The 227,909-nt window shown below is 37.0% G+C and overlaps 1 protein-coding gene across 3 annotated transcripts; it reads right to left on the reverse strand.

Moving 5' to 3' along the window:
- Positions 1 to 12,705: 12,705 nt before the first annotated feature.
- LOC131428174 (serine protease filzig) lies at positions 12,706 to 183,536 on the reverse strand. Of its 3 annotated transcripts, XM_058591893.1 has the most exons (9): positions 182,329 to 183,536; positions 35,820 to 37,907; positions 34,912 to 35,747; positions 34,618 to 34,810; positions 34,346 to 34,532; positions 34,103 to 34,287; positions 22,941 to 23,056; positions 22,623 to 22,742; positions 12,706 to 13,351 (listed from the first exon to the last, which is right to left on the reverse strand). In XM_058591893.1, exons 1-9 carry the CDS (start codon positions 182,444 to 182,446, stop codon positions 13,187 to 13,189), a joined length of 4,008 nt encoding a protein of 1,335 aa, XP_058447876.1. In that variant the 5' UTR covers positions 182,447 to 183,536; the 3' UTR covers positions 12,706 to 13,186. The 3 variants fall into 3 exon arrangements, with proteins under 3 accessions (XP_058447876.1, XP_058447874.1, XP_058447875.1); XM_058591891.1 differs by having other exon boundaries at positions 34,912 to 37,907; XM_058591892.1 differs by lacking the exon at positions 182,329 to 183,536 and adding an exon at positions 95,815 to 96,206 and having other exon boundaries at positions 34,912 to 37,907.
- Positions 183,537 to 227,909: the final 44,373 nt, after the last annotated feature.

The raw sequence follows: 227,909 nt of genomic DNA on the forward strand, positions 1-227,909 counted from the left end.
TTTCGATCGATATCTTGTAAGTTTTTGCAAATCGCCTTTAAAGAAATTTAATTGTTCGCCGGTGCATTGGAATGGCAAATATGCTCCAGCGATGAAATAAATTCCATGAATGGTTTCAACTTCGATTCCCAAGCTTTCAATAACTTTAGTATTGAAAGAAGGTAAAATTCGATGTTTAATTTGCCGTTGGACAAAAATGGCAACTCCACCATCAATTCCAGTAAACCTGTCAAATCGATGAACCACATAATGTGGATTACTTTTCAATTTTACATTTGGTTTAAGAAAAGTTTCTGTCACAATGGCAATATGAATTTTGTGAACTTTGAGAAAATTATAAAATTCATCTTCACTCGATTTCAAAGATCGAGCATTCCAATTTAAAATATTCAAATAATTATTTAACATCACTGTTAAATTTTAAATTCATTATAATATTATTTGCAAATTTCCATCCGATTTGAAATGCTTCAAAAAGTGATGAAGTCGAATTCATTTGGATGATCATTTGAAAAAGTTGATCTTGTAGGTAGATCATTTTATTTTCAGTTATATCGCCTAAATCGACTTCATTTAAAGAAGCGAATGGCATTGAAGGAATATTTGTAGGTAGACTGGCATTAGAAGAAGATGATTTGGCCGGTCTACCTATTAATAAATTGTTTTCGTTAGAAGAAGAACTGCCAGGCGGTCCTGTGTTTTGATTATTTACATTAGAAGAAATAGGAGATAGATTTCTACCTAATATACCAGCATAACTGACATTAGAAGAAGATGATGACGAGGTCGATCTACCTGTCAATAAATTGTTTTCGTTAGAAGACGAATTGGCAGGTGCCTTAGAAGAATTTTCAGGTATATTCTGTAAATTTAAGGTCGTTGATTTGACTTGTTGTCTAAGCGAACGAGCGTTTAAAATTTTTTCCCTGACAGGACATTTCAAATAATTGGATTTATGATTTCCATTGCAATTTGAACATGAAAATTTATCAGTGGTTTCATTCATTGGACAAACGTCTTTCGAATGCGATTTACCACAATTCAAACACCGTATATCCATATGACAATTTTTGGTTCCATGACCGAAGCCTTGGCAACGACGACATTGCGTTAAGTTAGCAATACGATTATGCCGTTTATAATGTTCCCAATGAATTTTAATGTGGGAAATGAAACGTACTTTTTCTAAAGTTTTCAAATTGTTTACATCACTTCGATTGAAGTGTATTAGGTAAAGTTCATGGGAAATTCCAGAGCGTGGTTTAGAAGTACCATTCGCTCTTTTTTTCATAAGTATTACTTGGGAAGGGGCAAAACCAAGCAATTCTTTTAGTTCATTTTTAATTTCATCAATACTTTGATCATTTGATAATCCTTTCAAGACAGCCTTGAAGGGTCTGTCTGATTTTATATCATATGAATAAAATTTATGAAGTTTTTCGGACAAATATCGAATAAGACGTTCGTAATCTTCCAATCCATCCACCAAGACTCGACATTCTCCTCTTCGTCCGATTTGAAATGAGACTTTTACTTCCGGGAGAAAAGTAGAAAGCTCAGTACGGAATGCTTTGAAGTCGGAAATCATCACCGTCACTGGTGGCATAGATTGATGTTTCTTCCCAGAACGACAAGCGTCCATTTTGGGAATTTTTGAAGAATTTTCTTCTATGTCGCTACAATCGGATTCAGGAAGAATCTCGTAAATATTGTTAGACGGCATAGGATCAGCGGAAGGGAAATCCGTCCGTTGTCTTTTATTTTTACATTCAGATTCTATAAGATCGTGAATGTTATTAGAAAAATGTTGAATAACGGATTGTGATTTATTCCGTATTGAATTATTTTTAGCCTTAGGCTTGTTGCCTTTCCGGTTGGACGCAGGCATTTTTGAAATTAATGAAATTTTAAATTAAATTAACTAGGCTAAATTAGTCTTCGATTAGACTCCTAGCTAGCCCACCGACTGACATACTGACATACTGACACTGTGGCCCACTGCCCACAGAAAATTTCGTTTTCAGAGCAGAAGATTTTGCTTCTGAAATTGATGTCCGTTCGTTGAGCCGTTCGTTAATGGAATGAATCGTATGTGCGAGCCACTAGTAGTTTTATAGCGTATTGATGTTTGATGAAAGCTCCACCCGACAAGTTTGACGATTGGTTTAAGCCACACCTCCCATAGTAAACTTGTTAAACTTGCAGTTTACATTGAACAGGCATCGTTCAGGCATTTCAAGCCCAATTATTATGCTTGGAGGATAGTGTTTTATAACAGAAGTATTCATAATGGTTTTTCTTTTGATGTTTGAATAAAATATGTTCTGTATGAATAACGATTTGATTTATTGATTTATTTTTCTGTTATATGTTATTGTTGTTGCTTCTTTGATGCTTACTTCTACACATGTGTCCAGAACCTTAATTTTCACTTTCTTTTCAATACGCGACATTTTGAAAACGCAGAATTTCAACCGCACAAACAAGTAAACAAACGAAAGCTGACAGCCAAACGCATAGCATGCTGTGATCTGAGCATAAAAAACCATCACAAATACATGCGTACAACACAAATGTATGTAGGCCCGAGCAGAGTGTGAGATCAAATAGAAAACTCATTTTGATGTTGTGATGTTCGCATTTATCGATTGCTCAATTTGCTGTTGTTTTGGTCGTTTTAAGTGGCAAAACATCAAAATCGAAAGCAAAAAGATATCCCGATGATAGCAAAAAGAAAACTATTTTTGCTAACAGTGAAAGCAAACTGAAATCTAAATAAGATATAGATTTTTTCATGTTGATAGCAAAACTAGTTTTCAATTTGATGTTATTATCAAACAACGAAAACAAAACTTGAATGCATAAACAGTTATTGATTTGCTTTAAAAAGACATTACTGAAAACAAACAAGTCGCGAGCACAAGCTAAAAATAGATTGGGCAAAAGACCCGGGATAGTATACCTTTAGGCGATATTACTTGCAACAATAAAAAAGCGTCAAAAGCACCAACATCTCCACAGGGAGAGACTTGGGTTTCGAACCTAGGTGATTTGGATTCCGAACTCTCTGCGAATGCTATGGACTGTGACGCTAAGCTGTGAATAGATGGAGAATTTTCGATCATATGACAAGCAGTGTTGATTCAGAAAGCTGTATATAGGTAGTTTTAGTCGATGCACACTCGTTTCGTCGCATCCGTCCCGCAACCATCGTGAAAGGAATTGCGGCTATTTGATAGGTATGAAAATGTGCTCTTTGTCTTTCTCGTATCCAAAAACTGTAGCATGTGAACATCATAATATCAAATTGAGTTATTTATTTGATCCCACTCTACTCGAGTATGTAATCACTTTGAAATACGAATTTCTAGGCTCAGAAGAGCGCGCGTTAGAGTGAAGTCTTTTACAGCAAAGGCTTACTGGAAACGTGAATTAGGAATCTGACAATAAGCAATCTCAGATCATATGTTATTTCGATTCAAAAAAAAATATCTTACTTATTTCGACTAATTGGGACAATGAACTAGTGTCTCACTTCTGCTCACAGACAGCATCACACTGATTTAGCAAATTTTTAATTCTTGTGTAGACTTAAATTCGGGATCATTCGATGAAGATTAATTTCGGAGCGAACATTAAGCAATTCATTTGCATGCTTTAGATAAAATGGATTAAACATAGATAATTCATGGAAATCTGATTATTTCGAGAATAGGGTTTTCAAACTAGTTTTCTAAGTTTTTCAAATATTAATGCAAAATCGCTGTACTATATGGAGCTAGTGTGCTAAAATATGATCTAGCTCAGAACCTGAAATCTTCAAAGCTTTTTTTTCTGAGAAAAGTTGTGCGGGATGTCAAGGTCTACATTATGAAAAATATGTTAGTTAGGAATTTATTCGCCAATCGCTCGAAAGTTTCTGATAGAAGACATATTATGCTATATCTCTGAAACATGATGATTTATAACGTCGTTGATTGGAGTTAATAAAATTCTTTGATTTGGTGGCGCTAAAATGCAATCTAATATTCAAACTGTTTAGAGATGGTCCTTGAGATATTTTTAAAGGGTTGGGACAAAAAGAAGTGATTTGGGGGGAAGGGGGGGTGGTTTGTGTGGTTATGAAAAAAATCACATAACTTGACGAGAATCGACACGTTTTGAAGATCATAGAAACATTTTGTAAACCTTAGAATTGACGAGGGGTGAATGCAGCAAGTGCCTTCAGAAAGGGGGGTGTAATGTTTTTAATGTTATAACTCCGAAACTACTGAACGGATTGCTATCAAATTTAGCACAGATACTTCTTGCTCTTCAGAGATGATCATAAGTGTATTTTTATGGGGAAGGAGGCCTAGTCAGGGTCTTTAACAGGAGATTAAACTAAAACATGCAAAGGATAAATTGTGTATATGATCGAACATAACTCCAAAACAACTCAATAGATTATTAACTTTCTTGGCACATGTAGTTCTTGCTCTTCATAGGTTCTTATAAGAGATATTTTAATTAGGAGGGGGGTGAGAGAGGTGGTGGTTGCAGTAAGTGTTTGCTAACAGGGGGAATTTGAGTCAAAATGTTTCGAGTTTTACGAAATCGAAATTTCTAGACAGACACAGATATTTGTTACAACTAAGAGATGATCGTAAGGATATTTATACGCGTTAAAAGATAACAAGTGTCTATTGAAGAAGCTCTCAGCTCAATTGTTTGTAAATATCGGAATAATTCCATAACAACTCAGTAAATTATCACCAAACTTGGCAGAGGTACTTTTTGCAATTCAGAGGTGATAATAAAATTATTTTTTCTTGTCGAGATCCAAGATATTCATTGCACAGGTGAACAAAAGGTTGAAGTTTGTAGCAAGTGCCTCTAAAAAGAGGTTTATTGTTAAATTTATCTTATTTGACGACAAACACGGGAAACCTGAGGATATAGACTAGGCTAAAAGAGTCTGGAAAATCAATTTTCATCCCCCCTCTCTTTTTTGACGAGCACAGATACTTTTTACACTACTCAGAGGGCAGAGAGCTGTTGCAAGTTCACTAACAAAAGAGGAGTTTTATGTAAAATTCATTGGACGAGAAACGATACTTCTTGATTAATACAGATACTACCTTCACATCAAAATAGATTGAAGGGTTATTTCAAGGAAGGAGTGTAGCAAGTGCCCCAAACATGGGAAGTATATAGTGAATTGATCGTATTTTATAAAAAAATGATACTTCTTGACTAGTACTGCATATTTCTAGCAACTAAGTGATTACGTGGAAATAGCTTGTGTTTCACTACCTTCTGAGTATTTCAATGGTCAGAACAATTTCTAAAATTGTTTTTGCGGCCTTGTATTTACGAAACATTTCCGAGCAACGCCGGGTAATTCAGCTAGTATGATATAAAGAAGAGCGTATTATTCAAAAAACTTGTTAGTTGATGCACAAAAAACAATCACTTTGGCAATACCGATACTCGAATTCTGAACCACAGACAATAACGGTCAAAACATCAACCGAAAATAATAGTCAGAACATTTAACATCTTTTTTTAAACTAAACGCGAAAACTGTTAGAGAATCTGATATTTAACGTATCCCACCAGAAGGAAATCGTTGACGTCAAATGTATTTTTCATATCAAGTTCCTAACGAAGGTCTTTCTGTGGCTGACGATCAGCGAGATGAGAATGCCCAAGCCGCTATTCGTTCTCGAAAGAGAATGAAGCCTTTTGGCCGGATCTGGTGAAGGCCCAGTATGCCAGGAGATTGCTAAAGGAGATGAACTAGCTTCAGATAGACGTGGCACCAATGATCGTCAACCTATCCAATGTCCTCCAGATATGTGGTGCTAAAACAATAATCTCGCAAGTAAAAATATAGAGGATTATTGGTGTAAAAGCTGCAAAAGTGTTGACAAAAATCTTTTCCTTGATCATGGTTAGGTTCCGGACAACTGCCACAGGAAGCTTTTTTATAAAACGCAACATAGAATTAAAGGAATAATTGTTCCATTAAAATTTTTTTTGCATTTTTGTATCGCCTAATGGAATTAGTCCTATTTGATGCAGTTATTAAGTTGTTGCTTTTGAATAATCATTTTTGGAGTTTCCGAAAATATTTGCCTCCCAATTTTTTTTTCTGAAAGTAACAGCAAAATGATAACATAATGTGATATCAATTGAAAAATTGATGAGCTGAGATCAAATTTAGATTTCAATGTGCTGTTGCTATCATAATAAGATTTCGATTTGCTCTCGTTTTGATGTTTGACTTTGCTCGGGGGTAGCTTATTTTCGATACACTCCTTACTATCAGTCACGTACCCGTACAGAAACGAACTAAAAGTTTGAGAAGCATTATGGGGCTGTTGATCCTCTAGATTACACCGTGCGATAGAGCTTTTTAGAGTTACGTGATGGTCAATCTCCACTGCCGATGAAGCACGCAGCGGCAAGCCCTATGAAGCAGAACAGAGTCAAAAAACATAAAAAAATAAAATGGAGAATGAAACCGGGGTTAAATTTAATGACAATAATAATAATACGTAAAATAGTAGTTTACTTTTTTGAGTCATATGCGTTACGAAGCGTTACATGCGTTACTTTTTTGTATGGTAAAGGCGGTACGAAGCTTTATAAGCGTTACTCGTTTGTAAATTACAAAAGTTGGGATGTATTACTTTTTAGCAAGTTTTGCAAGTTACTTACAAAATAAGTTGCAAGCGTTACGAAACGTGACATGTGCTACTCAGTATAAGTTACGTTACCTATACGCAAGTAGGTAGGTCCTACGAAGCAGAACAGAGTTAAAACCACATAAAATGGAGGATGAAACCAGGGTAAAATAAATGACAATAATAATAATAAATAGTTTTTGCAATGACTGAGCGGAAATATATATTGGAGAAGCCAAGTGAAAGAAAAACTAACAGAAAAGATGAATTTTTGGAAAAAGATACGCTCAGAGACAGGACTCGAACCTGCGTTCTTATGCATTCCGTGCATACGCGCTACCATTTCGCCACTCTGATCTTGTTTTAGCCACTCCAAAACTCGAAACAGACATAGTAGCAACGTACATCGAACATGGTCTACATCCTGGCCGACGACACGACCAGCCACTCCAAAGAAAAATCTGAATAAAAGGTGTTCGTGAGTGAATCACCTCCAGTTACCGCAAATTGGGCGTCCCCTTGTAAATCAATAAAACAAATTTCTCAGACAACACTGTTCTGGTTGCTACAAGTTAGTTACCAAGGCGCTCTAGTAAAGTAAATAAACAAACAAATTGGAAAAGTTATTCTGATTTCGAGTATCGCTCGATTACTTCTGCGTAAGTTTGAAAAAAAACTATTACATTTTATTCAAACGACTTTTAATTCTGTCATCTAGCCGCATGTCTTTTCATGAATAAAACCGAAACCTAATTATAACATTATTTGGAAGCTCCAACAAGTTCTTCAATTTTGTAAGAGACAAAACTGCCTCAGAATGCACGCATCTGTTTCCTTGATCTTGAATCTAGATTTGTTTCCTGTTCTTAAATTTATTACGTTCAACTTTCCAATCGAGAGAGATGGTACCCGCAAAGTTTTGAAATCTGGGTTTCCAAGATATTGCACGAAGTACATTTTTATGCAACTGTTGTTTTATACGAGGTTTCGCATGAGACGCTCAAAAGAAATTACGATTGCGACCTCAATCAATCAATTCGAAAATTAAAGTTGGCCATCCAATTGTTCTTTGGAAAAAGATCGATATACACTGTTTTTTGTCGACATGCGTGAAACATCTCAAGTATAGGTATAATGTCCTGACATTTGGTCAGTTACAAGAGCTGAGAGTGTTCAGTACATATGGTAAATGTTGATCCTACCATGGTATATTTCTACTTTTTTTAGATAAAAAACTATTCAAAATATATGCAACAATTAGTTCACAAGTACCGAGTGCAAACATACGGGGGAATCAGCTTAGGTATGACTTGCGGCACTTGTTACGCAGCACGCTGTCAAACTATAAAAAAATAATGAATCGGACCAAAATTTTCTATAAGATTTTTCATTCATTGGGATTCCTAGGCATTCGGATTAAGAATCCGAATACTATATTTTGATAGTCCTACGACAAAAGGGCCTAACTGCAAATAAAAGCCTCTCTTCATTATAAGAATTTGATCAGCAGGTCATTCTTCAAGTCGTATTTGGGAGAGAAGTCTTATATCAGCAATTATAGCTCAATTCTGAAACCTTTTAGATAATGTAAAACACACATAATATAAATCATTAGGTCTTATATAAATTAAATATTTCTGTTATACCTATATGAAATATTCTCATCTTATTCGTATGCAAACGACGCTAAAACCGTGGTGAAATGAGGTGCTGCATCTTGGTTCGTTTTGTTCTATTTACATTTTTCAATTATACAAAATAAGTAACCATGGCTCTGGTAACTGTTATTCTACAAACAACAGTTTATAATCCTGGGTTACCAGTTTCAAATATATTTTCAAAGGCTTCAGTTTGACATTACGAGTTACTGAGGGGTAGTTAAATTTACGATACAGTTTTGAAAGCGAGTGGCAGGTCGTGTCGTCGTCCTGGCCGTCACCCGACCGATACCTTACATCCAAACATCTTCTCTGTCCATCAAACACTAGTCCTCTCGCTTTATACCTATTTCTACTAAAAATTAATAAATCGTTAAAAACAATTGCGGTTTGATTTTCCGTAACAATCTGCTGTAGGAAAGAACAGATGTCCAGCCAGCGACTGGCACCATTAAGAAGGTGACAAGCGATTATAAATACACTCTCCTACTCAATGCTTGATCGGAGAAATAGGTATAAAGCGAGAGGACTAGTGTTTGACGGACAGAGAAGATGTTTGGATGTAAGGTATCGGCCAGGTGACGGCCAGGATGTAGACCATGTTCGATGTACGTTGCTACTATGTCTGTTTCGAGTTTTGGAGTGGCTAAAACAAGATCAGAGTGGCGAAATGGTAGCGTATATGCACGGAATGCATAAGAACGCAGGTTCGAGTCCTGTCTCTGAGCGTATCTTTTTCCAAAAATTCATCTTTTCTGTTAGTTTTTCTTTCACTTGGCTTCTCCAATTATATTAATAATAAATAAAATTGCACTGAACGACCGGAAAGAAAAAGTACACGAGTTTGCAAAAATATTAAATTATTAGTTAAGTACAAATATAGAATAGTTAGATTAGCTTTGTGCACTTTTCGGAGTATGTAATTCGCACAAAACGAGCGAATTACATACTCCGCGTCCGAGATAAACGTTCAAAAAACGATCTTTACTGACGATCTCAAAATTTATCGCATCGTTACAAGCCTTGTGGATTGCTGTGCTCTACAAATGTATATTGACCGAATCCTGGATTGGTGTGACAGAAACGGCATAACAGTAAACGTTAAGAAAAGTAATGTGATAACTTTCTCACGGGCACAGTCTTCATTTATTTTCGAATACTCCATGATGATGGCTTCAGTTGAACGAGTTTCGTCTATTAAAGACTTGGGCATTATTCTCGATTGCAAGCTTCGTTTCATCGAACAGTTTTCATTCGTTACTGCGAAGGCCTATGCAGTTTTGGGGCTAATCAAACGAAACACTCAAAACTTGTATTGTGTGTATTGCCTCAAGATAGTTTACATCGCATTAGTACGCAGTATTCTGGAGTATGGAGTTACAATTTGGGCTCCGTATCACAGTGTTCACACCGATCGGATCGAAAGGGTGCAGAAGTGCTTCGTCCGATTCGCGCTCCGAAGACTACCTTGGATAAATCGTCCTCAACTACCTTGTAACGAGAATCTCTGTGCTCTCATCAACCTACCTACTTTACAAAACAGACGAATACTCCTTCAATAACTCTTCGTGTTCGACCTACTGAATGACAACATTGATTGTCCCATACTACTGGAAAGAATCAATTTTAACGTTCCGGGAAGATCATTGCGAAGAACGGAATTTCTTCGTCGCTCACTTTATCGCACACAGTATGGCCAAAACAACCCAATTTACAGTGGTCCGAAACGGGAAATTAGCGTGACAAAAATATTTTCACTATTAAATATTAGTTTTTTGTAGTTGGCGTCTTCACGAAAGTTGTTTGTAATCAAATGGCGCTCCTTTTGATGAAAAATGTTACTAGGGTGGTCCTCATTTAGATTGAAATCTGAAATCTAACTTTCTTAATTGAACTCAAAAATGATTTTGTAGTACAATAAAGTTGTAGAAAATTTTATTTTGAGCAACTTTGCTGAAAAAAGCACCTCTCTCGCTTTTCATTTGATTGAGTTACATCAATTTTCCCGAAATAAAGTAGGGTGGCTCCTGAAAATTCACTTTTTTGTTCTAACTTTTTTGTGAAACGTTCTACGGAAAAGTTGTCTTTAGAAGAGTTGTTGTAGTAATCATTGCGCACAATTTTGCCCAAGCAAGCTTTTTTATATGAGTTACCAGTAAAAAGCTATGATTATTTTTTCATCAAAAACTAGTCAAGCTTCAAATATAAATATTCATTAGATGCCAGATCGATAAAAATATATCCTATACGGTTCCTGAAAAGTCATAATATAAGTAAAAATTTAAGAGAAAATTGGGAGGGTGTTATTTTTTTAACTTATTTAAATTAGTTTTAAAAATGCCTTAAAAAAACTCAAAAACATTGCATAACTCTTAAACGCGTTAACGTATCAACATACTTCCTTTGGAAAAATGATAGTATCAAATTAGTTCTACAAGTGTTCCATACATTGTCCTTCCGAGAAATGAGACACACAAAAAGGACCACCCTAGTAACAAAGAGGACCACCCTAGTAACATTTTTCATCAAAAGGAGCGCCATTTGATTACAAACATATTTTATTGAAGACGCCAACTACAAAAAAACTAATACTTAATAGTGAAAATATTTTTGTCACGCTAATTTCCCGTTTCGGACCATAGTGCAATGGATGTCTGTTGTCATCGTTTCAATAGCGTGTATCATTTATTTGATTTTAATATGAGCAAAGACACATTCAAATCGAAAATAATATTTTTAAGTTAACATAAGTGAGTAGCTATAAAGTGGAAGTCTGTGCGATAGGTCACCTTTAGTCGAAGACAATAAATAAATAAAAAAAAGAAATAAAAAGTATTTATAATCGTTGAGAATTGCACAATTTGGCCCTGCTGATAGTCGAAAATGAGATTCGTACAGCATTTTGATAGTTTCGTTCACTGAAATATGCAAATCCGAAATGAATCCTATTTTTGTGGCCGTTAGAACCGCGGATTTGAGAAACAGCTACAAGAGAAATCTCGTTAACAGAAAGTTCTAAACTAAAATTGGTGTAGTATTAAATCAATCGGAGTTGTGAGCAGCTCGAGCGATTGCGTCATCCAGCTGCTGGTCGTTAGCATTGGAGAAAAAGAAAACGAAAAGTCTACATCGATGGGGAACATTATACAAAATCAGTCTCTGAAATTACTTACTCCAAAAATTTTATTAGAAGTGCCTAAAGGGGGAAAATTATTTAAAATTATTTTCAGCTGTACACACCTAAAAAAATTCCTTGTGATTTTACATCTTATTAGATGCACATAAATGGAGCGTCGCAGTTCACGCAAATTCACGTGGAAGAACATTTAATATTGTGTCTAAAACTCCATAACATGAAATTGAAATTGAAATAAAAAAAGAATACTGATAGCAACCGCCGTGACTTGAACCAAGAATCATTGGATCGCAAGTACGTCTGTTAATCGACTGAGCCAAAGAAACATACATTTGGTTGGTTGGTAAAAGGTGCATTTAAATTCATACAGTCGCATCTGCTGGCAGAATGCAAGTTACAGTCGAAACTAGTAAAATTCAAGCTCATCTAACATTAAGTCATTACAAATGAAATATTTCATCATTTGACAAATTAGGTCTTTATGAATTACATCGTATGAGGAATGAAGTCACCTGTATTATTCAAATTTTTTTGGTGTGATAGCTTCTTTATTATTAAATTTACACCAGTGAAATTAACATGAAATTAGTTGGTTTAAGTTATAATTTTGTTTTAATTTAAGAGACGTTGTTTACATGATTGGATTCTTTCGGTTAACTTTCTATTGCTTCTATTGTTTTGTTCGACATTTTTTTATCAGCATATATTTTGTTTAATTGCTCAATCGAATATCTAGAATGTCTCATTCGACACTATTTTTCAACAGTTAACAGTTGCCGAGCAACAGTGATATGAAAAAAGTGCATACAAACAATCATTTGCCATTTTAAAAATGAATCTGGAGTTGAATTGGCCTCTCTAATAATGAAAAATAAAGTTACATTTCAAAGTTTCATTGAAGTATGTGAAGTCTAAAGATTTGCTACAGGTTACTGACGCCTGTCCTAGACGCAAGCCGGTGAACGCAAGGTGGTCAAATTTGATTGATTATAGTAGAGCTGAAAATGATAAGTGATAGACAAAACTATTTGGGGGCAGGAAATTTCGTGCACGAAATGCATGACGTTTCGTGACTACCAACAATCATACCACGCTACCTTTGGTGAGTACAGGCGTTTCAACGAATAATCGAATTATCAAGTTTGATCTGAATTGCAAACAAGTTTGTCTTCACATAAAAAGGATTTCGGATTGATAAGAAACGCTGGGTTGTTTTTTTTTCGTAAGAATTTCTGTTTTCATTTGGAAATAAATTAAAATAATCACATTTTTACACCGCCACTTCATCCCACTGTTCGTTTGATGTGTTTTGTTCTGTTCACTTACGGGCTAGAAAATAAATAATTTAGTAACTAACAACAACAATAAATTAATCTTAACAATGACTCCAAATCACATCCATCTATTCGCTAGATAAATTATTGCAATTTGTTCCCTAAAACGTAACTACCTACGAAATTTTGCTAGAGATTCGCTCGCTCGATCAAAATTTCCCACACGCGGTTACGGACATTCGTCGGAAGGAGGCTCTCGTCCCGTTCGTTCGTACCCAAAAATTGTCACACTCGTTCGCATCCAGTCGCTCCGAAAATGCACACCCACGCCAGTACCAACTAATTAACCACCGTATTCTTTTGTAGGGAGAGAAGAAGAGGATCCGGGAGGGCCAACCCGGGAGGTTGTTTGTTTGTTTTTTTTTCGTTTCCATCGCCGGTTTCAGCTTATTTCACACCGGTTACACTTCGCAGCCAGGGTTTGTAGAAGGTCGTCCGCATATACACTCCGGGCAGGTACGGGGCCGCACATCGGATTCCGTGGGACACCGTGCCGACCAGTTCGTACCGGCCGTCCGAACGTTGCAACACCAATGGACCGCCGCTGTCACCCTGTTGTGTGGGCGTGGGAGAACAGAAGAGAGTTAATTATTATCGGATGTTGAAAGCGGTGAATTGAGGGTGAAGACAGAAAGTAATCATTGACAAGTTTTTCGATCGATTTGGGGCTTCGAATTTTCCAATTTTAACTGGTGAGCTCTGCTCCGGACAGTTTGAGGAAGACTGAGAATCGAATGGGGTTTTGTCGAGTTAGCAAGCGCAGCTATTTTGAGTAAGTGAAACAGATCCACGGTTGGATGGTATGTAATCAATAATTTCAATTATGTAGGTAAATATTATTTCAGTAAACGATTTTACCATCGGAACGTTTAATAGAAAATTGGATTTCTGGTTCTGTCGGAAAAATCACTATGAAATTGCGCTAGCAGTAGAAAGAGGACTTTCCATGCTTGAAGAGTCAAAAATTCGAATCACTAGATTTTTTCACCATACCCAAATAGTATGGGTTTTGAACGGAACACGATAAAATGACGCTTGAAATCAAAATTAGATGCAATTTTCAATATAATACATAGTATTTTGGTTCGATTTTATTTTACCACGGTTCCTTTTTGGCAACATAATTAATGTTTAGAAAGGCGTCGCTTTCTTAAGTAGCACAATAGTTCCGTTCATTGCCGTTTCAACCTTCCGAGCGAACGGACGTGATTTGGATTTACTGCGAAAGCATTGAAAACCAGTTGTGTGTGTGATAAAGTGGTCGGACGATCGAAACGATATTGTGTGATAGACAATAGTGCTTTTTCCTCTGAGAGGTTTTTTTCGCATTATATAATAGAACAGTGCCTTATTGTGAGCGGTGGATCGAAACGGTACCGGTAGCCGGTTATTGTTTCGGCGATCAAGGCCAAGTGTGCGGATTATAAACAAGCGGCCATTGTGTGAGGATTATAAATAAGTGTGCTTTTTCCTCTCGGAGGTTTTTTGCACATCATCAAAGCGGCGATACGCCGACCGACGAAGACCAGCTTGGTGTCCCCCGTTGGATCTTAAGTTAAGTACCGTTACTTCGATTATTTGTTTTTTATCATTATATTTCCCCCCGAATTACTTGTTTCTGCGCGGAAGTAGTTCCGCGACATGTCTAATTTAAGTCCTGGCCCCCCCGCTCCCGATGTTCAAATGGAGACTTCCCTTGTCTGTAAAATGTCCCGCATAAAGAGCTATCCTGATGGGCTCGCACTACCGGCCGGGCCTTACGCGGTCTATTTCCGGACCAAATCAAGAGAAAAAAATTTAAATATTTTAAAAATATCGCGAGACCTGTTTTCGCGATATAATACTATAAAAAGTATTGATAGAATACGGCCAGACAAGCTCAGGGTCCTGTTTACCAGCTCTAAACAGGCTAATGAGCTTGTTCAAAAGAATCCCTTTACGCAGGAGTACCGCGTCTACGTGCCCGCTCGCAAAGTAGAAATCGACGGTGTGGTCACCGATGCGAGTTTGACTTGCGAGGATATTCTTAAGTACGGGGCGGGTTGTTTTAAAGACCCCTCACTTAAGAATGTCAAGATACTGGATTGCAAGCGATTGCATTCAGTATCGATCGCAGGGGATGGAACAAAGTCTTATCCCCAATCAGACTCTTATCGTGTGACCTTCGCCGGCACTGCTTTGCCCAACTACATCCTCTTGGACCGGGTTCGTTTGCCTGTTCGTTTATTTGTACCCCGGATAATGAATTGTACCAATTGCAAACAACTGGGGCATACAGCTACCCATTGCAGCAATAAGCCACGTTGTGCTAACTGTGGGGAGGCTCATGCGGACGGCTCTTGCGGTAAGGATGCTGAAAAGTGTCTCTACTGTAAGGAGGGTTCACATGACCTCTCTGATTGTCCCGCTTACAAACTGCGAGGTGATCGAATGAAGCGTTCCCTAAAGGAGCACTCCAAGCGTTCCTTCGCAGAGATGCTTAAAAGTGCCACCCCTCCTAAACAGACAACGAATCCATATGCCTGCTTGTCGACTGACGAGAGCGATTCTGACGACCTTTTGGAAGGTCCATCTTCAGCGGTCCCTCATAGCTGTAGGAAAAGAATGAATAAATCTTCTCATAAGCTACCTAGTAAGGGTTCGAAGGTGTCTTCCGAAGGGCTTCGAAAAGTTACAGCTAACGGGAATCGGGAAAAATCACCGAAGCAAAAAGCTCCTGGTCTCGGAAAACCAAGCGTCCCTAAAAATCCCCAAGCGTCCCTAAAAATCCACCAGAGAACCAACTAGGTGCTGGACTTATCAAGTTTTCTGATGTTGTGGACTGGATTTTTACAACTTTCAATATTTCAGACCCTCTTAGAAGCATTTTAATTACTTTCATGCCTACAGTAAAAACATATTTGAAGCAGTTGACTGCAAATTGGCCCCTTCTTTCAGCGATTGTATCTTTCGATGGCTAAATCATCCACCGAGGTCACGGATCTAATCACTGTTTTACAGTGGAATTGTAGAAGTATTATCCCAAAAATAGATTAATTTAAATTTCTAGTAAATAATCTGAAATGTGACGCATTTGCATTGTGCGAAACTTGGTTAACTTCTGAAATACCCTTAAACTCCCACGATTTTAACATTACTCGCCTGGATCGAGATGATCCCTACGGAGGAGTACTTTTAGGGATCAAAAAGTGCTATTCTTTTTATTGAATTAACCTCCCCTCGATACCAGGTATTGAAGTTGTCGCATGTCATGTTACAATCAAAGGTAAGGACCTTTGTATTGCTTCCATCTACATTCCCCCAAGAGCCTCGGTCATGCATCGGCGACTCAGTGATATCATTGAGCTCCTTCCCGCACCGACGTTGGTTTTAGGAGACTTTAACTCACACGGTACGGGATGGGGCTGTCTTCACGATGATAACAGATCAGCTATGATCCATGATATCTGCGATAACTTCAATATGACAATATTGAATACGGGAGAAATGACACGGATTCCTGCACCACCAGCAAGACCAAGTGCGCTGGATTTATCCCTTTGCTCGACATCGCTACGGTTGGATTGCACGTGGGAGGTAATTCCTGATCCCCACGGTAGCGATCACCTACCGATCGTAATATCAATCACCAGCGGCTCAAAACCATCGAAGACAATCAATGTTTCGTACGACCTCACACGAAATATTGATTGGAATAGCTATGCGACCTCGATATCTGAAAGTGAAAGTGATCGCCATTCAAAAACCAGGAAAATCAGCACAATTCGTATCGGCCGATTGCTATGCTTTCCTGTATCCGGAAATTGTTCGAAAAAATGATTCTCTTCCGTCTAGACAATTGGGTCGAAACTAATGGCTTACTTTCAGATACACAATTTGGTTTCCGCAGAGGCAAAGGAACGAACGATTGTTTGGCGTTGCTCTCAACCGAAATTCAAATGGCATTTGCTCGTAAGGAACAAATGGCGTCAGTTTTCCTAGACATCTAGGGGGCTTTTGACTCAGTTTCCATAAACATCCTATCTGAGAAGCTGCATCAGCATGGTCTTTCGCCAGTTTTGAACAACTTTTTACATAATCTATTGTCTGAGAAACATATGTATTTCGCGCATGGTGATTTGTCGACAATACGATTCAGTTACATGGGTCTTCCTCAGGGCTCATGCTTAAGCCCCCTTTTATACAATTTTTACGTAAACGACATCGATAAATGTATCAACACATCTTGCACGCTAAGACAACTTGCCGATGACAGCGTTGTGTCTATTATAGGACCCAAAGCTGGCGATCTGCAAGGGCCGTTACAAGATACTCTTGCCAACTTATCCACATGGGCTCTTCAAATGGGTATCGAGTTCTCTACGGAGAAAACTGAGCTGGTTGTATTTTCAAGGAAGCGAGAACCAGCACAACTACAGCTTCAACTAGGGGGTGAAAACATAGCTCAGGTCTTCACATTTAAATATCTCGGGGTCTGGTTCGACTCCAAAGGCACATGGGGATGTCACATTAGGTATATGAAACGAAAATGCCAACAAAGAATCAACTTTCTTCGTACAATAACCGGATCGTGGTGGGGTGCCCATCCAGGAGACCTGATCAGGCTGTACCAAACAACGATATTGTCCGTGATGGAATACGGATGCTTTTGCTTCCGTTCCGCGGCGAACACTCATTTCATCAAGCTGGAAAGAATGCAGTATCGTTGTTTGCGTATTGCCTTGGGTTGCATGCAATCGACTCATACGATGAGCCTCGAAGTGCTGGCGGGCGTTCTCCCATTGAAAAACCGGTTCTGGGATCTCTCATATCGTTTACTCATTCGATGCGACATTTTGAATCCTCTGGTGATTGAAAATTTCGAAAGGTTAGTTGAGCTCAATTCTCAAACCCGTTTTATGTCCTTGTATTTTGATTACATGGCTCAGAATATTAATCCTTCTTCGTTTGTTTCCAACCGTGCTCATTTCTTGGATACTTCTGATTCTACTGTGTTTTTCGATACTTCCATGAGAGAAGAGATTCGTGGAATTCCGGATCACGTGCGCCCTCAAGTGGCCCCAAATATTTTTTATAATAAATTTAGAACAGTCAACTGTGAAAAGGTGTTTTACACTGACGGATCAAACATCAACGAGTCCACAGGCTTCGGTATCTTCAATCAAAACATCACCGCTTCGTACAAACTCAGTGATCCGGCTTCAGTTTACGTCGCAGAATTAGCTGCTATTCAGTACACCCTCGAGATCATTGAAACCTCGCCCAAAGACCATTACTTCATTGTCACGGACAGTCTAAGCTCAATAGAAGCTCTCCGGGCAATGAAGCCAGGAAAGTACCCCCCTTATTTTCTGGGGAAAATACGGGAACACTTGAGAACTTTATCTGAACGGTCTTATTCAATATCGTTAGTGTGGGTCCCTTCGCATTGTTCCATTCCGGGAAATGAAAAGGCAGACTCATTGGCTAAGGTGGGCGCATTAGAAGGTGATATTTATGAAAGACCAATCAGCTTCAATGAATTTTTCAGTATTTCTCGTCAGAAAACTCTCGAAAGTTGGCAAACTTCATGGACGAATGACGAACTGGGACGATGGCTACACTCCATTATTCCTAAGGTATCAACGAAACCGTGGTTCAAGGGGATGAACGTGAGTCGTGATTTCATTCGCGTTATGTCACGGCTCATGTCAAATCACTATACATTCAACGCACATCTCCGGCGTATCGGGATCGTGGAGAACGGGCTCTGCACCTGTGGCGACGGTTATCAGGACATCGAGCATGTCGTGTGGTCGTGCGTAGAGTATCGCGACGCCAGGTCGAAGCTACTGGAATCCCTCAGGGCCCGAGGTAGACCGCCTGAAGTTCCGGTTCGGGATGTGTTGGCGAGTCGGGATAGCTCATATATGCTTCTGATATACGAGTTTCTCAAACACATTAATATACAAGTGTAATCTGTTACATCTGGCTTGGAAAGTTCCTCCTATTTATCGACGTTGTTTCAACTGTGGCTAAGAATAATCTTCACCTGCAGGTTCGACACTTACTTCCGTCGATTATCCCGATTCCTCATCTGTCCACCATCTTCATCGGAACTAACAAGATCTTTGTGCTGTCACTAACCTTTTCGCTTCCCCCCTCCCCGTCTCTTCTGCATCTCGATGTCAACTAATTAGATCTCTGTCGTTTTAGTCAATTCATTCCCATATCCCCTTTTTACTCCGTTTTCCGCAATATTTACTTCGCTATTTTTTTTTCTCTTTTTCTTCTGTAACAACACCATCATCGCCCACGGAAACTTACCAACAGCATGCGGGCCACCCGCCGGGTATTCGTAACCTGGGGGTGTTTCCCGCGGACCCACACGGACCGAAGAATGCGGCCAACATGAACATTCACCAACGCCATATGGAAGACTCTCATGAAATTATGGCGGCGAATCAGTCATGTCTTTCGAGTATCCGGGTATACTACCAAAACGTTGGTGGTATGAATGCATGCATTGATGAGTATTTGTTGGCGTGCTCGGATGAATGTTTCGACGTGATAGCTTTTACGGAGACCTGGCTTAACGATTGCACCCTGTCTGTGCAAGTCCTCGGTGAAAACTATGAAGTTTTCCGAACGGATCGTAGTTCCAGCAACAGTACGAAGAGTACTGGTGGCGGCGTACTTGTTGGTGTTCATCGTCGTCTAAAAGCACAACTAATCCAATGTACCAGTGGTAGTTGCGTTGAACAGGTATGGGTACAAATTAAGTTGGCTAGTTATTCAACTTTTTTCTGTGCGGTTTATTTTCCGCCGGACCGTACTCGTGACCTGCCGTTGATCGATGCCCATCTTTTGTCCCTCGAAGAGATATGCTCTTACGCTTGTCCTGTCGACGAAATATTAATCGTTGGGGATTTTAATTTTCCCAATCTAAAATGGCAACCAGCTTCGAACGGCTTTCTTTTCGCGGATCCTTCGCAGTCATCTTTTCATGCTGGCAGTATCAGTTTGCTTGATCGTTACAGCACAAATCTGATGCGCCAATTCAACCACGTGACGAATGAAAACAATAAAATACTGGATCTTTGTTTTTCGAGTAAATCCGATTCCGCTCCCAAGATTGCTGCTGCACCCGTTCCTATGGTGAAATATGTAAAGCACCATCCTCCTTTATGCCTTGAGATAGAAGCTTCTCGGCAGTCTCATAGCTCCAATGTGGATGGAACCGTCAGATATGATTATAAAAAAGCAGACTATAGGAAAATTATCGACTTTTTGTCGAATATTGATTGGAGTGAAGTTCTCGACAAAGACGATGCAAATCTTGCTGTTCAAACTTTTTCCAATATTTTGACGTATGCTATAGATCATTATGTGCCGAAACGACTAAGTAATGCTTTCAGACAAGCTCCATGGCAAACTACTGAATTGAAACGATTAAAATCATCTAAAAGATCTGCGTTAAAAAAATATTCCAAGCATGGCGGGTATGCACTGCGTGCAAACTACGTACACATCAACTCTTTATATAAAAGGACAGCAAAACGTTGCTACGCACGTTACCTTCGGAATGTTCAGAACAAATTGAAGTCCGATCCTAAATCTTTTTGGAAATACGTAAACGACCAACGAAAAGAATCGAATTTGCCTTCGTCGATGGTATATGGGATAAGTGTTGGAACTAATCTAGATGAAATTTGTCTACTGTTTTCCGAAAAGTTTTCCAGCGTTTTCTCCAATGAAGTGTTGTCACCGAACCAAATCGCCCAAGCAGCAATGAACGTTCCAGTATCACATCAGTTGTTGGATACTATCAGTGTTGACGAAGATTCAGTAAAAATGGCTATCGCCAAAATGAAATCTTCGAGCTCTTCCGGACCCGATGGTATTCCTGCAATCTTTGTGAAAAAAAGCTCCATCGGTTTAATTTCACCTATCTGCCAAATTTTTCGTTTATCGCTAACATCTGGGATCTTCCCTGATTCCTGGAAGTTTTCATACATGTTTCCAGTTCATAAAAAAGGAGACAAAAAAGACATCGACAACTACCGTGGAATTACGTCGCTCAGTGCTATTCCAAAGCTTTTCGAAATGGTGGTACTTGATTCTATATTCAACCATTGTAAATGGTTTATTGCAGAAACACAACATGGGTTTATGCCGAAACGGTCCACGGCTACCAATCTCTTGACTTTCACGACGTTTGTGACGAATGCTATATCCTGCGGTTTACAAACTGATGTTATCTACACGGACCTTTCCGCTGCCTTTGACAAAATTAACCACGCCATTACTGTTGCTAAGTTAGACAGATTGGGATTTGGTTCTAACATGCTGCGTTGGTTTTCCTCATACCTTAATAATCGCCGATTAGCAATCAAGATAAATGACGCTATATCCAAAGAGTTCATCGCTTCTTCTGGGATTCCACAAGGCAGCCATCTCGGACCTCTGATCTTCCTCCTGTATTTTAACGATGTGAATCTTTCTCTAAATTGTCCACGTTTATCTTTCGCTGATGATCTCAAGCTATTCCAAATAGTTCGAAGTAACGAGGATGCTGTTTTCCTCCAACACCAACTTGAAATTTTTTCAAAGTGGTGTGAGGTAAATCGAATGGCTTTGAACATTGATAAATGCTCAATCATCACGTTCACACGCAAAAAAAATCCTATAAGATACAACTACTGCCTTGATGAAGTAGTGATCAACAGAACCACGTGTGTTAAGGATCTTGGTGTAATTCTAGACGAGCAATTGTCTTTCAAGCAGCATATCAACTTTATTGTAGCAAAGGCATCTCGTAGTTTAGGATTTGTAATGAGAATAGCAAAACATTTCACAGACATTTACTGTTTAAAGTCTCTATATTGCTCACTCATTCGTACAACGCTCGAGTACTGCTCTACGATATGGAACCCATATTACCTTAACGGCTCCTACCGAATAGAATCAATACAGCGCAGATTCGTCCGTTTTGCTCTTCGACAGCTACCTTGGAATAACCCCAACGAGTTGCCTAGCTACGAAAGCCGTGGATTATTGATTGGACTCGACACCCTTGGCATTCGACGTAATTTGTCCCGTGCTATGTTGATCGCCGACATGTTGAACAACAAAATAGACTGCCCTGCACTCCTCAGCGAAATTTCTTTAAATGTACGCAGCTGCCGATCACCAGCTGAAGGCTGGATCTGCCAAAGTCAACCATTGCGACCCAAATATGACATTACTCAATGATACAACCCTAGTTTTAAGTTAGTCGTAAATTAAAATTAGTAAAAGCCCTTGGCATCTTAGAGCTTAAGCAGTGTGCCTTAAACATTATATTCTCGAATAATAAAAAAAAAAAATAGTTCCGTTCTATTTGGAGAGATTTGGCATCTGGCCATTACGGGAAAACGGCCATAGAGTACCGTGTATGCCGTGAACAAGCTCCAGGAGGTGCACAAGGACTTGAGTTCACCTGCAACTAAAATATAGCAGAAATCGATTTTAGAAACAAATTCTGGCACTAGTTTGGTTTGGTTTGTAGATAAAATTACTAAAAATTCTTATGGATATCGAAGTTTCATGTTTGCAGTTTTGATATAATTCTGTTATGAGTTGCAGATCGGAATTCAACATTATGTTACTTGTAACACAAAATAGTTCAGAGTGAAATCGATCGATTGAATTCGATTTATAGCGTTCTGCCTCATCAATAGACGTAGCAAACTCCTTGAAGCTAGTGAACCCTCAAATGAAAAAAAATCAATACTAAATTAATATACTATTCGATCTGTAACCTTCAGGCCAGCATGGACCACTGGATGGACGGGATACGTACCTCGCAGGAATCTCGTTTGCCGTTCGCGTAGCCAGCACAAACGAACGACGGCAGGATCTTCTTGTTGTGTCCGGCCATGTGGAACATCTCCTGGCAGACACTGTTCTCTATCACCGGAACCTGGGTGGATACAAAATGAAATAAAATAGAAAAAAACGGAAATGAGAAAAAAGGTACAGACTGCTGAGATATATTGGGAAACCTGATTAACGTTGAAGATTGAGTTTATTCATTAATTCATTTTTTGCATCGTCGATCGGATCGAAGGCTGTACTACTTTTCAAAAGTGTTGCTAAATGCTATCTATTAAAAACTTACTTGAACTTCCTGTAGCACCGAGGGAACTCCGCCACCGTACGTTAACCGACCCCATCCGGTCACTGTTGCCATTCGGCCGGTGAAATCAGCTTCGTCTGATGGCATGCAAATTGGCACTGTGAAAAGAAAGAGAGAGAGAGAGAGAGAGAAAGTGAAATTAGTTGAAAACCAAATATGAGAAAATTGTGACTTGACGTTTAGTTTCATACACATACATAACATATAGAGCATCAGTATATAGGACAATTGCATGGCGAAAACCCTACTTATGATATAAAGTTTGATAGGTCATTGCAAACGACATCATGTGCTTTACCCACTTTGAATATATGACTCACATAGTTCGTAAAAATTGTGTTTAACATCTTATAAGATGCACATAAATGGAGTGTCGTATTTCACATAAATTTATATTCAAGAACATGTAAAACTGTGTGATTTGAAAATTGCATGGCTTCAAATCGAATGAAATAGCAATATTAGATCTCAAAGCACGCCAGTTTATCAACTGAGCCACAGAAGCACATATCTTCTGAATGAATAATGGATACAAATAAATCCATACAGCGGCGCTAGTACCTATCATAGATATCAACATTCGTGCCACTACTATGAAATATTATTATGCTTAGATTTAGCTAGCGATGATGGATTCGGTGCCAGGCAAGAATTCTGTAATGTAAATTAATTTCATTGGATTAGAAGCCGGAAGTGTACGGCAGATTCCAATCAGCCAGTAACTTCTCGCTTAGATAAATCGGAATTAAACAAAACCTGTTTTAATCTACCTAGTGGTGTAATGATGCCTTTCTCATATTACTCATAACATCATAAATATTACCGTGGAATTCGCAAAAAACAACTGTTCATTGAATAGAAGTAAGAAAATTTATTCGGACTTAGTCTAATAAACTCTACAAATGCTGTTCACCCTGTAGTTCCGGAACCGGAAATAGTATCCACTACAACTTTAGGAATTCCGTATTAAACTGTAAGACTTTTCCTTTGCACCTATAAGCTCGATGAAAATCGATTCGGTCATCTTGAAGAAAGATTGGTGATTTGTAGTTTTCAAGCACGATTTTAAATTCTTTCGAAACCGGATTCAGTTGACCGGAATAGCCGAGGTTGGTATATCATTTATTTTACCCCGGCTTTACATTCTTTTATTGTTTCGGTCGCCTTTATCTTAAAACAGCTAAAATTTTTATCGTCTTTTACGAATATCACACAGTAGTAGCAGACATCCGTAACCGTTTCGTTTTCTTTATAGCGTGTACGAAACAGAACAAAGCACGCACCAGTGTTGTACATATTGTCATTCTACATGGCGATTTGAAAACACTTTGACACTCGTCGCTCAGTAACTGCGGAACCGGAGGTCAGATCCGGATGCAATATCACAGTAGTTTTAAAGATAATATGAGCTTTAATTCGAATCAAGATTTGTGAAAATCGGTTCAACCATCTCAGAGAAATGGAAGTGAGTTCTATTTTTGGAGTTTTTCTCCACCACTTTCGGTGCTTCCGGAACAGGAAAAGGAGGGAGGGGGGGGCAGTAATTCCTAATTAAGTTTTTTTGCCCATAAACTAACGAGCTCTGCAAACTAGAATAATTTATTAGACAATTATATGGGATTTGTACCTGTTTTTGACCATCGCTCGTGGAAAAATACTAATGAAATTTTTTAATTTTCCACTTTTCATGCTTATGTTTTGGAACCGGAAATTTGATCCAGGTAGAATGTTTTATAATTTTTTAGGAAACTATAAGACCTTTCATTTGAATCTTAGTTTGCGAAAATCAGTTTAGTCATTTCAAAGAAAATTGAGTGCACACTTTTTCTCTAATATTCAAATGAAATTCAATACACCGAAAACTCCATTTACGAACTAAACGGGGGTTCGTAAATGGAGGTAGTTCGTAAAAAAAGTTTACGTTATTTGGGATTTGGTTCGTAAAAAAAGTTTACCTTATTTGGGATTTGGTTCGTAAAAAAAGTTTACGTTATTTGGAATTTACTTCACGGACGGAAAACGATGTTTGAAGTGATTTGGAAATCCAAGATGGCGACTTCCGGTTTATCAATATTCCTAAAAACCTTTACAATGTGGGTATTTTCGGAACGGGGTTGATGAGTAGATGACGAAAAACGATGTTTGAAGTGATTCGGAAATCCAAGATGGCGACTTCCAGTTTGTCGATATTCCTTAAAAATCTTTACAATGTGGGTATTTTCGGAACGGGATTGATGAGTAGATGACGGAATACAATGTTTGAAGTGGTTAGTTACGGTTTCAAATTTCGACATTCTAAAAATTAATATTTTCTCAATGGCTTACAAAATGTTAAATCATATTCCGACGGGCCAGTTGACATGAGATTTTGACAAGTTTAAATAAACACAAATGTATCGTGATGAGAGTAACAGTAGTTTTTTCGAATTATAAATTATAAGTGTAACACTGAAAATAAATAAAATTGGAGAATACGGTCATTGATTTGAAACCAAATTTTAATGTTTGTGGTTGCTTACAAATATATTGAGACTTCCAGTTGTTCAATAAAATATTGAAAGCATACAATATAACTATAACAATACAAAATTATTATAGCTGTTCAGACATCTACTTGTTATGGTCATTTCGAAAATATAGTACAATATTCAAACAATAATGATTAGCAGGAAACACCTTTGTCAGAAGCATGACTTTTTTTAAACGATATATAATCATACCGTAATGATCGTCAAAGAATACCGATACAACTGAACTCACAATTTTGATTTTTGAAGCGCTTTCAAACATAATTTCCCGGTATATACTCATCAAACCCGTCCCGAAAATACCTATATTGTAAATGTTTTTAAGCAATAACAAAGAACCGGAAGATGCCATCTTTGATTTCCGAACCACTTCAAACATCGTTTTCCGTCATCTACTCATCAATCCCGTTCCGAAAATATCTACATTGTAAAGGTTTTTAAGGAATATCGTCAAACCGGAAGACGCTATCTTGGATTTCCGAACCACTTCAAACATCGTTTTCCGTCATCTACTCATCAATCCCGTTCCGAAAATACCCATATTGTAGTAATTTCCATGGAGCCGGAAATTGTTTTCATTGGATGCAAAAACCTATTTTTACGAAGTTGGTTCGTAAAAAAAGTTTACGTTATTTGGGATTTGGTTCGTAAAAAGACTTACGTAAAAAGAGGTAACGTAAAAAAAGTTTTCGTAAACGGAGGTTTGGGTGCAGCAGGCTATGTGACCATAATACCTTTTATTTGAATCCTATACCGTTTTCGTTTATAGATCAGAGCAGCCCGAGAGAGTCGCCCTAACAACTTTTGAGATGTTTGTTTTAGCAACCTTGGTTCGCTCTAGATCGGACTCCAATCGCGTAGTTTTGCTCTGAAAATTTTCTCGGATCGCATCACGACATCCATGCGAGTTTGTTTATTTTTTCTTTTTTCTATGAGATGTTGTTTAGGGCGCATAACACGTGTTCGTTTCACTCGAAGTCAGAGTCGCCCGCGTGTAGGTTCAAAAATGAAAACGGTATTAGTTTGTGAAAATCGGTTCACCTATCTTTGAAAAAAGTGAGTGCATATGTTTTTCATATTTTTGGTACATATCATCCTATATCTCCGGAACCGGAAGTCGGATCGGGATGAAATTCAATGGCAGGCTATAGGATCAAGAGACCTTTCATTTGAATCTTAGTTTGTGAAAATCGGTTCTGCAATCTCTGAGAAAAGTGAGTGCATATTTTTGTTACATACATACACACATATACACACACACACACACACACACACACACACACACACACACACACACACACACACACACACACACACACACACACACACACACACACACACACACACACACACACACGCAGACACACACAGACATTTGCTCAGTTCGTCGAACTGAATCGAATGGTATTTGCCATGCCGGGCCTCGGTTTAAAAATCGATTTACACAGTATTTGCATATCCTTTTTGTATGAGAAAGGCGATAGTATAATCGATTTTTCAAAATTTTCTCACAGGGTGCACTGCCCATACTCGCATATCAGTCCCATATCGATTTTCGCCAATTTTGAGTTAGCTTCAGGAATGAAATCTGTCGTCAATATACTCTCAGAAATTGCAATAAAAGTTTGGGGTTTGTTCTGTAAAATGGGAAAAAATATCAACTCATGTATGTCCCATATGCAAAGTACCCGCATATCAGTCCCATTCAGTGCAAATTTCAATAATTTCATTTGTTACAATATTGGAATAGCAAAGATGTATTACCGATATTTCATTTAATAATACCATGATTTAGCATTAGGTAGCACAATAAATCAAAAAATTCGGAAACAAAATTTTGATCGTCTTTTTCTCGACATACCGACTTTCCATATGGGACTGATATGCAAGTATGGGCAGTGCAAGTTGATTACCAATTTCAATTTCCCGGCTTTTCCGGTACGCAAGAAAAAAAAATCCCGATTTTTAGAACGGACCCAAATCGGCTATGTTTAGTATTTGTTCAAATATTTCTCTTTTTCAAGCTTTGAATAGAAATCCGTTGTCCAAAAGAACATCGAGAGTTGAGAAATGAAGTATTTTTTGGGGTTCATAAATAGGAAATATTCATTATGACGAGAGCCCACAACAATGACCAAAAGTCTTTCTTTGTTTTCTCATATAGAGTACTCTCTATGCAATCAGTGTGACACCCGATTTTGAACCAAGACCCAGAGGACTGAGTGTCCATGCCATTCGAATCAGTTCGTCAAGATCAGAAAATGTCTGTATGTGTGTATGTGTCTATGTAACATTTTTTAACACTCAATTTTCTCAGAGATGGTTGAACCGATTTTCTTGTTGGCCCATACGAATTTCATCCGGATCCAACTTTCGGTTGTGAAGAGGTGGAGATCTGCAAACATCAGCTCTGATCTTGATTAGAAACTGATTCTTCGGTTCGACAGCCTCCAACAATGCGCTGAGTCACAAGAAATTCAATACGGTTTTGTTCGAGAGAATGACGATTTGCTTGATAAAAGATTAAAGATTTCAATAATCATTGGAACTACGTTTAAAAATTTCACCCACAATTTGTACAAACGTTCTCCCTCTGAACAGACAGTACCACCCAGCTCAATGTACTCCATCTTTATTTTGTCTATTACTTCGCCACTAATGTTATTCGTATTCACTAGCTCTTCAAGATAAAAACTCAACCTTTTCGACTATTTCAAAAAAAAAACGAGGTAATAGTAGGATTAAAATTAAAGAAAAAACTCTGATAAAAGTGATCAGTCTTGCATTTCACGAAGGAAAACAGAATTAAAATTCTTGCAATTTTGTCCAAAAATCAACACATTTTATTCAGACTTCATGCTTTTTCCAACAATGTTCTTGTGTGCAGCTTTCACACCAAATTCGATTCTTGTTAGTATCTTTCTAGGTTGCTTGAAATACCATCAGTCATTTGAAAGCCAAATAATTGAAAATTAAGTGAAAGCCTTATAATTAAAATTATAATAGTTATTTTCCGAACTATTCAGTCTTTTGCAAATATAGGCAAAACCGTTAGTTTCAAAGATTCGTTCAAAACTTAATAGTTTTACCGAGATAATTAGTTCTATTGAAGTATTTCTACCAATAATCATTCTCTTTTGTATACGTTCTCAGAGGTCACGAATGTATGTAACTTCTAACAGATTCCTCAAACCAGAAAACGTTCCGAAAGACGCAACTAATTTGTATACATCCCCAAAGAATTCTATTACTTCTATTTCTATTGAGAAAAAAAGAGAACTATCATCCTTCAATAAACTTTTGAACTTTTGAATTGTTCGCGAACGGATTGTATATGTTAAATGTGTATTCCAATACTATTTTAGCACAGTATAGTCTAGAAAAAAGAAAGTATATCGAAGGCTAAAAATGAACGAACAAGGAATAATTCTCTTCCCGTAAAACCGATTCCATCTTACAACATACGTTGCCTTAAAAACCTGATTTAGCCACTAAAATCACTACGATTTTTTCCTATTTCTACTTAATTCGTCTTGCTCCACATTTTTTAATTGTTTCACATTCCTTGGAAATTAAAAAAATATTAAAAAAATCAGCTAAAAACACTTCTGATATGTTCACTACTGTGTTCCTAAATTCATCTCAAAGGATTTATATTCATCCTATCGTTGGTCCTTTATTCATCCCATAAATTAGCAATGGCGATAGCAATCAAAACCAAAATATTGCACTATTACACTCTCAGGTTCAAAATGTCAGAATTTTCCTTAAAAAGGGGCCTATTGCCAACTATGAGACAACACAAAATATTTTCAGAAACAGTTTGGAATCATTGCGACGTTTAAAATTTTCGTTTTCGTTTTCGTTACCTTTCGTTTTAAATTTAATTTTTTTTTAATTTGGAGAACTTAAAAAATAGATAAAATGAGATAAAAACTCAACTAGTTATATTGGTAATAAATTAATTAAAATTGTAATGCAATCTATTTTCGGCTGTAGTTTTTGTGTGTCTCATTTTTCGAACAAACAATGTATGGAATACTTATATAACTAATTTGATACTATTATTTTGCTAAAGGAAGTATGTAAATAGGTTAAGGCGTTTAAGAGTTATGCAATGTTTTTGAGTTTTTTGAAGGTATTTTTAAGACTAATTTAAATAAGTTAAAAAAATAACACTTTTCCAATTTTCTCTTAAGTTTTTACTTATACTATGACCTATTAGGAACCGCATAGGATACATAGGATCTGGCATCTAACGCATAGGATACATAGGATCTGGCATCTAATGAATATTGATATTTAAAGTTGACTAGCTTTTGATGAAAAAAGCAATCATAACTTTTTACTGGTAGCTCATATGAAAAAGTTTGGTTCATCAAAATTGTGCGGAATAATTAGTTCAACAACTCTTCTGAAAACAACTTTTCCATATAACATATCACAAGAAAGTTAGAACAAAAATAGTGATTTTTCAAAAGTCACCCTACTTTTACTCGGGAAAATTGGTGTAACTCGATCAAATGCAGAGCTAGAAAGGTACTTTTTTTCAGAAAAGTTGCTCGAAATAAAATTTCCACAACTTTATTGTACAATGAAATCGTTTTTGAGTTCAATTAAAAAAGTTAGATTTCAGATTTCAATCTAAATTAGGACCTCCCTAGTAATTTTTTTCATCGAAAGGAGCGCCATTTGATTACAAACAACTTTTGTGAAGACGTCAACTACAAAAAACTAATATATAATAGTGAAAATATTTTTGTCACGCTAATTTCCCGTTTCGGACCACTGTGCATTGGAAAATTTGTAATACAAAAACAGGGAACACAGTAATTCTATTTGAAAACCCTCTCTGTATTCACTTAGTGGTGTGATAGTGTCTCTCTCTTACCATCTAATTCAAACATTTAAACGATTATATCTTCGGAGCAAACAGTGTTCGTTATAAGCATTGTGAACTCATTAAATAAACGAATAGTAGCTTTTAAACGCGTCTAATATTTTTCAAATTGGTTTTCCCATCCCCGAACAAAATTCAGCGCTTTGAAGAAAAAACTACGATTTGTCAATTACATCACCTATAAGAATATATCTTCCGGACCCAGGAATGTTCGCCTTTACCTTTCCAGATTTGATCAATGTCTGTATAGTAGCTTTTAAATAACTTTGAGTTTGTCGAAATTTGTTTTACCATCTCCGAGAAAATTGAATCGAAAGAGAAAAGTGCGATTGATTTTATCTCCGAAACCGGAAGTGATTTGATCTTTTAACTCCATAGATGGCCCAATAGTATCTCTCAAATGAGTCAAAGTTTTTTAAAACGGGTTTTCCATGTTTGAGAAAATATTCGATATCGAAGGGATCACCGAGGCTCCTATCAGTAGTCAGTTTAATTCGTAAAACGACTTCCCTTGACAGGAAAAGCTACGGGATCGAGTTCTGACTATGCGGATTTTTTTTTCGAAAATTTCGAAAATTCATTCATTTCATCTGACAAACGATTTTCAATCAGTTTTTCGGTTGAAGGAAACGAAAAATGTAAAAGGTAATGTATATCATATATATCAGTGATTCTCAAACTGGTCCCTACAGCCCACTAGTGGGCATTAGCTCATTTTCAGTGGGTAGTAAACTCAAAATTGTTAACAGGTGGGCAGTGAGTCGCAAATAGTGGGCTTCGATACTTTAAAAAACTTTCTGAGAAAGGCCCTGAGTAAAATGTATTTATAACAAATTTACATAGACATCTGGGTACTGTATCATTGCGAAAAGCAATTCCATTCCATTCTATCAGTTGCAATAATGATGTGATTAGTTCATCATTCTTGTGAAATTTGTAAGAAAGAAAATGAAAGTAAGAAGATGAAAATTTAAGTGCTATTGGGACGAAGAATTGGTCAAATTAAAATGAGTTTAAATGTTTCCTAGAAATTCATACCATGTCTATATTTCAAATTCAATTCATACAAAATACAGAAAAAAATCAGATCTACGTACCGATTCCAGATGGTCGGAACAATTGTCAGATATCGAGTCCAAAATCTCGTACAGAATCCTGAGGTCAGATCCAGAATTCAGATTCATGTTCGGAATTAAGATCCAGAATCCTGCTTCCTGGTTCAGAATTTCGGTTCAGATCTAAAATTTCTGCCAGGAATTCAAACCCAGAATGTAGGCCTGGAATCAGAACTAATGTCCAAAACACACGAAAATCTATGTATTCCTGTCAGGAGTTCGGGTCTATAATCCAGGTCCGAAATGCAGACCTAAAATTCGGATCCCGAGTCCAGAATTCAGGAAAGAGTTAAGGTTCAGGATCCAGTTTCAGGTTCAAAAAGTCTGTCAGGAGCTGATCCGGGGTTAGAATTCTGGCGCAGAACCAGAGTCCAAGTCCAGGTTGAAAACTAAATTCCAGAATCCAGATGCAGAATCTGGGTCAATAATTTTGGTCTAGAATCTGAGCCCAATTTCAGAATTCAGATCCGGACTAAGAATTCCGGTCCAGAATCGAAGTCCTGATTTTAGGTTAAGAATTCAGATTCTGCACTCAGATCACAAATTCATGTTCAAAGGTTAGGCCTAGTTACTCAAGTCAGGTCCAGATCTTGGCTTAGAATTCATGTACAGAATCCAGGTCCAGATTCAGAATCCAAATAAAGAATTCTGTATCAGTTTCAGAATACAGAATCAGGATCCAAGGTCAGAATACAGATCCAGAGCTAAGATCCCTGAAACCAGGTCCTTTATCATGCTTCAAAATTTTGGCCTATAATCGAAAGTCCTGTAATATGTTTCTGAATCCTGATCCAAAAGCAGGATCAAGTTTCAGATTCACGATTGTGATGCATTTCCAGTATCTCTGTCAAATTTTTTGAGTAAAAATCTTGTTTAGAATTTTGAATCCAGCTTCAGAATGCTACTCCAGATTTAGACCCGAAACCTTCATTGAGAGTTCAAGCCAGGAAATCATGTTCAGGTCTAGAATCCAAATCCATGCTCAGTATCCAAGCGTAGATTTCTGTCTCAGGCTCAGAAACTCTGTCAGAATTCTGGTTCAAAAACCATGTCCAGATTCAGTATTCAGATCCAGAAACCTTGACGGATACCCAACTCCAGGGTCCTGGTTCAGAATCCTTGTCTAGGGTTAGAATCTCTGTCAATAATTTAGGTTCAAGTTTAGAACTGAGGAATCCTAGAGAACTCAAGTCCAGAATCCATGTCAGGCTCACAGTTCAAGCACAAAATAGGTTCAAAGCTTAGTTTCGAAACTCTGTCAGAAGTTCAGAAAACAGAATTCTGGCGCAGAATCTAGGTTAAGGTCTCTGTCAGGAGTTCAGATTCACAATCTAACTCCAGGTTTAGAATGCAAATCCATGTTCCGAATATAAGTGCTGAATTCTGCTTCAAGTTCAGAATCAAGAATCTCTTTCAAGAATCCAGGTCCAGATTCACTATTCTGATCCAGAAACCTTATTCGATAGTTCAATATTCTAATCCAGTGTTCAGAACCAGAATCCAGATCTAGATATCGCTTAGTTATTACTGGGTGAGAGGGCTTGAAAGTTTTTCTAACAATCATAGAACCAAATACTAACAAATGCAATAAACATAGCCATGCACATCTTTATCACCAAAACTTTTTTGTGGTAATTTCCCCTGTAGAAAGTCGTCGCTTGAGAATCTCAAATAAACTTTTTGACCTCAAATAAACTGTGTGTTTTGAAATGTTTTCGTTTTTGTCTCTCACACAAGAAGTAAAGACGGTCTGAAATTAGGACTAATTAAATGAAAATAACGAAATCCAAAAACTGACCTCATAAGCTTTCAGAGACAGTTATGAATCCGTCCGCAACCTGCTCCAATTCGGGGAAATCGCTCTACCAACTGAACTACTGTGGATGTTATGATACACAGCGCAGAAGACTTTCGGCTAGAAAAAATCTGACTGTGCACGGTCGGTTAAGTTCACATTTTAAATAATGTCCTGTGATCCAATTTCGCACTCAAAGACTTCATTTCTCTACCAGGCGATCTTACTTTATTTCTCTGGTTGAGCAATGATATGTGAGGTTTTGTTGTAGTTTTGCTTACCCACTGTTTGAACGATAGGATCTTGAATTAACAATTAATTTCTACCCCGGTGGGGTTGGGAAGCAAATTATTATTTGTATCATTTCTATCTCTTTTATATTTAAATCTCCAGTTAACTGCAGAAATATTGATTTCGCATAATTTAATAATTTTTTGTGCTTGGTTGGCAGTAGAACGAATAAGGTATTTAGAATGGGTATTCGACCAGAAAAGTTTGAAAACCACTGATCTATATTAACTGATAATTAACAATCTCATCAGTTATATGGAAATTATTTGCTTGTGATCATTTTGGTCAGACTATGTGTACACAAAATCACGGTAAAAATAGTAATCGGGATTTTTCTGTGTGTACGAGGATCAATTCGTAACCAAGTTATCAATGATTTGATGAAACCTGTTTCATACGGATACTCTGATAAACAATTAGTAGAGAAATCTTACACATCATCAATAAAATTTCGGACAGCGAAAATAGAGTAATTAGCCGATTTTGATCAATGAAATCATGGGAACCACACTCACCTATATGTACATCGTAGTGAATAGGACTCTCCAGTTCCAGTATGGCAAGATCATTCTCGAAGGTGGCCGCGTCGTACTGCCGGTGCACAATTACTCGCTTGACGTTCTTCGTCACGGACCGTTTCGTTTCGAGATCGCTCGAGATGTCGAACTCACCAAACACCGCTACCAGTGAGGCGAGGAAGCTAAAAAGGAACGGAACATTACTCATAGGTGTAACTGGGAAGTCGGGAACGTCCTTACCCTGGCTGGCAGTGTGCTGCCGTTATGACGTATTCGTTCGTGATGAGTACTCCACCGCATTTGTTTTTGGTGAACAGTCCGAGCCAGGTCGATTCCCTTACCAGTACCTGCCAGGGCCACTCGCCAAACTTGGCAGCCTTTCCTCCAACAACACGGGCGCTCTTCATCAGTGGCCTTTGACCGCAAACTTCAGAGTGTAAATAGAAAAAAAAGAGAAGTAAACATTAAAAAATGATAACCACGAAAAACTTCAAGCCTTCGGCCATCATTACGTATTCTCCGCGTTCCCTGTGCTTGTCCATCGACCGTCTCGTTGGTTTCCTCTCCGACATCCTCCTCTTCCTCTTCCTCCTCGACGGCGTTTTCCTCTTCTTCCTCGATGATTTCGTCTTCCGGGGCCGTTGTCGTTGTGCTAGTGGTCGTGGTCGTCGTCGTCGTTGGTCGTTTTGTGGTACGCTTTGTCGCCTATAAGAGCGATGGTCGTTTCTTGAACTGATAAAAAAGAAGACACATTTGCGCGCGACTTTTCAGGGGCCTCCCGCCGGCACCGGTCGACTGGCACTTACCTTGGTCGGTTTGCGGGTTGTAATTACCGTCACTGGGTCCGTATCGGCTAACGTCGGCCGGCTGGTGGGTCGCTTCGAGGGTTTCTTCGAGGTTGATGTCCGGTTCGGTTTCTTCGTGGTGGCCGCTGGTTTCGCATCGGTCGTCGGACGCTCATCTGCCGTCGGTTTGCTGCCACTGGAGCTGTTGCTAGGTTTGGGACGCGTCGACGAACTGGTTGGCTTCGGTTTCGAACCGGATGGCTTGGCTGGTTTCGTTGGGTTCGATAGGGACGTTGTCACTACCGGTTTCGAGCTCGACGATGTGGGTTTCGTCGAGTTGCTTGGTCGTTTGGTTTTGCTGGGTTTTTTCGATGGTTTCGGTTTCAGTGTGGTTTGCGAGGCCGAATCTTGCTGGATCACAGTAGGCTTAACAGTCGTTGGTTTTTTGTTCGATGTGGATGTTGTTGTTCCGTTGGATGGCTTTTTACTGGGACGTTTTTTCTTCTTTTTCGTCACTGGCTTGGTAGTCGTCAACTTGTTTTTCTCCGTAGTGGTGCTTGTCTGGGCGTTTAGAGTAAGATTTTTTCTTTCCTTGAGAATTGCTTCCAGCTCTTCAAAGTTGCCGTTGAATGACTCAACTATTTTGTTCACCAAAAAGTTAACCTTTTCGTCGTCTTTGATTCCCGAGTTTTCTATTTTCGTTATGTTGCTAACCATTGTGGAATCCGTTAGGTTAAGATTGGGATTTCTAACCGGCGGGAAGTTGTTGATTTCATCGGGTGTGGTGTAGAGTTCGTTTTTCATCGTAGATGCTTCTACCGGTGCCATGACGTAGATTTGACTTGGCGGTGGGTTTGCTGGAATGCGGTTCATGGTGGAATACGTCGGGGTTGGTCCATAAGGAGAATACGTGGATGTTGCATAATTACCGAGAACATTGCTACTGTCGACGAAGGTGTAGACAGCGGTTGATGAAATGCTTGGTCCACCAAGCGGTCGCTTCGTTGTACCGAAGTAGCCTTCGTCCTCGAAGTCAGCCAGCGAGGAAACGTACATTGGCGGTGGGGTGTTATCGTAATAGCTTGGTAGATGGCTGTTAGTTGGACTTGTTAGTTTGTTAGTCCACGTGCTGGATGTTACAAGCCCCTGAACAGGTTTCGGTGTTATGTGCACGGTCGGGGATGGGTGGTCGGTGGCACTTGAAATGTGTACGTAGTTTACGTTAGCTATGGTGGATGGAGTTTTGTGGGATAAGGTCGACGATTGTACGATGTACTCGGGTAGTTTGATGGTAGACGAAACTGGGCGTTTCGTTGGTGCAGTCGTAATTTTCTTCGTTGGTTGAACTGTAGATACGGTTACCGGTTCCGATGGTGAGCTGGTTGAAATGGTGTAATATCCAGAGGAGGCAGTTTGATCACCTTCGCTGGTGATGATCATGGGCCGTTGATGTGGGCCAGCCGTGACAACAAGTTTGGTTGGCGGTGGACGAGACGTCGATACGGAGATAGCCGGTTCGTTTTGGGGTCCAGCTGTCGATCCGTATCCGCTCGTTAGAAGGGTTGCTTGGACTACGACTGGTTCCAAAATGGGTCGTCGGGTAGGTTTCGGACTGTACACATAGCTGGTAGATGGAACCTTCGTAGACATCGCGACGGCTGAAGGGCTCGTCTGCTGGGGTTTTGTAATGTAGAAACTGGTTGGTCCGTATTTGTCGTAATCTATGGCAGCTGTTGCGTACGTCACTGGTGATGTGGTTTCGTAGGTGGTCTGAGATTCCGTTATGTTATCGATCTTGGTGTCCGCTTCGGTTCCAGTTTCGTACTGTGGCCCAAGGTTCGTGTCGTTTAACATCAGTATGATCGATTCGATCGAGTGGATGTTGTGCATTGAGACAGTTGGTTTCGTGGTTTGGTTCTCGTTATCTTTGGAGTCGGTTGAAATAGTATGTACAAGTATGTATTTGTTTGGTTCCATTCCTTGGGTTGGCTTAGGTCTAGGTTTGAACTGTGGCTTTGGATGAGTCACTTTTACTGGTTTCACTGTGGTTTGAGCCTCGGTTGCGATATCGTCGACCGTGAAATCATTTGGATTAGCATAACTTAAGTCTACTGTGCCATTCTCGTTGATCAGAATTGTTTCCGCTTCCGGATGGGTGATGTCACTGTGGTCAAACAGTTGGCTTTCGTGATAAATTTGGTTCGCAATAACCTGAACACCCGCGGAGGTGATGTCGGTACTAGTTTCGAGGGACGCGGCAGGAGCCGTATTCGCATCGGACAAATGGTCGTTATACGCATTCAACGACGATGGTATTTCGGAGCTATAAACATTACCCTGTTCATTAACTTCCACTTTCACATAGTTAGTATTCTCCAAACTTGGTGGTGGTGGAGGAGGTGGTGGCGTTATTGTGGTGGCGATTTCAATTTCTTCCGACTTTATGTTAGATGTTGAAGGAGAGTACACAGAAACGGCGCTGTTAGGCATCTCATACTTGTGCGTATTCAAGTTGCTCTGAACAATGTCTTCGTCCAAGTCTTCATTCGTGAGATAATTATTCTGCAGTTTGTTAAACAATGGTTTTTTGCTAGATCCCGTACTAGTGCTGACGTTTTTCTCTTTGGATGGAGTTTCTTCCAGCTTGATCGGTTCATAAGCAATCGGGCCGTACCCCGTGTCGGACCCAGCCAGCTGACTTCCAAACTTCTCGTACTGACTGGCAATGGCAGACGTAAGTGGCGACTGCGGGGTGCTTTCCGTTACATCCGAGTAGAACTGCTCCATCAGCGAATCCGTCACCATTGCCACGTCGGTGCTGAGTGGAAGTTCGCAACAGGTTCCAAACAGAAACCCATCCATACAGGCTCCCACCACTTCGCCTTGTCGCTGGAAGCACTCATGGTTGAACATGCAAATCGTGGGCCCTCTCCGGTCGGAATCCCGCTTCAGAAGGGCTCTGGTGGCGTTGCAAAATTTTGGCGTTATCCGGTAGCCTCCGAACAACCTCCGGCTCTCTAGAAAAGCAAAAAAAAAAGAAAACCTTCTGTTAGTGGGCAATCAGAAAACAAATTTGTCGTATTAGCAGTTGACAAACAAATTATTGGGACTTTTCGTCAGGAGCTAACCTTAATCGCTAGAATATCTAGTAGATAGACAGGGCTTGCGCCCACCAATGCCTAATTCTATTCAGAACGAGCTCGTTGGATGGGAAAATTTTGTAGATAAAAAGGTTGGCTAAACGTGCATGGAATACATATTTGCATTTGCCTTGGTGAATTAAGTGTGCTGAACATATTGCCAGATGTTTTCTCCCATCCGATTGAGCAGACTTCTGTCGAATATTGCGAGCTTCTAACGTATTGGGAACGGCTGAATTTCGCGAAAATTATCTCAGTACGAGTCGAATAGGCGAACCACCCTCTACCTTTTTACCTTATACTTGTTCGATGAGTAAAAACAGCTGCAATTGCTGGGATGTGATCTACATAAAAAATGTAAATGAATTCTATGAGTCGAATTAGCCTCATTACAGAATTCAATTGAGCTTCATGATTTCCGTGGGTTCCAATTTACGTCATCATTGCGGCAAATTAGTAATGAGCTGTACGGGATTTGCCTTGGAACAAGTTTTGTTTGGCAACAACGAATGCTTCAATGCAAGACAATTACTTTTTTCTTTGTACATTCAAGTTCGACGTGAATTCGAATAACGTTGTGATTGGGGGAAATTTTCTTTGCCTCGCCATTATGTACTATCGCGATTTTTACTTGTCGCTATTTTTTTGAATTTGATTACTGGATCTATTTTTAATCCGTCTAATGCAGTGAGTCCCTATAGCCCACCAGTCGGCATTAGATCAATTTTAGTGGGTAGTAAATTCGAAATTGTCATCAGGTGGGCAATGAGTCGCAAATAGTGGGCTTCCAAATCAACAAAATTAATCTGAAACAGGGTCAGAGCAAACTAATTCATGACAATTTTATGTATGTAAACATGGAGGAAACTATTCAACGAATCAAAGTTATCTAATCAATCAAGCCAATTGAAAGTAATTTTTGAATAAAATCTATGAGTTGCAAATGTGATGTGAATATTGAATCATTCCACTCTTTTGACATTAAGATGAAAGAAAATGAACTGAACTTTCTCATAGTCAAATGCTCATGCAATATAAAGCCTACACGTTCTTCTGATATCTTTACGATGTCAGCTAACTCACGCAACTTCACTTTTCGATCATTCAACACGATTTTGTGAATATGGATTATCCGGTATCAATCATTTCAGGCTCGTTAAGTTTCGTGATGTTTTCGAAATTTATTCAGTAATACCGTCGTGGTGGAGTAATATCATCAATAAAAACGTGCTTGATCCACCTATCAGTGAGATGATACCTTTTTTTATCAATCCGCATGTGTTTTTTTCATGAATATTCTTCGGTTTTCATGACATTATTTTAATGACCGTCGTTTTAAGCTGCAATTTGACATTTTAATCACTCATTACTCTATATAAAAAGGGTACAATCGATTAAACTTTTCATGATATGTCGAAGTGAGTTCCACTTTAGAATTTACGGTAATTCAAGGTACTTCCAGAGCCGGTATTCAGGAACCAGCATAAACCGAACCGATTCGTATGGCCATATGACGAATAAATTGCAATAGTTTTGAGTCCAACTTTCGAGCTTTTCGGGATTATCATCTTCTATATCGGTTTGAATTTTAAAAATTCATCCTCCTGTAATTCCAGAATCGGAAGTCAGCATTGAATAAAATTAATTAATTTTGTGTGGGACTATAAGTTTATTTTAATTTGAATTTTTTTCTGAAATTCGATTTGGCTTTATTTGTGAAAACGATTGAGCTTTGAGAAACGATTCGATACTGGAGCCGGAATTCGAAAATCGGTGTAGCCGAAGTCAGACAAATTCACCTAATTAGTTTACATTTGTTTCAATATGTTTAAAAATCAGTATAGATATCTTTGAGAAATCGTAGTACGAGTTAAATTGTTGGGTGCCTTCCGAATCGAAAACTGAATACCACTAAAACTGAAATAAGTTTATTTGGTTGTCGACTATTCAAATCAGCTAATCTTAGATGATTCTTAGATATCATTTGAATCTTAGATCGGTTCAGCCATCTACGAGGAAAATAAGTTACACAATTTTAATTTCGTTTCACATATCATCCTGTAGTTCCGGAACCAGAAGTCGGATCCAAACATAATTCAGGAACCTTGTTTAGGAGCATACGAATTTTCATATGAATCTGAGTTTGTAGAAAACGGTTGAGTCATCTTCGAAAATAAGGTAAAAAATTGAGTGAAATTATTTGTCACATACGCTGATATCGACGAACTGATTCAAATGGTATATGGGTGTTTTGTTCTTCCAGCATTTATTGCTGTAAGCAGTTTAAATCAATATAATTATGTAATTGATCAGAATTCGGAAGTACTGCCATCTTTCCAATATGTCGTATTCGAACGATTATGTTGCCAAAAACGAACCGTGCTAAAATCGGTCCAAGGCAAAATGTCATGAAAAATAATGCTGTCCACAGTCTTTTTGGTACTTAGAAACTATTGTATGTAACAGTATAAAAAATCGTGGTTTACGTTGCTCCCAAGCCTTTCTTTGCCATACAGCGCTCAGAACTTCTACTGCTGGAATATGGGGGAAAAGTCGCTTACACAAAAATTTCGATATCTCCGCTAAAAATGGACGGATTCTAACAATCTATGACTCGTTGGATAGCTATTACCGTGCGGAATCTAAGTCTGAAAACATATTCTGTTTTCAAGGTCAATTGTGACAGATACTGTCAAAAAACTGAAAATTTTGACATAAAACTTCGTATAACTCAAAAAGTAAACATCCGATCTCAAAACCATTCAATAGCGTTCTGGGTGACGGGGAGACCTTCCATTTGCGACTAGTTTGATCAAAATCGGTCCAGCCATCTCTGGGATCTCGACCTTTTAGTTGACAACACACATACAGACACACACACATACACACACACACACAGACACACACACACACACACACGGACATTTGCTCAGTTCGTCGAGCTGAATCGATTGGTTTATGACATTCGGCCCTTCGGGCCTCGGAAAACTTTTCGAAAGTTTGAGCGAATTCTATACCTATTTTTTATACATATAAAAAAAGGTAAAACAGCTAATAATATTAACATACATGCTGCGATGGATAATAATTATAACGATTAGAAAAACATGTCCAATCGTAAAGCGGGCTATGGAGTTGATTAATATTACCCTAATTAGCTTGAATATCATACACAAATGTAACAGGAGTGCAGGATTTGACTACGCCGATTCAAACGCAGCATTCAAACGCTGCGCCAAATACTCCGTTCCTGCTACTTCTTTAAATCAAATTCATGTCAAATAGCGTCATTGGGTTTAGTCTAGATAGTGCATAAACATCATCATCAGCCTCAACCAGGTGGAAGTAAAACTATGTCTTTTGTTGCTATAATCACTTTTTTCTTTTTCTAATTTTGCATTGCGTTTTGATATTGCGCAGCGAAAACTGTAATTCATTATCATTATTATATTATTCCATTTCATTATTTTCTTAAAACCTTCTTTCATCTAGTATTCATTTTATTGTGAACTAAACAACATGTTGCGTAATCGAATACGGTTTGTATCAAAGGAGAACATGTGTTGAAACTTCGTAAACCTGCCGTAACGAAACTGTTAAAGGATCATTTATGATACTTACAAATTGACAATTTTCCTCAATTTGAGCACCCTTATGCATATAAATTGACAAAAATCAAACTCCTTTCATATTCCTTATCACCCATTACAAAACTTTCCAAAGATACAAAATTTGTAATCTTCTACGATTTTGAAAGTGTCTTTGACATGCGTTATCCTTAGTTAAAAATGACTGTAGGATTACTGCACGGAAAGAAATCCGTTACTGCTGTTATGATTAAATAATCATAACATTAATCATTCTAACTTGTCATGAAACCATGAGCAATAAGTCTTTTCCCACGAAAATTAATCATGGTCCGAAAATGCGTTACTTGAGAAATGTATTTCTTTCAGAGCTCGTAACTCCGATTTTCTACCCGGATATCACTTTGAACCCACTTCCTCAAGTGATGTGATAGATTGCTTAATAGAATAATGGTAAGGCAAAAAGCAAACATTGAAAAACAAGAGCTACTGAAAATATTAATTATTAATTAAATATAAATTTCATACTGAGGTATATTCCTTTCATAATTGTGTTGTTTCATCCAACAACTGAGACTTGATTAAAGATTTTGAAAAAATATTTTAAATAAGACGATTTGGCAAACGATTTTTTGAAAGCAAAAATAAAGAAAAATCGTTCCGCGGTATTTGCAAGAATTCGACATAGAGTTTGTTTTAAGAGGTTTGATTCACACGTGTTTTTTCATGCAGTTTGTGTTTGAATTCTGAAACACAAAATCAAAACTAGAGCAATGAACGCAAGTAAACACGTTATTTTAGGCATCGTCGTTTTTCAAAAAAACATATTTTAAATTGTAATGATTCAGATTAAAAGAAATTCGTCGTGCTTTTCACTGTTTTGCAATTCAAATGTATATCATTTGAGACATTAGTTAAAATCGGGTAAAGAATACGTTCATCACATCATTTGATTTAATTCATATTTGGAACCTACATATTTTAAAAAATAACACCTGAATTTATGTTGCAATGACTACTATCGTAGCAGAAAGACGCCTGAAGTTATACCCAACAACGTCAAGTGCGTTACGCTCAAATTTCAGCGAAATCAGTTCTAATGGATCATGATCCCAGATCTTTTAATCATGGTGTATTATCATAACATGAATATATACTATTTTTCCCAAATCATGACTCGTTTTGCTTATATATAGAATCGTAATTTTGCCCATGTGTTGTCACTAATTTCCACGCCTCTCATTGGAATCATCGATTTTAGTTGTAAATCAATCGGCACTAATGTCTGATCTTGCTCAAAGCTGATTGAATCGTCCAGTAATTTGATCTTACAGGAATTAGTGATAATAGTAGCTCAAAATCACCACCGATCAGTATTGATTTTGATCGATGTGATCACTGGTCAACTGATCTTAAAAAGATTAGATCAGTAGTAATCTTTATTGGGAAAGATCACAAACGATCATCTTTGCTAGTGATTACGATTTAATGATTTTTTGATCTTGATTTTTCCAGCCCTGATTCAAGAGTATCTTCGTAGTTAACAGTTTCACTGCCTGTCAAGTTCAACAACTCAACTACAGGATATTTTACATATGGGTATCGCTTTCTAATTAGATGCAAACATTCGAAAAAATGATGCCTAAACTATTCATAGATTCTCAGAAAAACGTTCTGTCAAACTGGCTATATTTTTTGAATATATTCCTGATTCTGTTTATGTAATTAAAATTACTAACGTGATTACTATATTTAATTCTAGATCCTATTTGATTTTTATGTACCAATTTCAAATAAATTTTAAGGTGGTTTTGAGCGAAATCGCACCAGGATTTTCAAGAGTTAGATAAATAGCTTTAGAATTATTGAATAGTTACAGATACTTTTCCCGGCTTCTGAAAACCTAATTATTAACAATTGTGCCGTACGCCGAGAAAGTAATTAATCAAGTCTCAGCCTGGGTCAAACAAAAACGAGTGTAAATAGTTCAAATGTTCATTGAAAATTTAGTTCTGTTTATATTCGAGGCTCAGTTCATGCAAAATGCAGAAATGATAATCAATAATAATAATAATCAAGCTTCTTTTCCAGTAAATGCGAATATAAAGGCCTTTCGTTTGACTCGTTCCATCATGTTTTGTTCAGCTTCCTCATCAGAGAACGCCACTTTGCCTCACTGACAATCGTTTGTTGCTATTTCTTGCGTTTGAGCTTGACATAACCCAATACACGGGTAAGGGCTCCCTATTTCATCTCATTTGTAAGGACGTTACCTTAAAAACCTGATTTAGTCATCAAAATCACTACGATTTTTTCATATTTCTGCTTAATTCGCCTTGCTTCACATTGGGAATTGATTCACATTCCTTGGAAATTAAAATAATAAATTAAAAATCAGCTAAAACACTGTGCTCCTAATTTCATCTCAAAGGTTTTGTATTCATCTATTGTTAGTCCTTTATTCATCCCATAAATTAGCAATGGCGACAGCAATAAAAACCAAAATATTGCACTATTACACTCTCAGGTTTTTCATTAAAAAGGGCCTAATGCCAACTATGACACAACACACGATATTTAAAAAAAAAACAGTTTGGAATCATTTCGACGTTTAAAATTTTTTGGATCGTTTTTATTGCCTTTCGTTTCAAATTTAAAATTTTACTCTGCAGTTAATTTGGAGAACTTAAAAAAAAGAATTGTTACTATTTAGGCATTACCCCTTCTAAAAACAAAATGTAGAACTAGAGATGCCATTCATACAGATTTATCTGTATTGTATAGATTTTTGCGTTCGCGTTCGTTAAATCAGATTACAAATTTTCTCAATTTAATACAGATTTGTAAAGGTTCATAAAAAGTGAGAAGTAAAACGTTAGACTTCTCTCTCTGAGTATCTATTAGTATTTGATTACAGTACTTCTTTAAAAGTTTATAAATCAACGGACAAATCACATGCTAAAATTGAAATCTTTTGTGCAAATGTTTGATGATGAACACTGATAAACATTTATATTAAAATTTAAAACCAATTTGAATTTGATTTGAATTTGAATTTGATTCATTTTATTAGTGAAAACAGATAGAGCAGATACGTATTTTCTATGAAAATATCTGGCATCTCTGTGCACAACCGATGAAACACACACATTTAACAGTGTTATGGTGACGTATAGCGGAAAGAAACCAGTGCTACTAGACTTGCCACAATGGTTATTTGATTAGTATTTAACACGCTCTTTCTGGTAATATTCGAATCCAAAACAGTTTTATTGAAATATTAATATCAATAATATAATTAAACTAATGTCACGGATTCCAAAAAATACTTGTTGATGATAATTTAAAGAAGAAAAAATAATTTTTTTTTATTTAACATTATGAGAAAACTTGGCAACCTTGCGATACGAAATGAGATGAAAACAAAGCGCAATCAAGTGAATTAAGTGCAAATTTCCATCTCATATTTTTCATTGCTCTTATTGCTTATCAGGTAATTTCGGAAGTCTTTAATCGTTGAATAAACAAGTGGAAAGTGAACATTACTAACTATAAACTCATCCAACATTGAATAGTGGTGTAATTATGTGAAATAGCGATCATGTTTTGAGATGAATCGATTAGTAAATCATGATGAATTGTAAAACTTCAGACGAAAGTGATTCCTAAAACAAAAAGTGAGTTTATTTCAAATGAAAAAAGCGATCGTTGAAGGTTTTTTAACTATTTTTTTCAATTGGAATGTGTGGCAAAACCTAGAGTAAATGTTTTAAAACGTTCCACAGTTTTGTTCAGGTACGTTTAAAGGTACGATTAATGTTCAAAGTTATGAGGTGAAGGAGTGAAATGGAAATTGGAGCTGAGAGTATTCTGGAGGTTGCTTTGAAGCCGTGGGCAGACAAACATTTCGGTGGCAGACCATGGACGTTTCAGCAGGACTCGGCACCGTCTCACAAAGCTCGAGTGAACCAAGAATGGCTGAAAAACAACGTTTCGAACTTCATCACGTCCACACAATGGCTCTCGAATTCACCAGATGCGAATCCAATGGATTATTCTCTTTGGGCCATTTTGGAGAGCAAAGTCCGAACTAAAAGATACACCAGTCTCGAGGCGCTGAAAAAAGTTATTGTCCGCGAGTGGGCCAAAATACATACCTGCAAGTCACATTCGGGCAGCTTGCGATTCGTTTTTTGACCGTCTCAAGGCCATAGTCAAGGCGAAAGGTGGTCATATCGAGTAAAAGTGAATTGATTCTGAATTTAGTATTATTTTTACACATTTTGTACTTTGAATTAAGTAAAAGTAATTTTGCAAACTGAATTTATGGCCTTTTTAATTGGTTACACTTCGAGTGCCGGACCCTGTACTTTGATTACATTTGGAACTTTTGCTCTTTTTAACGACTAAGTATAATAATCAATGTTTCTTTTTTTCCTTTTTCCGATAGTTCGGATAGTAAATGGTAAAAGACGTTCATCATTACTTTCCGACATACCACTCATTCGGATGATTTGAATTGATGATAAGCTTAAAACTCGACTCCTCTGCCACATCTAATCTTTCCGTGTTATATCTTCACATCCTTCCTCTCTCTTAAGTACTATCATTCTATTATTTTCATTTCTTCTTGAATCAAATAGTCTTCAATTATCTGGATGTCGTCAAAAAGAAAAAAAAATACATTCATCAATTTCGACATCTTTGCGTTTCGCAAGTATTATGAATTTTCGTGATGCACAAGCAAAATTAAGTACGTTGCTTGTTGAGGTCGAACATTTCGTACTCAACAAATTTGTACTCTAATTTTAATGAAGTCAGCTTGTAGTTGTAACGCGATCAATTTAATTAAGACAGAAACTTTTGAGCTACGCATGAAAAACTTTTGCAGTTTAAACGCATTTCATATTCTCACCCAACAACATTTAGAATTTCTTCCCTTCCCTCGAAAGCTGACGATATTTAAAATATTGATATCCCTGTTTGTATCCGTTTACAAATTTGAATAAACCGGATTAACAGTTACAAAAAAAGTTGATGCTTCAGTATTACTCTCAAAAAAGTCTAATTTCAATGTGTATCAAACAACTTATAGTCAAGTAATTGCTCGAAACAGTTATTTTGAGTGATAGTGCAGCTGTGGCAATTGGTTGTTGATTAGTGAAAAGTGTTATTTATTGAATAATGCTGATTCGCGTAACTAAAAAATGTTCAAGCGTCGGAAACCGTGAATTTACCGCCCCAAAACTAAGCGACGTCAACCGGTCGAAGCCCCATCTGCATATCATTGTCAGTGCTATCCTATTTATGTTATCAGATTTATATGGAATGTGTGAAAATTTACAATTCTATCGTGTGATTCAAACTGAAAATCTGAAATTAATCTGCAGCAAACCCAGTGTTTATTTTTTCACCACCTACAAATATGACTGGTAAAGCGAAAATAAAGAAAAACGAAAACGGGTGACACAAGTTCTCAGTAATAATTATTGATTCGCAACCTTTTCCAATTCCGGAAAAATCGTTCTGCCAACTTAACTATTGTAGATGTAATGAAGCACGAGTTAACTGCAAACGTGCTAAATCGAATGGTGGACAGTAGAAAGAAAAATATATCCATCATGGGCATTCGATCAAAATATTTCGGGAGCCACTGTTCTAATGTAAGTCTTATCCAATTGGTGCCTTGATGGTGATCCTGTAAGTTGGCGATACCACCAAAACCGACTTCAGCTAGTATATGTATTATGTATTGATATTTCTGTCCCAATGGTTGAATGAAAATTGTTTAACAAATGATCATTGATAAAAAGTAAGTTAGTTCAAATGTCAGTATTCTGACAAAACTCTTTTTTTCTTAGTTCTAACAAAAACCATGGAATGGACAAATATGTGATATTTGAATAAAATTCCCATAAAAAATCAAAACAAGCAAAACTAATAAATTTAGAAAAAGTAGCAGGGAGTAGGAGACTAGCAAAACTAAAAAAAAGAAACTAACACTAACAAAACCTACAGAAATAATAAAACTAGAGAGACTCCAAACTGGCAAACTGGAAAACGAGTAAGAAACAAAATTAGTAAAATACCAAACCTAAGGGAATCGCCAAAAGCAATGCAAAAACTATCACAAGACTTGAAAAGAAAGATTAACAAAACTGGCAAAATCAGCCAAACCGAAATCAGGAGTAGAAGGTCTAAAGCAGCATAACTATCGAATTGGTAAAACTAACAAAAATAGCATAAGTAGTAAAAATAGCAAAACTAGCTAACCTAAGAAAATAAGCGACAGCGAAACTAGTAAAATTTGTAAAACTAACAAAACTAGCCAAAGCGGAAAAACTAACAAAATCCTAAAATCCAAAAACCGCAAAAAAAAAATTAGTAAACGGTGTTCCAACTATCAAACATAGTTACACAAAGAGAAGAATCAAAAGCAAAACTGACAAAGCTGAAAAAAACTGTAAAAAATAATACATGAGAAACTAGCGAAACTGGAGAAATATAAAAAAAAACTGAAAAGAAATAGCTAAAGTAGTGAAACAATAAAGCTATAGTATAATCCAAATAAGCATAATTACCAACACTAATAAATTTATCGAAAGCAGCAGGAAGAATAAAAACAGCAAGTATAGCAAAGCTTAGAATTTAAGTGAAACAAAAACTACCAAAGCGTACCAAACTTGTCGAAATAATAAAATTAGAGAAAAAAATTAGCTAAAAATAAAACTAACGAAGCTTGCAAAAGCATCTAAATTGGCAAGATGAAAAACGAGTAAGAAATACAAATAGAAAAATACAAAAACTAGGGAAATCGCCAAAGTAAAAAAAAAATTACGCAAGACTAGAAAAACTACCATAAGCAAAACTTGCAAAATCAGCGAAACCGAAACAAGAAGTAGAAGAATAAAAGCAGCATAACTAGCGAATTAACAAAAATAGCAAAACTAGCTAACCTAGGAAAGTAAGCGAACGTTGTAAAGTATGCAAAACCAACAAAACTAGCCAAAAAAAAACTAGTATAGACTGCCAAACTAACAAAACTGAAATAAATAGAAAAAGAGCGAAGGTAGAACTAGTAGAAGCATAACTAGCAAAACCAGAAAAACTAACAAAAGTATCAAAACTGACGAAATCAGCAAAACTAGAACAACTAGCAAAATAATAAATAATAAAACTTGCAAAAGGTGCAGCACTATCAGAACCAATTTATGAACACAATTTCCCTAAAAAAATAATCAAAACTAGCAAAACTAATAAATTTAGCAAAAGTAGCAGGATTAATTCAACTAGCAAGACTTGGTAAACTTTTAAAACTAATAAAATAAGCGAAACTGAAACTGAAAAAAATTTGCAGAAATGATAAAACTAGAGAGACTCCAAAAAACAAAACTAGCAAAGCTTGCAAAAGCAGACAAACTGGCAAACTGAAAAACGAGTAAGAAACAAAAGTAGCAAAATACCAAAACTAATAGAATCGTCAAAAGCAAAAACAAAACAAAAATTAGCACAAGACTAGAAAAAAGAAACTAACAAACATGACCAAATCAGCAAAACTGAAATAAAGAGTAGAAGAATTTAAGCAGCGTTACTACCGAATTAGAAAAACTAACAAAAATAGCATAAGTAGTAAAAATAGCAAAACTAGCTAACCTAGGAAAATAAGCGACAGTGAATCTAGTAAAATTTGCAAAACTAGCCAAAGCGGAAAAACTAACTAAACCCCAAAATCCAAAATGTTATCGCAAGGCTAGAAGAACTGTTGGAATCAGCGAAACCGTAACAAGGAGTAAAAGAATAGAAGCAGCATAACCAGCGAATTAACAAAAAAAGGCAAAACTAACAAAACTAGCCACAGCGGAAAAACTAACAAAACCTCAAAATCAGCAAAACACACAAAAAACTAGTATAGACTGCCAAACTAACAAAACTGAAATAAATAGAAAAATAGAGCTAGCAGAAGCATAACTAGCAAAATCAGAAAAACGGACAAAAGTATCAAAACTGGCGAAATCAGCAAAACTAGAACAACTAGCAAAATAATAAATAATAAAACTTGCAAAAGTGGCAGCATTATCAGAACCAATTTATAAACAAAATTTCCCTCAGAAATAATCAAAACTAGCAAAACGAAAAAATTTAACAAAAGTAGCAGGATTAATTCAACTAGCAAGACTTGGAAAACTTTCAAAACTAATAAAATAAATGAAACTGAAACTTGCAGAAATAATAAAACTAGAGAGACTGCAAAAAAACAAAACTAGCAAAGCTTGCAAAAGCAGCCAAACTGGCAAACTGAAAAACAAGTAAGAAACAAAAATAGCAAAATACCAAGACTAATGGAATCGTTAAAAGCAAAAAAAAACTAGCACAAGACTAGAAAAGAAAAACTAACAAAAATGACAAAATCAGCAAAACTGAAATAAGGAGTAGAAGAATTTAAGCAGCGTTACTACCAGCGTTACTACCGAAAATAGCATAAGTAGTAAAAATAGCAAAACTAACTAACCTAGGAAAATAAGCGACAGCGATGACACCAAAGTCATCAGGATTAAAAAATCTAGTATAAGAAACGAAACTAACCAAACTAAAAATAACAGTAAAAGAGCAAAAGCAAAGGCTAACTACACACACATAAAAAATCTTGTAAATTTATGTCTTCCGAGACCGGCATCAGGAATCAGGAGTCAGAACAAATTGGCTCAAATGACACGTTCCCCTTGATATTTGGAGAATTGTGCCTTGCCATCAATTTGTTTTTAGCATCATTTTCCCGATATATAAAAGGGAAGGATTGAAAGGAAATGGTAAGGGTTGGACTAGGAGAATGGGAAAAATTGACGACACAAAAACACATAAAAGCAGAAGTAAATTCAGCAACCCCTAAGGGATGCTGAACAATCAAAGCGTCAAATATGACTCATTTTAATGGTTGACCTAACACATATTTAATGTATTAATAAGTGCTGGTACATGTTAATTTACACACCTGTTTGAAAAGTGAGGTATGCTTGATACATATTTGAGTCATTCTTGCAAAATTTAGTCATTTTATGAATTACGTTCTTATGAATCTTGTCGTAGGTACACCTGCGTCACCTGTAACTGTGTTTTTGATTCGTCCGTGCATAACAGTTTTTGTTGAACTCCTAGGCCACCAGCTAATGATTATTAAGTGATTAATCATACTTTGGTAGCGATTCGTTCGAACCTAACATTTCCAGATTTTTTTGATTCAGTAATTTTTAGGTTTAATAACTCCAAGCTGTGTGTTTTCGGTAAGCAACGCTGCCTCTACCTAAGATCTAAAATTGTGAGCACTCGGGGGCGACAAACTTGCCGGGTTAATCAAAAACTCGGCAACTGCCTGAAGGGGGGAAATGATTTCAAACGAAAAGTAAGGGGTCGGTAATCAAATTCATTTCAATTTGTACGCTCGCATTTTGACTTCCAGCGAAAATCTTTATTACGGCAGTCTCCTCATGCAAATTTTGCGGCGAACCTGAGTGAAGGTTATTGCGGTGTAACGCTACAGCAAACGGAGAAAACCCACCGGATGTCATACAGTCAGATACATAACGAGATAGTTGCTTCCCTGTTTGTGGCATTGGAACTTATTTTTCAGCCTTCTCATGCAAAATGGCTTGATTCTGACTGGCCCAGTGATGAAGTAGTTTAGTTGCTTTCGAGTTGCTATCATATTTGTAAATTGAGGAGGGGAATTAAATGTATTAAATCTTGGCACATTGCCATTATTTGCCCGGAGCCTGGTTGATAGTTTGCTCAGCGTCTTCGGAAGCTCGTTTGGTAGAGGCTCCTTGAATATTGAAGGTAATAGCGCCTTTGGCTTATTGCTGAATCATTCCACATGAGCTAAGGATTCTGCATTCTTACTGATCGTAATATCGATTTAAATTCCCTTGCAACAAAATGATTGTGTATTACTCTTTAATGTGAGTTTTCGTCAACCGCTGTGTAGAATGGAAATTTGTTTAACAAGGCACGTAGTTGAATAGAGAAGTTTATTTCGACTACCGATGAAGTAAAGATGAGTAAGTTTTCTTTTTATCTTTTTTCTTGTAACAAATTGGGTTTTACGACTGCTTGGAATTTTAATGATAGCAGCTAAATGCAACGACGAAACGAAATGCTCGATGTCTCGATGCTGCGGCCGAGAACAGGGAAATTGCGGATTTTAGTTACTATGATTTCAGACGATTGTCTTGGAGGATGCTGACGTCATTGAAATCTCTATAAATCAGGGACTCAGGTATCTTAGTTGATGACACCATAGTAGGAGTACAGTAAAAGAGTTTATTTTATTTTATTTATTTATTTATTTGGCACGGTTCAGAATTTTTAAGATAAAACGGATTCTGCTTACTTAGTACATTTTGTGAATGCCATTGTGAAGTATTTTTTCACTACTGGATCACGTTGATGTCCGTTTTCTTTGTGAAGAGACAGTCTCAGTACTATCCAGTAAGGCTTGGAGCCCTATTGATTCACTACTCGTCCCATCATCTATTGATTCGTCATCGCAGTTTTTTATTTTTTTTTATTTAAAAGATATTTTTATTCAGGGCTATTTGCGTACAAGCTTCACGTGGCCGATTGAGCCGATTTTTTAAATAAATTTTTTTTTGAGTTGGATCTCGTTGTCACCCTTTTTCTAGAGGGAGAGGAGCTTCCATTTCCCTCAATCCTCGAGGGGCACTTCGTTCGTGGTTCATCTCGTCATCCATTGCCGCATCGATGGTATTGTTGTCGATTTCCGTCTTCTTTTCGTTGTTAGTTGCTGTAGATGTACCTTGTTGTACATTGTTTGCAGTTGCTGGTTGGTTGGAGGGTACGTTGTTAACTGCAGCTGGTGTACTTTGTTCTATAGGGGATGATGATGGATTCGTTGAAAGGTGATGGCTGTCACAGATGTACTGGGGTTGCTTGGGGTTGGTGTGAAGGAAGCACCGTTGTCCTTTGGTGTGGTTGTCTCCTTGTCCAGTTTATCACATGGCTTACCGCAGTGAACAGCTTTTTGGCAATATTGACTTGTGGCCATCTTATTGTCATTGGTAACAAGTGATTTGCACGGAATTCTTGTATCTTGACCGAAAAACACATAAGAAGGTATAGCCTTCTTCAAGTGTATGCGTAATAAACGTACGCCATTTAGAATACCGGGGAAAAAATTCTTCCACTTTTCTTTTTCGATAGAGAGATCTCCGTATTGGGACATAGTTTTGCGAATATAAGAATCGGTGACGCTTGAGTGAATGAGTGAAGATCATGCACACGCACTTATATAGCACTATCTTCCATATATACTGGAATGTTGTACTTAATGTTCTCGAGCTCCACATAATGCACATTATTATTGTCTTTTGCGAATTGAATTGCATCCAACTCTTTATAAAACTGGATGTAAATAACATTATTTGTCTCATTGCATTGAAGTAAATGCACACGTTTAATGTCAAGATGCATTTGCTCTTTAAGCAAACCTTCAAGTTCTTGTATTGAAGGTCGAATTCTGCACTGCCTGAAGTCAACAACAATTGTATTCTTTCGTGTCGGCGGTAGCTTTTGTTCGTTTGGTTCACTCATTTCGAGGTCGTTCTATAGTTCACTACACAATACTGTACTTGGTTTCTTTTGTCCCGAACGTTAGTGGTTTTGTTTTATCGACTGACTTTGGTGAGATGTGAAAGCAAACTGAACGATCGCAGTTTTTGATGTTACTGTTGATAGAGTTGATAGAAGTTTATTTGAAGAAAAAATGTGGTTGCAAAATCGTGTTAGTTTACGTTTTCTGAAACCAACGAATTTGAGCTTAAAAATGACACGTTTTAACACTACCAGATTACTTGTGATTTTCGCGGAAGAAGTTCCATTGTTCTTGGTTGTAGATGTCTTCCTGAGCATCCCCTCACAAGACTTTTGTTTATTTTATCATTGGTGCCATCTACATCCGTCAGATACTCTAAACACAGATTCAAATCTATCATTTATATTTTTTTCTGTACAAATACTGCCTGCAACTGAATAAAACTTTTCAATTGAGACTTGGAAAATAATTATACAATGTACGACTTTTTGCTGCCACAATAGAGATGGCACTTTAAAGCTGATTATTGTTCTAGGTGTAGGTTTCAGTGGAGATATTCTTGAAATGTTGTTTTTAGTTTGTACGATATTAACACTAAAAATACCATTACTTGTTAAAATGACAGTTTCAAATTTTTGCAATGAGACTCCACGTATCATGTTTTTTCGATTTATACTTCGTGAATTTCTCTAATTTATTTATATATATTCATTATACTACTTTTAATTTCGTTGGGGTTTTTGCCTTTTTCATATAGAAAGGCTATGCAATCACTTTTATAGCCGACTTTCACCATTCGGCTCAGTTTTTACAAACTCAGCATCAAATGAAATAATACTGCCTTTTTATTAGCAGGTTTTTCGGTTTTTTTTAATGATATCAAACTAACTAGAGATTATAAGAGAAGAAATAATATGAAAATGTTAGAGCCAGCATTCGGCGAAATGACTTTCGGTGAAATGGCTCTTGGCGAAACGACACTCCCTCTTAGAAATGCATGAAACGTCGAGATCTGGTGTAAACTGAAGAAATTTTTTTTTTTGAAAATAAAAGAAAATTGTTAACATTGAAAATTGAAAAAGTGTCAGAGAGCCTAAAAAATTCGTAGTACTTAAGGAAGAGCAAGGATGCGAAGATAAAGTGCAGAAAAGTGATACGTGACAAGGGTGATTCAAGTAAGCAAAACTAAACTTCTATCTTCTACCAGAGGAGTCGAAAGAAAGTAGAGGTAAAGGTCGTTTGCCATTTACTATCCGAATAAGGAATATAATCGTAGCTGTTCTCGTTACAAAATTGCGATCTTAGATATTTAGTGTCAAAAATTTTTATTTCATACCAAACATTCAGGGAGTACAATGTTATAAGTATGTTTCGACAGATCGGGGTCATTTACAAGTGTAAGTCTCCTCGTCGAAAAGACATTTTTTCAAATCTTGCAATGATAACAAGTTTTGTTTCGGTTTAAATTACACTGAGGTCGATTTTTAAGCGGTTTTTTGTGTTTTTTTACGCGGATTTCCGAAGTTAAGCGGATTTTTACGCAGATTTCTGTAAGAAAGTTATCCGGTTTTCTTTTTTTTTTTTATTCAATAATATAATATAATATTAAGGCACACTGCTTAAGCTCTAAGATGCCAAGGGTATTTACTAATCTTAATTATCGTCTAACTTAAAACTAGAGTAGTATCATTATGTAATATAGTATCTGGCGATCGGTAGTGGCCGGTGAATTGAATTTAGGATGAGATGATTCCAGATGGCGATGGTAATTTTCTATGTTGGCCGCATTCTTCGGTCCGTGAGGGTCCGCGGGAAACACCCCCAGGCTACGAAGGCCCGGCGGGTGGCCCGCATGCTGGTCATTGACTGGAGCGGTCTTCCGGTGATGGTGATGTTACGGAAGAGAATGAAAAAAAGAAGTAAATATTGTGGGAAACGGGATAAAAAAGGGGTGTGGGAACAAAATGTTTGAAAACGACAGAGATCTAATTAGTTGCCATCGAGATGGTGAAAAAACAGGGAAAGGGGAACGAAAAAGTTAGTGACAAAAAAAAAGATCCAATGAAGATGGTGAACAGGGACGGGGATCGAGAGAATCGGGCGGATGTTAGTGTCGAACCTGTAGGTGGAGATTATATTTTCTGAGCGAGGAATAACACATTACACTTGTATATCAATGTGTTTGAGGTACTGGTATATGAGAAGCATATATGAACTATCCCGACTCGCCAACACATCCCGAACCGGCACCTCAGGCGGTCTACCTTGGGCCCTGAGGGATTCCAGTAGCTTCGACCTGGCGTCACGATACTCTACGCACGACCACACGACATGCTCGATGTCCTGATAACCGTCGCCACAGGTGCAGAGCCCGTTCTCCACGATCCCGATACGCCGGAGATGTGCGTTGAATGTATAGTGATTTGACATGAGCCGTGACATAACGCGAATGAAATCACGACTCATGTTCATCCCCTTGAACCAAGGTTTCGTCGATACCTTAGGGATAATGGAGTGTAGCCATCGTCCCAGTTCGTCATTCGTCCATGAAGTTTGCCAACTTTCGAGAGTTTTCTGACGAGAAATACTGAAAAATTCATTGAAGCAGATTGGTCTTTCATAAATATCACCTTCCAATGCGCCCTATCCGGTTTTCTTGATTTGTCTTAGAAATGCATGAAATGTCGAGATCTGGTGTTATCCCGAATTTTTTTTGAATCAAAAAAAGTTATTTTCAAAAAAAAAATTCTTCAATTTACACCAGATCTCGACGTTTCATGCATTTCTAAGAGGGATCGTCGTTTCGCCAAGAGCCATTTCGCCGAAAGTCGTTTCGCCGAATGCCATTTCGCCGAAGGGATGATTTCGCCGAAAAGGTCATTTCACCGAAGGGATGATTTCGCCGAAAAGGTCATTTCACCGAAAGGGTTATTTCATTTACATCACACAATGAATTAGAAAACTGGAAGGTCTGGCTATTCATCAAAATTGTCTATTTGTTTTTATGTCTTCTGGATAATTGATGTGGAGCAGCCACATAACCGAAACTAAGATGACTCGGCGGCACAAAGCCGCCGAGTTCGGATAGCATACGAGCAAAACGATGTGGCGAAGCCGCATTCGATATATTTTTCCATTCGCACTCAGTTATCAGAGGAAATACCGCAAACATTTGCCTGGTGGATACTCTGATAAAGTCAACAAGTTTTCTTGGGAATTTCATTCTGAAGGTTATGAAATAATAAAGAGAATAAAAAAATCATTCAAGTCTTTCTGGATGATTTCAGAAGTACGATTGTAGCTCAACAAAACGGGAGTAATCATTTTCCACTTGTCTTTATTTCAAATCAATTCCAATCCCGAATGGCGTTCGGTGAAATGACCCTTTCGAGAGAACTGACGTTTGGCGAAATAACCCTTTCGGCCAGATAGCTTTCGGCGAAACGGCTTTCGGCGAAATGACTCTGATCCTTCTAAGACATTTGGCATCAAGAACAATTTTCGATTTCGGAAATCTCGAAATTTTTCTATGTCCCACAATCGATTTTTTTCAAAATTTATTTTCATTAAACTATACCAGATCTTGACGTTTCATGCATTCATTGACATAAATTTTCTTTAGTTTTGCGGCTTTTTACGCGGATTTCCAAAGTTACGCGGTTTTTTTACGTGGATTTTTTCTATGCGCTACGTATTTTAAGCCTAGAATGACCGATAGGTTAAAACCGGGCTAAAATAAACAACTAACTAACTAACAAACTAGCCTAGAAAGAGATCTCAGTGCATTGCCATCAGATACACTCACTAAACGACTAAACCTAGACAGATGAGATTATTGAGACCTTCTTCTCAGACGTCATGTTTTGCATAATTCAATGTTTCCAAGTTACAATGATTTGAGGCAGGAGCATGCAAAAATATATTCTTTTCCAAAAAATATTACGTCCTCTTTCCAAATGATTCTGCTCATCCACCAGCAGTAGCAACAACAGAATGACGGGAACAATATTCTTAAACTGAATTTCGGAACTAAAATCAGAATCTGGATTCTTAACCTAGTTCAAATTTAGGACATTGTTTCGGAATTTAGATTTAGATTACAGATACAGAAATAAAACTACGATTCTGAAATGGTTTCTTGACTAGATTTTGGAACTAAATGAAGTTCCTTTACTTTTATTTGGAACTTGAAGAATTCTGTCTTAGGAATTTAACTTAAAAACTCTGGAATAAAATTCAGGATATGAATTTTAGATCGGGAATCTGGAAATGTTAGATCATGAACCTGATTTTTTTAATTTTTTTCGGAACAAAAATTTAATTCCGATTTTCGTTTCCTAATTTAAGGAGTGTATCGAAAATAAGCTATCCACATACATTTGTGTTGTACGCATGTATTTGTGATGGTTTTTTTATGCTCATATCACAGCATGCTGTGCGTTTGGCTGTCAACTTTCGATTGTTTACTTTTTTGTGCGGTTGAAATTCTGCGTTTTCAAAATTCGCGAGTATTGAAAAGGATGTGAAAATTATGGTTCTGGACACATGGCTAAGTGAGAAGGATATTACTATGCGAAAATTGGTGAAGCGGTTTGGAATTCATCATGCCAGTATTAAAACCATCATTAATAAGTTTGGGGAGCACTGTTATTTGGATAAGCTACCAGGAAGAGGCAGAAAACCCGGTTCTTCCAACCCGAAACTGGACCAGAAAATGGTATCTCTAATCATGAAGAACAAATCTATATCAACGGGTAAATATTTTTATTTTTAATCGGGTACGGGTCGGGTACCGGTAAACAAATTTACTGCTCACTCGGGTACGGGTCGAGTACGGGTAAATTTCTTTTTCTGATCAATTACCCGACCATTTGTACTTCACATAAATATGTTTACACGATGACGAGAATTTTTATTGCAAAACAGTTCTTCCGAAAAATAAACAACTTGATTCAAGGGGTTTTGACATTCGCGCCTAAGACCAGACCTGACAACTGGCATTTTTTTCCAGAAAAAAACATTTCTTTTCTTCATTTAAAAAAACCGATCAATCATAGTTACGTGAAAAGTTATGTGAATATTTTCCACCCTACTTTTAACATATTTAATAAGACACACTGCCTTAGCTCTAAGATGTTGCGGTCAGACCCTTCTTTTCAAGTTGGTTTTAATGGACTGCCATTTTGAAGCTGTTTAATGCACAATCCAGTAAAAATTATTTGATTCATATATAAAATGTAGTGTAGTACTCATATTAAATTCAGATTCCAGAAAACTGTTATTTTAAATATTGGTTGGAGATTTTCTAAATTTTCATATAAATCATTAGGATTCTAACCATAAAAACATTTATTTCAGAAAATCTGCATAGAAGTTCTTCTTATTCTTCACTTCTGGGTGGTGTCACCTCACTTGAAATAACACCGATTGATGGCACAGCAAGTTGGGCTATATTGCCAGTTAATTTTCGTTTCTTTTTACTGGACTACAAGTGAAAATCTCGATGCGTAACAACGTGGAGTCGCAAAAATACGGGTGAAAATCTTTTCTCGCGAAATATTAAAATTTTCACCGTGTTCACTCGTTGAGGGTTCCACCGGAGGTGGCACAGAAGTTCAATGGCTGTAAAAACCACCAGCTACCGTTAATATCGTGGGTGTGGGTTTGTGAGGCTTACAAAACAGACATATTTGACAGATTATTTAAATCAAAATCATAATCCATTTTGCTTTGTAGTAAAAAATTCTAATCAAAAAAAAATTTCTCACGAATGTTCGAACTACTTACACTTGAAGGACTCACTGTTCACCATTTTCAAAATTGAATTTTCAACACCGGGAATACACGTACATTATTTGATGTTTGGTCAATTCACGTAAACGAACTGATGATACTCTATTCATTTTAGGGAATGTTCGCATAACATTCATTTTCGTCACGTATAATATTCAATTTGACATTTGGAACCATTTTACGTGATTTTTCAAGTGATTCGAATGTGAATTTTTATTTGTGTGTCAAGATAATGAGCACGCTTACTTGTGGTCATAAAGAATTGTATCAAAAGTCGCATTGTTTCGTAAAAACCATACCTACTCAAAATTGAATACAACGGGTATTACGACATTTTGGGTAAATAAGCTTCTCGAAAAATTTGAGTAGATAATACTCTCTTTTGTTGACATTTGTAAATGAGTGTAAAGTACCAAAGACATTGTAAATCTATTCATGCTTCACAGTGTTTTTATATGTTTAAATGTTAACAAGCATTTTAATGCATTTTACTTACCAACTAGAGCCTGATACGGCTCGCTATCTAAAACACTTTATTTTTTCCATCCTAAATTTTGGTAAAATTTTTACTACTCATTCGGGTCGGGTACGGATACAGGTAATTTTTAATCGGGTACGGGTCGGGTACGGGTAAATTTTTTTGGTGATCACTCGGGTACGGGTCGGGTTTGGGTATAAGAATTTCTATACCCGACCATCTCTAGTATAAATGTCGTTGAGAAAAACATCAATCCACCAAATTGCCCCCAGCTTCGACCCATCGAACGATACTGGGCAATCGTGAAGAGGATCTTCAAGAAGACTGGTAAGGCAGCTGGAAGCATGCAGGAGTTCAAAAATATTTGGGCTCAAGCGTCTGACAAATGCGATGCAACACTTGTCCGGAACTTGATGAAGAGCGTTCGATCATAAGTTCGAAAATTCGTGAAGATCCCTTTCTTAAATTTCATCTGGTCTTCATTATGCTCAAGTTTAACCTCGTACAATAGAGGATCAATTTTTAGTTTGAATTAAATATCGTTTTTTATCATAATTTGAAAGAAAAATTTCTGGATAGCTTATTTTCGATACACTCCTTAACGCCTGAATTCAGTTTCAGTATTCAATTCTTAAATTTAATTTTAGAGTTCATTTGGAACTAAATTCAGTTCCTCTATTGCGGTTCAGAGCTCAAGTTCAAAATACAGCTCCAGAATTGCTGGATTCTGAAAATGAGTTCAGTTTCATTATTCTAAAATTGAACTCAATTCTCTATCTGGATTCCAATATTTGGTAACTGGATTCGGAGCTTGTTCCATATTTCGATTTTAGTTTTTGAATTTAGTTCCAGTTCTTATACCCTGATCCAGAGTTTTGGTTCTGGTGTTGTTAAATAAATGATTGTAAAAAGTACTCAACAATTGTTAACATCGGTCAAATTGCCCAAATCGATTCTTTTTAGAACCATACAATTATTCCCAAGGGATTATGCGTATTCCCAAGGTATCGGCGAAGTACTATAAACGGTTAAAGTCGCTAATAAAATGACAATAAAGCGTATTCCCTAGGGATTATGCAAGTATTCATCTACTGAGTATGTAAATCCACAAAAAAACTACTTCAACATTGTTTGTTGTAATTTTTTACTCCCATTTGTTTCGTATATGTAATTGTATAGAAGAATATGTTTGTCGTCGATAAGTCTTACTTTAGTATAGATGTACCGTTGCAATTCTGGAAACGAAGCAGTAAAAGTTGCAAAGGACACACAATCAACTAATTATCTATATTCGGAAGTGTGAAAGAAGCATGTCAGTTTTATTCATATTCAGCTCCTTCAGTTATGTCCGTGACATTTCCCTTTAAGCCTTTTTTTTGAGTGTCTTCGAACCACATGTTCTGCTTGTCCCTGCATATCTGTAGTTTTTCTAACTTTTTATTCAATTAAACTGTCGTTCACTGTATCTGCGTAAAATTTTAATTCTTTATGCTAGAAATGAATGCGTACAGTCTCTATGCAAACATTGACAGCTACGTAGAACTCCGGTGCAGACTCAATTAAAGTGGATACTGTGATCGACTTTCCAAAGCTACTTTTTGACGACCCTCTTGGGTTTATCAAACTCAATCTTCAACTTGCACCTTTCTCACTGACTGAGCTTCATCTTAATCCAAAATAATTGCGAACCGCTCGGCCGCAATTTAGGATAGGATTGGTTTTGGTTCCGTTTTGCTTAAATCTTTTGTGTCCTTTTGGTCGTTTGTTGTTTGTGGTTAGCCCACTGGAGCGCACGGATTTCATTGTGGTTTTGTTTTTCATAGCATCAACTGAATCCCACTTACATTAGAACAATTTCAGTCTCCTGGTTGCGAGCCAAGTTAAAGGATGAAATTTTAAACAGGTTTTCTTACCGCTACGGTAAGTGGTTGATTGGATCAGTTTAATCAAACTGTAACCGATCTGGAGGTGGTTTATGGATTCCAATGTTTGAGCATATCTTGTTTCGACTCCTCTCGTGTCGATACACTTTTCCAGTGTCTTAATTTGTTTTTTTTCTGCTAAATTGCTTTGGTTTCTAAGTCGCCCACCTTCGAATAACATTGTTTTACACGATTCGTAGTGCTGGAAAAGTGTTCCGATGACGTAATTGGAAAATGAGCCAATTAGGAAAGTTTGCTCAGGAAGTTTCACCTGCTAAAATAATTGCACTGTAAGTGGTCATTGAAACTTTGTAGTAGGCGATGCGACAACACAAAAAGCCACTTACACGAAAGCATGCGAGGGATATAACCAAAGATAAATAATAAAGACATGTACGTGCTTAGAAATATTTTTAAAAAATGTGGTTCGTTCTCGGTACCTTCTGAAATGACCGCGCTCACCACTTGGTGGAGCGCGAGATTAATTGCATTGTTATCATTTCAATCAAAGTGTGCCATGAATTCTCAATATATACAAATGAGCTACCGAATCGAAAGGGTTCTCACGGCTTGACATTTGCATTAGGGATGTATGATGGGAACTCAGCAGTGCAACCAATTTATCACCATTGGTGCCAGTTTCACGGAGGACCGTAGATGTGCGCCAAAAAAAGATCGTGACTGTCATGTCTGGAAATTCGTTTGTGATATAACGTTGGGTGGCACTAGAATTTCCAACTATAACAGAAAGCAGACGCAATCGAGCAGTGGGACTAATGGCACCCCGAGCGCAAAAGATAGTAGGATTAATTGACCGTCAGAGGATGTTGCTCGATGGCAGTGATGTAGCAGCGAATCGAAGTAGGTGTTTGAGCATTCGTTTTCCTTGAGGAACCGTGATTCATGGATATGGATGATACTTTCACGTGTGTGTTATTAAAGTTTTTATTGTTTGTTTTGATTTGTAATCGTCGTATCGTTTTAATTAATGTTTCATGGTATCTTGTTGATGTTTATGATAAAAGTATGAGCGTCAGGGTGATCGGAAAAATTCGAGTTTATATATTTATTTGAGGGGGGGGAGGGGAAACCTACGTAGTAGGAATTTACTGATCTTTTTCTCCAATAGGCATTCAACCTCCTCATCTGTTATGCCAACAGATGTACATTATTCTAATGTGCATTAAAGGCTTTTATCATATTAACAAACTAAATATGAATATTACTATAAATATTAAAAAATTAGCATTACTCAATAGGTAACGAATCACGAAATGATCGTTTTATCGTGTGCGAAGAGAGATGTACATAAAAGTCGTGAAAGTATCTGTTAAATAAATGTCGAAATAGACCCATCGTACGAAAACAGGACAGCATATACGTGATGGTATCAATCCAACTATGACAATAGTCATGCAACCATTTCTAAGAATAGACTGCGGATCCAGCTCCGCGATATCTGTATTTTGGAAGGTTGGAAGGGTCTCTCCAAACTCTATTGTGGAGTGTGCATCTAATTGATCTGCTTTGCATATATCGAATATACTCGAACGTTGATCAGACATGTGCACAGTAAAGAATCCTCAAGCAGTGTATGTGAATAAAACTCTTAGCGATCCGAAATAAAAAGCCCTTTGAGTTTGGAAAGGTTTCGAAACTACAAAGATTCAGGATTGTGAACATGAATAACTGCTAATTTGCGTTTTCCAACAATGGCTATTTTCCTAAGTATAACTTTAAGTCGCTGTGATTGTGGGATAAGATTTGTGTCTCAGCTCTTAAGAATTAAGCATGGTGGCTAACATCGCTGAAGAAATGAAATAAAATAAAATGAACAGCTCTTGAGAGCACTAAAATGAGTATATGCGAAATTTTAGTCATTACAAGTAGTAATAGTCGCAGCTCAGTGTCAATTGAAGGTGTTTCGAGCATAAAATTGATTTTATATTTATATTGATCTGCTTATCTGCAGAGACATCTATTGGAAACCAATGAAAGTAAAGTTGTACATATGATAATATTCTTGTTTGAAGTTTGACTGGTACAAGTACAAGTCGTTGTCGTTGAAATGTTCAAACTTCACCTTACCTCTGTACAGATCTGTAACATTAATCCAACTTAAATCAATCTGTTTGCCATTCTCATACAGAAAGGCTATGCCATCATTGTGAGAACCGACTTTCTAAGCCCGGAGGGTCATATACCATTCGACTCCGCTCGACGAACTGAGCAAATGTCTGTGAGTGTATGTAACAAAAATGTACCCACGATTTTCCGGGAGATGGCTGGACCGATTTTCACAAACTTAAATTCAAATGAAAGGTCTTGTTCCCATGCTATTGAATTTTACTCGGATCATACTTCCGGTTCGGTAGTAACGGGGTAACTGATTTTCTTCAACAAAGATTCAAATTAAAGGCCTAATAGACCCCTAAGTTGCTATTGAATTTTATCTGGATCCGACTTTCGGTTTTCCATTTTTTCAGAAACCGCTCATCCAATTTGTACAAGCTTAGGTTCAAATGAAAGGTCTTACAACTCCATATAACTCTACCGAATTTCATCCGGGTACGACTTCCGGTTCTGGAATTACTGATAGGTATAAAAATTTCATTTTTAGGGACTTGTTGTATTTCGCATTTAGAAAGCTTATGCAATCACGGTGAAAACCAACGTTTGAGCCAAGACCCGGAGGGCCGAGGGTTTTAAACCATTCGACTCAGTTCGTTAAGTATACCATCACATAAAGGGGCGAAACAAAATACGTAAAGAATTTTGTACATTGGCTTAAAACTACTCCAATCCAATGATAAATACCACAGTATTATATATGAGAGTTAGATTGATATGAGAAAGGCTTCAATACACCACTAGGTGGATTAAAACAGGTTTTTTCATATCGAATACCAGTGATCATCTTTGTCTGCATATTCCACAAGTAGGGTGATAGAATAGAAAAATAGTTGATGCTTCTCATCAGGCGCGTACCCAAAAAAATTCCATTATTTGGTTTTTACCCAAATCATTTCGTCATCTTTAAGCGCATATACAAAGTCAATCCATGAATCGAAGTAATTGCAGGTTTATATAATATTTAAGCTGTCCAGTTTAACCCCGTGTCCTATCTAGCCCCTGTCTCCCCTAATAATTTCTTGAGTTTCTTGAGTGAGATTCATTTTCAAGTTTTTGACCACTTTTACGGCATTCACGGAAAACAAAATCGAGAACCGGAATAGCAGAGTTTCCCGATCAACAAGGGATAACAGAATAGTATCTGGGGTTGTTTCGTTTTTTATATCTAAATTAATCATAGTCTTGGCCTCTTTAATAGTTAAAATAACGAAAATTATAACTCAATTTAACCTAGGTGATAACAAAATTGTTACAAACCTTGATATGTAAATATCAATATTATATCTACTGGTTTCGAATAGGGAAGTTTTGAGTTGCCAACATACGCTACGATTGCATTGGGGCATGAGAACCAACTGAGGTTGGGGGGATATATTAGCATCATATAGTAACTAGTGAAAGTCCATATTGCTACAAAAATAATCTATCGCTCTCCACTTCTTTCGTCTTTTCCTTCCAACCGGCATAGGATTGACAAAAGGGCTATTTTAGAACTATGAGCAAGCTTTTTTTCGGTACTGAAGAATAGTTGCAAATGAACGGAAATGATTAAATTTAGTGAACCAAAACAACCTTATAGAATCTGATGAAATTAACCAATGAATGATAGTTTTTCAGTTTTTTCTTCTTTGTACCAAGAGGGCCGACTTCCAAATCGAATCAGTTCGCTCGTTCAATTGAAGTAGTGAATTGTCTGTACGTGTATGTATGTCGATTGGCGGGTATATTTGATTAAATTGTGCATTTAATTTTCTCGGAGATGGCTGAATCGATTTTCGTAAATTTAGATTAGAATAAAAATTCGTCTGAAAGTCAGTGAAAAATCAGAAGTGTATATAACATCGATTCGAATAGCAAATTTTTATGATTGATGATCAACCAATTGCCTATTAGTCACATTAGTTTGCGATATCCGCAGCCAGAAGCCCCGCAAGTATTGTTCAAGAAGCATCAAAATTGAACTTTCATTCTGGTTTGATTGTTTGATATCTACCTAGATTGACTCACAGAAAAATGATTTAAATGGAAAGTCTCATAATGCGGGTCGGTTGCTTTAATCTCTACATTGCAAATGTCGAATCCCAGCTGATGGTTCCGGATTGGAAGTAATTAAAATACTACGAAATCCGACTGTTATAAATTTATCAGATATGGAAAGATTGAACTTTTTAAATCGAAGGCATCATGGTGCAATAAATTGTTTTTGTCTGATTCATGAATGTAAAAATGTTCATGCAATGATAAAAATAACAACGAGCAAAATTCGATATCTGCAATTCGTAGATCTTATCAATTGATGACCTAACCAACTCATTTCGATTTTACTGATTTTTGATCCAAAAATTGTGAAATTGATTCGATATTACTTTAATTTGCGTTAAGCCATGATGATATCATCTGCGCCACTAGTGACCATTTTTCAATGTAATATTAACAAAGTTTTTTATTTGAAACTACGTAAAAAATCATCAGATCAACATAGTATAAAGTACAGCAAGAACTAAACATAAATCGATACGAATTTTTTAAGATTTTTTTCTCTATTTTCAGTACATCCGGGGTCCGTTAAATTAAAGTCGCTATTTTCAATCTGCAACTAAAAGACCTATAAATCGAGAAAGTGTTGAGCTGAGTTTAGATTTTGTTTTCCATTTATTGCAGCGTCACTTTTGAAGACGTTTTGAAATTTTTAGCACTTATCACTCTGTGTTTTCGGAAACAAAAGTCGGCCACCGATAAAATTGAAGAATTTAAGCATTCATTTTACTCCAAGCTTGTGAAAATCATCTCTTAGGAAACGTTGCGGATTCAATGAACTGAGTCGAATGCTATATCACTATTTTCAATATTTATTAGTCGAGTTTTAAAGCTTTTGCCTTACCTTTCTTTGTTCATAAGAGAAAAAGCGCAAATCATCTTGAAAAACATTTATTTTCAATTTAAAATCAATATTTGAATAAAAACTTTACACAATTTAAGTAGGAATTACTTAGGAACGTTCTCAAATTAAAAATTTAGGCCGTCATTTCAAAATCAAATATCAAATTATTGTCTTCAAAAGCATCTTTAGGTATGTGAAATTAGAAAAAATGTTTATTACTGTTCTTTATTGAAGCATAGCATTTTTCGGGTTGAAAGTCAAAAACATGATCGACAAAAGAGTTTTTAGAACTCTTTTTTTCAATTCTCTAGTATATTTTTAGCTGAAATGTAACGGCCCTTAATATAATATCTGGACTTGCTATAATTTTTATATAATCTGAATGTTTGCTTATGATTTGGAATCATATTTATAACATAATGAGATATAAATATTAAGATCACATATAATTTTGATAGAATCCTGTTATGCTCTGTTGATCGGGTTGGTTCGTTTGGCCATCAATAATTTGAAGCCCAGTTTTGAAAAATTCTGATGTGATTTCTTTCGTCACTTCAAATGACGGTTTGAAATTTTCTCAATATCATTTCTGAGAAATCGATTTTTATTTCTATTCTGTTGATTTTGCCAGATTTTTCTAGTATTATTCAGGAACCGGAAGCCATCCATAGTCAATGTAAGTTTTTTAGACCATTAGCTAGCAAGACCGACTAACGAGGAGGAATTTCCGTAGAGTTTTAGTGGAAAAATAGGTTCTTGGAATCGATTCTTTTTTTCACTCATCAACTTGAAACTCCGAACCCGGAAGTCGGATACAGATATATTAAATACTATTCGATAGAGGGACTCATAAGACTTTACTCGAAAAATGCCACCATTTTTGTGTATAACTTTTTGTTGCATGGGTGAAATTGATCAAATTTTCGATGAAAGTAATTTAGATTGTAATGTTTGACTGTGCAAAATTTCGGGGCCATTGGCAGTCCCATCAGAACGTTCCGATACAAACGACAAATTTGCCAAGAAGTTCTTGGTGTGGCAGGCGATCTGTTATTCTTTCTCCGGCCTTACGAAGACGGCATCCTTTTTTGGCTGGATTTGGCATTGTGAAAATTAAAATCGGTTATGGAGTAGTACGAAGCCAACGATATTGTGTCGAAGAAGATAAATCCGCCGAACTTACCCAAACTTCGCCCAAGAAAAAAAAAAAGCTAGACGATTATGACGGGCAAGTTCAAGAAAACAGGGAAGATCTTTCGAAACGACATGGTTTTGAAAAAAAAACGTGAATGAAAGTGTGTAAGATAGCGGTAATGTGGCACATGATTTCATCGGTAGCGTCAAATCTAAAGTGCGGGCACTTTATCTAGGGTAGGAGGTTGAAAGAATAATTTATTCCTTGAGTGATTCGAAAATATCGCAGTTTTTTCGGTGATCATTTTCGTCTGTTGCTTTTGTTCGAGTACACTCTTTAAGACCATTAATTTGAATCTAAGTTTATGAGAATCAATTGTGCTATTTTCGAGAAATTTGAGTGCATAACTTTGAAATTGGTTTCGAGTGAAAGTGAATAGCGTTGTACGGGACCATGGACATTTTTTACATTTCCCATAGACGAATTGGAACAGGAACGCGAACATGAAATAACGCATTATCAGAATAATAGAGTTATTTAATGTAATCAGACCCGTACCCAGGGTTTCGTTTCGGGAGGGGTTTTCAGATAAAAAATAATGTTACTGAAGATTACTTATGTACCTAATTGTCGGTGTGCTTTTAGCGGCATTTTTAACAAACTTCAATAGCTTCATTGAGGCACTCGTGTAATCATTCTGTTCTCTGGCGTATAATAATGGATTCAGTCAAACACGTACTCGTAGTGCGCTTGCGTTCGTCTTTCTAGTCCTAAATAAGTATGTGAGGGATCCAGCGGCAGGATATTTTTCCCTTCTGCAGAATCTTGCTCAACTAAGGCATGCTCGCGCACTGTCTCTTTCTGGTCGTCCTGTACACTTTTAGGTATTATCATTATTATTGTCATTTATTTTACCCTGGTTTCATCCTCCATTTCATGTGGTTTTGACTCTGTTCTATTTCGTAGGACCTGCCACGGCGTGCTTTATCGGCAGTGGAGTTTTGACCATCACGTAACTCGATGTAATCTATACGATTAACAGCCCTTATAATATTTCTTAAACTCTTTTTTGTTTCTGTTTCTGCTTTCGGCAGGAGCCAACGCCTCGTAACGCTTGTACCTTTGAAAAACGTAACACAAGTAACATTTTGTAGCTCCAAAAACTTACAAAAGAGAGATTTGTTACGTCTATAACTTATTTCAAGTAACGAATGTAACGCTTCGTAACTCCTCTAATTTACAAAAAAGTAACGCATGTAACACTTCGTAACGCCTATGACTTACAAAAGGTACTCAAGTTACGCAAGTAACGCTTTGTAACACATATAACTTACAAAAAAATAACGCATGTATCGCCTATAACATACATAACTTATAAAAAAAAGTAAAGCATGTAACGATTCGAAACCCTTATTATTATGTATCAGGATGTCTTATACTGGGATTGCTCCACGTTCTGAATGCTGTAAAATCGGTAGAAGTGAATAAATTTGCTCACATCGAACAACATGCGCTATTGAAGTAAACCTATCAAATATTAATATACAAATGTATCCGATTAAACCGGGCGATTACTAATGGTTATGAAACCACGAAGCGTGTGACCGAAGTGATACATGATAGTATTATTGTAATTGTAATTAATTATTGAGTCAATCTACAAATGGTTCCGAAAGCATCATACAAATCAGCTTAACACGGCATTTTCAGGGCGGAAGTGAAAAAACAAACACATGATTATCATACTATAGTAAAATTACAAATTTGTTTATGATGAATTGAGTTTGCTAATCCTGTTTTCAAATTCAAAATAATTTACCAACGACAAAAAACGAACAGTCAAATTCACAAAGGTTTCCTTTATTCAGTGCTCTTATATTCTTTGTTATTACATTTTTGTGCTGGAAAAAGCTACCTCAACTTTCAAGACGATTCCTCAATCAACTTCCGGCACGATATCATCTCATTTAATGTCATCTTCTTACATGATATCACGATCAGCCTTGCATCAATTGCAGAATTTCTAGTTCCTAGGAATTGTTCATCTCGGAGTACAATTCCACTGTATGACACACATTCACTGATACCGAACAAGAATAGCGCAATGTCTCATGTGTCTTAGCAAGGGTCCCATAGCGGTGAAGAACTCTTCTTACCCTGGCCAAGAATTATCCGTTCTGTAAAACAACCCACGGCATAGCGAAAACTCGGGCTCAAACGTCCCACGTTCAATTATGCACGAACGTGACGTGAGGAAATTAGTTCCTACATAGCGCTACATGGTGAGTGGCAAAAGGTGACACACGGCGCTGGCAACGGCGCGTACATATTTTGAAATTTTTTTTTTTTTTTTTTTTTTTTTTTAACTATTTATTGGAATATGAGTTAAAATTAAATTATTAAGATTTAAATTGGGTGTTCAGCCACAAGTGGTGACTTTTCAGCCCTGTTATATATATATATATATATATATATATATATATATATATATATATATATGATTTGGTTATTACCATGAAGACATCATTTGCTTCCGCAATTCTGAGATTTTTGTGTAGGGAAAATTCTAAACCTACTTGTATTGTGTAATGGGGAAAAGGAACTTATATACTAACTTACTAACTAATACAGAGAGCGAATCGATTCAATTGAAGATTGCATCGATTTTTGTCGGAATTTGCTTATAATATTATGTGACATTACATCTAATGGTTCTATATTTGTGAGTCTGTGTAACTCATTTGTACTAAACCAGGGAGGACGCTTCAGAATCATTTTCAGAATTTTATTCTGAATCCTTTGAAGCGTTTTCTTCCTGGTGGAACAACAGCTTGACCAAATTGGTACCGCATAAAGCATGGCTGGTCTGAAAATTTGTTTATAAATTAACAATTTGTTTTTTAGACAGAGCTTAGAATTTCTGTTTATAAGAGGATATAAACATTTAATATATTTATTACACTTTGCCTGGATTCCTTCAATGTGATCCTTGAAAGTGAGTTTTTTGTCATACGTTAAACCTAAGTATTTAGCTTGATCAGACCATGTCAATTCCAAGCCATTCAATTTGAGAATGTGATTATTGTTTGGTTTAAGAAAAGAAGCTCTTGGCTTGTGAGGAAAGATAATTAATTGCGTTTTTGCTGCATTTGGTTTAATTTTCCATTTTGACAGATAATCACTGAAAATATTTAAACTTCTTTGTAGGCGACTGCAGATCACTCTTAGATTTCTACCTGTGGCTAACAGACTTGTGTCGTCACAGAATAGCGATTTCTGACAACCAACGGGTAGATTTGGAAGATCAGAAGTGAAAATATTATACAAGATTGGAGCTACACTCGAACCCTGCGGAACACCGGCTCGTACGGGTAGCAATTCAGATTTACAATTCTGATAGCTAACCTGAAGAGTACGATCAGTTAAATAATTTTGAATCATTTTGATCAAATAAATAGGAAACTGGAAATCAGACATTTTTGCTATTAAACCTTTGTGCCAAACACTGTCGAATGCTTTTTCTATGTCTAGAAGAGCAACTCCAGTGGATAACCCAGAAGATTTATTTGCTTTTATCATGTTCGTTACTCTGACAAGTTGATGAGTAGTTGAATGTTCATGACGAAATCCAAACTGCTCTGGTAAAAAAATTGAATTCTCATTTATATGAGTCATCATTCTTAACAAGATAATTTTTTCAAAAAGTTTACTGATAGAAGAAAGTAAGCTAATTGGGCGATAACTTGATGTTTCTGCTGGGTTTTTATCAGGTTTTAGGATAGGAATTACTTTAGCGTTTTTCCATCTTTTTGGGAAGTAAGCTAATGAAAAACACTTGTTGAAAATTTTAACCAGGAGTCTCAAGGCAACATCGGGAAGATTTTTAATAAGAATATTAAAAATTCCATCATTACCAGGAGCCTTCATGTTTTTAAGTTTTCTAATAATTGATTTAATTTCATCAAAATTCGTCTCAATAATGTCATCGTGTGATAACACTTGGGTTGAAATATGATCATACTTCAGTGAGACTTCATTTTCAATAGGACTCACAACGTTCAAATTAAAATTGTGGACACTCTCGAACTGCTGAGCAAGTTTTTGAGCTTTTTCGCCATTTGTAAGAAGTATTTGATTTCCTTCCTTGAGAGCAGGAATAGGTTTCTGAGGTTTCTTAAGAACCTTAGAAAGTTTCCAGAAAGGTTTAGAATATGGTTTAATTTGTTCAACTTCTTTAGCGAAATTTTCATTTCGCAAAAGAGTAAATCTATGTTTAATTTCTTTTTGTAAATCCTTAACTATGTTTTTCATAGCAGGATCACGAGAACGTTGATATTGTCGTCGACGAACATTCTTCAACCGAATGAGCAGTTGAAGATTGTCATCGATGATAGGAGAATTTAATTTAGTTTGAGCTTTGGGAACTGAAAGATTTCTAGCTTCGATAATATAATGATTCAAATTATCAATTGCTGTGTCGATATCCGCAGAATTTTCTAAAATAGTTTCATGATCCACATGATTTTCAATGTGAGATCTGTAATCCAACCAATTAGCTCTATGATAGTTGAAAATAGAACTAATTGGATTAATTATAGCTTCGTTGGAAAGTCTGAATGTTACAGGAAGATGATCTGAGTCAAAGTCAGCATGAGTAATCGGTTCACTACAAATGTGACTTTGATCTGTTAGAACCAGATCAATTGTAGACGGGTTTTTCACGGAAGAGAAACAAGTAGGATTACTGGGATGAAGAACTGTAAAGTAACCAGCTGAGAGTTGATTATGAAGTATTTTACCATTACTGTTATTTTGCCTACAATTCCACTGGACATGCTTAGCATTTAAGTCCCCTATTACGAAAAATTTCGATCGATATCTTGTAAGTTTTTGCAAATCGCCTTTAAAGAAATTTAATTGTTCGCCGGTGCATTGGAATGGCAAATATGCTCCAGCGATGAAATAAATTCCATGAATGGTTTCAACTTCGATTCCCAAGCTTTCAATAACTTTAGTATTGAAAGAAGGTAAAATTCGATGTTTAATTTGCCGTTGGACAAAAATGGCAACTCCACCACCAATTCCAGTAAACCTGTCAAATCGATGAACCACATAATGTGGATTACTTTTCAATTTTACATTTGGTTTAAGAAAAGTTTCTGTCACAATGGCAATATGAATTTTGTGAACTTTGAGAAAATTATAAAATTCATCTTCACTCGATTTCAAAGATCGAGCATTCCAATTTAAAATATTCAAATAATTATTTAACATCACTGTTAAATTTTAAATTCATTATAATATTATTTGCAAATTTCCATCCGATTTGAAATGCTTCAAAAAGTGATGAAGTCGAATTCATTTGGATGATCATTTGAAAAAGTTGATCTTGTAGGTAGATCATTTTATTTTCAGTTATATCGCCTAAATCGACTTCATTTAAAGAAGCGAATGGCATTGAAGGAATATTTGTAGGTAGACTGCCATTAGAAGAAGATGATTTGGCCGGTCTACCTATTAATAAATTGTTTTCGTTAGAAGAAGAACTGCAAGGCGGTCCTGTGTTTTGATTATTTACATTAGAAGAAATAGGAGATAGATTTCTACCTAATATACCAGCATAAGTGAAATTAGAAGAAGATGATGACGAGGTCGATCTACCTGTCAATAAATTGTTTTCGTTAGAAGACGAATTGGCAGGTGCCTTAGAAGAATTTTCAGGTATGTTCTGTAAATTTAAGGTCGTTGATTTGACTTGTTGTCTAAGCGAACGAGCGTTTAAAATTTTTTCCCTGACAGGACATTTCAAATAATTGGATTTATGATTTCCATTGCAATTTGAACATGAAAATTTATCAGTGGTTTTATTCATTGGACAAGCGTCTTTCGAATGCGATTTACCACAATTCAAACACCGTATATCCATATGACAATTTTTGGTTCCATGACCGAAGCCTTGGCAACGACGACATTGCGTTAAGTTTGCAATACGATTATGCCGTTTATAATGTTCCCAATGAATTTTAATGTGGGAAATGAAACGTACTTTTTCTAAAGTTTTCAAATTGTTTACATCACTTCGATTGAAGTGTATTAGGTAAAGTTCATGGGAAATTCCAGAGCGTGGTTTAGAAGTACCATTCGCTCTTTTTTTCATAAGTAACATATTTTGAAATAATTAAAACTACCTCAACACAATGCAACGTGTTCCCAACTACTGGCCTTATGTAATGCTAACAGTATAAACCTGTATAGGTATATGTAAACCACCCTTCCACGGTCATGGTTAAATTGTACGTGACCCACTTCAAAGGTCACATGCAGCCATGAGTATCCGGAAATCCATTGGCGATAAGGGACTATTTTCGAAACTACAAACAGCTGTGGGGAAACAAATTCAATTACATGCATCGATACGTTTGGTTTGCCGGATCTTTTCAGACTGCCAGCGAACGGAAGTTCCTCATTCAGACAAACGGATGCTCCGGACATCACGTGAAACTTTACGTATTACTACTTTGCAGAATTGTTATAATTGCCTCCACAGTTGCAAAATCTTCCCACGCAAACATTTTAGAAAGGAAACTTTTAGCTTCATTCCGTTCTGTTTTAGCAGCAAAATTTATGACCTTGAAATGTTTTTTTTTTGTTCTCACTAACGTCCGACTCAACCAGTTTTATGAAGCAAAAAATAAACTTATCTTCATTCGCAGCATCCTGCTTCTCGAGGGGGTGTTTGAATGGGTTTTCCACAATGTGTAGCAGCCGACTCATTGTGTTTCACTAGGACCGGCAAACGCTCCGAAGGGAATAATAAAACATTCTACGGGCAGCGTAATGAAGATCTACAGTAACGTTGAAAAAGTCCGATCGTCATCATCGTGAGAGAGCCTAGGAAAAGTTGGTTTTGCTTCTCAATTTGATGGATATTATTTTCAGGATACGCTTTTCCGGTCATCGATACAATAGCGGTCCTTTCCTAATCAAGATTTAAGGGGGGGGGGGGGGGGGCATATCTATATATCTATATTTGAATTTTTGTTTTTGAAGTCTGTTGTAATGTAAAGGGTGATTTTTTAAGAGCTTGAGAACTTTTTTAAACAATAAAACGCATAAAATTTGCAAAATCTCATCGGTTCTTTATTTTAAACGTTAGATTGGTACATGACATTTACTTTTTGAAGATAATTTCATTTAAATGTTGACCGCGGCTGCGTCTTAGGTGGTCCATTCGGAAAATCCGCTTTTTTATCGACAAATTTTGTTCAGCGATGAGGCTCATTTCTGGTTGAATGGCTACGTAAATAAGCAAAATTGCCGCATTTGGAGTGAAGAGCAACCAGAAGCCGTTCAAGAACTGCCCATGCATCCCGAAAAATGCACTGTTTGGTGTGGTTTGTACGCTGGTGGAATCATTGGACCGTATTTTTTCAAAGATGCTGTTGGACGCAACGTTACAGTGAATGGCGATCGCTATCGTTCGATGCTAACAAACTTTTTGTTGCCAAAAATGGAAGAACTGAACTTGGTAGACATGTGGTTTCAACAAGATGGCGCTACATGCCACACAGCTCGCGATTCTATGGCCATTTTGAGGGAAAACTTCGGAGAACAATTCATCTCAAGAAATGGACCGGTAAGTTGGCCACCAAGATCATGCGATTTGACGCCTTTAGACTATTTTTTGTGGGGCTACGTCAAGTCTAAAGTCTACAGAAATAAGCCAGTAACTATTCCAGCTTTGGAAGACAACATTTCCGAAGAAATTCGGGCTATTCCGGCCGAAATGCTCGAAAAAGTTGCCCAAAATTGGACTTTCCGAATGGACCACCTAAGACGCAGCCGCGGTCAACATTTAAATGAAATTATCTTCAAAAAGTAAATGTCATGTACCAATCTAACGTTTAAAATAAAGAACCGATGAGATTTTGCAAATTTTATGCGTTTTATTGTTTAAAAAAGTTCTCAAGCTCTTAAAAAATCACCCTTTAGAAAGAAACACGCATTTTAACAGTAAACGAACGTGTGTCAGAATACTACAGCTTTGTTCGAAGCAATTCGAAGTCTATTGAGGGGGGAACTCTTTGCAATTTTGTCATTACTTTCATCTGAGAACAGAATTTCGAATAGAGGAAATGAACCATTTTTTCTAGCGTTCCTTGCAGTTGGCCCTTTTAGCGAGGCTTTGAATGCTTCTATGCAAAAATATCATTTTTACCTTTTTTTATAAATATAAAAAATAGGTATAGAATTCGCTCAAACTTTAGAAAAATTTTCCAAGGCCCGGTCTCCCCGTCACTCAAAACGCTATTGAATTGTTTTGAGATCGGATGTTTACTTTTTGAGTTATACGAAGTTTTATGTCAAAATTTTCAGTTTTTCGACAGTATCTGTCACAATTGACCTTGAAAACAAAATATATTTTCAGACTTAGATTCCGCACGGTAATACCTATTCAACGAGCCATAGATTGTTAAAATCCGTCCATTTTTAACGGAGATATCGAAATTTTTGTGCAAGGGACTTTTTCCCCTATTCCAGCAGAAGATGTTTTGAGTGCTGCCTGGCAGAGAAATGCTTGGGAGCAACATAAAACACGATTTTCTATACTGTTACATACATTTGTTTCTAAGTACCCAAAAGACAGTGTACAGCATGATATTTTGCTTCGGACCGACTTTAGCACGGTTCGTTTTTGGCAACATAATCGTTCGAATATGCCACGTGTAAACCAGATGATGGCAGAATTTCCGAGTTGAAAGCAATTCCATAATTATATTGATTTAAACTACTTACATCAATTAATGCTGGAAGAACATAACAGCCTTTTACCATTCGAATCAGTTCGTCGAGATCAGCAAATGCGTGTGTGACAAATAATTTCACTCAATTTTTTTGGAGATGACTCAACCGTTTTCTACAAACTCAGAAACATATGAAAAGTCGTATACTCCCCAACAAGGTTGCTGAATTGTGTTTGATTCCGACCTCTGGTTCCTGAATTACAGGATGATATGTGAAACGAAATTAAAACTGTGTAACTCATTTTTCTCGTAGATGGCAGAACTGATCTAAGTTTTAAGATTCTATAAAACATCTTGTTTTTCAGTCAGATCCAACTTCCGGTTTCGGAGATACAGGGTGATTAGTAAAAAAATGTCTATTTCACATAAATTAATTAGGTTTATCGGGTTGGATAGTCGATAACCAAATAAACTTATTTCATTTTTGGTTGTATTCAGTTTCGGAAGGCACCAAAAAATTTAATTCGCACTACGATTCCTCAAAGATGTCTTCATTGATTTTCAAACATTTTGAAACAAATGTAAACTATAGAGCTACTCAAATGAATTTGTCTGACTTCGGCTACACCGAATTTCGAATTCCGGTTCCAGTATCGAATCGTTTCTCAAAGTTCAATCGTTTTCTCAAAAAAGCCAAGTCGAATTTCAGAAACAAAAGTTCAAATAAAATAAACCCAATTTTATCCAATTCTGGCTTCCGATTCTGGAATTGTAGGATGATGAATTTTTAAAATTCAAAGCGATATAGAAGATGAAAATCCCGAAAATCTTTTAAGTTGGAATCAAAAATATTGCAATTTATTCGTCATATGGCCATACGATTCGGTTTGGGTTATGCTGGTTCCTGAATACCGGCTCTGAAAGTACCTTAAATTACCCTAAACTCTAAAGTGAAAATTACTTCGACATATCATGGATCCGATTTGTAGTTTCGACATTACAGAGTAATGAGTGATTAAAATCTCAAATTGCCACTTAAAACGACGGACATTAGAATAAAGTCATGAAAACTAAAACACCGAAGAATATTCATGCAAAAAACACATGCGGATTGATAAAAAAAGGTATCATCTCACTGCTAGGTGGATTAAGCACGTTTTTTTACATTAGTCTTTCAATCGATGTGAGTGCAAAATTCTTGATTGAAATTCTTGAATTTTCATTTCACAAAATGAAGATGAACCGTAACGAAGCCAACAGTTGCAAAACGAGCGGCGGAGGTATTTTGATTGCCTGTCGCTCCAAATTCAAATCGCGCTTGATATCTTTCTCAAATTGTGGCAATCTTTGAAATTGCTCTTTTGTTCTTACATTATACGTTATACATGTGTGTGCTTTACTTTTCGCCTGATCGCGTGAATGATTCTGACATGATTGAACAACACTTATGTTTACTTTTGTCGATAAGCGATCGAATGAGTTTGAACGACAAAATTGTTATTTTGGGAGACTTCAATCAACCTGGTACTAAATGGATTCACGGCTCTTGTAAATATCTTCACTCAAATGCTACATCTTCTTTCAAAATGCATATTACATCACGACTCCTGGACGATTACAATACTGCCTGGTTAGTTCAGCTGAACGATAACTACAACAGCAACAACTTGTCCCCATCATCCTCCCCTTTCAAATCACTATACTAGAAGACACGCTCGTCGTTTTCAATGTCATTTCCGAAGCGACATACTACGATTTCAAAAATTTAAATTTCGATGCTATGAACCAGTTTCTGCTGTCGTTGAACTGGAAAAACTTATTTTCTTGTGGCGACTGCAAATCTGCTACTATGTTATGGTCTCATGTAATCTCGTACTCCATCGAACAATTCTTCGTGAACCGATACATCCCCCATGGGCAAAACTGACCTTGAAACGTTGTAAGTGAGCTAAACGACCTTCGCTTCAATTGCGATCTCACTATATCTACCTCAACCAAACCGCCATAAACGACTGAGCAGAATGTTATACGATGCTCACCTCCTTCGAGTACAAAATAATCTGAGAATCAACCCTAAAAGATTTTGGAACCACGTAAACGAACAAAAGATATAATCAGGACTTCCCGATCAGATGTTTCTTGATGAAGTTGAATCATCGGCGATATCTGATATTTGCTACTTATCCAACGAAATCTCAGCAGTGCATTCTCCGATGAAATTCTATCGAGTAATCGATCTCCAAAGCTATCATCAATGTTCCTAACCGTTCTCCGACTGGTTCTCACTCCTCCATAACAACTGCTATGATTGAAAAAGCGTGTATTAAGGAGTCCAAAGCTGGACCGGATGGTATTCTTTCGTTAGCATTGAAAAAGTGCTCAAAGAGTCTTCTAATTCCATTGTCGATGTTGTTCAATATTTCTCTTAGGTCAGGAAAATTTCCAAATATTTGGAAAAAATCATTTATTTACCCAGTTTTCAAGAAGGGAAGTAATGTATCCAATTATCGTGGAATAGCCGCACTATGCGCCGTATCTAAATTATTTGAAACTATAGTTATATAGAAACTGGATTTCATGAAGCACAACAGCAACAACTACATTTCAGAAACTCAACACGGATTCATGCCGAAACAATCAACTGCAACAAACTTACTCTGCTTCACTTCTTTTTTTAGTACGATCTCTACAAGCACGCCTACAGGTTGATACAATCTACACTGATTTCTCGGCAGCCTTTGACAAAATAAACCACCAAATAGCAGTAGCAAAACTCAATAGATTTGGTTTCAGTGGATCGTTGCTAAATTGGCTCGAGACGTATCTATTTGTTCGCGAAATGTCTGTGAAAATCGGAGACTGGAGACGGAGCGCCTTTCGCTGTCAACTCTGGAGTCCCTCAAGGCAGTCACTTAGGACCATTTTTATTTTTACTCTACCTCAATGATCTCAACTTCATATTGAAATGTCACAAACTATCCTTCGCAGACGACTTCAAGCTATTTTATTTAGTTTAATGTCAAGAAAACTGGACAATGGTTGGTAAACGACTGGACAATGTGCGATTCAGGTCCCAATGTGGTTCATAGCCTTTTGTCCAGTAACTCCTATCCCTACCTCCCCGCGGTACCGGCTGGGGTACGAGTAACCATAGGAAAGATCGGGTAACCAACCCCGGTGGAACCTTGGTCGTATACTGACAGGGAAGGGAGGGCTTGCCTTCTCTCTACAGAGAGCAAGCCTACCCGAGCGTCTGTTCCCCATGTTGAGGCAGCTCGAAACAGCATCTGTTCTCCATATTAGGAGCGGCTGATTACCGTCCTTGTGTCAGTGTGGGACTCTAAACAGTGCTGACACGATGGCCCTCCGACGAGATAGGAGGTTGGTGTAGGCCTAACAAGCCGCCCGGAAAACACTTGTTACGCATAATCAAGGAAGAAATACGACTCGGAATAATCGGCAAAGACCTAAGCAATGAAATAAGGACTACGATTGGAAGCTTGGCACATGGAACTGCAAATCGCTGGGCTTCCCAGGATACGACCGAATGCTGTATGATGAGCTTCAAATCCGCGGCTTCGATGTCGTAGCACTGAAGGAACTTTGTTGGACGGTGTTGGAAGGTGTGAAAAAGTGGGCATCGAGCGGCTACCTTCTACCAGTGAAACTCAATTCAACAAGGCGTCTAACTGTGCGTACATTACAGGGTCCGGCACTCGAAGTGTAACCAACTTCAGACCTTCGAGCCTGGCGTCAAGGTAAATCCGACATATTATCGGGAAAGCATTCTGAAGGTTGCTTTGAAGCCGTGGGCAGACAAACATTTCGGTGGCAGACCATGGACGTTTCAGCAGGACTCGGCACCGTCTCACAAAGCTCGAGTGAACCAAGAATGGCTGATAAACAACGTTCCGAACTTCATCACGTCCACACAATGGCTCTCGAATTCGCCAGATGCTAATCCAATGGATTATTCTCTTTGGGCCATTTTGGAGAGCAAAGTCCGAACTAAAAGATACACCAGTCTCGAGGCGCTGAAAAAAGTTATTGTCCGCGAGTGGGCCAAAATACACCTGCAAGTCACATTCGGGCAGCTTGCGATTCGTTTTTTGACCGTCTCAAGGCCATAGTCAAGGCAAAAGGTGGTCATATCGAGCAAAAGTGAATTGATTCTGAATTTTGTATTATTTTTACACATTTTGTACTTTGAATTAAGTAAAAGTAATTTTCCAAACTGAATTTATGGCCTTTCTAATTGGTTACACTTCGAGTGCCGGACCCTGTATGTTTAAACTTGAAAACGATGCAATTGCATTCGCTTCGGTTAACAACGAGGTGCACAGCGTTGAGTGTGACAACATTAAATACAAAATCCCTGTGCACATGGTGGACAATGCCATAGAAGTACGCGTGCATGACCGCAGGCCACCGATAACTTCGTTCAGGAGAATATGTCGCAGTACGGTGAAATCCTTTCCATCGAAAGGGAAGTATGGCGGAATTTTTTCCCCGGCATCCGGAATGGCGTGCGAGTTGTGCGTATGCAACTACGTAAGGCAATTCCATCTCACATCATTTGTGGTCAAGGTGGGACACGTCCGTGTAAAACGTTGATTACCTATGAAAATCAGCTGGTTAATGTCAGTTTTGTGAACAACCTGCACACTACGGTAAACCTTGCACTGAAACGGCGAAAAACACACCTTCAATCAAAGACAAGGTCAACCATTCAACAACAAAAACTAGTGAGCGCAGTACTCATGTTTCACCATCAAACCAACCAGCAACTGCAACCAATGTACAACAAGGGGCATCCAAAGCAACTAACAACGAGCTCAAGACTACGAACAACAAGGAAAACGAAACGAAGACGAACACCAACAACAATACAACCGATAAGGCAATGGATGACGAGACGAGCCACGAACAAAGTGCCCCTCGCAGGAGGGAAATGGAAGCTCTTCTCCTCATAGAAAATGAGTGACAACGAGTTCCACTTCAAAAATTCTTCATTTCAAAAATCGGCTAATTCGGCACACGTAAAGCTTGTACGCAAATAGGTCTGAATGAATATTTTTAAAATCTAAACCTACAATTTTCAATTTAAATGACAGTTTTCATTGGGAAATGTACGTGTAACGTTATACATTTTCTAATTTGTCCCATTGTTGACAGAACAAAAATCTGCCGACCTCTAAAGTTAATTTCTTTTGAAATATGAACACAATAACAGGTGTCTCTCGGGACTGGAAACCGATAACGCATTCTAAAAATGTAGGGTTGCACCTGCATGGGCCTCACCCGGCAGTATTGGGCCTAGAAGAATTTAAAAAATTTCATGTCGGTTCATCCTTAAAGTTGTCATTAAATCAGTTCAACTATCAATCAATGTCCAACGAGGGAAACATTGAAAACAGTTAGATGATAAGTTGAGAAAGCGAAAAATCAAAAAGTTATAATCGGAGATAGGACTTGAACTTGCTCACCATTTTCCACAAATGCATTTCATCTTGTAATTCATGCATTCGACAAAATATTGGTACTGTTTTTCAATGAAAAAAACACTAAGTTCGAACACAATTTAAAAAATTCAAAAAAAAAAATGTCCTTTTCGCCTTTTTTTAATAAAAATTCTTGAAAGCTTTTTCTAAGAAATGCAAGAAAAAGATCATTGTTTCGTTTGCTTCAACTTTAAATATAACAGTTTCAAAATGACCTATTTTTGAACTAATTTTGCCAATAACTTCAGTTCAAAAAGCACTATCGGAATGTAACATTCATGAAAAAATTCTTTTAATAAGCTCTAAAAAATATTCAGAAACCAAACATGAAGAGGGAAAAATAAAAATGTTAGAGCTAAAAGACCGAATTTCTTAGGAACACCCTAAGCTGCTTGACTAATATAGCTTTACTAATAAAACGGCGTCTTCAGCAAAGCTGTTTGACTAAATTGCTCTTTGATTTTGCCGAAGAAAGAAAATCTCTATCTCATTACGTTCGGTAAATTAATATCCGGATAACCCCAATGATTAGAGCCACTCTAATACCGAATATATCCAAGGAAGGCACCTTTGACACTGATCATTTGTTCTGAAGACATCGTAGCTCTAAAGTATAAGCAAGGCATAACATTTTTGTCCCCCTAAATTGTGGATCCGAACCAGTGTGCACTGGTATAATAAAACTGAATTATGCCCAGGTTCTTGCAAAATGGATCCTATTTGGCCTACAACTCTAACAGCTCAGTTCCAATGACAAATTAGATCTCACCATTCGAGAGCCATAAATACACTAATAAGCATTCATCGAATAAAACATTGTTGCAAATATGCTATATATCAACATGGATCACTCTTGCGATTCACGAGGGACATCACAGTAACAATGACAATGGTGACAACAATATTGGGGTATCCGGAAGTTGTTGGAAAAAATGATTCTCTTCCGTCTAGACAATTGGGTCGAGACTAATGGTTTACTTTCAGATACACAATTCGGCTTCCGCAGGGGTAAAGGAACGAACGATTGTCTTGCGTTGCTCTCAACCGAAATTCAAATGGCATTTGCTCGTAAAGAACAAATGGCATCAGTATTTCTAGATATCAAGGGGGCTTTTGATTCAGTTTCTATAAATATCCTATCTAAGAAGCTGAACCAGCATGGTCTTTCGCCGGTTTTGAACACCTTTTTATATAATCTATTGTCCGAGAAACACATGTATTTTGCACATGGTGATTTGTCGACAATACGATTCAGTTACATGGGTCAGGGCTCATGCTTAAGCCCCCTTTTATACAATTTTTACGTAAACAACATTGATGAATGTATCAACACATCTTGCACGCTAAGACAACCTGCCGACGACAGCGTTGTGTCCATTATAGGACCCAAAGCTGCCGATCTCCAAGGACCATTACAAGATACCCTCGACAACTTGTCGACGTGGGCTCTTGAAATGGGTATCGAGTTCTCTACGAAGAAAACTGAGCTGGTCGTATTTTCAAGAAAGCGAGAACCAGCACAATTACAGCTTCAACTAGGGGGTGAAACCATAGCTCAGGTCTTCACATTCAAATATCTCGGGGTCTGGTTCGACTCCAAAGGCACCTGGGGATGTCACATTAGGTATCTGAAACAAAAATGCCAGCAGAGAATCAATTTTCTTCGCACAATAACCAGAACTTGGTGGGGTGCCCACCCAGGAGATCTGATCAGGCTGTACCAAACAACGATATTGTCCGTAATGGAATATGGATGCTTCTGCTTTCGATCCGCCGCGAACACCCATTTCATTAAACTGGAAAGAATTCAGTATCGTTGTTTGCGTATTGCCTTAGGTTGCATGCAGTCGACTCATACGATGAGTCTCGAAGTGCTCGCGGGCGTCCTACCGTTGAAAAATCGATTCTGGGATCTCTCATATCGATTGCTAATCCGATGCGATATCTTGAATGGTGATGAAAACTTCGAAAGGCTTATCGAGCTTAATTCTCAGACCCGTTTTATGTCCTTGTATTTTGATTACATGGCTCAGAATATTAATCCTTCTTCGTTTGTTTTCAACCGTGCTCATTTCTTGGATACTTCTGATTCTACTGTGTTTTTCGACACATCCATGAGAGAAGAAATTCGTGGAATCCCGGATCACGTACGCCCTCAAGTGGCCCCAAATATTTTTTATAATAAATTCAGAACAGTCAACTGTGAAAAGATGTTTTACACTGACGGATCAAACATCAACAGGTCCACAGGCTTCGGAATCTTCAATCAGAACATCACCGCTTCGTACAAACTCAGTGATCCGGCTTCAGTCTACGTCGCAGAATTAGCTGCTATTCAGTACACCCTTGAGATCATTGAAACCTTGCCCAAAGACCATTACTTCATTGTCACGGACAGTCTAAGTTCAATAGAAGCTCTCCGCGCAGTGAAGCCAGGAAAGTATCCCCCATATTTCCTGGGGAAAATACGGGAACACTTGCGAACTTTATCTGAACGGTCTTATTTAATATCGTTAGTCTGGGTCCCTTCGCATTGTTCCATTCCGGGCAATGAAAAGGCAGACTCATTGGCTAAGGTGGGCGCATTAGAAGGTGATATTTACGAAAGACCAATCTGCTTCAATGAATTTTTCAGTATCTCTCGTCAGAAAACTCTCGAAAGTTGGCAAACTTCATGGAGCAATGGCGAACTGGGACGATGGCTGCATTCCATTATCCCTAGGGTATCGACGAAACCTTGGTTCAGGGGGATGACCGTGAGTCGAGACTTCATTCGTGTGATGTCTCGGCTCATGTCAAACCATTACACATTCAACGCGCATCTCCGGCGTATTGGAATCGTGTAGAGCGGTCTCTGCGCTTGTGGTGACGGTTATCAGGACATCGAGCATGTCGTATGGACGTGTACGGAGTATCGTGACGCCAGGTCTTTATTAAAGGACTCCCTAAGGGCCCGAGGTAAACCACCTGAAGTTCCGGTCCGAGATGTGTTGGCTAGTCGGGATATCTCTTATATGCTTCTTATATACCAGTACCTCAAACACATTAATATCCAAGTGTAATCTGTTATACCTCGCTCAGAAAGTATAAACTCCAACTACAGGTTCGACACTAACATCCGCCCGATTCTCTCGATCACCGTCCCTGTCCACCATCTTCATTGGAACTAACAAGATCTTTTTTTGTCACTAACTTTTCGTTCCCCCTTCCCCCGTCTCTTCACCATCTCGATGGCAACTAATTAGATCTCTGTAGTTTTCAGACATTTTGTTTCCATACCCCCTATTTACCTCGGTTTCCACAATATTTACTTTTTTTATTTTTTCATCTCTTCGTAACATCACCATCACCGCCTACGGTCCTACGCTCCAATCGATGACCAGCATGCGGGCCACCCGCCGGGCCTTCGTAGCCTGGGGGTGTTTCCCGCGGACCCACACGAACTGAAAGGAAGCGGACATAGATAGCACCAACTGGAAGTCATGCAATATTTAATTCACCGACCACTGCCGAACGCCAGCTAAAAGCTTTTCCCAAAAATTCTAGACGACATAATCTAATGATACTATTCTAGTTTTAAGTTAGCCGTTGATTAAGATTAGGAAATACCCTTGGCATCTTAGAGCTTAAGCAGTGTGCCTAAAAATATATATTATACTATTGAATAAAAAAAAACAATATTGGTAACCCTATAAAAATGTGCTATACAAATTAGCCGAAAAATTGCTTTTAAAATTGTTTCAAATCCAAACCCTTTGGCTTAATGTGACTAGTTTATTTTTAATAAGACTCCCGGGTTGGCGGTTCAATGCATAGGGCGCAGGTCTTACAAACCAATTGTCTTCTGTTCGAGACACTTGGCTCTCCGAACTAATTTTTACTAGTCAATTTTTCTAGTGATTGCAAAAATTTTTAGTTCTGAATATTTGAATTACAGTGACAATGACTTTGTTTTAATGCAAGCTGGTTGATTTACATCTCATGCACTATTCCTATTAAACAATCAAACGAGTGAAAAGCTCATATGACTTTTATATATGAAATTCGTACTATATAGAGTAATATTTTTTAAACAGCAGCATAAAATATGCACTGTGATTGGGTTTTTATTTTTGCTATTATCATTATAATTATGCCGGCTCCAAAAATTTCCTATACATCACGAAGCGTGGAAATCCGACGCATGTCTTTTCCAAAAAAAAACTTCAATCCATTGTGGGGCATCCGAAAATCTGCTGCGCGTTTCAGCTACACTACCTGTAAATTGGATATGATTTGTCTCAATCTCAGTTTCTCGCTTATTGTGTTTTCAAACCCGAACTTCGGTGCCGGTTTTCGTTTTTTTTACCGTGTATGAAATCGCTGTGTGCTTCGTTCGTAGAGGCGTTATTGTGTTTTTTTTCCGTACCAGGGCATGTAAGTACGGGACGGTTTTTATGAAGTTTTTAAATTTTTGACACTCATAACCCTGTAATTTCGGAACCGGAAGTCGAATCAGGATAAAGTTCAGGAATTCCTTATGCAATCATACGACGCAATAGATCAAGCCATCGCTGTGAAAAGTGAATTCGATATTGGAGATTGTGAACAATATTACCGGTGCTTCAGGAATTGGAAGCCGGAAACTGGTACATCTGAAGCTATTTCGCTTGGTCGTCAACTGACGAGGCGTAACGATTGGAATAGATTTGAGCCTAGTTTTGAAAAATATTTTCGTTTTTTTGCTTCACCGCTCTGTATAACTGTTTGAAATTTTCAATGGTCTTCATCCCGTCGATTTTCGGTTCCGGATGAAATTTTGAAGTTTTATATAGCATTATGAACCTTTCTTATGAATTTAAGTTTGTTAAGAAATAAATTTGAAATTGGAAGTTTTACACTGATCACCCTGTAATTCCGGAATCGGAGGTCGGATCCAAAGAAAATCCCGGAGTTTTGTATGAGACTTTCATTTTAATTTAAATTTGTGAAAATCGGTCCGGCCAACAATGGAAAAAGTTAGTGTACGTATTTTAATTTTTTTGCGCATATCACCTCGTAATTCCGGAACCGGAAGTCGGATTCGAATAAAATTCAGAAACTGAATTTCAATTTGAAAATCGGCTCAGCCGTCACCGAGAAAAATAAGTGCAAAAGAAATGTTACATACATGCATGCACATACATACACACACATACATACGTGCATACACACATACAGACATTTTGCGTACTCGACGAACTGAGTCGTATGGTATATGACACTCGGTTCGCCGGCCTCGGATCAAATACCAACGAGAGAATTATTTTGACGAGAGGCTACATTTCGTTCTCGTCGATGAAGCAGTAATTATTCAGCGAATCAATTGCATTCGGGTGAAGTGCATTCCAAATTGTTTACCGCTGTAGAAATTTTGAAAGTGGCCGTTTAAATCGAATTCATGTCAATTCAGCAACCTTTTCATTATGACGGCTGTTCTCTACAGAAATATTAAAAGTGTTCAATCCTAGGTTATTCAGTTATTCATTTAGCAATGTAAGAGGGACTGTTACCATTATTTTTAGAGACAAGCGCTTCATTCACTCTTGAAGTGAGCTCCTTCAAATTTAAATTAAAGTGCACAGAAAAAAAAATCAGATCAAGAAAATTTGCTTTGAACTTGAAATATAAGTAATTATTCAACGGAAATCACTTGGGAAATTAACTTTACAAAGTAAGGACTCGACGTCGCACAGGCGGATCTATCATAATCATCCGATTCCCACTTGAAACTTCTTCGGCAGATTGCAAACTAAATCGTGTTACACCAACTCGGAAGCCATGATGTGGCTGAGAAAATCACGGCAAAAAGAACCTCCGATAATTGTGTGGGCGAGGAAAACTTTTCAATTTTGATGAACTGACTGATGTCCGCATTGCTGCCTGCGAGCGTGTGCATAAAAGTGTTATTCTAAAATGGTAAAATCTTCACACTTGGTAATCCACCACATCCAGTTCTACATGGTTGCGCTAGAAGCAAAATCAGTGGCATCGAGCAGAAGCAAACGCTGCCGGTAACCTTTTTTTTTATTTTCAATCGATCGATGCTAGACTTCAGGCAACTTTATGCAAGGATGCACTATTTGAAAACTATAGAAAACAGATTTTCTATCTTTCCAGATGTTTCAGACCGGCTCTGATGGTGTTCGGAGTGGCTACGGGAAATTGAACAGTGCTAGAGGGTTGTGGGATAAAAAAAACTACCAACAGTATTTCAATTCATTGATGTTAGAGTGGAAACAAAATATGTATTAGCTTCGTACGTGTCACAGGTTCAGTGCAATGGCTTATTCGGAAACTCTTGGGAACTGATGTTTTCAAATGAAATGCAATGGTTGCGATAAGGATAAGTTTATGCACCTTGCTTTGCTGAACCGCTTTGAGAACTACACAAAAGACGTGACACGAAGATGGATAGTTTTTCGTCATTCATGTTCATCGAAGTTTCGGTCGGATGTCGATAATGCAAAACTCATCGGTCGAATCCATAGTCCATACCATTATTTCCGTATCGATCCAAGAACGAATTTTCCAATTAAAATTTCAAGGAACGTAAGTGGAGGAAATCTCTTCCCAATGATTCTTTTATGTTGCTGATTCCATCCAGAATTTCCTAGCTGTCAATGAACGCAGATTCGTCGTAATACTAGCTCATTGCGTTTGCGAAATTACGATTGACATTAATTGTTAAATTTGTCATGTTTTGTTCCGTGACAGCAGAAATGAAAATCGAATTAGATTGAGCTGAAAGGCAAACAATATTCGAAATTTGTTCCGTAGTGGAGGAACGAAGCATGTCCGTTTTGATATCCTCGCTTGTTTAAGATTCGGATGAGTCTGTTTCATCGTTTATTGTTCAACGAATGAAATAGTGACGGTATTTTCAATTAGGAAAATCCGGATTTGAATGGATGTAAATAGTTCGGGCTCTGACTTCGATGTATGGATTCCCGGTTTTCTAACTCGAAAACAAAATTATCAAAGATCTTATTAGCAAACTAACTTCAATAAATTTGTATATGTATAGAATTTTGAGATCTCCTTTTTATTGTACCATGTTTATCATTGATTTCGTATCAAATTCCAAAGCCAACCGCTACACTACCTTGATCAAAAAGTTCCCGGAATTCATTCAGAAAATTAAAAATACAAGATTATTCATAAACATCGATATTGTCCCCTTCAAAATACTCCCCATCGACTGCAACACACTTATGCCAGCGTTTGATCCAATCGTCGAAACATTTTTTACCTTTTTACCTTTTTTGTAAAAATCAAAACTAGCTATAGAATTCGGGCCGTGTGCCATATACCAATCGATTCAACACGACGAACTGAGCAAATGTCCGTGTGTGTTGTCAACAAAGAGATCGAGGCTTCACACATTTTTTATCATCGGTTCAACTTGCAGTTTTTCAAAATTTTAGTCATATACCATACCACTCAGTTCGTCGAAATCACAAAATGTATGTGTGTGTGTGTGTGTGAATTTCATTTGGATTAGACTTTCGGTTCCGGAATTATAAGGAAATATCTAGAAATTTGGGGAAAAAAGCGCACTCAATTTGCTCGGAACTGCTTAAGCAATTTTCACAAACTAAGAAGGAAATAAAAGACCTTAAAATTCTTGAAAAAGTCCCCGAAAAGTTGACCCAGATCCGACCTCAAGTTTCGGAATTACAGAGCGTTTAGTGAAAATTTTCAATTTAATGAGTATTTTTTCTCAAGCGATGGTGAAACAAGGTGTTGTAAGTTATAGAATATATAAAACTACTTTGGGACTCCGCGGTTTCCGTTTTCGAAGGTACCGATAATAGTGAAAAACAGCTCCAAAACCGGAACTCGTTTCGATTTCTCAGCATTGGTTAAACCGATTTTCACACAACATGGTTCAAATTAAAGCTCTCATTGTCCTAGCATATACTGTGCAATTTCATTAAGATTCGACTTCCTGTTCCAAAATTATAGTGTCGAAACATTCAAATCGTCATGCAAAATGACGATGTAAAACTGGCACGCATCGGTACGTGCGGCTTTGCTCCGTTCGCAGAGTGCTTCTGTACCAATCGACAAAGCTTATCGAACTGAGTAATATCTGTGTTCAAGTATGTGTTTAATAATGTCACTCATAATACAAATGAGTTACATAGACTCACAAATATAGAACCATTAGATGTGCTGACACATAATATTATAAGGAAATTCCGACAAAAATCGATGCAATCTTCAATTGAATCGATTCGCTCTCTGTATTAGTTAGTAAGTTAGTATTTAAGTTCCTTTTCCCCATTACACAATACAAGTAGGTTTACAATTTTCCCTACACAATAATCACAGAATTGAGGAAGTAAATGATGTCTTCATGGTAATAACCAAATCATGTATATAATAGGGCTGGAATGTCACCACTTGTGGCTGAACACCCAATTTAAATATTCATAATTTAATTTTTGCTCATATTTCAATAAATAGTTATTAAAATTTAAAAAAATGTCACTCATCAACTGGAAAACCAATAGTGGTCAAAAACTCTAAAACGAGACTCATTCAATTTTCTCAGACATGATATGATCGATTTCCACAAACTTAGGATCAAATAAAAGTTCCTATAGTCTCACAGGTTGCTGTTTAATTTCATCTGGGTCCGACTTCCGGTTCCAGAACTATAGGGTAAAGTGTTTTTATTCATTTAGTACGACGATGCAAAATGAAAAAAAAAATTATTAACTTGACATAATTGTTTTCAAATTGAAAAGGTGAGTTTAGCTCATACCCAAAGAATGATTCTTATTTTATTCAAGATTGGAAAATAAATTTCTTGTCGGAATTATCTAGTGATATTTTTGGAAATATAGCAAATATGAGAAAGGCATCACTACACTAGAGAGCAATTCCAGAAATGCTTAGCAGATCAACAGGCTCGACCTTCTCCGATTTGGATGAAACTTTGCACATGGCTTCAGTATGACAAACCATAAGTTTTGAACCGATGGAGAGGCCAATCCGACTCACGACTGATTTTTAAAAAGGGCGTATGTATTTTTGCATTTCACCAAAATTGCCTTTTTCAAATCGTTGTAACTCGAAAAAACCGTTCATCGTACAAAAATGGGGTCCAGGAAGAAGTTGTAGGGATCAATAGGCCACTCTCAAAACAATATACACTGAAAAAAAAATTGATTTTTTTCTCAATAATTTCAAAATGAATTAAAATTAAAATTAAAATTAAAATCAGGGTTTCGATTTTTTTTGATAATTTTTATTTTAAAGCTCTTATTAAAACCTACAGATTGATGGCTGTCCCATCCGTGCCTTTTGGAAAATGAAGAAGTTACAACTAAAACAATTGGGGACGGGTATAGCGTGATGGGTAAGTCGATGCCTTTCACGCAGCCCACCTGGGTTCCATTCCCAACCCCGCACATAGGGTCAGAAAATCTGGTCCGAAGAGGCGTACGACCTTAAGGTTAAAACCTCTATAATCGAAATAAAAAAAACTAAAACAATTTACAGATATATTCGAAATTTCAAGTTCTCGTTGAAAGATAATCATTTGAACAGTAGAATATTATTCTACAGGTTGAAGGCAATAAATTTCTTTCTTCTAAAAGTAGCTTTTCTTGAGGTACTTGGATATTTAATTATAACACTATTCTTTATATTTCTACAAACAAAAAGACATGGTCGTTAATGCATCTCGACTTCTCTGCTCTGCCCATTCATATAATTGTTTTGCAGTTATGATTGGGTGTTCATGTAGTTTAGCCAAGCTTTCACGTCGTGCCGTTCGCTTTAAATTACCCCCGAGAAGTTGCAAAAAATGCCACTCAGCATCAATGTTATAAATTGATTTAAGTTTACAGAGACTTGCAGAATTTTTTCTGTTTCTGTACTGTGAGGCAGGTGTTATAATTAAATATCCAAGTATCTCAAGAACAGCTACTTTTAGAAAAAAGGATATCATGAACAAATTTAAGGGGCTGGGGTCCACTAGGAGACTGATAGTACTCTCCGTACAGTACCAGCCTAGATGCCGTGTGGAATCCGGCGGAAAAAAATGAACCAAGAATAGATCCACTGGGTTCCTGCTTCCATGTCGTAAAAGGCGACAATTGCTGGAGTTGCTTTTTCCTTTCAGTTATCAGATATTTTCAATGTTTCACTTCTGATTACTCTATTTTACTAAATTATCTCTTCATTTAACCTATCAATTTCCGTAGGGCTTCGGAGAAAAGTTTTATTAGGAATGTTTTCTTCTTCCATGTTATTGATTGTCTTTCAGGATTGTAAATTGAATGATAAAAATCAACTAGTGCGCAAATCCATTGATATTACAAAGTTAATAACAGAGATAACATATATCGGTATATTGAATACATAGTAAAAATATACTTGATATTAATATTTTAAACAATAAATTAATATTTTTCTCGGTAGCCGGCTGCCCAGATCAACCAATATTCAATTATTGATTTTAATATATAATTAAAATAATAAAGCAGAAATAATACGGAATCAAGACGCGCGTGAAATCTGTTGACCTTTGTTTGGTGATTTAAAAGCTCAAGCTCAAGCTCAAGCTCAAAGGATATCATGAACAAATTTATTGCCTTCAACCTGTAGAATAATATTCTACTGTTTAAATGATTATCTTTCAACGAGAACTTGAAATTTCGAATATATCTATAAATTGTTTTAGCTGTAGCTTCTTCATTTTTCAAAAGGCACGGATGAGATAGCCATCAATCTGTAGATTTTAATAACAGCTTTAAAATAAAAATTATAAAAAAAAATTAAAACCATGTTTTTTTTAATTGAATTTTTTCGGATTATTTTATAATTATTGAGAAAAAAAATCAAAAGTTTTTTTCAGTGTATATTTTTTTTAGAGTGCCCAATCGATTCCCTACAACTTCTTCCTGAACGCCATTTTTGTACAATTAACGGTTTCCGAGTTACAACGATTTGAAAAAGGCAATTGTGTTGAAATGCAAAAATACATACGCCCTTTTTAAAAATCAGTCGTGAGTCGGATTGACCTCTCAATCGGATCAAAACTTATGGTTTGCCATACTGAAGCCATGTGCAAAGTTTCATCCAAATCGGAGAAGGTCGATTCTGATTTTGTCACTTTTTCGTCTACTCATTCCTGGAATTGCTCTAGATGGATTTTTTATTTGCGTTTGTTACACGGCTTTTTTACGAAGATTTGCAAAGCTACACGGTTTTGATGCTAAATTAACTGCGAAGTTAATGATATGTGAATCGCGATGGTCCTTTTATGTGCATCTATAAAGATGTAAATTTTTCTAATTGTGTACGTGCGAACGTAACGGATTTCCATAAAGCTTCTCTTCACCAAGCTTGTATTCAAGTTTTGCATGCATGTAGTTATTTTTATAGCGTTAAGTTCTCTACCATTACTACCATTCTGCGATTTCGATAATTAATCGAGTTCATCTTATTCAAATTAGAAATTATTCTTAAAATTTACCCTGGGATACTTTCTAATTTCTCATGTGAAGACGACAAAACAAAGCATTGCATCCAAACTCGCATGACACAAGATCAAAGCAAAACAATTAAAGCTTCAAATCGTTTTCTAGCGTTTTGTGTCTTGTTGTCTAGCCGCTACCTTCCTCTGACATGTTACACGTGGTACTGAAAAGTTATTTTTATAGATTCGCGTGCTTACCTTCAGCTTCGCTTTTGCATCAATTGACCAATCAGAGCGATGCTTCCCAGCTGATAGGTCGCTTACTCCTGGAAAACCATTGTCCCTGTAAGGGAAATCCAGTAAGTCAGCATAGCATTTTAGATTTTTAGCTGACGAAATAGGACACTGCTCGCTATTAATTAAAATTTCAACCATATATAATTGAAAATACGTGGCTTGACATATTCAAACTGAAACTTAGAAATATTTCCAAACAAATGTTGAAATAATATTAATAATTGATGCAAAATTGATTGAGTTGTAAGTGTTCAAAACCTGACCACATTTCTACGTGTATTTTTCCTTGAGTTTCTAATTTGCACCCCTATATAGAAAACAAAGATGTGTTACTAAAACGACGTTGTCATGCATGTTTAAGTTAATCAGTCAGTTTTCGAATCGATTGGTAGTAAAATTATGTAATTCATTCATCAACAAATTACTGAGTTATAAGTGTTCAAAGTTATGACAGATAAATGTTTCGTGACTGGTTTAAGGTTTTTTAATTGACACCCGTCCCGTATAAAGAAGATTAAGGCATTTTAACGGAAAAACTAAGTGTTGGTTTTATGTTTGAACCAAGTTTAAAGTTTAAAATTATTGAAATTAAAATTAAAGCAACGGTTATATATTATTTTTCCGGTAAATATAATAATTCTCGAGAAAGCGTTTAATTTTTTTCCGTGCTCATATATTGTCACAATTGAAAAAAAACAACACATTTCGCGGCACACGTATCACATTAATTCTGAGTATTGGTCTTAAATTTTATTTAAAAAAATGTATGGCAAATAGAATTCCGGAAGAATTTGTTTTTAATATATTTTTTATAAATTATTTTCAAATGTTTGAAAATGCATCCAACTTTTTTGTCCAGTGTAAGTTGTTTAAGGGACATCTTTTTTGGCATTGTTTTTAAAAGAATTGCAGTTTCCCAATTTTGGCCCTGGGTTGGCGGTTAAATGCATAAGGCGCTGGTCTTACAAGGCAATTGTTGTATGTCCGAGCCCCGACCTGGATGGTTTCTTAGTGTCAGTAGGATCATAGTACTAGCCATACTATACTGTACGCTAAGAATCGGCTGCGAAGTCTGTTGAAACAGAAAGGCCAAATTCCACAAAAGGAATGCAATGCCAAGGCTTTGCTTTTTAGTATCCCAATTTACAACGATTCTTAGAAAAACCATGGTAAGATACTTTATTAAAAATTAGTCTTGAGTCAAACTAGTGTGTCCATCCGTGCAAAAGACATAGTTTGCTTCACTGAAGATGTATGCAAAGATTGTTTCCAATCAGAGCAAATCGATTAGGATTTTTCTGTTTTTCCGCAGTTAATTACTGGATGTGCTCAAGAGTCAATAAAACATATTTTTTAAATAGCGTCATCCATCGAAATATCACCAAGTTGCAAGTGATCTAATCATGACAAAAAGTCAGAACCGATTGTTGTAGAACTCAGATTGTCACTCAACCTCACTCCTCAAATTTTTAACTTGGTCTTACAATCTCACTCACCAAATTTGGAGCATGGTTTCGCGTGCCGTGTGGAATGTTGTCTCGTCCTGTTGAAATAACGTGTTTACCAAGCTCAAATTGTGCATATATAGTCAGTTATCATCGAGTCAGTTTTGGTCTTTGAAAAAGTAGGACGCAAAGAAACTACATTTTCATGGATGCACTGTTAGTCACTGAATCAAGAGCATTTGGTTTTTCTTTAGTATGGTTTTAACAGTTATCAATTGAGTCAAGAATGTATCTCGTCGCTAAAAATACAATATGCTATAAAAAAGCGCCCTGAGCTCCTCCGTGAGAGCTCTTGCCCTTATATACTGTACTGTTTCCAATGGTACTCTAAAACAAACTAAACACTACTTTTTCTTGTCAAGGAAAAAGTCTTTTAAGACTACCAAACCCCATGTGTTGCATGAAACTGATTATGTAACCCACTGGTGATATCTCATTGTCACCGACCGTACGAACCAAACTAATGGGAGACTATTTGTTGTAAAACCAGGATTGAAGTACATATCCTGGCATAACACTGAACTGTTAAATCAAATATCCGTTCCATTTCATTTAAGTTGAAGAAAAAAATCGTTTAGCTTTGTGAATTTCTCGGCAACCCGAAAAAACCGGTCGGAATGTTACGCCTTCATATGATTAGTTAAAATAATCTGAAATTGAAGCAACCTCCCGACGCTCGTTACTTTTCCTAATTATTCACAGTTGGTATGTTAAAAAGCAGTAAGCGAAAACATTTATTGCCCATTACCCTTTTTACGTTCGTCACTTTCGCTGCAGGCATGTGCAACATCAACTTCGTTCACGAACTGCACGCAATTTTTCAGCATCGCACCTTTAGGAATATGGGATGATTTTCACTTCGTCCTCTCGTTCCCTGGTCGACAATATTTCGGATCATTGGTTCACGGTTGACAATTAACACAATTATAGTTAATTTTGTGTAAGTTGTTTTCACTTCATATTTTTGCTTTGTTTATTTCGACTTAATTATTCCTGTTCGATCTTGTGCTATCGATTTTTTAAACTCACACTTCAGTGGTGATCATGGTTGTGGGAAAAGAAGGCGAAGGGCGCTCCAGTACACCAAACTGACGAACCGACATATGTATCTCGAATAAAACACGCATAACCTTGATTCGATTGTCTTGCGATCTGGTCAAAGCTTATCATCACTGAAAAAGCTCAATTCATTCGGACCGATGATACGTCGCAGCACTGATGCTACACTACATTCACCGGAGAGAGCGTCGAGAGTGTAGCCTTCGTTGAGAATCAGAAAGCTTGATGATTTTTTATGCTTCTCTCATCTTTGGCTCTCTTTTCGACACGCAAGTATAGTAGAGGTATGAATCTACAACAATAGGATCAAACGAGATAAGAGTTACATTGCATCATTTCCATATGTGCGAAAATCGTGTGGTACATTTTTGTCGTTTTGTATTCAAATCGAAACAGAAGCATGACCGTAGCAAATGGAAGAAAAAGTTGTTTGAAAGATGTTCAGGACTCATCGGTTCAAAAAAACTCGGGAATTTAATTTGTGGTTTATTCAGAATATTCAGAAAGTTTGGTTGGGAAAAAATGTAGCTAAATGTAGAAGGATTTTAATGTTTGTTTAATCGTTTGAAACATTCAACACACTTGATTCGAAAAAAATCAATAGCTGCTTATGCAATAGCTGCTGATGCTTATCAAAATAAAATTCAATAGCTTATGTAACCCTTAAACTTATCACTTGAGCCTAAGTCAGTGAAAATCGGTCCAAACATCTCTGAGAAAGAGAGGTGTGGTTTTATGATTTGACCATTATTTCCGGTATTTTCGGAAATAGTGACATTTGGTATACTCGAAATCAACATTTTTTTGTTTTCGGAATCGAAAATGAGCAGCAAATTGGTGTTTCCAACAAGTCTAGATGATAATTTCCAACGCTGATGAATATCTACGGATATCTGCTTTCTCTAAGGATCTACTTCTTAGAAATTATGTATTTTGGTTTATTTCTTTAGAAAACTACAGAAATTTGAAATTGAGAACCATTCAACTATAATCATATAATTTTTGAATGCCAAATCAAACAAAATTGTGTAAAGTGTATAGTGTAGAGCAGTTCAAATTGAACTGCTTAATGAAAAAATTCTCAGTTCAATTTGAACCGCTAAGCAGACATAAAGTTTATGCTATTTGCTGAACACTTTTTTGTTTTACTCAAACGAACACGGTGGGCAGCAAACGAGAACATGCTTGACATATTGACATACGGCCCTGCACTGCACACCGACCAGATGAATACCGAAAGATTGTGTTCAACCACATTCAATGAAATAGAAGTATCTATGATTATCTACATGCTGATTTCAACCCCGTCGTTCGTTTTCGCTCGTTTAGCACCCCCTCCATCAACCCTTGTTTTCAATTTACCTAACCACTTTTCTCCTCTCTCTCACCTTCTAAGTAAGAGTACTAATACTGCTATACTTGGTGTCATCAACTAGTCATAGTGTTATAAATTTAGTTTCAACTGTTAGTTTTAATTGTAGTGTTAGGCCTAAATGTATCTGTTGGATCATTGTAATTTGTTGATACAAATGATGAGGAGGTTTTATGCCTGTTGTAGAGAGAGATTGATAAATTTCATCTCCACCGGGCTTTTCCCTGCTCCAAATAAATAAATAAATAAATAAATAAACACCCTTGACGATGGCGTCCCAAGTTTTCATAGAAAAATGACTAAATAAGTCCAAAAGTTACCATTTGGCGCGATTTGACCTTCTGTCACTACGCCAGGGTGGTTTTGGAGTGGAGATCGACTTTCTCCTCAAGCGCATGAATCGTCCATAATATCAACCAATCGAAAAAAACTGAGCGATTTCGAAGCATTTCATTTGTTTCGAAATTTTTTAAAATCATCATCATCAAAATCAAAATCTGAAAATTTTGACCTAAAACTTCGTATAACCCAAAAAGTAAACATCCGATCTCAAAACCATTCAATAGCGTTCAGGGGGACGGAGAGACCTTTCATTTGCGGCCAGTGTGATTGAAATCGGTCCAGTCATCTCTGGTAACTCGACCTCTTTGTTGACAACACACACACACACACACACACACACGCACACACACACACACACACACACACACACACACACACACACACACACACACACACACACACACACACACACACACACACACACACACATACGGACATTTGCTCAGTTCGTCGAGTTGAATCGTTTGGTATATGATACTCGGGAATTCTATACCTACTTTTTATATTTATAAAAATGTTACACAGGAAGGTTTAATGGGATTTTAGGATCTTTCCTTTGAATCTTAGATAGAGATCTACGAGAAAAATCGAACTGATTCGAATGGTATATGAGTGTAAGAAGTTCAAATTCAAATTAAATTAATTAATACAAAAAATTTGTTGCGGTATAAGTTGCATATCTTGGGTAGATGTAATTAACAAACCTAGATCAAAATAATAACAAATTTTACTATCATGTCGTGTCTTGAGGTTTATGTGCTGTCATTTTCTTGATATTTCATCGAAGTAATCTAAAAATTGTGCAGCATCTGTTTAGCATGGAAATTAGTTATTATTTCATTATCAAATTCTCATCAAAATTAGTTATTATATCAATATCAATTTCATTAGGTTTGATTGATCCAGTAGTTCTATCATCAAATAAAATACTATTGAATAAACTGCCTATGATGTTATTCTATTCTGAGTGCTAGAATGAAAAATTCGTCTTCTATAAATATTTTGTTCTTACTTTGATATTAAAATGACAAAATTTTACATTTTGTTACTATTTTCTCGTGCACCATTGAAATGTTAGTTTTATACAATAAAATTTTTTTTTTGTTCTAACATAAAATGAAATTTAAATAGGAACTCCAATGGTCTTAATGAAATAATAAAGAAGTTTCATGTAAGGAACGTCACGACAAGCTTCTTGCAGTTTGCTTCGCGAACAGGGACATTAGATAGTCTACCTTGGGTACGCAAGGAATTTATTAGTTGAGATCTGACATCACGACACTCCACGCATGTCCAAACAACATGGTCAATATCGCGGTAACCTTCGCCACAAGCACAATGATTAGTCTCAGAAAGTCCAATTCGAAGGAGATGTACATCTAACGTGTAGTGATTGGACATGAGTCTGGACATCACACGAATGAAATCTCTACTCACATCCAGTCCCCTGAACCATGCCTTTGTCGATATTTTAGGAATAATTGAGTGCATCCACCGACCCAGATCATCTTTATCCCAAGAAGCTTGCCAGCTGACAAGTGTTCTTTGGCGAGACGCGCTATAGAATTCGTTGCAAGCAATCGGTCTCTCATAAATTTCACCCTCAATAGCACCACGTTTGGCTAAAATATCGGCTCTTTCATTGCCTGGAATGAAGCAATGAGCCGGGACCCAAACTATTGTGATTTGATAATTATTATTCAATATGACGTTCAGGCACTGTTTTATTTTGCCCAAGAAAAAAGGTTCATTTTTGCCAGCAGCGTTTGAGCGAATGGCTTCAATTGCACTCAGACTATCTGTGAAAAGAAAATAATGGTTTGGAGATAATGTGACGATTACACTCAAACTATAATGAACTGCTGCTAACTCTGCTATTTAAACAGATGTAGGTTCTTGAAACCTAAATGAGACCAAAACATTGATGTTGAATATACCAAACCCAGTAGTCTCTTCAATCCGTGATCCGTCTGTGTAAAATATTTTATCAGAGTCAATATGCCTGAACTTACTTGTAAATATTTTTGGGATTTCCAACGAGCGTAGGTGTTCCGGGATTCCACGCACTTCGCGCTGCATGGATGCGTCGAAAAATAAAGTTGAGTCAGGGACATTTACGAGGCTGACACGGATAGGAATATATCTTGAAGGGTTGATTTCCTGTGACATATGGTTAAAATATACTGTCATGAATCTTGTTTGAGATTGAAGCTCAACTAGCCTTTCGAAGTTATTAATAACCAGGGTATTCAGTACCTCACATTTTATTAGCAGTCGCGACGAAAGCTCCCAAAAACGATCTTTCAACCGCCAGAACTTCAAGACTCATCGTATGTGTCGAATGCATGCAGCCTAAAGCAATTCGCAAACAACGATATTGAATTCGCTCTAATTTGATAATATGAGAGTTTGCAGTGGAACGAAAGCAAACGCATCCATAATCCATTACTGAAAGTATCGTTGTCTGATACAATTTTATTAGATCTTCCGGATGAGCACCCCACCAAGACCCTGTTATTGTTCGAAGAAAATTTACTCTTTGTTGGCATTTTGTTATCAGAAACCTAATGTGTCCTCCCCACGTGCATTTAGAATCAAACCACACCCCAAGGTATTTGAAAGTAAAAACCTGTTGGATCATTCTTCCCATCATATGAAGCTGAAGTTGCGCGGGATCATGCTTTCTTGAAAATACGACCAGCTCTGTTTTCTCCGCAGGGAATTCGATAACCAGATGAACAGCCTAAACGGACAAGTTATCTAAGGTATCTTGCAATGGTTTTTGCAGATCAATAGCTTTGGGTCCAGTAACTGAAACTACGCCATCATCTGCCAATTGTCTTAGTGTACATGGGTTATTAGACAGCTGTCAATGTCATTCACGTAAAAATTATAAATGAGCGGACTGAGGCATGAGCCTTGCGGTAGACCCATGTAGCTGATTCTGAATGTTGCCAAATCGCCATGTGAAAAATACATGCGTTTCTCTGACAAAAGGTTGTGCAAATAATTATTTATAACCGCTGGGAGTCCATGTTGGTGGAGCTTGTCTGAAAAAACATCAATGGAAACTGAATCAAATGCTCCTTTAATGTCTAAAAATACAGATTCCATTTGTTGCTTTTGAGCAAAGGCAATTTGGATGTCAGACGAAAGTAATGCAAGGCAATCATTCGTCCCTTTATTTCTACGGAAGCCAAACTGAGTATCTGACAAAAACCGTTCGTCTCGACCCAAGTGTCGAGACGTCGAAGAATAATTTTTTCGAACAATTTTCTGATGCAGGACAACATTGCAATGGGTCTATATGAGTTGTGATTGGAAGCTGGATTCCCCGGCTTTTGAATGGCGATAACTTTCACTTGCCTCCAGTCAGGTGGAACAATATTTTGCTCAAGAAACTTGTTGAACAATTCCAACAAACGTCTTTTTGCGAGGTCGGGCAGATTCTTCACCAAGTTGAATTTAATTCTGTCCAACCCAGGAGCGTTATTGTTACAAGACATGAGTGCTATGGAAAATTCCATCATTGAAAAGGGGCTATCAATGGAACCATTATTTGGAAAAGATTCCCTAATAATGCTATGCGTAGGAACAGAATCTGGACAAACTTTCCTCGCAAAATCAAATATCCATCGGTTCGAGTATTCCTCACTCTCATTTCCTACGTTACGATTTCTCATTCGTCTGGCCGTATTCCAAAGAGTACTCATTGAGGTTTCTCTTAATAAACCTTCGACAAAATGTCTCCAATAGCTACATTTCTTGGCCCGAAGTATGCTCTTGTACTTGGTTTCTAAAGTCAAGAATTTTTCAAAATTCTGAGGAGTTCCTCCTTTTCGTTTTAAAAACGTCTTGAAGGCATTTTGTTTCGCGTGCTTAGCATCTGAGCACTCTTTGTGTCACCAAGGGTTTGGAGGCCTTCTGTTAGACGATGGACCAAGAAATCGTTTGGTTTGGGCTTGTTCTGCGGCCTCCAGAATCGAACAAACGAGGAAGTCATATTCTTCAAGTGGGGGGAGCTACTATAAAATTTGTTATTGGTTAGCAAATACCGTCTACCCGGGATATCATCGATTTGAACTCAAAGTTATGTCAAAACTTTTATGTTTTCGGTAATTTCAGCTAAGCCAGAAAAGTTGTATTGAACATTTGCTATTGTAAGTTTTTATTCTCATTCCGAATGCGAACTTTTCTCGAAAACTTGTTTTGATACTTTGAAACCCATTTCGTAGACCAGCTCACACAGAAAAAACCGTAAAAACTTAATCAGGAATGTGTTTTGAGCTGAAACAAAATTTATGAGACGTTTTACCATAAATGTTGCTAAACATCGTGCTTACACATTGAGAGTCACACCGAAAGTGACGGCATTTAAAATACCTTTCCATAGTAAAGCGTGGTATAATATTTAAGATTGACAACATGATACAGTTTTGAAATTATGAAGCCGTGGAATTCGGTTCAATAATCTTCCCACGAACATAAAACATTTAAATAATAACAACAAATGGAAATGTTCATTTATAGGTCTTCTCTACCAAACTAGTTATTATTTAAGCTATTGATGAGATAGAAATACCAGTTGGAGAGATTGGTATTGCGACGTGAAACTCATAAAAAGTGAAAGTAGCATCACACAAGGGAACTGTCGAAGGTCAGGTTAATTGCATTACATCAGCCAACGGAGATGATTGAACTCAGGGGAAACAAATCCCAGTACACAGTAGTGCTGGACCCGTCTAGACAAAAGCAATTTTCTTTCGTTCCCGTGTTGCATCGAGAAATTGTATGAAAACGTGAAGATGATGGTGAGATGATAAGACAGTACCTATTGCGTCGGTTGTACATTTCGAGTGGAGCGTGGCTGTGCTTCCTGCTGAGCTGAGAAATCAAAACAATACTATCACGCAGTCAAAGCTCGTGCGGTACGGTTGAAAAACAAAAACACGGAGTCGACTATGTTTGAAGCGGCTTTCGTTGCCTAGGACACTACCGTACCAAATTACATCGAAACGTACTCAGAATGATTAACGACGTAAGCAGCAGAGGTGTGTCTGGACGCAAATTGGAAAATGATCTTTAATCTAATCATTCAGTCTATTTATAATATTTTATAGTAGTTTTTATTGAAATGAATTTCTACTGCAAAGTAGTATAGCTCTCCTAGCTCCTTATAGATTCGAGTGAAAACATTTACGCTCGAAGCTTTGATTTACAAATACCAAAATGGATCTCAAATTTCAACTAAAAACCATTCAAGGGACGTATCTATCATTCCTGCCAAGCTGTAATGACCGAACAAAATCCAAAGCTGCGAAAGCATGTCAATGATCCAAGCCATTAATTTCGTTGTCATTAGAAATTGGACCAGAGAAATTGGAGTCATCTTTTCGTTCAATTGCTCATCGTTGAATAATCAACTACATCGAGCAATAGCCTACATTGAGCGTCTTTGCGTTGAATAGCACGCACAGGAGCGGAACAGTGATAGACAGACACAACGAGAGTCAGTGAGTGGAGAGAGGGAGAGAGAGAGAGAGGGGGACGGAAGGCAAACACTTCAGGCAAACAAATTACCAACATCAACTCAACAGTCATATGAACTCACCGTACAACAACCATTTAAACGCCACAGAATGAGACATAATTGAGTCTTTTAGAAGTCAAGTTTGGTTATTCAAAGCCACCGAAAGGAAAACACTTATCCGGCTTATAGCAAACGACCGGGGAGATCTTTCTTGTTCGTTTTCTTCCGAGTCTATCTCATTCACCACTGACCACGATTTCAGCATCAGCCGAGCAAAGCAAAGATCATAAACGCGTCCGGAGTTCACTGATCTGACATAATGCCGGCATACCCCGCAGGCTGGGAATGGAATCCGGCAACACGCCTGACCTAGAGACTCAGATCCAATGACCTCCGAATGTAGGCCCGGATGAGAGTGAAACGTTCTAAATCTATTTGAAAACTTCCTCCAATCAGGTTTATCTGATGAGATTCGAGAAAGTTACCAGAACAACGGCGACGAAAAGCCGGTTTGGAGATTCTGTGAGATTATGATCATCAACGAAAGAGAAGTAGGAAAGGATGCAACTGGTAGGTGTTGGAATATTGAAGGGGAATCGATGGGAAGGTTGATGTTTCCCAGTTTGTTCTTTTGCTCTATTTCACCGAGCGCACGAGAAGAAGTGAATTCCGATATGCTAATGAAGTAAATTATGTTAACTATTCATCACATTGTATTAAGCACAACTTGTGCGGTTGATTTGGTACATTCCATTCCGAAGTGCCGACGGAATTCTTAAGCTCCGGCTATTACAAAATAAAATGCAAAAACTTGCAGCACTTCTTCGGCAGCATTGATCCAGTTCAAATATGGATCGACAACGCATCATGCTCGTGCCCCAGTTCCAGTCCCACTTCTTGTAACCGCCGGGCGTACGTTTCAAACGTATCACGTCCGATAGTGAAAACAGGCAAGTAGCAAGCGAACGGTTCGGAATTCAGGACATAACGGGAATCTACGTTTGGTGCGAGGTTGGTCGAGTGCGCCGAGAGTCGACCGCCGTGTTGACGAAGAGACTAGGCTCGGAAACTACACTCATTTCTGGGTGCATCGGCATTGAATGATACCGTGGTGACAACTGTCTGTTAGATAGTGGTATTAAAGTCGAAAAAACAAGTTCCGCGATCTGTGGGGAATTATCACATGTTGCATTCAGCAGAAATTTCCGCTCTGCCATGTTTTCACACTGAACGTCTGTCTATGAATGCATTAGTTCTAGATAACTTCCGTTTACATTTTACATTAACATATGTTAAAACATTGTTTTGAAATCTTCTTAAATTAATTTGGCTTTCAACTGAAGAAAATTAAAACTCTTCTCATTCCACCTTTCTCTTGTCATTCAAACAATCTCAATAAAATATTTTTTTTTCGACAGGATAATTTCTGATGCGAATTTGGGCAGATTTTTAACACAAATTTACTCACCGCTTACGTCGCCTATTCTAAAACACTCTCGAAATCAAAAGTATCAGCAATAATACACTTGAACTTGATCATTGGTCACTTTTTGAAAAAAGTGTAGAAAAAAAACGCATTTTGTCGATTACGTCACTTATACCATAGTCGCTTTCAAACGAGCCTAAGTTTGATAAAATTGGTTCAACCATCTCCAAGAAAATTGTGCGGAGCAAAAAAAAAAAGAGTTTTGTCGGTTGCGTCACTTGAACCATTATATCTCCGGAACCACAGCCGATTGATCTTTGAATTAGATTCACTATCCAATAGTAACTTTCAAACGAGTCTAAGTTTGTTAAAATCGGTTCTGCCATCTCCAGGAAAATTGTGCAGAAAAAAAGAGTTTAGTCGGTTGTGTCATTTATACCAATATAACTCATGGATCAATAAGTCCCGAGACTAACAATGGAAACAACATATTTTTTGCAACATTTTTTTTTATTCATCAACATAATCACCTTTTAGGGTGATACAATGGTTCCAACGTTTTTCCAATTTTTCAATACCATGTTTATGAAAAAGTTTATCTTTCGCTTCAAAATAAGCTTCAGTTTCAGCGATGACCTCCTCATTTGAGCCAAATCTTTATCCCTGGAGCATTTTTTTAAGATCAGCAAAGAGCCAGTAGTCACTGGGGGCTAAATCTGGCGAGTATGAGGGGTGGGGAAGCTGATCAAAGCCCAATTCGTTCAATTTCGCCATTGTTTTCATCGACTTGTGGCAGGGTGCATTGTCTTGATGAAAAAGGATTTTTTTCTCTGCATGTGCGGTCGTTTTTTTGCGATTTCCTCCTTCAAACGCACCAGTAAGTCAATATCATAATCACTGTTGATTGATTTACCTTTTTCGAAGTAGTCAATGAAAATCACGCCATGCGTATCCCAAAAAACTGGCGCCATGACTTTGCCAGCTGACTGCTGCGTTTTCGGATGCTTCGGACGGATTTCGCCAGCTGTGCGCCACTCAGATGACTGCCGCTTCGACTCTGGAGTGTAGTGATGTATCCATGTTTCGTCCATGGTCACGTAACGACGCAAGAAATCTTTTTTGTTGCGGGTAAATAGCGATAAACTGCTTTCTGAATCATCGACTCGTTGCTGTTTTTGTTACATCGAAAGCAATCGCGGCACCCACTTGTAAAAAACCTTGTTCATGCTCAATACACTTCCATATGATATCTGTGTCATCTCAGCAATCTCACGGAGCTTCACTTTATGATCTTTTATTGTAATTTTTGTCACTTCACTCACATTTTCCGGTGTAACGACTTCCACAGGTCTACCCGAGCGTTTCGTGTCATTTGTGTCGGTACGACCACGTTTAAACTCGGCGAACCACCGACAAATCGTTGCTCTTGATGGACAAGAGTCCGGATAACATTTTTCAATCCATTGTTTCGCTTGCACGGTGTTTTTACCCATTAAAAAACAATGTTTTATCAAAACACGAAACTCGGTTTTTTTCATTTTTTAAACAAACTACAAAACGACTTTACTCCAACCTCGATAACTCAGCTGTTTCTGGTCGGATCGACTTAAAATTTTGACCCGTTTCAAGCAAAGGTTAGTACTCTAGAAAGACGTGGTTACTGGTTTACTACGAGCGCCATCTCTGCTTTAGTCTCGGGACTTATTGATCCATGTGTTAGTGTATCGGGGCTGGCATTTTGCATGTGCTTATGAAATGCAGGATAGAAGAGCTTATAAACGTGCACATTTATATTGAATACTCGAGTTTCTCATCTACAAGTTGTCGTGTTGACAATACTCAGAAAAGCAAATTTTCAGTCATTAGATACAAAATATTTTTGTCTCCAAAATTAGCTGGGAATTGAATGGATTATTTAAAGCATTTCATAAAGTTTTCATCTATACTTTTGCCTTTGATCCTTGTAAAAACAAGCGACTTAACAACATTAAAAATCCTGATAGAACCATATAACAATTTATGTAAAATGTTATTGACATGTTGTTAACTTAACTATTCCCAGAAAGTGAATCGGTTAAACTAATGATATACGAAATTAGCAAAACATCTAGTTTAAAAATAGTACGCTTATGAAAATTCATTTGAGAGTAGTTCTTAAAAAAAGGAACTGATAAATATGATCACTCAAAATTCATTTTAAGACGTATATTTTTCAAAGTTTCAGGGAATAAATAAACACATATTAGCTATGTTTTTGTAAAGTTTGTTTATTCAACCTCCTCTTCTAGGATAAATACCCACATCTTGGAGCGCTACCCATCAAATCCTGCGCAACACTTTCGCCATCTATTTTTTGCCACTTGTATTAATTTTTTCCTTAAATCTTTGTTGCACTACTCCAAAACCGGTTACACGCAATTGCACGATGATGGCACAGATCCGGCTATTAGGAAGGACAACAGGCGCTTCTGGAGACATTCTTCTTTATATAATTGGGTATTGATGGTGCCGGTTGCTATGTACGACTTGCTGAATTTACTCCATCCGCAGATCGCCTGCCACACCAAGTACTGCTGGGCAAATTATTCGACATTCTTTTTCCGAAACTGCTCCGAAATATTCAGGCGAGATTGCTGAACAAAACTTCAGGCAGAGCATGAATTTTGTTGAGTCGAAGACGAATCGTATGGAAAAATAGTATGGTTCTGTACCTTAAGAGCAGAAAAAAGCTAACCTGCAAATGATACATCAGCTGGAATATAGCCACGACTTGTACCAACTATAGCCGGATAAAAGAACTACCCATTTAGAAAAGATCGTGTAAATTTACGTATTCCGAGAGCCGAAATATTCGATCATTGAAAATGACACATTTTTACTGTTGATTTGATATAATATTCATCCGTGTTGATACATTTTTACGTTAATGCATGAAAGACTGGGTATGTTTGTCACAGATTATTCGACTTAGATCGACGTGATCGGAAAATATTTTAAAGATTTTTCTCTTCGCACAATTTGCTCGTAGATGGCTGAACCGTTTTTAACAAACTAAAGCTTGTTTGAAAGCTAATATTGAATTGTGAATCAAAACGCCTTTTTCTCTCCGCACAACATACCAAAATTCGTTGGAAAGCTACTAATGAGTTGTAAATCATGTTCAAAGATCAATTGGCTCTCAATTCTGGATATATTGGTATAAATGACGCAATCGACAAAATTCTTTTTTTCCGCACAATTTTTCTGGAAATGGCTGAACCAATTCTAACAAACTTAGGCTCGTTTGAAAGTTACTATTAGATTGTGAATCTGGTTCAAAGATCACTTGGCTGTCACTTTCGGTTCCGAAGATATAATGGTTTAAGTGACGCAGTCTCCACACGATTTTCTTGGAGATGGCTGAACCGATTCCTATAAGCTTGTTCGAAAGCTACTATTAGACTGTAATTCAAGTTCGAAGATCAAGTGGCTGTCCCTTCCGGTTCTCTTAGATATATTGGTATAAGTGACCCAACCGACAAAACGCATATTTTCTTTTTGTTCAAATTTTTCGGACCTCGATAAACCGGTTTCAACAAACTTAAGCTTGTTCGAAAGCTACTATTTGATTTATTCTACTTCAAATATAACAATATAACGGTACTTTCAGTGTCCTAGTGTACAAAAATAATTGACTGGTCAAGGATACGAAGCAGTTGACCACGAGGATCATAAAGATGGATGTCAGTGCCGTCCAGCACACTTGTGAGAGCATCGCGTCGTTTGACTTACCAGGAGCCCCAATATTCATTGACGTTTTTTTAGGAATAAATAATATATTTTCAATAACAAATACGTAAATTCGTTAAAACAATTTCTTTGCTGTATGACTGAAAAAGACTGAAATACTTGTTTTTCATCTAACACCTGTTATCCGAAGAATCTCGATTGACACTTCGTTTTCACACATTGTAGTAGAATTGAAAGTTCGTGTTTAGCCTATGAATGGTGAGATTACTAAGTCCTCACAAGTTCCTATCTCATGCCTCCCCGTGTGTCTATGATGACATTTGGTCAATAGAACGGCGTCGACAGGGTGCTATCGCCTTCTGCATTAGTAGCAGAATGAGAGGGTGCGAAATGGCTTATGGCTTGTAAATTAAAGCCCATCCTAAAGTGCAATGTTTATCATAGTATATTGCAACATACAATTCTGTTGTTCACTATACATTGAATTGAATTTTATTACATTATATTTCATATAATTATTATTATTAAAAAAGAAATATTATTTTCCTTGCAGTACTGCGACGAAAGAAGAGCAAAACTTACACTGCGATATTAACTGTTATATTGTATCATAGCATATTATTTCATATACTATCTTCTTATATTATTTTATGTTTTGTTATATAATTTTGTATGGTATTATACTGCATTGCATTATATCATATTATATTGTATTATATTATATTACATTATGTTTAATTATATTATATTATATTTTAATCTATTATATTATATTATATTGAATTGCTCAATTATATCGACAACGGGGAGGGGCAGGGAGTGAGTAAGACGCACCCTTCTAACATACAAACCACCAGTCGGGTTTAAGTAGGTATAGCAAAATTCTTTATTATATGGCCGGATGTTTTAGCTGGAAGGCGCCGGATCCTCAAAACCCATTTTGGCCTTCTTTACAGCAGTTATATGAAAGCTATCCGATAATCAAATTCGGATCTACTGTAAGTCTACTCGCATACACTGGTAATGCCTTGAACTGATGGTGGCTTCACACATACATACATACATAGATACAGGAAAACCAGAGCTTGAAAATCGAAGTAACGAATATAAACAAAAGTTTCTCACACGCATTCATATGACAGGTAAAATTCACAGCGCAACCCAAGTAAGGAGAGCTGCTTCGTTCGTTCATTAGTTCATGAATATGTGCACCAGCTGATGACTATGCCTCAAGTGGTTAGCATTTGATAGGTGGTTCTCATATTGAAGATGCCTATGAGAAAACTAGATTCAATACTTTTAGTTCCGATGAATATTAATTTATAGATGACTGCTTTTAGTGTTTCTAGGATATATACACAGTTGTAACTCTCAAGAAACAAATTGATCGTTCAGAAAATGGGATCAAATGCCATATTTTTACTGTATAATGTTCGAAATATTTTTCAAATGTGATCATATTTGGACTTGGAGTGCAAACATTATGTACAAATAATGATTTATGTAAGCCTATGAACTTGCTTCGCATCTTGTAGCACGTATCCAGCTTCTCTCTAATATAGGTCTCTTATTCAAGCCAGTTTTTCTGTAATATTGGTCATGTCAAGAAAAATTTTCACAGCGGATGTTTTTTTGTTACTTTGTTTGTTTGAGGATTCACAATACATGCCCTGAGGAAAACATATTGGAAAATGACGTACAACTATGAAATGAAAACCGCTAAAAGTTACCGCAGAGACGGTATTCGAACCTGGTACTAATTCCTATCAGGGGGAAATCGTTTTGTCAATTAAACTACCTTGCATGTGGAACACACGAAAAGCACTCTAATTAACCAGAAGAACCGAGCACATCACAGAAGACCATACTCGGTTCTTTGGTTAAATTAGGCTGTTTCTTCGTGTGTTTCACATGCAAGATAGTTTAATTAGCAAAACGATTGTTCTGTATAGGAGCTAGCTACGGGTTCGACTCCCGTCCCAGCAGTAACTTTTTCGCGGGTTTCATTTCATAATTAAAATCGCATGTCCAGACGCGTACTCAGAATTCCATACGAAAAGAAATGTGTTTATATTCACTTGATTTATTTTTATTATAAAGTCGTTTGTTGAAATTATTAATTTTATTATTGACTTAAATATTTGAAGAGAAGAATTTTAATAACAATATACTTTTGCGTTTCTAATCTGTTTCCTTCGTTAGATACAGACAGTGGCGTACCGAGGAAATTTGGCGCCCGGGGCAAAATAAGAGATTTGCCGTCCCCATCGATTGTTTAGTGAGCAAAAAAAGAAACTCCATCTCCGGAAAGATGAAATGAGGTCCCAAGAATTAGTTTGGCACCTCCCTAAACACGTTGCGCTCCCTCTGGATACAGATCAAATTTAAAACTAGCTCAAGGAAGCTCTACGTCTGAACAAGATTGAAACAATTCGTTCAGTGCTAAATAGTTTTCTTTTGCTAGATTATTTATTAGTACATCTTTGTGAAATAGGTATTATTTACCAAAGAAAATCAATTCATAGAAAAATTGGTTTAGGGAAGAGTTATTCTTACGATTTTTATTTTCATCATTACAACTATGTTGTGTTCACAAAAAGAGATACCACCATTTAACTTCGAAAGCGATCGACCTACTTTTATCAAGCCACAATATTTTCCCACAACATTAGCTTAACCGTAAACATTGGTTTGGATCAAGCAAACTATCGATTTATCATTAAACAATCGATTTGAAAACAAAAATCAAACATATAAACCACATAGTGCCGAATAATTCACCGAAGAGCTTATCTACCAATTAACCAAAGTACCAACCGGAGAACAACCCACGAATAAACGAGTCTCGATGAATGAACTTGTTCAGCCCGAAGTAGTAAAGTCAAGATCATGCTCTGCTCGCCCGAGGCTCGAACCACCTTCATGGTGAGCAAGAAAAAGCAAACCTCGTCGAACCGCCATCGGCCTCCAAGAAGCTCCTCTAACTGAGCTAGCTTGAAAAACTTCATCCTGCATTATTTACGGTGGCGCTCATGATGGCCAATTTACCCAATTTCCGCTGACAGTAACGCGCGACGTTTTGTGATCCGAAAGCCAATCGGCGTCTTCGGGCGGCCTAATCGGTGCGTTCGAGTCAACAGGCGCAACAAGAGCTGAGCTGGATTGATAGATGGGTTGATGATCATAAGTGTGTACTTTCCGAACGGGGAAATGAAATGGAAAACAAACGAATGCGGTGTCCGTGCGGATTCCGGGACAAACGTAAAACAGTCGGTCAGTGACAGGGGTGCTAGCTCTAGGGATTTTTTCGTATATATACAGATTTTTGTCGGAAATCTTAAATCCATGGGGGTCGTATTATTTTTTTCAGATTGATGTTGTGTATTAAAATACTAAAAGTGAACCTAATTATACTTTCACCAATCACGCTTTTTTTGAAAAACTGGCGTCATCGTTCCAAACTTTATACACGCAGTTTCAAAGTAAAATCTACGCAATTGACCTCTGGAAAAAGTGGCATCACCGATCAGTTTTGGTCGACTCTATTTCGCATTAACTGGTGGCTACAGGAATGTAGGTCAAAATTTGGCATAATGTTTGTTCGTGTCAAAATAAAAGTGGCTGACTAATCGAGCAGTAAACGGGCATATGTTTGCAGAATGTGTTTGCGAATGGATTCTAATTAACTTTCGTTTTGCTTCTAGCTGCTTCTGATATTGCATAATCAGAAGTTAACGCTTATTCGGGATCACATATTCAGGACGGTTCGGTTTTCGAAACTAGGTCAACTTCAGTGGGAATCGAAAGATAGCCTTAGATTTTTTTTTTCGTGTCATTTGGAAGAATCTGAGTCTACACAAAACATAATTCCGAAGCGTAGAACATTTTTCTTACCCATTGACATTACCCAGGAAACCAATACGCACGGACTACTATCTTTTTTGGTTTTATAGGTTTTAATGCTATGCTAGTTCGTCTCACCGGTCAGCTAAAATTTCTGACCCTATGTGCGAAATTGGGAATCGAACCCACGTAAGCTGCATAATAGACGAAGGTCTTAGCCATCATTAAATGCTGGTCTCCATTGAAAAGTAATATTACTGAACGATGAGTTGCTTTAGAGGTGTTCATTAAAGTCTCTTTTTTCTGACATTATTAATTTGTTATCTGGTTGTGGCAGATTTTTTCACTATTCAAACAAATTAATGTATTTGAACATTAGCACAACATAATTCCAGTTGATCTACCCCATCAATCAAACTAATGCGTTGATGTTCTCAGTTTCTTCTCGCATTAATTGCCAGTAAAAAATGCATCAATCAACGGCCATTATGTTGGGATGTGGTCCATGAGCAAAGCGGCAGTTGAAGTGGGTGCTACATTTGAACTTGAAGGTAGAAAAACCCAGCACTACATTGCTAGTCCCTTGAAATCATTCTTCAAAGTTTCAACACCGAGGGCGGTGTTCAGTCCACCTTTCCAAGGCCATTTGTGGAGATGCAAAGCTGGATGGAGATGCTCAGGCAGCGTTGCTTTGAGTTCCTGCTGATCAAATGATTGATAGCACGAAAAATTGGGCAATTAGCTTTTGTTTGATATAGCCTATTATAAGATGAGAATCGTGATTATGAAGATGGACGGCATGCATAAGTGGCACGTTATACTTTAACACGTTGAACCAGCCGACGTTATCGGAGTCATTTAATATTCACCTTGTTTTCTAGTCATGATTGATGAGTTTCCTAATGGTCCAAGGTTAGTTTGTCGGGCTTACCTGGAAGAAAAGGTGAATAGAAATTGTATTTCAAGAAAACGTTTGAAAATCTTTAAAAATTCATAAAGTTATTAGTTCAATCCATTGCTCTTTGCTACACCAATTGGAACGAAAAGAAGGAGAAAAATATTTGGAAGGCAATTGACCATTTAGAGCGTAAATAATAAATCCATGAATTTTACAACACGTCAGTTATCCAATCAAACAATGCGAAAATGATGGGTTCATATACCCACTTATAGAAAGTGACATTGAACTTAGCAGGTCGTTATAGCAGAAGCAAGACGAATATATGATCGTCTGAAAAATTCCCATATCGAAAGAGCACTAAAACGATCAGACGAGAAATCAACTACGCCGGATATGAAAGACGATTAACGCAAAGGAATATCAAATTTTTCCAACAACAATTATCAAGAGAATGCCAACTGAATTTTTAAAATAACATAAACATCCAATTCATAAACTAAAAGTGTTTTTCTTTCTTCGAAGCAAATGACAGATTTTAATTGAGAACTAGTTTCCTCGGCTATATATCAATAAAAAAGAAAAATATTTGAAGAGGCTTAGTATGCAGGTAGGCATTTCTAATGCCAATTCAAAAACTGATTCACTCAATATTATTGAATCATAAAACGCCTCTTTCTTGGGAGTTAAAGGCAGCTTCACCTATAAGCGAGGGTTTTTCCCTACTTATTTAAGAGCGTGGCGTAGAAAAATCTGTTGGTTACTTAGTATTGAAGCTTTGTGTAAAAAACTACTTTTTTGAGCGGTTAGTGGAATTTTTTAAATCGAGCTTTATGTAGTTATTATTCTTCACTAGATATTGCTACCTTGCTGAATTTATAGGAGAATATTGTGTCATTCCTGGGATATGATTACTGTGTATATTGTTCATTCTTGTGTCCTCTATGGAACAACACGTCGTTTTTAGACAAACATTATATTCTATACAAAAGCAAAAAAAAAAAACAAACAAAAAGTATTTCTATTCGTCAAATTAGTTGAAAAAAGTGAGATAAATTTATTTTTTCATAGTGATTTTGTTTAAAATTTTTTACAGATTTATCCGATCCGATTCCGAAATTTGTCAAGCAGTCTTTTAGTAATCGCGCGCTAGTTTGAATCACCAATTCGAATAACTTGACAATTTTACATAAAATTAACACTCTAATAAAAAATAATACAATCTAATAATCTAATAATCAGAAAAGAATAATAAGAGGTACTGTTTCATGATGTTCATGATTTCGTTATCATGGTACCGACAATGGATTTGTATCCGTGTAACTACAAAAAGTTTCTAGATTAGGCTATGAGTTTTTTTTTCTAAACGAGAAGCAAAGAACTATTTACAGGACAATTGGTGGTTGCTTAATATCAAAACTACGATTGTTTACAAAAAAATAGCATTTCGTAGCTGTAGAACCTCCCCAAAGTAACAAAAGATGAAAAGGAAAACGTTGGGGTCTAGTATTTTACACGTAGAAAGTATGTGCAAAATTTGTAAAAAAAATCTTTTTTAATCCACCTAGTGGTGTAATGATGCCTTTCTCAAATTACCTATATTTTCGAAAACATCACTAGAAGATTCTGTCAAGATTTTTTTTTCAAACTTAAATCAAAATATCAAATTTCTCTGATATAAACTACCATCACCTTTTCAATTTGTAAACAGTTATGTCAAGTTAATATAGATTTAAATGTGGCAACCCTGCACGTTATACAAAATTGAACCAAGCACGCTATGTGCTAAAGACTGTCCCAGAAAGTATGGACGCAACCAAAAACCGCTGCCATTTCGCAATGGTTCAGAAGCTGTAAATTTTTATGGTTGCGTCCTGTTGTTTACACTTTTCTCTAACCATTTGTGCAGTTATTTATTCGTTTTCATTAGTTTGTTTCGAATTGCGTCGACTTTCAGCAGAATAATGTCGAAAAATTGTGTACAAATGGTGCACAGAACGCGGACTGTCACTGAGAAAGATAGCAGAAATGGAAGGAGTAAGTGAAAAAGCCGTGCGAAATGCAATCAGGAAGTTCGGTGAGAATAACACCTTTGAGGATAAACCGGAAACGGGTCAAAAAAAGGTCCTGCTAACCTTTGGATAAACGTATACTGAAGGCGTTCGAGCAAAAGAAGGTGGTTTCATTTCGGGATATGGTTAAAAAATGGGCACTTCGAAGTCAAATGTTCTTCGTTCGTTTGAATCTTCGAACCTATAAGAAGCAGAAACAACCAAAACGTAGTCCAAAACAAGAAGCATCGATCAGGCCAAGGGTTCGAAAGCTGTACAATACGATTCTTGCTGGAAATTTGAGCTGCATAATCATGGGCGACGAAACCTACGTGAAACTCGATTACAAATCCTTGCCGGGACCACAATATTATACGGTGCGAGAAGGGCAAGTGTTGAACCAGTCCGAGACATCGAATGAAGTCGAAAAATTTAGTAAGAAAGCTATAGTCTGGTAAGCAATTTGTAGCTGCGGTAAGATTTCGAAATCCTTCATCACCACTGCTTCAATGAACAGCGAAATATACATCAAGGAATGTTTACAAAAACAACTTCTGGCTAGATCTTGCTTCTTGCCACTACTCGAAATCAACGGTAGAATGGTATACTACCAAAAATGTCACTTTCGTCCCAAAAGACACGAATCCACCAAATTGCCCACAACTTCGACCAATTGAGGAATTTTGGGCATTAACGAAGGCACAGGAAACATGTCTCGGCAACCGAAACCATTCAACTGTTCGAAAAAGATTGGAAAAAGTGTCAAAACTTGTACGAAATTTAATGAGGAACGTTCGCAAGAAGGTGCGCCAGCTAGTCTACAATGGCTGAGTAGCAAATGTTGAGAATAATATTCTGTTGTTGTAATCAAATATTATCAGTATATCAAATAAAATTTTAATATCTAACACTTGTGAATTATTTACAGCGACATCAAAGTGCATCCATACTTTCTGGAACAGTCTTTAGGCAGTAGCGTTTTCTTCTTCCTTACCAGCACGTACCGATGCGTATCGATTTTGCATAATTTTTATGACAGTTTGAAAGTTTTGATACTCATCGCCCAATAACTTCGGGACCGGAAGTCGGATCTGGATAAAATTGCACAGTATTTTTTAAGACACTGAGAGCTTTAATTTGAATCATGGTTTGTGAAAATCAGTTTAACCTTTACTGAGAAATACAAGTGAGTTCCGGTTTTGGAACTTTTCTTCACTATTATCGATGCTTTCGGAAACGGAAACCGGGGACTAGTAGTCCCAAAATAGATTTATATATCCTTGAAACTGAAAATTTTTACTAATCGCTCTGTAATACCGGAACCGGAAGTCGGATCTGGATCAACTTTTCGAGGACTTTTAAAAAGTTTCAAGATCTTATATTTGCATCTTAGTTTGTAAAAATCGGTTTAGGAATTTGAAGATGTGCACATACTGCTTGTAATTCCGTAGCCGGAAGTCGGAGAAAGATAAAATTCATTAGCAATCTAGGCCCTTCGTTTGAATCTAAGTTTGTAAAAATCGCTCACGCCATCTCTGAGAAAAGTGAGTGCCAATTTAATTCATTTTTCTGGTGCATATCACCCTGTAATTCCGGAAACGGTTGTCGGATCGTGATAAAATTCAATAGCGATCTGTGGGACCGTAAGACCTATCATTTGAATCGAGTGACATTATTTGTCAAATACACACAAATACACACTAAGACATTTGCTCAGTTCGTTGAGCTGAGTCGAATGGTGATGACATTCGGCCCTCCGAGTCTCGGTTCAAAAGTCGGTTTTCACAGTGATTGTATTGCCTTTCTATATGAGAAAGGCGAAAATTAGTGAAAATGTCCTCGAATGACGATGGACACTGACTTTCAAAACCTGTTTTCGAGAAAAACGTTTAAAATTTAAAATCGAAGGAAACAATTTATTTTTCTAGGGAACGCGTAGGATTCAACACTTTCATAAAACCGTTTTTCTGGTATTTTTCATAATAAACCAACGCCGAATTGCAAGCAATATTTTATAGTTCTAATCAAAAGCGAATGGCAGCAATGCACAGTGGTCTGAAACGGGAATTTAATGGGGCCAAAACTATCTTCGGTATTATATATTAAATTTTTGTAGTTGGTGTGTTCATAAAAGTTTGCAATCAACTGACCCTAATTTCGATGGAAAAGGTTATTGGGTGGTCCAAATGTGGATGGAAATCGGGAATCTAAGTTTCTGAATTGAATTCGAAAATTAGTGCATTTAACAGCAAAGTTGTGGAAAATTTTATTTCGATCAACTTTGCTCAAGAAGTTACTTTCTAAACTCATCAAAGGAACAAGTTATATCAATTTTTCGAAGTAAAGTTTATTCTAACTTTTTTGTGAGCAATTTTTCATGAAAATTGTCTTCTAAAGAGTTATTTGGAACCATCATTTTGCTGAAAGTGACATGTTGCTATGGTTTGGCGTTTAAGAGTTTTTCGACTTTTTCGATTTTACATAAGGCAATTTAAACACTAATTTAAATGAGTTTAAAAAATTACACCCTCTCAGATTTAGAAATGTAACAGATTAATTTATATCGATCTGGCATCTCCCAAGTAGCACATGTAACTTGTTCATAAAAATAAAAACAAAACAGATGCTGCATAATGGTCGCATGACAAACACGACGAAACAAGTCGTATTATGATGGTGACAATGGAGTCAAAATAATGTAACGGCTAGACATCCCATCATACTAAGTTACAATAAGTTCCAACGTAACTTTTCGGAAATATAACTCTTACAACGTCCTCGCATTGACTGTTTTTAGTCGCCAACTGGTCACCGTAACAAAATGCGACAATGAAAAAGTGACACACTATAAGACAAAGTTAAGTAATGATTTCATATCGGTTACCGTATTCGTTGTGATGCAACAAAGAAATACAATTACAGTGTCGGTTGAAAGCTTCCGTACACTATCCCGGACAATAATATTAAATCAATAAGTAGAATAAGTAGAAAATCCCTTCAGTTTAAAAAATTGGCTAAAGTTAAATCTGCGCTTATACGCAAATTTTTTACCGGTACATGTGTGAAGCAAACTTGTTTCGTTTTGGGAAGTATATTCGCAGTACCAGGGAGAATATTTCTACACTTTATCACGGTAGTGTATGCATGGAAAAACTTATGCCAATGGCTACCATTATAACCAGGGAATGAAATATTGATTAAATTTGAAAATAAGTGCAATTTTTTATTACTGCGATTGGTCAACTGTTTTAACTTTGGTATATGAAAAACTAATATTAATCACAAAAAAGTTCTAACTGAACACATTTCGACTTTTTAACTGTAAATTTATTATGACGGGCATAAAAATATGAATATTATTTTGCATGTCGATGTTCTGAAACCCAAAATATCGAAGGCGCGCACGTTTTCAATAAGTACGATGATCAACTTCACCATAAATATCGAATAGCACTTAGATTTTGAGTAGATATAGTGAGTTTAAAGAAGATTGAATTCTATATTTTAACTCTCGTTATCGGATGTCAATTTTTGGTCGTAAATGTTGAATGGGAAAAACATCAACAAACTGTAACTTGACACAAACTTATATTTTCTGTTTCATGTGTTCTGATGTGCGCGCTGAATCAAATCAAATATTCTTTACTGACAAGTTGTTTGGCAACCCTTCGTAAGTCGCACAAGCTCCGCCTCTTACGCTTTTCAGGTCACATAGCAGTTACAATGCACGCTGCAAAGTCTTCAACTTGTTCCAAGAATTTGTGTCATATAAGTTACTGTCATTGAAGTGTAATAACGTGTGCTACTTGGGCTGATGTTGATATTAGAAGTCCGGTGGGAAGGGCCAGGTGAATTACTGTCTGATACTGGTAAAGATATCGGGTTCGATTCCTGATGTGATCAAGGATCTTGCCGGGTTGGAAATTTTTTTGATTAACTCTGGATAGTAAATCCGGAATATTTGAATGTTGTCAGTCGTTTTTTTAAGAAGAATCTATACTTACTATACTAATCAGGTCGTTTGTTTACTGGTTAAGATATGTGCTAAAATATTAATTATCATTTAGATAACTCGTCCTGCTTACACCTATGAAAGGGTGTGAGGTTGGACCATCACCATCATCATATTAGAAGGTTCTATAGCGAAAATATTTTTGTTCCACTAAATTATCGTTTCGGACCACTGTGTAATGTTGCATATTGCACAGGAAACAATTTCTGACAATTTAAAATCAATGGAATTGAATGAAAAACAAATGCAAAACCTTAAGACATATTCTTAATCCTCCTTGTGATGTGATAATACCTTTCTCTTTCTGCCATTTTTGCCTTTCTCATATGGGAAGGTTATGCAATCACTTGAAAAATCGACTAGTAAAAGTTGTCACATACCGTTCGACTCAGTTCGTCGAGCTGAGCCATTCCTGTGCGTGTATGTATGTGTGTGTGAGTGTGTGAGTATGTGTCAAATAAACTCCAACTTTCGATTTCGGAGTTGTAGGGTAAAGTGTGTTAAAAATATTACATCGTCATTTACAGCGTCGAAACAAAAACCATAAAAAAATTTAAACTGGACTCAAAACTCAAATTGACAGTTGTTATCAGTATGCCACCAAACAAGCCGATTCCGGCTATCCTGGTTCCCGGATCTCGATTAACGACGAAAGATAATAGTCATATGTTCAAAAATGGATTTTACTCACTTTTATCAGAGACTATCTGAATGACCCGGCGTTGCTCGGAAATGTTTCGGGAAGAAAAGGCCGAACAAAATTCCCGAAGTTGTCCTACTTAGTGTAATACTCTGAGCAGTTTTATGTTGCTATTCAATCAATTTTACCTCACACTTCCCATGTTTGGGGCACTTGCTGAACTCCCTCTCCCTTAAAATAACCTTTTAATCCACATTGACATGAAAGTAGTATCTGTATTTGTTAAGATGCATCGTTTATCGTAGAATAAATTTTATATTGAACTCCCCTTTTATTAGTGAACTTACTACAGCTCTCCTCCATGATAACCCTTATGACCACCTCTTAGTAGTGTACGAAGTATCTGTGCTCTTCAAAAAGTATCTATTAATTCATTAAAATTAACAATAGCAGTACTACTTAATTCAAATTAACGATAGCAATACTATCTGGCACAATCTTAATATTCTTGCCCATCTCTTATTTTATAAAAAAATTCAAGATGAAAATTGATTTTCAAGATCTTCTTCTCCTAGTCTGAATCCACCCCCTTATCTTGTTTGACGACGAATAAGAAAATGTTACAATAAACCTTTGTCATGAATATCTAAGCTTGTCTTGACCACCTCCGAATAGTAAAAAGTGCCCCTCCCACCCCACTCTCCCCACCTTAAAATATCCAACCTAGTTTGGTGTGGTGAGTTTGAGTTGTTTTGGAGTTACGTTCGATTATATTAACAATTTGAACTTTGCTCCTCCCTTGGATGAGACCCTTACTTTATCCACCCGCTCCCACTCTCTTCTTTTTAAAAAATGCTCTTAGGATCATCTGAAGCGCAAATAATATCTGTACTCTGCAGGAAGTATCGTTTTATGGAAAATTCTATAAACTTCACATTAAACTTCCTTTCTTAGAGGCACTCATTATATCCGCCCCCCACAAATATCCTTAAAACCATATTTAATTTTTACAAAATGTATGTATGGTTTTAAAAGGTATCAATTCTCTTTAAATAAGATATATTTCGACATGGCCTCCTCATAATGAGAACGCTTGCTACACACTCGCTCCCCTGAGAATGTCCTAATGATCATCTCTGAAGAGCAAGGAGTACCTATGCCAAATTTGATTGCAATACGTTCAGTAGTTTTGGAGTTATGCCGTTGAAAACATTACACCCTCCTTTTTAAAGGTACTTCCAACCCCCATATAATCATACCTACAGAACGCAAAATGTTTCTATGGTTTTCAAAAAGTATCGATTCTCGTCAAATTAGACACACTTTTTCATGACCCCACTGTTAAGGACACTTGCTACGCTCCCTCCCCCACAAGAATACCCTTATGACAATGTCTTAAGAGCAATAAGTATCTGTACCAAGTTTGATAGCAATCCATTAATTAGTTCCGGAGTTATTACATTACAAACATTACACCCCCCTTTTTTAAAGGCACTTGCTACATCCACCACCCATACAATATATGCAAACTGTTTCTATGGTCTAAAAACGTATCGATTCTCGTCAAATTAGACAAATTTTTTCATGATCCCCCCTATTAAGGACACTTACTACGCTCCCTCCCCATTAAAATACCCTTATGACCTTCTCAGAAGAGCAAGAAGTATCTGTGCCAAGTTTAGTGGTAATCCGTTCAATAGTTTTGGAATTGTGCCGTTTCAAACATTACACCCCCCTTTTTAAAGCCACTTGCTACATCCACCCCCCGTAAAGTCATATCTAATGTATGCAAAATATTTCTATGGTCTTCAAAACGTATCGATTCTCGTCAAGTTATATGAATTTTTCCATAACCCCCTCCTGTTAATTACACTTGCTACGCTCCCTCCCCTATAAAAATGCTCCCTAAACTATCTCTGAAATGCTAGTAGTACCTGTGCCAAGTTTGGTGGCAATCCGTTCAGTAGTTCCGAAGTTATGGCGTTACAAACATACAAACTTACATCCATTTATATATATATATATATATATATATATATATATATATATATATATATATATATATATATATATATATATATATATATATATATATATATATATATATATATATATATATATATATATATATATATATATATATATATATATATATATATATATATATATATATATATATATATATATATATATATATATATATATATATATATAGATTGAAGAACCGATATTCCCAATCTTAGGGTCAAATAATAGGTCTTATGGTTTTACCAAAAAAATACTGCATATTGTCGGACTCAACAAGCAACCAGAAGAGACTATCAATTCATCTTCGAACTGGATCAATTGCCCAACAGTAGCTTCAAAACGAGCCTTAGTTTTGTAAAAGCGGTTTTGTTAACTCCGAGAAAATTGAGCAGTAGAAACAGTCTTTGAAAGACACATTTTTCGATCTCGTCGTACTGAATCGAATGGTATATAATACTATGAGCCTCCAAGGCGCCGTTCAAGAGTTGAGTTTTTCGGCAATTTTGTTACCTTTTCATGGAAAAATGAGAATAAACGCACAATTTGAATGTGTTCTGTTTTGTGAATTCGAAACCAGGCTGTACATAAAGCCGTTATCATAGAGTTTCGACTAGTGAAATACTATCGAACTTGAGCATTTACCGTTTTTTTCTAGCATTCATATATTCAGTTTGTGTGAGTTGAGTACTCAGTGAATGTATAACGCAAACAAATGTCATAAATTTTGTTTGCCATTTTTTGAATCACTATCACTATCAAAATCGAAAACTGATCGTAAAATTGTCCTGGTTTCGATGCTTTTACTATAGGTATCTATATTATCAAGTGGGTTTTTTTGTCTGTTTTTTTTCCATTGTGTGAGGCAGCGAAACTTTAGGATTGGAAGTTTCTAGGCTGAAAATGTTTGCATTCATTTTGAGCCATGAGTAAGTGTTCAGGGTTAGGAGAATTGATACATTTGCAAGGCTCGCGGGAAGCTCATTCCCATGGCCATGAAGTAAAAGAATTTATTACATTTTAAGTACTTGATGAATCTTCGATCGAATCGAAACCATAAATAAAGCACAGCCGGGTGACGTTTCTTCGCAGGGTAGTATAATTTATAAGGCCAAACAAAGCATTGTCAGTGTACTAAACTCGTCTCGAGTCCGTTAGGAGGGAATTTTCCCGTGGCATCTTTTCGTTGCTACACTTAATCCAATCGTAAGCCTGATTGAAGGCAGCAAATCGTTGCGAGAAATAACACGGTGCTCAGTGGGGAGTTGACTCGATCATAAAAGTCATTTTTAGGATCGGAGAAAGTGGGTACGTGGAATGGTAGGGTTATGAATGAGTAATGACGGTAATTTCACTTTTATTCTCTTGTACCTTAATTTTGTATTCATTGAGTCACGCTTTATTTTATTTCGAGTTATCCGAATTAATGACATCTGTTTGAAAACCGTCTCGATGGCAGCAGTTTGCGATGGGTGATTATTTTCGAAACGTTCATCATCATAGTGCAGTTATGATAACGAGGATCTGCATTTTGTGCTAGCTAAAATTTGCACAGACTATCATTAGTGCAGTTTGATTATTCCTACATTAATTAAATAGTTTCCATCAATTTACAAGAGCTTGTGAAACAATATTTTCCACTCACTACAATTTATTGATTATGGTTTGATAAGTTGGGCGTTAGTAGTTTTCCTGCATGAAGTTAGTTTAGAATTCATAATACGAACATAAGGTCAATTTGATTTCACTTTTTTTCTGCACGTATCGTAAAACGTGCGGAAAATTTACGACTATGAAGGTGTTTCGGTCAGCGTGTAATAATCCCTTTGGGAATGTGTCTCAGTAAGCATGAGGGAAATATACATACTGACTGAGGCGAGAAGTTAGGACTACGTTCATATCATAAAGAAATAAAGCCGCCTTCGCTTTTTTCTTCAATCCGCGCTAAGAATTCAATTAGCACGTTATAAAAAGATTATAACCGTGGTTAATGCAACATTCCATTGTTTCTATTTCAGGCATAGCTGAGTGTTTTCCTCTACGGACCAGCTGCGATGCTGGGTGCAAAGCGTTTCGGAGACTTTCACTATCGACATCATAAAGTGAGTCGTCGTCGTCGTGGTCGTCGCTGCCGTCGTCGAACGGAACGCACAGAGCAGTTGTGGTTGTGGAGAATGCTGTTTGCTTCGGGAGAATTGTGGATCAAAGCGGGAAATTGAAATCGAAAGCTTCTTGTAATGCGCGAAGGAATCTGAAGTAAACAAGGGAGCACTCGTTTCGGAATGACGAAACGAAAGGGAAACTACTTTAATCGGCTTTCCGTTGTGGCTCTGTTGTATCTGCGGACGGTTAAAGCGATTTGGGCGATTAGGTGAACCGTGCAGCTTGGCTTTGCTACGGTTACTGAACCGTTTGCACTAGTTTATGATGCAATTTTTTTTTAGCTTAGAACAGACGTTGACGGAAAATAAAATTGGAAGTAATTCGTAGCGTCTTACGGAAGATGGCGTTCGGCAACTAATCATAGTAGCACATACAAAACTGAACATGATTTCGCTAAGCAAAAGTACAGAAAGGAATTTGCGCGGTTCAAAAATGGAAATTGTGTCTGGGAATACAAGGAACGTCCGGAAATGTGCATTTGGTGAGATGCTACAGCTGGGTGAAACCATCACTGGTGACGTATACAAACGACTATTGATTCGTTTGAACAGAGCATTGCAGCAGCCTCAATATAAAAAACGCCTCGATAAAGTAATTTTACTTCATAACAATGCAACACTACGTGCTCCGAAAGTCGTAGAAACTTATTTAAAAATGCTGAAAAATTGTGTTCTTTCTCAACCACCACATTCACCGGACATTGTTCCATCCAATTTCCGTTGGTTTTGATCCATGGCGCATGGTTTGTCAGAGCAGTGCTTCGAAAACAACAAAATTGAATCAATTCAATAATCGATCCTACAGAAAAAGATTTTTTCCAGTGTGATATCTGAGCTTTACCATAAAGATGGCAAAAAGTAGTGAATAACGTGGATTTAGCCAAAAAAAAACAAATGCTTGGAACTCCAACATCTTATACTAGTGAAATACTGTTTGACATTTGCCCCACTTAGATGTTATTATAAATAAGTAGTGAGCACAAATGTTTGACACTTAGGCATTATGTTTGAAGGTAAATAAATGCCATGATATGCATTTCAAATTTGTCATTTTGAGGATTTGCTTCTTTTCTGAAATTCGGAATCATTCAAAGAATCTGGATTTAATGGAAAAGCACAAAATCAAGGATATTGTCATCACTCCTATGTTGTTACTTACATTTTCTTTTGAACAGTTGCCAAAATTTAAATCTTACTTAAAATTGTTCGCCCAAGATTTGGGCTTCTTAAGCGAAAGCCTAGGATTTGCATTCTTGTGCAAAGCGGTCCTTTTTATGTATTATTCATTGTAATATAAGTTGAATTTAAATTGGGTGTTCAGCCACAAGTGGTGACTTTTCAGCTATATTATATACATGATTTGGTTATTATCATTAAGACATCTTTTGCTTTCGCAATTCTTTGATTTTTGTGTAGGAAAAATTGAAAACCTACTTGTATTGTGTAATGGGGAAAATGAATTTATGTACTAACTTACTAACTAATACAGAGAGTGAATCGATTCAATTGAAGATTGCATCGATTTTTGTTGAAATTAAATCGGTCCTGCTTTCTTCACGAACTTCACAGTTTCACAAATTATTTATAAAAGAACCACATAGACCTAGGAATTTGAATCCTATCCCCTTTCCCCGACGTTCCCAGCCACCGTGTTCGTCGATTTGTGTTCAACAAATAATTTTCCTCAATTCTCTCGGATAGAACCGTACCTATTTATCAGTTTTCAGTCTTGGAAGTAAAAGTTATCAAACTCTTTTAATGGAACGCACTCCGATTCCGCAAAGATGTCTATACTGATTTTCATTGATTTAGAATCGCATGAGAGTAGTTACATTCCTTCAGGTGACTGTTATATGCTGTACCGGTCTCCTGATTCCGGTTTCAGAAGGATTGGAATTAGTTGTTAAAAATCTCAAAAATTGAGCTCACTTCGTTTTATCATAAACAGCGGAACTGAATTTAACTATTTGAAATTCAAATAAAAGGACTTATAATCCAAAACAAAATTGCAGAATTTTTTTCCGATTACGTCTACCAGTTTAAGAATTACAGAGTGTTGAGTTTTTAAACTTCAAACCGTTATAGAGTGTCAATTTCAAGAATATTTTTTTCATAATCTCCCTTTTTATGTTGGCTAGTAAATTTTTCTAGTAGGTAGCAACATTCAAACAGTTATTACTCTGAAATGGCTTAATGTTTTGCAGCGTGTTTTGCGGTGACATGTTTTTTTATTTATTCAAGATATTTTTATTCAGGCCTATTTGCGTACAAGCTTTACGTGGCCGAATTAGCCGATTTTTTGAATAATAAATTTTTTGAAGTGGATCTCGTTGTCACTCTTTTTCAAGGAGGAGAAGAGCTTCCATTTCCCTCCTGCGAGGGTTGAGGGGCACTGGGTTCGTCTTGTCATCCATTGCCTCATCGGTTGTATTGTTGTTGGTGTCCGTCTTCGTTTCGTTTTCCTTGTTGTTCGTAGTCTTGAGCTCGTTGCTAGTTGCTTTAGATGCGCCTTGTTGTACATTGGTTGCAGTTGCTGGTTGGTTTGATGGTGAAACATGAGTACTGCGCTCACTAGTTTTCGTTGTTGAACGGTTGACCTTGTCTTTGGTTGAAGATGTCTTTTTCGCAGTTTCAGTGCAAGGTTTACCGTAGTGTGCAGATTGTTCACAAAACTGACATGTAACCAGCTGATTTTCATAGGTAATCAACGTTTTACACGGACGTGTCCCACCTTGATCACAAATGATGTAAGATGGAATTGCCTTACGTAGTTGCATACGCACAATTCGCACGCCATTCCGGATGTCGGGGAAAAAATTCCGCCATACTTCCCTTTCGATGGAAAGGATTTCACCGTACTGCGACATATTCTCCCGAACGTACTGATCGGTGGCCTGCGGGGGGAGGTCATGCACGCGTACTTCTATGACATTGTCCACCATGTGCACAGGGATTTTGTATTTAATGTTGTCACACTCAACGCTGTGCACCTCGTTGTTAACCGAAGCGAAAGTGCATCGCTTTCACGTTTAAACATAATGTACACACAGTTAGACGCCTTGTTGAATCTTGTCCGTACACTCTATTGTTCATTGGCGTATTATCTTTGTTTCTGTTGTTTCGACCGTAAACGATTTTCGACTGCGTCGGATGAGATGCGAGCACGAACTGCGGTGACACATTTGTTCACATGCCAATAACAGCTGCACAATCGATTGGTTTCGGCACGGTTTATCGTTTCAATGATGAGTCGAATTGATCCGGAAACGCGAAAGAAAATTCTGCACACTTGGTGCTCAGAAAGTGGTGTCACGTACAACGAAATTGCAAAACGGGTGAAAGTGCACCACACCAGTGTCAAAAATATTATCGAGAAGTTTGGTAAGACCCTATCCATGAAGGATTTGCCTCGATCCGGTAGGAAAACGGGTCCCAGCCAGCCTGGACGGAACTTAAAAGTGGTTGAGTACATCAGGAAAACCCATCGGCGTCGACGCGGGATTTGGCCAAACAGTTCAACACCAGCATCGGGATGATTCAACGGATCAAAGTTCGGAACTTCCTGAAAACGTACAAGAAAAAGAAGATGCCGAAGAAGTCCCTGGTACAGCAAGTTCAGGCCAAAACAAGAGCGCGAAAACTGTATAACCGGATTCTACAAAATAAAGACGGATGCATCCTGATCGACGACGAAACCTACGCCAAGGAAGACTTTCGAGCGCTGCCCGGACCGCAATATTATACGAAATCGGTATACCAGGACCTGGACGAAACTGACACCACGGTGGCGATGGAAAAATTTGGACAGAAGCTGTTGGTCTGGCAAGCAATTTGTACCTGTGGTTTGTGGTCGTCGATTTTCTTCACGAAGGGCACAATTAACGCCAAGGTGTACGAGGAAGAATGTTTGAAGAAGAGAATGCTGCCACTGTACAGAAAGCATAAGTCTCCTCCTCTCTTCTGGTCGGATTTGGCTTCAGCCCACTACGCCACCTCCGTTCTACAGTGGTTGTCAAAAAATAATGTACAATTCGTGGACAAGGACATCAACCCACCGAAATGCTCGGATCTTCGGCTAATTGAAAGGTATTTGGCAATTGTCAAGTGGCACTTTCGGAAGGAAGGTACAGTGTCCCAAAACATGCAGGAGTTAAAAAAAACTGGACAGCTGCCACCAGGAAAGTCACAAAAGTAACTGTGCAGAATTTAATGAAGGATGTCAAGTCCAAACTGCGAGCGTTTCACAGAAACTAGGATTTTCTTCAATATAATCAGTGAAATGAATAAAAATGTAATTTTTCTACAATATATCTAAAACTGATGTCAAAATATGTTTTTTTTCGCTTTTTTATTCAATAATCAATGTTGCTAACTACTTTTCGATACACTCCTTATGTAAAAAAATAAACCATTGATAGTCTCATAAATGATTGCTGACTTTTATCCTAGTCTGACAATCGGTAAATTTATTTTATTAGTGTATAGTTGAGTGAACCGAATCATTATGCCAATATCCAGTTTTCGGTTCTGGAAGTACCGACAATAGTAATCCAATGTGATTAAATGGAGCTTTCTTCACTTTCTCACATATGATTGAATATATTTTCATTAACTTAAATTCAAATGTGGTCAATGTATCAATGTAGTAGTGTTATGCAACGGAAATCTGCAAAACTCTTTCCTAAACTTTTTTAAACTGCAGTATTTCGGGGAATTTCTGCTGTAATATATGGGAAATAATGAATAATATGAGAAAGACAGTATTATACCACTCGGTTTTTTTCGGTTGATTTCGTAATTCTTGGTAATTCTTTGTAGTCGCATCACGTAAGAACGGATGGACGGATTTACATGATTTTTTTTTATGTTTGAGCAGTTTCTAGCCCCCCCCCGGGTTCGTGCATCAACAAAATTATGAAAATTTACCGGAAAAGTGGAAAAATCCACAAAGTTGTTTTGTATGGAAAATGGAACTTTCCGTTGAAAAAATCGCCTATGCTTGCTAGATCATCGATAGGTGTTTGGCGCATAACGAATTGCATGATTATTTGGCCGTCGAAGAGACAAATACTAGACAGTTGAATAAGTTTTTTTCTTCTTTCGTCAATGTACTTTTACATCGCGTTTCCTTTTATGACACATTAACAATACGACCGGAAATTGTCATCGTCAGTCGAGGGATGCTCCACTTGTACTCGAGAGTTCAGTCGCGGTAACAGAATGTCTCTCCTAGCAAGCAAAAGTACCGCAGTTCCAGAAACGTCTATTATGTCGCAGCCATTAGAGAGGAATCTCTGCTCAGTGCATTGACTGAAAGGATGGCATGGCAATCTGTGCATTTGCTCAATTTTTGCTTAACATAAGTATTTCACATCTTCAAATTAATTTTTGGTGATATTTCTATTTGGGCTAAAGCGAATATATGTCGAGTTCCGTTGATTGTATGTTGAGTAAACAGAAAAATAATGAAGAGAAACGTTAACCACTTAGTTGTTTGACAATTCTGCTGTCCAAAAACATAAATTCGAAAAAATAAATTTTGAGCGGGGCGCAGTGCGACGGGTCAGCTACTATATCATAATTAATTGAAACAAAACGTGGAATTTTCATGCATGACTACCGTCAGTCACCATCATGTACATATACATTTTAGATTACGCGAAGTTATAGGACATTCATCATATCAACCGGGCAAAATGTATGGCAACAACGGCACAGAATGCACCCTTATATAGCTTCTTTTGAAAATTAAAAAAAAAAGTTTTAATCTTTCACTGGTTACACAATTAAAATCATCTTCACAACTCTAGAATACTACTATGGAACGATCACGAAAAATTACCCGTAATAGCGACAACATTAATTTTTGTTTATTTCTCCAGATATGATTATTCCATAGCTACCAAAATTTTATAGTAATATCTTGTCATAATGGACTTTCGGTTTCAATAAAATTTCACCCACTAAAAGACAATACTTCCTTCATTTTACCCCACCTTCCCCTAAGTCTTGAGTAGAATTAGTCTCACCAGTCATGCGAAACAAAAAGTTTTCTATTCTGAAGACATGTATACTTTTTTGAGACATACAACAGATGAATGTTGAAGCACTTCAACATATTTTTCCTCCTTTCGAATAGTTCAAGAACCGCTCGTTTAGTGTCCAAAAAATGTAACCCGAATCCTAGTGCGGTTGGAATCGAGCTGAAAGCTTGGCAAAACTGACAGCCTGTCAGGTGGGAGTGTGGTGGGCAGTGTGGAATACTAACACCATAGAAGAAGAAAAAAATAAACAAAACAAAAAGAAGAGCTGCTCAAATAAATGGGTTAGTGAAACAAACTTGTTTTCCACGTGAGCTAGTGCGGCGCATTTTCTTTCTCTTTCAACCATTTCCATGGCAAATGAAATGGCAACGTGGATGCGCTTTTCTGCTTTGCTTGGTTGGTCACTATTAAATTTGGAAAAGTTTCCTTCTTACTCGGCCAGACAAATTGGTTCTGGTAGAGTAAGCTTTTAGCGTAATCTGTATCGAATTTGTGGTAAAAGTGAGGGCCGTGTGGCGTCGTTTACTGCGAAACTATAAGTTTATGGTGTTTTATCATCATTTTGTTTTGTTGCTCTTTCATTGACATGCGGTACTTATGATTGTGTTATTATTATTCGTTTGTCTTACTCTTTGATTTATTGAGGTTGCTGATTATCGAAGGATTTCTCACCTACCAAAAGACAATACTTCCTTAATTGCATACATCAGACACTGGCAATGAGTTACAGGTCAATTCAAAGCTTGCAAGTATTAGGAAAATTACCTGGAAATAGAAAGAGAAAAAACATGTATTAGTTATCATTTCATCGTGACTGTAATTAGTAATTGTGCAATAACCCGTCACTTTCAAACTCTTCGGGCAACCACAAACCATCGGTCGTTAAGAGACAGATGACCTTATCAAGTTATGCAGATGCTTTTCTCTCTCTCTCTCTCTCTCTCTCTCTCTCTCTCTCTCTTTTTCTTTGAGAAAACAAGACCGTACACCCCCAAGACGGTCGTTGTCAGACGGGAAGCAACATCATTTGCCTGGTTTCTTCGCCTGTCAGACTTGCGGCCATCGTGTCGACCGCGAAACAGAGCAGACTAAGGGAGTGCAAGGCATGGTTCCCGATTGGCTCGGGTAGCTAGCGAATTCGTTCGACCTAGCACTTTGTTATACAACCATACTGATGCTGATGTTATTATGTTTTTGCAACCGACGCAGACGGCTGGAGGAAAGATGAAAACAAATTGACCGCCCGGGAACGTGAATGCTGTTAAATTATGATGACGCACCCCGTAGCGTTAGAGGTCCTGTTTTTGCTGGAAACCAAGTTCGTATGGTACATGGAAGCTTAAGGCTTGATGCTCATTTTCATCTTTTTGTGATTTTCGTTTGACCGGTCTCAAAGTCAAAGTAATAGCAGTACGAAACAAGTTTTGTTCAATTTTCGATAGATTTAAAAACTATTTGTCTGTTTCTAACACAATTAAAATAGCCCTGCCACCCTAACATAAGAATAAAGAACGTTGCTGGCTGTTGACCCATGAACGCGTAAAAAAAAGTGCATTAAGTAATATCCGGTAGCAGATTATAAAAGGTTGTTGTAGATGCCCTCTTTAAAGCAAACAAATGTTGCGAAATTATACTCATACAAGAGCAGTTTATGATTTCGGTGTGCGTTCTTCAAATGACTGCGTGTACTCTTTCTGCATGCTCCTGTTATGTGGTTGCTGATAGCGTAGCTGAAGTTGACCAATCAGACAACTTTATTCCTGAGGAAAGTAGAGTCACTGCGAATGAGCTATTGTGAAAAAATCCAAAAATATGAAGGCCCCCGGTTTCGACAACACATTCAACATTGAGCTGAAACATTTGAGTATTCGCTCATTTGTCTTCTTAGCTAAAATTTTTAACAGGTGCTGGGAGCTTGGTTACTTCCCTTCAAAGTGGAAGTTAGCTAAAGTTTGAAACCGGGGAAAGATCCTTCCCTTTCCAAGAGCTATCGGCCCATCAGCTTACTCTCTGTCCTATCAAAGGCGAATTCTTGCTTTCGCAGATGAACAGTATATATTACTGAAAAAACAGTTTGGGTTCCGGAAAGGAAGATCCATCATCCACCAACTCACAAGGGTTAACAACGTCATCCAGCAAAACAAATCAGTGTCCAAAACGACTGCCATGGCAATATTGGATATTGAAAAGGCATTCGATAATGTTTGGCACGATGGCCTGGTGTTTAAACTGCATCGGTACAATTTTCCCTTGTATCTTATTAAAATTATCAAGAATTATCTTGCAGATAGAGCATTCCAAGTTTCTCTGAATAATGCACTTTCAGAAAGATTTACTATTCCTGCTGGTGTACCCCAGGGAAGTATCATAGGTCCCATCCTATACAACATTTTTACATCAGACATCCCACCTCTTCCGGGTGCTGGTGTTCTGTCACAATTTGCTGATGCTACTGCCATTCTTTACAAAGGTCGTGTCATTAATGCTCTGAAGAATAAACTACAGACAGGTCTGGGCGCTCTAATTGAATATTTTACTAGCTGGAAAATTGTGATCAATGCAGCAAAAACTCAGATCATCTTGTTTCCACATTCAAGATCTCCAAAACTTGTTAACTTCCGACGAAGTTATCTATCTAGGACTCACCTTTGACAAACATCTAATATTCAAGTCACATATTGACAAAATCGCTCAAAAATGCAGCATACTCATTAGGTCTCTGTATCCGTTGATTTGTAGAACATCTAAACTGTGCCTGAAGAATCAGTTAGCTGTCTATAAACAAATCATCTACCCCACAATTGAATACGCAGTCCCTGTTTGGCGGGGCTGTGCACGAACACACTAACTTTGGCTTCAGCGCATTCAAAGTAAGATCTTAAAAATGATTCTAAATCTACCCATTTGGACAAGGACTAGTGAAGTACATGAGATGGCCTCCCTGGATATACTAGAATAAAAAATCGAACAATACTGCACGAAATTTGAAGAGAGGTGCTCAATCTCTGAAATACAAATAATTCAAAATTTGTACCTATTAGGTTAGGGATAGTTATAAGTAGGTAGATATTTTATAAATAATTAAAATTAATATTATGATTAAACATTATTATGTAAAACAAGAGTAACTAAAACACCTATTATTAATAACGAATCGTATGAACAACAAAGATGAAAAGCCAAAGGGTCACAACACTTGTACTGTAAAACGTTGATGTAATCCACAAAAATAAGATTAATAACAAATATTTATGCAAAAAAATGCAGGTCGTACTTTCATTTAGACTTCGGTCATCGGGAGCAGCAGTCGCCAGCAATGAAAGCAGACCTCTTGAGTGGAACAAAACCTCAAACGCTCAGGTCGTGCTCTCATTTGGACGCAAATCGTATTCAGCTGCTGAATACTGGATCTATATCCGGGAGTTGAATTTTGGAATGGTTTCTGTAAATGGATTCTAAAACTAAATTCGAATCTTCTCTGGTACACCTAAATTTTGTACCTAATTTCGGGTTCAGAATTTAGTTTCAAAATTCAGTTACAGAATTTAGTTACAGAATTCAGAGCCTGCATGCTGGAACTAAACTCTGGAACTGGATTCCGGAGCTAAATTCAGTCCCCGAATTCAAATTGAGAATTCAGTTCCAGAACTAAATTACAACTGAATTTTGAGCCTGTTTGGTTCTTGAACTCAAGTCCGATTTTTGAATTTTATAAATCGGTTCTTTTTAGAACTATTGATATACTTCAGATAACTGTACAAAGTTTTCTTACTATGTGAATCCACCATGTCGGTTGGTTCTGGTCCTGAGCAAATTCCAATGTCAAGAATTTAGTTCCGTATTGAATCAATTTGGGGTGTTTGCAGAGTCTCAGTTTCTTTTCAAAGATCGATTGCGTCATCCTGCTGCTGTTCGTTTGCATTGGAGTAAAATACAACAAAAAGTGGACAATGAGACAGGTTTTTCAATAGTGTACTGTTGAAATACTTCAATGCTGTTGCTATACACGTTTGAGTTGAAAAATTTCGATTCTATTGGTAGTTAGATTATATAAATCCTTTCACACTGAGCTATGAGATTTCAAAATATGAGAAAGGCAAACGCACCTTATGAATTATCCTCTTTAATACTCGTTTATACCAAACACTTCAGGAAAAGTTTATTTTCAATTATTTGAGATTATGTCAAACAACTGAAAATTTTATCAGAAAATTGTGATCATATTTCCGACGGCATGTCGCAAAAATTATGTTGATTCGTTAGATGCAACAAGAGATATTTACGATCAAAAACTTATCACTCTCTCAGAGGGTAAATTTTGAAAAGGCGCCTCATAGTAAAGTAAGTCGTATTCACGAAAAAAATTTCATTCTCGATTTTTTAGGATCCCAATTCCTGAATGTTTTCGATTTTAAACTATATTTGAATGCATTATTTTCGAAAGCTATGCAACTGCAGAATATGTATGACAAACCCTATGTAATTGTTAGACAGTATGTTTTTGTGTTCCATTATTCGTGTCAAATTTTTTTTTCGAAAATATTGCGTTGCAAATTCTGGATGCCTGAAAAGGACAATTTAGTTTGTTGAAGTTGATGATGAAAGGTGCTGATCAGGGTCCTTCAACACTCCACAATAGAATGAATGGTGATGCATTTACGAATCGCACAGAGAGCAATATATTAAATTACGATAAAATAAACCCAACGCTTCTTTTATTTATTTCTAAGAATCATAAGGAAAAATATTTTCCATGATATTATCGGAAACCTATGCACCCTGCTATGTTTTACCTTTTTTTATAGATATAAAAAATAGGTATAGAATTCGCTCAAACTTTCGAAAAATTTTCCGAGGCCCGGAGGGCCGAATTTCATATACCAATCGATTCAGCTCGACGAACTGAGCAAATGTCTGTGTGTGTGTGTATGTGTGTGTGTCTGTATGTGTGTTGTCAACTAAGAGGTCGAGATCTCAGAGATGGCTGGACCGATTTTGATCAAACTAGTCGCAAATGAAAGGTCTCCCCGTCACCCAGAACGCTATTGAATGGTTTTGAGATCGGATGTTTACTTTTTGAGTTATACGAAGTTTTATGTCAAAATTTTCAGTTTGTTGACAGTATCTGTCACATTTGACCTTGAAAACAGAATATGTTTCCAGACTTAGATTTAGCACGGTAATACCTATCCAACAAGCCATAGATTGTTAAAATCCGTCCATTTTTAACGGAGATATTGATATTTTTGTGTAAGCCTTATTCCAGTAGAAGGAATTTTGAGCGCTGTATGAAAAAGCAATGCTTGGGAGCAACATGAAACACGATTTTTTATACTGTTACATATAATTGTTTCTAAGTACCAAAAAGACTGTGTACAGCATCCTTTTTATGACAATTTGCCTCGGACCAATTTTAGCACGGTTCATTTTTGGCAACATAATCTTTCGAATATGGCATATGTAAACCAGATGATACCAGCATTATCGAGTTGGAAGTAATTCCATAATTATATTGATTTAAACTATTTACAGCAATAAATGCTGGAAGAACATGACTTCCATATACCATACGACTCAGTTCGTCGAGATCAGCAAATGCGTGTGTGACAAATAATTTCACTCAATTTTCTCGGAGATGGTTAAACCGTTTTCTACAAACTCAGATTCATATGAAAAGTCGTATACTCCCAAACAAGTTTCCTGATTTACGTTTGGATCCGACTTCTGATTGCGGAACCACAGGATGATATGTGAAACGAAATTAAAATAATGCAATTAATTTTTCTCGTAGATGGCTGAACCGATGTAAGATTCAAATGAAATCTAAGAATCATCTATGATTCAAATGAGAGGTCTTAAAATCCTATAAAACCTCTTACTTTTTAGTCAGATCCGACTTCTGGTTTAGAAAATGCAGGGTGATTAGTATAAAATTGTCCATTTCACATAAATTAATCAGGTTTATCGGGTTTGCAGATTTGGATAGTCGATTACCAAATAAATTTTTTTCAGTTTGAGCGGTATTCGTTTTTGGATTCGGAATGTACCCCCAAATTTTAATTCGCACTACAATTTCTCAAAGATGTCTACACATTCCTTAGGTGAATTTAACTGATTTCGGCTACACCGATTTTAGAATTCCGGTTCCAGTATCGAATCGATTCTCAAAGCTCAATCATTTTCTCAAAAAAGACCAAATCAAACTCCAAAAACAAATATTACAGGACTTAAGGTCCCATACAAAATTGGTGAATTTTATCCGATTCTGGAATTACAGATGATGAGTTTATAAATTTCATGTAAATTGATTGGCGTAATAATTTATGGCCATTCGAATCATTTTGGGCTATGCTAATTCCTGAATACCGGCTCTGGAAGTACCATAAATAATGGCGAAAAACTCTAAAGTGGAACTTACTTCGACATCTCATGGAATGTTCAATCGATTGTCACACGCTAAGATTGAAATTCGATATGTTTTGCAGTTTCGGCATTACAGGGTAATGAGTAATTAAAATCTCAATTTGCCGTTTAAAACGACGATAATTAAAATAATGTCATGAGAACTAAAACACCTAAGAATATCCATGCAAAAACACATGCGTATTGATAAAAAAAGGTATCATCTCACTGCTAGGTGGATTAATCACGTTTTTTTTAGTAAATTGTCTTAAAATTTTTAGGATCGATTTCTTCAGTTCAGGTTTCGATAAGCAATTTTTTGAGTATTTTTATTTGGAAATTTAACAAATTTTGTCCATATCACTAGCATAATAATTTTTTGTATGATTTGTCATTTATCGATTATATCTTTTTTGCAAAAAAAAATGATAGAAACGAAATCTAGTCCTTTTCAAAAGACAGCTTAATAGATCGGCTGAAAAGTTCGTATCGTTTCTATGAGAGGGCGCCACTAGAATTAAATCCATACCATTTTCAGTTAGTACCAACCTTCGAAAGATACATGTATAAATTTGACAGCTGTCTGATTATTAGTTTGTGAGATATTGCATTTTGAGTGAAGCTACTTTTGTTATTGTGAAAAAAATGGAAAAAAGGAATTTCGTGTGTTGATGAAACACTACTTTTTGATGAAAAAAGTGCCGCCGATACCAAAAAAATGGCTTGATGAGTGTTATCCAGACTCTGCACCGGGCGAAGCAACAATTCGTAAGTGGTTTGCAAAATTTCGTACTGGTCATATGAGCACCGAAGACGATGAACGCAGTGGACGTCCAAAAGAGGCTGTTACCGATGAAAACGTGAAAAAAATCCACAAAATGATTTTCAATGACCGTAAAGTGAAGTTGATCGAGATAGCTGACACCCTAAAGATATCAAAGGAACGTGTTGGACATATTATTCACGAATATTTGGATATGAGAAAGCTTTGTGCAAAATGGGTGCGCGTGAGCTCACAATCGATCAAAAACAACAACGAATTAATGATTCTGAGCAGTGTGAAATTGAACGAATTGGGCTTCGAATTGCTCCCTCATCCACCGTATTCTCCAGATTTGGCCCCCAGTGACTTTTTCCTGTTCTCAGACCTCAAGAGAATGCTCGCTGGTAAAAATTTGGAAGCAATGAAGAGGTAATCGCTGAAACTGAGGCCTATTTTGAGACACAGGACAAATCGTACTACAAAAATGGTATCGAAAAGTTGGAAGATCGCTATAATCGCTGTATCGCCTCTGATGGCAATTATGTTGAATAATAAAAACGAATTTTGGCAAAAAATGTGTGTTTCTATTAAACGATACGAACTTTTCAGCCGAACTGTTAGATCAATTGTGATGAGCAAAGTGGTTTTTTGTGATGCTCTCAATAAAATTTTGATCTCTAAGATTATTTGCGTTTAAAATTCAGGTATAAGGTTAACTTAATTGTTTTCGTGAATTCCAAATTTTTGTTCGCAGCGAGATTTTGAATTCTCAGCGGTTGGTCCAATGTTAAAAGATGAATGTTGGTCTAATGATGAAGATAAAGATAAATTGTCCAAATCAATTCATGATTTATCCAAATTATCAGTTGCCTTCGCTCGCAAAATGAAAATCAATGTGTTTATTCGCAAGCTGGTAAATACTGATGTGTCTCAGCCAGTGAGAAGACTACTGATACAAGTGCACTGTTGTTTTGTTATTTAAAGACTGTCCCAGAAAGTAAGGACGCACTTTGATTTCGCTGTAAATAATTCAAGTTTTGGTAATGATAACATTAGACTACAACAACAGTATATTATTATCAACATTTGCTACTTAGCCATTGTAGATTAGACCTTCTTGCGAACGTTCCTCATTAAATTCCGTACAGACTTCTTAGCGACAAGTTTTGACACTTTTTCCAATCTTTTTCGAACTGTTGAATGGTTTTGGCTGCCGAGACATGTTTCCTAAGATGTGCCTTCGTTAATGCCCAAAATTCCTCAATTGGTCGAAGTTTTGGGCAATTTGGTGGATTCATGTCTTTTGGCACGAAAGTGGCATTTTTGGTAGTATACCATTCTACCGTTGATTTCGAGTAGTGGCAAGAAGCAAGATCTGGCCAGAAGACAACAGGATCCTTGTGGCTTCGAATCATGGGTAGAATTCGTTTTTGTAAACATTCCTTGGTGTATATTTCGCTGTTTATTGAAGCAGTGGTAATGAAGGGTTTCGAAATCTTACCGCAGCTACAAATTACTTGCCAGACCATAGCTTTCTTACCAAATTTTTCGACTTCAATCGATGTCTCGGACTGGTTTAACACTTGTTCTTCTCGCACCGTATAATATTGTGGTCCGGCAAGGATTTGTAATCGATTTTCACGTAGGTTTCGTCGTCCATCCGTCGTATTGCACAGCTTTCGAACTCTCGGCCAAATCGATGCTTCTTGTTTCGTACTACGTTTTGGTTGTTACTGCTTCTTATATTTGCCTTTAGTCTCTAATTTTGTTATCGACTAAGATATGATGTAATATATTTATTTTCACGGCCTATACTGTGCAATAATTGGTATATATCAATAAGTATACCTTGATTATCATTGCAAATCAATTGAAACGATTCAACTAACTATAATATCTAAAACAACTCAATTCGATTCGTTTTTCAACTAACATAATTTTATTTCAATAACCAGTTGTACCAAATTTTAACCAATATAATATTTTGAATTGGGATCGCCGGTTGTTCCATGTAAAATATGCGTAAAATGATATGCTGTTTGTGAGCAACGATAAAGATTGCTTTGTAAGAACGTGAACGGGACACGCTATTTATTGTTATATAATCAAATCTCTTTATCACTCAATGGTAGTCCTGATCATTTTTTCGGTCTACTAATACCTGTCCCATCCGGGGACATTTAAAATTACACCGAAAATTTTCGGTTGCAACGATAAGCGCACAGCAAAATCAGCAAAATAATTTCAGCCGTTTTTCTGTGGTGTCATCCTTGATTTCAATGAAACCAATTTGCATAAATACATGCCGTTAAAGCTAGCATTTTAAATTCGTTGCGTAAAACTTTCTTCGCTTCCGAAGAAACTACGAGCATAATTACTAAAATAAACAACGGATTGAATCACATTTCTCCCTCCCATGATGTCATCTCGATGTAAACCTTTCCTGCCGTTCACCGATTGACTCATCGGTTTTCACTTTTCAGCAGACATGCAGAAAACAAGGAGAGAGGAAAAAAACGTATCCGTCCCGAAATAGCGAACCGATTTATGCCCAACGTAGCGGTAACTTCCCGTCAATAAATTCGATAATCGCAATTCCATGCGAACTCACGCCATCGCTTTCCGGGCTTCGTCAGGCCGCTCAAAACAAAATCGAAAAACAATCGATTTAGCATCACCCCGACCGGGGCACGATCTGTCTGCCAGTCTGCGAAGCAAACTCACCGGAGGCACGTGGATTCGGAAAGGAATCGATTTTTTAATCTAGTTCCGGGCTCCACCGCATCACTTGATTAGCGCGTCCCCAGAGGGTTAAATTTCAGCGACCAAACTGGCTATGAAATTTTCGTGAAGGCGCGAAACGATCCTGGCGAAAGTATGATCGATATCGGGTCGACCGTGATAGCGGTCCCAAACGCGACCCCGGGAACTTTGTTCATGTGTTCTGCCGGGAAAATGAAAATCGCGTTATTTTAATAGCCACTATTTTTCGACACCACGACCAAAGCGTGACTAGCGCAAGTTTCGATGGGTTGCAGTTAGTTTATCTGCAGCTCGTGGTGTTATTTGAATAAATCGCTTCGCTAGTGTCGATCTGGTTGAGGAGATTTGCTGGAATCGTTTTTTTTTCATGGCTAAATAGTAGGTTTTCCGCTGTATTGGTGGATTTCGCTGATTTGCTGCAAATTATCGGTAGTAAGTTATGCACTTTCTCCTTTCATATTAAGGCACCGATCGTGATCATGTAACTTTATAGATGGAGCTTGTTCGGTCTTCCTGTGTTCGTTAAACACTTCGTTGGAGGTTGGAATCACCACATCCAGTGTTTAGTTTCACTAATCGCGTTGATTTTGTAACAAGTAGCTTTGAGATGATGGTGGAAATATACATTGGACTAAGCGTCGAAGTAAGGTAGATTAAACCTTCTATAAAGGCGTCATAGACAAAATGTATAAGGGAAACAGGTTCTAAAAGAGAATGACTATATCTCATGAGCATCGGTAGAAGGCCACGATATATAGGTTTTTGACAAGTTCGTGTATTTGAGCTAAGTAATTATCACTGATAATGATAGTAGCGAACAAATACAGAGGAGTGTTTTTCATTTTCTAATCGTAACAACTTGGGATCCGGGGAAACTTTCTGGCCTAGCAAAATAGATCATTTCACGAAATTATTCAGAATTTTAGTGAGTCGAATTTTAAACAATTTTTACATTCACAAGCCTGACGATTGCCGATTTAACGTGCTCATTGTTTTATTAAGCTAAATAGTAGATCGGAAAGTAATTAATGAGTATAGATTATTAGGTAAACGAATTAACTAATGGGCATCAAAGCTTGAAACTGTAAAGAGTAATTAAAGTGATGGAACAAAAACCTCTTTTTAAATTCACCTTGTGGGGTGATAACGTCTTTCTCTAATCATTTAAACAGTCTCAATAATACACTTTATAGCATTAGAATAATTTCTTATACGATTGATTTTTGACACAACTTCTTTCACATTTGCACGTTTGACAACACTCTTAAACCTGCACGGATTATAAAACATTTGAACTTAATCATTGCTTACTTTCTGAAATGTCACCCATTTGATCTTCGAACTGGATTTTCAACCCACTATTAGACACAAACGAACCTAAGCTTTATCCATTTTCGAGGAAATTGAGCGGATAGAACAATAGTGCATTTTGACGGTTGCGACACTTATATACCTTTATATATCCGGAACCTGAAGTGATAGCCATTGTATCTTCAATTCTGATTTACAACGTAAGAGTGGCTTACAAGTAAGGTCTAGTTTTTGTTGAAATTGGTTTAGTCATCTTCGAGAACAATGAGTGGAGAAAAAACTTCGAAAGGTTCACAAACATTCACACAAAAATACACATTTTCCGATCTCGTCGAATTGAGGAGTCTCCGTGACTCCGATCAAAGTTTGGTTTTTCCAGTAATTCTATATGCTTTTCTATAGAGAATGTCAAAAAGTTGAAAGAAGATACTCAAAACTGGATTCAAAACTTGTTGTTGTTTTTGAAGGTTTTGTCGAGGAGATGATCTGTCACTTGCTTCTCAAAACTCTCCCACTAATTCAACTACTCCACAGACACTCGTAACGTCATAATGCAATCGTTTGAAATAAGTTAGAAACTGGCAAGTCAGACTGATAAACTGTTGTATTTATAAAAAAAAAACAGATACCATAACCTCAGTTATTCTTTCAAAAATCTGTCTCTGACTCAAAAATTTATCTAGATTTGTCAGTATCTAAACTATGTACAAGGAAATTTTGATCGAGTTTCATTTTCAGTGAGCTTAAAAAAGGTCTCACCACCTATCGTATAGAGGCCAACACCGTAAAGATCTGGTGAGATCTGATAAAATCTGGGAAAATTAGAGTTAGTTAGAGTGTCTGGCGAAGCGAGAAAAATCTGACAATTGTCATATAAATATGGCAACCTGGCAACGCTGATTTTAATTGTGTAGAGCAAAAAATAAACATTAAATTGATGGCGCATTATAAAATCTGAAAAAAAAACCCTGGAGTTTAGGATAAAAATGCTTTTTGGTACAACTTGTATGGACAGTTAATGTGAACCGTTGCCGCCGTTGTTGTCTCACAGCCAGGGCCGGTGAAAGAGGTGGGTACGGTGGGTAGTAGTACCCACCCGAAAATTTCAAAGGTGGGTAATTACCCACCTGAAAATTCAAACGAAAAATAATAGTAATATTAGTATTTTTTGTTTATTTTTAATTATAGAGGTTTAAACCTTAAGGTCATTCACCTCTTCGGGACAGAAAAACTTTCTGATCCTATGTGCGGGGTTGGGAATCGAACCCAGGTGGGCTGCGTGAAAGGCATCGACTTATCCATCACGCTACACCCGTCCCCTAATATTAGTATCATTTATAACAATAAAAATAGTTTTATTGTAACTGAGAATAATAAATAAAATCAGAATTATAAAATGCTAGTACTCAAGGTAGAGCAAGGATGTGAAGATATACAACAAAAAGGTGAGACGTGCCAATGGTCATTTGAGCAAGCAGAAATCTTTTAGTGACTTAACTTTTACCTTCAATCAAAGGGGTCGAGTTTAAGCATCTCATTCATGCAAATCACTCGAATCTCTGGTATTCCGGAAAGTACCGAAAAAGATCTTTTACCATTTACTATACGAACCGGTAAAAGAAAAGTTACCAGAAGTTGTCAGTTTCTACTTGCGACAGCATTCTTACTCACATTGAGTTCTTCACTGTATGGATATTTTTCTCAATCTCTATACAGCTAGTTGAACATCAGAATGAAAGGTTCGTTCGAACTATTGCTTATGCCTCCAGAGTCACAGCGTGCTGACTGTTTAGCCTAGGTTGTAAGCGGTATTCAGTAGCGCTGCACTCACCGCTACCTGATGGAAACCCATCATGCTTTTTTTTACTTTTTCACTATTAGAGATAGTGAAGAATTAATTGTGTACGATAATGCAGCCGCAAGTAGGAAGGAACAACTTCTGATAACTATTCTTTTGTCGGTTCGGATAGTAAGTGGTAAAATACCTTTATCGGTACTTTCCGGCATACCAGAGACTCGAGTGATTTGCATTGATGAGATGCTTAAGTTCAACTCCTCTTCCGAAAGTTAAGTTAGTAAAAGATTTCAGCTTGCTAAAATCAACCTTGTCACATCTCGCTATTCCATTCTTTATCTTCACATAAATGAAATCACTTAAAATCCTTTGGCGTAGGATTGCGTCTTTGTATTGTATACCGGGGTACAAATTCAAAATATAGAAGTAAAACCATATAGACAGTGGTTAGGTTTTGAACATCTACAACTCAACCACGAAGAATGTCTAATTCTTCCTGTTTTTTCAAACCATTGTTATTCCTCTAATTGATATGACGGTTTCCTAACTCCTAACTTCCTAACTAGGAAAACAACATTTCTTGAGTAAAATTTCTTTATTCATTATCTAATTTTTTTATATCATACTTATATAATGATTTGTCCATGTCCTTAAAATAGGCTTCAGTTGCGGCGATGACTCTCTCAGATCATCAAATGACAAGTAGTCGCTGGAGGCTAGGTTATTGAGAATATGGTGGGTGAAGAAACAGATCGATGCCCAATACGTTCAATTTGGCCATTATTTTCATTGACTTGTGGCACGGTGCATTGTCTTGGTTAAAGATATTTTTTTCTACTCCATATGAGGCCGTTTTTTACGATTCCGTACTTCAAACGCATTAATAACTCCTAACGCAATAATAACTAAAAACTTTTGTTGGTACTTCCTTTTCAAGATAGTCGACGTCAATTATACCTCGAGCATCTAAAACTGACGCCATACTCGTTCAAATGTTGAAACAACTCCGGAGAAAAAAGATAGATCCATGTTTCGTCCACTGTTTCATAGCAACGCAAGAAATCCTTTTTATTGCGACTAAACAGTGCCGACCAGCTCTCTGGATTGTTTATGCGTTGTTGCTTTTGATAGATTGTGAGAGAACGAGGAAAAGATTTCTTTCATGCCCAAATTTTCGCATACGATCATAAAAGCACTTCCAATTCAGTAGGACTTTGATTTCGTGTTTTTTTTTTTTATTCAATATTATAGTATAATTTTAAGGCACACTGCTTAAGCTCTAAGATGCCAAGGGTATTTACTAATCTTAATTACGACTAACTTAAAACTAGAAAAGTATCATTATGTAATGTAGCGGTAGCGGATTCTCGAGAAGCTATCGGTAGTGGCCGGTGAATTGAATATCGCATGAGGGTCTTCCATATGTCGTTGGCGAAGATCCATGTTGGCCGCATCCTTCGGTCCGTGTGGGTCCGCGGTGATTTCGTGTTCATCCACAACGATTATCAAAACTTGCTCACATTTTTTCCGGATGACTGCTTAATTTGGTACCGTAAAATCAGAATACCACAAATCTTTGTTTTTAATCTGAGTGCGGATAACACTTCTTAAACCATTGCTGGACTTGCCCGGTTTTTCCTTATAGGAAGCAATGTTTTATCAATAAACGGAATTCATTATTTTTAAGTTTTCGTGAATCAAAAAGTAACGATCGACGTGAAAATTTGACACTTGTCTTCCGAACGATGATGATAGTTTGACATTACAAACGTCGTCTCAGTCGGTCCCGGGACTTTTTTTAACAATGTGCTATGCACATCAGCGGCTGGATTTGTTTTGTGCACCGTTCGATTCGCCCGGGTTTGCGGTTCAATGCGTAGGGCGCTGATCTTATAAGCCAGTTGTCATACGTTCGAGCCCCGACCTGGAATGATTCATAGTGTCAGTAGGATCGTAGTATTAGCCATACAATGATTCGGTATGCTAAGAATCGGCTGCGAAGTGTGTTGAAACAGAAAGGCCAAATTCCACAGAAGGAATGTAATGCCAAGACATTGCTTTCGATTCATGCGAGACATCTTTCACCATCAACCCCAACCAACTAAACGATCAGGGTAACCAAAATTCTCAAAGAAATAATTTCGAATATTTGCAAACACAAATAAGTTTATACGGAACTTAAAAGACTACTGACTTAATATTCCAAACAAATATTGGCAGAAATTTTGTAGTTTGATATTGTATTTAACCCTTAAATTCGCAATTTTGTTCAAACAAAATATCGAAAACGCTTCAAGCTTCGAATTTACGCGTCTTATGCAAAGTTATATCGAAACAAAATATTATTTAAAATCGACTAAATAATACTTCAAAATAGTAGGTCGTTCTCCCCGGTACGAATAATTACCCACCGGGGCTTAATATGTTTTTGATCTCGATTTTTTATCTGTTCGTCGCGATGTTAGTAAGCCTACTTTTGTGGCCGGTCTCTTCCTATCACGAATAGATTGCTTCGAGCTCTTACATGTTTCACAATGAGATCTCCGTGATCGAAACAATTAGATCACCGCTTCGAAACTATTGCTTTTTTCGGGTCCCCTATGCTAGAACTAATTATGGGTAAAACAAACCTTTTGTCAGCATGTGTCGCATATTCAACCACTGTTTCAATTCTTTCGATTTTAATCTATCACGAAATTGTTCCTAGGGTTACAATCTAATTACTTTTAGTTACTTTGAAAGTACAACATTTAAATAAAATGTGTCAATTGGATAACTGTAATCTGTTGATCCAACAGAAGAGGAACTAACAGAAGAAAACAGGAACTAACTCCATCTGGCTTTTCTCTACACGAAAATTGAAGAACGTTTTAATCACTTTTCGAATCAATCAATACAACTGTTAAGATGTACCACATCATGAACTCTATTGAAACGATGGTCTGAGCTTTGCGTACCATTTGCACTTATCTGTATGAAACGGACCAAGCCGTAAAATGTCATAGAATTAACCTAAGAGTTAGCCTAATTATACAGAGCAAATAAGTTTGATAACCGCAGCAAGTAGAGACAAATATGTCAAAATTAACTTAATTCCGAGCAAGGTGATACACTGGACTTCATTTCTTTGGATTTCATTTCTTTGGATACCAACCCACTACCAACAAGCCTGAGAAATGTTTTAAATCCAACTCCCAACAGGTGCCAACGAAGGTGCTTGACAGCCATCCAAATATTGTTCCGTGTTATTTGAGCTTAAAAAATCAAAAACATTCAAATTTCCTGCACAAGAAGTTGATAATAACAGACCAAACAAAAACAAATGAAACACAATCTCCGGCCATATCCATAAACCTAGTTTCCACACAAATTCATCCACAGAAAGCCAATTCCCGGTTCTTTCCATCAAGCAACGGAATGTCGGGCGAAACTTTTTGCGTACTCATGGCGCAGTTTTCATAGCAGATCGCGCCTCTTCACGCGTACCCCAAGCGCCAAGCTCTTCGATCGATCTACGAACCATATGGATCCGACGAAAAGTAGGATATCTGACGAAATCAGCTCGTGGTTGCCTGGCGAAAGATGAGGTAGGTTGTATTGATGATCGATCACCGATGTAGCAAAAAAATAAAACGGAAAACGGTTTTTATCCGTTACAAAATTCACACTTTATTCGCCGAAGCGTGCTGCGTGCGGAAATCGCTGTTTTCGGGGTGCGCGGAACACCCAGGCATGATCAAGATTGAAGCTATAAGCGGGAAATGATAGCGATCGAGAGAGAGAGAGAGAGAGAGAAAGAGATAACGAAAGGTGCAAATAACAATACATAATTAAAAAGCGGTGGCTTCTGTTGCTGCTGCTCATAGACGAAGATAAACGGGAAAGGTTTGGTGGTAAATGATCGATTTCCCTGCTCGCCCACTTCGAAAGTTTGTGAATTCAACCAGTTTTTCATCGATTGTTGTTCAGCATGAAACTTTAAATACCGTAGTATGATGCGGCACACCAAGAATTTTTTTATGTGAAAGTGTGAGCATTATTTTCATTCGAAATTGTTTTCTCTTTGCACGAGCTGGCAATTGATGTTTGTCAAATAGAAATATTATGATTTTTGAATATTCGGAGAATATTCTGGGATTCATGATTTTTCAAGCAAGTGTGTGTCATGCGAATGTGCTAGTGTGTCACACAATTTGATTATTTCGTGGAAAGTGAGAGTTCGTAAGGGTTTGGATTTAAAGTAAGGGTTTAGATCGTTGAAATAAATGAAAACTGTCAATGATCCAAGATGGTAGCCTTGAGGCACACCAGATCTCACTGGGAAAGGTTCACTATTGCGACTGCGGTAGTGACAATAGGATTTGCCTTATTTAGAACTGTCGGTCATTGATGTTTTACCATCTAGAATAGATTTTGGTTGAATAGTAATAGCTTTGAACATCACGTGTTCCAAAAAAAAAGCAATCAAGAAACATACGTTACAAAAACAAAGTGTCCCACAATTTTTGGTAGAAGACGCAAAATCTACGTAAACGTTTTAAGATCACTGCTGAATTGATAAGAAATCGTTTTTAGTGCACTTTCTGGTGTAATGATGCCTTTCTCATTTTCTTTAATAGGAGAAATTGATGCAAGTTTCATTCTGAAAATTGACCCTGGAACTAGTATAGAGAGCAACAAACATAACAATATCTTTAAATTATATCAGTTTTAAAGATTTTTTGTTCCATTTTTCGCTTCGTTATTTTAAATAAGGCTGATTTTTGAACACTAATCACCCGATAGTATTGGAACCGGAGGATGGATCTATTTAAAATTTATGAGACTCCTATAGAAATTTTAGGTTTTTAATTTGATTCCAAGCTTACGAAAATCGGCACAACCTTCTAAGGGAATATATTTCTTTGATTTTTTTGGTCACTATTTTCGTTTATTCGAACAAGATACGTAAACTGGAAGAATTTATTCATCGTTTTGGAGAATATAGCTCTTTAAATTAATTTATTATAACTATTTGTGCTGTAATTTTGAAACCATAAGTTTAATTTACACAATCATAAAACCTTTTGTATGAATCATATTGTTCATGAAAATCGGTTTAACCATCTTTGAGAAAATGGGGTAAGTTTTCCATTTTTTCTCGTGTCACCTTGTAATTACGGAACTGGAAGTCCTGATTGATTATCGATATTGCACAACATAACTATACTAGCACAATATAACTAAACGAGGACAATAAAACTAAACGATTAAATAAAAGTTTAGGGCAAACCCATCCTTGGGACCTGTTTTTTGCTCGCCTAATCGATCTCTCCGGTGATGGAGTAAAGCTTTTTTTATCCTCACTAAACCAACGATGGAAGTTTATTTTCCTTATTCTTATTTTGTCTCGGGTGCCAACTTTCCTAGGAACGACACTGGATGGGAAGAAAGAACACGATTTGAAAGCTAAAGTTTGAATCACGATTTTAAATTTCAAGCTTGTTGGATATGGAATGTTTTTTTTATTGAGGTTTTAGCCTCAACATCAGTTGCTTCTTCAAGCCAGAAAAAATTTCTGACCCTACATGTGCGGGATTGGGAATCGAACCCAGCCTGGCTTAGTGAAACACATCGACTTACCCATCACGCTATATCTGTATTCTCATATGGAATGTTTTCACAGTTTTTTATTAAAAGATGGCTTTTTGGTCAAGTGTTGCTTTACAAAATAATTATTTTGCGTTAAAAGCCGACGTTACGAAGGAATATCCCTTCATCGTCAGGGCAAAAACGACAACAAATATTTTTCATCAAGTGGATTGAAACATTGAAAATGATCGAATACGGGAACGGCTACTCTACAACAGTCACTTCCCCCGTACATCAAACCAGATTTTTTACAGAGGTTTGTTTTGAAATTGCCGCTTTGGAAAAAAAAATTATGAAGCGAAATTGACCAAATCGAGCGTTTTCAAACATTTCCGAGTCGGACATACTATCGTTCGGCGGTATCACAGCGAACCTTGAACTAAGAATCGGAAGGAATCAAAGAACGATTAGCACAAATCCGGGGATGTTGGATTATGATGTCGCAAAGAAACTTAATGCCAGCCAATGCACCGTCAGAAGAATTATTCTGCGAGAAGAATTTTACTCGTTTCGGGTCAGTAAGCAACCAAAGAGAATACTGAAACAGAATCTAGTGTCTGAAACAAGTTGTACAGTAAGGTTCTTTCGATATACGAAGGATGCAATCTTATGGACGACGAAACGTACGTGAAAATGGATTATGGGCAGCTTCCAGGAAAAAAGATCTATTAAGCTTGGAGTGATGTATCTTGCTAGCTCAAATTCGTTTTTGCCATTAAACATGCAAGATATCTTATGGTTTGGTCAGGTTTTTTTGACGTGAATACGTCTTACTTTACCATGGGGCGCATTTATACTAAACATCATTCATCATAATTCTTTCTCCATGTGATCTGATATATGCTCAGCAATTTATGATTAAATTTTAAACAGTTTTCAATTAATAACTCAAAAATTAGATTTTCTCAAATTTCTGGCAATAATGAGAAAACTCATTACGCTTGCTTAAAGTTTTTGCACTCGGACTACGATGTTCAACTGGACGAGTATAATTTAAGGTAAACCATGGTAGAAAATCGATCATTTTTTCTTGCGTGTTAATCGGGTCTGGTGCCAATCTTCCATCAATAGCAACAACAACAGACCTCCTGCAAGGTATAAAGCCTCGAACGCTCATGTAGGTCGTGTTCTCATTCGCTTTTCGGATGTCATGGTGAGCAGTTGTCTTCAACCAGCAGCAGCAGAATAGCCATTTTGCGTGGTATAAAGCCTTATTTGGGTAGGATTTTAAAACCGAATTCTAAAAAATATTTCTGGTTGCTACTCCGTTACTGATTGGGATTAGCTGAAATTGTACAGAGAAATCCTTGATGATCAGAACTGGGACTGGCAAATCATCCTTCAATGTACATCTTCTGGTAACTCTAGAGTTCTGTGATCAGGACCGGCGCCGGCCAGACCCGAACGTTGTTTCTAGAAACCGTATATACTACTGCGCATTCCACAAGTGTCACGGGAGAAGGATAGTTGTTAGTAAAAATTTCAGTAATGGTAGTATTGGTGCGCGACTCAGTATGTTCCGGTTTCAAGATGCTCGGATGCACCACTAAACTCACAGACTTCCCCAGTAAACGTTTCAACAATATTCCATACTGAAGTCCCAGGAAGTCTTGATTCGAAGTTTTTATTCGAATAAACTGAAGAAAATTTTGAAGTACTATAGCGTAACGAATAACAATTTGTTTATTTTTCTTAAATGGAATTACCTGCTACAAAATAAACGAATGAATAGGATTTAGCCAAAACAGTTGATTTATTTTAGTGACATATTCTATAAATTATATCGATTCATTTTAAATCACCAACAAAGGTTAACAGATTTCTCGCGCGTCTTGATTGTTTGTTGTTTCCACTTTATTTTTTTAATTGTTTATTTCAATTGGGTAATTGGTTATATTGGTTGATCAGGGCCGGTTACCGAGAAAAAATTAATAATTTATAAAACAAACAAGTATTTTCCCATTCAATATACCGATATATGTTATCTCTGATATTAACATTGTAATATTAACGGATCTGCGCATTAGTTGAATTTCATCACTTAATTTAAAATCTCGGAAGACAAGCAATAACATGGAAGAAGAAACAATACCAAATAAAACCTTTACCCGAAGGTTGCTGAAAATTAATAAGTTTAATGAAGAGATAATTTAGTAAATTAGAGTAATTAGATGGAAGCAGGAACCCAGTGGATATATTTTTGGCTAAGTTTTTTTTCCGCCGGGTTCCTCACGGCATCTAGGCTGGTACTGTCCGGAGAAAGATAATAGGTACTACCAATCTTCTAGAAGACTCCAGCCCCTCTAGGAATCCAACTCCACAATTCTGGATCAAAACTAAAGAAATGAATTTTAGAACTGGAGTCGGAACAAAATTTTATATTTGAACTAGAATTTTGGATCTGACTTCTGGCCATAATTTAACTACTTAATTCCCTGGGCTTTGGATGATGAGCTACAGGGTGCGTACCCCCGCTTGGTGGATGGGGGTGGGAGTCAATTTACACTTCGCGTATTGACAAAGTCTGACCATGCCGAGATCGATCGTTCGCTTATAAATGTAAAAGATGAAAATTATTGTGTTGTCTGGATCGATCACGGAGTGGACAGGACTAATAATGCTTGAAATTGACAATAGGTCATTAGGTGGTTTCGAGCATTCTTATGCCTGGAATTGGTCACCAATTTGAATTATTTTGATCCAGTTGGGATGAATATTAATATATCATATTCGTCCTGAACTTGGTAAATTTAATTCTAAAAGGAGGACTATTGTTATCAGGAATAGGAGTAAATTGATATCTTATGAACCGTTTAGGAACTTTCAAACCTTTCCGATCCGGCTCGGTATCGGTAATGTTTACAAATTGCAATGACGACGAAACTGATTAATCAAGTGTGAATACACTCTCATATCGGGAAAGGTTTGAATGTACTTAGATTTCTCCAACTTGGACACAGATGTCACCTTCTAACTAAGACTGTGAGATGTGTGTTTCTGGAAGAGAACGGTTCACGTGGACCATTTCATTCAATCACACCTAATATTTCTTCACGAAATACATGTAGTTCTTGTTTACTGGATGCGTGCTCAACACTAGAAGGCCCAAAAATTAGTATAAACCTAAATTGCTCTAATGCAGTCAAAATGATTGGAAGAGAGAAAGTCAATAATATAAACTGTGACAGAATAAATGAAAGCTAGTGCAGTGTGTCTAAGTGCATATATCGATAAATAAAGAATTAAAGAAGTTCACAGAATTTCAAGCAATCCTTCCATTGTTTACATATTGTGACTTTCCTGGGCAATCTAGTGTTAAATGCGCATCCTTACATTATATAATTTAACAAGCTTACTGACACCTGATTTTATTTTATTTTTATCACGAGAAACTATCAAAATAAAAGATTATAGACAAAAACGATATGGAGCTGAAAAATCCTAGGGTGCCACAGGAATACCAAAAGGAAATTGAAAACAAATCAATGGCCCCAGTGAAACGACGAAAAATTGGTATGTTAATGTAATAAATCTTTTGATGACATATTAACTTTTGGTAAGTCACAATATTTCTATTTTTATTATTACTTTTATTATTATCATTATTATTATTGCTGTTGTTATTGTAATATTATAAATATTATTGTTGTTATTATTGTTGTGATTGTCACTATTATTATTTCTTATTGTTATTATTATTATTGTTATAGTTATTTCTTTATTCTTGATAAATTATCACATTGAGATAGTAACAGGTTTCTCCGGCATAATCAAAAAAGCGATGCAATGGGGAAAAGGAAATGTAACGTAACTTCGACAAAGATAGAAACAATCAGAGCAGATTAGAATGGATAGTGTTAGTAGACCAAACATATCTACATCTATTTAGGAACTTTAAAGTAATAATCGTTTGTCATAAAAGACTATATAGGAAAGCAGGGCCAAGACCGAAGCGGATACAAAGCGAAATTTTCTAAAGTCTCATCGACGAGGACATTTAAGACACAGAAGCGGTTGGTAGGATGACAAAATACTAATACGATACAGACGCACGACTCAATGATTGACTGGTTACAGGGTGAAGCACACACTTCCTGCCCAAGTGGCAAATTCTCTGGCGAACTTGCAATAGAAGATATTCGTATCTTTCGTTGCAAATTGATAGCCGTAAAGGATTCTGTCGCTTGGGTTACATGCTGGAGGATTTCCTCCTTCGTTACCAGTATTCATTTGGGCACCATAGCCTAGTTCTACTTAATTCTGTTTTTGAATTTGCTTCTTTAATTTTGTTTCAGAATTTAATTCTCAAAAAAGTCGGTTTCAAAAGTCATTTCCAGATTTCAGATTCGGAATTGAGCACCTGCATGCGAGAATCGAATTCGGAACATGGGTTATAGATTACGGAACCTGGATTCTAAAAATGAGTTTTGTTCCAGAATTCTAGAATAAAATTCATGAGCTGAAATTTTGATCTGGATTCCGAACCTGATTTTGCAACTGAATTCAATGTCTCAGGTTCCGAATTTAGTTCTTGGATTCAGTCCATAATTTAGGTTCTGGTGTAGATTAATAAATGGCTTCTGGATCTGGTGTAGATTAATAAATTTCACAATTCCGTTTTTTTAGAACTAATAAAATATTAGAACTATGCGAAGTTTTCTCCGCTAAGATTGTAAATCTTAAAAAAAAAGTACAACTATAACATTGTTTGCTGTATTATTTCACTCTCATTTGTTCGGCGTTATTAGAACAGGTTTGTTATTAATAACTTAATGGATGATGGAATTAATGGATTTAGTATAGATGTAATCGTGCAAATTTATGCCTTATGAGACCGACTTATATGACCGTCAAAAATGACTCTTTTCTAAAGTAGATCCAACATATATTCAATACATTCTGACATATTTTTAAGTGCTGAGACACGTAAATTTACATGTCGGATTGAAAGACGGGGAATGTTTGACACATATTCAAATCATTCTTGCTTAATTCAGTAATTTTACAAATTATGTTCCCTCGAATTGAGTCGTATGAGGGTTTGTGTTACCTATAAATTTCCTATTTTTTGCTGTGTGATATTCGGAAGTGCGAATGAAACATGTCATCCTCCAGATGTGTCTCTGGCATTACCCATCCATTTTTTCTGCTGGTGAAATGTAGTCTCAAACCTTGTGCGCAAAATTTAACCGCTTGCGTTGAACGAATCGTCGCACAAAGCATAACAAACAAAACCGACACACAGAAACCGGGAATATTTTTAGTGTAGTGTATTTTTAGCGCAGTGGCCTTACCACATGTTTTGTTGGCTTGTAAAACAGACTCTTATCGATTCGTAATGGATTTTTGAATATTTCACCCTTTGAACATATCCTAATTCAATCTTTATTGTTAGTGATTACTATTACACTAGAACTATTAATCATGAGTATTTATGATTGACTAACATGAGGTTATATGAAAGTGTATTGACTAACATGCTAACACTGTATTTAGTAGCAAGCAAAGATTCTCCTTGTAAGGAACGATTGACGACAAGAAAACATTTAAGTATTTTCGGTATTTTCGGTATTTTTTGCCAGTCTCAAATAGTAATTTACCAGGTCCTTCCCGTCGATGAGATGAAATTTACCTAAAAGTATATGGTAAATATGGCTAAGGTTGTATAATTTTGAGCTGCATTCTCAGATTGTTTGTAAAATTTTGCCTTAAACATTATTGTTCGCCTCTAAAATTATCCCCGTGGAACGGAACAGTAACCGTTTATACATTTCAATTATCAAAAAACCAATTACAGCTCGACAAAGCAGAATTTCAAAATTCCAAGAATACTTAATTGTGATAAAATTAATTGCGAAAACTTAGGTGTTTTTCGTTTCTCGAAAATCGGGCAAGTTTTTGAATAATTGTTTAAAAAAAAAACATGGAGAAGGTAATGTCAGAGACATGGCCGCGAGATTGAAGTAGGACTGCATTCGAGTATGTAGAGATATTGACTGATTTGATACCGTCAAGTTTAAGACAGTTTTCTAAATAAGTTCTTTACGTTTTTTTTGGAGTTTTGCGAGTGCACAAAAGCTAGTCAAATTATTGTAGATTTGCACTAAACTGATGATTTTTATCTTCGATTTGCAAAGGTGCCGATGATCTTAGAGGTACCGTAGATAATATTTAGAGCCATTAGAACGGCATAATGTGTATAATTTTGTATAATGATCTCCATCATTATCTTTTTCTCCGATGCAAACGACCAGCAGCAGGATGACGCAATCGCTCGAATTGCTCACAGTGCTGATTGATTCCAAACTGAATCAATTTTGGTTGAAAGCTTTCTTTATGCGTGATTTTGTTTGTAGCTTTTCCACAAATGGGTGGTCCTCACGGCCACAGAAATAGCAGCATGCAGAATTTTGATGTTGAATCTTTCATTTCGGATTGGCATATTTCAGTGAAAGGAACTACCAAAATGCTGTTTCTGGCATTCAGAAGGACCTAATTGTGGAATTCTCTACGATATTAAATACTGTTCCGAATGTTTTTCGTAAACGTGATGCAAGCTATATTTACGCTCGTTTTGTGTGAATTTTGCACTGCGAAAAGTGCACAAAGTTAAGCAAATTACTCTAGATTAGCACTAAGTTGATGATTTTTACCTCCGATTTACAACGAAGTAATCTTAATAGTCCAACAGCGAAAATGCTTACAGAATAACTAGTTGTTTTTCTGCGCATAGACTTGAGGAACGGAGCCTCATATTCGTTATTGACTGAATCACCAGTTGAATAACGCATGGTGTATTTCCGCTGTCTTGACGTCGATAAAGTTCTGCGCACTCGATGTGTCTCCGTTCATGGATTATCATAGACAGAAGCTATCAAACGTTCAACACGGTCTATTTATATTTTGTTTTCGGACCTATTTTTAGGAAAGAATTAGAGAAAATACTCAAACAGGTTAAAAGTTATTGAGAAATTATCTGAAGTAATTTCGTTACACTTTTGTGTTATGAAATTTTGAAAATGGACCTGGGTGAGCATAGTAAAGAAAGACATACAATCTGTTACATAAGAGTGTGGTCACGATTATTCGCGATCGGTAAAGTGGAATGGTGTGATTTTGTTTTTTTTTTAGCAGAGAGGGTAGTAGTGTCCTTCATGCAATGCGAGAATAAATCAGTTGACTATTTTTTACGATCTAAGCATTTTTACAAAAGGACCCAAGTTGCCGCGGCGAAATACATTCAAAAGTCGAAACAGTTTGGGCTCAAATGGAGATAACGCTTGGGAAGAACCGACCACATAATTTGAAGCAGCTTGTTCGTCGAATTCACAAAATTTGGAGGTCGTTTTCAGAAGAATACTCGCAAAATCTCGCTCAAAATATGTCTCGAAGGTGTCAAGCCATTATTCACGCAGAAGGGTATTACTTGCTTGCTATTAATGTATTTGTTTGTAAGTTTTTGGTCTAATAAAACAATATTCAAAAGTATTTTCGTGTTGAATCTTTTAATTTTCTTACAACAGTGACCACGCTCTTATGTAACAGACTGTAGTCCTATGCCAAAACGCAATGCGCGAACACATTTTACTTTAATGTTCATAATGGGTCCTGCGAAGTTTTGGCCTGATTTGGCATGCTGTCACTACAACGGAGATGTGTTTCAGTGGTATCGAACCAAAGGGGGGAAGTTTTTCGAATGAGATATGAACCCATTTTCGAAAAAAAATCTTTCAGATATCCATTTTGCAGCCACACTTTAAATGATTCAATCTTTACTACTCCGCTAGTGTTAACAGCAGAATAAAGCTTTAGTTTTCAAAATTAGCGAACGGAACTGCGAGTAACATTTATTTTTTGTCTGTTTTGAATAAAACTTACTGATTTTTATCTGCTCTGTTTGGGTTTCAAAGTATAACGATACTACGATTTTAAAGCACTTCTAGAAATTTTCCGGTTCTTCCTCAAAACCAACTTAATACTGAAATGAAAATAATTCTCGAGGATTTGTAGTTGACAGGTGAAAAGCATTAGTATTGGATGCATCCAACATGCAACAAATCATCTGTAGATGGAAGACCCAAAAACGAGCAACTAATATTTGTAAAACATGGAAACAAATTACGAAATTCTCCATCAAGAGTCATTTACAGTTGTTTGCCTTGCTATGATTAATATCACTTACTAAATAATTATGCTTCGCCGTAATGTTAGTTAAGCAAATAATTCATTAACGAGTGATATCAATCACATCCAGCGAACAGCTGCGCCGAGACGTTTGTGGAAAATGTACAGATGGTCATAGCGAAGAACCTTTCTATTCGCGAAGGTTTACCAGCTAATAGTAACTACTCTTTCGTTTATTTATCCAACAACCGTTGCCAGCCGGTAGTGAAATTGACTGGAATGACAAGTATGTATGCTTTTTCGCTGTACGTCGCTTCAAGCGGTTCATAAAAGTATCAATTGAACCGTTAGGTAGCAACCTGTTGAACGGCAAACAGCAAGTGCGAGAAAATGTGAAAAAGACAAGTTGGCGTACGAAAAAGGGGAATTAAATCCCTACTATTAGAGAGATGATGACGCGGTGTTTGAGAAAACAAGTAACGTACGTCCTATCCAGCTCACTTCGTGATCGGCACAAGAATCGTACATGTGAATGCGAATCTGACCGTGCTCTGGCTTTTTGTTTGTCGTGGAAACCTGCAACCACCTGATGTCTCAAACCTCTTTAAATTCAACCGTTCCTCTGCCACCGTTGGAGCGATTCCAAAAGTGACTTGTGACTTATTGTTATTATCGACGGACGTACGCACCATGCAAGACGAAATTGTGAAAGTGAATTGCGGACGACGTCGTGTCGGGTTCGTCACTTGTTTTTTTTTTGTTGACAGCACGGCATTGAAATCGAGATAGAAAGTTTTGCTTGTTTGCATTCTTCGTCAATATTTTAAGTACATATTTTCGCCGCAACAAAAGCTTCTGGCTGCCGTTTTTGTCCGACCCGCAGACTAGCGACTAGGTTTTGTTTTGACGGGCTTTCAACCGAAGTCAAGTCTGACGGAGGCAATTACAAAATCGGAAAGGCCGAGAAAGTTTCCATTTTGCATAGTGGAACGATTAATTTGATCCGGCGTCCATTGCATAGACTGCGTATGGGATGTCACAGTTCCGGGATCAGGTCGTGGACGTGGGGAAAAGTGCGATTTTGCATATAAATAAATTTCATGTAGTCAAATCGTCAAATTGCAAATATTTTCGATCATAATTTTACGTTTAATGTGTTCCTGAAAAAACGGAACCCAGGGAAACACTTTTCAGGTTTTCTTGCTATCATAATTCAACAGTGTGCTTTCCTAGCTCGATGGAATGCGCATCGTTTTTAATGCTTTTGATAGATACTCTTCCCAAAAGTAGTTTTGCAAGTTCTGAATTAATGAATCGATAAACGGTGTAAATATCAGATTTCAAAGTAAAATACACGGACTAGTAGTATCCTGCCGAATCCACATGATGCCTAAGCATACCTGCCCATACGATCAGTGTTGATTGATGAGATATCATCGGCTGCTTTGTACTATTTCCGAGCGGTTTCTGTCGATAGAAGCTGCTCGTTGAAACTGTCGTATCTCGTATTTCTGGTGGCCCAGTTTGTGCTAGTCATTCAATCATAAAACATGACAATGATTTGTGCGCGTTGGCTCTTTTCGGTGGTACGTGATCTGCTTCTGACAGGTAAACGGACAGAATGATGTATGGTAGGCTGAATGGCGTAAACATAAAGCGCCTTGGGGAGATTTGATTTAATAGTTTAATAGTCGATGAATATGTATGCCCGAGAGTGGTGGTAAAAGATTAGTCAATGAAAGTGTATAAACGTAAATGTCGTTTGCGATATGGAGTCTTTGAGATGGCAAAAAGGAATCAGAACGCAATTAGCTGTTTACTGCTTCATTGAATTGCTTACTATAAGTAAGCAAATCCACTTTTTAGGAAATGTCGATAGCAGAGCAGTTTCAAATAATGTAGTAAATTACATCCTCGAAAAGTACTTGTGTTGTGTTGTTAAATCAAAGTAGATTTTATAAACTTACTTATCCTAAATTTATTATGCCGATTTTAAAGACTTGGTTTTATAACGTTTAAATCAATAACATAAAAGACCGTTGTCGTATTATTCGCAAGACATAATAAATGGTTTGCGATGACGGCTACCTCGCGGTTCAACCATTTATTATGCGAACATTCTTCAAGATAACATGCACCGTGTTGAACTTGTGTACAATCCAGATCAACAGAGCATAAAAAGATTCTATCAAAATTTAAATGATCTTAATATTTATATCTCACTATGTTATTAATATGATTCCAAATCAGAAGCAAACATTCAGATTTGATCAAGATTATACCAAATTCAGATATTATATTATGGGTTGTTATATTTCAGGAAAAACTATACTAGAGAATTGAGAAAAAAAGAGTTCAAACGCTTTTGTCGATCATGTTTTTGACTTTCAACCCGAAAAATGCTACGCTTCAATTCAATCAGCAGTAACAAACATATTTTCCAATTCCACGTATATGAAGATGCTATTGAAAATAATAATTGATGTTTGAATTTCAAATGATGGCCCAAATTTTGAATTTGAGAACGTTCCTTAGTAATTCCTACTTAAATTGTGTAAAGTTTATATTCAAATATTAATTTTAAAATGAAAATAAATATTTTTTTTAAGATGATCTTGCGCTTTTTCTCTTTCGAGCAAAGAAAGGTAAGGCAAAAGCTTTAAAACTCGAATATTGGAAAAAGTGATATAGCATTCGACTCAGCTAATTGAATTCTGCAATGTTTTCTCAGATATGATTTTCACAAGTTTGAAGTCAAATGAATGCTTGAATTCTTCAATTTTATCGGTGACCGATTTTTGTTTCCGAAAACACAGAGTGATAAGTGTTCAAAACTTCAAAGTGACGCTGCAATGAACGAAAAACAAAATCTAAACTGGGCTCAACACCAAAGTCTAAACTCAGCTCGATACTTTTTCGATTTATAGGTCTTTTAGTTGCAGACTGAAAATAGCGACTTTAGTTTTACCGGACCACGGATGTACTGGAAATAGATCCAAAATCAGTAAAATCGAAATGAGTTGGTTAGAGCATCAATTAATAAAATCTACAAATAGTAGATATCGCACTTTGCCTGTTTTCGTCTATATCATTGCATGAACATATTTACATTCATGAATAAGACAAAAACGATTTATCGCATCATAATACTTTTGAATTGAGAAGTTCAATCTATCCATATCTGATAAATTGATGGTAGTCTCATTTCGTAGTATTTTGATTACTTCCAATCCAGAACCATGAGCTGGGATTCGAAATTTGTAATGTAGAGTTTAAAGCAACCGACCCGCATTATGAGACTTTCCATTTGAATCATTTTTTCAGTTAGTCAATCTAGGTAGATATCAAGCAATCAAACTCGAATGAAAGTTCAATTATGATGGTTTTTGAATTTTTTTTAACATTGGCTGCGGATATCACAAACTAATGTGACTAATAGGCAATTGGTTGATCATCAATCATAAAAACTTGCTATTCGAATCGATGTTATATACACTTCTTCTGATTTTTCACTGTCTTTCAAACGAATTTTTATTCCAATCTAAATTTACGAAAATCGATTCAGCCATCTCCGATTAAGAGCACATTTTTATCAAACATACCCGCCAATCGACACACATACACGTACAAACAATTCACTACTTCAACTGAACGAGCGAACTGATTCGAATGTTATTTGAAAGTCGGTCCTTTTGGTACTGAAAAACTATCATTAGCGGCCCTTACACGATCATTAAAAGTGTCATTACTAAAAAGTAATGACACTTTTAATGATCGTGTAAGGTCTACGAGATCAGTAATGACACGAGTAATGATGGAATTCCGGATTTTCCATCATTACCAACATTATTTCTTCTTCTTATTTTTTTGTGGAAGTGCTGAATATCTTTAGAACTATATGCGAAAAAATGACAAAGTGTAGATTTAAATTGGTAATATTTCATTAACTTTAACGTGTCAATGGCAAATCAAATTTATTTTCAGCTAAACGAAAATAAAAACATTGCTACTGCTATTGCTGGAGTAGTTACAAATACTCATCATTAATAATGAACGTGTAATGCTAAAAAGTAATGATGTACAGTAATGCAGTAATGACGAGCGTTTGAGCAGAAGTGTCATTACTTAGTAATGACACTTTTAATGATCGTGTAAGGGCCGCTATTCATTAGTTAATTTCCTCAGATTCTATAAGGTAGTTTTGTTTCACTCAGCTTAGTCATTCTCGTTCATTTACAACTATTCTTCAGTACCAAAAAAAGCTTACTCATAGTTCTAAAATAGCCCCTTTGTCATTCGTAAGCCGGTTGGAAGGAAACGACGAAAGAGGTGGAGAGCGATAGATTATTTTTGTAGCAATATGGACTTACAATAGTTATTATATGATGCCCAGTTAGTTCTCATGCCCCGGTGCAATCGTTGCGTATGTTGGCAACTCAAAACTTCCCGGTTCGAAACCAGTCACTTGACTGTGCATGACTTTTTTTATTGCAAATCAAATCGCCTAATGGTATGCAATTTCATCTTACTTCGCGAAATCTGTTTTTAGATTTGCACGGTAAAGTCTTTCCTCCCAAACAATGGGTAATAACAGCTGAATAGTCGTACTAATTTTGTAACAAATTTAGATATAATATTAATACTTACTTATCAAGGTTTGTAACAATTTTATTATCACGTAGGTTAAATTGAGTTATAATTTTTGTTATTTTAACTATTAACGAGGACAAGATTATGACTAATTTAGATATAAAAAACAAAACAACCCCAGATACAATTTTGCAAGCTCATTTTAAACTTAAACTTTTATACAGGTTTGCTACAATCCTGAACATCGTGCACAAGAGTTGTACACAAGTGAGTGAGATTATTTGTGTAATTGGAGCAACTCCCTTTCCAGCGGGCGTAAAACCTCTCATATTTTGTAGCAACAGATTATAATTATCCAAATAATACATTTCCTTAAATTACATTGGTTATTATTCCAAACAGAATCATTCTTACCTCTAATACTAATACTAATAATAAAAGCAACAATAATCTTAGGAACAATTTCTCATTGAACCACCAACCCGGGCCGAATACATCCGAGCAGCGATTAAATAATTGGCACATGCTAACGAAAGGCTCGTCGTGACCGTAATTGGTTCTAGCGGAAGGAATACGGAGAAAAGTATGAATTCGAAGAGCACGACAGCGAGTATCGAAGTCTAGTGGGTGTAAGCGTTCAGAACAATGTTTTCGAGATTGGAGCAGATCTGCGACGAAAGTTGCCTTAAAGCTTGGAACGATCTGGGTAAGTTGAAAGAGTTAAAGGATCTCTCCTGGGAAGTTTGCGTAGCGCGAAACGAGTGAATTTATGTTGAATGGCGTCGTTACGCAGACTATTATTTTGATAATAAGGTGATCAAACAACAGCTGCGTATTCGAATGTAGAACGAATCAGAGCACAATATATCGCATTTAGGCAATGTATATTGTCGAAACGTTTCGTATCACAATAAATAAATCCAAGTAATTTAGAGGCTTTGTTGATTGTGTAATCCACATGATTGTGTAATCCACATGAAGTTCATTTTTGAATCCAGGATAACTCCTAAGTACTTTACGAACGATTCTATTTAGGAACGGTTTGTGCGACAGAGTAGTTGAATTTAATTATTGAGTGTTTTCATGTGAACGACACAATTATGCATTTCGAAGCGTTTATAGGCATTCTATTTACTCTGCACCAATTTGTAAAGATGGCTAATTGTGACTGCAGAAATATAGTATCATTGGTAGTTTTGATAACGATTTATTAATTTTAGTTGGTTTGACATAAAGCCACCATAACTAAGTTCAGTTTTTTGCAATGACTGAGCGGAAACGTATATAGGAGAAGCCAAATGAATGAAAAAATTAACAGAAAAGATGATTTATTGGAAAAAGATACGCTCAGAGACCGGACTCGAACCTGCGTTCTTATGCATTCCGTGCATACGCGGAACCATTTCGCCACTCTGAATCTTTTTTTAGTCACTCTAAAACGCCAGACAGACATAGTAGAACGTACATCGAACATGATCTTCATCCTGGCCGTCACCCGACCGATACCTTCTATCCAAACATCTTCTCTGTCCATCAAACACTAGACCTCTCGCTTTATACCTATTTCTCCGATCAAGCATTGAGTAGGAGAGTGTATTTATAATCGCTTGTCACCTTCTTTAATGATCGGAGAGATAGGTATAAAGCGAGAAGACTAGTGTTTGATGGACAGAGAAGATGTTTGGATGTAAGGTATCGGTCGGATGACGGCCAGGATGTAGACCATGTTCGATGTACGTGCTACTGTGTCTGACTGGCGTTTTAGAGTGACTAAAACAATATTCAGAGTGGCGAAATGGTAGCGCGTATGCACGGAATGCATAAGAACGCAGATTTGAGTCCTGTCTCTGAGCGTATCTTTTTTCAAAAAATCATCTTTTCTGTTAGTTTTTCATTCATTTGGCTTCTCCAATATATGTTTCCGCTCAGTCATTGCAAAACTGAGTGTACAAGTAGTTCGCTTTCATAACATTCTGTAACTTTTGCCGTACCTCAGGACTATTATCTAGGGCCTCTCCTTTTCATATTGCATTTGAACGACTACAAGCCAATTATCGTACGTTCGAGCCCCGACCTGGAAAGATTTTGAATAAATTCGACTTCGGAGCTTTAAGATTTCCGGATGCGAACATTTTTTTTAGCCGAATGTCTCAGAAATACATGAAAAGTCGAAATCTGGTGTAATCTAGAAACAAATCATTTTTCAAAAAAAAAAAAGAAAATTTTCTAAATGTCACGAGTTGACTTAAAAAAACTCGGGATAACTCTTGATCTTTACGTTTCATGCATTTCTAAGACAAAACAAGAAAACCGCGTAGAAATAACTACGTTACTTCGGGAATCCGCGTAAAAAGAAACCGCGCAAATTCGGAAATCCGCTGCGTAAAAACCGCGTAAAAAATGACCTCAGTGTATTTAGTTCTTTTCTAAAATGATACAAAGTTGGATTCAGCTAGATAAGGTATTGTCAAAGATTTTATTCTATAAAAAAGAATGAACAATTCCGCAATCGGCTATAAAATGTAACATAAGATCTTTTTGGTTTTAAATTGAATGACTAAACCTACCGTCTTAAACAACATGCACAAATGTGTCTCCCTCATATTCATCAATTAAAAATACTCATGGCTTAGAAGCATACATAGGTAGTGTTAGTGTCTTACTAGCAAACAAAACATGTCGTAAGCCCACTGCACTCAATCACTGAAAATATTCCATAATTCTATGTGTTGGTTTTGTACGCTACGCCTTGTGCGATGATTCGTTCAATTGATGGGGTTGGAATTTCGTGCGCCTTATTTTAGCACTGAAATTCAATGCTCGTTCAAACTACACATTTTAGAAAGCTACTATTAAAATTCTCATAAAGACTGTCCCAGAAAGTATGGACGCACTTTGATTTCGCTGTAAATAATTCACAAGTGTTAGATATTCAATTTTTTTTTCGATATACTGATAATATTAGACTACAACAACAGAATATTATTCTCAACATTTGCTACTTAGCCATTGTAGACTAGCTGGCGCACCTTCTTGCGAACGTTCCTCATTAAATTTCGTACAGACTTCTTGGCAACAAGTTTTGACACTTTTTCCAATCTTTTTCGAGCTGTGGAACGATTTCGACTGCCGAGACTTGTTTCCTAAGATGTGCCTTCGTTAATGCCCAAAATTCCTCAATTGGTCGAAGTTGTGGGCAATTTGGTGGATTCATGTCTTTTGGGACGAAAGTGACATTTTTGGTAGTATACCATTCTACCGTTGATTTCGAGTAGTGGCAAGAAGCAAGATCTGGCCAGAAGACAACAGGATCCTTGTGGCTTCGATTCATGGGTAGAAGTCGTTTTTGTAAACATTCCTTGATGTATATTTCGCTGTTCATTGAAGCAGTGGTGATGAAGGGTATCGAAATCTTACCGCAGCTACAAATTGCTTGCCAGACCATAGCTTTCGTACCAAATTTTTCGACTTCAATCAATGTCTCGGACTGGTTTAACACTTGCCCTTCTCGCACCGTATAATATTGTGGACCCGGCAAGGATTTGTAATCGAGTTTCACGTAGGTTTCGTCCACTTTTTTGGTCACATCCCGAACTGAAACCTCCTTCTTTTGCTCGAACGCCTTCAGTATACGTTTATCCAACTGAGGGTTAGCAAGACCTTTTTTCCGACCCGTTTTCGGTTTATCCTCAAAGGTGTTATCCTCACCGAACTTCCTGATTGCATTTCGCACCGCTTTTTCACTTACTCCTTCCATTTTTGCTATCTTTCTCAGTGACAGACTGCGTTCTATGCACCATTTGTACACAATTTTTCGAAGATGTTCTGCTGAAATTCCACGCATTTCGAAACAAAATAATGAAAACGAATAAACAACTGCACAAGTGGTTAGAGAAGAGAGCCATAAAAATTTACAGATTCTGAGCCATTACGAAATGGCAGTGGTTTTTGGTTGCGTCTATACTTTCTGGGACATTCTTTACTACTGGAAATTAATATTGCTGAACATATTTGTTAGAGTGTGGACTCTTTGACTCATCAGTGCCTAGCAGTTTTTTTTTTGTTTTGCATCGAAATACTGACGTGCCGAACGAAAACATGTTTTCGACTTTTTCTGGCCGATGCAGGTTTGGTCATTCAGAGGTCAGCCAAATTTTGTGCTGGGGCTAAGTTTGTCCCTGATTGAAAAATATGTTGCTGCGTGAAATACAACAAGACATTTTCACGATCAAGCTCTACCCATTCTTGTACAGAGTGAATTTAGAAAAGGCGTCCCATAGTAAAGTAGGACGTATTCTCGCCATAGTTAGCAAATTTTACCATATTTTTACATATTCTGCGACATTCAGTTATTCTTGAGTGGCCTGTATCAGTAGCACAGTGTTGTGATGAGGCACGTTTGTTACACGACCGTACTTTGCTACTCGAATTGAATTTTCGACTCTGTCAAGTAGAAGGCAAAAGTTGAACTCAATTCTTCCCCCTGATAATGCTTATATGACCCTGTCTAGATTAGCATTTCGGTTTACGTATATAACTGATTTATTCTAGAGTATCTATCTATACATTAATTTCATGTCTTTTGCTTCTCTTAGTCATTTTTTCCGAAAATTAAAATCAATTAACATAATTTAGAACTTGTAAAATTTTTTTTTACTAAATAATAACTTCAGAAGTACAGCCAATTACCATTTTGTTCGCCAAAACGCTAATTTCGTGTGTAATGAACAACTTCACATTTCTGTGGACTGCTGCTGGTACCGATTTGTATGAGAACCCCATACCTGTTGGAATCCATTACCTCATAGCTACAGATTCCTGATTTCGAAGAAGAAGTTACCGGCTGCTCGCGGCAATATTGCACCATTAGTGTAAGGAGCAAAAATTGCAACCTATTTCTTGCACTCTAACGATAACATTCCAGTCAACATTAGTTTCAATCTTTGCCTCATTCTTAGGCACTAGGCAAATTACCGATTTGCCCTAATGAGCAGCATCGCTTTCCCTGCAGCCTTCCGCCCTGCAGCCGGAAATAATAACCTTAATAACCTTGGTCTTGGCGATCATCTTTGATGATAACAGAGACAGTGTACGGGAGAGAAAAAAAAAGACAGCAACCAAACCAAACGGGCTTGACTGGATTTTTGCTGCCATCAGGGTACGTCATGTCCCCGCAGTGCAATTAACTCTCACCTACATTTTCTCGGTGGAGAGTGCTTGTGCAGCGGAAAACCAATCGCTTCAAGCCCACTTTTTCCTAACAAGGGGAGATTTTCCACTTTTGCTACCGGCTGCTTGATTGGGGCTTCACCGGGGCCATGTTTTGAGTTGAATTATTTACGGTAATTATCACTCAAGGTCCATCATCCTACGTTCATGTGGTTGATGCTCACCATGCTCACATGTCTGCGTACTGTGTGCGTTTTCCAGGGTGCCGATTAGCGTTGGTTGAATTATGTCGTAATAAGTTAGGCCTGCGGTTGGCCTGATGCGCTCTAGTCTTGTCTATGCAGGCCATGCGGATATCAGTCAACTAACTTTCCTCGGCGCCGAATGATTGAACCATTAGGACTACAGGGACTAGCGAAGCAATGTGTGCTTGTTGAAGTGATTGCAGATGTGAGTAGTCACAGTTTCCTTTTCACTGATAACGGTATGCATCTGCATAAATTCACTGATTAGAAAAAGCGCCACGAAAAGCGCCGTTAGGAGAGGCAGGAAAAAGAGGCTGTGTTGCGACAAAAAAAAAGACTTGACAGTGGCAAACGGATGATTATTTATTTCCATGTATGAATGACTGATTCTTCTTCCATCATAACTTGTTTTTGTGGATGAAGCTGAAACTCGACATGATTACTTGCAAGTAGCGGCAAAATGACATACATTTTCAAATGAACCGTTCCGGCTTCCCCTTTGACCAGCAACTATTTAGGTGTAACAACGGACCGTAAAATAAGTTCAAGAACCTCTCATGCCAGGTGAATTGCTGTTTCATTTGAAAATTTGACTGGTCAAGGTTTTCGAAAAGAGAAACTATGGCATGGCCAGGCAAGGCAGTACGAGGGTAGCCATAAAATACAAGTTGGTCAGCGTGGTGTAGAACCGGAGAGATGGAAGAATCACGTTATGCGGACTGAAGACTAACCTACATTGGTATGGGCAGTATGGATCTGATCACAACCGCCCGGGGCTATTCTGTGAGAACCTCCCGTAGCTAGCGGCGCTTTGGAATTAGCTGCGCCCCGGGTTCATTCGGGTGCTTTACGGGTTGTAGTTTGTTGTTTTCGCGGTCCATGTTTTGCTTTAGCAAGTGTTTACCCACTTCTTTGATTCCCTTTTTTGTAACGTTTTTGAGTGCTCAATGTGCTCCGACCAAATGTGGGTCTCTGTGTCGAATTTTTATGTACGATTTATTTACTTTCCATTTTAATTGTTTTTTTTTCTATGCGTGTGGTTTGCCACTGACTATCTGTGATTGCTACGAAAGGAAAGTGTTAAACTAGTACGTAATCTCCAGAGCGAATCATGACCGTGGGTTGCTGGTCATGTAGAGGAATATGTTAGACGACACCGATGAGTTCCGGTTGCTTCCATGAAGCACTTTCTATTCGTAGTGTTAACGTTGTCTTTGATTATTTCGTTAACCGTTAGTCGAAAACTAATTAAATTGTGGTACTGCACTCGGACTGAACATGCCAATAATTAATTTCAGATATCATTGCATGCTTCATAATAATCACCCATGCTGTCACATTAAATTGGAATACCATAGCTGAGGCTGTAGAACAATTCCATTTTAATTCGAAAGTCGTTTTTTTGTATAATTTGATTGAACTCAAATAACCGATAACCAAAAAGGACCATTTGCATCATCAGTTCACAATTTTGGCTTTAGTTTCGCTTTTGAGAACATTCTAATCGAAATTGGAATATTTCGAAACATATTTTCCAAAACTGGTTAGTTCTATTCTATACTTGGTGTCTGAATTTATGTTTCGGGTAATTACTAGATCTATATAGAAAAAGGATAGAGTGTAGCAAAAAACTGATATTAAATATAATAGCATTACAAAAAATATTCATAAATTGAAACTCATTTCGTCTAACATAATATCTTCTGAAAACAAGTGGATTTTTAACCATTGCTAAGGTACTTTTTGACGTAGGACTATGTCTTTCTTTACTATGCTCTCCTGGATGCATTTTAAAAATTTCACAACACTCTAGTGTAACGAAATTACTCCAGATTTGATTTCATAGTAAATTTTTCCATGTTTTTCTCTAATTCTTTCACGAAACGAATTGAAGAAGGTGTAAGATTATTGTTAATACCACGTTAATTACGTAAACATTGTTTAAATTGTAAGAAATAGGTCCAGACACGAACCATCAAAATCAGCTGAATGTTTGAATAGACCCTGTTCGACGTTTGCCAGCTTCAGTCTATGATAATTCATAAACGAAGACATCTCGATATGTCCGCAGGCCTCCATCTACGTCAAGACAATGGAACTACAACCGGCATTATTCAACTGGTGCTTCAGTCAATGGCAAATATGGGGCTCCGTTCCTCAAGCCTAAACGTAGAAAAACAAAAAAAACTAGTTCTCCTGTGAGCATATCTTCTGTTGAACGTCCACAGTGTGAGTTTCACTTCAACCAAGATTGATTGTGTCTTCCAGCTGCTGGTCGTTTACATTCCAGAAGAAGAAAACCAAATGTGGACAACGACAGGGAACATTATACAAAATCAGCCATTCTTATTGCTTCAAACTACACGGGCATAATTCCGAATCTAGAAATGAGCAAAACGAGTCACGATTTGGGGAAAATAATATATTTTCATGTTATGATAATGCACCATGATTAAAATTTCTCGGATCATGATCCATTCGGAATGATTTCGATTAAATTTAAACGTAACGCAATTGACGTTGTTGGGTATAACTTCAGGCGTGTTTCTGCTACGATGGTAATTTCTGCAACATAAATTCAGGCGTTATGTGTGATTTTTGCAACAATGGTCATTTTTGCAACAATAATCATTTTTGCAACATAAATTCGGTGAAAAGCACGACGAACTTCTTTTAAAATGAAAATATTCTGTTTTGTCGTGAATACGACTTACTTTACTATGGGGTGCCTTTTCCAAATTTACCCTCTGAGAGAGTGATAAGTTTTTGATCGTGAATATCTCTTGTTGTATCTAACGAATCAACATAATTTTTGCTACACGCCATCTAACTACCAATAGAATCGAAATTTTTCAACTTAAGCGTGTAAAGAAAAAGTATTGAAGTATTTTAATAGTACACTATTGAAAAACCTGTCTCATTTGACCCATGTCAACACCAGCCAATCAGAACGCGTTCTGAGGAAGAGAACAAAATATCTGCTGCTGTACAACAAATCGTTCGAGAAAAATGTTTCGAAAAGTGGTGAATATCGTAGTGAGTTCCTCAATTTGGTCCTTCTGAACGCTAGAAACGAATCCCTACAGCATATTGATATTTTTGCCTTTCTCATATAGAAAGGTTATGCAATCACTTGAAAAACCTACTAGTGAAAATTGGCCCGGAGAGCCAAGTGTCATATACCATTCGACTAAGTTCGTCGAGCTGAGCAATGTCTGTGTGTGTGTATGTATGTGTGTGTGTATGTGTCAAATAATCTCACTAGGTTTTCTCGGAGATGGCTGAACCGATTTTGACAAACTTGGATTCAAATGAAAGGTCTCGTGGTCCCATACGGAATTCCTGAATTTCATTCGGATCCGACCTCCGGTTCCGGAATTATAGGGTAAAGTGTGTTCAATATTGTACACCGTCACTTAAAATATTTTCGGATACAACAAACATTTAAATCGTAATTTAGAGTGCGTACTAGTAGAGTTTGTGTGTCATGTTAGTTGGTGGTCGGTTCTTTGGTTTGTGGAAATGTGGATGACTCACGCAATCAAAGCATTGTTTTATTCTGTATGTTATACTAGTTAATGCACAAACAATCTCTTGGTTTGTTTCAAAAATGGAAGAGATAAATTTTGAATGGAAGACCACAATATTATTTGTACATGAGAAAGGCATCATTACACCACTAGGTGGATTAAAACAGGTTTTTTTTTTCAATAAATTATGCAAATCCGAAATGAAATAATCGACATTAAAATTCTGTATGCGGCTATTTCTATAGCCATTAGGACCGCCCATTAGTAAAAAAGCTACAAACGAAATCACGTAAAAAGAAAGCTCCTAAAAAAAATTGGATCAGTTTGGAATCTATCGCCACTGCGAGCAGATGTATTTTGTGTCGTTTGAAAAGATAGTTTCGCTTCCGACAAGAGCGATTACGTCACAGCTGCCAGTCATTTGCATTGATGAAAAAACAACGGTGGAGAGCATTACACAAAATAAGCCGTTCTAATGGCTCAAAAGTTTTCTAAAGAACTATTAGGATTTGTTTTTCGCAAATCGAAGGTAAATATCCCCAGTTTAGTGCAAATTTAGAATAGTTTGGTTAGATTTGTGCACTTTTCGCTGTGTGAAATTCACAGTAATCTAGATCAAGAGAAGCCTTCTTTGTTTTTGCGAAAAATGTTCCAGAGTTTAATGTCGTAGAGAATTACGCAATTTGACCCTCCTGAATGCTAGAAACGAATCCCTATAGCATATTGATAGTTTCGTTCAATAAATTAGGCCTATTGTATCATTGATCAACCCAGCGAATTCATGTTATCTTTATTGGAATATTATAATCGGTTGTAAACGCTACACCTACACCAACCTTATCAGTATCGCACCCACGTACAACAGTTCAGCCTGGAATTAGATGACGGAAGTCGGCGGCATCCATCGGAATTCGAATTCAACTCATCAATCTCCATCACAAACGCTTTCATAAAAGGTTCTTTTCAGAGCCACCATTATTTTATTATAAAGAACTATACTGGTTATTTCATAATATTTGTGTTTCAGAATGTTAAATGTAACTAATCTGTACTTTAGTTTAGGTGCATCGTTTCAAATTCTACATACAATTTCATACAATTGATCAACTAGTTGATATTCGGAAGTGTTAAGGAACATGTCAGTTGTTTTCGTATTCACGATATCCAGTTATGTCTCTGACACTACCCACACGCCTTTTTAAAAAACGATGACGCAAGAGATAACGTGTTTACTTGCGTTCATTACTTCAGTTTTGATCTTGTGTTTCAAAATTTAAACACTTAAACGAACTGCATGAAATAACACGAGTGAATCAAACCTCTTAAAAAGTAACTCTATGTCGAATTCTTGCAAAAAAAAATCGTCTTATTTGTAATATTCAGGTGAATCAATACAGCTTGTGTTGTTATATCTATGAAACAAATTAATCAAAGTGGTTGAACAAAATATTTATCTGATTTTCATTACATGGTGTTCCAAATTCACAATCAAATTAAACGCTAGCTCTCGGAATATTATTCTAGCACCCACGATCACATAGAATATGTAAGAATACAATCGAACAAAATGTAACATTGACGTTTGTCAAATGAAAAGCGTAGCCGTGCTTAGTCTCTTATGATGTCAATTTTCGATTCATTATCTTTATTTTTATGTTATGTTTAATTCTCTATCAGCCGGTGGGTAAAACAAAACGATTATTAAATGAACATGCTTCAGGATCAAGTAAACATTTTCAGTATGTCTTGCTTTTCAATGTTTGCTTTTTGCTTTACCATTAATCTATTAATTTATCACATCACTTGAGGCAGAGGGTGCAAAGTGATATACGGGTAGAAAATTAGAGTTACGACCTTTGAAAGAAATGTATTTTTCAAGTAACGCATTTTCGAACCATGGTTAATTTTCATGGAAAAAGAGTTATTGCTCATGATTTCATGATAAGTTAAAATGATTGGTTTCAAGATTTTCTAATCATGACAGCAGTAACGGATTTCTTTTCGTGTATTAAAATTGTAAATTGAAGGTAGAAATCATCAGTTTAGAGCAAATCTAGAATAATTTAATTAGCTTTTGCACTTTTCGCAGTGCGAAATTCGCACCAAACGGGCGCAAATAAAGCTAGCATTTGACCGCTTTGCGTTCGAGAAAAATCTTTGAAAAGTATTCAATATTGAAGGATTCCACAAATTGGTGTCGTACAGCTTTTTGAAAGCTTCTTTCACTAAAATATTGAGATGTATGTAATATTGAAATATATGAGCGATTGTACGACTTGTGCTACGATTATGTAATGATTTCTACTAGGTCCAAGGCTCAAATTTACATATTTCCAACGACTTTGACTGGCGCTTCCGGGAATACAAACGTAATCATCCGTAGCAAAATAGTCCTTCCCAGGACTCCAAAGTACCCCAAACATAAAGTAAAGAACTTATTTAGAAAACTGTCTTAAACTGTCGCTCTAATTCCTAGAATACAAATGCAATCTTCCGAAACCGAATGGTCATTTTCAGGACTACAAAATTTTAAACGGTCAAACGGTATCAGATCAGTCAATACAGCGCTACTTCAATATCGCGGCTATGTCTCTGAATTCACCTACTCCAAGTTTTTTTTAACATTTTCTTCATAAATGGTTGGTTCGATTGATTTGGTGTCTTTATTTATGTTTCGGGTAATTACTAGATCTATATAGGAAACGTATGGATTGTAGTAAAATAAAGAAAAGCAAATTCCTGGTAACACATTCGTTTTTGTGGAATTTGATCTTTCTGTTTCAACAGACTTCACAGTTTCTTAGCACACATCATCACTGAGATTCTTCTGATCTACTGAATCCTTCCTGGTAGGGGCTCGAACATATGACAACTGACATGTTAGACCAGCGCCCTAAGCATTCAACTGCTAACCCGGGCGTAGCAAAAACAAGCCAAAAACTGGTATTAATTATAATGTTAATACAAAAATTATTCAAATACTAAAACTTATAAATCGATTATCTCAAAAATAATTTTAGGATCTTTTTCTCCCTGTTTTATGTGTTGGTGCTTTTACTCCAAGAAGTTCATTGCACGCTAGATGAAAATTGAGAAACAGTTGCTAAAAATAATTATTGTCTTCTAAAAATAGATGGATTTTTGAACACTTTTAAAAACTTTTCGAGTCATTTTTGTCCAAATTTTACAAAAGTACTTTATTTGGTCTAACTAAATTTTTTATTTGGTCTAACTAAATTATTTCTAAATACTACCGTCTCTAAGATACAGTTAATTGTTGTTTTATTTGTTCAAAAAAAAAAAAACTCAAAATTTGGTTATCTCAAGATTGATATTTTCGATTTTTAAATTTTTTTTATATATTGTAGCTGAAAATAGAAACGACTGCAGTGATTTCTAGGTCGAGAACAAACAATCACAACAAATGTTGTTCAATAGTTCAAATTGGTTATATGCAAAAATCATACTACACAAACAAAACAGTAATCAAAGATGAAAAATTGATAATTGTATTACTTAAAATGTAAATTATACTGATATGTAGAAAAAGAGAAACAATAAATGAATAATTTCACTTTCTCGGTCGAGATGATGAAGTTATGGACGAAAAAGTCAGTAATTCAAAATCAGGTGGATTTTCGAAAATTGTTAAGGAGAATTCATAACCAATTGTTTTTAGCCATCCAAGCTTTCTAAATTTAAGTTGAAAATGACATTAATTCCTACAACTTACTTGTCAAACCCATCTTGAAAATACAAATTTTATAGAAGGTGACAAAATGAATAAAAAACGTGTTTTTATCCACCTAGTTGTTTAATGACGCCTTTCTCATATCAATCATACTATCATATATAATACTGTGGTATTCTTCAAAATAATTTTCTTCGATTCTTGAAACAATAACCGAAATCGGTTTGTTTGACCATCTACCGATAAAAACTATCAATTGGAGAAGATTTGAGGTCGATTTAGAATTTTTTTTACGGTTTTCGCCCTTTTCAGTGAAGGTATGAAATTATTAACACACTTTACCCTATATTTCCGGATCCGGATGAAATTCAGGAATTACGTATGGGACCACAGGACCTTTCATTTGAATCTAAATTTGTGAAAATCGGTTCAGCCATCTCCGAGAAAAGTTGATGTAAAAAAAACGTTACATACACACACACACATACATACACACACAAACAGTTTGTGTACTCGACGAACTGAGTCGAATGGTATTTATTGCATAACCTTTCTACATGAGAAAGGCAAAAACGCATTTCAATTATAAATTGAATGACCAAACTGACCATCTTAACCATCATGCACAAATGCGTCTTTTTCAGTTTTATTATTCAGTTGAAAAAACTCATGGTTTATAAGCGTAAATAGCTATTGTCTGTTCACTAGCGTATTACTGCGTGCCTAGCTATTGTCTGTATTACTAGCGAACCACTGAAAATATTCTGTATTTGTATGTGTAGGTTTTGCACGATACGCTTTGTGCGATGATTCGTTCAATTTATGCGGTTGAAATTGTGCGCGACTTATTTTGGCACTTAATTTCACCTTAATGCTCATTCATACCGAAAATTTTAGAAAAAAACAATGTTGAGTAATTTGTGGTTATCTCATAATACTGAAAATTTGGTCATAAATAGCTGACCATGTTTCCGATGATATGGAGGAAAAAATATGTTGCCGCGTTAAATACAAAAAGAGATAATCGTGATTAATTTGAACCCATTTTTTTTACTGGATAAATTCTGAAGAAGCATTCACGTCAAAAGTTATTGTTTGAAAAAGAGCCGTCCTAGCATCAGTAGTAATACAACAATGTTATAAAGGGTGATTTTTTAAGAGCTTGAGAACTTTTTTAAACAATAAAACGCATAAAATTTGCAAAATCTCATCGGTTCTTTATTTTGAACGTTAGATTGGTACATGACATTTACTTTTTGAAGATAATTTCATTTAAATGTTGACCGCGGCTGCGTCTTAGGTGGTCCATTCGGAAAATCCGCTTTTTTATCGACAAATTTTGTTCAGCGATGAGGCTCATTTCTGGTTGAATGGCTACGTAAATAAGCAAAATTGCCGCATTTGGAGTGAAGAGCAACCAGAAGCCGTTCAAGAACTGCCCATGCATCCCGAAAAATGCACTGTTTGGTGTGGTTTGTACGCTGGTGGAATCATTGGACCGTATTTTTTCAAAGATGCTGTTGGACGCAACGTTACAGTGAATGGCGATCGCTATCGTTCGATGCTAACAAACTTTTTGTTGCCAAAAATGGAAGAACTGAACTTGGTTGACATGTGGTTTCAACAAGATGGCGCTACATGCCACACAGCTCGCGATTCTATGGCCATTTTGAGGGAAAACTTCGGAGAACAATTCATCTCAAGAAATGGACCGGTAAGTTGGCCACCAAGATCATGCGATTTGACGCCTTTAGACTATTTTTTGTGGGGCTACGTCAAGTCTAAAGTCTACAGAAATAAGCCAGTAACTATTCCAGCTTTGGAAGACAACATTTACGAAGAAATTCGGGCTATTCCGGCCGAAATGCTCGAAAAAGTTGCCCAAAATTGGACTTTCCGAATGGACCACCTAAGACGCAGCCGCGGTCAACATTTAAATGAAATTATCTTCAAAAAGTAAATGTCATGTACCAATCTAACGTTTAAAATAAAGAACCGATGAGATTTTGCAAATTTTATGCGTTTTATTGTTTAAAAAAGTTCTCAAGCTCTTAAAAAATCACCCTTTACTTGATTTTTTTTAGATTTAGATAGTAGGAAAGTTTCGCATAGCTCTTTGGGAGATTATTAATAGTTCAAAAAGGAACCGATTTATAGAATACAGGAACTGGACCTGAGCTCAAGGACTAAACAGGCTCAAAAATCAGTTGCAATTCTTTTTTATGAACTCCCGGAACACAAAACGAACAACCTGTGTGTCCAAAATCAATGAATTTGATCATAAACCGACCAAACCTTGAAAAATTATTCGGCTAGTTGACGGTATTTTGCTCGATATGACGCTGAAAAATATAAAAACGCGCTATCGAAAGAGAAAATTTAAAGGTTTACATTTTGCGTACTCGACGAACTGAGTCGAATGGTATTCGACCCTCGTCTTTCCAGGCTTCGGTTGAAAAGTTGGTTTTCGTAGTGATTGCATAACTTTTTTGTATGATAAACGGTTCAAAAAATAAAATGGGGTAGAAAATTAAGTTTTGCATACCATTCTGTTGATAAAATAAATAAAAAAAATCACGAGTTACATCGAATGCAATGAAAATTAAATTCTTTTTCGCGCGTCGAAATTGTATCATTAAGATGAACCTGAGTTTGGTCCCACTCGGGCAAAGTGAAGTTACCCGTAGCTGAGTGCTTCAAATTTTGAAATAATATTCTTCCACTAGTGGATTGTTTTCATCGTTTTTCAAATGATCCTTTGCGTTGGAGAAAAATTTCGTCTTTATTAAGTGTTGAAGAAGTTTTTTTTATTTCTCTTCACTACCAAAAAATCGATTTAAAAATGATTACGATATTTTATTCCATTGTAATAAGAAAATTGCTGGCAATTAAATAACAAAAAATTACTTTGATTTTATCACCTAAAATATCCACTTTCAAATTTATAAAAAGTTCAATTCTAATCGCAGCTCTAAAATACAGGTGTAACCTTTGGCAACTTTAAATGAACAGAGCCAGCTCTGCATGATATTTTTCGCTGCCTAAAACACGCGTGGAACCTTCGGTAACTTGAAAATACAGTACAACATCACTGCTTGAAGGCACGTTTGGACCTAGCTGATGTTTTTCAGTAGCTTCTAAGAAGTACCTACGTTCAGTTGAGTCACGTGAGCAGCTGACAGCTGACCACAAAGCAAATTTTTTGTGTAAAATTGTTTGGAAAATCGATTCTATTTGTTTAGAAGGACCGCACGAGAAGCTATCCTGTTCATTTAACTCCAAGTTCCCTATTTTGTTCTAGATTATATTCAAGTTGAACTATTTAACGTAAAACCGAATTACTCGCAGAAAGACTGTTTGCATATAATTGTTCTACGTGTCGCTTTCGGCTCATAAGTGCATTAGCAGAGTATGTAGGACTGCTAATGCCACCTCGCGGATCAACATAATTTACTAAACAGGCGTAAAGCAAATGCTTTTTTTGCACCGAAGTGCGATGCCTATTGAAAAATTCACTGCTTTGAAGGTATTGATCTATCTACTTTTACAAGAATCGAATCAAACCCCCAAGGTTACTTTGTTAAACTAAAATGAAAGAAACAAAATTACGTTTAAGTTTGATTTTTTTGTATTAGTTAATTGGCTTTCAACATTTTTCATTCAATAAATAATACAGTTGTTTTACAGAATAACTCATTTAAAAGCTAAGGAAGAGGCGTATGTTTTATGGATTGAACGAATTTTTGTATCTTTATTAGATTTTTCAGTACGGGCTGATAAAAAAATCTTTTTTCTGTAAATGCAAAACGTCAGACAACCCTTTTTATGAAAATACCACATATCATATTGAAACAAAAACCTGTTTCAATTCACCTAGTGGTGTAATGGTGCCTTTCTTTTTAACATATCCGGAACCGGAATCAGGAAACTGTCGCAGTTGCAGTAAGGTCTTAGACCATTCAATATCCAGATCAAAAATTAAATCAAGTTCAAATAGTTTCACAATCTGCTATTCGTACTACTCGTACTATTTTGTGTCGTAAACTATATGAGGGTTAGACATTTATAGTTTTCATCATCATGTAAGTCAGAACCGGATAAAATTCAACCTCATTCAATAGGATATTAAGATATTTATTTGACTCAACGTTCGACCGGTTCAGTCAGGATTAGTTTGTTTGATTATAAGCTAAAGAGATCTCCTTGCTAGAAGAATTTACTGGCTATTTCTAAAGAATATGTACCATTTTTAATGTCTACTAGAAAGAAATTCAAACAAAAAGAAATGTCATTCTGAATATTGATCATAGAGACAAAGTCTTTGTTTAAATTCCAGTTGTTTGGATTACCTCATGTTCTATTTCAATTGAACCAATTATTCCAAAATAAACGAACCGGGCGAAATCCTGCACTACTGTTAATTTTGTATATGAAATTCTAATTAAAGAGGGTATTATTTTTTAATCAGCTACATGAAACGTGTATTGTGATAGGATTTTTAATCAATTTTGATAACAGTATGTATGTAAATATTATTTGCAGTTTTCATTGACATCACCACACAAGCGGTACGGTATTACCGTATGTACGTATTAGTTAAGTAAAAAAAGGTCCAGTCATCGCTGATCAAAGTGAATTCGTCCCATTCTATAGTTTCTGACCACTATTTCCGGAACCGGAAGCCGGGTATTGGTGCCGTAAGGGATAGATTTGGTCGTCAATTGACGAGGCATATCGATTGAAACTGATTCGAGCCCCCAGAAATTCTATTTTTCCGTGCTTTGTATCATTACTCTGTACAACTGCTTGCAATGTTCAACACTCTTTATCCTGTATTTCCGGAACCGAAAGTCGGATCCAGATGAAATGCAGAAGTTTTGTATAGGACCATAGGACCATTCATTTGAATCCATTTTTTTTTAGAAATCGGTTTAATTATCTCCGAGAAAAGTTGGTGCACTTATTTTCACATTTTGTTGCACATTTTGCCCCATAATTTCGAAACCGAAAGTCAGATTCAAGCAGTATTCAGGAATTTTGTATAGGATCGCAAGACCTATACATCGGTCCTGCGATCTCTGAGAATGTTAGTGCAAAAAAAAAAAATGCTGCATACGCACATATGCACGATTTCGGAAATTTTATATACTTCTCCCTATAGTGATTTTTCAAGATTTCAAAATTTTCAAACTTTAACCGCAGGGCAGCACCCCTATCCGCTTAAGCTCAAATTTTGCATGTCATGTTAGAGCGGTAAAAAAACGTGTTTGTCGATTAAGTCACTTATATCATCATATCTCCAGAACCAGAAGTCACAGCCATTTGATCTTCGAGTTTGATCAATGGTTTAAAAGTAGCTTTCAAACAAGCCTAAGTTAGTTGAAATCGGTTAAGCCATTTCTGAGAAAATTGTGCGTAAAAACATTGTTGAAAGGTGCACGCACATACACGCATAGATATTATTCGATTTCGTCGGTCTGAGTCGAATGGTATATAACACTATGAGTCTCCGTTCGAAAGTTGGGTTTCTCCACAATTTAATTACCTTTCTATAGAGAAAAGCAAAAAAAATCATCTCACTGTTAGGTGAATAAAAGACGTTTGTAGTAGAGTTTTTACAATTCACGTTTTGAAGTGTGAAGGAAGCGTCTCAGTTCTAATCGTTTTCAAGGCATCCACCCATTAAAAAAACCCCTGTGATTTTACATCTTATTAGATGCACATAAATGGAGCGTCGCAGTTCACGCAAATTTACGTCGAAGAACATTTAATATTGTGTCTAAAACTCCATGCATGAAATTCGTTGAAATAAAAAGCACGGATGTGTAATGTCAGAAACATAACTGGATGTCGTGAATACGAATAAAACTGACACGATTTCTTTATACTTTCGAATTCGAATTGATAGCTGATCGATTGTGTGAATTGTGAAGCTTTTGACGTCTATTATCTCATTTCGGATTTGCATATTTCATTGAAAGAATCTATCAAGAAGCTGTACAGGATTCATTTCTACCTTTTAGAAGGATCAAATTGTGGAATTCTCTACGATATTTAGCCCAGTTCGGAACATTTTTCTTGAACGATTTTCGCACAGCGAAAAGTGCACGAAGCAAATCAAATTATTTTGAATTTTCACTAAACTGATGATTTTTACCTTCCATTTGCAAAGAAGTAATCTTAATAGTTCTTTAGATAATATTTAGAGCCATTAGAACGGCTGATTTTATATAATGTTTTCCACTTCTCGTTTTTCGTTTTCTTTCTCTCCAATGCAAACGACCAGAAGCTTGTATGTTGTATGATGCAATCGCTCTTGTTTGAGTTGAAACTAGCTTTACGTACAAACCGCAACATATCCGCTCGCAGTGCCAAATGATGCGCAACTGGTTTAATGCGTCTTCTCGCCTTGACGACCGGAAGGCAAATGAGAACTACGACCTGAGCATTTGAGGTTTTTAACCACGCATCTGCTTCCATTCAACGCAGAAGAAATTATCGATTTTCGACCACGGTTCACGTTTTTATAACGTTCAGTTGATGGTATGTGCCTGACTATCTCAAAATCGTCGTCCTTGCGCGAAAAACCCAAGCGGAAGTAAAGAGTTTTCCCCTTTGTTTTCAAATTTTGAGAAAACCTAATTTTTGAGTTGTTTGTGGTTATCTCACACTGTTCAAAATATTATCCTAAATTCCTGATCATATTTTTGATGAAATAGTGAAAGAATTATGTTGCTGCCATTAATACAAGTCGAGATACTCTCGATTAATTTCTGCCCATTCTTCCACATGGATAATTTTGAAAAGGCACCCCATAGTAAAGTAAGTCGTATTCACGACAAAAAAGAATACTGATAGCAACCGCCGCGACTTGAACCGAGAATCATTGGATCGCAAGTACGTCTGTAAATCGATTGAGCCACAGAAGCATGCATCTGCTTGGTTGGTAAAAGGTACATTTAAATTCATACAATCGCACCTGCTAGCAGAATGCAAGTTACAGTCGAAACCAGTAAAATTCAAGCTATTTTAACATTAAGTCATTACAAATAAAATTTTCCGCCATTTGACAAATTAGGTCTTTATGAATTACATCGTATGAGGAATTAAGTCACCTGTAAAAATCAAAATCTTTTAGAGTGCAGTTATTGCGCTGACATCAGTGGCGTACATAGGATAATTCGCGTGCGGGGCAAAATATGATTTGCGTCCACCATCGTAAAAGAGTTAGTGAGCAAAACACACGGTCCCTACAATTAACGACCATAAAGTGCTAGCAAAAGAAAGGTCCCGCCGTTTGTTTTGCCGCCCCAAGAAAACACCCGGGGTGAATTCCTCCTTCAACCCCTCCTCTCCCGCAAGATACACCACTGACTAATATTATATACTCGTTTCATTTTATGCAAACAAGGCACAACTTAAGCATTCTAAATTCTACAATGAAATGCTAAAATCGCTCATTCGCAGTCAAACAATCGAAAATCACATAATTATAACACAGGCGACAGAAAACATATCGGAATCAGATTCGACGAGCGATACTTGTCTGATTTTTTTTTCATTTTGAAATGCTGGCAGATGGTGATAGTTCAAAAATTTTGCCAAAACAATTCAAACCAATTCAACACTTTTGCACATGCTTGCTCTGGAGTGTTCTCTAAATAAAAACTTAAACCAGTGCTCGAAGAAAGAAGTATGTAAGTGTGAGGTTTACGGGAAGAGCAATTATCAAGATTATTCTATTTGAAGTTGGCTGACGCCAAAGTTTTGTCTTTTCTAGCAATTAAAGTTAATGTTAACACAATTCTTTTACTCGTTGAAATTTTTACTTTTGAATGTTGTTTCTGGTTTAGTAGTTTTGCTACTCCGTATGACAAACTATGTAAATGAATCGTTAAACTTCGGATCTAAGCTTGAATCCATTGAACAAATTCCCCATGAACAATTCCGATTCACTGCACTTCTTTGCGCAAACCCAAAAGACAAACTTCTCTTTATACAAATGCCTGCCTAGCGCCTGCAGTCTGTTGCTGCATGCTACTGCATTCCGGAACCGGCACATTGAAAGAGGCAATCCCATGGTTGTCAGGTGTAATCGTGTCACTGTCAACTTACCTCTTTCACCAGTTGAGCTGAGCCCGTTGGCTTCGTCCAGCACTGCGAGACCGGCGACGAGAAGCGCCAGTATCCATGCTGCTCCTACCGGCAGTCTCCACTTGACATTGGCCACCATGTTACTGGCCGCAAATCGTTGCGACTTGCGCTTATTTGTGTTTCTTTCACTCTCACCTAGCAGATGAACCCTTCCGTTTGTTGGGTGAGATAATCTTCGCCGTTTAGGATCCTTTATGATCTTATCCACACTTTCACCGTGTATGTTGGCGTTGCGGTTGGATCAATACCCGGTTTTTATTTGTTTTTAATCAATTCCATTGGAAATTGTCGCCACGCGTGCAGGACGAAACACTGAGCTGCGCGGCACAGCCGGACAAACACACAACACTTTCTCCTGGTGTGGGACCGGATTCCGAGAAACTTGAGAACCTTGAACTCTTTTGACTTGTTGCTTTTTCTGCTTGTTTTGGAACAATTCTCTTCACATCACCCGTCGGTGCTACTGTTTCGAAAAATTTGTGCTACAGTCACCAAACAACCATTCGATGATCTAACCGGCCCCTTTGTAGTACTACACTCGCGATCGCGATCGATCTAAACACAAAGCACAACAGCGTCTCTAGCAACCGTAACCGGACAATACCGAGTTAGGAAAGTTGAGAAATTTGTTTAATTAGCATTTGCAAATAATCCGTTGGTTTTTCTCCTCGAAGCGTTGCGTTTTCTGTAACGCGGCCGAAAACCGCAAGCGCAAACGCTGAAGACACTAACCGATGATCGGCAACGATGTGTTCACCCGGGCCTTGGCTTAACTGCAGTCGGCAGCCAGGCAAGAGCGAGAGCAAAAAAGAAAGTACCAACCAGTCCGCGAAACGGCCGAAAACAGTTTGAACTGGCAGCTGGCAGCAAGGGGTTTGTTAACCGACTCTTCTATGGTCACGGAGTTGTAGCTCATATTCAATTTTTTCTTCACCACCGCTTATGCGGCTCGACTCGTGGATCGGATCGACGGCGCACCGACTTTCTTTTTCCGCACTCGCGGGCGCGCGCGCACACACACGCAAACCACTTTCTTTCGCGCGAATTAGACTTTAACAGTTTCGCTCGTGGAGAGGAGAAAACGAACACGCCGTTGTTCGTGAGTAGCAAACATGCAGTAGAGAGAGATAGAGAGAGAGCTTGGATACCGCAATGCTATGCGACCTTACTCAATGGCCAACGAAGACCAACTGAGGATCAAGGAAGTTTGTTCCCACCCAAAACAAGTGAGATCCGTCGCCGCATCGCATCGCGCTCTCAAAGCTCTTTTTTTTTCATTTCTTACGACACTGGACGCCTCTCGCCGTACGATCATCCTCTGCAACAGTTTACTTTTTTTTCTTCTAATCTCTGAAGGTGTTTCTATCACCCCGTGAAACTTTCCTTCCAGCATCGAACCATCGAACGACATGAAAGAAGAACGACTCTCGCAGGTGCAGGTGAATGTGATAAAGTCCATGGAAGCATCGATGTATCGTCGATCATCGGTCGTCATCGATCGTCGTTCTCTGTTCAATCGAAGTCGCTCCTGTGTTTGTGGTGCGAAAGGGAGAAAATGGAAGAAAATATGGATTGTGTTCAAGTTCAGTTGTTTCGCACACGATCGTGATTGAAAATTGTTGTTTGGTGAAGTTTAATTAGAAGTTGGATCATATGTAAATGGTCGCGTCACCGAAAGAGAAAGGAAGACTTCAACGCACGATAGAAGATGAGTGGGGTTATTTTTTCTGTACCTAATTTTTTTAGAAGGATCCTTTTAGGAGTTTGAATAGTTTGAAATATCTTAAATCCTTTCTATCTCGATTACTTAATGATTACTCGATGACTCAAGTTATTCGTCAGTCAGAATTTTTATTACGAAATTAAAATGGATTATTAAAATTATTCCATACTCGCTGTCCCGGAGAATTTCGTTCCTCCCAAAATTAATTTCCGGATTCAAATTATTTCTTGAAATCAGCTTCACCAGTTCAGTTGATTACCGCTAGCAATATTAATACTAACAAAAATCTGTTTTAATCCAATGTTTAATGATGCCTTTCTCATATCTCTCATATATAAATGTGTGGTATTCTTTAAAATAATTTTCTTTGACACTTTAAAAACAAAAAGGTTTGTCCATAAACTAATATAACCTTCAGAGTGAAACAGTACTCAGGTCGGTTAGGTCATCTCTGAGTAACGAAAAGAGGTACTTTATAAACCGGAATCTGGGAACCGGTATAATCGAAGTTGGTTCGAGAAAAGTGACTGGGATCCATTTTTGAGTCTATGGCGACAAACTTCGGTCATTAATTAAAAACCCAAGAACAAGGAAAGCCAAATTAATCGTTTTGAGGCAAGTTTAGAAATTATTCTATTTTTTATTTCCGGTGCTTCCGGAATCAGAAACCGAGAACCAGGATAGCCGGAATTGTTTGGTTGTCTATTAGCAATGGCTACCGATTGGAATAGTTTCGAGGCAAGTTAAGAAATTTTTTTACGTGTTTTGTTTCGCAGCTTAAAGTGACGGTATCCAATTTTTAACACACTTCACCTTATAATTCCGGAACCGGAAGTCAGATCTGGATGAAATTCGGTAGTTTTGTATTAGACCTTTCATTTGTATCTAAGTTTGTTGAAATCGGTCACGCCATCTCTGAGAAAAGTGAGAAAGTAACGTGAAATAAGATTTTTTTTCACTAATCACACTATTACTCCGGAACCGGAAATCGGATCAAAATAAAATTCAGGAACTTTGTATAGGATATTGGTACCTTTCATTTGAATCTATGTTTGTAAGAATCGGTTCAGCCGTCTCAGAGAAACGTAAGTGCACTTATTTTCATTTTTTTTGCACATATCACCCTGTAATTCGGGAACCGGAAGTCGGATTCGAAAAACATTCAGGAACTTTGTGTGGGGTTATAAGACCTTTCATTTAAATCTAAGTTCATGAAAATCGGTTCAGCCATCTTCAAGAAAAGTGAGTACACACACATACACACATACAGACATTTTTCATACTCGACGAACTGTGTCGAATGGTATATGATACTCGGCCTTCCGGGCCTCGGTTCAGAAGTCGGTTTTCGCTGGATTGCATAACCTTTCTGCATAAGAAAGGCAAAAACAAGAAAAACTAAAAATACAAACAATTTATTCTAGGATGTGCAATCGACTAATTATTTCGATGAGCTACCAAGAAGAGGCAGAAAACCCGGTTCTTCCAACCCGAAACTGGACCAGAAAGTGGTATCTCTAATCATGAAGAACAAATCAATGTCAATACGTGATTTGGCCAAAAAAGCAAGAACGAGTGTCGGAATGATCTAGCGTATCAAGAGGCGAAATCACCGGAAGATCTACAAGAAGCAGAAAATCTCGAAACAAAGTGTAGAACAGGAGAAGCGAACAGTAACAAGGGCCCGGAAGTTGTATTCGCGTCTTTTGCACTATCCGGTCGAATCACTATTAGAGAAGTTGCTGATGAAGTTGGCATATCAGTTGGCTCATGCCATCATATTTTTTCAAATGTTTTGGGCATGAAACGAGTGGCAGCAAAATTCGTTCCAAAACTGCTGAACTTTGATAAAAAAAACAAACGATTTTTTGGCTAAAAACAAGACTTTAATCATGCCCCAACCTCCTTATTCACCAGATATCGCTCCGTGTGATTTTTTCCTGTTCCCAAAGTTGAAGAGACCCATGAAAGGACAGCAATTTTCATCGATTGAAGAGATAAAGGCAGAATCGCTGAGAGTGCTACAGAGTATTACAAAAAGTGACTATCAGGGGTGTTTCGAAGACTGGAAAAAACGCTGGCATAAGTGTATTATATCTAGGAGGGATTACTTTGAAAGGGGCCATATAGATGTAGACGAATAAATAAATATTTTTTTAGAAAAATGAGAAATCCGGGTACTTTTTGAACAGACCTCGTATACTGTAAAATTCAATAGAAATACGAAAATTTGTCCAAGACATGAAATGTTCGCTTTTTCCTTAGCTTTCAAATAAGCGATTCGCATGTGTCGGAAAGTTAAGCCCGTATTCGAGCGAGTTGCGCTGCGGTATGCTCCGCGCGTACGAGTCGTGATTGAAAAATTCACTGCTCCGAAAGTATTAATCTTTCCACTCTGAAACTTTGCCAAGATTGAGTTAAACTCCTAAGGCTTCTTTTTTCAACTAAAAAAAGAAAAAAAATCAGACCCATTTGTTTATTAATTTTTAACTTTTTTCCTTAAATTTACTTTAAAGGTTGTTTTATGGAATCGCTTATTTGAAAGCTTAGAAAAATACGTATATTTCATGTCTTGGACGAACTTTCGTATCTCTATTAGGATTTACAGTATAGGCTGTTAAAAAAGGCTTTTTTTTTTGTAAACGCGAAACTTCAAAAATGCATATTTCGAAAATTCCAAGTATCAGGTGTACAACTTTGCTTCCGCCGTTTTCCGATAGGAGGCTGTACCGGCAGAGGCTGGTCAAATGACCCGCCCGTCGTATTCCCCAGACGTCGCCTCTTCTGACTTCCACCTATTCCACCTATTGGCACATGGCCTGGCAGATCAACATTTTCAATCCTTTGAAGAGTTGTAAAAATGGTTTACTTCATGGATAGCGTCAAAAGAGGACTCATTTTTTCGAGCCGGGATCTGAAAATTGCCGGAAAGATGGGAGAAAGTTGTCACTAGCGACGGACAATACTTTGAATAATACATATGTAAGCACTTTTTTGCAATAAAGCTTTAAATTTTGGAAAAAAGAAACGGCGAAAGCAAAGTTGTGCACCTGATACCATATCGAAATAAAAACGTGCTTAATCCACCTTGCAGTGAGATGATACTTTTTTTATCAAACCGCATGTGTTTTTGCATGAATATTTTTCGGTGTTTTAGTTCTCATTTCATTTTTTTAATGATCGTCGTTCTAAGCGGCAATTTGAGACTTTAATCACTCATTGCTCTGTAATGGCGAAACTGCAAATCGGATCGAATTTGAATCTATAAGTGTGACAATCGGTTTACGGTACAATGAGTTTACGATTATTTAAGGTACTTCCAGAGCCGGTATTACCCAAACCGATTCGTATGGCCATATGACGAATAAATTGCAATAGTTTTGAGTACAATCTTAAAGCTTTTCGGGATTGTCATCTTCTATATCCGTTTGAATTTTAAAAATTAATCATTCTGTGATTGAGGAGCAGGAAAAAGCCCAGTGGTGCTAGTTTAGTTAAAACTTTCTCTCCAACAGGCATAAAACCTCCTCATCTTTTGAATCAACAGATTAGAATGATCCAAATAATACATAATACATAATAACTTAAAACTAAAACTTAGAAATTATACAATGATGAGAGAAAACTAATACTAGATATAGTATTCTAGTTACTAGAACCTATTTAGACAGATAACTGAGAAACAGCTTTTTTAGAGCATTACGAGAATGATGAAGGTCAAATACATTGGAGCAATTATTAAAGGTTCGTAATAACCGTAGTTAGTTCTAGATGAGAGTATTCTAAGAAATGGTGGAAAACGAAGAGTACGGCGATGACTATCTAAGTGTAACAATTGTAGAAGATCTGAACAGTCTATTCGAAATCATTGACAAAAATGACCTTACAGACGTCACGACGAACAGAGAGCAAATCTAGGTCAATCAGCTTGCAACGATCTTCGTAGCTCGGAAGGTCCACGAAAGACGACGAAGTTCAAAACGGACGAATTTGCGTTGGATTGATTCAAGCCGTTGAATGTCTCGAAGGTAAAAATGGTGCATACTCTAGAGTTGAGCGTATCAAGCTACAGTGAAAAATTTTGTCTTTGTCGATTTGGCTTTTTTGAGAAAAACGATTGAGCTTTGAGAAACGATTCGATACTGGAACCCGAAATCGAAAATCGGTGTAGTCGAAGTCAGATAAATTCACCTGAAGAGCTGTATAGTATATATTTGTTTCAAAATGTTTAAAAATCAGTGTAGATATCTTTGAAAAATCGTAGTGCGAATTAAATCCAAAACAAAAACTGAATACCACTAAAACTGAACTATCCAAATCTGCAAACCCGATAAACCTGATTAATTTATGTGTGAAATCATTTTTATATTAATCACCTCGAGTACCCTAAACCGGAAAATCTGACTGAAAAGCAAGATGTGTGATAGGATCATAAAACTTTTCCTTTGAATCTTAGATTTCCATTTCATCCTGTAGTTCCGGAACCAGAAGTCGGGTCATATATATTTTCATATGAATCTGAGTTTGTAGAAAACGGTTGAGTCATCTTCGAAAAAAGGTAAAAAATTGAGAGAAATTATTTGTCAAACACGCATTTGCTGATCTCGACGAACTGATTCGAATGGTATATGGGTGTTATGTTCTTCCAGCATTTATTGCTGTAAGTAGTTTAAATCAATATAATTATGGAATTGCTTTCAACTCAAAAATGCTGCCATCATCTGGTTTACATATGTCATATTCGAACGATTATGTTGCAAAAAACGAACCGTGCTAAAATCGGTCCGAGGCAAAATGTCATGGAAAAGGATGCTAAACACAGTCTTTTTGGTACTTAGAAACAATTGTAACAGTATAAAAAATCATGTTTCACGTAGCTCGCAAGCATTGCTTTGTCATACAATGCGAAAAAGTCCTACTGCTGGAATAGGGGGAAAAGACGCTTACACAAAAATGTCGATATCTCCGTTAAAAATGGACCGATTTCAACAATCTATGGCTTGTTGGAAAACTACTTTCGAGCGAAATTTAAGTCTGAAAACATATCCTGTTGTCAAGGTCATTTGTGACAGTCATTGTCAAAATTTTGACATAAAACTTCGTATAACTTAAAAAGTAAGCATCCGATCTCAAAACCATTCAATAGCGTTCTGGGTGACGGGGAGTCCTTGAATTTGCGACTAGTTTGATCAAAATCGGTTCAGCCATCTCTGAGATCTCGCTCTTTGGACCTCGGAAATTTTTTCTAAAGTTTGAGCGAATCTATATATATAAAAATGCAGAGATCATTCTTTGTAATCGCATCACGTAAGAACGGATGGACGGATTGAGATGCTTTTTTTTTTGTTTGATCAGTTTTCACCCCCACCGGGTTCGTACATCAAAAAAATTAGGAAAACTTACCGGAAAAGTGGGAAAAACCAATAAAGTTATTTTGTATGGACAATGGAATTTTCCACTGAAAAAGTTGCCAATGATTGCTAGATCATCGATAGGTGTTTGGCGCATAACGAGTTGCATAAGTGTTTGGCCGTCGAAGAAAGGAATACTAGATCGTTGAAAGAATCATTTGGCGCGCAACGAGTTGTTTTGTGTGAATTCATGTGATTCGTCATTTCGAGCCACGTGCTTAATTGAGTATCAACATTATTGATTGCCAAATGATTCAATGATAAAACGCATATGAGTGTTCTAGCTATACCATAAACATGATCAAAAGTTCTGATACTGTTTACCAGAAAATGCATTGTGTGCAATGTAATCAGTTAGTTGTTTATTGTTGGCCATCGTAGGCGTGAGTTGAACAAATCACCTTATAAATAGAACGATTTTTGTACGAATCAATGATAAGATGCTGCTGTTTAAATAATGAGATCAATCATAGAGGTTTGCTTTGAATTTAGCATGCCGAAGTTCGTTCGCGTCGGGTAGATTGAAAACCATTAGTTGTGAGATTTTAAGCATTGACTCGAACGATAAGCTGCATACTGGTACAATCACTCCTCATCTTCACTCCTCTATAACAGAAGAACTGCACATTATTTTCGTATAAAACTTTCTGATATAGATTCTCAGTGCCGAACTCCACCATTCATTAATTGTAGGTGGGGTACTAAACAAAATTATGTGGTGTTGACTAATGAGATGACTATTGATAAAACTATTAAACGAATGCAGTGTTCATGTAAAAGTTAATGGATACAATATTTAAAAGAATGGTAACTTGAACTTTCGAATGTCCAAGAATTACTCATTTTATCATTCGATTTTTTAACAATATCAAACTAACCATAGTACTCAAGGAGGAGTAAGGATTTGAAGATAAAGTGCGGAAAATTCGACGTAACAAGGTTCATTTAAGTAAGAAGAAGATTTCTCGCATCTAAACTTTTACCGACTACCAGAGGAGTCGAACTTAGCGATGCGAAACATCCGAGTCTCTGATATGTTAATTTTTTTTGCCCACCACACTTCCCCACACTAAAAAATTTACTTAATAGTTACTGACTGACCAGAAGTCATACATTAAAAGTAAAAATAAAGTTTTATCGCTAAATTGTTAATGGAAATTTTTTCCTGTGAGCGTTCGTAGCGTGACAACGAACATTCATCAAACACGATTAAATAATATCACCAGACTAGCGAGAAGTGACGAACTACAAGTCGCGAGGGCAGCTTTTGTAAATTTGTTCTAATCAATTTAAAGTAGTCATCTCAGTTATTTTTGCTTCACTTTTTATTCCATATGCCGAAACCATAGTATGAGAGAGATCAACAATCGCTATTCGATGCACTGACTCAAAAGATGATTCGCGGTTCATTCGCTTTATTTTTGCGTAACAAAAGCTTTTAACATATTCACAATTTTTTTATGAATTCATCGCAGCCAAGTAATCAGTAAAATAATGGAAAGATACATTAACAGCATAACGTTTGACAATTCTACTGTCCGAAAACATAAATTAAAAAAAAAACGGGCGAGACGAAGTTCGACGGGTCAGCTAGTTCTATATATATAAATGCAGAGATCATTCTTTGTAATCGCATCACGTAAGAACGGATGGACGGATTCACATGATTCTTTTTTTGTTTGATCAGTTTTTACCCCCACCGGGTTCGTACATCATAAAAATTAGGAAAACTTACCGGAAAAGTGGAAAAAATCAATAAAATTATTTTGTATGGACAATGGAATTTTCCGTTGAAAAAGTCGTCTATGCTTGCTAGATCTACAATTGATGTTTGGCGCGCAAGAAGATGCTCAGTATTTCGCCGTTCAAGAAAAAAATACTAGATCGTTGGAAAATTATTTGGCGCGCAACGAGTAGTTTTGGGTGGAGATTTTACATGCATGTGATTCGTTATTTTGAAACTCGTACTGAATAGGGTATCAGAATCATTGCTTGCCAAATGACTGGTGGAACGCATTTGACTGTTCTTGATATAACGTAAGCAGGATCAAAAGTTCTGACATTGTTTACCAGTGGATGCATTGTGTACAATTTGATCAGTTGGATAAATAATGTTGACTATTGTGAGTTGAACATATCGACATATAGAATGATTTTTAACGATTCAGTGACAGGATTCTGCTGCTGAAATAACGAGGTCAAATAAAGAGATTTTTCTTTCATTTAGCATGCTGAAGTGTCTTCAGCCGCTTCGAGTAAATTTTTAAGGGTGAATTACAGGATGCTTAGGCTGCTTATGACATCATGACATTTGTAAACTGCTTAAGCTAAATCATTCCATTTTTCGAACTTTGTATTACTTGATCAATTACCAAATGCAAATAGTGAATACCATATCTGGAGGAGAAATCGTGGCATTCAAAAACCTTTACTACTACTGTTTTATGCATTGGCTTGAACGATAAGAAGAATACTGGTGTAATCACTCTTCATATTCACTCCGCTAGAACAGAAAAATTGCATATTTTTTCATATAATTCTTTCTGATATTGACTCTCAAGACCGAACTCAACGCCATTCGGTAATTGTAGATCGAGTACTAATTAAAATGATGAGGTGTCTCAACTAATGAGACGACTATTGATACAATTATTTAACGAATGCAGTGTTCATGTCGAAGTTAATGGGTGCAATATTTGATAAAATGATTAATTGAGCTTTCGAATGTTCAATAATTTCTTATTTCATCGCTAAATTGTTAATCGGAAATTGATCCTGTGATTGTCATGCTACGAACATTCATCAAACAATATTAGGTAATATCATCTGACTAGCGGTGAAGCAGCTAATGGACAACCGCTCAAAACAGGTTTATTCCTTCCGATAATCCATTATTATTTACCATCAATTTTTCTAACGTCTTCAGTCTACAATTAAACCTTACACAAACATCAAGTCGCTTTTGGAAATTTGCGGAATCAATTTCAAGTATTCATCTTGGTCATCTCTGCTCCACCGTTCATCTCATATGTCGAAACAATTAGTTTAAGGTTCTACAAACAATCTCCGGGAAATACCCATTGTTGAAAACCGCAATGGCAGTTTTCTCTTCTATTTCTTGATGAATCGAAGAAAACATCAGTTTATTCAGAAAAAATGTGCCAAACAAACTGATATTTCTGTTTTGAATTTCTGCTCGATGACAGCTAAGAAAACTACTTTTGCGTTCTGCAACAATGGCTGTTTTTCTGAAATGATAAATTGCCCCATAAGAGAGATCTACAATCTCTGTTCAATGCACTAAATCAAAGGATAAGATGGCGATCGGTGCATTCACTTAATTTTTCCGCAACAAAATCTTTCAACATGTTCACAATAATTTTGTATGATATTTCTTTTTCGGGCCGAAGTTAATGTGTTGGATACGAATTCGTCATAATTCGTTTATTTTAGGCTAAATAATCAGTGAAATAATGGAAAGAAGCATTACCGTTTGACAATTCTGCTGTCAAGAAAGATAAATTTAGAAAACTAATTTCAAGCGAGACGAAGTTCGATGGGTCAGCTAGTATATATATATATATATATATATATATATATATATATATATATATATATATATATATATATATATATATATATATATATATATATATATATATATATATATATATATATATATATATATATATATATATATATATATATATATATTGGTGAAAATACGTGTCGATTTTTTTCGAGTTCTTTACCGATATAAAAATTTGGGTGGCTGATTTTACGTGGAATACCCCATATACTGTTTGAAGAAGCTCAACTACTACTGCGTACTGCTCGCTTTTCGCCAATTGCCCTGGAACAACCCTCATCAGCTTCCAGAGCTCTGCGCAACAACAACCTCCTCAGATTGTCTCTAGGTCATACTAACTACGAAATCAACGATGCCGTTATTGTATTGCAACGAACCTTCAACGGTGTTTCTATGGGATTCGATTTCCATTTTTCCCGTCGCTGACGAAGAGAAATTTTTAATTAATCCTCGAAACAATCATTAGGACTTAAGTTTGTCTGTTGATAGAATAAATGAATAAATAAATAAATAAATAAATGAGCCGAAGGCGAAACACGAAGAAATCGCAAATTTTAATGTTCTTTAGCTCACGTATTTCTACTGTTTCTTACAATCATAATTGAAAAAGGAATCAAATTCTAATTGTATAGAAGTATTGCTACAAACAGCTATAAATATAAAAAGTCAATTGAAAAGTAAACTGCTTTCCCCCTTGCTTTGTGGGCAGACTTTGAAAAGTGGGAAACAAGGACATTTAAAAAACAAACTTTCCATGGTCTAATGCGCAACAAAAGAGTACGAAGAAGCCGCCCCTACTACGATACGATGGGATTTGTTCATAGCCGAAGGATCTCCCATCGATATTTATCTCATTAGCTAGCCTACGAGACGCGTTACTAATCAGCATCATACTTTCAATTTTCTAAACATAGCCAAATATTGTCAGAGCGTTTAGGGCTTTCCGTCGTCTCTGTGCTCCTTTAAAACACATAAAATCGTGTTTCGTCATCTTTCAAATTTTTCCATAATTATCTACAAGTAGAAATTTATGAGCGTTTAGTTGTGATAAAAGATGCTTTCATGACAACTTTCTCGGGGAAAAAATGACAGCCATGGGTCCGATAAAAAAGACGAATAAAAACATTATTTTCAAATGCTCAATGAATTGAAAGCTTACGACGAGCAGTAGCCATTCGTGTGTCACCTTGTTTCAGGAACAAAATACTTCCATCAACCCAACATCAAGGCCCACGTCTCCTGATGTCCTCATTGTGAATGGAACAAACTAGTACCCCAACGACGAAAAACAAAAGGACAGCCGCCATGCTTGGTCAGCTTTAAATTATGGCAGTGCGGTAGAACGCTCGTGGTAAACCATCCAGAGGACGAACGCTCCACAGAAATTTATCATCTCCAGCCAACGTCACACCGAGTCGTGAACGATCCCAGCACGGTAACAAGGGAAAGACCATGTTTATCGGAAGGTAAAAGCAAAAAATGACCCCTCCGCACAATGAATTAAACCGTGGCTCACATTTCATCGTCTTCTGATTTCTATAATGATACGGTGCACCGAGCATTCCGGAACATTAGATCGTTAGTCAGAAGAAGTTTTTATTTTCACTTGCCGGTTGTCTGTTGGTTGCGACTGTGGCTTCCAACAACCGACAGTGGGAATGAGTTGTACTTTCAGTTTCAGTGTGCGGCTTCTAATTATCGTCCGTGTGATGTTTATTTTTCAATGTGGTTTTCGCGTTTTCCCAACCGCCCACGAACCAATCAACAAAACCATCACAGATCGGATTGTGATTGCAGGTTGTGACAGATATGATGTCCACATCGTCGTTTCTCTTTTAGGTTAATAGCTGCGGTTAGAGCCTTCAACGTTGAAAGGATATTCTCACCAAACAATGGCGTAGTCAGTGAGTTTACTTGCCCGACTGTTTTGTTCAAATGGTGAGACTATCTAATCACCCAAACCCGATTTGGAAAAATGATTAATGGAATCTATAATTATAATTTTTAGTCAATTGAACGCGATGGTATATTTATCGACAATTTTCGATCAGGGTTTTTTCTTTCTCTTGTGACAACCGCAACCCTCCCCACCTTCGATACGATCCCTTTGAAGCAGTTTTCATTCAGAAACGAAATGGAAAAAAAACTTGTTCTTACGTGGTGTTTTCGTTTCTGATCCGAATGGTTACCGCAAGTTCACGGTTTCACTATGGAAAACTTTCCACCCCTATCGAACTAACTTTTCTGCATGCATACCCAAGCGAAGAAAGAGAGAAGCCGTATTTTATGGCGCTTATCTTTAAATTATTTTTATGCAATTTTCAGGCTCACTGGCGTATGTAAGTTTTACGTGCAGCAATAAAAATGTATAACATCGTAAATTGCATGCAAATCTGTGCAAATGTTTCCACGGTTTCAGTGCCATCGATCGGCAGGCGGAGCCGGCCTGCTACCACGAGGGCGAGGATGACACGAAACAGCAAAGTGGGGTACTGAATAGGCCAGCAATGAAAGATAATGACAGTTACGGCGAACGCTTTTCTCTGTGACTGCCTGCCGCGAACAAACCGATCGTTAAAATGTAAATTTCTCGTTTTCCAACGGGTCATCGAAGCTGTCCGAGTGACAATGAAATCGAAAGTGCCTGTTGATGCGTAGGAAATTGTTTGTTTCGTATCGGATTAAATGTACTATCGGGACACTGTCTTGAGGAAAAAAATATGGTTTTAAGTGATCGCGGATTAGTTCAACACAGTTCATTTATGACGTATTTATTTGTATCGACTTCAATACTCAAGTTCCGAATGATAAGTTTGGAAGTTGGAGTTGGAAATTTGAAATTAAAACGGGTAGTTATAACCAAACACCTTCCACTATTAGTTGAAATCGACCAGTATGTGGTAAACGTTCATCAGTAAAGACACTGAGCTACTATATGGCTTAAGTGTCTTTAGTTATACCATGTCTTGTTCTTTTATCACCTTTTTGAAGTCAATATTCTTCATAAACTCATTTCAGCTGATGAAATCGCTAGAAAACTTCAGATTTGTCAAGCGATTAGCAGCTATGGACAGCTTAAGTATTCGTTACAAACCGAAGCTTTACAAGGAGGACTACTTTAAACCCCGTTTTCTACCATTCACCAAAGCCGTCAAAGGTCAGCTCTAAGGTTAAACTTACCTTACCTAACAGCTATAGGCCTGGGGTGTCCCTTGCTGTATCAAGAATACGTCTCCACTTAACTAGATCCATGGCTGCTCGTCGCCAGCCACTCGAGACACGGACGCTTCTGAGATCACCCTCCACTTGATCGATCCATCTTGCTCGCTGCGCTCCTGTTCTTCTTGTACCAGTCGGATTAGATTCAAGAACCATTTTCACTGGGCTGTCGTCCGACATCCTTATGACATGGCCAGCCCATCGTAGACGTCCGATTTTAGCTGTCCATACGATGGGTGGTTCCCCTAGCAGCTGTTGCAATTCGTGATTCATACGCCGTTTCCACGTTCCGTCTTCCATCTGCAACCGGTCTAATGAGCAAAACAAGAGAACAACCGGTTTAATGAGCGTTTTGTAGATTGTCAATTTCGTGCGGTGGTGTACTTTTCTCGATCGAAGGGTTTTTCTGAGTCCAAAGTACGCACGATTCCCTGTCAATATACGTATCTGTATTTCTCTGCTGGTGTCATTGTCGGCAGTCACCAGTGAGCCCAAATACACAAACTCGTCAACCACCTCGATATCGTCACCGTCTATCAATATTCGTGGTGGGAGGCGTAGTGTTTCTTCTCTAGAGCCACTTCCTCTCATGTATTTTGCTTTTGACGCATTTATGGCCAGTCCGATACGCCTAGCTTCAGCTTTCAGTCCGATGTAGGTTTCCGTCATCTTCTCAAGGTTACGGGTTACAACATCTATATCGTCAGCGAAGCCAAAAAGTTGTACCGACTTTCGCTCTTCGAATCACACTTTCCAAGGCAATATTGAACAAGATACAAGAGAGTCCATCACCTTGCCGTAGCCCTCTCCGAGATTCGAAGGGATTCGAGAGCGTCCCAGATACTCGGATAGCCCATCACTCTATCTATCGTTGCTTTGACCAATTCCGTCATTTTATCCGAGAAAAGTATTCGTGCATGATCAGCCATAGCTGTTCTCGATCGATTGTGTCGTATGCCGCTTTGAAGTCAATGAATAGGTGATGACTGGGTATGTTGTATTCACGACACTTCTGGAGTACTTGTCTTATGTCCGTAGTGGCGCGGGCTCCAGTAAATCCCACTTGGTACGACCCTACGAATTCCTTAGCTATTGGTGATAGACGACGGCAAAGGATTTGGGAGAGTACCTTGTAGGCGGCGTTGAGCAATGTGATTGCTCGGTAATTGCAACAATCTAGTTTATTGCCCTTTTTGTAGACGGGACATACCACTCTAAGGTTAAAGGATGAATAAAAATAAAAATGGAAAAAGACCTGTTCTTCGTGATCCAAAGCAGTGTTTGTGATTGCTCTCTACATTGTATACAACATCGTCAATCTGGTAGACCCGCTGCCTCTCAATGCATGAACCGCGAGAGAATTTTTCTACATTTCTTCATTCCACCTTATACTCTGAGCATTTCACGGTCCTTACCAAAATAGGTACAGTTTTGCAATTATCGGCACTGTGTGGAATTTACGAAGAAAAATTAGCAAATTGACAATTATCGCAGAAAATCGAATCGATGGTTCGACTTCATGATTCTCATACTAGGTTACAATATTTCAAAACCCTTGTGTGGATCATCATGGTGATGACCCGGGTTGGCGGTTCAATGCATAGGACGCTGGTCTTACAAGCCAGTTGTCGTATGTTCGAGCCCCGACCTGGAAGGATTCTTAGTGTCAGTAGGATCCATAGTACTAACCATGCAATGATTCTGTACACTAAGAATCGGCTGCGATGTCTGTTGAAACAGAAAGGCCAAATTCCACATAGGAATGTAATGCCAGGACTTTGCTTTGCTTACTATCTTGCCAGGTTCACTGATGAACTTGACTGGATGATACATTATTATTTGTATGTTTGTATTCGTTTGTTGTACTAACGTTTTGAATATATTTATGGGTACCCTTTTGAATATTGCTTCTTCTGTCGATATTGCGACTTTATTTATTTTCATTTTTGTCATTTCTTGTTCTAATGTTGAAAGGATGAGTTCTAGAGCTCTTCTTTCATTTACATGTGTTGCTATTTACTTTATATTTTTTTTAATTTGCGCGCCTTTGAATATGATAATTATTAGGGAAATATTTTCTACAGTTATTCTTGACTTAGGTAAGGTTCTCGTTTCAGTCGGGTTTTCGGTCGTATAGATAACGAGGTGATCAGTCCCTTTATCTTTTGTCGTTGGTAACTTGTCTGTCACAGTTGTCGGTTTATTGTTAAAATTGCTGTTATTAATTTTGTTATTATTATTATTATTATCGATATTATTATTATTATTATTATTATTATTATTATTATTATTATTATTATTATTATTATTATTATTATTATCACATAATTTGGTCATGGCCCTTGTGTTGACTCTAAATACGTTGAGGGCTTTCAATTCATCGGAGGTTGTAATAATTCTGGATAAGGCATCTGTCGTGGTGTTGCTTTTTCCATTAATATATTCTATGTTGAAATAAAATTCTTCTAAATCTAATCTCATTCTTGATAGCGTAGAAGGCTGTCTTAACCGTAAATTTTCTTTCGTATAGATAAGACTTAAAATAATTTATTTAGTGTATTCCTGTTAGTTCTTTTAGTATTGTTGATTTATTCTTTTCGCCGGGGGTGAAACTTTTGCTCGCAAAAGCTGTAGGTAAGTCGTTTCCTTTTCTGATTTGAGAAAGTACAGCTCCTCAACCTACGTCTGAAGCGTCAGTTGTGAGTATAAAGGGTAGTGTAAAGTCTGGATATTGAAGTAATTTAGGTGACATTAAGTATAGTTTTAATGTGATAAAAGCGTTTTGGCATTCATTAGTCCAAACGAATTGTTTGTTTTTTTAAGGAGTTGATTGAGAGGGTGTGCTATCGTTGCGAAATTTGGTACGAATTAACGGTAATAATTGCAGAAAGCTACAAATCGTCTAGTGTCGTCGCTGTTTTTCGGTATCGGATAGTTGCTGATAGCGTCATAGCGTACTGTCAGTTGAAAGTTTGAACTAGTTCAAAACCAGTAATACGAATTAGGCGTAGAACTGATTTCGGTCGTTCCGTGTAGAAGTGTAAACACTATCATAAATTTACATTTTTGCTCGTTGGAGACATATTGGATAACTGTTCTGCGGATGCTGAAATTGACTGAAAAAGTATTTCATAAATTAAGTGATTGTGGAACAAAATGGCCACTGCAGGTTGAAACCAGAGTGTCCTAAAGATAAAGCGGGTATTTTATTGAAACGAAACAGAAATATAGGAAGTTAAACGATAAATAAGATTGTTGGTATTTTTTTATGAAAATGTAACAAGAAACCTTTTTTATGTCTACTCAATTTTGCTAAATAGAAAAAAGACCCACACAAAAGTAATTTCGTACTTTCTAAAGCTACGATCAGACTAGCCAGTTTATCTGTCACAGTTTATCTGCCAGAGACAAGTAATTTTTCTGCAGTTTATATTTGGTCTGGCAATGTGATCACACTATTCACAGTTTAATGACTGCAACAGTCAAGTTTGACTGCCGACAGTCAATACTTTGACAGTTGTTATGTTTGACTGTGACAGACTTTTTGAGCATGTCTGTATTGTGATTACATTGATCAGAAAAAATAAAACTGGTTACAGACTTAAATATAGGGAGTGGGCTGTTTGTTACAGTTTTTCTGCACACAGTGATCACATTGGAAGAAAGTTTGTGGGGCAGAGAACTTTTCACGGAATATTGCATTATGATAAAATATCGATCTGGTCTCACAAACGGAAGTTCGTTGCGTTGCTGCTTGGTGTGTTGTGTTGGGAAGCAATTAAAAAAGCAATGTAAATGCGCTCCGGTTTTTTTTACCGTTTTTATAAATATCAAAAATATGAATAGAAATCGCTCAAACTTTAGAAAATTTTTCCAAGGCCCGGAGACGCATGGTGGAATGGTTATTATTTTAGAAAATTTCAAATACTGAACTTTTCCACAGTTTTAAAAATTATGAAACCGAAGCTCTTCGATGTATCGAAAAATCATTTATTAGCCAAGTATGAAGTGAGCGTGTTTTTGTTAAAATGAAACGTTTATTTTGAATGAGAAGAAAAATAGTGGAAATACTGACCATCTTTCTGGCAATTTGTGGATACCTCAAGAATCAGACATCCCATTTTCCACTTCTTCGTAGGAATTGAAATGATGCAAAGTCAATGCGTGGCTATTCGATAAAAACAAATGGTAGTCATTTAATTTAAATTCATATTTGTTTTCCTTCCTTTTTTATCTCTGAATGATTTACATTTCAAGTGATTCTATAATAAAATATTTCATCTTTGTTGCAGTACTTTGGTTGTTCTGTTTCTTATTTCCTATCTGTATCGTGGTTTTCACTGATTCAGTGTCATTTGATACAAATAGTATTCGGAAATAAATGAATACGACGGTGAGGGAGAAGGTCCCAGTCAAGTGCTTTGATTGTATCCTTCCTGAACTTTGAAACTGATTTTGATTTGACTCTGCAGTATTTTTCTTCAAATGCAAACATAATTCTAATGCTTTCTCCAAATCATCTCTTTCTAATACAAAATTCGACAATTTTTAAATGATGAAAATATACGATGTTGTTTGTTCTATGACTATGATGTATATTTAACGCTCGCATTTTTTTTTTGACAAAAAACAGTACATTTGGCGTAAAAATCAGGAAAACACAGTACATCGGCTTTGAAAAAACAGTACATTTTACAGTACGTAATTTTCTAAACATAGTGAATAAAAATCAAAAGCAAATGAATTTGATCAGCATCTTACGAGGAAAACAGTTTGAAAAAATGACATGCGAATACAACTATGTAATAAAAACCACGAAAAATCCACCGCAGAGATGGGACTCGAACACGTAGTTCTTTCCAATCCGGATAAATCGTTTTGCCAACTAAACTATCCTGCATGTGAAACACACGAAGAAATAGCCTAATTGAACAAAGGAACCGAACATTTTCAGTTGTGTTTGGGCATCACGGCGTTCATTTGTAGTCATTTCTCTATAGCAGCCCCTCTGGCAGTTGTTTCACCCCTCAATTAGTTTGTTTTATTTTTGTAGCTACGGGTTCGAGTCCCGTCTCTGCGGTAGCTTTTTTGCGGTTTTCATCATACAGTTGTATTCGCATATCATTTTTTTGAATCTGCTTCAAATTTATCAAATGATTTATTTTCTTAGTCTAATTTTTTAAATTTCTTTTTTATGACATTTTTAAGTTCGACAAAAACTTATAAAAACGCACAAAATATTCATCAAACACTTTTGGAGAAGCGTATGATTCTTCTTGGTTGAGACATTTTTCTTTTTTTTTAATCTTCAAAATTTCGCTAAATTGTTGTGGCGAGCTTTGAACGAGAATGATTAACGGAAAAATTGTTGTTTGGATGTACTTACATTCACATTCGCTACGTGTTGTCACTGTACTTTCTGATGTTTTGTTCTACCACAAAACGAAATTCGATGCATTAAAGATTTAAAATTTTGTATAATTTTCAGTGTGAAAAATGCAGTACATTTCAGTGTAAAAATACAGTACAAATTTAAATACAGTACATTTGAGGATAAAAAACAGTACACAGGGAAAATACAGTACAATACTGTAAAATACAGTACGGATACGAGCGTTATGTATATTTGATATGTTTAGCAGATGTCATAACAACAACAGAAAATTGAGATTCTTTCACATCACATGTTCATTATCTACACGTTTGTGTCTTAACGCTTACATCATACGGGTATATCTGCTATTACTAAAAAATCCAGAGTGGCACCGAGATCAAAAGCGTGAAAAAATATGTTTCGCAATTGTTAGGTATTTTTCATGCAACAAATACATTTTCAATAGATTGTAAATGGAGTGGTAGATTCAAAAATCAAATGCAATGAAAATCTATAGAATCATCCTACCTCCGTAAATATGACAATTAAAGAGTTGAAATTTTGGGAAGGCTGTCTCCAGTCCAAGCTCTTTCGAATATGGTATAACGGTATGAATTCGCTTTGGGGCAGAGTTCAGATTTTGCCAGATCCACAATTTTATTACCAAAACGCTTTGTAATCAATTCAATTATCGAACTAATGAACGAACGATAAGCTATTGGAAATTCGGTAAATATTTACAAAATCTAGAAAAAATTTTCAAATCAGTACATTTTCTGTTACCGTTCAGCATTTTTTAATTTGGAGTAATAAAAACTTTTTTCATTAATTCATTATTTAATTTTTCATAACTATTTCATCCAAGTACAAAGCAAAACGTTCCAGTACTATGCTTCTGGAGATCCATTGCACTTTATCGTGAAGGAGGAGCTCGGAAAATTCAGTAGTAATGTCTATTAAGAATTCTACGAAATATGCGATAAGCTTCATTATTTCGACCGGAAATGGCGACATTGACAACGCGGTTCGGTGAGAAGTTAGTACACGTGGTTGAGAGATAGAAGTGGTGTCTAATACTCGTTAATCGATTTCGATCGATTTTAAGTACTTTTTTGTAAAATAAACAATATTTGCGTAAAGAACTAAAGAGCCACAGCATCATATCCAAAGAGCCTTGGGCTATCCTAATTCCCGACTTCATGTTCCTGAAATAGTGGTCATATACTCAAAAATAGAACTCACTCACTTTTTGTAGAGGTTACGTAACCGATGTTCACAAATTTAGGTTCAAATAAAAGGCCAAAACTCCTGAGCTTCTAGACTTTGCGCGGATGCAAGTGTTTAAAATTTCATTTTTGCCATTTCCAAAATTATAAGTATTTAAAATTTAAACCGTCGTTTACAGTACGATGGCCGAATTATATATGTTAAAATCTAATAAAATTTACTAAAATCAATACAATTTGTAAGTCATGTTAACAGATGGTCATTCGAATCGACTTCATAAAAACCGGTTGCAGAAGTACCTTCAATAGCAAAACTGTTTCATTTTGTTGGTTGTTGGTTGTGTTAATTGATTTTTTGTTGTTTTCTTTCAAGAAGCAATAAGAATTATTTCGAAGAATACCACATATATGAGAATGTGAGAATATGAGTAATACTAGAAAGCCATCAATATACCACTATGTGGATTAAAACAGGTTTTTTATTACTATCTGGTTTCTACACATTAGAAAAAAATTGATCACGAAACCAACCCTCTTGGGGAAAACCACGTGTACTCACTTCTAACACTGGTGCTAGGACGTTTTGCTTTGTGTTTGAATGAAATAAACAAGTTTTTGGTTGTCATAGAATCTGTGGCAGACAACTTCTGCAGAACAGTTTCAGAAACAGTCCAATTTGTCTGTACAGTCATCAACTGTTTGTCTGTCAACTATGATCACACTGTGATTACATTGTCACAGATAATCTGCACACTTTGGCTGCATACAGATAGACAGTCAAGCCGATTTTGACTGCTTGCAGACAATTGCGAACCGATTACACTATGATACAGTCAAACTGCACAAATTTGTGCAGATAAACTGGCTAATGTAATCGTACCTTAGTTCAACCACTGGCATTCGAAAAATCTGTTTTAAAGCTTTAGTAGTGTTGTAATTGGCAATTAAATTCACAAGATTTCCCGTCTATTTTGTAGAATGTCTTTGATTAATCCCGGGTAATTACGGTATTGTTTTCTACACACATGTCAACATGTAGTTCACGTGTATTGAAACTCATTCACTAAATTAATGACGCTTAGTTTTTTCCATTGCACACCAATAAGTTTAGTAGAAACGGAAAGCTACTTTCTCCGGGGTCCTAAACATCCGATTCAGTACGATGCTCTATGGACGCCACTTACGAGTTCACTTTTGCCGACATGAGGTGTTAAAACCATACTAAACCGAAATTCGCTCTCGAAAATACTCCATTCGTTTCGATTGTCCCGTTGAGAATCAATTAACATTGTTTTCACACTTTTGTTTTCACCCATCCCACAAACGATCGCCAAAGGAAATAAATCTAAATTAGTTTGAAGTCCACACACTCTCCGAAGCATACGCCTTGAATCATTACCGGCAGCAGCCTGGTGGAATGTTTCAACTTGCACTTGTTTATACGAACCGTATGGTTCGCATAAAACTCCGATCTGTAGGGGCGGAAAGCGTCCACTCGGTCCGGCAAGTAGCGCACGTTGACTTGAGATGAGCTCTCAACGCCACCGCTGTCTGTGTGTCATTGAACTCTCGATTTTGTTCGGTATTTTCGGATAGTTCCGCATGTGATTTTCGCCATCCGCCAAAAAGCGCCATCAGAGCTTATTTGATAATGGCGGGCGCCGCCAGCAGGAACTTGGACCGATTGAGAGCTGCTCGAACGAACAAAAGGAAAAGCATTCCTGTACCCATGAATAATAAGTGGGAAAGTGAATGCAGCTGACCATTAGTTTGGTGGGTGAGTTGTTTTAGTTTTTACTATCTTCTGTCTATTGTCTTGATCAATACATTAAATTACTTTCCTTACTGTCGGGTTTCCCTTTATGGAAAGTAAAGTTCACCATTGAATAACCGTCATCACTTGAGCTAATACAGTTTTTTTGCAACTGCTTCTGTTTGGTGAGAACCGGATCTAAGAGAGCATACTATTTTTTTCTGTACGTCAATGGCAGCGAATGTTTGACTTTTGCATACCTAATTTCAACCGAAAAAAGGAAGGTACTACTACTCTTTTTTAGTCAATCATTAGGTTCAATTTCTGGGTCCAAGGGTCTTTTAAATAAATGAAAATTCGTTATCATGTTATCATTATGTCGTTGATATTGACAAACTAAAAAGTTAAAAAAAAATAGTTTAAAATTAAGGTATTCAAATAATATAGAAATGGGCAAATTTTGTTTTGATCAATTGATACTAACTTTCTATCTTGAAGAAAACCTTTTCCTATGCTTATTATCTGAACAAATCCAACCTCTTTCCGACTTCGACCATTACGGATGGAATTGATTGGAAATGTTGACCCAAATAGAAAACTTTTAGTTTGTTGCAGTAGAATCCGTTGCATTTTAAACGCGATAACGGAGTGCAAAACTTACGAGCAATAGAACTAAATTGGTAACGACCGAGAAATATAGAGAAAAAAAAGTATTGGGCAAATTGATCGGCGGCCATTTGCTCAGCCATAACTGTGAAAAATTTTCGCAATAAAACTGCAGTCATGCTTTTTCAATATCCCGAAAATGGCATAACTGCAATCATACTGGACCAGAACAAATCCGAAGTACTGCTACTCCGAACTTTTGCTCTCGCCGGCCTCGTGGCAACCCACGAAACCTCTCCGAAATTGGAGCGCGTCGAATTTATATAATATCGCACCTCACTCCGGCACCCAATTTCGGAACTGGAATCCCTGCTGCTGGAGCTGGTCTGTATTTGCTTTCGTTTTGCATTTTTGGAATGCTTGCTCTGGAGGCGATCTTCGGCGGCCAAAAGTGCGCCTCAGGAATGTACCACGCATTCGAGCAACTGCAATGCTCGGCTACCCACGAATTCCCAAAGAATAGCAATTGTAGAACTGTAAAACTACCCAAAATCAACCTACATTTTTGAATAATGGGAAGAAATAAATGCCTGGGGTCTGAAGCTTGCTCCGGCCCCTATGCGTGAAAGGCAGAGGTGGTTTTTGATGAAATGCGATGAGAGGGCGGCCTTCGATCGATAATTTGCGCTATCGAGCGCGTGTTGAAGTCGTATCAGCAGCATTAGGCGCAATATTTTTCGATCAATTTTACCATCAACATCATTCAACCTATTTCCGTTTTTTCTCATTTGTTTGTTCATTAGCAGTGAATTCGCGCTGCACCCTTGGAACGTTTGATCGTGAGTTGGAATGTTCATAACACAGCAGTTTTTTTTGTACATTAAAAGGACGGTCTTTTTCGCAAAGTAAATTAATTATTCTGTGATCAATTAAGTATAACGTGGAACATTAAGCGTAATTTATCAGAGATTAGTTGTTGGTCGGTTTTGGGTTAGTGATTCAGAGAAAAAGGGGCTACGCAATTCACTTGTTTCATGATCGAGCCTCAATGTGGAAGAATAATTATTGTCAGTAAAGACGGTAGACGGGTAGATAATTTCTTAATCCCGAACCCGACCCGTACCCGATCGAAAATAATCAATTTCTACCTGCACTCGATCCGAACCCGAAAATAATTTTTTTCAAACTAGGACCCGGACCGTACCCAATAAGTATCTACTTTAATACACCTAGTGGTGTAATGATGCCTTTCTCATATCACTCATTACATCATAAATATAATCGCGAAAGTCACAAAAACAACTGTTTATTGATTAGAAATAGGATAATTTGTTCGGATCTAATCTCACAAACTCTATAAAACCTGTTTACCCTGTAGTTCCGGAACCGAAAGTAGTATTCACAACAAATTAAGGAATTCCGTATGAAACTGTAAGACTTTTCTTTTGAACCTATAAGTTTGTGAAAATCGATTTGGCCATCTCCAAGAAAAGTAAGTGAGATCCTTTTTGCAGTTTTTGATCACTATTTCCAATTCTTCCGAAACCGGATTCAGATAAACGGAATAGCCGAAGTTGGTTCGTTTGCTACCAACAAATATGACCTACAAATTGGAACAGTTTTGAACGTAGTTAAACCTATACTTACTATCTCATGCTCTAATTCGATTAAACCAATTAAACGAAATCTAACAAACGAAACGAACCTGCGTTTCGGTTACTTCTCCATATGTAAGTCAAGCTAAACAGCTTAAAACATGTAATTGGATTATTATTTTTGTTACTATTATTATTATTATAATTATTATAATTATAATTATTATTATTATTATTATTATTATTATTATTATTATTATTATTATTATTATTATTATTATTATTATTATTATTATTATTATTATTATTATTATTATTATTATTATTATTATTATTATTATTATTATTATTATTATTATTATTATTATTATTATTATTATTATTATTATTATTATTATTATTATTATTATTATTATTGACATCACTACACAACGTGTACGAAATAGAACAAAGCACGTCTTGTTCGTTTTGTTTGTTTTTCTTCTTCTTTCGTTGTTCTCACTCTATATGGCCCTGTAACTGCGGAGCCGCAAGTCGGATCCGGATGAAATTTCACAGTAGCTTTGAAGACAGTATGAACTTTAATACAAATCAAGATTTGTAAAAATCGGTTCAAGCATTGCAAAGAAATCGAAGTGAATTTAGTTTTAGGAGCATTTCTTCTCCACTTTCGGTGCTCTCAGAACAGGAAAAGAGGGGACCAGCAGTGCCGAATAAAGTTTTCATGCCCACAAACTAACAAGCTCTGCGAACTAGAAGAATTTATCAGACGGTTTTATGGGATTTGTACCTGTTTTTAACCATCGTTCGTGGAAAAATACTAATAAATATTATAAGACCTTTCATTTGAATCTTAGTTTGCAAAAATCGGTTGAGTTGTTCCAGAGATAATTGAGTGTAAACTTTTTCTCAAATATTCACATATTACCATATAACTCCGGAACCGGAAGTCACATTCAAATGAAATTCAATAGCAAGCTATGGGACCATAATACCTTTTATTTGAATCTTAGTTTGTGAAAATCGGTTCAGCCATCTCTGAAAAAAGTGAGTGCATATTATTTTCACTTTTTTGGTACATATCATCCTATATCTCCGGAACCGGAAGTCAGATCGGAATGTAATTCAATAGCAGGCTATGGGATTATGAGACCTTTCATTTGAATCTTTGTTTGTGAAAATCGGTTCAGTCATCTATGAGAAAAGTGAGTGCATATTTTTGTTACATACACACACACACACACACGCACACACACGGACATGGACACATACACACACACAGTCATTTGCTCAGTTCGTCGAGCTGAGTCGAATGCTATATGACACTCGGCCCTCCGGGCCTCGGTTAAAAAGTCGATTTTCACAGTGATTGGATAGCCTTTCTATATGAGAAAGGCAAACATGAAAATTTTATACCCTTACCCGACCCGAACCCGATAAAAGTGGTAGTGAGGTTCGAATACCCGAAACCCGACCAAATTTTTGACCCCAAACCCGACCCTAACTAGGTAAGTATTTTTTCTGAACCCGAACCCGTTTGGCTTCGGATACAAATACTAGTATCAGTAGTATCGTAGCAATAATCATGCACTGAAAGACCGAAATCAGCATTTTGGCAAAAATAATTAGTTGATTTTCTGATTTTAGCTAGTTATTTTTTGAGACAACTAAAAAAATCTTACCTTTGCTAGTTTAGATTTTTGAATTTTCATTTACTTAATAATAATAATAATAATAATAAAATATTAGTCCACTGGTTTCGGAGCTGAAGGGCAATGACGCAGCGGTGGTGGCTGAATAAGATGTTCAACTCGATTTTCCCGGCGAATCGCGATGTGGTGATGGACGACGAGACCTTTCTCACCCTGGACGGCAACGACCGGCTGGGCACTTCTTATTTTATCTTTTCCACGAAGGAAGTGAGCTCCAAGGCGAACTTCATTTCACACATCAAGATCCCCAAGACGGTGCTGCTGTGGCTGACAGTCAGCGAGAAGGGTATGTCTGAGCCGCTCTTCTTTCGCTTCGGACTGGCCGTGTCGGGAAAATTTATAGTACGAGATTCCTGCTGGAATTTATTTCGTTCATTAAGAAATGCCATAAAGACAAAGACGCGGCGTTCTGACCGAATCTGGCGTTGGTCCACTACTCGAAGCAATCTTTGGAGGAGATGGAGCTGCTGAAAATCAGTGTGATACCTAAGTCGGCGAACTCGCCAAACGTCTCCTAGCTGCGTCCCATCGAGAATTTCTGGACCAACCTGAAGTCTAAGATATACTCCAACGATTTTGTCGCGAAAACTGAGGAGAAATTGATAAATGAAACGAAAAAAGAACTCAAAAACATGTTGACATGCTTGTTTTCGTCCGCTATATAGAATGTTCCGGAACTGCCGGAAGGCCACACGCAAGAACGTAGATTTTTTTTTGCAAGTAAGCTTAAATAATTACCTTCCATGGGAAATTTATGAAAAGTTTCTTGAAAGTTGGGCTCAAAACTGCTCCAGTTTATTCGTCGTGTTAATTCATGGTCATAAGGCTGTTATGGGTTACTCTGGTCACTTAATACCGGTTCTGGAAGTACAGTAAATAATGATCAAAACTTAACACACACACTTAGATTCAAAGTAATAATTTTATGGTTTCGCTTAGATTCAAACCAATAGTTTTATGGTTTCGTACAATTTCTCTGTTCGATCCTATTTGCAGTTCAGCAAAAGTGATGAAAATTTAGAACTGTCTTTTGAAACGACGGTAATCAAAATAATGTCATGAAAATTAAAATCACCTAAGAATATTCATAAAAATAAGACATGCGTATTGATAAAAACCTGTTTTAATCTACCTAGTGGTGTAATGATGCCTTTCTCATGTACATATAATATTGTGGTATTCTATTCAAAATTTTTCTCTTCGATTTTTGAATGAAACCAAGAGATTGTTTGTGTATAGCATACAGAATAAAACAGTGCTTTGATTGCGTAAGTCATTCTTAAGAAAACGAAATGGGTTCACTATTATATGCACTTCCGGCACCGGAACCCGAGAACCGGTATAATCAAAGTCGGTTCGTACGGCCACCAACTAACATGACACACAAATTCTTCTCGTACGCACTCTGAATTACGATTTAAATGTTTGTTGCATCCGAAAATATTTTAAGTGACGGTGTACAATATTGAACACACTTTACCCAATAACTCCGGAACCGGAAGTCTGATTCGAATGAAATTCAGGAATTCCGTAGGGAACCGGAAGACCTTTCATTTGAATCTAAGTTTGTGGAAATCGGTCAAACCATCACTGAGAAAAGTGAGTCAGATCTATTTTGGTATATATGAACACTATTTCCGGTACTTCCGGAACCGGATACCGGGAACCAGGATAGCCGGAATCGGTTTGTTTAGTTGCCTACTGATAATAACTATCGATTTGTGTAGTTTTGAGACTAGTTTAGAAACAACGCCTACAAAGTACTCTCCCAAATCCTTTGCCGTCGTCTATCACCAATAGCTAAGGAATTCGTAGGGCCGTGCCAAGCGGGATATACTGGAGCCCGCGCCACTACGGACATAAGACAAGTACTCCAAAAGTGTCGCGAATACAACGTACCCACGCATCACCTATTCATTGACTTCAAAGCGGCATACGACACAATCGATCGAGAACAGCTATGGCAGATAATGCACGAATACGGTTTCCTGGATAAACTGACGCGATTGCTCAAAGCAACGATGGATAGAGTAATGTGCTACGTCCGAGTATCTGGGACGCTCTCGAGTCCCTTCGAATCTCGGAGAGGGCTACGTCAAGATGATGGACTCTCTTGAATCTTGTTCAATATTGCTATGGAAGGTGTGATTCGAAGAGCGAGAATCGACACGAGTGGCACGATCTTCCGAAAGTCGGTACAACTTTTTGGCTTCGCTGACGATATTGATATTGAGACACGTAACCTTGAGAAGATGACGGAAACCTACATCGGACTGAAAGCTGAAGCTAGGCGTATCGGACTGGCCATAAATGCATCAAAAACAAAATACATGAGAGGAAGTGGCTTAGTGTTTCTAGAGAAGAAACACTACGCCTCCCACCACGAATATTGATAGACGGTGACGATATCGAGGTGATTGACGAGTTTGTGTATTTGGGCTCACTGGTGACTGCCGACAATGACACCAGCAGAGAAATACAGATACGTATGTTGGCAGGGAATCGTGCGTACTTTGGACTCAGAAAAACCCTTCGATCGAGAAAAAAAACACCACCGCACGAAATTGACCATCTACAAAACGCTTATTAGACTGGTTGTTCACTATGGCCAAGAGACCTGGACTATGCTGGCAGAGGACCAACGCGCCCTCAGTGTTTTCGAAAGAAAGGTACTGAGTACCATCTATGGCGGAGTGCAGATGGAAGACGGAACGTGGAGACGGCGTATGAATCACGAATTGCAACAGCTGCTAGGAGAACCACCTATCGTACGGACAGCTAAAATCGGACGTCGACGATGGGCTGGGCATGTCATAAGGATGTCGGATGACAGCCCAGTGAAAATGGTTCTTGAATCTAATCCGACTGGTACAAGAAGAAGAGGAGCGCAGCGAGCACGGTGGATCGATCAAGTGGAGGGTGATCTCAGAAGCGTTGGTGCCTTGAGTGGCTGGCGACGAGCAGCCATGGACCGAGTTATGTGGAGACGTATTCTTGATACAGCAAAGGACACCCCAGGCCTATAGCTGTTAGGTAAGGTAGGTAAGATGGAAATTTTTTTACGTTTTTTGTTTCGCCGGTTTATGTGACGGTGTACAATATTGAACACACTTTACCCTATAACTCCGGAACCGGAAGTCGGATCCGGATGAAATTCAGAAATTCCGTATGGGACCACGAGACCGTTCCTTTGAATCTTTGTCAAAATCGGTTCAGCCATCTCCAAGAAAACCTAGTGAGATTATTTGACACATACACACACACACACAGACATTGCTCAGCTCGATGAACTGAGTCGAATGGTATATGACAATTTTCACTAGTCGGTTTTTCAAGTGATTGCATAACCTTTCTATATGAGAAAGGCAAAAAGATATCATTTTACTAGTAGGTGAATTAAGCACGTTTTTCACATCAGAAACACTTTATTTGGTCTTCTTAAGATGTCTTGGGTTTATGTTATGTTATTGTACTTGAATACAATTGAGCAGAAAAAGGGTTCTTCTGGAAAATTATCGTGGAACCAATTTGATTAGACCATGTTTCATTGAATTTTTTATCATAGTGCCCCAAAAAGAAGAAATTTAGCGCTTTTGATCAGATTTTCCCACTGAGCATTGTAGCATGTTATCTTGAAAATGAACAAATTAACGTACACTTCCCGAGACTTTAAAAAAAATAGGTCCATTTTGATGGGTAAATCCTTTCAATCGAACGGGAAGCAATGCCACATGCACCAATTTTGTTCGCCCGCATCGGTTATAATTGCGTAAATTAGGACGTGAGAAACGTGCCGCCAGCAGCACATTCGATCTTGATTCGATGATCATCATCATCATCATCATCTTCGGCACGATTTCCGTTGTCGCTTCGTCTCGATCGGCAATTTATGTCAGGAAGCAGGGCTGACATTATGCATCTCGAATCGAGTTGCTCGAAACGATTATTTTTGAAGTCGTTTCGACTGAACTGAGGCATTATGTATCGCTTTCGACCTCGTGATCGAGATCCTAACAATGTGGTACTAGATTTCGACTGACGCTGCTCGAACTGTCATAACCAGAGATGCCATTTATACAGATTTATCTGTATTATACAGATTTTTACATGCGCATACAGATTTATACAGATTTCACCAAAAGTATTATGGAAATAATTAAACTATCTATTAGTATTTGAGCTATCTATTAGTATTTGATTGCAATGACGAGATAAACGTTTAGGAATCAACGTACAAATCACTTTTCAAAATATATATATTTTGTGCAGATATTTAAAGAAGAACACCGAAATCCATTTATATTAAAATTTGTAACTAAATTGAACTTAAAAGTTAGTTAGTCATGAAACATTATTGCCAGACTGACAGTTGTATTTCCTGACTCGACGTTGCATATTGGGTTTTGGAAATCCATCTCAACTTATGAAGTGAACATTTTCAAATTAGACAAGCATATGTTGTTGATAGGAAAAAACTATAAAATTTCGTCGATGAATATAATATAAGATATGAAATTTAATCTACCACTCTATAGCCATAATCTATTGGAATAACACCTTTTAACATAATTGTATTGTAGAAATTTCATTTTATTAGCGAATACAGATAAATACAGATATTTTATACGAATCAATACAGATTTTCTATGAAAATATCTGGCATCTGGTCATAACATACATAGGTAAACAAACCCATATACATTGCAATCATGAAAAAAATTAAACTGAATTATTGTTCGAGTATTTTCGATTACATTTATTCAGTTCAAGTACTGAAAAGAAGCAAACTGTTTGTAATACTGCGGTTTTAAGTTGCCGCACGAAATTAACATGAACACATTTCTGAAATTTAAATCAAGAAGCAGATTCGTTTCCACTCCATTTGAAAACGTAAAGAATTTTTTCAAGCGTGTTCTTGTACACAATTTATCGATGAACTTTTGAAATTATAATAAAAAAAATCTATTTTTCATGTATTGTTTCAAGTCTAATACAATTTACGTCATCCATATGTGTAGTTTTAATCAAAGGTTTTTAGGTTTTGCTGCTTTCTTTGTAGTATTTTATCATATTTATTAGGAGCTAATATACCAGGAGCAACCCATTCTTTGTAGTCCTCATAATCTATTTAGGTACTATTGAAGAGTCAAATACACGCTAATAGCACGAGATTGTGATGCTTTTGGAATATTCTAAATACTTTCAAGGTGTTTGGACAAATTTTTCAATTAACTTGAGTTAGATATATGGGTAAAAACATTATTTGCTCATTGTTATCGAGCGAATAAGCTTTTTCCTACAATTCGTTTGAGCGACGTTTTCATTCCACAGGATTTTATTACAAACTACAGTTACTGGGCATAGGTTAGTTTCGACTTACTTTTGTTATTTTAAGTAAACACCACGTAGCTTTCAATTAATATGCTTTCTAAACATTTCGACTTGTACATAATATGCCCAACACACAAAATATATATAACGATATACAAAACAATGCATTAAAATAAAGATTATCAATACTAATATGTTTATGAAAATCTAAGATGTTATCGATAACTACCTAAATAAAAAAGAAACGTATTCGAAAACTCATAGTCGATAGTAATAAGGCTTTCGACCATTTCTTATCGAGTTCAGTCGTTTACGAGCTCGATTGTTTTGGTTCCATAATGCCAAAACTTCTCGATAATCTAATACTTCTTCGAGTGAAGTCGAACGAAGCTCGATGATCGACTTCGAATCGAGAACCATAATACGAAACGTGGTCGATTCGATAAAATTTCAGTCGAATCGAGATACATAATGCCACCCCAGAGCATCTTCAATCTAAAGTGGACTGGAGGCAGGAATCAGCTTCTTCAGGTGAGTAATCACATCATTTTAGTAGACGGTTTTATGGCGATTTGATATCATATATCTGTTTCTACAAACACGAGATAGTTCAATTACACATAAATGCTGCATCACTTATCTTTACCTGATTAAAATAGGACACGCTTTCCCGCTGCTCATACGAACCGAAACTTGTCTGATTGAAATTAGATCCATTCAAATGCACAATTGGAGCCGGCGTTTGTGTCTGGCAGGGAGGGACTACCGTGGGATGGGCAAAGTTGATTAGCGAATGTTTGTGGTTTGCCGTTGATGGACGATTATGAGGTGTCGAGATTGTTATTGCAATTGCAATTTAGGCGAATATTGTTACAGGTGAAATGTCTGTTAGTCTGACAATTTATTTCACGTGTCATATGGAGGCAGTCCGTGATGAATGTGTGTCGATGAAAGGCGTGATTTCATAATTCGAGAAATGTATTCCGGATACATTAGGGTATGCAACAAACGGGAAGCTGGGACAAATATAAACTCATCTCATTTAATGGCGGTTTTTAAATGTTGGTTCGAAATCGACGCGTTGCGTTGATTTGGCGCATGAAGCATCCGTTTGAACGTGAGAAATAATTTTGAAAGTTGTTTGAATGATAAAACAGGTCGACCTAATAATTTTAACCATTAGCAGTAATTCACTTTGATGCTAACCGACTTTCCAACTGATACCGGCGGAAAATTTGCAATACCTCCGATGATGATTTGCCGTTACAATGATATTTTGATTTTATGTATTCACTGCACCCACACCCACTCACAATAATGATAGTAAATGACGTAACGAAAACTGTTGAATTCCGCTACCGGTGCAATGCAGGTGCCAGCCAGGAGTCCATGACCTTACGCTGCTCGTAGATATCGTTGGTTACATCATCAGCCGCCATCGCAATTACCGCTACCGGCGAAATGGTAATAGCATACTTTGTCGTTAAACGAGATCGACACCCAAAAATTCGACGAAAATTCGCAGCGAACATCTCTTTATTTAATGTGAAATTGGGAGATATGGAAGATGGAGATGACGCCAAACACGAAAGACACCAGGCATCATATCACATTATCATTACCATGATTATCGTACCGGCAAGTGTAATGTTGCAATGGCTTAGTATGCTTTGGTAACATTCCCGAACGGTGATGGTTGCACGGGTTGGCTGGCTGCCTGGGTGGCTATAATGAGATTATCTAACAACACAAAATAATCACTGTTTATTCAGGTTCAATAGCCGCACTTTATTATGCCACTGATGAAAAATTAAGTGAACAATAAAATATCGTTATCACTTTTTCTGGCGTTAGTTTTCAGGTTTAATAAGATCGTTTTAAACGAAACTATGCTGGTTACTTAGGTACCTACGGAAAATGGTACAATCTCGAACAAAACACTAATTATGTGATTATAGCAAGCGTGTCTTCGACAGCACAGATATAGACCTCATGTGAATATTTTGGAAGGCAGCCAATTGAATGCCGTGGCAGACCGCCAGTGTAAAATGGCTTACTAATGACGGCACTTCACACCGACGGATTAGTGTTTCACCGAGCCGAGCCAGCGTCGGTCTGTACGTGCATAGGATAAAACCCAGCAGCGGCCATAAACTGGCATGGTAGATGAAAATGAAAGGAATCTCACCTATGAAAATTTGATAATAATACCGATTTAATTTTCGTAACGATAGAAAGTTTGGTTTCATTACAATATACGGATTTATTTTGTCACCTGATGTGCTATGATCGAAGCTCATTTGTTATGAGATAACAGTTATTGTTTCATTTTGATGCCGCGTGCAAAGGTAAAAGTCAGTTTCAATCCACTTAGTAGTGAAATAATGCCATGATCAGGGCCGGTGAAACATGTTAAACCCAGGTGGGTAATTATTCATACCGGGGAGAAAGACCCACTATTTTGAAGTATGTATTCCTATATTCTAATGGAAATGATATTTATCCCTAAAAAGTGCAAAGTCGTTTTTTAAATAAAATATTTTTTCTATAAAACTTTTCATGAAACGCGTAAATTAGAAGTTTGAAGAGTTTTCGGCACAAAGTTTTGAAACAAAATTTTGCATCTAAGGTTTAAGCTGGTGTCAAAATCACTTCTAATATTTGTTTTCAATATTGTGGCAGCAGTGATCCGTTTTAACTTATTTGTGTCTGCGAATTTTCAAAATTATTTCTTTGAGAATTTTGGTTATACTGATCGTTTAGTTTGTTGAGGTTGTTGATGGAAAGTGCTGAATTCGATAATCGTTGATAATCGTGATGTATGAAGTCACGGGGTGGCGGTTCAATGCATAAAGCACTGGTTTTACAAACCAGCTGTCGTATGTTCGAGCCCCGATCTGGAAGGATTCGTAGTGTCAATAGAATCGTAGCACCAGCCATGCAATGGTTCTGTACACTTTGAATCGGCTGCGAAGTCTGGTGAAACAGAAGGTCAAATTCCACTGCAGAAATGTATTACCAAGGCTTTCGGTGTATGAACGCAAAAACAATATTTGTGACATTAGATTTGCTGAGGTGGTTAGCTAATGAATTGGAAATTATTTTACGATCTTGTACGACAATCTGGGCATAAAAAATATCTTTTCCAAATGGGTGCCGTGTTCGCTCATAATCAACAAAAGTCTACCGCAATAAAATGGAACGGTATTAAACAGTGGACGAAACATGGATCCACTATTTTTATCCGGGACTGGGAAAGCCATCTGAAAACGTAACAGGTAGCTGGAACAATCATGGCATCAGTTTTTAAGATGCTCTAGGTATAATTAACATCAACTATCTTGAACAGGAAAGTACCATCAAAAGTGATTATTACATTGAAGAGCGAAGTCGTAAAAACGGCCTCATAAGAATAACAAAGAAATCACCGTTAACCAAGACAATGCACCGTGCCATAAGTCGATGAAAACAATAATGAAATTAAACAAATTGAGCTGCGATCTGTTTCCTTACCCGCGTTATTCACAATTACCTAGCCCCCTAGCGTTTTCTTGTCCTTTGCTGACCAGAAAAAGACACGCCAGGGCAAAATATTTGGTTCGAATAAAACAGTCGTCGCCTCAACTGAAGCCGATGTTTAGGCCATTGACAAATCATTCCATAAGGATGGTATTGAAAATCTATTGAAGTGCTTGAAGGATTGTATGTCATTTGAAAATGATAATGTTGATGAATAAAAAATACTTCTGCACACGAAATTATGTTTTCCTGATTAGTTCCTGGACTTTTTGAACGATGTGTTAGCAACTTTTTTTTTAATGATATGGAAAATAAATTAAAAATGATTGAGATATAAATGTTCAAAACCTGAGCACTGTTTGTACGGTTTTCAGTATTTTGAATTTGCACACCAGTATAAAAATTCAAAATGTAGTCCTACGTCAAAAGATGTCGAGTGATTTTATTTATGTGAAGATATAGAAGGTGAGACGTGACAAGGTTGATTTGATCATGTAGAAATCTTTTAGTAACTTAACTTTCGCTTTCTACCAGAGGAGTTGACCATAAACATCTGCCGGAGAATTCCGATAAAGGTCTTCTACCATTCACTATTAAGTCTGGCAAAGCTACCAGAAGTTACTTTCTACTTGCTACTGCATTCTTTTTTGCCGATTCGGAATGCAAAGAGTAAAAGGCCTTTATCGGTATTTTCCGGTATATCAGAGACTCGAATGATTCGCATTGATGACATGCTTAAGCTTGGCTTCTCTGCTGGAAGGGAAAAGTTAAGTTACTAAAAGATTTCTGCTTGCTCAAATGACCCTTGTCACGTCTTACCTTTCTGCGGTATATCTTTACATCCTTGCTCTACCTTAAGAACTAGCATTCTATAATTTTGAAGTTATTTATTATTTCGAATTACAATAAAAATATTCTTATTATTATAAATAATACTAATACTACAATTGTTTTTTGTTCAAAATTTCAAGTGGGTAATTACCCAGCTTTGGAATTTTTGGGTGGGTAGTGACCTCTTTCACCGACCTCTTTCACAGGGCCAGGCCATGATAGGGGTAAGTTGAGGAATGAATGCGAGTTTAATTTTAGATTTTTGCTTTTCACAAACTTGAATTCAAACGGCCTCCGGTTCCGGAATTATGGGAAAAATTATGGTTATGGAATTATGGTTTTAATCCACCTAGTGGTGTAATGATGCCTTTCTTATATCAATCATACTATCATATATAATACTGTGGTATTCTTCAAAATAATTTCTTATTCTTAAAAGAATAACCGAAATCGGTTTGATCTAGTTTGATAAAAACTATCAATTGGAGAAGATTTGAGGTCGATTTAGAAAACTTTTTACGGTTTTTCGTCCTTTTCAGTGGTGGTATAAAATTTGTTACATACTTTACCCTAATATACAAAATGTCCAGTATAAAGCTTGCATCGAATTTTCGTTGATTGTTTATGAGAAAGGCACTACTAGGTGGATTAAAACAGGTTTTTCACAATTATCTTCGGTGTCGGATAAACCAAGTAAATATGAATGGCCATAAACTTTCAATACCTTATTTTTTCCATAAATACGTTTATTTCATAGGCAATATACAACAATTTTTCAACAACTAGGGATGGTACTCGGAAGACAAGGTATCGATACCTAAGGTATCGGGATACCGAAATTTTGGGTATCGATACAAGGTATCAAAAGGCAATAAAGTATCGATACCTGTAAGTATCAATTGATACTTGCGCAGCAATCATTTCGGAATAAAATAAAACTGTCGACTGTGGCGTTATTTTATGATGTACCGACCATGATGATTTCACATTTCACCTATTTTATCTAAAAACTCTTGTCATAACCTTTATGTCGATATACGGATACTACACTAAAAGCCAATTCCTATTGAATATTTAGGGATTTTGTTGGTTTGTGCAAAAGCAAATATTTTTTTCTATTTGTTAGCGTTTCGTCTTCGGATAATCAGTGCTAAGTTAGCGGTTTGAATTGAACTGCTAGACGCGAGATGGCAGTTCAATTTGAACTACTTTAAGCACTGATGAGTCGAAGGCAAAACGCGAAGAAATAGAAACAATTTCTGAAGCTATTACGACGGGACCGGGGACGGACGGAACGGAAGCACCAGATTCGCGCATGTATTGGTATGACGTGGACTAGCCGTCGTTGATATTCGTTCTCGACAATCTCGCGTCGTCCCACAGGCGCACTGAGAGAAAATGCTATGAGTGTGAAAAATGATATTATTGAATCCTCTGAGAGTATGGCCTTTATGTGCGTGTTTTGTTGATGGTTTGAACTCTTTTTCAGTGCATTCGTGGGACGAAGCAAGATTGTCGAGAACGAGTTTCAAAGACGGCTAGTACACGTCATACCAATACAAGAGCCTGGCGCTTCATCGAAGCCGAAGAAAAAATAATTAGAGGGTTGTATTCAAGACACGACCGAACACAATAACATTAAAAATGAAACGTTTCTAGGGTCTTCATAATAAATACAAAAATAAAGATGATAATGATGATGATACACTAAACTTCACTACACTTCAAAGTTACTTGAAAGCTCAATTTTAGATACAAACAACCTAAAGATTTAAACCTGAACAAATAAAACTATTTTATTTTATGATGATAACTTTCGAGAAACGTACAAACTTATTAATTTGATTTGATTTATATCGTTTATTTACCCCCAGTTTTAGCCTAATAATGGTCGTTCACTGGGTGGACTTATTAATTCTATAAACAGTTAATCGATCCAAGAGAATGTTGTACCAGTAATCTCAGTAATGGTGTTATGTTATTAACCCATGAATGAACATTGTCATAGTTACAACGCGTGTAGCCATCAGACGCTTATTGTTTTGAAGAAAATAATAATTAAACTGAAACTGGCGGTTAACCAAATTCTACGAGGGTTCCTATACAAACGATACATGTAAAATCGCAGGTGAACTTACCTTAAGTTTATCTTTGATACTATATGATATTGCATCTAATTGTACTGTATATGTGAGCCTGTGGAACTCAATTATACTACTAAACTGAGGAGACCGCTTTTAGATAAGTTTCAGAATTTAATTTTGAATCTTTTGAAGCGTTTTATTCCTGGTGGGACAACAACTTGTTCAGTCACATTGTCACGTTTTGTTCGTGTGGGAATGGAGATTTAAGTATGCAAACCGATCCGTTGACAAATTAGAACATTTTAAAGCTTACAATATTGAAGCTTTGGAATCATTTAAATTTGGAAAATCCATTAACAAATCATCGAGAAACAAGCGCTGCAAATTAGATCCGAAAAATCTATCGCCGATAACAATTCAAACCAATTTTTCAATGGTAACATATGCAATTGAAATATTCAAATGACGTTGTCTCATAAGTTTAAGTTAAATGTTTCCGAATCGATTGTTTGTTGAATTATATAAATCCATTAACAAATGATTGAGTTATAAGCGTTCAAAATTATGACAGAAAAATGTTGCGCGATTAGTTTTGCATGTTTTAAATTGACACGCAGCCTCAGGAAGCGAAGTGTAAGGCATTTTTAATGGCAAAATCGACCAAAAATTTGCTAAATACATGGGATATTTCAAAAGAATCGGTAACCACGCTGATTCGGTTTTTCAATATCTAGATGATATATAAGATACTCAAGCGAACACGGTGTTGCACAGACAACAGGAAATTTCACCAACACATAATGCTAAAACGACAATCCAGCAAGTGAACGCATATACAATCCCGTCATCAGCTCACTGGACAAGCTACTTGTTTCATTCACAGTCAAACATCAACTAGGCAAAGAAATATTGTGCAGCCTAAATTTCTAGATTTCTCTTCATACTACGCGGAATGATGCGGTGTTTTTATGCATGACGCAAAGCCTCCTATGCCGAACAAGAAGTTGACGTCATTTTGTACAACAGGGATTGGTGGATGAAAACATAGGTCGATTCCAACCATTTTTTCAATAGTATGCTATTGAAATACTGAAAAGACGTCGTCATACATGTTTAAGTTAAAAGTTTCCGAATCGATTGGTTGTTAAATTATGACAATCCATCAACAAATGACCGAGTTATTAACGTTCAAAATTATGACACAAAAAGGTTACGCAACTATTTTTGAAACTTTTAATTGACACCCGGCCCCATATAGTGAAGAGTAAGGCATTTTTAATGCCAAAAAATGTTCCATTGGGGACGGGTATACATCCTCATTCTTGTTTACGTCCGTATCGGCAGTACGACGAACGGGTACTTTCGAACGAATACGAATAAGCCATTCTTGTTTTCACTCGAATGAATTTGAACGCGACTCGTTTGCCACAAAAAATTCAAAAATCAGTAAACTTCTTCAAATAAATGCTTAGTCTTGATGAAATCAGTCCAATTCTTGTGATTAACCATATGTGAAACGCTAAAATGTATGGCAGTTTAACTTCAAACGATTCGTGTATTCGAACATCATTCGTACGAACGGAAAGTCCCATTCTCGTTTACGGACGAATAGACGAAATGACGTGGTTTCGATTCGTCAGTTTTATGTTGCGAATCAATCGTTCGAACACATTGAAAAAAGTTTAACCGATTTCTAACAAATTTATTTTCGAGTCTAAAGGTGATTTGCAATCAAATCATAAATTTGTGTATTGCAGAAAACATTTAGAAAGCATAGCAGTATAGTTAAATGCTGTTTTTTTCTGGCGAGCATTCGAATATATGCGCGGTTCCGATTTTTTACGCATAAAATTTTACATCCATTAGGTACTGGAAAATACGCCATGGGCAAATATGCTTCATTTTATATTAAATGCATGATTTTACCAATGTAATAAATATGAAGACTATCGAAAACATGACAAAATTGCAAGAAAAATGCAACATATTTTTCGCAGATAATACTGATCGGACTGCTTTTTTTACTTTGCACGAAGTTTAGTTTGAAAATTTCGTTTACCGAGTTGAATAAAATTGGTCCTGAGTGCGATATTTATTTATTATGTAGCATTCGTCACTTCCTTGATGCTTGGAATCTTCCTAAAAACAACTACCTGCGATGCCGATCCTTCTTTTGCACAAGAGTCGCGTACGTACACGTTCGAGTGAAAACAAGAATGGCTTGTTCGCATTCGTTCGAAAGCATGTGTTCGTCGTATGGTCGATACGGACGTAAGCAAGCATGATGATATAAAGTCAGCGAAAAAAACAAGTCAAATAACAAATGATAGCAAAGATTTTCAATTACAACTAAAATCTGTACCAGAACTGATAGTTTAAAGTTGGATGGGCGTTGTTTTTATGCATATGAGATGTTTAAAATAGTGATTGATTCGAACGTAAACGGGAATACGAATTTGATATACTTTCGAACGTATCGCATACGGCCGTAAACAAGAATGAGGGTGATAATCTATACCTTTCACACAGGTATAGTCGATACTATTCACGTAGCCCATGTGGGTTCGATTCCCAACCCCGCACACAGGCTTATGAAATTTTTCTGGTTAATGCCTCTATAATTGAAACAAACAAAAAATATTCCGGAGTGAAATTTTATCCGTTGTCTCATATCGATCTTGATTTATTTCCGACTATTTTCTTATCAAAGATTTAACTTTAAAAAACAACCAAAAATAAAAAAAAAGAATAAAAAAAACGTTGCTGCTTGAAAAACCATTTACTAAAACTATATTACATGTATCTTTTGACTTCTGATAATTTTGCGCTGAGATACTGTGGCACCGCAAATCATTTCTAAAACGTATCCTCGGAAATATTTGTTCATACACTTATTTCTCAAAATTTTTCCACGCAAAAAATACGAAATGTTGTTCGTTTGAAACTTTGTATTATGCAAAACATTTGAATTTATATTTTGAGCAATAGCTAAAAAATCGTTAAAATGGTGGTAATTTTTATTCATTACATCCTGTATGTAGTTGTTGATGTGCGTGGTGAATTTAATTGTTACATTCTCATAAGCGAATCGAGTTTGTATTTCAATATAGCTTTTGTGCAATTGCATCTCAAAAAAGTGAGTTATAGATAACGCTCGTAAAATTTTTTGGACGAAAAACAGTACATTTGTCGTAAAAATCAAGAAAATACAGTACATCGACTTTGAAAAAACAGTACATTTTACAGTGCGCAATTTACTAAAATAGTGAATAAAAACCAAAAGCAAAAATTTGATCAGCGAGGAAAACAGATTGAAAAAATGACATGGGAATACAACTATGTAATGAAAACCGCGAAAAAGCCGCCGCAGAGACGGTACTTGAACCCGTAGTTAGCGCCTCTCCGGGTAAATCGTTTTGCCAATTAAACTATCTTGCATGTCAAACACACGAAGAAATAGTCTAATTGAGCAAAAGAACCAAGCATGTTCAGCTGTGCTCAGGCGCAACGTCGTTTCTCTATAGGAACCCCCCTCGCCAGTTGTTACAGCCCTCAATTAGTCTGTTTTTTCGTGTGTTTCAGGGTAGCTTAATAGGCAAAACGATTTTCAAGGATAGGAGCTAGTTACGGGTTCGAGTCCCATCTCTGTGGTAGCTTTTTTGTGGTTTTCATCACACAGTTGTATTCGCATATCATTTTTTAAATCTGTTTTCCTCGTTAGATACTGGTCAAATGTAATACTAGCTCAATACCGATCTACGCCTTAACAAGACTAAACAAATCGTTAAAAGCAAATAATTATCAAATGATTTATTTTCATAATCTCATATTTTTTTCCTTTTTAGGGCATTTTTAAACTCGATAAAAGCTATAAAATGCACGAATTTTTCATCTAACATTTCTTAAGAAGCGTTCATCTAGGTTGAGAAATTTTTCTTAATTTTTAATCATAAAAATTTCGCTACATTGTTGTGACGCACTCTGAACAAGAATGATTAATGAAGAAATTGTTATTTGCATATAACTGTCACTATCCATTCTGACGTTTTGTACTACCACAAATACCGTTATAAATTTAAAATTTCGTATCAATTTTTAGTGCGGAAAATACGGTACATTTTAATGTAAAAATACAGTACAAATTAAACTACAGTACATTTGTGGGTAAAAAACTGTACGCAGTATTTGGGTCGAAAGTGCAGTACAATACTATAAAATGCAGTACGGATACGACCATGAGTTATGGACGTTAAAAATTATGACAGAAAAAAAAACACAGGTGTCAAAAGTTTTCCTCTTTGATGTTCGCTTATACCAAACATTTTAGAATACTTGAATGTTGAGATGTTTTTGGTTATCTCACACTACTGAAGGTTTTATTATGAATTGTTGATCATATTTTCCATGTTATGAGGTAAAAATTATGTTTCTGCATCAAATACAACAAGTGTAACCAGACCGCTCGCGCAGCTGACGCACCGGCATCAGCTCTCTAGAAATTTGCTAAATGACAGTTCGGAGTTGTATTGTTTACAAGCGCAAGAAAGCATTTGCCAAAAGTGAACGCGAAAAAAAAAATCAGTGATGGATTTAAAACGTAATATTGTGATTGCTTTATATTTAGATGGAAAATCACAACCAGCGATTGTTCGTGAGCTCAAACACCTTAAAGTGAATAAAGTTTTTGTTTATCGCACCATAACTCGTTACAATAATACTGGTAGCATCGCAAAACGTCATGGAGGTGGTCATCAAAAGACTGCAACGTCACGTGAGATGGTTCAAAAAGTGAAGAAGCGACTTGAACGAAATCCTCGACAAAGTGCCAATCAAATGGCAAAAGAACTGAAAATATCCGATCGTAGCATCCGCCGTATACTGAAAAATGATCTGAAGGTCAAGCCTTACAAGATCCAAAAGGCGCATGATCTCACACCGAAGCAGCAACAAGTTAGACTTGAGAGAGCGAAGGAGTTGCTTCGTTTGGCCGAAAGCGGTCAATTTCCGAACATTGTATTTTCTGACGAGAAAATTTTCCCAATTGAGCAATTCGTAAACTCTAAAAACGATAGGGTTTACTTGACCGACCGTTCATACGAGAATTTGAGTCATCGATTGGCCACCAGGAGGCAGCACCCGCAACAGATAATGGTTTGGGCCGCTGTAACCGCAGATGGGCGCTCTCCAATCGTTTTCATCGAGCCTGGCGTCAAGGTGAATGCGACATATTATCGGGAAAGTATTCTGGAGGTTGCTTTGAAGCCGTGGGCAGACAAACATTTCGGTGGCAGACCATGGACGTTTCAGCAGGACTCGGCACCGTCTCACAAAGCTCGAGTGAACCAAGAATGGCTGAAAAACAACGTTCCGAACTTCATCACGTCCACACAATGGCTCTCGAATTCACCAGATGCGAATCCAATGGATTATTCTCTTTGGGCCATTTTGGAGAGCAAAGTCCGAACTAAAAGATACACCAGTCTCGAGGCGCTGAAAAAAGTTATTGTCCGCGAGTGGGCCAAAATACCTGCAAGTCACATTCGGGCAGCTTGCGATTCGTTTTTTGACCGTCTCAAGGCCATAGTCAAGGCAAAAGATGGTCATATCGAGCAAAAGTGAATTGATTCTGAATTTTGTATTATTTTTTCACATTTTGTACTTTGAATTAAGTAAAAGTAATTTTCCAAACTGAATTTATGACCTTTTTAATTGGTTACACTTCGAGTGCCGGACCCTGTAAATTGTGAAAAGCCAAGTAAGACGTATTCACGCAAACTATCGAATATATTTTCGATTCGTCTTCGACTTGTCAGTGCTTATCAAATTATGATGAACTGTTATACTACTTGGCAGTTTACCATAAACCGCGTGCCAAACGTCTAGCACAATCTCTGCTTGAGTAGCAATATTTTCTAGGTGACTACCAATACGCAGGTCTACCAGTTAATGAATAAAGGAATCTAAAGGAGAAAGAAAAATGCAGCCTATCAATTCCTATTGAAAGGACTTCCCTACGTTCGAACTTCAACACGCTGATCAGCAAGGATTTACAAGCTACAATACAGTTTTGCACTGACGGACTCAAGATTACAGTTCTGACTTCTAGATACATGGCAATTTTGAAACACATCTAATATCTAGTTATTAAGGGGAAAATTATGTGGACTAGACTAGTTGAAGGAAATATTTGTATTTTTTGTGATGACAGTTAATTGAAAGGCACATCATCGATAAATTAATCATGCTTTGGAATGTTCAAAGAAATTGAGTCAAGCTACTTAGGTGTGTATGATAAAGTTCCGTTTGTGTAAATAATCTACTTTCGAGATAGAAAGGGAGATATGTTGAGATCGTGCTGAGCAAATAATTGTTGATTTGTTTTGATTATGTTAATGATACTCGTTGAATTAAATCATAACATTTTGAAAGCAAGAAGCTTTATGCAGTTGTTGTATGCGATGATTAGTTGAACGCAATCTTCAGAAAATGGTATCACGATTCTCGTCTTAAAAATATTAAAGCGAGCATTTTTCCATTTCATTGCGTGCCCCAGATTAGGAACTGGGTTAATATGGAACAATCAAAAGTAGCATTGAAACGAAATGCTATGCTCATTCAAATTGCCCATAAAACTGCGATTCCAAACATGCGTGTGCCGGTTTCCGCCAGCTTCCGATGGTAAAAACTTTTCCCATCCTCTCCAGATGATCTAAGGTAAGTTTAGATTACACCGTGTGTTTTTTTTTCGGGTGTTTTGCTACCAACCGAACGTCTGCTTCGATACCCTACCGATGTGAATGGGCGCGACTGATGCCGTCAGATCGTTCGGTCGAGCGAATAGATGTGTATATTGATCCAATGATGATGGTAACAAACAACCTCGAAGCAGATGATCCAAACTCCCGGTTCGATGATGGCGGCGCAATGATGACGATGGTGAGATTACCGCTATAATGTGTACCAGTGGCCCATATATGGCGTTCATCGAATCGCACCGCCTCCCGGTCGGATGATAGCGCGGTGTTCGATATAACCACCAGCCACACACACACGCGCGCACAGGTTAGCTCAACAAACAGTGACATTTCGGTGGACAATCTGCCTACGATACGAGTCAGAATGTTTATTGCTGTTATCTAGTCGGAGAGTGGCCAAGCCGGTTTGATGGGTGGGTTGGATACTCGATTCCAGGGCCGGTGATACATGTTAAGCCCAAGTGGGTAGTTTTTCGATGTTTTAACAATATTTTGTTCCGTTATTAGTTTGCATGAAACGTGTAAATTCGAAGTTTGAAGCGTTTTCGGTATTTTGTTTTAAAACGAAATTGCACATTTAATGATTAAATACGCCATGAAACTACTGTGGGGTTATTCGAACTGTTGACATAGGACTCCCCAACTAGATTAAAAATCACTGCCAATATTTGTTTTGAGTATTAGGGCAGTGGCCTTGTCTTGTTCCATATAAACTTATTTGTGTGTGCGAATTTTCGAAATTAATTCTTTGAGAATTTCAGTTACTCTGACCGTTAAGTTCGTTGGGGCTGATAATGGAAGGTGCTGAATTCAC

This window comes from Malaya genurostris, chromosome 2 (assembly GCF_030247185.1).
Source record: "Malaya genurostris strain Urasoe2022 chromosome 2, Malgen_1.1, whole genome shotgun sequence".
Taxonomy (NCBI): Eukaryota; Metazoa; Arthropoda; class Insecta; order Diptera; family Culicidae; genus Malaya; species Malaya genurostris.

Excerpts from the sequence above, each read along its gene's own strand:
- LOC131428174 (XM_058591891.1), bottom strand. The coding sequence starts at position 182,446 with ATGGTGGCCAATGTCAAGTGGAGACTGCCGGTAGGAGCAGCATGGATA. Across the intron at positions 34,288-34,345 it reads GCAGCACACTGCCAGCCAGG|CTTCCTCGCCTCACTGGTAG; the intron begins GTAAGGACGTTC and ends GTTCCTTTTTAG. Across the intron at positions 23,057-34,102 it reads TCACTACGATGTACATATAG|TGCCAATTTGCATGCCATCA; the intron begins GTGAGTGTGGTT and ends TTCTTTTCACAG.